The sequence below is a fragment of the Girardinichthys multiradiatus genome, chromosome 5, assembly GCF_021462225.1.
Source record: "Girardinichthys multiradiatus isolate DD_20200921_A chromosome 5, DD_fGirMul_XY1, whole genome shotgun sequence".
Classification (NCBI taxonomy): Eukaryota; Metazoa; Chordata; class Actinopteri; order Cyprinodontiformes; family Goodeidae; genus Girardinichthys; species Girardinichthys multiradiatus.
In genome coordinates this window covers 30892608-31104316 of record NC_061798.1, presented here as the reverse complement: position 1 = coordinate 31104316, position 211709 = coordinate 30892608, and the positions used below count along the sequence as shown (strand labels likewise).

General features: G+C 40.1%; 10 protein-coding genes and 2 long non-coding RNA genes across 28 annotated transcripts; 5 read left to right on the top strand and 7 right to left on the bottom strand.

Moving 5' to 3' along the window:
* Nucleotides 1–43107: 43107 nt before the first annotated feature.
* On the bottom strand, nt 43108–56015 carry slc25a10b (solute carrier family 25 member 10b). The gene is made up of 11 exons (XM_047365595.1): nt 54020–56015; nt 50508–50627; nt 47357–47471; nt 47198–47246; nt 47060–47101; nt 46933–46976; nt 46772–46842; nt 46182–46274; nt 46020–46097; nt 45850–45906; nt 43108–44721 (listed from the first exon to the last, which is right to left on the bottom strand). The coding sequence occupies exons 1-11, from the start codon at nt 54107–54109 to the stop codon at nt 44620–44622; spliced, it is 861 nt and encodes a 286-aa protein (XP_047221551.1). The 5' UTR covers nt 54110–56015; the 3' UTR covers nt 43108–44619.
* Nucleotides 56016–61626: 5611 nt separating this feature from the next.
* Nucleotides 61627–64660, bottom strand: LOC124868378 (claudin-4-like). The gene is made up of 2 exons (XM_047365597.1): nt 63634–64660; nt 61627–63554 (listed from the first exon to the last, which is right to left on the bottom strand). The coding sequence occupies exon 2, from the start codon at nt 63391–63393 to the stop codon at nt 62725–62727; it is 669 nt and encodes a 222-aa protein (XP_047221553.1). The 5' UTR covers nt 63394–63554; nt 63634–64660; the 3' UTR covers nt 61627–62724.
* Nucleotides 64661–66060: 1400 nt separating this feature from the next.
* On the top strand, nt 66061–68447 carry LOC124868377 (GTPase IMAP family member 7-like). Of its 2 annotated transcripts, none has more exons than XR_007038312.1 (2): nt 66061–67229; nt 67349–67490. XR_007038312.1 is itself a non-coding variant. In XM_047365596.1 (2 exons), the coding sequence occupies exons 1-2, from the start codon at nt 67208–67210 to the stop codon at nt 68166–68168; spliced, it is 837 nt and encodes a 278-aa protein (XP_047221552.1). In that variant the 5' UTR covers nt 67010–67207; the 3' UTR covers nt 68169–68447. The 2 variants fall into 2 exon arrangements, 1 of the variants encoding a protein (XP_047221552.1); XM_047365596.1 differs by having other exon boundaries at nt 67010–67229; nt 67354–68447.
* A 16740-nt stretch (nt 68448–85187) lies between these two features.
* Nucleotides 85188–90553, bottom strand: LOC124868371 (GTPase IMAP family member 7-like). The gene is made up of 3 exons (XM_047365585.1): nt 90256–90553; nt 90014–90085; nt 85188–86591 (listed from the first exon to the last, which is right to left on the bottom strand). The coding sequence occupies exons 1-3, from the start codon at nt 90263–90265 to the stop codon at nt 85660–85662; spliced, it is 1014 nt and encodes a 337-aa protein (XP_047221541.1). The 5' UTR covers nt 90266–90553; the 3' UTR covers nt 85188–85659.
* A 577-nt stretch (nt 90554–91130) lies between these two features.
* On the bottom strand, nt 91131–96157 carry LOC124868373 (GTPase IMAP family member 9-like). 4 transcript variants are annotated; one of them, XM_047365590.1, is made up of 3 exons: nt 95711–96157; nt 94771–94881; nt 91131–92971 (listed from the first exon to the last, which is right to left on the bottom strand). In XM_047365590.1, the coding sequence occupies exons 2-3, from the start codon at nt 94862–94864 to the stop codon at nt 92100–92102; spliced, it is 966 nt and encodes a 321-aa protein (XP_047221546.1). In that variant the 5' UTR covers nt 94865–94881; nt 95711–96157; the 3' UTR covers nt 91131–92099. The 4 variants fall into 4 exon arrangements, with proteins under 4 accessions (XP_047221546.1, XP_047221545.1, XP_047221547.1 ...); XM_047365589.1 differs by lacking the exon at nt 95711–96157 and adding an exon at nt 95412–95662; XM_047365591.1 differs by lacking the exon at nt 95711–96157 and adding an exon at nt 95333–95360.
* Nucleotides 96158–96304: 147 nt separating this feature from the next.
* On the bottom strand, nt 96305–104346 carry LOC124868372 (GTPase IMAP family member 9-like). Of its 3 annotated transcripts, none has more exons than XM_047365587.1 (3): nt 104052–104346; nt 103110–103220; nt 96305–97682 (listed from the first exon to the last, which is right to left on the bottom strand). In XM_047365587.1, the coding sequence occupies exons 2-3, from the start codon at nt 103201–103203 to the stop codon at nt 96781–96783; spliced, it is 996 nt and encodes a 331-aa protein (XP_047221543.1). In that variant the 5' UTR covers nt 103204–103220; nt 104052–104346; the 3' UTR covers nt 96305–96780. The 3 variants fall into 3 exon arrangements, with proteins under 3 accessions (XP_047221543.1, XP_047221542.1, XP_047221544.1); XM_047365586.1 differs by lacking the exon at nt 104052–104346 and adding an exon at nt 103751–103942; XM_047365588.1 differs by lacking the exon at nt 104052–104346 and adding an exon at nt 103333–103661.
* A 5451-nt stretch (nt 104347–109797) lies between these two features.
* On the bottom strand, nt 109798–112072 carry si:dkey-27j5.5 (GTP-binding protein Rhes). Of its 2 annotated transcripts, XR_007038311.1 has the most exons (3): nt 111423–112072; nt 110657–111258; nt 109798–110566 (listed from the first exon to the last, which is right to left on the bottom strand). XR_007038311.1 is itself a non-coding variant. In XM_047365584.1 (2 exons), the coding sequence occupies exons 1-2, from the start codon at nt 112012–112014 to the stop codon at nt 110717–110719; spliced, it is 1134 nt and encodes a 377-aa protein (XP_047221540.1). In that variant the 5' UTR covers nt 112015–112072; the 3' UTR covers nt 109798–110716. The 2 variants fall into 2 exon arrangements, 1 of the variants encoding a protein (XP_047221540.1); XM_047365584.1 differs by having other exon boundaries at nt 109798–111258.
* A 2739-nt stretch (nt 112073–114811) lies between these two features.
* On the top strand, nt 114812–137973 carry LOC124868354 (mycbp associated protein). 6 transcript variants are annotated; one of them, XM_047365534.1, is made up of 19 exons: nt 114812–114943; nt 116104–116210; nt 116278–116419; nt 116545–116645; nt 116739–116916; nt 117021–117136; nt 117218–117368; nt 117507–117625; nt 121005–121129; nt 122375–122483; nt 124147–124339; nt 124466–124653; nt 124824–124970; nt 127407–127505; nt 127615–127742; nt 127882–127976; nt 129252–129397; nt 133854–134021; nt 137804–137973. In XM_047365534.1, exons 1-19 carry the CDS (start codon nt 114919–114921, stop codon nt 137897–137899), a joined length of 2433 nt encoding a protein of 810 aa, XP_047221490.1. In that variant the 5' UTR covers nt 114812–114918; the 3' UTR covers nt 137900–137973. The 6 variants fall into 6 exon arrangements, with proteins under 6 accessions (XP_047221490.1, XP_047221489.1, XP_047221488.1 ...); XM_047365533.1 differs by having other exon boundaries at nt 116275–116419; XM_047365532.1 differs by having other exon boundaries at nt 114828–114952.
* LOC124868386 lies at nt 124570–125054 on the bottom strand. Its single transcript, XR_007038318.1, has 2 exons — nt 124918–125054; nt 124570–124610 (listed from the first exon to the last, which is right to left on the bottom strand). It is a non-coding gene; the product is annotated as an uncharacterized LOC124868386 (long non-coding RNA).
* A 149-nt stretch (nt 137974–138122) lies between the features above and the next one.
* On the top strand, nt 138123–169195 carry epn3b (epsin 3b). Of its 4 annotated transcripts, none has more exons than XM_047365546.1 (12): nt 138123–138485; nt 152327–152552; nt 153419–153577; nt 154221–154304; nt 155769–156078; nt 156465–156583; nt 157851–157937; nt 162414–162537; nt 162658–162828; nt 164288–164383; nt 166422–166712; nt 166805–169195. In XM_047365546.1, the coding sequence occupies exons 2-12, from the start codon at nt 152484–152486 to the stop codon at nt 167095–167097; spliced, it is 1803 nt and encodes a 600-aa protein (XP_047221502.1). In that variant the 5' UTR covers nt 138123–138485; nt 152327–152483; the 3' UTR covers nt 167098–169195. The 4 variants fall into 4 exon arrangements, with proteins under 4 accessions (XP_047221502.1, XP_047221504.1, XP_047221505.1 ...); XM_047365548.1 differs by having other exon boundaries at nt 153340–153577; XM_047365547.1 differs by lacking the exon at nt 138123–138485 and adding an exon at nt 148481–149476.
* Nucleotides 169196–170705: 1510 nt separating this feature from the next.
* Nucleotides 170706–175099, top strand: LOC124868383. Its single transcript, XR_007038316.1, has 3 exons — nt 170706–171524; nt 172933–174805; nt 174939–175099. It is a non-coding gene; the product is annotated as an uncharacterized LOC124868383 (long non-coding RNA).
* Nucleotides 175100–185715: 10616 nt separating this feature from the next.
* b3gntl1 (UDP-GlcNAc:betaGal beta-1,3-N-acetylglucosaminyltransferase-like 1) lies at nt 185716–210162 on the top strand. 2 transcript variants are annotated; one of them, XM_047365582.1, is made up of 12 exons: nt 185716–186136; nt 186594–186710; nt 186812–186911; nt 188323–188387; nt 191898–191963; nt 194278–194373; nt 202404–202499; nt 205847–205971; nt 208629–208764; nt 208872–208940; nt 209086–209160; nt 209781–210162. In XM_047365582.1, the coding sequence occupies exons 1-12, from the start codon at nt 186026–186028 to the stop codon at nt 209859–209861; spliced, it is 1137 nt and encodes a 378-aa protein (XP_047221538.1). In that variant the 5' UTR covers nt 185716–186025; the 3' UTR covers nt 209862–210162. The 2 variants fall into 2 exon arrangements, with proteins under 2 accessions (XP_047221538.1, XP_047221539.1); XM_047365583.1 differs by lacking the exons at nt 185716–186136; nt 186594–186710; nt 186812–186911 and adding an exon at nt 187629–187746.
* The last annotated feature ends 1547 nt before the right edge of the window (nt 210163–211709 follow it).

The following is a 211709-nucleotide window of genomic DNA, read 5'->3' as shown; positions in this document are numbered from 1 at the left end:
GCCGTGACGCTCCCTTACCGACATGTTCTCCGAAGGGGAAGAAGGTGTTTTTTGGATGATCATTTTAAATGTGATGTGCTACAAATGCTTTGTCAGTCATTTAATTGCATTTTTCTGTCTTTTATTCAGAAAGCCAGTGTGAGACGTCATCCACGACCCGATCCCTCCAAGCCGAGACCGGAGGAGCTGCAGGTCTGAAACTGTTATAACCTTAGGTCTATCATTACAGAAAGGATTTCAAACTGTTTTCTGTGTTGTTTAAGTAGTTTCAATAGTTGAATAGTAGTGGATGTAAGTTTTCTTTATTTAAAATATATTTGCAACAGAACATGTTGTGGACAGAGCCTAAATCACAGACATCAAGATGTAGAGTTGTGTGCATTTTCTGTACTTTCCACTAAACTCAAAGCTCCTGTTGATTTCAGGTGGAGGGAGCTCCGACTGAGAGGACCAGGCCAGCCCGTCGCCAGCCCAGGAGAGTCGCCCCCATGTTGGAGGTTGACGCCCCCACCGAGTCCTCTTCCGTGCCTCTGGAGGACCATGTCTGGGATGACAGCTGCCAGGTAACTTTGATGAATAATCTACTGTTGTGATGTCAAATATTTTAAATATCTACATACCAGAAACTAAACTTTTTGAACCTGTTAATTGGATAATACAAGTTTTTGTTTAATACAGTTGTATATTTTTAATTTGTTAACTTATGAGCCAAAACATTTATGTAAAAATGCTAAATTTATGCAATTTTCTGATGCTGATTTAGGCTTCTTCGTTGGAACCTTGCACCAGCGTTCCACCTGTCCTGACTCTGAGGGCCACACATTCCCAGGCTGACTACAGATATGGTACATTTTCCCGTAATCACCAATGTACCTGTATGGCTCTGACATTTTTAGCTTATCACAGTGAGGGGTTGCAGTTTGACACAGGGTTTCTTGACAGAGTACTTGAGCAAGGAGATGCACTTTATGTCAGCATTAAACAGCAGCTCATGTTGGACGGTACATTTGTTGATAATCATTTGACAGTTGAAGAGATGCCCCAACAAGTACTGACAGACGGGAACATCTACTCTGTACACACAACGGGTGTAAGAGTTGGTCTTGTTTTGTGTCAGAATGATAGCCCTCAAAGATCACGGCGAATGGGATTGCCTCTTGCCTCACAACTAGAGTGCCTGTCTGAAAATGTCACCCATGCTTTTCTTTTGGTGACTCCAGAGTGCATTGCAGTTTTCCGGGACAGAGACGGTAGGTTTGGAGTTTTTGATTCTCATTCAAGAAACTCAGCAGGCCTGCCCCATCCTGACGGAACTGCAGTAGTCATGACTTTTAGCAACCTAACGCTCATGGTTGAACATCTGTACAACCTCTTTGAGAACCGTGGCCCCTATGCCACGTATGAGTTTGTACCTGTATCTTTTGTCAGTGACAACATTGGTGATGCCCCTCCTCTAGCCTTGAGCATTCTGAATATTTCACCTGGATCCACACAAGCAAACCTAAGTGCTAAGAAACCAGAGAGCGCTTCTGAAGAAGAGGAAATGCCACCTTGGCTTGGTGAAGTTGGCAACATGTTAGAGGAAACTATCCCAACAGTGCCAGATGTGTCCAAAATGCTGAAAGCCAGGAGAAAAAAAGTAAGAGACAGGGTCAAAGCACAGCTGGGACAGAATGTAGTTAAAAAAATGAAACAAAGAACATCTGAGAAAGAAAAATATGATACATTGCCTACATTTAAGGTAAAAAAAACTACGGGCAACGAAACAAACATATATTCTTCAACATGCAGAGAGGAAGAACCAGTTCACTGCTAGATACAAGCACGATGTTGCTTTCCGAAGGAGACAAATGAAATATGTGAAGGAAAGATACAGCAACGATCCCATCTACAGAGGCCGACAAATGAAATATGTGAAGGAAAGATACAGCAACGATCCCATCTATAGAGGCCGACAAATGAAATATGTGAAGGAAAGATACAGCAGTGATCCCATCTACAGAGGCTGACAAATGAAATATATGAAGGAAAGATACAGCAACGATCCCAACTTCACAGCCAGACAGAAAACATTGATGAGGAAGTATATGAAGGAAAAGTATTACAGCAAGTTACAGTTCCGGGTACAACATAATGAAAAATGTGCTGTCAACAAGAGACTAAGGCTGTCAAAGAAGACACTTTCTCAAAATACAACGCTGCAGTGTGCACTGAGAATCAGGAGAAAATACAGAAGGAATTTAGGCTTTCACCAAGGAACTCCACAGCCTCTGATCAGCAATGAAATGAAAGCTGCAATTCTGAAATTTCAAGAGAAAATTCGACTTGGACCCACACATGTCTGCACGGTTTGTCACAGAGCGCTTTTCCCGAGTCAAGTGAAGCATTGTAACTTAGGCAAATATACCAAGAACATGCGTGTGGTGGCTGAATACCTGACAGGTACATATGTTCACATGTGTGGATCTGCATGCTCCGCCCCGTGTTCTGTACCCAATGGGAGGACTCAGGAGTGGATCTGCTACACATGTGACAGCTACGTAACCAGAAGAAAGATGCCATCAATCGCTGCTGCCAATATCCTGGACCTGGCACCTATTCCCACAGAGCTTGCCCAATTGAATGTACTTGAAAGGCAATTAATTGCAAAAATACCGCCTTTTGCCAAGATTGTTTCATTGCCCAAAGGACAGCAGTGAGCAATTCATGGAGCTGACGTTTGTGTACCTTCGGAAATGGAAACAATCGTGAACTGTCTTCCCAGGCCCAGCACAGAAGCACAGCTTTTACAGGTTAAGCTGAAGAGGAAAATTAAATACAAAGGACACCAATACCTTTACACAGTAAACATGAAAAATGTTTTGGCTGCAATGAGAAAGCTAAAAGAGACCCACCCGGATTATATGGATATTAATATAAATGAAAGTGCAAGATTTGAGGATTTTCAGGAGGACCAACCTGTTGAGGAATCAACATGCAGTCACAGACCAACCTGACCACATAGGGGAAGAACATCAGGCACTTCGACCGGGTCTGATCTTGGACACTTGTATGCAGCCACCTGACATAGCACAGGAAGTGCTCTCCTATGGAGATGGAATTTTTAGTGTTGCTCCCGCCCAAGGAAACAAACCCGTTGGCTTCTTTACTGTTCCAAGGCTGGAAGCCAAGGCTTTTCCTGTGCAGTTCCCCACTGGCCAAAACACGTTAGACGAAGCCAGACGAGTTATACTCTCACCAAGTATGTATTTCAATGTCAGGCTTTTCTCTGTAGACACTCGATTTGCCAAAGACCAGAGTTATCTTTTCTTTGCTCAGTTTGTTACTGAGACTCATTTGGCCGATAACAGCATGTCAATTCAGACAAGAAAAGGCAAAGCCAGGACCAAAGAAGGACAAAACATTTCCAGCAAGATGCTACAGGACAAAGAAGAGTTAGAAAAGCTAATCCAAAATAAAGAAGCCACTTGTTTTATGCAACCCCTAAGAGGAACTCCAGCTTATTAGGAGAAAGGTTTGCGCGATTTGCACGCCATGGTGAGGCAGCTGGGAAAGCCAACGTTCTTCTGTACCTTCTCTGCTGCTGAAATGAGATGGCCGGAAGTCATTAAGGCCATCAAAGCTCAACACGGAGAGCAGGTCAACTTTTCAGAGCTCGACTGGAACGCCAAGTGTGAAATTCTTAGGAGCAACCCTGTTACTGTGATGAGAATGTTCACCAAGAGGGTGGAAGCTCTCTTTGCAGATCTCATTTTGTCCCCTGCACAGCCCATCGGACCAGTTGAGGATTACTTTTATCGTGTGGAATTTCAAGCAAGGGGTTCCCCGCATATACATTCTGTGATATGGATTAAGGATGCACCTGAGATGGAGGACCCCTCATGTTGTGACGAAGTCATAAATTTCATCGACCGTTACATATCCTGTCAGTTGCCTGATGAAACCACAGACCCTTAGCTCCACAAAATTGTAACAGAGGTTCAAATGCACAGCAAAAAACATTCTAAATCATGCAAGAAAGGAAATGTGCAATGCAGATTTGGATTTCCCAAACTACCCATGGACCGCACCAGAATCACAGTCCCTCTCTTATTCAACTTTGAAAATGATTGTGATGAAAAAGCTAAGCAATCTAGACAAAAGGATGGCCAGACGTCCAGAAAATCTAAGCCAATAATCATCTAAAACCAGCAAACCAACAAAGAGAGGCAAAGAGGAAGCTGAAATCAATAAGGGATTTGCTCATGGATGAAAAATCTTCTTTTAAGGATTTGTCAGAATTACTCCAGGCTTGTAAGATGACTAAAGAAGAATACAACCACTATGTTGATAACCCTAACCCTAACATGGACATTCAGTATGTGATCGATGAGTACAGCTGTATTGAGTACATGATGTCCTACATAGCCAAGCCAGAGCATGAAATGGCACAGTTCCTCAAATCTGTTGTTGAGGATCTAAAGAGGTCCAATGTCAACCAACAGGACGAGTTGAAAAAGATCATGCAGGCTTATTCAAAACAGAGAGAAGTTAGTGCTCAAGAGTCAGTAGCCCGTACATGTAGTCTACCCCTTAAAAAGTCATCACGCAGTGTAATTTTTATCCAAACTGATGAAGACTGTGTGAAAATGAGCCTTCCGATGAGCAAACTAATGAACATGGCCCCAGATGAAGAGAATGTTTGGATGACGGGATTGCCTGAAAAATATCTCAACAGACCTCAAACATTAGAATTTCAACACGTGCCTGGCGGAATTTGTGTCCGAATACAGGGTCCTTCATGGAAAACAAATTGAGGGACCAAATGCAATCCCCCTCCTAAATTACGCCGGATACATCCAGAAGAGAACAATGGGCAAACCAGCAGTTATTAGATTTACCCGTTTCTCAGAGAAGAAAACCCCAGAAACGTTTTACAAACGGCTTCTGAAGTTGTACTTTCCACACAGAAGAGATGAGGACCTGAAAAATGAGGAACACACAACTTACGAAGCCTTTTACAACAATGGACTCTGTGGTAGCTAGCAAGTTAAACAGTATGTTGAGTGGAACCGCAAAAGATATGAAGGTCAAGGAAAGAAAATTGACAAGATTATGGAACAACTGACAAAGCAAGGACCGGTTCGCAATGCTTGGAACACTTTTGCTCCCGAAGTTGAGTTGGACCGTTTGGAATGTGTGGCACAGCGACTCTCGATAGATGAAAATGAAGAACAAGACCCTGTCCCAGAATACCAAGTTGATGTCAACAGTGGAGCCATGCCAACAATTGAAATACCTAAATTGAGCCCTGATTTTATTAGACAAATGTACCGTAGTTTAAATGAGACTCAAGCGTCCATGTTTTACGCCATTCGCGACTGGTGTCTACAACGTTTCTGGGGTCAAAATCCAGACCCGTTCTTTTATTTTTTGACTGTAGGGGCGGGCTGTGGTAAGTCTCATGTTATCAAATGTGTTTACCAGGAAGCAACCAAGCTCTTGCGCCAGCTTCCCAGATTTCGCGATATTGGTGACATGTCTCAGCCCACGGTACTCCTCACAACTTTTACTGGAACTGCAGCTTACAACATCTCAGGCAAGACTTTACATTCAGTTTTGAAGCTACCCAAAAGCTTAAAGCCGCCATACAAAGGACTTGGAAATACACTGGATGAAGTGAGAGCCGTTCTTTCCAATGTAGAAATCTTAATCATTCATGAAATCTCCATGATCTCCAAAGACTTGTTTTCATATGTCCACTGGAGATTTCAACAAATCGAGGGAAACACAAGACCATTTGGAGGGATTTCTGTTTTGGCTGTGGGAGATTTCTACCAGCTGCCACCAGTGGGAGGAGCAAAACCTCTTTGTGTCACTGAGGCTGGCGTTCTTGATATTTGGAACGAAAATTTCCACATGGTCAATCTGACGGAAAACATGCGACAGAAAGACGACAGAGCATTTGCGGAGCTCCTGAACTGGATTAGAGTTAAAGGGAAAGCGGATTTACTCAGCGACGACAACAGAACTCTTTTATCGCAAACTATTACTGACCCCAAAGAGTGTCCAATGGACGTCCTGCATATTTTTGCTACAAACAAAGAGGTGGACGCTTACAATGCAGCAGTTGTGGCTTCTTTATCAACAGTAATAGTTGATGTTCAGGCAGAGGACTACAAGAGGGATACAAAAACAGGAAACATGACATATTTAGGTAGCTGCGTCAAAGCCGAGAAACGAGATTTGCCTGACAATCTACAGGTCAGATTGGGAATTAGAGTCATGATCATAAGAAACCTGGACGTAGAGGATGGTCTTGTCAATGGAACCTTTGGCACTATTGCAGATATTATCACCAGGACTAAAGATGGAAACAGAACCGTGAAGTTAATAGGACTGAAACTGAATAGTCCCACAGCTGGGCACACCAAAAAGATTAAAGGGAAACCAGACAGCTTTGTTTACATCGAGAGATTTGAGGAACAAACCAGCATAAAAGGAGTTGTTCGACATCAGTTTCCAATCAAGTTGGCGTTTGGATGTACAGCACACAAAGTACAAGGGATGACCCTGAAGTCTGCAGTTGTTTCTTTGAAGAGAGTTTTTGAACCTCGAATGGCATACGTCGCCCTCAGTCGCACTTCTCTGGAAGGACTTCAAATCATTGATTTGGATGAGAATAAGATCTACGCCGATGAAAATATCAGAGCAGCTATGGATTCAATGAGAACAGCGTCATTCTTAAATGCCAGACCGCTCTTGAATTTTCAATCACGTCATCAAAGTGCAACTTTAACAATTATTCATCACAACGTCGAAGGTCTCATCTCTCATTCTGAGGACATGAAACACCATCATGAACTCAGATTGGCAGATATTTTATGCCTTACCGAGACTCATTTATTTGGATCTTCTTCTCCAGCTTGTGGCCAAATGGAGGGTTATTGTTTCTTTTTGCGTAACAGACATGTTTCTTATTCCAACCGAGTGGACATGTCTACCAAAGAGGGGGGAGGAGTAGCCACTTACTGCAGGAGTCTTCTACAACCGCAGGAGCGGAGATACTTTCACAATGTTACCGATCTTGAATACAACGTTGTGAAAGTGGATGCTCCGATCACAGCCCTCATTGCCACGGTTTACAGGCCACCAAGTTATGATCTAGCTACGTTTTTGAAAAACATGCAAAATCTTTTGGATGGCCTGAATTCAATGGATATTCAGCCAGTTGTGGTATTGGGAGACTTCAACGAGGACCTCCTCTCTCCTGGGAAAAAAGCAATCAAGGAGTTGTTTGGAAGCAAAGGATTTACCCAACTCATCTCGGATCCAACAACGGAAAGGCAGACTCTCATTGACCACATTTACATATCTCAGCCAAAATATTGTGTTCAGTCAGGTGTGTTGCAGACTTATTACAGTTACCACAACCCTGTATATTGTATTTTGGCTTCATTTTGAGCTGCATCTTCACCATGACTTCTGAACATTATTTTTGAACACTGTTTAATTGGAAACTTGAGAGGAGGGCTGGGAAACAAATTATATTAGGACAATAGTCCTGTCATTTTTAATGGTACTCCATCTTAGGCAAAAACACAAAATGCTTAAGTGAGAACAAATAATCAGAATCAACTGTCCTCAATGATTCGCTTGGATACTGGAAATCCAGTTGATGTATTTAAAGGGTAATAAGAATAACTGTGTCGGCTGACGGCCTTTACAGCTCCACGGCTGTAAGCTTATTACTCATGAATACTTCAACTTGAGATGACCACAGTACTCCATTTGAGGCACCGAGTGGTCACCTAGGATACCCCTGGGATATTGTAAGAAAGTGAATGTATTTAACGGGCAATAAGAATAGCGGTGTCGGCTGACGGCCTGTACAGGTCCAGTAACGGCTGTGAAGCTTATTACTCTTGAATACAGCTACTTCAGACGACCACTGAACTAATTTGGAGACCAATGCATTTTTGAAACATTTTATTTAACTCCCCTAGAGAACCTGCTAGAGCTCTCTAGTATTCTTTTTCTTTTCCTTTTTTGGTTTTTCTTTCTTATCATGAGCCACTACTCCTGTCTGATAGAGCAGTTTTTTCCACACTATGGACATTCTCCACTCTGCTCTGTTTGCTTGGCCATTATGTTAATTTGCTTTGAGTGGAAATAACCATTTTTTCCCCAGTTTTAGTACGTTTTTGCAGGCTTGAGAGCATGCAACGCAGGGTATGACTCATGAGGGTTCCAAGAAGAGATGGAGGAGGCTGGACCTGGTCGATTTGCAGAGCGGCGCATCATACGTCCCCAAGGTATCCAAAATCTAGCTGATGATAGACTATGAACCTAAAAAGTATTTTGTATTTTGCAATTATAGTAGCTATTGATAAAATTTCAAATATAACATGAATCTCATGATTGTAATTATTCATGTATCCATGCTTGTAGCGCAGGACACCCCAACCCAACTTGTAGCCTTGATCCTCCAAGCAGTCTACGGAGAACAAGATATGGCTTTCATTTTGCTTTTCATTAACTGAGTTTAGGATAAGATATTTTGTTTGCTTTTCTCATTGAAGTAATTTGTGTCTCTTTATGTCAAGGTTTCTGGACTTCGTGCCCCATGACCATGTATGTCCATGACAAGTTCAGGGTAATTTGCAACAACACACTGAAGTTGTGATTGTAAATTTTTCTCAAAACTTACTGCAGTTGCAACATCGACCCCTCCTGGGTCACCTATGTAGTTAGAAATCTGCACGTTCATGATTTGAAATGATGATGATTTTTCTTAAGGCTTGGAAGTTTTATCTTGTTGTCTGTGTGTCTTTCAACATGCCGTGGGACGGGTCATCGCCATTGACTGAACTCTTTGGCACCATCAACAACTTGACCAACAGCTGGAGCGCCAACGAGGCGGGAGTAAACTTCAAGCATTTGCGGCACACAGTCTGCAACCTCTGGACTTCTGTAAGCTTAATTTCCACTGCATTTGTTAATTATCAAATAAATCTAAAAATGTACCATGTATATTCATGTTTTATTTATTTCAATTGAATTTTACAGGTGGTTATTTTGAACTGTCCTCCACTTCTCACCATGAAGGCTCTGATGTGAAGCAGCAGATCACATCCCAGTAGGAAACTAAAGTGTCTCAAGTCAAAGAGCTTCAGAAGAAACTATAGCAGGAGATCACTGAGCTGAAGCTGCTCTAATACACAGAGGACAACCACCATTTTCTCCACAATTACCCCTCTCTGTCAGCACTCAGTGAGTCTACAAACTCATCAAGCATCCATATCTGTCCTCTGAGATACTTTTTGGATGAGATGTTGTTTTTTATTACATTGAAACTTCTTCCTGTATTAAGTTCAGTTTCTTCCAGAGTACCTGGATCACAGACCAGGTATTCTCTGTCTACAGCGTCTCTGAATCCATGTTCCTCCTCCAGTGTTCGGACCGCATTCACTCAGCCCCAATAAGTTTGTAATGGATCATCTGCCGAGTTTATAAGCATGAAATCGTTAGAAGTGATTGTTAGAAGAGCTCCACTTTGTTAAAATGTGTATTTTAGTTTCAGTTTTAGTGTCCATCATTGGTGTTTCATTTCTTCACTACTCAGAGATCAGCTGTGTTTATGACACTTAATAGAGTTGTTTACAGCTCAGGTGGAAAGTTATTCACCTAAACTAATTACATGTATTGCTTTGTCAGACCGAATGTTATTGTTCAAATCCGTTCCGAAGGAAACTAATTGTCATGTTTGTCATCGCTAAGGACATCAGTCATTTCATAGTGCTTTGTCTTAGTACTTCAAATTTTTGGATCAACAAATGTCTGTCTCAAGTATCAAGAAGTTGGTTTACTTACCTGTGTAAATTACCATTGAAACTCATGGTACAAACGCATGTTGATTCAGAAAGTTTTTATTTCCTCATCAACATGAATCATACTCTTGGCTACAGAATAATATTTAACTACAATATTTAATGAAAACAATATTTAGTCATGTAAATGTAGAATGCTGAATTTGGTTGAACATTATTATTGCCGCTAAACCATTGTTCCCAGCTGTTTTTGAAATGCATTATTATGACAGGTTCAAGTCTGAGGCCATGTTTTAACCTCACGTAATGAAACCTGCATCCTGTTTCAGGTAAATGAAAAACAATTTTTGGTGACTTTAATTTACAGTTATTTTAAGCTCTTCATAGTTCTGCCCTCAAACCTGATGGGAGCTAAACCTAACGGCCAGAGAACCTTTGTGGTCCGAGAAGCCCCGTCTAAATTTCTTTCGATATTTTCTAGTTGTAAATAATATTCAGGTCTGTAGATCTGCCTTGTTGACCTGAGCGGACTAAATCTCTATCGATCCTGTGGAGCAACAGAGCTGAGGTTTTCCACGAAGCAAATTCTGCATTTTCTGCATTTATAAAGCAGTCTTGTTATTTATGGAGTAGCAAAATTTTGAAATGAGCCTTTACATGTGGACATCTTTAAAAAACATTATTGGTCAAACTACTCATTCGCCTGTCCGTTCATTTAAACAATTTAGTGTTTTGCAAAAAACTTTTTCATGTAACATCCAAGTCCCCACTTCACCCTCTCATTACTTTTAAAATTGCAGCCTTGTATTGTAGGAGTGCATTGTAGAAGTGTGGGAGATAATGGTAATGTGCCATGATTGAGAGAGACAGACAGAGCAACAACATCAAGAAGTTATAGATGTACAAACACAGATCATTCTCTATAATTTAAAGTTCGTAACCATTTGACTGCAGCGTTTCTAAACAGCCTTTTAAGCAACTAAATGCCTACAAATAAACTGTTAAGTCCGCCTACAATGAGATGCATTTACAGTTTTTTTGTCTTCTCTCCATCACTTCAAACCATCCTCACCCACTCTTCCAAACCTCCATCACACTAACTACTATGCAGCCACATGTTCAGAAGCTAAACAGATAAGTCTTGTCTCAAAGCACTTTTCAGTGGTTTTTGATGTGGACAAAGTACACAGCACTAAGACTCTGGGTAAGTTTAGATTAGATTAGATCTTCATTAGAGGTCAGAGATCATAGAATAATGGTATTTCTCCTCAAAGCCCCTAATTAAGAGAGAGTTTATTCTGTTTTGCGTTAATATCTACACACCCCACTCAATGTGCAATACACATAACAAATACCTATGCATCTCATCCCATGTTTCCTCTACATTCAGCTGGAGAGAGAAATGCTTTCCACACTTCCTTGTTTCCTGTGTGGCACACAAGGTTTCCGCCTCTACCATTATAGTCAGATGCATCCTTCTTACTCCATGCAGAGAGAGGTTAAGTACAAAGGTCCCCCAGTTCCAACTGTGGTTATTTCTACATCCTAGTTTTTTCTTTTACATGCCATCCTTTCTGATCCTCCCACTCTTCTACTCTAACAGTCTAACATAGATCATGAATGTATCTCAGTATTTAGTAAATGCCATCTGGCTGCTAAAAAGTGAAGCAATTGTGCTTTTGTTTTTGCTTTGGAACTAATGTGGCTTATATTTGTTCTTATGTGTCACCTTAACAACTGTAATATGAATATTTGTGTTAATATTTAGATATAGAAGAAAAACAGGATGATGACTCTGAGGTGGACTCTGAGGAAGCTCCTCTAGCTTCTGTTGTTAATCTGGGAGGTCCTGAATACATAAACTATGTCTTTGTTTTTGAGCCAAAGATGTCCTACTATAGTAGACTCGGCAGAGTCGTGGTTAACTACACTTCAAGAGCTAACTCGTGGCACGGTCCTTCTTGCAAATGTAGGACGTCATGGGTACATATGAGAGTCGCAAAATGGTCTCTTTTTAAAAAAATATGGGAACGGTTCCAAAGTCATTTTGACATTAACAAAGATGTGACACCTCGACAAGCTGCTGACCGTGGTGTTGAGCACCGTCACTACCAAACTATGAAAACTGGGCTCCATGGATAGGCAGAGAAACATGAAAAGCTCCTGCTGTTGCAAACACAGAGTACCAAAAGCTGCACATAAGAAGCCCTGAAGACAGCAACACTGAAGTGCAAATGACAAAGGTTTATTGATGAATCAACTAAGCTGAAGGTATTAGTCCCAGTTTAATGGCAACAAATTATATGTAATGTTGAACCTTCTGTTACAATGTTTTAAAAATGGGGTGCAATGGGATTTATTGAGGAGTTAGATCAAAATTCTAGTTTTAGCTATTATGTGTTTAAAAAGACAGTTGAATAAATGTATTACTACTCTTTTTTATCAACAGGTGGCAGAAGTAAAAAAAATCTTGTATGCGTTGTGGTTTGAGCAACAAAGGGTCCAAAAATGATCTTATTAGTCTTAGGCAAGAAATGAAAACCAGAGCAACCTATGACAAGATATTTCATAAAGTTTGGGGGGATTCGGGCATATTTCCTTTTCTTGCAACCATGTTACAGATTTTTTCCACAGCTTAATGGAAGTAAAAAGCAATAGGAATGATGTATTGTAGAGGTCTTTCACACAACCTTGGTAGGCATAATGGTGTTGGTCAATGTAATTTCTCTTAACAATTATCAGCTTTTCTCATAGGTGGATGGCTGCAGTGGTTTGTCCTTATAGTACCAATTACAATGTGAAGTTCCTCATTAGAGCAGAAAGTTCAAGGGATTTCACAGACATTCTGTAGGAAACACATGCCTAACATTAGTTTACACAAGTTTGCAGAGGTTTACCAACTGATGCCAATCTTAGACGACTATACGATGTCCCTTTTGCACTATTTGAAGGTCAACTAGGTGAGGCCACTGAAAAGAGCATAAAAGCAGCAAAGGAGAACCATTTGGTTGCAAGCTTGCCTTGGCTGAAAGAGAGGAAGACAGAAGAGGACCCGAACTGTCATCCTATAATTGGGTCATCTCACCACTATGTTCTTTATGATGAGTTACATGAGGACAACACAGAAGATGCTTGAGACAGATAGCAAAAGATCTCTCTTGTACCTGAATTGCCAGGAAATGTCAACAGTCATGCTGCTGAGCAACGTGTGAATATAATAAAGTCAACCCCTCATATATTTCAGACAATAAATATTCTGCACATTTTGAACCAAGAACCGAATGACACAGGTGCAGAAACTTGAAATAAGAGTTGGAACTTCTTTCAAATGTTCATTTGACGCTCATGGAAGACTGGTCCTTGATAAATATTCTAAATATAATTTATTTTTATTGTTAAAATCCTACGTAAAGTACTTCCATCTGTACCTCCATAGATTTGCCATGTTCTGTACATGTCTCCATAGCTGTCCCAACAGACAAATACTGACAGCCCAGGTCTGGACAGAAGCTGGTGGAAACAGTTGTTTTCTGCTGCACAGTGTGAGATGGAGAGGCATCCTGCTTTTTAAGATTGTTGGTAACTTTCAAAGTTAATATTCTGCATGGTAGGATTCAGTTCACTAAATGTATTGGTATGCATTGCCTCAATAAAGAAAGGTAATTCTCCTTTCAACTATTATGGTAATGTGTGGGTTGGGTATGCATTAATGAAGGCAGATTATGACATTGTGGCACACAATGTCCCCACAATCCCCCACAATCCTGAAGAGAAAGGATTTTTATCACTCTGCTCGAGCCATTGGAAGTGGAAGGAAACGTAATGCAAATTTTTTTAACTTAGCAACATGTACAATATTAAATATTTACTTTAAATATGTTTATGAATTTATTTGAAGATCATAAATGCCTCCTTGCTCAGGTTGCAGAAAGTTTTTTAGAGGTTAGTTTATGAAAGCTTTAGGATATGATTTATAATTGTAAATTGATGTAGCAATGCTCTAAATTTCTTTTATCGTGTGAGTTATGAACATTAATATATATGCAGCTGACTGCCACATTGTTGTAACCTGGCTACCACCTGTGTCCGCCTTTCCATTTCTCCACATATCTGTAAGTGTTTGAACATTTGTTATAGTTAAAGAAATATATATACTCTATCCTTTCTAAAATAACATCTGCTTGTCTAAATAGGCAGAATCAAGCAGTAGGGATGTGCTGCTGTTTCCATCCTGGAGGCTGGGTCATTGGATGATCTGTGTCAGTTTTGCAACACTGAACATCAACAGTATATATTTTTATTCAAAAACAATTGACTTTTCTTTTATCATCATTATACCCTGTACCTCATTTTTGGTGCACCATTTGGCTTCTCTGAGCTAGGTAATGGAAATTCCAGACAATTTTCAAAGTGATTCAAAACTATGTTAATTATTAGTCCTTAAACAGTCTGACATCCCAGCCATTCGACTGCGGTGGTCTGTTCTTTTGCTGGAAAACATCCCAGCAAGGTAAATATGCACATTAAGGCAGGATACTGAAGTGAAGTTTTTCAAATCATTTCTAAAAATAAACTTGCTTGGAAGACTTAATCTGTGCTGTAATGTAAATTGTTATACTGAAAGGATTAGATCATTAACATCACAGTATAAAGTGTTTTCTATCCTTTGAAGGTCCATGGTCGAGTGCAGACCCCAAGGAAACGACTGAGAGCAATACATGAGAACATTGAACACACAGGTGCGGCTGTTGATCTGCTTTTACTCAGAAGCATTTTGTCCTTCATTTGGGGTTCATGTTTTTTCAAACTTTTTTCTGCCTTCTGTTTAGAAACCATTGAGGAACATTTCGGCATTCTTTAAGCATGTATTTACAATCTGAAATGTCTAACAGCTAGTGAAGATTTATTTACACTTTTTATATTGTTTTACAGTTTACAGAGGAAATTCTTTGGCGTATCTTATTCTTTGTTTTGCTGCCGGATGAAGACAATGCATTTGGGAAGCTCTCACTCATATGCAAGTGTTTCCATGACATTGTCTCCCAGAAATCATTCTGGGACAAGGCTCATTTTCTCTGGTTGCACTGCATGAGTTTTAGTTCAGTACCCTTCTTGAATGTTCAGAATTTTAAGCAGATGTACTAAATAGTTTAGCTTTTAAAAAGTGTTCTGCACCAACACCAGCTGCTTTCACATATTAGCTGACCTTTGTTTCTCCTATTTTATTTTCTGAATGTTAAGTCTGCTTTTCCTTTTTTACAGTTTCTACAATTTCTTTACTATTCAACATTTGTTTTTGCATCAACTTTTATTTCATCCTTTTTTACCAAAAAGTGATGCTTCCCCAGTATGTCAGCTGCAAGTTCTGCCTTGGTTCTCTAAAATTTCTTCCAATTTTTAGTCTTCAACAGAGAGTTTTGCATTGACTTCAGCTTATTATGCTAATTTTAACTTACAGTTTTTCTATTTAAGATGCTCAGCTAACATTTTTGCTGTTATTGTTTCTGCATTTTTTTTTTTTTTACATTTCAGGAATGTATTTATGTTGACTTAGCTTCTTATGTTAGCTTCTTTCTCTCCGTTTCTGTTGACAAATTCAGCTCACAGCATTCACGCTGCATTTTTACAGTAAATGCTAATTTTCTAGTTTACAATACTATAGTAATTTCTACCGACAGCTTTCCACCACTGCAATAACTTTCTAAAAATCCCGAAATTTTTCAAAGGGGTGGACAGATTTTCGGGAGTTTTATTGTTGTGCCATCAAATTTCAGGGGGGGATCTCAGGAATTATTGTTTACAATTCAAAAATGGTATAAAAGGTAAAGTTGTCATGTGTTGAGGTGGGATTGAATCCAAATGCAGGCAGAAAATTTGTAGTATTGTTTTAGGATTATTTATTGAACTTACACATATTCAATTCAATTCAATTCAATTCAATTCAAAGATACTTTATTGATCCCCGAGGGGAAATTAGAAAATACGGGAAGAGACACAAGTGGGACAGGAGACTAATGTGGAAGACAAACAAAACAGGCAGAGCAATGGAGAGCTGACTTATTCATGCAACTAAGGAACATGGAACCAGGTGTGACAACAGAGGGACTAGTACCCATGAGGACGTGACAAGGAGTAACTAAAACTGACAGGGCTATAAATGCTGGGTAGATGATTGGTGGAAACCAGGAGCATGAGTCTAATCAACATAATGTAGAGCAGCTGTGATGGGAGCAAATCTAAGGAGCTGGACATAAAAGGCTTGTGATTAGTTGTTGCTGCAGAGTCTTGGTGGAGCAGTTATGATCTTGTGGGTATCAAAATGAAACACTTTAAGGTGACATAGTGGGATTTGCCTTCTTTTGTAGATTCTGCTCTGAATGGTGAATTTAACATACATCATTCATTTCACTAGCAAGAATATGAGTTTATAGGTTTATTGAAGTAATGAGTACTTCAAGGATGGAAGAACTGGAAGTAAGGATGAGGTCATCTGGGGAGACAGGTCTGGAGTCTTGGGAGAAAGAGACTCGGCGTGGGGGTACAGTCTTCTGGATAAGGCCTTCCCGAGCCCGCTTAGGACCCCCAAAATTTTCAGAAAGGATTAGAGCATAGGTGAATGTGGGCTTAGTGAAGGTCACTGAGATTGTTACGGATATAGGAGCGGTAAGCTTGGGGAGACCAACGACCAACAATTTTAATAGTATGATCAGAGATGCCGTGGCGGGGTGTTGTGGAAGCAGCAATGATACGGATAGAGTGGACTGAATAATGCTGTGGTGAGAAGCTGGGCCACAACAGGACTTGGCGGAAATGATTAATGAACCAGAATCTCGTGGCTGGACTTCCTGATTCAGTAATGAATAGTGGATCCTGAGGTGAAGCGTTGCAGATACTCTCGACTGAACATAGCTAGAGATTGGTTCATATGGGCTGAGGAAGGACTTAAGACATAAAAGATGAATTGGAAAAGAGACTGTGAGCTCTGCCTTTTTGAAAAGTGAAGATGATAGTATTTTGGCTATGAACAGAGATATCTGAGAGACATAGATGAATAGATGGATTATGCTTTGATGAGGACGGAGCAACTCTGAGCAGTGGAGGAAGCCTAAGAAGGCAAGCAGAAACATTGATTCTAAGGTTCAGTCAATGGAGGATGATGAATAGCCGGGGCACAAAGTAAGGATGCTGCTGCTGAGGAGATCTAATGTAAGCGGTAGGCGACTGGGGACGACCGAGCATTCTTGCTTTTTAAATCCTTTGAGAAGCATAGATAAGTGACAATGAGTGATGTGAGAGAAGGGCAGCTGTAACCTGTAGTCAGTTTAAAGAAAGAATTGATGCCGGACAGGTAAGTTTGGATGGTAGAAGTTTATACGTTGAGAACTGAATGAGAGTAAGTAATGAACTGACAGATGGACATGGTATTGAGAGAGGGGAAGAGCAGTTGATGAGTAGCTTGAAAGGATTTGAAGCTGTTCCATACTGAACGCTAAGCAGACAGAGTGCGGGGAGCGAGGCTGTTAAGGGTGGCTTTTTGAGAGGCTTTGGAGAGAATGCCTAATTGTGGAGTTAGTGGAAGATTGTTGAAGAAAACGGTGGGATTGGAGTTGGGTTGGTGTCCCAATCTGGTGCCAAGAATCTGAACTTCTGAAAAGAGGGTGAGACAAAGCATCAGCAATACAATTCCTGTTTCCTGGAACATGAGCTGCGCAAAGCAGGAACTGGTGTTGGACGGATGTGAGGGTAAGCCGACGAACAAACTGCATGATTTCTGGAGACCGAGAACGACCTTTATTAATCATTTCTACCACTGCGGTATTGTCTAAATGGATGAGAATTGACTTTTTAGACCATTCGTGTATAACAATAATGGGATAAAGCTCATGAAGAGCTGAATTAGGGGAGAAATTAAGTTATCCTGGAGAGACCTAAACTCTGGAGGCCACTTGGATGCGAACCACCTGCTGCTATAGTAGCTTCCGAAACCCACTGAGGGTGTTGCATGTGTGTAGAGCTGAATGTCATCAGGGTGAGTAATAAAATCGTTATAGAAAAAAGAAATACCGCTCCAAGAGAACAGGAAATGTTCTCTTGGATGTTTCCATTTTGCATGAGTTGTCGAGGATGAGTGAACCATGAAGAGAAGGGATACTGGCTGCTTTAGACAAGCGATTAGAAATGAAGGATTTTTCTTGTGGAATGATACAAATGGCATAATTCGGGTGGCCGAGAAGTGTTAACAGCTGTTATTTGGAACATCTGTCAGTGAACAAGAAGTTTGAGAGAAGCACAATAATGCGATTAATTTTTTACAGAGGCAAGGAAGCTTGAAAAGAGGATGTGTCAAGAGTAATACCCAAGAACTCAATTGAGGTGGATGGACCGATGGTGTTCTCTTCAGAGAGAGGGACGGCCAGGTCTGAAAATACTTTGGTTAGAGCACAAAGACCCTGGCCTAGAGGAGAGGATGGGGAGGTTACAATCAGGAAGTCGTTGAGAAGGTGCAAAACATAAGGGAGTTTGTAGCTGTTAATAAGGTTCCAACATAACGCTTCTGACAGAGAGTCAAATATTTCTCGGCTACTTCTACAGCTGAAGGTGAGCCGTACAGCAAAGTAGTAAGCACCTTTCCAAGAAATGCCAAAGAAGAGCTAAAAATCAGTGTGGATAGGAAGGACTTTAAAGATGCTGGCGATGTCTGCGTTGGAGAAGTTCCTTGGCCGGCTAACCGAATTAGTGTGATGGCATGATCAAAGTTTGCATATTTCATGGAAAAAACTGGAAATGGAACTGTGCTGTTGATATCAGGAACGTGACTGGAGCTGACAGGTCTATGATCAATCTTTTCGTACCGGAGTATTTGCGTGGGGCGGTGCCTATGGGACTGACTGGAAAGATAGGAAAGGGTGGCTGACTAAATGGGCCTTTCATAAATCCTTCCTTGACCTCTTTGGCTAAAAGAGTACCCACTGTGTCTGGTTCTGAAAGAGCAGATTGGAGGTTGTGACAGTGATAGGTGGAATCAGGAATGACTTCTATGCCTGGGTGGAAACCATGAACAAATACACTAAAAAGAAAGTCCACAAATTCTGTCGGGGTGATTTTTTTTAGTGCAAATGCAAGAGCATTTACCTTAATGGGTGTGGAAAGGTACTGGCTTAGTCAACCCACCTGATACGTGGGATTGTGAGGGTTTGAGTTCCTGGCAGAAGGAGCAGCCAAGTATTCTGCAGTTGGAGATGGAGCAGCCAAAGTCAGTGAAGTTATTGCAAATCATTCTACCTCCTTGATTCAAGATAGGGCGGCCTTGCTTATCCACACCCTTAGTGACAGGAAAATTGACTGAAGGGCATGTGTCACTGGGTTTAGGAATGATGGGCGGAGGAGGGGCAGCCGATGACAGTCGATCCAAAACTGAGGAGCTGTGAGATGAGGGACAAGAATGGATAGGGATAATAGCTGTATATGTGGTGGCTGGGTGGGAAGGAGCACCACAAAGACTGCATGATAAGGAGGAACAAGCTGGGAAAATGCGGCAGTATAGTTCAGAGTCAAGAGAACCCCAGGATGTGCCCTGATTAAATTGCTGTAAGTGACCAGCAGCGTGGGTAGCGAAAAGGATGTGGTATTGATAAAAACTGGTACCTCCGAATTGGAGAGCCTTGTCAAGGATAATGAAAAGATACTCATCTGATCTACGGTCTGGATAGACTGAGCAGACAGTGTCCCTGTATAGTGAAAAAGCCAGGGCAAATTCAGTGGGAGCTAGATCCTTCGAGTGAGTACCTAATAGGTGGGTTAGCTTAATGACTCATAAACTAGTCTGCGATTCCCTAGACTGATTGAAACTAACGAGAGATGGCTGGAGAAGTAGGGCTAAATCTACATAATTACCATTGAGGATTTGTTGACATACAGTGAGAGAAATGGGGGAAGGGCGATGAGGAGATGAAGGTGGTTGTGGGGGTGGAACTGCAGTGGCAAGGGTATAGCTTGAAAGGAAGCAGGCACTGAAACGTGTGCCGCAGAAGACGTAGAAGAAGGGATGGAGGGATGAAGGGAATAAGGCGTGGGGATTTAGTGAAGCTTGCGACGACAGGAATGAAATAAAGGAGAAGAGCTGAGACAGCTTAGACACAGAGGGAGCAGGCAGGGGGAAATATGATCTGGCTCCCACTAGGGGGAGCTGTTGATACAGGCTCTGGTCTGGAAGCCAGCTGGGCGTCACTGGAGACATTTGCTGAGGAAGCAGACGTTGAGGAGGAAGCCCGTAGAGCACGCAGATATTCTTCTGCTTCTGAGAGCACTGCGCTCCTGGACCTTGATGGATGGAAAGAGTCGATTTCGGGATGAGGCCGAGGTGAAGGTGTTGTGGAGCGATGCTTCGATTGAGGATCAATGATCACGGAGTGCAGACGGCTTCGAGAGAAACGTGTCTGATGACCGGAGGGGGAGAGGTTCATGCAAAGAACGGAGTGTTGAGGATGTCGTCATCTGACTCGGATGGATTGAGTTGAAGAGTGAGATCAGCGTCCATGGTGAGTCGGAAACATAGTTTGAGCAGTGAAGCATGTAGGTAGTCTGACAGTCGAAATAACATAACAGACTGTGAAGGCTGGGTAAGCTTGGTATAAGTAGGCTGTTGGGTAATTAGAGGTGTGGTTGAGGCGTGGCCCTGCTCCCGAACCTAAGTTAACATATTAGCTTCATATCATTCAGAATAAACAAAGGATTTTTGCAGGACTGAATTGTATTATCTGTGGCCCTGTCTAGACATGGCACTAACAGCTGCGCACAGTTCAAAACCATACATTTTATATTAACTAATTACTGTAAACTGACATGACTGTGTGCATGCAAGTTGCTCTGTAAAAGAATAGTGAACTGACCAGGGTGTGCTCCATATTTTGTCTACTGACAGACTGGGGACAGTTTAATTCAGGCTACCTTCAGGAATGGGCCATTTTTATTTGAATTAGTTTAGTCTAAACACAAACAGTTTTTGGACCACACTTGACCAGTTACTGACATTAAAAAATCCATTCCATGCATACACCAGGCTTACGCAGATTATTGTGATATCTGGGCTGGTTTCCTCAAATATCATCACACAAAGAAACCTTGTTTGTTAGTTGCTGCCTTAAAATACATCAACATGTGTGCTTCCAATTAAATTAAGCAATTAACTTAAGGAAAAGGCATAGCGTCAGAATCTGAGACTTCCCAAACTGTTTGAAGACGTGTTAATGTTATGTGGACATCTGACTTTAAAAGTAATGAAAATGTTTCCCTCTATTTTTCTGGCATTTAGAAAATTGAAATAATTTTGGTAAACCTAGCCAACTTAAAACATTAAACATTTAAGGCCTGTTCATAGTCTACAACAGAAAACTGTTCTCTCCCAGGGCTTCAAGAACAAAATGACATAATTCAGATTTGCAGTCATGTTTGGAAGTTCTTCCAGGTTATTCTTGACGTTCTGGGCAGACTTCTTTTCTTTTCTTCTTGTGAAGAATAAAATGTCCTGACCAGATGTGAGACCCTTGTGCAGACAACTACGGACAACTGAGAAAGGTTTAAATTATTTGGCACAGCCCAAAAAATGAATGTTTCTTCCAGGTTCATGGGTGGGTTCCAGGACAGCACTGATGAGGAGAGGTAAGTGTTTATTATATAAAGTGAAGTTTGATGTTTTGAGGCACAGACAGAGGATGCAGGAATCTTACGGTCGTCAGAGTTGTGGAGTTTTCTAGGAGGAAGGCAAGTATACCTAGACGCTGAGGTTTACAGGTTGTGGTAAGTGGTGAGGATTGTTGATGGTGTCTTTTTTTTGTTCCAGGGGAAGATGAAGATGATGGTGGAACGCTGGAGGTGAACAAGCAGGTGAGTAATGGTGGAGGTTAGGGAGAGGTCGAGACAACAGATCTAGGGGAGAAATCAGAGGAGAGGTGAGGAGATTCTTCGGAGGGGATTCTGAGGTGAGTTCTTCAGCAATCAAGGAGGCAGACGACCAAGAACCAGAGTACAGATCTTGGACTGGAAAAAAAAAAAATTTCTGGAAGAAGGACACGAGAGGTAAGCTAGGAACATGAGAAACAAATGTGCAACAAAGTACTGGTGGCCTGATTTACACTCTGAGAGTAAAGACAATCTGGCATCTGCCTCAGGGATCCGCTACTCTTTAATCTCCTCCTTAGCGGCCTTGATGAGCTCCAGCTGCGAGGACACACCTGCTGGTCACACACACACACACACACACATAAACCTGTACACAGCCCTCTGGATATAACAGAATTTCTTTTATTTTTTTAGAACTGTTGGGTTTATGATTATTGATTGATTAATCTTGATCAATAATTATAATTAAAAATCATAATGTGACAAAATCAACTTCCTAACCAAAATCCTCAGTTATGAATCGAGACCAGAGATATTTCTGGTGGTGTAATTGCGGCTCAACACCTTTGACAATTACAATCGTTAAATACTCCGTAATAATTAATAACTATTGCCGGAGATGTCACTGTTTAATCGACCGTTTCTGCCGAAACGTGTGGAACGTTAACCTTATTTTGACTGACGAATCACTTTCGCACACAATGAACACAAAACGCTCTCTCTTTATCTATGTGAATATTTATTAATCTCCACCTACTTAACATGCAAAATTCTACAAACACAGGGGTAACACATGTAACTAAGCAAAATTCAACAAACGGCAGTGGGTATGTATTGAATCAACCAGCAGTTTATGGCAAAAACAGAAGAAGGAAATGAGAATATGAAAAGTGGTGTGGTGGCGAGTGGAGGGGGGTTGGAGCGCAGCTCCGACTGTACTTTATGATCTTCTGATCATAAAACTTCCCCCCAACGCCTGAGCACAAAGGATTCTAACTTTTGGCAGCAAGCTAGCACAGTGAGATTGAAGACAAAGGGGAAATGGAGAATTTTACCATGAGGTCGTTTTAACAGTCCAGTCTTACAACGCACCCGCGTTGACTCTCAGATAGTAAAACACAAGCAGCTCTAGGACCACGGCGGATCCCGATATCAAAATAACACATCAAAGTTCAATAAGCAAGGTTACATTCACATATCATTCAGAACACAAGATCCTAACCAGCGATTCTGATCGCTTCTACAACCTCTGACCCTGCCCAGGCCTTCTAATAAAGAAATGAAAGATTAAGTAAAAGATGGGTTTTACTTGGTGAAGTTTCCTTCTGGGTCCGCGAGTGGGAGGAAAAAGGGGGGCTGAGTGTTGTTGCGCGTCCGCAGTTAAACTCCAAGAGAGCGGTCAGTCCTGTCCTTTGGTCTTCTTGACGAAAAGGAATAAATAGGATCTGACCATCAGCAGTCGACTAGGGGTGAAACACGATGGCGGTCCGTTTCCTCGAACTCCGTGTTTTAGTTACGTGTTAAACTCACGTCTTCGATCGGCAAAGTGAAATTCCTGGCCTTCCTAGTCCAGAAACCTCAGTTATGAATTATTCGTTGGCCAATGAGAGAGAGAAATAACTGAAAACTCCACGTGGGATCTCTGTTACTTCCAAGAACGCTCCAGTTGCGTGGCGACCCCGTCAAGATTGCCAGCTGGAAAGCGGAGTCTTCAACATGGAGGCTTCCATATACAGCGCCCTGTGACGTCAGACTTGGGGCATGTCATGTCAGCCGCCATGTCCTGGATACAAAATGGCCGAAAGCAGCAGGAGGCCGGGTGTCTGTGCAAGTAGTCCAATATTCAGCAACAAGTGGTCCAACAGAGCCTTGAGTAAGAGAATTATTCCTTTGTTTTTGGTTGGTTGGATTGATAATCATAGGTGTCACCCTAGGATTATCAATGAGCCCCATCTGGCCACTCCTTCAAAAACTTTCTGGAGACACCCTCCTTCACATCTCTGTACGCGCCAGTATATTGATCTGAGGATAGGACTGATTTTTCAAACAAATCTTTTAATAGACTGAATTATTGTAAAAAAAAAAATACATCCTGGCTTGTCGGGAATGTTTCTACCAGAGGAACTAACGGACCCTGGTTAACATTTGTTTTTCTATTGTATTTTTATACTTTCACACATGAGTTAAAAAACATGTTTATGCAAGCAGTCAGCATGCCTTCTCAAAATATGGTAGGATAAGGGGGTTTAAAATCGGAGCTACGTGAAATCAAATATCATTTAATCCTCTTTACATATTGCATCTATGTTACATAACTAAATAAAGATTTTTGCAAGGAACTCCAAAGTATGAGACTCTTTTGCTTTGTGAATGTCTGAGTGATGTTTCTTCAGAAATATGACTACACTAGCTAATGTGGTTAATGTTTAGCTAAGAGCTGCTTGTGCAGCGTGCTTTGTGTTTGTTCGCATTCAGAGCAGAAGAACTATTATTTGACCACAGGAGGGATCTCAGATTATACTGCCAGGTGGGAACACTCATACTTAAAGATGTCAACTTGTATCTGAATCTGCCAGAATGCATGTTAACAGGGCCTAAAGGGGTCATTAATGGCACTTGTTTATTTAGTTGCCTATTTCAATTGCAGCAAAATGCAAAATAAATGTATTTTAAACTAACTTCCCATTTTATACTTTCAAACATGGATAAATTTGCTTTGTGAAGAGTATGAACCATCAATTCGGGGTTCCAAAGTAATTTCAATATTTTGTACTGCTGCTGTTGTATGTAGGAATGCGGGTTCCTGTGGAATTAGAAAGCAGAAAAACTGTGGTTTCAGTCCACATGTCGAGGTGTCCTCAGGCAAGATGCTGAGATATTGTGCGCTGGTATGTGTGTGGGGGTGGGTGTGTATAATGGAGAATGTCAAAGACATAATACAAATGAGTGAATGTGTGTGGGACCGAATTTGTAGAAAACCTCATAATAGCCTTTTTAATACAAATTCAGCTATTCACACACATGATTATTTCCATTAGAAAATACAACAATTTATGAAGATTGCTAAGATGGAAAATGAATAATTTTTCTTTAAACCAATAATATGTGAAATGTTTATGTTAGTGTATTTTGCATTTTTACACAATATAAGTTTTTGTCTTTTCTAATGGGGATTATGGCTGAAAATTAGGTCTGTGTTTTAATGTCCTAACCACAATCAGGTACTTACTGTAAATAAACAATGGCTTCAAATCCCAGTTTTCTTAGATTCCAACAAAGCTAAAACGTTTTGTCCTTTCCACACTTAATATTCACATTTTTAGAACATGTTTCCTGGGAAACTGATTCTAAGATAATTTTCTAAAGAGCTTACGTGGTGAGATGAGGGACACTAGCCTTTCAGATGGAGGTGGAGGCGTCATTCAATCAACTAGACTTCACTTGTTTAGATCTTCCCATGTGAACAAACTTCATGTAAAATGCTTTACAACAAAAAGAGTGAGAACCACATTAAATAGGATATATTTATATATATATATATATATTATATATTATATATATATAAAGGATATATATATATACTAATTAAACATGGAGAATATAAATGAGATTAAAAAAATGCATTTTTGTAAAATCTGTCAAGATGGGGTAAGGGGTTGATTATATAAAACGGGAACAAAACAGCAGCCTGAAAATAAAACAGACATGAAGAGAACTGACAAATGCATTAATTAAAACCACTGGTCCTACCAATTCCTTTCACATTGCAGACTTTATATCTTTTCACAAGACTGATAGAGAAAAAGATGTATTGGATTTGTTAAAAAATATTTTTTAGTTTTACTCTTTCAAATACTGTATGACTCATGTTGTCACAGTGAATAAAAATACTGTTCTCAAGATTTACCTTAACAAGCCAAACTGTCCTCGTTGTCCCTACTTAATATTCTGTGCACCTGAACTAACAGACTGGCTAGGGGAGCAATTGTCAGAGAAACAGCAAAGATGCCCATGGTAACTCTGGAGGAGCTGCAGAGGTGGCAGCATCTTTCAACAGGTACTCATGCAAATCACAAATCTGACCTTTATGGAAGAGTGGCAAGAAGAAAGCCATTGTTCAAAGAATTCCCGCTTGCAGTTTGCAACAAGCCATTGAGCCTTATCTATTTGGCTTTTTGACATCTTTACAAAACATCTGGTGGAAACTTAAAATCTGATTTGGACCTGAACACCCACTCTCCTCGTGAAACATGTCATGGAGGCAGCATCATGTTATGGGGTCTCTTTCCTTCAGCAGAAAAAGGGAAAACTGGTTAGAGTTGATGGCAAGAAGCATGGAGCTTCTTGCCATTGTGGAGGGAAAATTGTTAGAGGCTGCAAAAGACTTTGATTCGATGTCTTTGTTTGGATGTCTTTGTTTGGATGTCCTTCTGCAGGCTGCTCTCCCATGGAGTATTCCACACTGTATTACATCTGATGTATCACACATTGCGTGATAGAGATGCTACAATTCATTATTATTCATAATTATTACTTGCTTTACAATTATGTAGTACTCTGTTGGTCTTTATATAAAATCCCACTGTAATGCACTGAAGTTTGATGTGATAAAATGTGATAATTTCAAATGCCAAATGATTTCAAGTAGTATGAAACACTGTCAAACAGCTGAAATCTTTTAATCTTTTACGATCCTATGAGCACAAGTAAGAACCAAACACCAGTGTCATTGAGTTGAAAACTAAGTGCTTTTGGCTCCACTATTTTCCATCAATATCAACATCCCATAGAGGAAAAATGTTTCCATCCTGTTTTTTGCAATAGTTTTATGTTTTTCTTTATTCTAAAACCCGTAAAAGGAAATAAAATGGTGGTTCTGTAAAAATGACAACACATTTCCTATAGTAGATGTTGCAGCTCTAATCAAGTTTTATTTAACTGTAATGATGGCAAAAATGGTTCTTTGGATTGTAAAGGTTGCAGACCCCTGACTTAGACTATTAGAAATTATTATTATTTCATAATTAAAAAATGCTGAAGCTCACATCCCAGCATCGTCTCGTGTTACACCTCAATCCTAATTCACCTTCCCTCTCAGCAGTTTCACAGAGACCTTTGAGTTAATATCTTTCCCTGCTGATTCTCCATTCATCCCTGCTCAAAACACACCAAATATCTAAAATATTAAACTCCACTAAATAAAGTATCTGGGCTTAAGAATTACCCGCTCCTTACTCAGTGAATTTCCAATAAGCAATAACATGATCCCCAAACTAAATGGGTAGAAATATGATTTTTGTTCTTTTTCTTTTAGCATTCTTTGTAATTGAAAATAAAAGTTCTAGCTGTAAAAATGATCAGAGTATCACCAGTGAATCCCCTCTACTTGGCTTCTTGAGCTCATGTGAACAAACCCAAGGTATATTTTTTTATTATTGATATTTTGGGTAATTGAGTTTTGCTGCAACCAATTTTACTATTTCAATTCTGAAACCTATCAACCCCTTCTCCCCGGCATTTATTCTGCCTGTTATGCACCATTGTAATGAGATCCTTTTGCCATCGTATTTCCAGATTATAAATAAAATAGGTAGCATCCCGGTACTAGTCAGGGACGTTATATTTTCCAGGATATTAGATATCAGTAAAATAACTGTTTTATTTTAGCCCTATTGCTGTTTGGTAAAATATCAGCATGCCAAGTAGTTGACTGTTGTTTATGAAGTAGCCCCTCTACTAAACATTTATTAAAAAAACACAAACTGCATCAACATACTTTGTAATTTTTCAGAAGCAGAGGTGATGAACCCAATGTAATGAAGCCAAATCTCTACTTGTTTTTATTTGTGCTAGCTGCTTCAGAGAGATAGAAAAGCAGCAATTCTTTCCACTACTTCAAAAGCCTTAAAGGATTGGAATCATTGTTTTTTCTTTATCTTTGCAATGTGCCACAATTAAATATGTTCTGAAGCTTTCAGGGCTGTTGTTTGCCCAATATGTTACTTTACTTCTGGTGATTAATATCAACCATAAGCAGAGGTTCCCCAGCAGTGACTAATCCTGGAGGAACAAATGCTGCCAGGGTTTATCAGATGTGGAGGTCAGTAAAAAGCTGACTTCAAATTACTCTGCAAATGCCAGTGTCACAGGAAACACAGTTTTGAGTTATTTACAGTACAGATTGTTTATGCAAAATATGCCCACAGACCCAAAAGGTAGTCTGCTTGTGTGCCTAAACAGATACGTGAAATGATTTGTAAACTAAGGTGGCAAATAAAATTCATAAATCTGTGGGACCTGTAATAAAAGAAACACATTTTTGTTGCTCATTCAGTTCTCAAGCTAACTGCTATTTTCCCCTTTGCAAAAGTTTGGAAATTTTATCGAACAGGATTTCATAAACTGATATTTTGATTGTTACTTCTTTATATTTTCTGTGCAAAACCAACATAACACAATTTTATAGAAAAATGTATATCAAAGGGGAGCCAAACATCTGCAGAAAACCATGGATGCATCAAACAGCTTCCTCTAAAATAATGTCTTCCCAAATGCTCTCACCAGGTTTCAGTTTCATATTTGACTCACCACTGGAAATGAAGCTCGCTCCCGTCTTGTGATGTTATGAAACGAATGTTGTACTATGAGCAACGCCATTTTCATCTGAAGTCCACCCACTGTTCGTGTTTTCTCCCTGACGTTTTTCCTCTTTTCAAGGTGATGGATGGCATGCTAAGGAGATTCATCATAGCTAACATGTCAGCGAAAATCATTGCAATGATAAAAAAGAATTTTTTTGTTTAAGTGATATAACTTATATATCAGCTATAATCCTTTAATTCCACTTCTCTCCATTAAGAAATACATTTAAGACATAAAGAAATAATAAATTTCAAATATTTCCTTCAGGCTTTGAAAGAAATGCATTTATCCATAAAGACAGCTCTGCTGGACAAAACATGGAGCCCCTGTCTGAGTTTGTATGATCAAATTTGGAGTTTTATAATACATTTATAGTTATATTAGATACAAAGCTTAGAGGATAATCAATACAAGTAAGCAAAAATATTGTTAGACTGCACATCAGTTACCAGAAAGTAAAGCAATGTATCATTTAGTCCTTAAAAAGAAGCTCATAAGCAGAAAAAATATACAGCACTCTACAACATTATTAATGCCCCCGAAAAGATGCATAAAACCCTGAAAATAAATGCAAATTTATTGAGGTGGCTGAAATTCACTACTGAAACTTAAAAAACAAAAATTTTAGTACATTCTTTTTCTTTTAGTACATTTTTTTTTTTTCTTAACATGGGAAAAAAAAAAAATCCAGCATTTTGTTTTTACGAAGTAACTGGTCTGTTTGACATAAATGTAATAATGTAATTCTGCTATAAATATGAAACAGGCAGATTTCTCTAAACCACTCTTCAAAATTGGGAAAATAAGTGAACGTGTTTTTCAGCTATGGCAAATGTGTATTGATCTTGATGAGTCAGTAAAGACCTAACATAGAGTTAGTCACAGTAAAAGCTCAGTCAATCGCTATGTGTAGGAGAGAGAAAGGGTTAAACACTAAAAGACAGGGTCATGTGGATCATCAGTAGAGGATGAGCATTAAGTTGTAGCCAGCAGAAGCTTGGACGATGCCCCTCTCCAGAAAGGTGTCACAGGTAGACACAGAGCCAGGCCAGGTGTAGCTTCTAGGAAGAGAAAAGAGAGAACAAAGTTAAAAGCTGAAATAACAGCAAATAATGCAAAATTGGAGAGTAGTATGAGAATGTAGCAAAGAGTGTGAAAGTGGTCATTATGTCCTCCAGCAGCCTAAACCTATAGCAGCATAACTACAAAGATAGTTTCAGTTCAGATTATTTAGTTAAACGGCGCTTATTTACAACAATGTCGTCTCAAGGAACCCCACAAAGGGTCCCACTGATGGTCATTGTTATACTAAAAACCACAAGGATTGGGATACCTCTCTCTGTCAGACTGATTATAACCATTGGAAAAGAGAAGGGGTCATACAGGTAGCAGAAATGGAGGTTGTGTTTGCACCTCAACCATAACTCAGCCGGTTTAAGCTAAACCTGACTCCCCCTTACTCCATCCAACAGGGAGGGAAGAAGACGGAGGTAAAAATAAGGAAGGTAGCTCAGGATAAACTAAGCCACTCTAACTATAAGCTTTATCAAAAAGGAAAGTTTTAAGCCTAGCCTTAAAAGTAGACAGGGTGTCTGCCTCACAGACTAAAACTGGGAGCTGATTCCACAGGAGAGGAGCCTGATAACTAAAGGATCTGCCTCCCATTCTACTTCTAGAGACTCTAGGAACCACCAGTAAACCTGCAGTCTGAGAACGAAGTGCTCTGTTAGGAACGTATGGAACAATCAGATCTCTGATGTATGATGGAGCTAAATCATTAAGGGCTTTATATGTGAGGAGGATAATTTTAAATTATATTCTGGATTTAACAGGGAGCCAATGAAGGGAAGCTAAAGTAGGAGAAATATGATCTGTCTTTTTAATTTTCATCAGAACTCTTGCTGCAGCATTTTGATTCAGCTGAAGGCTTTTAACTGCATTTTGTGGACATCCTGATTCTAGAGAATTACAATAGACAAGCCTTGAAGTAACAAATGCATGGACTAGTTTTTCAGCGTCACTCCTGGATAGGATATTTCTAATTTTGGTAATGTTCCAGAGATGAAAGAAGTAAATCCTAGAAAGAGAATTTAAGTGCACCCTTTCATCAAACATTTTGACAGGTGGGCGGGACTTCCGGTGAGGGCGGGACTTCCGGTGGGGGCCATGTGGGCGCCATGTGATTGCCATGTGGGCAGGATGTCACGTGGTCAAGCAGGGGGGTGTGTCCAAGGGGCGTAACAGAGGATGTTGATTGGTTGTCGTCATTAGGGGCGATACCTTAAATGAGTCAATTAAAACACAGGGGTGTGTTTAAGGGTGTTATTAATAATCTGTATGTTTTTTCAGGCGTTAATACATCTAAAAAACAAAAAAAAAGACATGCATCCTTTTATATTTTAAAGGTATAATCAACTTAATGTTGACCTATCACATGAAATCCTAATAAAGGAACTGTGTAACCTGACAGAATTGTAAGTTAATTTTGCTTTACAGCAGGACCTATTTGTTGAATATATGAGCCAGTCTAAATCCATTCAAAATAGAAAAGACCTAAAAAAGTTAATAAAAAAATTGTGCTTCACTACATTGATGGAACGAGAAAAACCTTCAGCTTCTGCGTCAACATACTGGAAAAGCAGCTGAAAATAGGTAAGACGAATATGAGATTAACAGAAAAAAAAAAGAACATCAGTATACTGTTTCCAAGTTACAAATTGACTCTAGCAATGATGTGTTTGTTTTTGAATCATGAAAGACTCCATTTTAGGAAAAAGGAATGATAATTTTAGTTACCTGTAGCTTTTCTAAAACATTTACTTTTTCATCTTAGAGTTACAGGGTTACAGTTATTCTATATCCAACTGTTAGGGGCGATGTCAGGAAGGGGCAGTTACGTCTGTTCATTAGATAACCATATCACCTTTGAACTCAAGAAGGGTTTTGGTCTTAAAAACATAGTCTTTGCAGTTGAGATAACACTGTCATGTTCTGGTATAAATACTGTGTGTAAATGTTGGGGCTCTGTTTCATTGGTTAACCTCAGTGTCAGGGTCTTCAAATGCTGAATGTCTTTGAACCATAACACTTGTCACATTGAAAATACCAGTACTGACAAGAAAAAATGTCGGTAAATATTTCAGGAAACCCGGAAATTGTGGCTTCTACTTCTGATAATTCACAAAAGCAAAATGACATCTTTAAACGTAAGTAAGTAAGTAAGTATTCATTTTTAAGAAATCATTAAATGCATGTGAATGTTCTCTAATTTTGTTTATATATATTGTTTATATATATATATATATATATATATATATATATATATATTTGTTTCTTTGTCATAGAACCCACCGCTGATGACCTTGATGATTTCATCTTGACACAATCAGATTATGGTAAGTAAATGTTAAATGCAATAAAATATATATATATATATATATATATATTATAGTTAACCCTTGACAATGTTTCAATTTATAGATTTGATGAGAGAGGTAAACCCGAATGATCAAGTTGGAGGGTTCAGTGGCTGGAATCGACAGTCAAAATTTAGAAGGCGAATTATTTCCAAACAAGAGAAACCCCCAACAACAACTGAACTTTCTTTTAACACAGAAATTAAAACTGATTCTTTGAATACCTCCCCCCCGTCAATTATCATCATTTCCCCTGAAGACACACCGGATAAGTTACCAGCACCACCAGAAAGTAAGTAAGTCCTAAGAAATATCTATTTTTTCTTTGAGAGTGAATGTATTTTAAACCTCAGATAAAAACTGTTTACAGATTCGACTGAGAGCTCTGTGGAAGACACAGCTGTCGAGCAGCAGCAGCAGCAGGGTAGAAAAAATAAATAAAAATTAAATAAAAACAATATATATGTATTTTAAGCATAGTTCAATAAAATGTCATATAAACCTGTTTACAGATACATCCAAAGATGCCACATTGAATCTGCCCACCAGAAGGTCGCTTTTCAAAGATCAAGACAGCTTTCAGCAGAGAGGCACCGTTTCAGTCCAACAAGAATTGAAATCTGGAGGTTTTACCGCAAAGAATCGGAGTAAGATAAAAAATAAAAAAAACTTGTGTATTTTAAAAACTATTTTTCGTTTTATTTATGAACGCTGTGCTGCGCAGCGTAAGATAACTTTTATTGTCTTCTGTTTTTACAGAATATTTAACCCCGGCCAAAAGACAGCGACTCTCTGTGCTACAAAGCAGAGCAACACTAGTGAGTGGATTAATGAACGGTACGTTTTAATTCATACATACATACTGAATTAATTTGAATTCCTTTGTTTTTTTTCCAGCTTTAAAGTGATTATTTCAATATATATATATATATTTATTATCTATTTATTTATTTTTTGTTCATTCTCCTTACAGAGGTAACGTTGATGGTAGGACAGATTGGCTACAGAAACGGACAACGCAGGAAGACAGTCTCTACAGCCTCACGGGATCTTCGTAATAAGACCTCATCATTAACGCTTCTGGCAGCATGTCAGATTCTGTTAAAGAAGCATTTTGGTGACATCAAGGTGATTTTAAACTGAACTGATCACTGTGTTTTGTTTTTTGTTTTTTTCTGTAGGTTAGTTTTATTTTATTTTGTTTCTTATGTTCATAGAAATGGATAACCGAATCAGACTTGCCCTGGATGAAATAAGAAATTTAGTTAATGAACTTAACGAAATTCCCGTTAATGCAGAAGTAGCAGATAACATCGTTTTAAATGCATCTCCTGCTAACAGTGAAAATGTAATAAATGAACATCAGCACGGTGACGTTTTAAACGTAATCAATCAGGCTCTTTCCGATTTAAATAGCGCATTTTGTCCACTCAGCATTGAGCAAAATTATCCACCTGACAGTCATCAGAATCCTTCTACGTCACGTGCCGCAGATCAGCACGGGGGTCATTTTTGAATACGGACGTAGCAGTTAGTTCTGATCAAATAGAGCGAGATCTTCCAGCTGTGGTTGAACGTGAACATTTTAATAACCATGAAATAAGGAGACCTTTTACCATACCGCCGCCCTGTCCAAGTAACGTTCCAGATTTAGCAGCATTCTATACAGACATCATGCGTATTATCATTGAATTAGCCGACGCTGCGAGATCGTTAACCAGACGTAACGACGTTGTGCAGCTGGAATTAGTGGGTGAAAATCTCAATCGTCACATCACATTTACTGTTACAGATGATGGAAATATGATCCTGCCTGCTTTCGAAAACTTCCTCGACGATTTAGTACAATCGAATGCAAATATACCTGTAGATAATAACATGGAATTTGTTCTTCAGGTTGTTAATGACCCAGCAGGAGGTTCTAAGCGTAAAGCTGCAGGAACGTTAGACTGTGAACTGTTTAATAAGAAAATGCGTCATTTGTATATTATAAACAATACCGGTAATCAGTTATGTTTTGCAATCAGCCTCGCACACGTCTCTGACCCTGAGCTCACGGATCACCGTGCTGTAGAACCGGGGAGGAGATGGCAGCATCAGGCAGGCCTCGACGAGCAAACAGCAGTTACTTTTAGTGATATTGGTAAATTTGAAACCATTCTGAAGAGAAAAGTTGTAGTGTTTCACAGAACCACGGGCTCTACTGCTCTGTGTAAATTTGAGACCAGTTTCCCCGATCGTTCAAACCCTCTGTTTTTGCTGTTATTTCAAGGTCATTGCTATGGGATAAAAAATCTCAAAGGTTTTATGGGGTGCAGATATATTTGTAATTACTGTTACGCCAGCTATCAGAATGCCAATACACACCATTGTGAAGGTTATTGTCCAGTGTGTCGAACATATAAATGTATGCAAGAGATTAGCAATCCTGTAAGCTGTGCAGGCTGTCAAAGAATCTGTCGTAATTCTTCATGTTTCAGCAGACACAGGGAACCGCGCATCAGAAATAGTGCTGAAAGGCCTATGAGTGACTGTGAGTTGGTAAAACTCTGTAAAGTATGCAAACGGATATACGTTATTCCAATCAGTAAACCGAATAAACCACACGTGTGTAATGTAAAATGCAGTATTTGCGGTGAAAATGTACCCCCCAGCCTAGACATTACATGCGATGATCATAAGTGTTACATTCTGCCTTGCAGTGCAATTAATCAGCTTGATGATAAACTGATTTTTTATGATTTCGAATGCCTCGTCAATGAGAGCGGCGTGCATACCCCCTTTCTGGTCTGTGCTAAAACGTTGAAAGGTGATGAATGGTACGCTTATGGACTGAATTGCACCCAAAAATTTCTCCTGCATTTCAGGAGGCCAATGTACAAAGGTTACACCTTAATAGCGCACAATGCGCGGGGGTACGATGGTTACCTGATTCTCACAGCAATGCTGCAGTTAGGCATTAAACCACATATCGTCATGGTAGGGAGTAAAGTTCTCTGTTTAACCGACCCTGATTACAGGTTAAAATACATTGATAGCCTGTCCTTCATGTGCATGAAGCTTAGTGCCATGCCGAAAGCGTTAGGCTTTACCGATCAAAGCAAGGGTTTTTTTCCCCACCTATTTTCCTCTGAACAACATCTCCAGTATGTGGGGGCTTTTCCTCCTCCATCCTGCTACGCTGTAGAACGCATGAGTCTTCAAGAACAACAGGTGTTTAGCAGCTGGTACAGAGAAGCAAGCAAAGAGGTCTTTGACTTTAAGAAAGAAGCTATTCGTTATTGTAAACATGACGTTGAAATTCTTTTTCAAGGATGCTTAAAATTCAGAGACGAGTTCTTTAAGGAGACAAGTGTGGATCCGTTTAAAAGTATCACAATAGCATCAGCCTGCATGAAGGTTTTTGTAACCAATTTCCTTCCTCCTCAAACCTTAGCCATTCCATCACCTCTGGACTACAGACGTAGCAGTAAAACGTTCTCTAGCGCGTCCATTCAATGGCTCGGCTGGATTGCAGACAGCAGAGCCATATTTATCGAGCATGCATTAAATAGGGGTGAAAAGAAAATCGGGCCATATTCAGTGGATGGGTATGCAGAGATTAACGGTGTCAAAGTTGCGTTTGAATTTTATGGCTGTTTTTTCCACGGCTGTAAAAAGTGTTACATGCCTCATGACAAGTGTCCGTTGAGAGGGGTCGCATTTGAACAGTTTTACGCAGCCACTGTTGAGAGAAGCAAGGTGTTACAAACTGTGTACGGCCTTCGTCTCGAAGTCATATGGGAGCATGAGTGGATTGAAATGAAAAAATCAGACCCAGGGGTGATCAGCTTTCTTGAGAAAGTTAAAGCACCCGAACCGTTATCACCCCGGGATGCGCTGTATGGTGGACGCACCTGTCCTATGAAGTTGAGGTACACAGCGGAACCGGATGAAACTGTACACTATGTGGATTACACATCTCTGTACCCTTATGTAAACGCCAACTGCGTTTTTCCCCTCGGACACCCCACCATCATTTACAAAGATTTTGATGACCCCAGCAGCTACTTCGGTATAATCAAAGCTGTGGTCTACCCACCACGTAACCTGTTGTTCCCTGTTTTACCTTACAGAACATCCCAAGGTAAACTTGTGTTCACTCTCTGCCGCACATGCGCTGAATTAAATTACCAGTCAGGTCCCTGCATGCATAATGATCAAGAAAGAGCTCTGACGGGAGTTTGGGTGACTGTAGAACTATGTAAAGCTTTGGAGTGTAGTTATCGTCTTGCTAAAATCACAGAGGTGTGGCATTTTGAAAAGAGAAGTGATACAATTTTTAAAGGTTACATTCATTGCTTTTTAAAGGGTAAGCAGGAGGCTTCAGGCTATCCGTCTGAAGCAGTGGATCAGGAGAGTAAGTCAAAGTATATAAGCGACTACAAACTGCATCAGGGCATCCAATTAGACCCTGAGAAAATCGAGATGAATCCTGCCAAAAGGCAGGTTGCAAAATTGTGTTTAAACAGTTTTTGGGGGAAATTTGCGCAAAGAAGTGATCTGTCTCAGACCACAGTCATCACTAATCCTGAAGACTTTTTCAGCTTCATGTTCTCGAGTAAATACAGGGTTAACTATTTTCATTTTTTCAACCCTGAAATGTGTGTAGTGCAGTGGAACTACAGCAAACGTGTCATATATCCACCAAGTAAGACAAATAATGTGTTTATAGCAGCATTCACCACCGCTTATGCACGTTTAAAACTTCTCAGCAGCATGGAGAAGTTACAGGACAGATTGATTTATATTGACACGGACAGTTTGATTTATGTGACAAAAAGTGGTGAAACTCCTCTGGAATTGGGGAATTATCTGGGTGATCTTACTGACGAGTTAGATGGTGACAGCATTTCGGAGTTTGCATCGACAGGACCCAAGAGTTATGCATACCAGACCAAAAACCGTAAAAATGTAATGATACGTGCTAAAGGCATCACTCAGACGCATGAATGCAGCGAGAGGGTCAATTTTGACAGCATCAAAGGGCTGGTCGAGGGCTACTTACAGGGGTCAAGTGAGGGTGTCATTGAAATCCCCCAGCACACGATCAGGAGGGATAAAAAGAGATTCCGTTTGACAAACGCGACATTTCTTAAAAAGTTTCGACTGGTGTATGATAAGAGACGTCTTTTTTCTGACGGGACAACTCTGCCTTTCGGTTATTAGAGTTGAGGAAGAAATAAAATAAAAAGTCACATGGATTTACAGGAGATTGATTTTGATCCTAGATTTAGAGCCCCTTTCTCATGTATGATAGTTGGACCCAGCGGCTGCGGGAAAACTTTCTTTGTAAAAAGTATTTTACAAAACTGTAATCATGTCATGGATGTTGTTCCAGAAAATATTGTATGGATTTACACATCTTTTCAACCCATGTATGCTGAATTGCAGAAGATGAATAAAAATATTACCTTTGTGGAAGGATTGCCTCATTCTTTTGAAGATGAAAACCTGTTTCCTCCTGATCAGAATCATCTGATTATTCTAGACGATGTTATTGCTCAAGCCTCAGATGATGAAAACGTGATGAAGGTCTTTACCCAGTTTCGTCACCATCGTAATATGAGTGTTATGATGTTGACTCAGAATGTTTTTCATCAGGGAAAGTTCAGTCGCACTATTAGTTTGAACTGTAATTATATGGTGTTGTTTAAGAACCCGAGAGATAAACTCCAGCTGAATATACTAGCCCGCCAAATGTTTCCATCTCAAAAGGGTCTCTTCTTGGAGAGTTTTGAAGATGCAACGAGAGAAGCTCATGGATATTTAATCATCGATTTTACGCCTACCTGCCCAGAACATTTCAGACTGAGAACGGGGATACTTCCTCAGCAGTGGCCTGCTGTGTACGTACCCAGAACAAAGTAAGTCATCATGTCAGCGCGTATAAAAAGGAATTTACCATTATTCAGAGCTTTGTACCAGGCCTGTCCACAGAAACGTAAAGATATTCTCGCACACTGCTCTCCCGACTTTATTCAGGCTCTGTGCGAGATTGCACTGAATATCCTAAAAGGTAACATTAAACTATCACCCTCTCAACACCGACAATTGAAGAAACAAAGAAATATCATCAGATTGTTGGGTGATAAAAGAACCGGGATAAAAACTAAACAGTTGGCTCTCAAAAAGCAACGAGGTGGTTTTATTCTCCCCATCTTAACGGCTCTTGCACCCTTGATCGGTGATCTAGTGGGTGGAATCATCAGGAGATAATGTCTCTCAGAACATCGCAGAAGATGTTTCTCATTTCCCCTCATCAATTCAAGCGTCTGACCCAGTCAGACACGTCCATCAGACAGACGGCGGAGGAGAATTTGGATGCTGAAATGAGAGCGATATTAAACGAGCCGGGTTTGACTTCTTATGAAAAAATCAAGAGATACGATGCTCTTCTCCAGAGGTATCTGACTTTACTTAAGCAAGGTGTCAAAGAAGAAAAACAGCGGGTCAGTTTAACGCTGCAGCGTGACACAGAGGTTCCTGAACATGAGCGGTCCCAAGAAAAACAAGGCCCAGGGCAGGACGAGGCCCCTAAGGATCAGGTTCTTACGGAAGTATTGAAAAGCCTTCCTAAACACAATCGTAAAAATGCCGAGTACATTTTGAAGAAATTATCCGAAAGAAGTGAAAGTTGGACTTCGCGAGGTGAATTTGTATTTAACGGAAATATTATAAAGGGGTCCCACATGATTGATTTGTTGAAAAATCTCATGCTTCCGTTTAAAAAATCTGGAGCATCACAAACCCGAGGATGGTCTGATTTTCTACACTCCATGTCAGAAGTAAACATACCTATATCTTCAGTCATTAACCCTTATGCTCGTGAAGAATATAGACGTTTCAAAACAGAGGGTACATCGATTGAAAATGGGGGTACACCCCCCAGCGTTAAGCAGAGAAGAAAAAGAAGAAGAAGGCAGATAACTCATTCTCCCTACTGGTCGAGATCTGAGCTGGAAGATCCAAAAAATGCTGATGGGAGATCAAAAAGGTCTCTTCGTAAGACGACACTACCACCCCGATGGATTACATTTTCACCATAAACCGTTATAAGAAAAATGAAACATGTAGTCTATTTCTTTTATTCAATAAAATATTTATTGATTATATTTTTCAAGTCTAACTTCGTTCTCTACTTCACACACTAACATATGATATCATTACACAAATATTAAATCATAAGAAGAAAAAAAAAAAAACAATGAAAAAAAAAAATAAGACATTTTAAATTCCGTAACAATCCAGAAACATCTCCAAAGAGCATGTTTCGTGAGTATAAAATGTACAACTTTGATTAATGACACATTTCTGATATTTTTTCACAAAGTTAGATACCATTAAATCATTCTTAATCACATCTCCGGTGTATTTCGACAACACTTGCTGCATTGATAATCCGCACGCTCTATGACATAGATAAAAAATGCAATGGTGACCGCACACAGTGGACAGAGTGTTTTGAAGCTGATTATTATGATACAATATTTTTGAGGATCTGTCGTCTAAAAATGTTACGATGCTTGACGGGTAGAACTCGAAATCCGGAGAGAATCCATAAGAGTCAAAAAAGCTGGATTGACCATTCTCATCCAATGTCAGAGCTAGCCAGTGTTCCCCCGGCATGTGTGAAGGATGTGTATTCACAATAAAGTAGGCCGGCCCTGGGAATTTGTCAGCTAGCAGCGGCAGCTGGTCGCACGGCCACACACCGCAAAACAAATCTCCCAGCAGATGACGCATCAGGCTCTCAATTTCATGATTATTCATGCCTGATTAGATTAATAATAATCCACCAGCACACGCCTCTTTGAATCAATCTCTAAAATAGAATCATAACAAGCGTAGATGATCAGCGTGGTGGTATATGGCAACGGGTTTCTGAAGCGCATTTCCAATCTTAAATTCCCACTGGAAACTGGAGATAGAGCATCTGTGTCCTCACCCGGGTTAAGATTAAATGTGAATAGAGAGTATCCTTGATTAAATTCCTGACGTGTTATACTCAGCGGAAGATCTTTTAGATGTCGTCCTGTAGCCGTAAACAAGTTGTAATACTCTCTCACTGAATGACCTTGGTTAAAATTGGGCTGGAAGGCTTTAGCAGGAATTTGTCTGCCATCCTTACACAAAGCTAAATATTCCATATCAAAATGATTAAAGTCAAACGGATTGAGATTGCGTGTTCCTGTAAAAGCGTCATGATCCAGTAACGCAATCACCACATACTTGGGAAAGATGCCTAAGAAAAGATTCTCTTGGTTGCATACCCTTGAATTTTCAGGGATGGAATATGTTTTTACATTCACATGTGAAAGTGGATACAGAGCATTTGCTTTCATTAAAGCTGAAGCGTGCCCCAGTCGTACAGCTGGAGAGACAGTAACTTTTTTGATAAAAAGAGATGCTCCTAATATCCTGAGTTTGTAAGTGGAGTCTCTTGCGGCCATGAGACAAAAGGCATCGTTGGCTCTTGTAAGTTTAATTTTAAGGTCAACAGAGTTTAAAAGAAGTCTCTCGCAGAAAAATATGTCTGCATGCAGGGGGCCTAGGAGATGTACCTCCCTGGAATTTGCCGTAAAGCCTGCTCTGCTGTTAAGACCTTGGTTAGGGCCGTTAGTTGTAACAATAGAGTTCAGAGCACCTGCAGTGTCTTTTTTATAAAGACACTGCAGGTGGGTTATTCAAGGTTTAACGATGCTTACAAACACACCCCCTCTATTTTTAATTGGTGCTGATGCCAAACAGTTTCCGATAATACCATATTTGTCTTGTTCTATTTATAACAAACACACCCCTGTGTTTTAATTGACTCATTTAAGGTATTGCCCCTAATGACGACAACCAATCAGCATCCACTGTTACGCCCCCTTGGACACACCACCTGCTTCACCACGTGACCTCCTGCCCACATGGCAACCACCGGAAGTCCCACCCACCTGTCAAAAAGTTTGATGAAAGGGTGTACTTAAATTCTCTCTAGAAACCTGTTTAATATGGGATTTAAATGACATGTCCTGGTCAAAAATAACACCAAGGTTTTTTACTTTATTACCGGAGGTCAATTTAATGCCATCCAGGTTAAGTGATTGACTAAGCAGTTTCTTTTTTAATGACTCCGGTCCAAAGACGACAACTTCTGTCCTGTCTGAAGCACAAAATTTAAAGTCATTCAAGTTTTTATATCTTCAAGACATGCTTGTAGTCTATCTAACTGGTTGGGTTCATCAGGATTTATGGATAAGTAAAGCTGAGTCTCATCAGCGTAACAGTGAAAATGTATCCCATGCTGCCTAATAATTTGACCTATTGGAAGCAAATATATAGCAAAGAGAATTGGCCCAAGTACTGAACCCTGTGGTACTCCACAATGAACCCTGGAGTTTAAAGATGATTTATCATTTACATGAACAAACTGGAATCTGTCAGACAGATAAGATTTAAACCAGCATAGCGCTGTTCCCCTGATCCCTACAGCATATTCCAGCCTTTTTAAGAGAATATTGTGGTCGACTGTATCAAATGCAGCACTGAGATCTAACAGAACCAGTACAGACACAAGTCCATTATCTGAGGCCATAAGAATATCATTAGTGACTTTCAGCAGAGCTGTTTCAGTGCTATGATGAGCTCTGAAACCTGAAACTCTTCAAACAGGTCATTGCTGTGTAAATGCTCACACATTTGATTAGCAACTATTTTCTCAAGAATTTTAGATAAGAATGGAAGATTGGATATAGGTCTGTAATTTTTTAAGTCATCTCAATCAAGCGACGGTTTCTTAAGTAAAGGTTTAATTACAGCTAACTTAAAAGCCTGTGGTACATATCCATTTACTAAGGATAGATTAATCATATCTAAAATGGGGCTGGTAATCAGAGGGAACAGTGTTCAGTCTGATGATGGTATAACTTTTTTTGTTTGTTTTTATAGGAACAAAAACACAACAGAACAAAACATTTACTGTATGCAGACAAAAATAATTCAGTTTTTTATTTATTACAGTGAGTCAAAATTAAATTGATGCTGTAGGGTTGGAACTTTTTAATGGGAGATATACTGTAACTTTGGCAGCTTTAGGATGGTCTATTTTTTTAACCTTTATTAAAAAACAGAAACATGAGAGAACAAAAACAGAATGAAAATATAATAGCTTACACATTAGATCTTAGACTGCAGTTTCAGGGTGCCACCCCTCTTCAATCTGTGCCTCTACCTTGCCCCTGCCATAGGCAAGCTCTGCTCCTCTGTCCAGTTCGGTTTTCTCCACCTTTTTTCTGTTTTGTTTGTTTTACCAATTCAACCTGGAAAGACTCACATAATGGAGAAACAAGAAGACGGTTAAAGAGTTTATTAATGAAAGATTATTTCTTTGGTGCTCGGACCCCTAAGGAAAACGTGAACGCTGAGGATGAAATGAGTTTGAATAAACATCTTATTCATCATCATCATTATGATTAGGTAAGTGTTCCCCCCCGGGATCCGATCCTGGTTAGTGGTGTAGACCTTGGTATATTGGAAGGAGTTGGGAGCCTATGGTGGAGAAGGGGTGGAGGAGGGTCAAAGCTCAGCAGAAGAGAGGTGTCTTCCATGCAGATGGTCTTTACAAGTGATGCCCTGGGAGATGATTGGTCAAGGAGGACTGCGGACCTGCTGTTGATTGGAGCAGCCAGTGAGGAGTGATTGGATGAAATGGGGTGGTGAGTCTTCCATGTTGAATTTTCGTTTAAACTCCATATCAAACCTCTTTATGCAAGAAGGTAAACACAATAAAATGCAGACAGGCGAGTGTGCACGTTAATATCAAATAGATGTAGTAAAAATGACCAGTACGGTGCATAACCATAATATTCCAATCAAAATGACGAGTAGGTAAATGAAGTTCAAACATGCTGTGTGATAACAGAAATCTGTCGTCTACTCACTCAGAGTTGCTCTCAGCAGCGAAGTGAATCACTCTGAAGCTAAGACTCGGCTTGGCAGGAATTTTTAGGCTAAGACAGGAGATCTCTGAGAGGACTCAGAATCTTTGAGAATGCTGGCTCTAAGATGGTAAATGTGAGAACATTAAATCGTGCCCTTGCTCTGATGAGAGCAGATCCCTCAAGGCTGACTCACAATCGAAGCCAGCTGTGCTGTCCACACTTGTGAAAGCAAAAAGCTGAAATACAAATGAATCACTCAGCAGCCCAAGGGGTCAGAAGCTGACTTATAATCTTATTAGAAGATTTAATTAGATAAAAGTGTAGTTTGATTTATAACATTGCTGAAATCACTGTTACAATAAAGGTCTGAAAACACAGTTTCAATTAGTACTTTAATTTGCAAAATTATTAGTGAAAAACCTACAATATTAAAATTTACTGACCCATAACTGTCCCAACACTTTGATTCCAGTGAATGTAAATAAAATAAATGATAAAGACTTCATCCTGAGATGAAAACAGAGTACCTCTCAGGTGCATAAAACAGGAAATCTTACATGTAACAACGCTGCCCCCTGCAGGACAGGTAGTGTAAGGCAACATGACTTTAGCAGGCACAGCTAAACAGGAAAGCTACTCTTTACACCCAACTCAAACCTTACTACAGGAAAATGAGTGACAGAAACAGGAAAACATGTTTAACTCGATTCATTCACATTTTCAATTTGAACATTTTAAACCTTAAAACGCCAGTCAGTGTTGGCTTTTTAAATAAAGTGCCTTTAAAATCAGGTACCTGTACCACAAAGCCTGACGTGCATTCACTTAGATATAAAACTAGCATTGCAGGCTGACATGGAGCTGTTGTTTTAAACAGCAGGTTTCTCAGAATGGATACAGAGTGCTACCAGGATCTAAGACACTAAATAGCTTTTATCGTTACCAGAATGTCAATAAATCACTGTTATACATTTCAGTTTCCTTTCTAGTTCAATCTGCGTGAAACAAAAAAAAAAAAAAACTTGGTCCTCTCCTTTTCCAGATGTGACGTGGTGACAGTGGAATGAATTAAAGGAGCAGCAGCAATAAATTAATCACATTTTAATCTGTGTTTGATTATGAGTTGTAAAATATTAAAGTGGAAATAAAGTGATAAATTTTATGGATCCCATTTTGACAGCTCTGCGGTTAAAGACTGCTGGATGAATACAAAAGAGCTCGTTGTATTTTTTAGATTTATGGCTTTTTAAATCCATTATAGATTGGTCGGATAGGTGCTGATAAAGATATGCTCTGCTTACAACTTCTGGAGGATTTCACGCACTGCTCCTGAACACCCTTCTGAAAAACTAATTGTTTTACAGAACTATAAAGTAAGCATTTCCACTACAGTTTGCAGTTATTCCTCACTTTGCGTGATTTCTAAAAGAGTTACAATCTGGCAATGGATTAGTTTTCAGGTCGGATTAAAAAACATCTAATTTGGAATTAGCCTAAGTTAAAATTCTGCCAGTTCCCAACATGACGTTAAATAAATAGATCCGACAACCTCAACGTGAAGAGTTAATTGTAACAATTATATAACCATTAAACTACAACAGTAATCTCTGATTATTAATATTTTGTTGATGTTATTGACCTCATTCCAGCAGGTTTAAATCACTTGTTTTTTCCTTCCCTTACAGTAAAAGGGGCAGCGAGAATGACAAAAACTGGGGGTTTCGGATCCAAGTCATGAAAACCCAATTATGGCATGGAGGTAGAGAACAAGGAGAGGGAAAGCACCCAAAGGACAATCACAAACTGTTCAGCCCCCGCTTCCCTTCTTTTCTTGTGAATAATGAGGAGCTGGACGATGGAGGACGGGATTGGCTGCGACAGAGCGGATCAGGAGATGATACGAATGCCGAAGTACTTCTTCAGCTGCTCCAGGAAAACAAAGGTGAGAACCGTGTGGGGAATCAAGCGGATCCCCGCTGGGACAAGGCCCTGCAACAAAGTGAAGGGTTTCAATTGATATCTGCACTTTGATCTGATTGTGAAATAACTAAGAGCACTGACTGCAGCACACACAGAAGAGCAAACATTAAATGTGAACCGACAACAAAATATAATATACATACATGTGCAGGCGTAACAAATACATTTAAATAGATTGAAAAAGTCATTTAATTTCAGTAATTCAATTCAAGAATTGAATACCCCCTGTGCTGAAAAAGCTTTGGAGATACTGGTTTCTGCCAAAAATACATTTACCTGTTTTAATAACCATAGTATCACTGTGACTGACCTAAACCACACAGACAAGCTACTGGCTTTTACCTCAGCAGTTCCACAGGCTGATTGCCTTCATGTCACATTGCATTAATGCAGTAATTCATGCAAAAGGAGCCACAGTAAAATACTTTTCCAAATACCATAGTGTACATGCTGTGAATAAATGTTTGCTTTTTCCAACCTGAGACGTACACAGGTAAGTGTCTTCAGGCAGCACAAACTTCGATATACGTTGATCTAAATTATTACAATGGTCAATTTATACTTATTTGAAGTGTAAGGAATTCCTGTAAGGAATTAGCAATATGACATCAAGACATTTAAAGATATGATCCTACAGGATGGTTTCCTGGTATTCTTTATTATACTATTCTCCAATTCCAGGTAGGGTGTTGCTTCTAGGCAACTTTGTATATAACGCACTCCCATCTTGCCTGTTCTGTTGCTATCCTGCACATTAAAAGCTATGAATTAGCAAACAACATCAAATAACGAAGTAAAGATGCATCTAAGGTGCGACTCTATGTAGAAATTATTCTCTGCATTTAACCCATTTCTTAGGGAGCAATGGGCTGCTTTTGTGCAGCGTTTGGGGAGCATTCAGGGGCCAAGGGTCCTGCTCGGGGACCCAGAGTGGCGGTCTATGGGATTCTAACCAGGGTACTTGTGGCCTCTCGAGGACGTAAACGCCCTGCTCTCTAACCACTAGACCACCACTCCCCCTAAAATGATTTTATAGAGCAGCGGTTGCCACTGCTATCCAGGTCTGAGTGATTTTCTTTATACGAAGTATCCTTCTATGAAACAGACCAAATGGTGTAAGGGCTATTGCTTGTTTACCTTGTAAAACGCCAGCGGACCCAGCTTGGCCGTTTCCCGCAAGCAATGCAGCACTCCCTGCAAACATACGGAATATGTTATTAAAGTGAGTTTAAACTGAAAACAGAACAAGCTGAAATAAGTGAAGTGATGGGATGAGTAACAAAATGAATGGAGAGTGATTTTCTTACAGTGTACTCTCCTTTAGAGTTCATCAGCCTTGTTTTGAGCACATCCAGAGGCTGACACAAGAACGTAGCGCAGCCTCCCTGCAGAGGAACAGTTTGCAAAAACTGGGATCAAGACGAAGCTCTGCTAACTACATTAAATCCATGCAAAAACAAAATTCTTACAGCTATGAAGCTGGACAGGAAGTGTGTGAGCATATTGTCTCCCAGCACACCAGTTCCCAACACTAGCTGCTTGGCCTGGTCATAACACGCCAACTGCAAACAGAAATAAAATTTAAAAAAGAACATTTAAAACGATTTTAGAAATGTTACTGCTAAAATAAGATTGTGCTCAACAAACCTTCACTTTATTTTATTTTTTTCTTTTACACACCGGGTTCTAATAAAAATGTAAATGTCCACGCATCTTGTTTTTTCAAACGCTTTTTAAACATGACATTAAAAGGCCATGCAGTCAGGAGCAAATCTCTAGTGCTGTTTATTTATATTGATATTTGGCGACCTCTTGTGTTAGAACTGAAGTTAACACTAAACTCTAAAATTAAAGCTTTGTTTTCTCTGCTTTTTACAAAAACCCTAACTGAGTTACAGCCTGATCAAACACAAAAAAGAAGACTTTGAGATTGGAGGAAAGTCTAAAACATTTTTTCTCTGCTGCATAATGCTTCTCAACACGGCTGCAGGAAGCCATCAATAATTATGAAGAATGTTTTGTGAATACCTAATATCTGATTTTGAAGAATATGACTTGCCTGTCCCACAGTAACCAATGCACCCCTGCCAGATGCCATGGAGGCTCCAGTAAATAGCTTCCTTACACCCTCTGCATGAAGAGATAAAGATCTGACCTCAATCATGATGCCAGAAGGTGTTAAACACAAAATGAAAACCTGATTTTGGCCTCGTCATTTACCTTCTCTAAAGACTCTGTAGAGTCCATCAACGGCATGTTTATAGCTGCAAGCAAAGCACAAAACAATGATATTTTACTAAAAATTTTAATCCATCTAGACGGAGCAACTGTCAACCACAACACTCACTTTCTTCTCTGCTCTGGTGGTAGCTTCATGTCATTTTGCATTCTAGAAGGGGTAGAAAAACAAAAGATTTCAGACCTAATTTAACTTTCCTGCTATTACACACAAATGTATAAAGTAATTCTTGTCATGTTACATTACCTAACATTCACCATGTCTGCTGGTGTCCCAACAAACCCACCAGTGAATCCTGTCGGCAGATAAAATGTGTTGGTAAACAGTTCTTTACAGGTGGTCCTCTGCATTTGAATCTGTCAAAGAAAGTGGACTGTGTGTGTGTGTGTGTGTGTGTGTGTGTACCTCCAAACGTTCCCAGCAGGACCTTCTGGTAAAAAGGCATCGGTCCCTTGCCAGTGTTACCCATCATGTCTCTGACTGTCTCATAGATGGCAAATCTAGTGAGGGAGTAGGTGACCTGAGAAGGAGAGAAGAAGTTAATTGATATAATGTTCAGTTCAGTTAATTCTTTAAACTAAAAGATGAAGCCCGGGCCTAATTAGAATAGTGCTCCAACCTCAGGAGATCTGTATTCAGTTTCGATTCAATTAGCGGCAATTTACAACACGTACTCTAAATGCACTTTACAAAAAAAAAATAATAAAAGTCACTTGATTGATTGTTTTGATAATGTTTTCAGTAGGTTAAATGTATGTTTTAATTCTTCATTGTATGACCAAACATCTATAACCTAAAAAAATGAAAATAAAAAATGTTACTTGTCAACAAAACATCAGTTGGTTTCATGATTCTGAAACATGCAGCTTCTGAAATGCATGTTGCTTTTTCAAAACAAAAAGGAAACAAAGACAAGTATCTTACACAGCACAAGAATATATCTGCCCCCTATCTGCAGCTCTTTTCAGTCATATCTACTAAATCCTTTATAATGGGGCAGCAATACAGCCAATGAACTTACGTAATCTAACAGACCAGTTTGTTTCCTTCCAGGCAATCTCTGCAAGATCTATATTACTCCAAGTCTGCATTTAAACAGAGTAGTTTGGTTCTTGTTCATTTGGTGCCAAGAGCCTTTTTTAAGAAGGAGCCTGTTTATAGCTGCAGGCTGATTTACAGAGTACATGACCTTCCTTTGAGATAGCGTTTACTTCAATGTAAACTGTTAAAGTTGTCCTGATGGAGCGCCTAGCTGTGTCCAAGTTTCAAACATGTTGCTGTTCATTGGAAGTGAAGTTGAAGATCTTGGAGAATGTCCTCTTTCCACTATTCCATCCACCAGTACCAATGGCAGTGAAGTAGCCCCCAGCATGATAGTACCACCACCTTGCTTGAAAGCTAGTGCAACATCGTTCAGTTTGAAAGTCTTGATTCTTTCAAACACAGTTCTTATCATTGGGGTTAATAACTCAACTGCTGCCCTAAAGCCTTTCTGACGTGTAACCCATGTGACCCTGCTGCTGCTGCTCCACCACCCTACTTTTTTTTTTTTAGTTCTGGTGCACCTGATGTCACTTCCTCCTGCTTCACACTGCTGCTCACTGTGGCTTGTTCTGACTAGGTGTTGTTTGCTAAACGACTTCGGCGAGTTCTACGATCGGAGGAATTCGTAAACCATTCAATCATCTACTCAACGGTCAGGTTTTTAATCACCTCCCGTCAACAACCGTCTTCAATTGATGGCGAGCTACCTAAGAACCACATTGTGGTAGGAGATCGACCTCTTTGTGGTCTTTGTTCTGAATCTCATGGACATTCAAAGAAGGATCCCACCTAGCAGAGTTTTCCCCGTTGGACACATTCTGGAACCGTTTTCCCATGCAACATAGGAACTCTGAACCTCAAGGGAACTTGAATTATGGACTCTAATTTTGAACTGGTTCCAACCAGATATTAAATGTTATTTGTGTTTAGTTTCATGTGTTATAAGTATCTAAATTATATTCAAATATATATCTTATTGCATATTATTATAATTCATTTTCAAACTATATTATATTAGATCATATTATACTATTATTCTTCATGAAAAACATTTAATAAAAGTTGTGTAAATTTACTTTTGTGTCAGTTCCCGTCATTCACACACACTTCATGACTCTGTAGATCCTATCTATATCTGGTCACTGCAAAGTAGTTCCATTACTGGTAAAGCGGCAGTCAGTTCCAGTCTAGCCCTACTGCGTTACGGACAAAACTACCCATAAGGGTTGTTGCAAAAATTTCAAATTTCAGTTGAGCTTGAGGTGTTGACTCTGGAGCAAGGTTTTCTTTCTTCATTGGAACCCTCTCGGTCCAGGACGAAGTAGTACTATCTTAACAACGCACACAGACACTGGCTTTTTCCAGCTCATTACAAGTTTAAGCCGTGGTGGTCGCTTCTGAACATCCTAACAAGTTTTCTCTCTTTTTTTTTTTTTTTGAAGGTCACCATTCAGATCTTCTTCCAGCTCTTTGCAAAGTGGTAACAGATGGAGGGCCAAATAGGACAAAATTAAATAAATAAATATATCATGAAGTAAATAAATGTGAATGTCCCATGTGAACGCACAGTTAAATAATGTCCCGTTAAATAATTAAATATATATTTTTACAAATAAAAATGTCATTTTATATAATAATTTATAAATAAATACAATTATTTCACTCAATAATATAATATTTATTTCATGAGTCCTGTGAAGCCACGTCATCATGAAATCATTTAAACTGTCAATTTGACCCATCAGACCCAGTGGGCGAGATTAGGGTGGCTCCTCAACAGGCCCTGATGTCTGATTGGCTGCTTCACACAACAAGTCAAGACAGTTTCTTCTACGTTTGCTACGACTCTAAGGTTCATGTCTTTGCCCGAAAGTGCGGAAATAACTCCAATATTTTTAAGAAATTGTTCCAATTATTTTTACCACAAATTCTTGGTGAGCAACTTCAGCTTCTACATTGCTCGCTTGGTCTAAAATATCTCTAACCAGTTCAGGAGAAAGCTAAATGAGGTCCTGAACCAGATCACAGGATCAGCGTTAGCCACGCCCAGCGAGTCTGATGGGTCAAGTTGACAGCTTAAATTATTTCATGACGACAGTGCTGCACGGAAGTCACGAAATAAATAAACACAGAGTGAAATAAACTTCTAATCTGAACTGCACATTTTTTTTGCCAGACCTTCCAAATTCAAAGTTTAAGGAGTTAAAGCTTCAGCCTGAAATGCTGTCCTGGTGCTTAAGGCTATAGTTCTTCATTGTATTGCAAAGCATTTTTCTCTACAGTCAGTCTGATTCAATAATTACACGTGTAAATCAGAATCCAATATAAATATAATGTAGATATGAATTGAAGTGCAAACTCTTCAACACTGAAGCTGAGGCTCATGTCTGAAAGTAATAAATCATGGGGGAAAACAAAGGCATGAACAAGCTATGGAAGTTTATTTTACATATTTAGGTGATTCGATCATTGTAGAAATTGAATGCATCCAGAAAATGTTTCAAAAATCTACCTGTCGACACAAGGAGGCAGAGAGACCGTTGTAGAGAGCCAACACCCCGTCATTCTTCACCACGTGCACGGCCATCCCAACCATCCTCTTCTTCACTTCCTGCTGTGTCTGCAGGTGGACCTGAAAGAATAAAAGCCATATGCGGAAAATAAGCATCATTATTACCATCACACACATTATTTTAGAGCCGAGATGGAGAACACAAAGGAGTAATGTACAGAGTCAAACAAAGGTATCAAAAAGCCACATGTTGCATAAGTTAAAATGAGATTAAGTTTCCTCTTTTAATGGTAAAACACAAACATAAATTATATTTTCAACATCGCTCTTCAATGGGCCTTAAAGAAAAAAAAACATGTTCTTTACATGTTGTAACAGTTTCTGTTTGTTGTCACAGGCCCTCTGTGGTTTCAAAATGTGACCTCTGGCCTTTGCTTTGATGATGACCTCAGACTGAACGCCACTGACGTCTTAAAAACAATGTGGTGTTTGTATGAAAGTGGTTTGTGTGATTTGGCTCATCATTTCAAAAATCACTGCAGCAGTTATTGCCCTAATCTGTCCCAACTAAGGTCCTATGTAAATAAATTAAACATCTGGTACAGAGTGCTCTTTAAAACGCACAATATTTACTTAATCCCACTCGGTATAGTACAAAGTATCAGCTGCTACCAAAGCTCCAGTGTGTTTACTATAAAAAGTTTGTATCGTGCTTTTTATTTTGATACATTCTTGCAGGATATTATCCTGCAACTCTAAGCAGCTAATATCCTGCAAAGGATTTTGTGGAGGATATCAGCTCTTGAGGACTGGTCATGGCCACTCCTGAATTAAATAAATGTTTAGAATATAAAAATACAGCTATATTTGTGCCCGTTAAAGCCCTCCTTGTTCTTCAAGTTTGACTAGCTACAGTTTAGGGCTGCAACAATTAGTTGAAATAATCGACAATAAACAAACTGTCAACATCAAATTTCATTGTTAAAGCGTCATACAGAACCATGTCGGTGTTGCTTTTACACAGGAAGTCCACTGCAGGACCTATTGTCTGCCAGCAAGCGTAGACTCCCCTTCAGTGGTAGCACTACTACAATGCATGAACAAATAAACGAAACATCAGCTGTTAGTAGCTGACCTGCGTGTTTTAGATGTTTCTCTGCTGTAACAAACCTAATTCAGATGATCGCAGCTCAGCAAAAGCCTGTTAATCAGCCATCATTTGAGATCAGGTGTGCTGAAGCAGGGAAACTTCGAAAACATGCAGGACAGTGGGCCTTGGGGACACTTGCTTAGTTACATGTTCAGAATCTCCAATGCTCAGAAATAGGAGAAAAATAGAGCAGGAGAAGGATTGCTGGAAACTCGTGTTTGAGAGGTGATCGACAGCCAGACACCTGTGGTGTAAGTTATTAACTTTATGTTTTGACTTGCGTCACACAGCTTCTTTTTCAGCGGGTGAAGTCGGTGCGTTTTGGATAAATCTAAACGTTGGTATAATAAAGCTGCTGTTAGTTTTCATCGATGTTAGCTGAGAAACAAATACAGTTCAGGTTTGCTTGCCAACATGTCAGGAGAATGGAATCAATCATTTTGTGATTGGTTGCATTTTTCTGATCTTTATTAGAAAGAACTTTCAAATAAATTTACAGATTAAATTAAGTATTTTTCCTGGTATTGGTATCCAGTTTAAAAAAAGTTTAGTACTGTGACCCCATTTCCAAAATCTAATACGGCCACTGATTTCTGTATAAATGTAAGTGTTAGGTGTAGTAATAACCTGTTTTTTAAGACCTCTGACAATTACTAATTAAATTGGTCTCACACACAGTAAAGTACATTTATTTACTAACATGTTGGAACAGTGTTTGAATATACAAAACATTGATCCCTGAGCCCAACAATGAACAAATCTAATGTTTTCTGATTTTGACAAACTTCTGAAATCATCCGACTTCTGACTACGGCACCATGATTTATTACCCCCTTTGCAATTCATCACGGTGTGGAATTACAACAGAGAGAGTAAGCTGTAGTTAGACTAGCCTCCAAATGCAAAATATTACAACACTGTTGCAAAAAATACTGTTGAAACCAGGTTAGTGGGGGGTTTTCTGCCTTTGTTATGTGAAAGGGGGATTCCACAGAGATGAGTTGCAACCACCTTGATTGTTAGAACCAACCGACCAAACTGGTCAGTTATCACGACCACAACAAGAAATGAGAACAAAAACGGCAAGAAAAGCAGGAAAGTACAGAATGATGAGACATTATCTTAAATTAAAATGCAGTTAAGTCATTTATTAACTATAAAGCGGCTGGATTTCAAGAACCTGTGTGTAGAGAATATGCTCCACATTTATTTAGTTTCATTGAACATAAAACACTGGAGGTTTTTAATGCTTTGGTTATACATGGTTTGTTCTTTTAAATACACTGTTGTAGAAGACCAGCGAACCACTTTCAACTTCTTTCTCTATGTTTATCCAGTGAAACGTCTATTATTGTCATAGCTACGGGAACTGGTTAAATAAAATTCTCTCATGGATCTAACCAAGCAGTACATTTACAAACCTTTAAAAAGGGAAAGGGGATTTTTCTGGAGTAAGGGATAATTCTTTGGATAAACTGATCAACTATAAGAAACTAGCCACCTGGCAAAAGTAAAGACAAAATAAAAATGGCCATTGTTTTATATATATTTTATGTACAAAACAGACAAGTGTATTACAATTTAAAGCAAAACAGCATCGCAACAGGTCCCATCCTTAATTTCTGTCAATGTTTGTGCTGTCACTAAACTACTATGAATCTTTAAAAACTTTAAGGTGAAGTCTTGTTTTTTTCTTTACAAATCTTAGCATAAAAGAAAGCGTTACTATGCAATCTATTCATTGCCATAACTGGACTAAAAAGAACATAGAACATTTTTACAGTTTGAAACTGTAACTTTTTAAAACCTTGATACAAGTAAGCAGTCCCTGCTATCTTTACTTCTTAAATGAATGGATATTTACTCTCCTGCAGCATCTGCTCAGTGAGTAAAAGCCAGCTGGGTAGACTTGAAAAATATCAATTAGAGCAAACAGGAGGGATTTCTGGGCCCATTTTAAGTGCAGTCTGGTGATCACCTTCCTTCACTGTATAATTACACACCACATGATTTTCCTGAAAGCTAGTTGGTTTATTTGAGTCATGTGCTGAAAGAAGCTGTGGGTAGTTGGCCCAGATTAACAGGACTACTGTGGCTGGAAAACTTTGGGCTGACCTGTGCCCTAGATTCTACCAACTTTACACATCCTACTCATTACAGTGAAACTATGAATTAAAACTCCCAGCTATTTTACACTGATATCTGAAGCCTAGCAGAGTAACGTGTGAAACCTTTAAGAAGTAAAGTATGGTGACACATGCTGACTTCGGCAAAAACAGCTGGAAAGCAGCAGTGTCGAGGTGCTCAGGCCTGCACTGTTCTACACCACAGCGCCTGTTGGGGTGGTCACGGTGCCCCTTACCTTGAGGAGATCCAGAGGATGCGTGCAGCACGCGGCTCCGCAGGAAGCCAGCCCCCCGAAATACCACCGCGACATTCGTTTCTCAGTCATGATAGCACCGGCTCTTCCGTCTTCCTTCCACAACGCTGGTAAATCCTCCCGGCTCGCCACGGCGCTCTGTCCGGCTGCGGTGTGGGTCTGCTTCCAGCAGGCCCGGAGCTTCCAGCTGCAACAGGCGAGTATAACCTACAGGACGAAGGCGAGCCTCGTTAACCTTTCAACATTCCGATAAAGAAGATCGCCTTGGAGCGGAGGACTTTGATCTTTAGCCGCGCGGGAACTTTCACGTCGCGTGCCTAACGTGCACGCGGCAGCTCGTTGAAGCAACGCTGTGCGGCGCAGCAGGAAGCAGCTGTAAGAGGAGCCCAGCCAATTGTCACTGCGGACGGAGGAACTGCCTACCGGCTCGATGGGGAGGCTGGAAACTAAGCAACGTAGTATGATAATGCAGACATTTTCTTCCCAGAAAACGCTCTCGTATTCCTGTTTCACCACTTCTAGCTGTCATGTGCTTTTAAAGTGACACGCGTCCTCTCCGATGTCATAGTGGCGATCAATATGAACACTGTCCCTTTAAGAAGACAACCGTTCTCAGAAGAACAAAAAGTAACCCTGGAAAATGGTTGTTGGTGGTGTTTCAGCTTTCATTGTGGAAGCATGTGGGCACTCAGTTTAATCCTGCCCCTGTTCTAAATGCTGGAAACTATGTTCATAAAAGTAAGTTTTTTTGTTTTGTTTATTTAATAATTTAATTGTATCTAAATTGAGTTAGATGATAAGTAAATATAGTACAATAAATATAATGCATAAGATTAAATTTACAGACCAAAATAGAAAGAAAGCATTTGGTTTAAGGGTCCATTGTTTTATGTAAAGTTTTAGCCAAACATTTTGAGTTTGACAAATTACTATTTTCTTTACAAAGTTTAAACATACTGAAATTTAATAAACATTAAGCATCAAAGGCTTTTCTTAATACTTACAACAAGTTTATTACATTTTTTATCTGTTCTTAATAACAATTATGTTTTGTGAAATTGCCAGTCCATTAACTCAAAATGTCAATGTTTTGATCCCCGAGCCACTTAGCTATCACTTTTGTGTTGTTACACAGTTCACCACCAAATTACTCCTGGATTATTGAGCAAATTTGCTCCTGGGAGACATCTTGATCCAGTCCTTTATGCATTGCACTGTTTTCAGACAAATTTGTGACTGAGCCCTTTTGACAGGATGTTTCAGGACTCTTCATCGTCTATTCTCAAGACAGGTCTTTGTCTTAACTTCAGTCTGAAGGGGGGGGCTTCGTCTGAGAAAATATTCTTACCCCAGTCCCGGTACCTCCTGCAGTCTGCTGCAGAAATTTGTCTTTGAGAGAAGTGGCATCTTTTCTGAAACAGTCACACCTGTCTGTCATTCTTCTACAAGCTCTGCACTGTTGGCAACCAAGTGCGTTAGTTAAATCCAGTTTAAGAGATGGTCCTGAACTGAAGTTCTTAATGATTTGATAAATTGTTGATTTGGGTGAATTTGTATTAGAATTATCCCTGCCTGTGTAGCCCCTTCGATGCAAAGGGATGGTTTCCATGGAGGTGTCCATGCTTGACAAAAAAACAGTGATTTCAAGCATCTTTGTAGCAACAAAGATCACTCAAAAAGTGATCCTTCTTGCTACAAAGATCACTCTTCGCAGCAACCTGAAAATAATACACCTGGATCTGTTAAAACTAAAGCAGTAAATATTGTCAGTTGCAAAACTTTTGACCATGACTGTACACTTGCTGTATAGCACAAAAACTGATGCTCCAAAGAAGATGTTGACAGTCAGGTATATTGGCTAGGCTGATGTGTGTGATGATAACATTCATCTTAGTTTTAGGACTTAGCTGCCAGATCTTACATTAGGAGAACCCAGTGTAGTCTGGGGTAAGGCTTGCAGGACATTTGAGTGAAGTCAACCGACTGTGTGACGCATTTAGTTTTTAGGTGAGTGTTTTTTATTTTTTCATGGGTGATCTAATATCTTGAGCAATAAATTTATGCTGAAGGGAATTAGGTCAGACAGTGGGATAGTCTGCCTTAAACATGAGTAATATAAAAAAAGTGTATGAAAGTACCGGTAGTTAAAATCTCAGATTCCAGTAAGCACGATAAAAAATATAGATCTAATATACAGGTCCTTCTCAAAATATTAGCATATTGTGATAAAGTTAATTATTTTCCATAATGTCATGATGAAAATTTTACATTCATATATTTTAGATTCATTGCACACTAACTGAAATATTTCAGGTCTTTTATTGTCTTAATACGGATGATTTTGACATACAGCTCATGAAAACCCAAAATTCCTATCTCACAAAATTAGCATATCATTAAAAGGGTCTCTAAACGAGCTATGAACCTAATCATCTGAATCAACAAGTTAACTCTAAACACCTGCAAAAGATTCCTGGGGCCTTTAAAACTCCCAGCCTGGTTCATCACTCAAAACCCCAATCATGGGTAAGACTGCCGACCTGACTGCTGTCCAGAAGGCCACTATTGACACCCTCAAGCAAGAGGGTAAGACACAGAAAGACATTTCTGTACGAATAGGCTGTTCCCAGAGTGCTGTATCAAGGCACCTCAGTGGGAAGTCTGTGGGAAGGAAATAGTGTTGCAGAAAACGCTGCACAACGAGAAGAGGTGACCGGACCCTGAGGAAGATTGTGGAGAAGGGCCGATTCCAGACCTTGGGGGACCTGCGGAAGCAGTGGACTGAGTCTGGAGTAGAAACATCCAGAGCCACCGTGCACAGGCGTGTGCAGGAAATGGGCTACAGGTGCCGCATTCCCCAGACCTGGGCTACATAGAAGCAGCACTGGACTGTTGCTCAGTGGTCCAAAGTACTTTTTTTGGATGAAAGCAAATTCTGCATGTCATTCAGAAATCAAGGTGCCAGAGTCTGGAGGAAGACTGGGGAGAAGGAAATGCCAAAATGCCAGAAGTCCAGTGTCAAGTACCCACAGTCAGTGATGGTCTGGGGTGCCGTGTCAGCTGCTGGTGTTGGTCCACTGTGTTTTATCAAGGGCAGGGTCAATGCAGCTAGCTATCAGGAGATTTTGGAGCACTTCATGCTTCCATCTGCTGAAAAGCTTTATGGAGATGAAGATTTCATTTTTCAGCACGACCTGGCACCTGCTCACAGTGCCAAAACCACTGGTAAATGGTTTACTGACCATGGTATCACTGTGCTCAATTGGCCTGCCAACTCTCCTGACCTGAACCCCATAGAGAATCTGTGGGATATTGTGAAGAGAACGTTGAGAGACTCAAGACCCAACACTCTGGATGAGCTAAAGGCCGCTATCGAAGCATCCTGGGCCTCCATAAGACCTCAGCAGTGCCACAGGCTGATTGCCTCCATGCCACACCGCATTGAAGCAGTCATTTCTGCAAAAGGATTCCCGACCAAGTATTGAGTGCATAACTGTACATGATTATTTGAAGGTTGACGTTTTTTGTATTAAAAACACTTTTCTTTTATTGGTCGGATGAAATATGCTAATTTTGTGAGATAGGAATTTTGGGTTTTCATGAGCTGTATGCCACAATCATCCGTATTAAGACAATAAAAGACCTGAAATATTTCAGTTAGTGTGCAATGAATCTAAAATATATGAATGTTAAATTTTCATCATGACATTATGGAAAATAATGAACTTTATCATAATATGCTAATATTTTGAGAAGGACCTGTATAGTGACTTAAATAAACTCCATTTGACAACAAACTCATCCCTTTTCTAAAATGTTCCAATAGTGATCAAACTAGCGCTCAAACAGTGGGTTCAGTGAGAGGCCGGCTTGACTAAGAGTCGTCAAAATGATTGTTAGGTTATGAGGTTGATCTATTCTGAGAGATGTTTGCAGACACACAGTATTTTTGAGATGGAACTCGACTGCATTGCACACAAGTAACATAAGTGAAAATAAGTAAAGGAAAAAGCAAGTCTCATTCAATGAAAAACTACTTTATGTTTCTTGATAAGCTGAATGACTAAGCTGCTGTGCGAACACATTTTTTTGTTTACACTTGAAACAGGCTGAGGGTGGCCCTGAGTCATGATAATGTTGAGTCATAAGAGAGTCTTTAGTAAAAAAGAAAAACTTAGTACCCTGCAAAATAAACATTTGCATTAAATGATGTGTTTTTGTGTCCCTTGGCCTTAAAAACAAGTCTCAGTGTTCTGTGTTGCAGATAATTATGGAAAAACCAGGGCAGCAAACAGGAAAAGAGCACAGAAAATGTACTCAAACAGTTTTTGCGTAATGTCTAAAAAAGTTATCCCTTCACAATTGTTTTTTTTTTTTTTTTCATTTTGGCTTCTTCTTTTTCATAATAACTATGGTGGAATGTCTGGTTTGGTATAGTTTAGGTTACTTTCCTTGAGTGTACTTCCTTTGTGCCATGACTTTATAGTTTGCGCATAAACGTGCTGCAGTCAAAGGGACTGGCATGTGCTGACATGTTTGGTACTCAGATGAAAGTAGATCACATGCAGGTAAGCCTGCCTTAATCACTGCTGTGAGTTGGATCACTGGGTCCAGCAATTAAATTAGGTTTAACAATGGAGACTATCAGTAAATACATAAAAGAAGAAGAAAACAAATTTTCATTTCAGATAGATTCAGACAACTCAATTAAACAGCAAAATAACCACATATCTAGCAATAAGGTGAACAATTAAAAACAAGTAAAAAAAAAAAAAAATCAACATAATGAATGAAAACTACATTTATCCAGTCTTTTTTGAATTGTAAATAAATCGTCATATCTCTAGATTAGATAGAGTAAGCGCCCTCAATGAGTGACTTAGTGAAAGTTAGTTAGTGTCTACTGTCCCCTAGTGGAGTCTCTCTATTATCACTTCTTATCCTGGTTTTAAAATCTAAAACTCTGCGCTGAAACTGATAATTTAGAGCTACCTGTAATACAGCCAGTCACGTAGTCAGTAGTCAGTCAGTTGTTACGTAGATACTTAGATAATTTCGCACATCTAAGGGGATTATTTTAATGCAACCAGCAAAGAAGCAATACGAATCATGTAATTAAAAGGCAAAATAATGAAAAGAAATCTCGGAGAAAATAGTAACTGAGGAAGGGGGAAAACGTAAACACACCTTTAAACTTCTCCACAACTTTATCCCTGACGTGTCTGGTGTGTTCCTTGGACTTCATGATGCTGTTTGCTCCCCAATATTCTCTAAGCCAACCTCTGAGGCCAGAGGTCACAGAGCAGCTGTATTTGTACTGAGATTAGATTACACACAGGTGGACTATTTAGTCATTAGCAATCATCAGGACACTTCTGAAGGCAATTGGTTGCACTTAGAGTAAAGGGGGTTGAATACTTTTGCACACGGCACGTTTCAGTTTTTTATTTGTATAAATGTTTGAAATCATGTATAATTTTCATTCCACTTTTCAATTGTATACCACTTTGTGTTGGTCTTTCACATAACATTCCAATAAAATATATTTATGTTTGTAATGTGACAATATGTGGAAAAGTTTAATACTTTTACAAGCCAACTGTATGTTGCTGTCATGTTTCTGAACATTTCAACAGTAACCACAGGAAACAATATTCAAATGTAGAAGTGGTGATCCACAGGGTTATTGAGTGGTGTTGAGCACAAATGAGGCTTGTTTCTTCATGATTTTGGAATAAATAGAAGGCAAAAGTCATGATTGTACTCGTACCCGTACTCGTCGTCTTCCGCTTTATCCGGGACCAGGTCGCAGGGGCAGCAGACTCAGCAGAGACGCCCAGACGTCCCTCTCCCCAGACACCTCCTCCAGCTCCTCCGGGGGGAGCCCAAGGCGTTCCCAGGCCAGCCGAGAGACATAGTCCCTCCAGCGTGTCCTGGGCCGTCCACTGGGGCTCCTCCTGGTGGGACGTGCCTGGAAAACCTCCCGAGGAAGGCGTCCAGGAGAAACAATATTCAAATGTAGACATCAAGTCGTGATCCACAGAGTTATTGAGCAGTTTTGTGCACAAATGAGCATTGTTTCTTCATGATTTTGGAATAAATAGAAGGCAAACGTCATGATTGTTGAGAGGCAAATCAAGAAGGACACCATTCAGCTGACAAAACAAAAAAACAACCCAGTCAATCCAATCAGTTGAGATATGCTTAAATAAGAACCACTGAAAAAAGCAGGATAGTAAAGAATATATTATTAAAGATTTTATATCAGATCCGATGCTTTTTAAGGCAGACTATCCTATGTAACATTTGTGATTCAGATTTAGGTTTTTGGTTGTTTTGTTTTTAAATTTTCTAACTAAATATGAACTTTTTCACTGTAATCATTTAAAATCTAATCTCAACATCATCATGCTGGACTGTGTCAGGGTTTGGACATTTTGGACTTTATTTGTGGTTTTGTGTTTTGTTTACTTTTAGCTAGATGTTTCTTGTTTGTGTTCTGCATTCATGTTGTTTGTGGTTTTCTGTTTTCTGACAGTTTTGGTTTTTTTCTGCCCCCAGTGTGTTCTCCTCTCGCTCCTAGTTCCCTTGGTGTTGCTTTCCTGTTTATTTTCTAAAAATGGTTTCCTTATTATTATTATTATAGTTCTCTGGTTCCCTTGCCCTTTCTCATTTATTAGTTTCTTTTCTGTTACTCCTCTCGTCAGTAGTTTTCCTCTTTTAGTTACTTATTACTTGGTTTTAGTTCCCTTTATTCTTCAGTTCCTCCTTTATAGGTTTGCTTTAGTTATTGTTTACTTTTATTCTAGTCCTCGTTTCCTCTGCTTCATTCTCAGTTTGTTCTATCAGTGTTGGTTTAGGTTTGTTTACTTTTGTAGTCAGGGTTTCCTTATGGTTTCTGTTTTAAGTTCTTAGGTTGTTGTGTTCCCTCCAGTTTCTCAGTTTCCTTTAGTTCATGTTTATTCTTGATTGTTATGCTTTATTTATCTTGGTCTATAGTTTCATTTTGGTTTGCTCACTGTCTTGTTATTTAGTCCCTTTCTTCATGCTTTAGTTTTATTAGGTTCACCTGCTCCCTCTGCCTCCCTGCTTTCATGTCTCACCTGTGTCGGTTTTCCCTGATTACCTGCCCTATTGTTTCATGTCCACCTTTATCTGTATTTAAGTTCGTCTTTGTCCTTTGTTCCACGTGGTGTCATCATGTCTTTTTGACAAGTCTTTTTGCATGTCCTTTGATGTCTCTCGTGATATCTCTTTTGGAATCTCTTCCTGCTTCGGATCCTGTTAGGTTTGTTTTTTAAAGATTGCCTTGTTATCAGGATTATTTTGTACCCATGTACCTCGCCTTTCATGTAAGTGGACTCTGAAAATTAAAGACTAAGTTTCCCACTGACTCTGCCTTCTCTGTACCTGTCTGCCCTTTGGTCCAGCAACAAAATATGCCAACTATGACAAACTGTGTTTCTTGATTTTATTTTGTTTTATTTTATTTTAGACTCTGTTTCTAACTTGGGAGCCATCCGCTTGTTAAACATGGTTACCTACATCTCAAAATTAGGTAATGGCTCATTAACTTCAAAATCAGGAAATTAAGTAAAACCAACTTTATTCAGAACACAAATTACTTCAATAAACCAAAGTCATTTGCTTTGCTATAAGAATAAACCTACTGCTAATTGAAATAATGACATGTCTCACAGAAAAGTACAGTATTTTAACGTACACATTTTTGTAAAAGCATTATGTCACAGAACATTGGTCTTTACTGAAAGAATGTCGTTAAATGAGACTAAAGGCACACATTACAGAAAAGATGTATAAAGAAAAAGTAAAAAGACAATGAAAACACCCGTAGCCACGCATAGTTGCAGCAAAAACTGATGCACAGTGCATCAGTATAAGTCCCTCATATTAGTACACAGACCACCCACACACACACATTCATGCACACACACAGGCAGAGGCAGAGGGGAATCTGAGAAATGTGAGCCACGCACATTAGTGACCATCAAGATATTTAATATCCTCCCACTGTTTATTTCAACTCCTACTCCAACAAGCCCTGAAAGTTAGTAATCCTTCTTTATGTGCATTAACACGTCCACATTTCAACATACGCCTAAAACTATTCATAAGCCTGGCAGATTTAGATTGAAATTATTTTCTTTTTCTTTCTGAAACCAAAATGAGACAGAGATCTCTCAGAAGATAATAAAACAGTGTAAATGGAGAATACATTTGAAATAAATAAATAATTGGAATAAGAAATCACATGTCCACATTTTTTGTACCCTTTACAATAATCAGTGGAAATAATCACTTTAATCTATATTTGTATGCTTCCACTGGTATTTTAACAATTTATCTTTGGTGATGAGCTCCAGTATTTTGAAATTGGAGGGCGTCTTTGCCATAACCCTAAGCTTAACTTTAGTTTAGATTTTAGTTAGCTAACATCTTTATCCTGAGGAACAAAGTAAGTAGGACACAACTTTAATATTAGTACTGCTAAGAAATCTCATCTGTGAGTAGGATTTTCCGAACCTCTTTATAGGACTCCAGGTAGAACAAGACATGAAATCAGCCCGTTTTAAAGAAATCTTATCATTACATAGAAGTGAATAACAGAGATTTTACAAGCTTGTAATAGTAAACTGTTGATTTTACAGGAGTCCAACAAAGTGATCTCAAACAAAAGATTTTTCCTGCTGCTTCACATCTCCTGCTGCCACCATGGATGGGCTGGGCTTTGCTGCGGCTCCAGAAACGGGTAGCGCTCTTCCTACTGGTGCAGAGGAGCCGACGTGAAGCAGAGCTCCCCCCAGGAGGAGCAGCACGCTAGCCCCCCAGCCCAGGTACAATGCAGGGCCCAGTTCTCTTTTTAAAGACGCTGCAACATTTGAATCATAGAAGTCCCTGACTGTAGCATAGGCAGTCCAACAGATGGGCATCAAGTAAGCGAGGCCAGCCACAATGAGGAGCACCCCTGCTATCCTGGCCAGTTGGGCTTTGGAGGCCTGGTTACTGTCGCCCATGCAGTGTGTACACTTGGCCCCAGCTACCCCAAGCATGACGGCCAGAATGCTGAGAAGCAGTGAAAGAACCGTCAGGCCTCGAGCTGCCTGCGCAGACGTGGAGAGGGCCAAGGTGGAGTCGTAGGTCTTGCACTGGATGTGACCTGTGGTCTGAGACAGACAGTTCATCCACAGACCCTCCCATAACACCTGGGCAATCACTAACTCTCCCCCCACGAAAGCCGAAACGCGCCACTGTGGAGCTGCACACACCAAAGCCCCACACACCCAACCCAGTAGGGCCAGCACCAAGCCCAGCACCTGGAGACCTGTTGATGCCATGGTTGCTCAAGAAACTTTGTCGTCAATGAGTGTAGAAACTCCTGACTTCCAGCCTGTTTTTCTTACTAATGATAAAAAACTTATAGGAGCCTTTTACCCACTTAATTATTGGTCAATCAACAAGATCCTCAGTGTCCCTTCTTCTTTTCAGCACCCATCAACTATAGAGAAGAAATAATATTTTAGAAAGTATAGTTTAAAGCAAGACATCCTAAAGTGACTAATATCTGTCAGACTTACTTTAATCAGAGGTCCACAAGCGTCTTGACAATCCTCTATGTGCTTCTACATCCACAGTCCCTCCACACACTCACAGATGTCAGAAATGGTGCCTCTGTGTTTTGACAGGGCAGCTGGTCTCACTACAAATCCCACAGGGTGGTGTAGGAGGGCAGCAGCGTAATAATGCATACTAAATATACTCGCGCACAAAACACAACACAGCTAGTTAGACAAAAAAATGAAAGCCATTCCATGACAGCAGAAGGACACTAGGAGACTTTGTTACAGATACAGCTGTCGGCCACCATGTGGTCCTCTCATGAACATGGGGTGGGAGGCAAAAGGGTGAAAGATGGAGGTCATTTGGAAGCTGCTACATGTGTTACGCCCACAAAAGGATCAAACTCTTTTTGTTGTTGAAGATGTTATCATCTATACAGTGCTTTACAAAAGCACTCATGCCACATTTTGTCACCTAAAAACCACAAACCTCAGTGTGTTTTAGTGGGATTGTATTTGATAGCTCAACACAATGTACTGTATTATTGTGAAGTAGGAGGTGAGGGATACACGGTTTTAAATTTTTTACAAATAAAAATCCCAAAAATGTGTTGTTGTTCTTAATCCCCTTTGTTCCAGTCAGTCAGTGAGTCATTTTCTACAGCTTCTTCCATAGTGGGTCGTGGTGGAAGCTGGTGCCTATCTCCAACAGTCTATGGGCGGCAGGCAGGGTAGACCCTGGACAAGTCACCAATCCATCGCAGGGCAACACAGAGACACACAGGACAAACAACACACTCAGTCACACCTAAGGGCAATTTAGCGAGACCAATTAACCTAACAGTCATGTTTTTGGACTGTGGGAGGAAGCCGGAGTACCCACAGAGAATTCAGAATTCACCTTTATGCAATTTAATCTCAGTATAAATCTAGCTGTTCTAAGGTTTGTTAGAGAACATTAACGAGCAAACACCAATGAGAAGACCTAAAAACAGAGCAGACAGGTGAGGGTCAGAGATTGAAGGCAATGGTTAGGATATAAAACAATACTTCAAGCTTCAACATCCCTCAGAGCACTGTTCAATCCATAATCTCTAAATAGAAAGAGTATAACAATTGCACATCAAACAAGATGTGGCGGTCCAGACTTAGAGGCCTGTAATAGAGAGCATTAATCAGAGAGGCAGCCCATGGTAACTCTGGAGGAGCTGCAACACCCTGAACACATCATCCCCACTGTGAATGGTGGCAGCACCATACAATGGTGAATGCTTTTCTTTAGCAGGACAGGAAAGCTCATTCAATCAATAGGTTGACGGATAGAGCTGATTGAATCTTGGATGAAAAACCTTTTAGAGGTTGCGAAACACTTGAGACTGGGGCGAAGGGTCACCTTCCAGCAGGAGAATAATTGTGGGCAACCAGACCTATACTGAAATTATTTAGATCAAGGCATATTAATGTGCTGGAATGGCCTAAAAGCCTAGACCTAAATCCAATTGAGAATCGGTAGCAAGACTTGAAAATTTATGTTTGCAGATTCTCTCCATCCAATCTAACTGAGTTTTAGCTGGTTTGCAAAGGAAAAGGGGTAAGTAGTTGCATTTGTAGCCTAGCAGTAGTAGTTGCTGAAGGCATACCCCAAAAGGTATTGGAATAACTCTTTCAGATTTTCTTTGTTTGTTTTTAAGGGTGTCACTTTTCTTTACTTAACACGTATGCCTTACTTTGAATTGGTCTATCCCACTAATTACAATGCACTAAATAATAATTTGTTGTTTTAACCCAACAAAATGCAAAATGTGAGAAAGTTCAAGAACTAAGAAAACTTTTGCAATGCATTGTATATGCAAGTTTGGTTTAGTTGTGGTAAAGACTGTATAAATTATTGTTGCCACTTGGTGGCAATAGAGACATGGAACATGTCTTAGTATCAACCCTTTAAAATCCAAACTCAGTTCGTTTTTTTATTGTATTTTTCAGACCAGCTCAACATTTGTTAAGGGAAGAAAAACACCAGTTTGCCAGGCAAAACTGTATAAGTTAAAATTCTTCTAATTTTTTTTTAAGATTTGAAAATAATTAAACTTCATTGCCAGTGTAAAATTATCATCAGCAAATGTTGGTCTCTTATCAGGATTTGAACACTTCAATTTGACGTTTTAGGCTTGTTATGGGTTGTTGGCAATCTACTTCCTATATTTGCACATCAGTGCACAACCAGATTGTCTTTTATTTTTTCCCATCATATGTTGAATTAGTGGCTGTTGCAGCTGGAAACAACTCCTAACAGATAAATAGAGGTAACAATGTTTTATTTGACTTTCATGAGATGCCAAATTGTTTCCTTCCTCAAAGAAGATAACGGTTCTATTAGATACCTGTTGTTCTCTGCTTTTACTTTGCTAGGAACTTTAGGCAAAAGAAAGTGGTTTGTTTGTCCCAACTCTTTACGTACACAGAAAACTTTTCCTTTTCCACAAAAAATAAGCAGTTAAGAAGACTTTTGTGTTAAAAACTTTATAGAGCAGTAATAATTGTGAAATCAAGGTACGGGTTGTCAAAACTAAAGCAAACCATGACCAGGCTGCATGACCAGCACAAGTCCCTAGAGTAAATTTATTCTGAGACTTGAAAAAACATGTTAGGAAATAGATTTTTCACAGGAAATTGTAAACCATAATTATTGGCACCCTTGGTGTTAATACTTAAAATACAAAACTACATGTCCCTTTTGCCAGTAGGACAACATGTAGTCATCTATATCTTTCCACGTTACTGGAACATGCTGAGAGAAGGATCTTTGACCCTCTGCTATTCTGTATGTTTTGGAGTTTTTTTTCCAGCTGAAAGAACCAATGAAAATAATTGTACAATAGCTATATTTTACTTCCATGTGTAAATATGTTTTGCCCTTATGTGACATTGTCTGACTGGATAGATAAAATAAAAATACAAGGAAACTAGAGGCACACGGTTTCTTTGTACCCTCATACTGTAAAAAACCTTTCTGATTCGGTGCTCACATTGCATAACATTTTTTTTTTAAAGCACAACGTTTTTTTTTTTGTTTTTTTTACCAATTTGCATTATAACCTGAATATGACAGCACAGTTTTGATAATTAATAATCAATTGGACTGTATGTACCTGACCATTTTTGTGATTTGAACCAACCTTTAATTTTACAACAATTAAAATACATGTTATGTTTTTTTTTTTAATTTAGCTTTGCGATTTTAAAAATTTTTGGCTGACTTAGTTACTGTCTGTGTGAAACACGTAGGCACAGTAACTGCATTTCATTTTGCCACCATGTTTGAGCTGAGCCTGTAATTAAACCTTTGCTTTTATGATCATCTGTTCTCTGAGTTTCATTTTTCATGAAGCAGGTTGGTGGAGGCACACAGGACAGTTTCATTTCATTGGAAGAATGTTAAACATAACAAAGAAGGAAAAGGGGACGAACAACTATGGTGACGCAGGACTAGGAATGTAGAACATCAAACAGCAAGAAGTCAGAGCCAAGTGCAGACCTATTTTTGCTGTTTAAAGCCCAACCTGATTCAGATTCCTTTTTCTGGTTTTACAACATGGATTCAACCTCAGCTGAAGGTTAGTTTTCTTCCTTCCTAAGTAAAGCTATAGCTTCTTCATGCTTTTCGTAGCCCTCAGTTAAAACCTCCTGACTAAATCAAATGATTTCTTTTCATTTCTCAACACATTTTGTCTAGTGCAGTCAAAGACCTGAGAATTGTCCTCCTGGGCAAAACCGGATCCGGAAAAAGCGCAACAGGGAATACCATCCTGGGAAAGACAGTTTTTACTGAAGGATTGTCTCCATCCTCTGTAACGCAGAAATGCAAAACAGAAACTGTCAACCTGGATGACAGAGCAGTGAGTGTCATTGACACTCCTGGGATGTTCGACACATCGATTACTGAGAAAGAGCTGAAAAGTGAAATAGAGAACTGTTTCATGTTGTCTGTCCCTGGACCACATATATTCCTGCTAGTCATCAGTCTCGCTACACGCTTCACAGAGGAGGAAAAGAACACCATTAAGTGGATCACAGAAAACTTCGGTGAGGAAAGCTCAAAGTACACAATTGTTGTTTTCACCAGGGGTGATGAGCTCAAAGATACTATCGAAAACTATGTGCACAAAAGTGCTGAGCTCACGAAACTTATCCGTGACTGCAAAGCTGGGTATGTTGTGTTTGAAAATACAAACAAAGCAAATCGCACTCAGGTGAATGATCTGTTTGAGCTCATAGACAAGACGGTACAATTAAATGGAGGTTATTATACCATCAACATTTACAAAGCAACCCAGAATAAACTATGGTGGCGCTGGGTTGGACGCCAAGTGGGATCTGCAGGAGATCGTTTAATATGGGCAGCAGCAGGTGCAGCAGCTTTTCCTGTAGTTGGTACTGCTGTACTGACAGAGGAAGCTGTGGTTTTGTCTGCGCCACAAATGTTGGCACTTGGAAGTGCAGCGATTATGAAAGGTATTGGATGGTTTACCGGACCCAAAACAGACAACAGCTAAGATAATTAGAAAATGAGTGTTATGTAGTCATACATGTAGTGCTTTTATCTTCTTTTTGATAAGATCTTACCTGGTTTTAATAATTTCTTGGTTACGGATTAGGGATCTTTTAAATTAGCATATAAAAGTACTTTTATATACTTTATATATTTTCTTTCATCATGCCACTACAATGTATGTTTTTATGTTTTTTTTGTTACTGCAATGCACATTTTGTCATCATGTAAGGCACTTTCAGATGTTTTATACAAATAAAGTTGCTTTGCCTTGACAATTCAATTCAGTTTTATTTATATAGCGCCAATTCACAACACGTCGTCTCAAGGCACTTCACAAAAGTTAAGTAAATACATTCCAATTAATCCTAACCATTGAACAGTGCAGTCAGATTGAGTTATTTATTCAAATTAGATAAAAAGTTTTTCTGTCAAAGGAAACCCAGCTGATTGCATCGAGTCACAGACTTGCAGCATTCCCTCCTCCCAGATGAGCATGTAGAGACAGTGGACAGTCACTGGCGTTGACTTTGCAGTAATCCCTCATACTGAGCATGCATGTAGCGACAGTGGAGAGGAAAAACTCCCTTTTAACAGGAAGAAACCTCCAGCAGAACCAGGCTCAGTGTGAGCGGCCATCTGCCACGACCGACTGGGGGTTTGAGAGAACAGAGCAGAGACACAAAAAGAACACAGAAGCACTGATCCAGGAGTACTTTCTATGGGAAGGAAAAGTAAATGTTAATGGATGTAGCTCCTTTAGTCGTTTCACCTAGAACGAAAGAACAGATCAACTCTGAGCCAGTTTTCAAAGTTAGAGTCTGAAAGAGAGCACATAGAGTTAGTCACAGTAAAAGCTCAGTCAATCGCCATGTCTAGGAGAGAGAAAGGGTTAAACACTAAAAGACAGGGTCATGTGGATCATCTGTAGAGGGTGAGCATTAAGTTGTAGCCAGCAGAAGCTCGGACGATGCCCCTCTCCAGAAAGGTGTCACAGGTAGACACAGAGTCAGGCCAGGTGTAGCTTCTAAGAAGAGAAAAGAGAGAGAACAAAGTTAAAAGCTAAAATAACAGCAAATAATGCAAAATTGGAGAGTAGTGTGAGAATGTAGCGAAGAGGGTGAGAGTGGTCATTATGTCCTCCAGCAGCCTAAGCCTATAGCAGCATAACTACACAGATAGTTTCAGTTCTGATTATTTAGTTAAACGGCGCTTATTTACAACAATGTCGTCTCAAGGCACCCGACAAAGGGTCCCACTGATGGTCATTGTTATACTAAAAACCACAAGGATTGGGATACCTCTCTCTGTCAGACTGATTACAACCATTGGAAAATTGTATGACCATTGGGTCATACAGGTAGCAGAAATGGAGGCTGTGTTTGCACCTCAACCATAACTGAGCCGGTTTAGGCTAAACCTGACTCCCCCTTACTCCAACCAACAGGGAGGGAGGAAGACGGAGGTAAAAATAAGGAAGGTAGCTGAGGATAAACTAAGCCACTCTAACTATAAGCTTTATCAAAAAGGAAAGTATTAAACATAGCCTTAAAAGTAGACAGGGTGTCTGCCTCACGGACCAAAACCGGGAGCTGGTTCCATAGGAGAGGAACCTGATAACTAAAGGATCTGCCTCCCATTCTACTTCTAGAGACTCTAGGAACCACCAGTAAACCTGCAGTCAGAGAACGAAGTACTCTGTTAGGAACATATGGAACAATCAGATCTCTGATGTATGATGGAGCTAGATCATTAAGGGCTTTATATGTGAGGAGGAGAATTTTAAATTCTATTCTGGATTTAACAGGGAGCCAAAGAAGGGAAGCTAAAATAGGAGAAATATGATCTCTCTTTTTAATTTTCATCAGAAATCTTGCTGCAGCATTTTGAATCAGCTGAAGGCTTTTAACTGCATTTTGTGGACATCCTGATAGTAGAGAATTACAATAGACAAGCCTTGAAGTAACAAATGCATGGACTAGTTTTTCAGCTTCACTCCTAGATAGGATATTTCTAATTTTGGTAATGTTCCAGAGATGAAAGAAGGAAATCCTAGAAACCTGTTTAATATGGGATTTAAATGACATGTCCTGGTCAAAAATAACACCAAGGTTTTTTACTTTATTACCGGAGGTCAATTTAATGCCATCCAGGTTAAGTGATTGACTAAGCAGTTTCCTTTTTAAAGACTCCAGTCCAAAGACGACAACTTCTGTCTTGTCTGAATTTAGAAGCAAAAAATTTAAAGTCATTCAAGTTTTTATATCTTCAAGACATGCTTGTAGTCTATCTATCTGATTGGGTTCATCAGGATTTATGGATAAGTAAAGCTGAGTATCATCAGGGTAACAGTGAAAATGTATCCTATTTTGCCTGATAATTTGACCTATTGGAAGCATATATATAGTAAAGAGAATTGGCCCAAGTACTGAACCCTGTGGTACTCCACAATTAACCCTGGAGTTTAAAGATGATTTATCATTTACATGAACAAACTGGAATCTGTCAGACAGATAAGATTTAAAAAAGCTTAGCGCTGTTCCCCTGATCCCGACAGCATATTCCAGCCTTTCTAAGAGAATATTGTGATCGACTGTATCAAATGCAGCACTGAGATCTAACAGAACCAGTACAGACACAAGTCCATTATCTGAGGCCATAAAAATATCATTAGTGACTTTCAGCAGAGCTGTTTCAGTGCTATGATGAGCTCTGAAGCCTGACTGAAACACTTCAAACAGGTCGTTGCTGTGTAAATGCTCACACATTTGATTAACTATTTTCTCAAGAATTTTAGATAAGAATAAAAATCTTAAATGGCTGATATTGTTGATGTTTTTTTTTTTTTCCATTAGTGAACTTCATTAGTGAACAGGCCTAGACAACCTTTTCTATTACAGGTACTCATATAGCTGAACCAATGTCAATCATCTTTAATTGCATTGTTATCCCTGATCCCAGCTTTTGTCTCTTCTCACTAAAAGGAGGAAATGCTACCTTGCAAAATTATTTAATGTATTTTACCCAAGTTTTAGAAATGTTGGTGAAAGATAAGTTTAAGGAATCTTTATATTATTTGATTTATTTATCTCCCCATCAGTATGGCTTTAGCAAGCAGCAAGCACAGTGACTGCAGTTATGGAAAAGAATAGTATTGAAAAAATAAAATTGAATACACATAGCAACTGTCATTTCTAATTTTCCTCACAGTTTTGATGCATCCGTTGCCACCAGACATTATCAGTATGATCATAGTAGTCAGGAAAGTGATAAATCTCTCTTCGAATCAGCTGATGAGTATTATTAGCATAATTCCTCAGATTAGCCTTACATTATCTTTGCTGTACCTTTCCCAAAATGAACACAAGAGTCATAAAAATACGTGCAATACCAATCATTAGCATCAGAACAGACCATCTTCCATATAGCTGCATCGTGACCTTGAAGTGGAATGTCCTTTCTTCTGGTACTGAAAGCAAACAGTTTCTTCCAAAGAAAACAAATTATAAACACAACTTAAAAAACAAAAAAAACAAAAATCCTGCTGCCTCTCCTGAGTGGCTTCAAGCTGCCCTGTTACCAGTCTGGTACAGGTGGGCGGTCGTAGGAAGCTCCTCCTCACTGTCCAGGCAAAGGAGCCCCTAGTATCCACCAAATACTAAGAAGTTAAGGAGAATAAGCATCATGGCGCATGTTTGACTGTCTCTCTGTTGCAGACGTCGCCAGTCCATCATCCAGAGAAAGGTTATGTGCAAATGTGCAGAGGTCTTCCCTGTATGTTTCTTATGTGTCTCTCACTGTGGTGTGTGTGCAGTGAGGCAAATGACCTTATGATTTCTAACTTTCAAGCAATGCGATGGCCTTAAGTAGATTCTGAAATAACGTGGCACTGCCCAAGAGATTATTGTGCCCTTGTAAGAACAGTGTTCTTCAACCACCTCTTCAATCACTCGCCAGTGATCAGCTTACAGTTCTTTGTCTTGTGGTGGTCCGCTGTCCTCACACCTTTCAGGCTGTGAATGATCCAGTTGGAAGATGACTTGTCCTGGAAGCCAGATGAAGCTGCAGGAAAGCTGCAGCTTTCCTGCAGCTTTCCTGGGTGTCTTGTAGGATCTGATATGGGCCATTCCAGCCCTGGACTTCCTGTGTTTTCTCCTAAATTCTCTGACCAGAATCCAGTCGCCAGGAATAAAGGACTGGAGGGTGGAAGTGGCTGTTTCTGGTAATGCAGCCTTCACCGTTTGTGAAACTTGAGAAAACACAGTGGACAGGTTTTGACAGTAAAACAACATCCTATCTTCACACAAAGATGTGGAAGAAAATGATCTTGGCAATATCCCCATGTCCAAATTAGGAGACCTGCCACACAGCACTTCAAAAGGACTGAGATTTGTCTGTGTCCTTTGTCTCAATCTCATATAAGTGAGAACAATAGGTAGAGCCTTCACAACACTTGGCTAATTTTCAATTCAAAGTCCCATTCTCAAACCTAAGTGCTTAACTACATGAACTTCATCAAAACATCCAACAAAATCAAAAGAATTGATCTTCTGACTTCACCTGATATACTAGCAGTGACCATCAGCTAAATATTCTGAATATCAAAAATGTGACCTGATGTTTGTGGAAGGTCTGATTACAGGTCATTATTTCCATAGTTTCAGAATACCCAAAAATAATTTCAAAAATGGTCTAATCTGTAGAGATATAAAATTTCACAAAAGAATCAACAGCATAATTTCAGAGAGGTTTTCAGAATGTGGTCTTAGGGAGCTATGCACCATTTATATAAACAAAGTACAACGTCTCTCTTGCATTGTCACTAAGTCCTCACTGGAGGTCTGAGCTACCCTTTTTCCCATGAGTGCTACAACTTTTGGAACCCCATGTTACTTTATTCTGACATTCCCCTCTTCTGGCACAGGGTCCAACCCATGCGACAATACAGCAAAAAGTTTGTACAAAAATGTTCTAGTAACCAAGATCACATTACCTAGAACCAAAGAAATTAATTCTGACATAACTATGTGTCACTATGAATTTAACGAAAGCAACATAAAAAAAATCCAGTTGTTTTTAACTGCAATTCAGTTCCATTAACAACAAAACACAAACTTTAATTATTCAGTTCATCAATGTCTCACTTAGAAATTAGTCACATATCATCCTGATTTGTCTTGTATAAAGATGAGTATTAGATTAATGGACATCTAATGTAATTCAGATGCATAAACCCTACAAATTCGAATCTAATAAATAATTCCCACCAAGTATAAAGTCATGACTCAGATTCTTTATCAAAAATATATTCCTTACTTTTGCATATCTTGAACTGTCAGTTAGCTTAATGGCACCAGGGAAACTTCCAATCTAATAAATCACCAATGATTTTGTATGCAAAACTAATTCTTCAAACTAGTTTAAACTATTTCATTAACCTTTGAGTAATAAAACACATAAATCTAAAAGTCATGCTACATCCTTAATCATTATACAAAAAAAACATGTTTTTAAGGCAACAATCACTACAAGCATCTTGATTCTATTGTCTCTTAAACAGTGTTAGAACTCAGGAAGGGAGGTGCTGAGTGTTACCATGACAGCAAAGGCATGAACCAACCTGGTAGGTGGGCGGAGTCAGGCAGAACTAACCTCTGATTGGCAGCCTATGGGCGGGACCCACAGTTTCTTCATTCCAACCCATCTTAGTGATCCTTAAACTGCAAAACTGTTAACATGCACCTACCTCAGAAACAAGCTGCTTCTGAAAACTCAAAGTTTTAATCAATCTGGGATTTAGAAACATTATTCTAAACATGGATTATTGTTTCATGCAACAAATAAACAAACATTCATTCCATCAAAACAAAGACAAAACATCAAAGACAGACAAACGGCCAAATTTGAAGCTTCAAGAATTAAAAGAAATTTTTAACAATCTCTTTTCAGAATATGTTTTCTCAACCATATCTTTTAATGCTATAATTGATCTATTTTGTTATGACAATCTTCAGGATCTTTTTTAAGATGAGTGCACAAACTATTTAGAAGCACAGCAACAGTTTCCTCTTAAATGAATCCAAATTCACTGATGCTGAAACATTTTGCTAATTCTTTGTACTGTAACTCTATAATAATAATAACTACAATCCTGAGAGTTATTGTTATAATTCTCTTTTTGTTTGGCTCAATTTGATCGCAGCTGTATTGCAGAATTTCAGGTTAAATGCAAAGAAGTATTTTAATTCAATTCAATTCAAATTCAAAGATACTCTCTTGATCCCCGAGGGGAAATTAGAAAAGTCGGCATTGACATTTTTATGGTATACCCAAACTAAACAAACTGCAGTGTTTGACTTAATCAGAAATTAAGATAAGAAGCTTGTCTCCAAACTGGATTTTTTCCCACATAGTGTTTCAAAAAGAACAAACATAATTTTCTTTAATTTGGCCTATTTAAATTTTGAGAGTTGGGGAGAAACATTAGAAAAATTACTAGAACCCCTCTTTAATAATCCAAATGCTGATAAATGTTCCTATATTTTATCTCTTAGTAATCTGAAATCACCTTGTGTACCTTTCTACTCCTATGTATTCTTTTAATCTTTAAACCCTAAGAAATCAAACAAGAAGACTGGAGTTTGAGCCGATCATATTCTTACTGTTAAGAGGGCCTTTATTTCTTTTCTTTTCCTAAAATGAAGAATTTTACTTGTCTTTATTCCGTTATAAAAATCCTATCCTTAGTTCCAAAACAAAACTCTTCAACCCCAATCTGTGTTCCCCAGAGTAGAAATTTTGAGTATTATTGCATTTCTAGAATTGCGCCACTCAAGGTGGCAGCAGGTTGGAGTAGCTCTGTTACTTTTGATTCTGATTTATTCTTTTTGGGAACTATTCCTCTTGTGGTGGATACAGTTGATTTTTTTTGGATGACTGTCTACTCCAGTGTCGGATGCTGTGCAGCTTGGAGGATTTTTCTTAATACTTTCTATTTTTGGACATTTGTTATGATGCATTGCCATGGCAACGGGGTTGTTTCTTACAAGCAGCTGATTGATATCTCAAAAGCTCAAAATAATACTTCAGCTACAACCCCAAATCCCTGATGAGTTGAAATGGAGACGCCGTGGATGCAAAGCAGGAGTTAAGAGGAGAGAGAGAAGGAAGAAGTTCAAACGATCTCTTCCGTCAATTATGATGGGCAATGTGAGATCATTGGGAAACAAGTTGGATGAACTCCAAGCCCTACAAAGGACCCAGCCAGAGTACCGGGCATGCAGTATCATGTGTTTTACTGAGACATGGCTGCAGGATCATATCCCCGACTCCAGTGTCTCTCTGTCGGGCTTTTTAACCATATGAGCAGACAGAGATTTAAAGAGGAGCGGCAAATGTAAAGGAGGTGGACTGGCAATACTTGTGAACAACAGATGGTGTAATCCAGGACATGTTACTGTGAAGTGTCATCTCTGCAGTCCAGATATTGAACTGTTGGCAGTAAGTTTTCGTCCATATTATTTACCCAGAGAGTTCACCAGTGTTATTTTGGCAACAGTTTACGTTCCACCTTCCGCTGTTGCCGACACTGCATGTGATGCCATCAGCTCAGTTGTTGCTAAGCTACAGACACAAAACCCCAATGCTTTTGTGGCAATTTCTGGTGATTTTAACCATGCTTCACTCTCTGCTACAATTCCAACGTTTCAACAGTTTGTCAGCTGCTCTACCAGAGAAAACAAAACATTGGATTTGTTTTATGCAAATGTCAAGGACTCATATATCTCTACAGCAAGACCTCCTCTAGGCAAATCAGATCACAATCTTGTTCTTCTCTGCTCGAAATATAAGCCCCTTGTTCAGAGGCAACCTGTAATAAAGAAGACTGTGAGAAAATGGTCACAGGAAGCTGAAGAAGCTCTGCAAGGTTGCTTTGAGGCTAAAGACTGGGACACACTGTGCCAGCCACATGGAGAGGACATCAATGCCATGACTGAGTGTGTAACCGACTATATAAACTTCTGTGTGGATAACATCATCCCCACCAGAACCGTGAGATGCTTCCCCAATAACAAACCTTGGATCACCAGTGACCTGAAGGACCTGCTTAACAAGAAAAAAAGAGCCTTCAGAGAGGGAGACAGAGAATTATTGAGGAGTTTACAGAAGCAACTTAAAGTCAAGATAAGAGACAGAAAGGAGGTGTACAAGAAGAAGCTGGAGAACAAGCTCCAGCAAAACAATATCAGAGATGTGTGGACAGGGATGAAGAAGATCACAGGCTTCAAGCAGAAGGATGATCAGACCAATGAAGTTCTGGACAGAGCCAATGAACTGAACACATTCTTCAATAGGTTCAGTTCAGAAACAAGCTTCGCATCCTCCTCTCCCGCTCACAGCCAAACAGACATTCCATCTTCCTTTGACCCACAGGATCCACAGCTGTCCAGTAACACCTCACATTTTTTATCTTCCACCTCAGCCCTAGACCCTTCTGCTTCTACATGTTTGCCTTCAACCATATCAGAAGATGCTGATACTTCCTTTGCTTCCCCCTTCCACCTGTGTGTCTCAAGAAATCAGGTGAAGAGACAACTGGAGAGACTGAATCGGAATAAGGCTGCAGGTCCAGATCATGTCAGCCCTGGAGTCCTGAAGGCCTGTGCAGAGCAGCTCTGTGGGATTCTGCAGCACCTCTTCAACCTTAGCCTGGCCCAGAAGAAGGTTCTGGTGTTGTGGAAGACCTCCTGTCTTGTTCCGGTACCAAAGAAAACTCACCCATCAGTCCTCAATGACTATAGACCTGTTGCCCTGACATCCCACATTATGAAGGTCCTAGAGAGACTCCTGTTGGCCCACCTGAGTAAGCAAACAGTAAACCATCAGGACCCCCTTCAGTTTGCTTATCGCTGTGGAGTTGGAGTTGAAGATGCCATCATACACCTGCTTCAACAAACCCATTGTCATCTGGACAAAGCCAGCAGCACTATGAGGATCATGTTCTTTGATTTCTCCAGTGCATTTAATACAATCCAACCTGATTTGCTTTGTCAGAAACTCCAAAAGACTCAGGTGGAGGCCTCAACAATCTCCTGGATCAAAGACTACCTGACAAACAGACCACAATTTGTGAGACTGGAGGGTTGTGAGTCTAACCAAGTAGTCAGCAGCACAGGAGAACCACAGAGGACTGTACTCTCACCATTCCTTTTCACTCTGTACACCTCAGACTTCCAGTACAAGACAGACTCCTGTCATCTGCAGAAATACTCGGATGATTCTGCAGTCGTGGGGTGGATCAGAGATGGACAAGAAGGTGGTGGACCGCTTTGTGGCATGGTGTGGAAACAATCATCTCATTTTGAACGTGACCAAAACAAAGGAGATGATTGTAGATTTGAAGAGAAACAGGAATAAGTCAAAAATAATTTCCATCATGGGAGAAGAAGTGGAGGTGGTGGAGTATAAATACCTCGGTGTTCACCTGGACAATAGACTAGAGTGGAGATGCAACTGTGAAGCCATGTACAAGAAGGGACAGAGCAGACTGTACTTCTTGAGGAAGCTTAGGCCCTTTGGTGTTTGCAGCAAGATGCTGCATATCTTCTATAAGTCTGTTGTGGAAAGTGTGATCTCTTCTGCCATCATCTGCTGGGGTAGCAGCATCAGAGCCAGGGACTTAAAAAAGCTCAACAAGCTGATAAAAAAGGCTGGCTCTGTTCCGGGGACTCCTCTGGAACCTCTGGAGATCATTGTGGAAAGACAGATCCTTCATAAAATGAAGAACATTATGGAGAACCCTGAGCATCCTCTTCATGAGACTGTCCTACAACAACAGAGTGTCTTCAGTCAGAGGCTTCTTTAGATCTGCTGTTAAGACGGAGCGCTACAGGAGATCCTTCCTGCAACCAGCCATCAGCATCTATAACGGCTCTTTGAAGAAACCTTCATAATATGAGCTATAACAACATTTATTTTCCCTTTGGGATTAATAAAGCATTTTTGAATTGAATTGAATTGATTTCAAAGCCACCAAATGACTGGAACTCATCATTGGCTTAGATCTATTTTAATAGGTAATCGGTCTACTTTTAATTAAATATTATAATTTTATGGACCCAAAATCTATGGCTCATGGGCTTCAGGAGTCCAGGAACCACAAGTTGAGTACTACTGCATTGAACAATGGTGTTAACTTTCTGCAGAGATTGAAGGATTGGCTAAATATATTATTTCTGTTTGGACAATAATTAGATTTAAAATTATTAGTTCACAGCTCCTAATTTACCTCAGATCATATTTTCTTCTAACACAGTTCATAAGAAGCTTCAGACAAACATTATGCTGAAAATCCAAAAACAAAACAAACAAAAACCAGATCTGTTTTAAAATAAAGAAAAAGCATGCTTAAAAAACCTGGTACTGTGGTGGAAAATAACTCCACGGTTCTGAAGGCCTTTTCATGGATAGTCTTTTAGGAAACATGAGATTAGTTTAATTTTTGTGTGGTACCACTGTCCAATCAGATTCTTTCTAAATAACCCCATTTTTCATTCTCATTTTAAAGGTTTGTTTTACCAAGGGAAATGTGTTTAACAAAACCAATTACTCTCAAAGTTTTAAAAGTTTTTAGCTGGTGATATCTTAGAAAACAACAAGTGTTTTAATATTTCTGTCCAGCACAGAACTGATTAGGTTTGTCTTTCCTTCTCCAAAGGGAGAAAAAAGAACCTGCAGAACCAAGCCTTTCATAGTTTTTTGTCAGGATCTGATATAAGGTACAGTGTAAATCAACATGCTGCATGAATCAGAAGAGGGAAAAAAACAACCTAATATAACCTCTTCCCAGCAGCTGCTGTGAAAAACAATGAATTTGTACTTTCCATAAGCGTCAGTTAGCACTTGCGGACAAAAACTGCACCAAACTGTAAATACTGTGTCAGAAACTGTATGAAGACCATCTGCAGTAGAACTAAGCCTGTTTTAATGAGGTCTCTACCCATTAGATTTATGGAATACAAACTCTGACAACAGAAAATAATACCTGAAGGAGAAACCCATCAGGTTTTACGCATGCGCTGGGTTTTACAAATGCTCCTTCATGAGATCTGTCCGGTGAATAGCATAGAAACACTTGGTTACTGCTGAGTTTTGGAGGTGTTGTAACTTCCTCTGCTTTTAATAACTTTTAATAACTAGAATAATTGACCCTGAATATTCCACAGCGAAAGAGAACTTGCTTCTCTAAAAGAATTAACTGGAAAGTATCAAATGAGTTAAATTATCACCCTTTTAAAGACACTTTTCTAACCCTAAAATAATATTTTAACCCGCTATATCTGTCAACATCAGGCCAGCGTGTCACATGAGCAGCGGTTAATAAGCGTTCTTTGTTGCAGAAAATAGGAAAAGATTTATGCAAATGTGTGTGTGTTTGTACGTTACCCCCATCAGTTTCTAAATCGCTCCAGAGTCAGACTGTCATGGCACACAATCCTCTATCAGTCCAAAAAACAACCAGGCCCTTCCCAGGTCTGTTGATGAGACATTCAATCATTCTTTGTCCACTTTAACTTCTCCAGGAGGGAGAAAGAAGAAACTTTGCTACGGCCTGTTTCTCTTCTGCCCGCATAAGATGCTTTCAATATAAATCCAGTGCATTCACTCTTCTGGCTCTGGCAAACAGCATGGATCTTTGTCCATCTCAGTGGGTTCGGGCCAGACTTCTTCTGAGTTTCGTTTTGGTGGAAACTCACACTGTGATTTGCAACAAGCAGGCAGACAGGAAGGCAGATCTCTCTCTTTCAGGCCGTGCTGGAGAAGCGTCTCTGATGGAGTAGGGAAGGGCAGGTTTCTAAAATCCAGACTCAAAAACGCAGATGTTGAACTCAAATCCCATATATGTGTGTATTTGTGTGTGAGAGAGGCAGAAGAAAAAGTTTAGTATAGGTTCAGATTTTGCACAAAGAAATATTATCAGTCAGTCAGTCAGTCATCCTTCCTTCCTTTCATAACATGAACTATACTCCTTTCTAAAACAACTTTCTTTTCGGCTCTTTAATGTCCCTTTTCACTTTTACCTTCTTTTCCGACTGATCGCAATATTTAAGACAAACAAAACTTTCTTCAGGAAAGTTTTAACTCTTTAACCCCTTAATTGATGCACTCTGTGCTTTTTAATCTTTTTCTCATGTTTTTTATTTTTCCATCAACTGTTTTACTTGAAACTATTTAAACTATTTACACTCAAACTTCCACGCTGTGAAAAACCAAACTTATCTTCCAAATCAAAGCACATTTAACACAATCATCCACTTTTTCCTATCATTATTTTATAAATCAGAGTATGAAGAAGGAGGCACTCCTGATGCCTCAAGGTTCCGGAACCATTTTTTTTTCCTTTTTACCCGTTCAGCGGCACGTCTGCCATCTGGCTTTTCTCCTTTATGAGGTGTAGAAAATTGCTAAAAACCACCTGCAAAACCCTGTGTTCTGCTTTATCCCATTGACCGGGCCCTCAGCTGATGTCCTCCAACTCGCAACTCCGAAACCTAAATAGTTAGTTAGGAGATGATGGTTAATGTGTAATAAAAATAATAATATACATTATATCATACAGAGCAACTTCTCACCCAGATATATTTGAAGACAAATAGTTCGGATCCAATCGGCCAGAAGCCGCAGGCGGGCACCCGGACTCCCCTCCGTAAAATGGAAGTGGACTGAGAACAACTCTCAGGCTGGCCAGGTGTCCGTGTCCCCGTCCTGCGGTCTCCTCTGGCACGTTAGATCCTGTTCGTGACACTAAAAGTGTAGTAGAATTTTCTTATCAAAGTGGGTAGAAGTTGACTCATAACAAGAGAAAATCCGGACTTTGTCTTTATAAGTTTTATTCAAAGGCATTAAGCGTTTGAATGACTCTGTCACCGAGCAAGTCAGTTGAACAGAGCCCCGATCAACATTTACACACAGTATTTATACCAGAACATGACAGTGTTATCTCAACTGCAAAGAGTCAGTGTTTTATGACCCAAACCCTTCTCGGGTTCAGAGGTGACAAAGTTACCTAGGAACAACCATCTGCCCTTCCCGAGGCATCACCCTAACAAATGGGCCTTAACCATTATTCTGATAATGACTTTTACAGCTTACTCCACTAACACAGATGTTCAGAGGAGTGAGGTAACCCAAAGGTCATACACTGTGGAATGCTTACTGCAAGAATTTCCATCACAATGGGTTTTTGGATTTGACAGACAGCACCTGTGTGAGCCACTGCTGACAATCCTTGCCAGCTGAACTCAACTAGACCGAGAGGCATGACAGAACCTGGGGCAAAAGCCCCAACTGGCTCTGCTAAAATATAGACCCAACTGGAGGTGCTTTCCATTATGTTTTATGATAAGGCTGTTTTCTGGTACCTTCTTATGTTGGGAACCCTCTATTAATTGTTCCAAACTTTCCCTCACACCAGACAGGAAGAAATCTAAACTGTGTATGGAAACTGTGTGTTTACCTTCCTGAGAGACAAACCGTTTAACCTCCTAAGCCCATGAAGATGTTGTGAAGTTCAAGCTCAAAATAACATGCGCAAATCTAACAGAATTTTTATGAGAATTGACATACTCTATCTAAACAAACATTATGTTAATAATTCTGTCTTTCAAATGGGAGTGATAATTCTGGCCTTCCTTTCTTGCTGGTTGAGTAAAACCTGGTTGGATTGCGATAAAATGCATTTTTTGGAATCTGTGAGCTCTCTGCTAACAGCAGACATCTTGGTTGTGTGTAGAAGCAGTGTGGTGAACAGCTGAGACCGAGTTTTGCGGTTACGTCATTTTGTGGAGTTTGTTTTTTTTCTGATTCAACTGCCTTTAGTTTTAACGGTTTATATCAGCTTTTAGCCAAGATGGAACTTGCAGTAAAGAAAGTAGAAGAAAGCACAAGTTCAACCTTTTTCAGCTAAAAAAACCTGAATGTTCTTTGTGAATACCTGTAGTTAGATCTCATTTTGGTTATGTCTTATTCACTTAATTATTCATTACATTAATGTAATTACCGATTGTTTCATTAATTATTCTTTTAGTGACTAGATAAAATATAATCATTCAATTTACAATTGAAGTGATAACACTGTGATTCTAAGAATGAAAACATTTTCATAAAACTGTATGTTCCCGTTCATTTATGAGGGTTGCAATTAAGGTTACATGAAAAGGAGAAAATATTTGTTTAAAAAGCTAATGTTATATTATCACAAAACAATACTATAAACTTTTTTTTCCTTCAGATTTAATCATATTTGAAGTAAATAGGCAAAATCTTAATTGTACAAAAAGAAAAACAATGACTTCAATCGCATATAGTTTACAGTCCACATACAGCATAAAAAGCAACGGCACACAATTCCATATTATGTTTTAGACATACAGGTACATCTTAAAAAATCAAGTCATTGCTAAAGAAATTGGTTGCTTACAGAGTGTTGGATCAAAGCATATTCATAGAAGTACATACAGGTTGTGTGGAAGGAAAAAGTGTGGTAGGAATAGCTACACCAGGAACAGGGACAATTGCAGGGAAAAATGCATTCAAGAACAAGCTTCAGAAGGAATGGGCTGAGGCTGGAGTCAGTGTATCAAAAGCCACTACACACATACAATTCCTGTTCTGAACTAGAGACAACATTAGAAGAGTCTTATCGGGGATATAGAGAAACAGAACTGGACTGCTGCTCAGTGGTCCAAAGTCCTATTTTCAGATGAAAGTAAAGTTTGGATTTCATTTGGAAATCTAGGTCCCAGAGTCTGGAGGAAGAGTGGAGAGGTACATAATCCAAGTTGCTTGAAGTCCAGTGTGATGTTTCAACAGTCAGGGATGATTTGGGGTGCCATGTCATCTGCTGGTGTTGGTCTACTACGTTTTATCAAGTGAACAGTCAACGCAGCCATCTGCTAGGAAACACAAACAACAAATTAGCCAATCAGATGGCAGTAACTCTGTGCATTTAGACATCTAAGGGGAGGCATAGGGGAAAATTATGTTGATCAGCTCTGTCACCTGCCTATGGTCATTTGCATTGTTTGTTGTTGAAGGCATGGAAGCTGCCTCCAAATCCTTGATTTTTGAATGAAAACAGCATGATGGTGTACATTGTTCCTGTCCAGCCCTGTGAATCTGGCTCCAAGCTGATGCCTATCTTCAGCAGTCATTGGCTGAGAGGCAGGGTACACCCTGGACAGGTCTCCAGTCCATTACAGGGCAACACAGAGACACACAGGACAAACAGCCATGCACAAAACATGCCCTAAGGACAATTCAGCGAAACCAATTCACCTAACATGTATGTTCTTGAAACTCGAGTACCTGGAGGGTCCAAAAAGGCCCAGGCTAGGATTGAGATTTAGGATCTTGTTGTAGGGCAACAGTGAAAAATCTATTCAAATTATTACCAACATGTGTATGTTTGAAATAAACATACTTTATTTTTATTGGTGACATATACTTTTTGATTCACTTTTTGGTTTTAGTTTAGTATAAATCAGGTAAAGACCATGGATAGTATTACCATTTCAGCTTTTGTTCATAAAAGGAGATAATTTCTTATTTCCTTAAAAGTCCTACCTAACATAGATTGTATATGGCCTGTACTGGTATAGCGCTTTATCAAGCCCAAGGACCCCAAAGTGCTTCACACTACAATCAGCCATCCACCCATTCATACAGACATTCACACACTGACAGTGGTGAGCTACAATGTTGCCATAGCTGTCCTGGGGCAGACTGACAGAAATGAGGCTGCCATACATTTGGCACCATTGAGCCCTTTGACATCCAACAGCAGGCAAGGTGGGTGAAGTGTTCTGCCCACGGACACAACGACTGAGACAGACGGAGCAGCAACCCACCGGTTACAAGACAAGCAACTACCACCGTCACTACAGTCCCCCCACACAGCAGGTCAAATATCAAAGAAAACAAAAAAGAAACTTGAAACAATCTGATAGTGGTAACACGTAGAGTAAGCCTGAGCATTGCTTATATTGTTTAAGATATTGTCATAATCTGCCATGTTTTGCTTTGTGTTTGTTTACTTATTTATTTAATTTCCCTTTGGGATTAATAAAGTATTTTTGAATTGAATTGAATTGAATTTTCCAGTCAGGTGTTTTTCTATTCTCTTCAGATCAGTAGTTTATTTCAGTTAGATCTTACTTTCTTGAGTTTCAGGTGTTGGTTTATATTTTCCTACAGATCTGTTTTTTTCCTTTGGTTTGTTATTAATCTAGTTTCTTTTTGCTCTGTACCTCATGCTTGTTTTCCTCTGCTGTCAGGTCTCATTAGTTGTAATTCCCCTCAGTCTTCCTGCTACCTGGTTCCACACCTGTTACATTTTTCCCCTGATTACCTGCCTCCCGGTTTCTTTGGTTCACTTTCCACTTCCCTCAGTTTAAGACCTTGTTGTTTTTTCATTGTTCCTCTCTGGTTCCTGTTACTTCCCTGTGATACATGGCTCCATGTCCATGTCTTTGTTCTGACACACTCATGTAAGTCATTGTTATTATTATTAAAAGAAGAAGCTTTTTAACTTACCGTGCTGCTTCCGAGCATTCGTCTGCACTTTGGTCCAAACAAATCACAACATAATACGACAGATATGTATAGTTTTACATTTTTAAACACTGTCCATGGCCTGTGCTTTGCTTTGGTTTAAGCTACAAGCTGAAACAAACAAATAGGGAGGTTTTACTCTGACGCTAAAGACTCAAACAACTATTACTGATTTGTTTCAGTGGCTTCCACGAAAATGAGGAGTAAGTGGATTTTCCTACATTGTTTCACATTTCCTTTGCACTTGTAAGGTTACTATGAATACAGCACAGGAAACAGCAGCAGGTCATAGTTTAAATAAGGAGTAACAGATCATCTGCATAGAATATCTGCTTGACAATTGCTCAACAACACTTAAGGTATGAAAGTGTAAAATTAGGGACCAGGTAGCTACAAAAACTTTGTCATGTAGTTCTGTTGTATCTGCTTTATTCCAAAACGTTGTAACTTTAGAAGCCAAACTGCTTCAAAGGACAGAACATAATTGATTTTCACATTTTATAAGAGCAGAATTGTGTATGGTATATAGTATGTCAGTAATACGGATAATTTCAGTACATCCGTGTTGCCAAGACTTGCAGATAAGGTCAAAATTGATCCAGTTGCGGGTAATTTAAGGGTTGTAGGTGACAAGGTTCATTCAAGCATGTAAAGTGAATTTAACAGTTAAATTCAACAACAGGTTTGCATTGCCTGATATTTTAATATTTCTAATTTAAATGAATTTTTTCAATCAAGCTTTACCCTAGTCCACTGAGAAACACCATCTGAATACCAGAGAAGATTTGAATTATTCATCAATATTAGCTAATTTTGCTGAAAATATTGTCCGACCTTTATTTATAATATTACTGTTGACAGACACGACCTTGAAATTGTGTTTCTTACACCGGACTGTTTTTTCTAGCTTTACATTTTATTCCTTTCCATATCCAAATGGCAGTTAAGCCACATAAAACCCCCACAATGAGTGTAGGAGCTCCTAAAGCCAGAGCCACAGTGGTATTTGCTCCCACTGCAATAACAACCCCAGCTAACACCAAAACAACAGCAGCAGCTGAGGCCACACGGATGTTCTTCTTCCGAAGTTGTTTCTTCTTCGCATGTTCTTTTTGCTGCTTCTCCCTCTCCTCATCCCAGACCTTCCTCTCTTCTTTCTTCTTCTCCTCCTCTTCCTGTCTCTGGCGTTCCTCCTCCTCTTTTAGCTTTTTTTGGGCTTTCTCATACATCTCGTTTGTGTAGTGTTTCCCTCCGTTGTCTTGTACCATTTCCTTGATCATGTTGATGAGCTCTGTGACCTGCACCCGGTCATCTGCGTCGTTGTTGTTAAAGGCGTGGTACCTGCGCCCAAATGTGATTGAAAGTCTCCGGAGCTCCTTGCACTCCTTCAGAGCGTTGTCCGCTTTACCTTGATCCTTGCATGTAAACAGCATGATAGTGTACATGGAGGCATCATCTCCAAAGTTTTCCTGGATCCACTTCACAGCATTCCTCTCCTCCTCTGTGAACCTGACTCCAAGCCTGATCACCAGAAGGAAAGCATGAGGTCCAGGAACTGACATCTTGACACATTCCTCTATCCTAGATTTTAGTTCCTCCTCTGTGATGCCTGTATCAAAAAGCCCTGGGGTGTCGATTACTTGGACTGGAATCCCATCCACCTCTCCGCTTTGTGTCTCACAGTGTTTGGTTACAGACACTGGGCTCGGATCTTCTTTGAAGGCAGCTCTCCCGAGAATCGTGTTTCCTGAGGCACTCTTCCCTGATCCAGTCTTACCCACCAGTACAATCCTCAACCCTCCAGAAAAATCTAAAGCTGTGGATTAAAGCAGATACAAAGTTAATAGACAAGTTTAATGTCTAACTGTAGCTTTATGCTATTTCAGTATAACTTTACTACAGTAAGCTTTTTGTTTTTCAATAGAGGAAGCCTAATAGCTGTGTTTCTAAGTAGACCACTGGATTTCTTTGCAGTACTATATTCTTTATTGTTCCATGTCTCCGTGTACAATGCAAATTGATGTATGCCAGACAAAGCAAGGACAAGATGTGCAAGTTAGCAAGTGCAACACACAGACCCACTACCGGCCAATCACATCCTGCATTGGCCTCTCGGTACTGGCTGTCAACAGAGGTCAGAACAGATTTTAAAGTGGTGATTCTAACATATACAACAGTAAATAACCTTGGACCCCTGTATTTGTTAGAGCTGGTCATTCCCTGAAACCTACACATTATGTAATAGTCCCCCCCAGATACATGCATGTTGAAGTGATGTTCTTCAGTCAAAATTTAACACCTACTTGTTCAATTTAGTGCATTAGGGCTATGAGAAATTGGTAAGAATTATGTCAAGCTAGTTCTTCTTTTGCATTGTTTTTGCTTTACTTTAAATGTGATTGTTTTTAACTGTCTTCTGATCATTTAAATCTCATTGTTTTTAATTTTCTCTGACTGTTTTCATTGTGATTTTTTCTTTTTTAACAGCTTTGTCATTGATCTGTATTATTACCATTTACTCTGGTAGATGGTCCGAAGACTTGTTATATGATTTCTAATATACAGGATAGCGTCAGTGATGGAGTATATTTGCTATGCATTTAACTTCCAGAGTGGTTTTAAAGGAAATAAAAGAAGAATGTTCATTATTTAGACTATGACTTTAATGCAAAATAGTACTCTTATTGTTCTTTCATTGCTTCACATTTCATTGCTTTAAGTAATTTTAGGCAACAAATATATGTGAGTGGTTTGTATGAGTGACATTTATTTAATTAACATGTTCTCTGTTATATGTTTGCCATTTTATAATGACACATGCTACTACTATAAAGTTAAGTCTATTAGTTATTTTTTTACTTTCACACAATTCTCTAACTTTGATGGGAAAATGTTTTTTTTGGATTATGTTTCATCTTTTTTTCCTACATTATTAATTTTTAGCTCTTCTTTTTTGTTTTTAGGTAGAAATAAAGATCCAGTTGTCCAACTGACCATCAGGCTGTAGAAACAGCTTAAATTACAGTGGGGAGAACAAGTATTTGATACATTGCCAATTTTGCTGGTTCTCACTTGCAAAGCAGGTAGAAGTCTTTATTTTTTATCGTAGGTACTATTCAACTTGGAGTGACAGAATCTAAAACAAAAATGCAGAAAATCACATTTTGTGATTTTTAAGTAATTAATTTGCATTTTATTGTAGGACATAAGTATTTGATCACCTAACAACTGGTAAGAATCCCAGCTTTCACAGGCCTGTTAGTTCTTCAAGAAACCCTCCTGTTCTCCACTCATTACCTGTATTAACTGCACCTGTTTGAACTCGTTATCTGTATAAAAAACACCTGTCCACACATTCAATCAAACAAACTCCAACCTCTCTCCAATGTCCAAGATCAGAGAGCTGTGTGAGGACATCAGACATCAAAATTGTGGACCTGCACAGGGCTGGGATAGGCTACAGGAAAGTAGCCAAGCAGCTTGGTGAGAAGGCAACAACTGTTGGCAACATCTCACCTTGTGGGGCATCAATGATCATGAGGAAGGTGAGGGATCAGCCCAGAACTACACGGCAGGACCTAGTCAATGACCTGAAGAGAGCTGGGACCACAGTCTAAAAGAAGACCATAGTAACACACTACGCCGCCATGAATTAAAATCCTGCAGCGTATCAAGGTCCCCCTGCTCAAGCCAGTCCAGGCCTGTCTGAAGTTTGCTAATGACCATCTGGATGATGCAGAGGATGAATGGGAGATGGTCATGTGGTCTGAAGAGACAAAAGTCGAGCTTTTTGGTCTAAACTCCACTTGTCGTGTTTGGAGGAAGAAGGATGAGTACAACCCCAAGAACACCATCCCTACCGTGAAGAAACGGAGCTGGAAACGTCATTCTTTGAGGATGTTTTTTCTGTAAAGGGGACAGGACAACTGCAACGTATTGAGGGGAGGATGGATGGGAACATCTATTGGGAGATCTTAGCCAACAACCTCCTTCCCTCAATAAGGGTATTGAAGATGGGTCGTGGCTGGGTCTTCCAGCATCACAACGACCCAAAGCACACAGCCAGGGCAGCTAAGGAGTGGCTCCATAAGAAACATCTGAAGGTCCTGGAGTAGCCCGTCTCCAGACCTAAACCCAGCCGAAAATCTTTGGAGGGAACTGAAAGTCTGTTTTTTCTAGCAACAGCCCTGAAACCTGAAGGATCTGGAGAAGATCTGTATGGAGGAGTGGTCCAAAATCCCTGCTGCAGTGTGTGCAAACCTCGTCAAGAACTACAGGAAACGTCTGGTATCTGGAATTGCAAACAAAAGGTTTCTGTACCAAATATTAAGTTTAGTTTTTCTGATGTATCAAATACTTATGTCATGCAATAAAATGCATATTAATTACTTAAAAATCACACAATGTGATTTTCTGGATTTTTGTTTTAGATTCTGTCACTCACAGTTGAAGAAAACTTATGATAAAAATTATTCTACATGCTTTGCAAGTGGGAAAACCCATTCAAAATCGGCAGTGTATCAAATACTTGTTCTCCCCACTGTAAACATTAGTGTTATGGGCATAACCCTTTCTACTTGAAGATAAGGATTTCAAATAAAAAAAATATAAAATAAGTAAAATCCCATACAAACAAATAATATCCATAGATATAATCCTGCAAAAATGTTTTTTGATTTTTTTTTCTGAATTACATATCAACTGTTTCAAATATTTATGTGTTTGACTTGATTTCATTTCATATGTTTGTTTTTTGGAACAAGTAGATTAAAATGGTATAATTAAAACGCTGTCAAAATCAGTCAAGGTTTGAGCTGTATTAGATACATCTTGCTTTGCTTCAGCATATAAGCAAAAAGGACAAGTACATTCCTTCTTTATCAAAAATAGGCATTTACACATTTTTGTGTCCATTAGCAAAGCAAAGAGACGGTTATTTCAGTTTATATGTGAACTACAAACTCAGCTGTGTCATCTGGCTGGAGCAGCAAATGTTGTTTTTGTCGCATTATTATTTTAAGCAATATAGGGAAAAAAGCATCAGAAAAAAATTAATTTATCTGACAGTAAAAAAGTCTGTTGCTAGTCTGAACTGAAAAGCATATTAGCAATCATAAGAAATAGGCTAATTTATGTTTCTTTATTTGAATACTTAAAATTTGACTTTCACACATATGTGTACTTCCTAAGATTCAACAAAGAAAATTCGTCAGAAAGTTAAAGTTTAAAGCAGGATACCGTCAAAGTTATAGAGACCACACCCATCAGACCGAGGCAAACTTTTCAGTTTCTTCTCTCGGAGTTGTATTTCTGGGACATAGAGATAGAAATGAATAAACTGTTAGTTACAGCAGTCTTTGTTAACTAGCAATACATTTCTTTCTATTTTCTTTTCTGTTCTGTTCTTTTTAGCACAGTATAACATCATCCTGTATCACACCAGTCAAAAGATCATTGATATGAGAGGGTTATCCTCTTACCTTCAGCCATCACTTTAGATCCACCTTTTCCTCGTCCCTGGTGACCAACTTTATTCCAGCAGATCTGAGCACCAAAGTAATGCTTAACAAGTTGCTCTAAAGCTCCACATTGGCGTTTAGGGAGACTTCTGGATATGTTGGCTATTTACTGGGAGGTTCCCATTTCCTTCCATTGTCTTTGGGTAGTATCTGACTATGCAAAAGCTCGCAGAGGCTGTCTGTATCTTTCTGAATGCGCTGAATGGGTTTACGTGAAGGTTGACTGGAATGTTCTGCTAATGTACAAAAGAAACTTGAAACTAATCAAGCTCCTTAATCACGTTAGATTTTCTTGCTGTATTTTTATACAGTCTGTATGAGAGGTGAGTGTTCAGTCACCTCTCCAGGGTGCATCACATCCCTTCATTGTTGAGGTCTCCAGCAATCAGAATCGAGTGATCTTCATTTTAGAAACCGGGAGATTTTACAAAATGTAAGTCCTTTATTTTCAAACAAATCATCAAGTCTATTTAGTCCACACAGTCATCGGGGTGTTCTATAAATTAGAACCCTAATGTGGTAGGAAATGATGTGCATCTCACCAATAAACACATGACGTTTCTTACTTCCTCATGCCCTATGTGAGTGTTTTTACAATGGAGCTTACGTCATCCTCAAGTATTTCCTCTCAGCATGTCAGATAGACATCTCAGGGGTGCTGGAAGGAAGCAGGAAGCTTTTGTAGCAATGAGATGCTAGTTATAGCTACATCTATATTTTTATTTTGGTTTTGTAGTCAAATAAAAACAGATGCGTAGCATTAGAAATATCACCAGATAAATCCACTAAAATAAAAGGCCGTGTTTAATGTATAAACAAATCTAGGGGGAAGCAAATTCAAATAAGCATTTTATTAAAATAGAAAGGGTTTGAAATTAATAAAATACAGCAAAACTGATACAAATCATTCCAAATCTTTAAAACATGGGAACCGTCCTCTCAATCCACTTTCAATGTAACCCTATGACCTCCATTTAAAAACATTTAAAACGAAGAACCTTTCATCCTGACACATTTTTAAATCATATTCTTAGCAAACCCTTTTGAATAGAAGGTTAAAATAAAACCACTTGATTACCCCAAGTCGCGTTTTTTTCCTGAATCCGAAGAACCTTAAATGCAGAACTGAAGTAGTTATATAGAGTAGTTACATACATTCGTTTCTCACTATTAAACACCATTATTTTTTTCAATTTGCACCTAATTACAGTCCTTTAAGGCAACAGTTTTCCATTCCAATGTTCACAGTTACAGTTTTTCTTGTTATTTTTGAGATTTGAGAAATTATTACCAAACAGAAACTTTCCCAGTTTATGGAAGTCAGTTCATGCAGATATCATTTAATCCCTGTTCAACTTTTGACATCCCATTAACACATGCAAAATTTCTTTCTCACTTACTCATAGAGGCAATAGCAAAAAAATTACAAATAGAGTGGTCAGATTAAAAAAGTAAAGTAAATACATTATTCAGGAAGTGTAACACTTACATTAGAGATGTGACAGACTTGTCACTATGCTGGTAAACACGTTTTACTGTTAGGTAAATACATCTAAGCAGAAAAACATAAACTGTTGATATGCACAAAATAAATAAAAAATACTATCATGAAGGAAAAAACATGCGCAAAGCCTTAAGAGAGATTAAAAGTATACGTCCAAGGGTTGGATTTAATGTTTTTATTTTTTGTAGATCAGATTTTGTCTTCTGCCAGTGTCCCGATTAATCAATTTATTTACTGTTGTGTTCATCCATTCATATGTGGGATATATTGGGTCATACTGTCATATGTCCCACTCCTTTAACTAAATGTGTTTTATGAGTTCACAGTCTTCGACAAAAAAACCAAGCACAGCCCCTGCTGCCATAAAGTAGGTATTCTTAGTCAAAATCATTACTATAGAAGCAAGATTCAATCCTTTACACCAAAGAAATCGATTTCTGTCCCTCTTCTCTCTTTCCTGCTGTCTATCTCCTTCACACTCAGGTTTATACTTACTCCTCCCTTCCTTTTTTCTCCTCTCTTCTTTCTCCCACCATGCTCTTTCCTCCTCCTCCTCAAGTTCCCTTTGGGCTTTATAGTACATACTATTGGTGTAATAATGTTCCCCATTTAATTTAACCATTTGATCTATTTTCTCCAGAAGTTCTGTGACCTGTTTTCTGTTGGAGCCCTGGTCATTGATTAACGAGTGGTACCTTCCTCCACACTGGTCTATCAGACTCTGTAGCTGTTTGCTTCCTGCCACATAGTCCTCAACAGATTTACCTCTCAGCAAATCCGCATGAGTGAACAGGACTATGGTGTAATCAGCAGCAGCAGAGCCAAAGTTATCCTGGATCCACTTCACTGTGTCTTGTTCCTCTTTTGTAAATCTTGACTTTAAGTTAATCACTAACAGAAAAGCATGGGGTCCAGGAACTGACAGCTTAACACACTGCTCAATGTTTTCTTTGAGTTTGTTTTGTGTTTTATCCGTATCATATAATCCTGGAGAGTCAATCACAACGATGTTCCTGTCTCCTTCCAGTTGCTCTTGGCGCTCACAGTTTTTTGTCACCGACTCCGCTGAGGCTTCTTCTCTAAAGTACGAGCGCCCCAAGATGGTGTTTCCTGACGAACTCTTTCCTGAGCCAGTTTTTCCAACCAAAAAGAGTGTCAGCTGCTTCGAAAAGCCTGTGAAAAGAGTTTAGAAAATTCACCAGATGTCGATATCATAAGATAATTTTTAACAAAGTATGTGAACAATATCTGGATGCATTCTCAACTGTCTAGTGTGTATTAATACACAAAGTGAACATACTAAGGCATACTTTAAAAGCAGGGTAAAAACTAACTCCAGCTGCTTGCAACAAGTATCAAAGTTAGACATTACATTAAATTTGGAATTTTAAACTAATTTTATGTTGTCAAAGCAAGCCTACATATGCAAAAACATGAAGCATTGCATTTAAGGATAACTTTACAAAAAAATAAACAATGGCAAGGCTTTTTCCACATGAAGATAATGATTACCAGCAAGGGAAGTTTTTGTTTTGGTAATAATTCAATTTTCTGATTTGAGAGCACTTTATGGTCTCTGCTGCTGCCAAAAGTACCAAAAGCTAGTTCAATCACCATGGTGTTACTTTGCTAGACTGGCCAGCAAACTGGCCTGACCCGAACCCCATAGAGAATCTATGGAGGATTGTCAACAGGAAGATGGGAGACATCAGACCTGACAATGCAGATGACCTGAAAGCTGCTATCAAAGCAACCTGGGCTTCCATCACACCTCAGCAGAACCACTGGCTGATTGCCTCCATGTCACGCTGCATTGATGCAGAAATCCATGTGAAAGGAGGCATCACTAATTATCAAGTGCATACAAATGAACACACTTATCAGATGGCTCATATTTCTGTTTAATATATATATTTTATTATTTATTGATCTTTTGTAATATTCAAATTTTCTGAGACAGTGAATTTTGGATTTTCATTATTTGTAAGGCATAATAATCAAAATTACAAGGAAAAAAGGCTTGAAATATGTCACCATGTGTAATAAATTCACTTTATGAAATAAGAAATATTGAACTTTTTCACAATATTAAGATGTACTTGTACATTAACTATTATAAAACAGTTATATGTAACGCTTTCGTTCACAACATTTAACCCTTTCCTTTGAGGAATGAACTTATTTGTGCGAGGAAATGGAGTTTGGAGTTATGGAGTTGTTCACTAAGCTCTACGTCTCCCACCTAGACTGAGGGAATAGCAGTGGAAATGTAGTGGTAACATTTCGCCACAGGAAGGCATATCGAACACAGTGAGTGTCCCTGGATCAGCAGGCAAAAGGTATTTTCAGTGCTGTGTAAGAACATAGACGCACATTGTTCCTCCCATGTCTATTTGCTAACAGCCAACTAAAATAAAAACCTGCAAAGAACACACTGAAGTATTATTCAAGTGTGTGGCTTAAATTTAGAGCCTAATGGAAACAAAGTCAGTAAAAATGAACACAAACTATGGAAAAAAACTATAAAAAGCCGCTCCACTGATGTGGCTTGTAGCACAGAAAGCCAGACTGAGCATGTGCAACGTGCACCTTTATGTCAATGGACTTGTTAAGAATCTCCACTTTGCAGTTTTTAAAAAACTTCTTCTTTTTTTTGTTTTCAGAAAAAAGCTGTTGGTATGTTGGCAAGAAGTGCAAATGGAGGAGAGGATCTCCATTTGCAAAACATCCATATCAGGTTGTACTGGGACTTAATGGCATGACTGTTGCCCTCCACTTTTACTGTAAAATGTGGTATCATGCTAAGTATAGGACTGCTGATGAATGACAAGTAGTCCAACAGACTTACTTGCGAGTAATTCTGCTCTTCAGACGGCGTGGTTTTGTTTGCCTCCTACCAAGTGTTATAATGCAGCTTCATACTGTTCAGGTTAAAACCAGTTTGATATATATATTTTTTTTTTGTCTCATACCTTTGCTTTGAGATTGGCAGTGACAGTTGAGTCCGCCCAATGAAAACAGCATTAGGTGGAGCCATGCTCTGTTCCAAGACTTCCCGTCAAACATCACCGGATCACCAGCTTCTATCAAAACACAAATAAATAAAACTGTAAATTGTACACACAGAATTTCATTAAACCTTTAAACCTTGTTAAACATCATCACCCCTGCACACAAAAAAATTTTTTTGTTCACCTCATACACCTGCCTGGGAAATTGAATCTGTCACATGTTCACCTTCTTGTTCACATTGGATAAAACTAAAACAATAGTGCAATAAATTGAATGGTTACTAAAATGGAAAAGCTAAGGTTAAGATTTTATCAAATACACAAAGTTAAAAGAGGATCCCAACTTGGCAAAACATGCAGGTTTCCTATCGGACAAATCAGATTTAAAATAGGCTCGACCACTTAGTTGCAGTCCTCTAAAAAATACAAAACCCTATTCTAGAGCTACTGTTAGGCTACTGGGCTACAGTTTAAATCTTAAACAGCCGCAGACGAATAAAATGAAATCTTTGTTTCTCCCTACGTTCCTCTCCTTGATCCTATAAATCCTCTCTCATCGGCAGGCGGATGGTGCATGGATATATTTTAAGGACGAGACTTACGCGAAAACCTGGCAGACAGCAACAGTGACTACAAAATATCCGACAACGACGGGAAAGAAAACAGGAACACGGAGGTGAAAAGACTACATGGAAAACGGCTGGGTGCAAAAACGAAACTCAAATAGGTGCGGATCATGATACTCTCTTATTCAATCCTTTACTACCACAATATTTGTTGTTCATCAGTCTTTCTGCACACAAAAAAAAAAAAAAAAAGAAATGAGATGCACCCCCCTAGCCATATCATTCAGTCTATTTAGCACAGATAAATTAAAAGCTGATCAGATCATAAAACATACCACAACAGGCTTCAGTGGCACGGATCTCTGAAAAGTCCCAGACTACAGGAAAGAAAAGTGAAAACTAGTGATGTGACGTTCACGAACGTATCGATTCTTTTGAACTGCTCCTTACCTTGAACTGTTCTTTGTTTTTTATTACTTTGCTTTTGTATAATGCTACTCTTTCAATTTAATAAAATGTCAAGTAACGTTATATTATTTAGGCAATAAAATACGAAAACCGAAATTGTGATTTACTATATTGTGCTTTAGCCTCTGTTCAGGCTCTTTCATTTTCATGTTTTACTCTTTGTGCTGTGGCTTGTGTTTTTAAACCTACTTCAACATTTAGGATTTCGGGATTAGGACCATTCATCTACAGGTCCTTCTCAAAATATTAGCATATTGTGATAAAGTTCAAAGTAGTTATATAGAGTAGTTACATACATTCGTTTCTAACTATTAAACACCATTATTTTTTTCAATTTGCACCTAATTACAGTCCTTTAAGGCAACAGTTTTCCATTCCAATGTTCACAGTTACAGTTTTTCTTGTTATTTTTGAGATTTGAGAAATTATTACCAAACAGAAACTTTCCCAGTTTATGGAAGTCAGTTCATGCAGATATCATTTAATCCCTGTTCAACTTTTGACATCCCATTAACACATGCAAAATTTCTTTCTCACTTACTCATAGAGGCAATAGCAAAAAAATTACAAATAGAGTGGTCAGATTAAAAAAGTAAAGTAAATACATTATTCAGGAAGTGTAACACTTACATTAGAGATGTGACAGACTTGTCACTATGCTGGTAAACATGTTTTACTGTTAGGTAAATACATCTAAGCAGAAAAACATAAACTGTGTTACATCCATGCAGTGTTGATATGCAAAATTTTAAAAATACTATCAAGAAGGAAAAAGCAAACCAAAATGCATTTAGAGAGATTAAATATATGTCCAAGTATGATTTAATGTTTTTATTTTCTGTAGATTAGAGATTTTTCTTCCTCCAATGTCCAGATTAAATAATACATTTACTGTTGTGTTCATCCACTCATAGGTGGGATATATTGGTTCATTTTGTCATATGTCCCACTCATTAAACGTGTATTTTATGAATTCACAGTCTTCAACAAAGAAACCAAGAACAGCTCCTACTGCCGTAAGGTAGGTAAACTTTGTCCAAATCATTGTTTTGGAAGCAATTTTTAAGATTCTACACCAAAGAGCAAAATTTTGTTTTCTCTTTCTGTCCCTCTTCTCTCTTTCCTGCTGTCTTTCTCCTTCACACTCAGGTTTACACTTACTCCTCCCTTCCTTTTTTCTCCTCTCTTCTTTCTCCCACCATGCTCTTTCCTCCTCCTCCTCAAGTTCCCTTTGGGCTTTATAGTACATACTATTGGTGTAATAATGTTCCCCATTTAATTTAACCATTTGATCTATTTTCTCCAGAAGTTCTGTGACCTGTTTTCTGTTGGAGCCCTGGTCATTGATTAACGAGTGGTACCTTCCTCCACACTGGTCTATCAGTCTCTGTAGCTGTTTGCTTCCTGCCACATAGTCCTCAACAGATTTACCTCTCAGCAAATCCGCATGAGTGAACAGGACTATGGTGTAATCAGCAGCAGCAGAGCCAAAGTTATCCTGGATCCACTTCACTGTGTCTTGTTCCTCTTTTGTAAATCTTGACTTTAAGTTAATCACTAACAGAAAAGCATGGGGTCCAGGAACTGACAGCTTAACACACTGCTCAATGTTTTCTTTGAGTTTGTTTTGTGTTTTATCCGTATCATATACTCCTGGAGAGTCAATCACAACGATGTTCCTGTCTCCTTCCAGTCGCTCTTGGCGCTCACAGTTTTTTGTCACCGACTCCGCTGAGGCTTCTTCTCTAAAGTACGAGCGCCCCAAGATGGTGTTTCCTGACGAACTCTTTCCTGAGCCAGTTTTTCCAACCAAAAAGAGTGTCAGCTGCTTCGAAAAGCCTGTGAAAAGAGTTTAGAAAATTCACCAGATGTCGATATCATAAGATAATTTTTAACAAAGTATGTGAACAATATCTGGATGCATTCTCAACTGTCTAGTGTGTATTAATACACAAAGTGAACATACTAAGGCATACTTTAAAAGCAGGGTAAAAACTAACTCCAGCTGCTTGCAACAAGTATCAAAGTTAGACATTACATTAAATTTGGAATTTTAAACAAATTTTATGTTGTCAAAGCAAGCCTACATATGCAAAAACATGAAGCATTGCATTTAAGGATAACTTTACAAAAAAATAAACAGTGGCAAGGCTTTTTGCACATGAAGATAATGATTACCAGCAAGGGAAGTTTTTGTTTTGGTAATAATTCAATTTTCTGGCAAACTTATAAGCAAAACGTGACTCTTGGTCAGTTTTACCTATGCCAGTTCGTACCCTTATTTCTTTAGATTCTGCTTTCACTAATCTTGCTTCTGATCCCTATATAGACCAGCTGAATCTAATTTCCATTCGGTTAAGCGGGTCAGTAACATGACTAACCGCTGTCCTGGGACCTGGTGATATCACTAACAGAAATATAAGAGATTATAATTGCTGATGTTGTGTCTACAGATACCAAACAACTTTTTTCTTTTTTTAAAGTGTCCTGTCAGGCAGAGTAGCAGCCGGAATTGTTTTCTGAGTGCTAAGAAGAAGCCCAAGAGATTTACTTTCATCAATGCTCCGCTTGATATAAATATATACAGGTCCTTCTCAAAATATTAGCATATTGTGATAAAGTTCATTATTTTCCATAATGTCATGATGAAAATTTAACATTCATATATTTTAGATTCATTGCACACTAACTGAAATATTTCACGTCTTTTATTGTCTTAATACGGATGATTTTGGCATACAGCTCATGAAAACCCAAAATTCCTATCTCACAAAATTAGCATATTTCATCCGACCAATAAAAGAAAAGTGTTTTTAATACAAAAAACGTCAACCTTCAAATAATCATGTACAGTTATGCACTCAATACTTGGTCGGGAATCCTTTTGCAGAAATGACTGCTTCAATGCGGCGTGGCATGGAGGCAATCAGCCTGTGGCACTGCTGAGGTCTTATGGAGGCCCAGGATGCTTCGATAGCGGCCTTTAGCTCATCCAGAGTGTTGGGTCTTGAGTCTCTCAACGTTCTCTTCACAATATCCCACAGATTCTCTATGGGGTTCAGGTCAGGAGAGTTGGCAGGCCAATTGAGCACAGTGATACCATGGTCAGTAAACCATTTACCAGTGGTTTTGGCACTGTGAGCAGGTGCCAGGTCGTGCTGAAAAATGAAATCTTCATCTCCATAAAGCTTTTCAGCAGATGGAAGCATGAAGTGCTCCAAAATCTCCTGATAGCTAGCTGCATTGACCCTGCCCTTGATAAAACACAGTGGACCAACACCAGCAGCTGACACGGCACCCCAGACCATCTCTGACTGTGGGTACTTGACACTGGACTTCTGGCATTTTGGCATTTCCTTCTCCCCAGTCTTCCTCCAGACTCTGGCACCTTGATTTCCGAATGACATGCAGAATTTGCTTTCATCCGAAAAAAGTACTTTGGACCACTGAGCAACAGTCCAGTGCTGCTTCTCTGTAGCCCAGGTCAGGCGCTTCTGCCGCTGTTTCTGGTTCAAAAGTGGCTTGACCTGGAGAATGTGGCACCTGTAGCCCATTTCCTGCACACGCCTGTGCACGGTGGCTCTGGATGTTTCTACTCCAGACTCAGTCCACTGCTTCCGCAGGTCCCCCAAGGTCTGGAATCGGCCCTTCTCCACAATCTTCCTCAGGGTCCGGTCACCTCTTCTCGTTGTGCAGCGTTTTCTGCCACACTTTTTCCTTCCCACAGACTTCCCACTGAGGTGCCTTGATACAGCACTCTGGGAACAGCCTATTCGTTCAGAAATTTCTTTCTGTGTCTTACCCTCTTGCTTGAGGGTGTCAATAGTGGCCTTCTGGACAGCAGTCAGGTCGGCAGTCTTACCCATGATTGGGGTTTTGAGTGATGAACCAGGCTGGGAGTTTTAAAGGCCTCAGGAATCTTTTGCAGGTGTTTAGAGTTAACTCGTTGATTCAGATGATTAGGTTCATAGCTCGTTTAGAGACCCTTTTAATGATATGCTAATTTTGTGAGATAGGAATTTTGGGTTTTCATGAGCTGTATGCCAAAATCATCTGTATTAAGACAATAAAAGACCTGAAATATTTCAGTTAGTGTGCAATGAATCTAAAATATATGAATGTTACATTTTCATCATGACATTATGGAAAATAATGAACTTTATCACAATATGCTAATTTTTTGAGAAGGACCTGTATATAAAACAATCTCAGCCTTGAACACCAGGAACAACCAACCCACCGGCAGGCAGGGAGTGTGACAGGGGGGGAAATATGCCCCACATTTGATGAGGGGACTAAGATGATCCAGGAGATGGAGCAGCCCCAGACCCAACCTGACAGAAAAACATGCACACACAGTGACAATCACACGTTCCCAGTCTCATGTGTACACATAGAAACACTCACACCCACGAACCCAACGTAAAGACACGCAAAAATAGACCCTGTACACTCAAACTCCCTATACACTCTCCATTCTCCCAGGTCCAGGTACCGATACTCCTGAGGGCCAACCTGGTATCTGAAGACCCCGTCTTCAAATGCCACACAGCTTAACAAAAATTTCAGTTAAATCGGATCTTTGACACTGTATTCGATATCTATGAAAAATATCAAAAGTAATGCAATTTAACACTCTTAGTTATATTAGTCCAATGAAGAAATAGGTCGTGTCTGCGCTGGATTTCATTGATCTTTCCAGTTTACAACTACCTTTTTAGAATGACACTTTTGAAAAACAAAATAATCCTATGGTCTGTGTTTTTTCCTCTCTGGGGTTTCAATCAAAAACACTACAAGTACAGCTCAAACGTCTAGAATATGTTTAGTATTTTTTGTCACGAATTTCAGAAAGTGAAACTTTATATGATACAGATTCATTAAACAGAGTTAATATTTTAAACCTTTATTGTGTGTTTATGATTATGGCTTACATTTAACAAAAACACAAAATTGTGCCTCAGAAAGATTATTATTAAAAAGTTAAATACTCTATTCATAGAAAGTTAGGAGAGAGAAAAAATGTGGTGGGATAAGGTGCACCAGCAACAGGGATAACTGCAGCCTTGAGAGGCTTGTCAAGCAAAATCCATTCAAGAGCTTAACAAGGATGTCCCTCAAGCAAACTGACTACGCTCGTAGATGGAAGAAAAAGGTCCAACGATGGCGAGGTGCGGAATTGAAGCCGCACTGCTTCATGATTCCTCTCAGATATTCAATTTCGCTCCATTTCAAACTTGATTGACTTTATCATACACATTCAAAACCACCGTGTTATTTATACCTGCGCTGGTGAGCCAGTAAGGATCTTTCGAATAAATAGAAATGAGCCTATAAACCAACTTAAATCTTAAATCAAAGTCCACACAACATCTCATCAAACTTTTCTCACCATCACATTTCTCTCCCCAGTGATCACCAGAGTGATGTGTAGCAAAGATTAACACATAAATTGTGACAATGTGTGAGGCAATAACACTGACTACTGTAGACATTTAAATACGGTGGCGACACTTGTTTGCAATTAGAAGGGAACACATTTTCTGGGATCACCAGGATTTCCTGGCTCATGATGATTCCTGGCTAATATCCCGATTTATACTCCCTGCAGCATCACTCTTGCATCTATGTGGTGAACTTGGCCCAGTATTGGAGAGACCGACTCACCGGAACCACGTCATCTCAGTCCAATTACAGGTGTTAACCACTCTGGGGTTCCTGGCAATCGTCTCTTACTTGCATGAATTAGCTGAAAGGCCTGTGTTTAGCAAAAATGTAATGCGGTGAAATTATCCATAGGACTGGGATATAGCAGCCAGTACTAAGCCCAATAATACATGCCGTCTTGATTTGAGAGCACTTTATGGTCTCTGCTGCTGCCAAAAGTACCAAAAGCTAGTTCAATCACCATGGTGTTACTTTGCTAGACTGGCCAGCAAACTGGCCTGACCCGAACCCCATAGAGAATCTATGGAGGATTGTCAACAGGAAGATGGGAGACATCAGACCTGACAATGCAGATGACCTGAAAGCTGCTATCAAAGCAACCTGGGCTTCCATCACACCTCAGCAGAACCACTGGCTGATTGCCTCCATGTCACGCTGCATTGATGCAGAAATCCATGTGAAAGGAGGCATCACTAATTATCAAGTGCATACAAATGAACACACTTATCAGATGGCTCATATTTCTGTTTAATATATATATTTTATTATTTATTGATCTTTTGTAATATTCAAATTTTCTGAGACAGTGAATTTTGGATTTTTATTATTTGTAAGGCATAATAATCAAGATTACAAGAAAAAAAGGCTTGAAATATGTCACCATGTGTAATAAATTCACTTTATGAAATAAGAAATATTGAACTTTTTCACAATATTAAGATGTACTTGTACATTAACTATTATAAAACAGTTATATGTAACGCTTTCGTTCACAACAATTAACCCTTTCCTTTGAGGAATGAACTTATTTGTGCGAGGAAATGGAGTTTGGAGTTATGGAGTTGTTCACTAAGCTCTACGTCTCCCACCTAGACTGAGGGAATAGCAGTGGAAATGTAGTGGTAACATTTCGCCACAGGAAGGCATATCGAACACAGTGAGTGTCCCTGGATCAGCAGGCAAAAGGTCTTTTCAGTGCTGTGTAAGAACATAGACGCACATTGTTCCTCCCATGTCTATTTGCTAACAGCCAACTAAAATAAAAACCCGCAAAGAACACACTGAAGTATTATTCAAGTGTGTGGCTTAAATTTAGAGCCTAATGGAAACAAAGTCAGTAAAAATGAACACAAACTATGGAAAAAAACTATAAAAAGCCGCTCCACTGATGTGGCTTGTAGCACAGAAAGCCAGACTGAGCATGTGCAACGTGCACCTTTATGTCAATGGACTTGTTAAGAATCTCCACTTTGCAGTTTTTAAAAAACTTCTTCTTTTTTTTGTTTTCAGAAAAAAGCTGTTGGTATGTTGGCAAGAAGTGCAAATGGAGGAGAGGATCTCCATTTGCAAAACATCCATATCAGGTTGTACTGGGACTTAATGGCATGACTGTTGCCCTCCACTTTTACTGTAAAATGTGGTATCATGCTAAGTATAGGACTGCTGATGAATGACAAGTAGTCCAACAGACTTACTTGCGAGTAATTCTGCTCTTCAGACGGCGTGGTTTTGTTTGCCTCCTACCAAGTGTTATAATGCAGCTTCATACTGTTCAGGTTAAAACCAGTTTGATAATTTTTTTTTTTTTTTGTCTCATACCTTTGCTTTGAGATTGGCAGTGACAGTTGAGTCCGCCCAATGAAAACAGCATTAGGTGGAGCCATGCTCTGTTCCAAGACTTCCCGTCAAACATCACCGGATCACCAGCTTCTATCAAAACACAAATAAATAAAACTGTAAATTGTACACACAGAATTTCATTAAACCTTTAAACCTTGTTAAACATCATCACCCCTGCACACAAAAAAATTTTTTTGTTCACCTCATACACCTGCCTGGGAAATTGAATCTGTCACATGTTCACCTTCTTGTTCACATTGGATAAAACTAAAACAATAGTGCAATAAATTGAATGGTTACTAAAATGGAAAAGCTAAGGTTAAGATTTTATCAAATACACAAAGTTAAAAGAGGATCCCAACTTGGCAAAACATGCAGGTTTCCTATCGGACAGATCAGATTTAAAATAGGCTCGACTACTTAGTTGCAGTCCTCTAAAAAATACAAAACCCTATTCTAGAGCTACTGTTAGGCTACTGGGCTACAGTTTAAATCTTAAACAGCCGCAGACGAATAAAATGAAATCTTTGTTTCTCCCTACGTTCCTCTCCTTGATCCTATAAATCCTCTCTCATCGGCAGGCGGATGGTGCATGGACATATTTTAAGGACGAGACTTACGCGAAAACCTGGCAGACAGCAACAGTGACTACAAAATATCCGACAACGACGGGAAAGAAAACAGGAACACGGAGGTGAAAAGACTACATGGAAAACGGCTGGGTGCAAAAACGAAACTCAAATAGGTGCGGATCATGATACTCTCTTATTCAATCCTTTACTACCACAATATTTGTTGTTCATCAGTCTTTCTGCACACAAAAAAAAAAAAAAAAAAAGAAATGAGATGCACCCCCCTAGCCATATCATTCAGTCTATTTAGCACAGATAAATTAAAAGCTGATCAGATCATAAAACATACCACAACAGGCTTCAGTGGCACGGATCTCTGAAAAGTCCCAGACTACAGGAAAGAAAAGTGAAAACTAGTGATGTGACGTTCACGAACGTATCGATTCTTTTGAACTGCTCCTTACCTTGAACTGTTCTTTGTTTTTTATTACTTTGCTTTTGTATAATGCTACTCTTTCAATTTAATAAAATGTCAAGTAACGTTATATTATTTAGGCAATAAAATACGAAAACCGAAATTGTGATTTACTATATTGTGCTTTAGCCTCTGTTCAGGCTCTTTCATTTTCATGTTTTACTCTTTGTGCTGTGGCTTGTGTTTTTAAACCTACTTCAACATTTAGGATTTCGGGATTAGGACCATTCATCTACAGGTCCTTCTCAAAATATTAGCATATTGTGATAAAGTTCATTATTTTCCATAATGTAATGATGAAAATTTAACATTCATATATTTTAGATTCATTGCACACTAACTGAAATATTTCAGGTCTTTTATTGTCTTAATACGGATGATTTTGGCATACAGCTCATGAAAACCCAAAATTCCTATCTCACAAAATTAGCATATTTCATCTGACCAATAAAAGAAAAGTGTTTTTAATACAAAATACGTCAACCTTCAAATAATCATGTAAAGTTATGCACTCAATACTTGGTCGGGAATCCTTTTGCAGAAATGACTGCTTCAATGCGGCGTGGCATGGAGGCAATCAGCCTGTGGCACTGCTGAGGTCTTATGGAGGCCCAGGATGCTTCGATAGCGGCCTTTAGCTCATCCAGAGTGTTGGGTCTTGAGTCTCTCAACGTTCTCTTCACAATATCCCACAGATTCTCTATGGGGTTCAGGTCAGGAGAGTTGGCAGGCCAATTGAGCACAGTGATACCATGGTCAGTAAACCATTTACCAGTGGTTTTGGCACTGTGAGCAGGTGCCAGGTCGTGCTGAAAAATGAAATCTTCATCTCCATAAAGCTTTTCAGCAGATGGAAGCATGAAGTGCTCCAAAATCTCCTGATAGCTAGCTGCATTGACCCTGCCCTTGATAAAACATAGTGGACCGACACCAGCAGATGACACGGCACCCCAGACCATCACTGACTGTGGGTACTTGACACTGGACCTCTGGCATTTTGGCATTTCCTTCTCCCCAGTCTTCCTCCAGACTCTGGCACCTTGATTTCCGAATGACATGCAGAATTTGTTTTCATCCGAAAAAAGTACTTTGGACCACTGAGCAACAGTCCAGTGCTGCTCCTCTGTAGCCCAGGTCTGGGGAATGCGGCACCTGTAGCCCATTTCCTGCACACGCCTGTGCACGGTGGCTCTGGATGTTTCTACTCCAGACTCAGTCCACTGCTTCCGCAGGTCCCCCAAGGTCTGGAATCGGCCCTTCTCCACAATCTTCCTCAGGGTTCGGTCACCTCTTCTCATTGTGCAGCGTTTTCTGCCACACTTTTTCCTTCCCACAGACTTCCCACTGAGGTGCCTTGATACAGCACTCTGGGAACAGCCTATTCGTTCAGAAATTTCTTTCTGTGTCTTACCCTCTTGCTTGAGGGTGTCAATAGTGGCCTTCTGGACAGCAGTCCGGTCGGCAGTCTTGCCCATGATTGGGGTTTTGAGTGATGAACCAGGCTGGGAGTTTTAAAGGCCTCAGGAATCTTTTGCAGGTGTTTAGAGTTAACTCGTTGATTCAGATGATTAGGTTCATAGCTCGTTTAGAGACCCTTTTAATGATATGCTAATTTTGTGAGATAGGAATTTTGGGTTTTCATGAGCTGTATGCCAAAATCATCCGTATTAAGACAATAAAAGACCTGAAATATTTCAGTTAGTGTGCAATGAATCTAAAATATATGAATGTTAAATTTTCATCATTACATTATAGAAAATAATGAACTTTATCACAATATGCTAATATTTTGAGAAGGACCTGTACATACGTTTTACAAGGAGAGTAGGCTACTTGTTCTTTTCAGTTTTTGTATTTATTTATTTATTTATTTTTGTTATTTTCTGGAAGGTGACATTTTCAGATTCAATAGAGAAATAAAAAAAAAAATCTAATGTGAAACTGACTTCTGGTAAGGAAACAGGGAAACCCTCCACCCGCTTCAAAATGCAACTCTGTTAGCACACTTTGCCCTCTAGTGGTCTTTAGGTGGCATCACCACTTTTCAGCCCTTATTTCCTCAAAGCTTTTTCATTATGTCTGTATTCTTTAATAAAACTGACATTGTGGAATCTGTTGAGTGTTTTTGTGATTTGAGGTTAGAGTCAAACAATGTTGAAACCTGTTTAGGACCAGATCAGTTCTATTAGGTCCTGATATGTAAAATCCAAGAAGATTCTGATGGTGGTGGAAGTTCACATTTAAACTACAAATAGACACAGGACATTTATTGAAATCTGTAAGGTTAAGGTAAAAAATAGTTTTTTTTAAATGTTAATATTTTTATGATTTAGTGAAGTTGTTTTTCACATGTTCATAGGAGTAGATTGGGCCAATGTTGAAAAGCATACAATTCCTTCTGTGAAACGTTAAGGTGGATCACTTATGTATGGACATGTTTGAGCTATAAAAGCAACAGGAGCTGGGTCAGAATTGATGGGAAGATGTAGCAAATTATTAAATCATTGTTCAGGAATGTTTGCACTCGTCAGTCAGGAGGCTTTCTTGGGACATTGGCGGTCCAACATGAAAATGATCTAAAACAAAAGGCTAAGTTGACCTCTCAGCGGCTACAGTGCAAGACAGCCAAGGACTTAACGGGAACTGGAGTCATTTTACGTAGAGGAATAGGGGGCTTTACCATCTGAGAAAAAGAGCTCCCTTATCTACAACTACCATATAAGATTTCAAGCTGTCATTGATGTTAAAATGGGGCAATACATGGTATTAAAAACCAAATCTTGATCGGGGTCATTTGGGTCGGTTCAGCTGTTATAATGGATTAAAAATAAATAGAATCATCCAGTCAACCATGAGTTTAAGCAAACTTTTGTACAATCACTCTTAGTCTCTGAAAAATATCCCAAAAGGAACAACAACATGTAAAAATTCTACAAGGGTATGTAAACTTATGAGCACAGGTGTAGTTGTGTGACAGTTTTGCAGCTGAGATGTTTTCTCTACAGCACGGTCGCACAAAGCGCCTCTGAATTACTGACTGATTGGTCTGTTGACAAACACGCCATTAAACACATGAGGTGCCGTCATGCTGACATTTCCCCCTTACGGCTGAATTCAGTCATAGAAGCTTCTGAAAGGTCTTGATGACAACAGAGCCAACTGGAAAACATGGCTTCATCTCTCTGTTCAACTTTGACTGTAGCTGAATCATTTCTGCAACTCTTGTTGCTTATATTTATCATGTTAACCTGCCATTTTGTGGATGGTTTTCTGTTCAGTTTACGTATCTGAGATATGAATGTGGAAGTTAACAGTTGTTGACCTATAGTGCTGTTGCTTTTGGTTATAGTCTAATCATAGGATATTACTAACAAACAAAAAAAATAAATAAATAAATAAAATGATTAGATTTAGATATATGGTTGATAAGATTAACACTTTTTTAACACTTGATTGAAAGTCTTTGTTTTGTTTAAAGTTTCTCAGGTTTTAGGGATGACTTTGTGTGAGAAATACCAAAAATACAACAACAAAAAAAATCAATTTGCGTGAAGGCAGGTCTTCAGCTCTCATTTCCACAAAGAGAAACAGCATCACGTTTCAGGAGTCCATGCTGCAAAGTGTGTGTGTAATTATGTATGTGTGTTTGTGCATGTGTGTGTGTTAGGGACAAAAAGAGGGCAGCAGGTAGAAATGTGAATCCTCTTCACGTGCAGACAGAGGTCGCAGCATCTTTTCACGTGCTTTCTTATGAATGTGCTGGCAGTGATTGCTCTGACAAAGAGGGAGCCCACTGCACGTGCAAAATGGCTGTTGGGCCTCAATGAAATGAAAACCGCTGCAGTTTTCTGTAATTTGAACTGTGAAACATGTGGCATCTTGCAGTAGACGGAAATCTCAGCCTTACTTGCTCCGGAGGCTGAAAAAAAAAAGATTAATTACGCACAGAGATATACTGCAGTACATGCATTTAATGCTTGGGTCAGGGCTCCTTTTAAATGAATTACTGCATCAGTGCAGAGTGACACGGAGGGAATCCCCCTCCTCTAGACAAGACAACAATACTCTATACTATCTCTATGGGGTTTAGGGCAGGTTGCCCATAAATCAGACACAGTGATACCATGGTCATTAAGCCAGGTACCTTTGGAAGTGTCAACAGGTGGGAAGTCCTGCTGAAAAATTAAATCAGTTTTTCTTTAAAGACTCTAGGACCTATAATTTCAAAATAAATGTAAAAATGACTTTCTTCTAAAAAGAGGACTTTGGGCCCATGAACAGTTTGCATCTGTTGAAGCAGAAAATGGATTGGAGTGTCATTGAGGATTGGCTGTGCTGGCTCTTGAAGCTCTGACACCTTGCGAATGAGGTTTAAAACATAATCCTCTCAAGCTATGGTTATCCCTGTTGTTTGTGGACCTCTTTATAACATACCTTTTCTTTCCACTCAACTTTCTATTTGGATACAGCAATCTGAATAACCAACTTGTTTAGTAATCTCCTTTTGCTGTTCCCCCTCCTTGTGGGGTTGTTGATGTAAGGCAGCTGTCAAGTCAGCAGCCTTCTCCATGATTGTGTAACATGGCCATAACATAATAACTTTTACAGAGAAATGTTATGTTATTTAACAATAGAACATTCTTATTTGAAAGTTGAGTTTTCAGCAGCTGCAAGCCAAAATTATTAAACTTAACAGAAACAAAGATTGGAAATATAAACCCTTCTTTGTGTAACATTTGTATTTTACTTTCTCAATTCATTTACTAAAAATAAACATCATTTTAATTTATTGATCTGTATCTGCATAAACATGCTTCTTATATATACCGTATATGCTAATTATGAGTATATACAAGCCTGATATAGACAGTGGAAATGACAACCATATGATCCACACAGCTTTATGAACTGTTCTGTGCTTGAGTCATATGGGTTTTATGTGAAGACTAAGTGGCTGCAGATGATGCATTCACTGTGCGAGCCCTCTGTAGGATGTGTTCAAATTCTGAGTGTTGATAATTACCTTCTTTAGTTAGCTGTTCTCTCAGGCCAAATAATGGCTTATTGGTGTCTCCCCAAACATGTCTCAGCATCGCTTCAACCTTCTTTCTAACATTGCTCTGAGGCTTTCAGAAGTGATGACTCACAACACAATTTTACAATAGTACCTAGTTTTCCTTTGTGTGAAGCCAAATCAAATTGCACCCTGGTAGTGAGACTGTCATATTATCATTAAATTAGATTATTTAAGCAGCATTTCATCTCTTTTTTGAGATAACAAAGCCTATCAGATTTCTTTTTTTTTAATTGTTTTTGGCATTAGAGGCCTTTATTTTGATAGTAGGCACACAGGAAGGAGGGGCAAAGAGAGGGGGAGACATTCAGGCAAAGGTTGCTGGGTCCAGGACTTGAACCCGGAACGGGCGCTTCGAGGACTATAGCCTCTATATGTGGTCGCGCGCTAACCCCTACACCACCAAATATTGTCTGAGAAAAAAAGGGATGGGTGGTGCTTAAGATAATGTGAAAAGTGCTGTGAATATGGAACCACAGTGATATATTATTTGTTGCCAAGAGGACTCAAAAGCAGTACCCATGAAGACACATCCACTAACCCTCCGGCAGAAGCAAATCTGAACTTTTATTCATTTTATTACACATAAAACCATTTAGAGTGACAGTTGTATGAAAGGTTTCGATATCAGCTAATTTTTGCCCCTTTTTGTTTTTCTTTTGTGGATGGTATACGTGCCACACATCCTTTTTGCATGTGATCAAGTCAAAGAAATCAAATGTATTCATGGGCTCTCCAAATGTCAGCTCTGAGAATTATTTCTAGAGAAGTGTAGGTTGTAGAAGTCATTGGCCAACTGGTAAACTCTGCCTTTATCTGAGCGCTAAGGGTGTGTGGGATTTCTGGCAATCATGATTCAGTTATTACATATTAAAACAAACACACACATAGAGGAGAAGAAAAAACAAGTGGGCAGGAAAACGGAGATGTTGTAATAGATTTCTGAACACAGGTTATGTAACGGTGAACATAATCAAGGTTCCAAGTTCCTGAGTCAACATCCTCCCACTGTGCCCATCAAGTTCTTAGGTAGGTAGATAGATAGATAGATAGATAGATAGATAGATAGATAGATAGATAGATAGATAGATAGATAGATAGATAGATAGATAGATAGATAGATAGATAGATAGATAGATAGATAGATAGATAGATAGATAGATAGATAGATAGATAGATAGATAGATAGATAGATAGATAGATAGATAGATAGATAGATGCTTTCATTTGTTCTTCCGCTTCATATTTTGATCCACTTTGTCGATACACTCAGCATGATGCCATCACCACCATGCTTGATAATTGCTGCAATGTTCTGAAACAGAATTGTGAAAAGATAATGAAACACGCATTATTTTAATCAAAATAATTTATTTAAAAACATCTAAATAAAGCATTTACTGACATTTATTCTAGAATAAACGTAAGCATTTGTTGTTTTACTCGTTCTCAGTCCATTCTCCGCTCACTGAATATTACATTTCTCCAATCTTAGGCCCGGTTCGGGTCGTTTCTGTGGCCCAATTATTTGTCGGAGATCAGTGGCAAAGCTCGGCCGACGGGCCAGTGGGTACAGGGTACCGCAGGGGTCATCTCGTTTGGCAACCCTTCCTTCCTTCCATGTTGAACGGTCCGTCCGCATGTCCTGGTACGACCGAAGGGACACTTTGCGGTGCTGAAATGGGCCCGTTTCCATAGGAAGACCGCCTCGCATCGCCAGTGTCTCGAAGACTTTGTCGAGATTGGTGTTGTCCTTTGCAGATGTTTCAAAATAGGTGCAGTCGCCCCCGAGTGCTTTGAGCACATCTGCATGAGAAATCCCTGTCTGAGATTCCAGATCCACCTTATTGGCGCAGACCACAAGCGGGACCCGCTGCGGTGCACAGTGCCCCGGCACAGCGGACTTGGTGAGTTTGGATTTAGCGGCCAAAATTTCTTCTCGCAGGGTGCACACCTCCTCGAAAGAGCTCCTGTCGTCGAGGCTGAAGACAAGCAGGAAAATGTCTCCTGTCGAAAAAAAATATACAATTCAAACTTGTATTAAGTTAATTTTACGCATCATGAAAATAACAAATTCCCCATGCAGTCATAACATTCACAGTGATTTATCTGTAAGCATTTCACAATGTTTAAACTGTAATGCAGAACTGTATGATTGAGACAATACGCACCAGTGAGAATGGAGAGTCGCCGCTTGGCAGGGAAGTCCCTCTCCCTGGACGCATCAAGAATGTCTATTTGGTAGGTCTCCCCGCGTATGCAATACAATTTCCTAAGGAAATCCTCAGAGGTCGGATTGTACTCCTCCACAAACCCATCCCAGAGGTATCTTCTGAGGATGGAGGTCTTACCAACCCGAGGCGCACCCAGAACAACGATGCGTTTACAGTTCTGCGGCTTGGTGGAGTAAAGTGGGTCCTGACGGTGCTCCAGACCACTGCGGCGGGTCGGACCTTGGAAAACTAAAGCTGCCAGCTGATCCAGCGGGGATCTCTTGTTGGGATAGTTGCTCTTGGCACTGCCTCTCTCCTTCTCCTGTTTCCACTGAAACGTGGCTACTTTAAGTAAACCCAGGCCCGCTTTGATTCCAGATGAACTCAGCTGCTGTGATGCGTGTTTGTAAGCCAGCCAGACTTTGGAGGGACCAGAGCACTGCCCGTCTTTGTTACCCTGCAGGTAAGTTTCGCTCCCGGAACATTTGAGCTGCTGCGGGACAGAGATGGAGCTGGTCGCGGCGCCAATGGACATGCTTCCCACTTCCATCGCTTCTGGCGCTCACTGGTCTAACTTAGCTGACTGATCAACACTGTTTGATGAGGCAGCTCATGTCAGCTGCGTTTATATACTTTCTCCCCAACCCTGTGATTCGTCCGCGTCATGCTGACTGACAATAAAGGACTTGTTGACATGATGTACTGACAGCTTTCTTTACTAATGCCTTATCGTGTTTTGCCTTTCTGTAACAATAACATAATAATAATAATAATAATCAATTTAGCTATATTTATTAAAAAAGGTGAAGTGAGCATTAAAAAACATGAGTATGTTTTCGTGTGTTATGTGTAGTGCCAAATTTACTGTTACTACCCAAACTACCACAGACCAATAAATAAAGTATTTATTTTATAGAATGTAATTATTTAGTCAGTTACTTATTAGGATAAATCTATCATTTATATTAAATATATTATTGATTTAAGAGATACATTTGATTTAAATGTGGCTAACAACAATTTAATTATAAATAAATAGTGATGTATTAAATGCACAATAACATATTGAAATGCTGAAATTATGAACTGAAATATATTTAATTAGGTACATAATTATTTCAGTCTTTATTAAATTATTTCGCTTGCCACAGTCCCTCGCGAAGTTATTTAAACTGTTATTATGACTCGTCAAATGGAGCCTCACATCTCATTGGTTAACCTGTACAATAAACTCAACTGTAGACCTATCACCTTATCTAAAGCATGTAGGCTGGCCCATTGTCTTAAATTGGGATGGAAAACATATGTTCATGATTTGCTGCAGTAACGGGCTGTAAAACAATATTATTAAATCAATACTCAGATAACTACATGTACAGGTACAGCTAAAAACAATTAGAATATTTCGTAAGAGTGCAATATTTTGTCCAAGTCATTTGAGAGAGTGAAATGGTTATTTTATAGAGATTCTTTCCACATAGAGTAAATATTTCAAGTTTTTATTCCTTGTAAATTTATGATTATGGCTCACAGGTAACGAAAACCCAAAATTCAATGTCTTCGATAATTAGAATATCACATTAGACCAATCAAAAAAGGATGTTTTAAGCACAAATATCAGGCTTCTGAAGAGTAAGCCCATTTCTATGCACCTTACTTGGTTGTGCCTCCTCTTGCATGAATTACTGCATCAATGTGTTGTGGTATAGAGGCGATCAGCCTGTGGCACTGCGTAGGTGTTCAGGAAACCCATATTGCTATGATAGCTGCCTTCAAGTCATCTGCCTTGTTGGGTCTGGTGTCTCTAATCTTCCTCTTGACAACATCCCATAGATTCTCTATGGGGTTCAGGTCAGTGGAGTTTGCTGGCCAATCAAAAACAGGAACACCATGGTCGCTGATCCAGCTTTTGGTACCTTTGGCAGTGTGTGCAGGTGCTAACTCCTGCTAGAAAATAAAATCAGCATCTCCACACAGCTTGTCAACAGAGGGAAGCATGAAGTACTCTAGAATTTCCTGGTAGATGGTTGCATTGACTGTGGACTTCAGAAAACACAGTGGACCAACACCAGTAGATGACATGGCACTTCAAACCATCACTGACTGTGGAAGCTTCACACTGGACTTCAAGCAACATGGAGTCTATGCCTCTCCCCTCTTCTTTCAGATTCTGAGACCTTGATTTTCAAACGAAATGTATAATTTACTTCCATCTGAAAACAGAACTTTGGACCATTGAGCAACAGTCCAGTTCCTTTTCTCCTTAGCCCAGGTAAGATGCTTCTGACGTTGTGCCTGGTTCAAGAGTGGCTTAACACAAGGAATGCGACATTTGTAGCCCATGTCTAGTATTCGTCTTTCCCTACCACAATTCTTGCCTCCACTTAATTTTCTGTTAATATGCTTGAATACGGAACTCTGTGAACAACTAGCTTCTTCAGCAACGACCTTTTGTGGCTTTCCCTCCTTCTGAAGGGTGTCCATGACTGTGTTCTGGACATCTGCCAAGTCAGCACTCTTCACATGATTGTGTAGCCTATGACCCAGAGTGAGGGGCGGTTTAAAAATATTAAAGGCTCAGAAAACATTTGCAGTTGTTTTGAGTTAATTAGCTTGATTAAGGTGTGACACCACGAGTGTCCAATAATGAACTTTTTCATAGTATTCTAATTTTCTGAGACTGAGAATTGGGGGTTTTCTCTACCTGTAAGCCATAATCATCCAAATTACTAGAAACAAAGGCTTAGAATATATCACTCTATGTGTAATGATTCTATATTATGAGTTTCACTCTTCAAGATGACTGGCAAAAAATATTGTACTTTTACGCATTATACAAATTTTCTGAGATGTAGGCCTACCTGTATTTTTTACATCTAATTAATAAAACATTTCATACGTTTTATCTAAAACAAATAATAAATAAAACATTAATAGGATTATGGACAAATGCATTAAGTTAATAAAAGCTAAGTCTTTGAAAACATGAAAGATTAAACAAAAAATGTTATGTGAGCAAAATGAAACATAAAAAAACCTTTGGCAATCAGCCACTACTCTGAAGTATGATGGAAATTTGCATAAACTAATGATACATAAAAAAAACCCCATTTCCTTATTTTATATTTAGCCAGATAAAAATAAAATCAATCGATCAATCAATCATTATTGTTGACATACAAACATTTTTACGTTGCACAGGTTTCACATTTATTTTTAATTCCTTTAATTTAAAAAAGATAGGTTTATTTTTGTTGCCCCATCCATCCATTATGCAATCCAAAGGGCTTCACCCAAAATGAAAAGAATTATAAAGAGTTGGCAAAATAGTTGCTTTATAACAAAGAAAGAAAGTCTGTTGCGGTCTGACGGTTCCGTTGTCATGGTAACGCTGTAAGCTAAGCGGGGCTAACCGCGAAGCTGACTGCTTTAACTCTAAAACTGTTGGAAGTCAATGAGGACGGAGTCAGAACCTGTCGGTAGGTCCGGTCAGTACCAGCTCCACGTGTTTCTGTCGCGGTTCTGCCCTGTTTAAGCGCCGGATTCAGTAGGTGTGTCGATACTTGGAGTTCATATCTGTCATAGTTCGAGTTAGCTAAAGGGAGGACGGGTTTGAAAGACGAAAGAAGGAAAGGCCTTTAATCTACAGTTTAATAAAGGCTCATGTTGCTTTATACATCACTACTGAGTCAGAAAGAGAAGAAATGATGATGTGATGTCTGGAAGGGAAGAAACAAAGAAGATATCTGTCCAGAAAGTGGGCCAGTGTCAGGAGCTTTTCATAATTATACAAGTTTGTCATTATGTAAAGTGTCACAGTTTCTCATTGGCCTTCATTAAACGAGTTATTTTATGACAGGAAGCTAGTCTACACAAACTGAGAGCAAAATATGCACAAAACTAAGAAATATGCCTTAAAAGCGTTGGCAGAAGTTCTGATGGCATTCAAAAGAAATGAAGAGTTACTTCACCATGTACTTATCCAAGGTTACTTTGTGCACAGTGCCTTGCAAAAGTATTCAGGCCTATTGAATGTTTTCCCATTTTATCACGTGATTTGGATGAACACATATAACAAAGTAGGAATAAAAGGCATGTTCAAAAATGCTAGAGATTAAATGTGTGCTTTTACAAAACAAAAACCTATCAGTGAGCACCATTTAACAGTGAATGGCAATACTTCTGTCAATGACTGATGCCCTTAATAACATGCTTGCTTCCTCTGCTGTGTTCTTCAGTTTTCATGATACTGTTTGCTCCGTAATGTTCTCTAAGAAAGCTCTGAGGCCTTCACTGAACAGCTGTAGTTGTACTAAAAATAAATGACACAGGTAGACACACAGACTTGACTAAATTGTGAGTTTTAAAAGAAATCGGCTGCCCTGGATTTAGTTTAGGGGTATCAGATAAAGGGGATTGCATACAAGCACATTCCCCACTTTTCGGGGTTAAATGTTTTGTCGAAATAATATTTATTGAAATCTTTAGTTGACACATTACAAAAGGAAAAGAAGTTCCAGGTGTACGAATACATTTCAAGGTACTGTAGAAGTTATGTTTGTGTAAACATTCAGGGAAAGAAATGGAAGATATTTTTTGTTCTGTAATTGAATTTGTAATTTCCTTGGATTTATTCCAGAAGCCTTGACATTTAAAATGGTGGAAGAAATGCCCAAATTAGGTGATACAGATACCATGGAAACAGCCGAGGAGATCCGGGCTGCCAGCTCTTATGACAATGAAAAGGTAAACTTCAACAACATCTTCTAGTAGTTTGAAACTGTTCTTATTTATTCAATTGTTGTTATAGCAGCTTTACAAATCAAAGCCTCCAAAAGGTCATCAAAACCCAGAGCTAGTTGCAATAATACACCAGAGAACACCACCTGATGAAGACAGAAATGCTGCAAAGGTGGCTCCTCTGGTGAAAGACTCTCAGCAGCTGGACTTCACAGGTTCTTTTTACGTTACTTCAACAAACATGTGGTAGTTGAAAGATGCATCCAGCTGAAGCTGCAGATGTTTAAGTCCATCATTGAGTTCTAAAGTACTGTTTCTGTCCGACTCTGTTCTACTGCAGCTTACCTGCGATTTGATGAGAGTGGGATGGTTCTTCCACACAGCATCCTTGGCAGCTTAGAAGATTTCCAAAGTTATTTGGAAGCCAAGGGGGAGAACAATGTAACCTGAGAACACTTTTAGTCTTTTTTGCATTTGTTAAACTGAAACACTTTAAATACACTGGGTTTGCTTCTTTCCTTTCCTCAAAACAAGTTGTTAAAGCAAATTTCGAAGCCTCTGGGAGATGCTGCAACTGAGGCCACGAGGAGGCCTCGTACAGACACCACAAGGAGAGAGAAGGTTTCACACCAGAGAAGCACCCAGAGTAATGCCCTGCAGCACTGGGATAAACACATGAGATATCGTAGAAAGAAGCAGGAAGAGCTATCGTGTATGCTTCTTGAGATTTTTTCATGACCAGATGTCAACGTTTGAAGAAAAGGAAACAAAAGAAGAAGATATTAAATCTGTATAATGTTTATGCTCTACTCTAAGACTCACTCAACAGGCCAGTGGAAAACCTGCTGATGAATCAAGCCAAACATTTCAGAGAAACTCAGGAGCAGAGGGAAATTCTAGACCGAGTCATTCCGCTCGCCCACCCTGGATACGTATGACACACATTTGCTTTTTCTGGTCTACCGGATTTTCATTCCTCCAGCCTCTTCACTCCTGTGTCTTCTCTTTGGAAGGGTTATTGTGTGGGCCGTGATTTTTGGAATCTCCCGCAGCGTTGCGGCGATGAACTGAGCGGTATTACAGCCACACTGACTCAGACTGAGCGAGGCCAGAAGAAACCCATCACACATGTGGGACACCCAAGCAGTATACAAATAGAAATGGGTAAATATGCTTTCCTCCCTTTAGTCTTGTTATAGTCTTTCGTGGTTGAATTGGGTTACAAAAAAGACCAAAACAAAATCATGCTCTATCTCTCCATTGGACTGATCGTCCTTTTGTGGGACATTTTTTATTCTGTAGGAGTCATTTCTACTGGGACTGAGCATCTAGCTTCTCAGGCTTGGGGTCAGAGTGCTTATCTGCAACAAAGGTGCCAGGAACTTCAGGACATTCTGCAGGATATGGACTTCGAAAAGCCAGTAAGACTTAGTCATTCTGTAATCTCAAATATCGGAAAAAACACGTATAACTTAAGGCTATTCTATTATTTAGGCGTGTTATATACAAACTTGTTAAAAGAACGTTTCGACTGGTTTTAAGGATCAGGACAAAATAAAAGTACACCTGGTCTTTACCAGAAATTAACTGTAAAATCCATCTTCAAATGTGTGAAAACACATAACAGATTCCACACTAGCATTATCAGTTAAACAGGAATGGAAAAGCTCTGCTTGAAATGTTAAATCTACTCAATAAAACACCTTTAGCTGCAATAACTCTTTGTAATATCTCCTCCATAAGAGCTGTATCATTCTCCCACATTGTTGTTTAGGAGTTTTGGCCTGGTCTTCTTTCCATCATGGCTTCAGGTCATTGCATTGAATTTTTTTCTTCCTGTAGGTCTTTAAGGAAACACCATGGCCTTTTAAATGCATTGAGAACTAAACTTCGACTGGACAACTGCAACACTTTGTTTTATTTTCTTTTTCAGCCATTCTGTTGCAGATTGATGACTCTGAAATTTGGGTTATTTTCCTTCTTCGATCAAGAATCAGGAACTTTAGAATAATGTTGTATACAGATGAGTTAACGTTCAACCTAAAATATGGTAATATGGTAACCTACATGTATGGTAATTCTATTTTGTCAACATAGATACTGAGGGACAGATTTTATCATTAGAGAAACAACTTTAATGGTGGAGTACTTGGCTCTGTAAAGTGCTGACACCCCCACAGGCTGCCTCACTCGGTTTCTTCCCAAACAGACTTTAATCATTCTGTCTTGTGCACACTGTTCCAGGTTTTCTGCAGAGAGAACAAACTCCTGAACACGAACAAGGCAGACTGTCCTCGTACATTCACTCAAGTCCACATAACCTTGTACGCTCACAAGAATAAACACACTCCTACTTACCTAAAAAAACTGTTAACAGTGCTGCAATTATGCAGTTAATTGTAATTTGGTGCCTGTTAAAGGTATAAAGGTGCAGGTAAACACTAATTATGGTTCACATACAAGCTAGTGTAGAGTGAGTACAGTTATGAAATCTAGAGAGCCAAAAGCAGTGTGGCTGCAGACTGTGGGGCAGCTGAGCCCAGGAAAAGGGACATAGTCTGACTTTATACTCCGCCTGCATTATAATGACTCCATCAGCATGTACTTCTTTGAACAGACAGTTCCCATTTAATCCTATTAACACCCTAGGTAACAGATGTTAATGTTGGTGATGTTTATTCAAATTACCTCTATTTTTTATGATCTCAGCTGGCGTCTCTCCTCCATTTCTTCCTTCTTTCTTTCAGTCACACACCTACAGACACCCAAACACGCACACAGCTGTGCCAATGAGGGAAAGTTGGTGCGGTGTGTTCTGTTGCACTAATGTTATGTTTACGATTTGGGATGCTGAGTGCCTCTTGACACACAGACACAGACAGAACGTCCTGTCCACAGCTGACTTGGCTTTGTGACATACTCGGATAGCCAGAAAAGGAAAGTAGTGGCTGTTATAAAAGATTGCTGTCTACAAAGAAACAAAATAGCCTTGGAGTAGTAAGGGAGGAAGTGGAGATGGATTGGTAGAATCAGCTTTAAATACCCTAAAACTGGGGAAAAAAACCCCAAAAAATATATATATATACAGTATACACAAAGTTTGCACTAACGCTGCCTATACTTTCCTTTTGTGTTTGGTCTTTTATTAAAGGCCTTTTTTTATCTGTCTGGGACATACATTGATCAGCCATAACTTTATGCAATTTGACTTTCAGGAGTGACTGAAGGAATACAACAAATAGATTTAGATGCATATCTGCATTTTAGGGATGTAGAATGTAATCAAATAGTTAATTCAATTCGGTAAATCAGTCAAATTGTGTCAATTGGATTCATTATATACAAATTCAGTCAGTCAGTAATTTTCTACCGCTTCTTCCATAGTGGGTCACGGGGGAGCTGGTGCCTATCTCCAGCAGTCTACAGGCGAGAGGCGGGGTACACCCTGGACAGGTCGCCAGTTCATCGCAGGGCTATATACAAAGTGATATATTTAATTTATTTTGATGATTATGGCTTAAAACTAATCAAATCTAACTAGTACAGTTAATCAGGAAACTAGAAAAAACAAGACAAATGAAAAAAAGGATTTTAAATCTAGAAATGCTGGCCTGCTAAAAAGTATGTCCATGTACTGTATAGTTTATACTCTGTTCTTGGGTTGGGTTCCTTTTGCATGAATTATTTGAACAATGACGCATGGCAAGAGGGCAAAGGTGTTGAGGATTTTCAGATTGTTTTTATAGCGGCCTTCAGGTTGTCTGCATTGTTGGTTCTGGGTCTCTCATCTTTCTCTTGACAATACTCTATTGGTTCTGAGAGAGGTTTAGGTCCAGTCATCAATGCAGGTGTCGGTACCATTGTGTCAGTATTGTTATATTTACATTTGTTAGATTTTAGTAATCCTTTTTAATTATTTTATATATTTATTTTTATTACTTTTTAAAGATCCGTGGCCAACCTTAATGTTTCAGTATGCTATGTCCACACCTTTTATACATGTTTTTGTTTTCTTTCTTATTAATCTGACATGTTTTAATAGATGTTGATTTCTCTTGTCCATGAGACAAATTTACCTAAGTGCTGCTAGATATAAAATCACCTTCTCTGTAAAGCATGTCAGCTAAAGGAAGCATGAAGTGCTGTAAAAGTTCCTGGAAGCCAGCTGCTCTGTCTCTGGACTTAAACATAGTGGACCAGCCCTAGCAGACGGCATGGCTCCCTTAAATCATCACTAACTGTGGAAAATGTTTTTGACCCCAAGCAGCTTGGATTGTGAACCTTTTCAGAATCCTGGCTTTCTTTATTTTATTTAGGGGTGCACAATATTATGAACATTAACTATTTTTGTTGACTATGGTGATGACAATACTGATTAACCCACATTTTCCTTACTCTTCTTTTTGTTTTTAATTACAGCGTCCCTAAAACAGTTCTTAACATTTAGGACCTTTGTGACCAAGATCTAAATCAGTTGTGGTCATATCATGAAATATAAGAGCCTACCAAATGCTAAAAACTGCATACATTAAATTTGCTAATTAGATTGTGACTTGATGCTATTTTGTGCCAGCTGTGGGAAGCACACAAAAATGATCCCATGTTCGTCAGGGTTTACAGGATCTATTATTCTAGTACCAGGTATGTCCCAGATTTGAGATTTTCTTTAGAAATGGTGTGACAGATCAGAGGCACACAATTTCATGTAAGTGGTCCTAATGTTGTAGCTGTTTAGGATAATTATTATCCTGTGATTTTGACCTTAACGGGGCAAAAACAACTTTGTGTGACTGTGTGCAGGATATCAATAAACTGGAGGTGATAGGTACTGGAAGCCCATTCACTTCCTTGTCAGAGCGTCAGAGTCTCTTCCTGCAGAAGGAGAAACAGGAGAAGAAACAAAATGAGATGAAAAAGGAGAAACTGTAAGATAAAAAACTAGTTTATTTTTCTTATTCGTTTATTACTTTGTCAAGTCTTAAACATTAGGCTGCTAGTTGCATGGTTTTTTATGTCTTAAAAATCACACATATTGTCTTAATAATTCGATTGAATAAGCATTGAACTTCCTTTAATTTAATTAACCTTTTTTATTGTATATAGTCTTTCACATGGTGTTGAGTCAAAATTTTGGTGCAGTTTTATTTTTCTCAAAAAAGTACAAAGGTACACAACATTGATGTGTCTTCAGTGAGAAGAGTGATCGTCTTGAAATCTGAGGGTTGTGGGTTAAATTCCAGCTTCCTCCTGCTACATGTCGATGTGCCCTGGGCAAGGCACTTAACCTCAAATTGCCTACCGATCTATCCATCGGTGTATGAATGTGTGCGCGTCAATGAGTGCGTCTGGGTGAATGTGGCTTTACTGTAAAGCGCTTTGAGTAGTCAGTGTTACTGGAAAGGCGTTATATGAATTCAGTCCATTTACCATTTTACTATTTAATGTTCATGTTGGGGTCAGCTTCATGGCTTTAAGTCAGATCTTAGGATTAAGAGGGAAAAGATGAATGAAGCCTCTAGGAATAAGTGAGTGACAGTCTAAATCTCAGCAACGTTACACAGTAGTTTGGATATGACAATCCTGCCTTTTGCAGCATTTTGGACGCCAAGCCAGTTTGTTTCGTTTATTTATGCTGCACCCTTTTGAAACGAATATTATCTTAAGGTACTTTACAGGACATACAGGTCCAAGTGATAGCCAGAAATATATCGGCTCAAGTCAGTGCAATCCACTCATATTAACAAATACAAATTCAATTAAATTTATTGTAATCCCACACTAGGTGTAATATAATGCTGTTAAATCCAGTTTATAGTTCCTGGTAAAAGATATGTGTCTAAGGAAGCCCAGCTAGTTGCATCAAGTCTTTGGCTTTGCAGTAATCCTCTCTCTGAAGAAGCATGTGGTGACAGCATAAAGGAGCAACTCCCCTTCAGCAGAAAGAAACTTCCAGCAGCCAACGGCTGCAAGAGGCTGGGGATAAAAGAGGATGTACAATCTGTTATTTATATAAAACGATGGGGAGGATTGATTATTATTTTACAATAATTTCATCATTTTTTGGTATCTCCATGCACACAACTAAAGCATCTCTGCTGGGCTGAGGACTGGATATTGAAATGACTTGGTGCAGATGCATCCTGATGTTGCTGCTTCATTGTTAACAACAGGGACTCACAGGCAGAAACTGCTGATGTTCAAGTCAAGGTTTTTCCCTTTCCTGCTTTGAGGATTCATGGTCAGCCTGCTAGGTGGACTGGAAACCCAATATCTGACAAGGTACTGAAAATTGCCTGGTCAGTACTAATATGTCTTTAAGAGATAAAAAATAATCTTTACACAAACTGAATTTTCTCCTTGACAAAAAAAACAAGCTCAGTTCAGCTCCTCATCCATCAGTAGAACATCAGGCATGTTTTTACTGAATGATGTCACAGATATTTACATCTGATCATTTAGATCTAAGGTTTTGCAGATAGGAGTTCGGTGAGGCCATGGAGAAGGACTACCGGTTGGCCTCGAAGTGATTCTGGCAAACTTTCCACCTCAGGAGGGGGAAGCAGTGCTTCGCCAACACTGTTTATAGTGGGGGTGGGAGGCTGCTGACCTCGACTGAGGACATTATCGAGCGGTGGAAGGAGTACTTCGAGGATCTCCTCAATCCTGCCATCACGCATTCCGTGGGGGAAACAGAGGCTGGGGACTCGGGGTTGGACTCTTTAATCACCCAGGCTGAAGTCACCGAGGTGGTTAAAAAGCTCCGCAGTGGCAAGGCTTCGGGGTTGGATGAGATCCGCCCTGAGTACCTCAAATCTTTGGATGTTGTGGGGCTGTCATGGTTGACACGCCTTTTCAACATTGCGTGGCGGTCAGGGACGTGCCTCTGGACTGGCAGACTGGAGTGGTGGTTCCCCTTCATAAGAAGGGTGACCAGAGGGTGTGTTCCAACTACAGGGGGATCACACTCCTCAGCCTCCCTGGTAAGGCCTACGCCAGGGTATTGGAGAGGAGAGTCCGGCCGATAGTCGAACCTCGGCTTCAGGAGGAGCAGTGTGGTTTTCATCCCGGCCGTGGAACACTAGACCAGCTCTATACCCTCTACAGGGTGCTGGAGGGTTCATGGGAGTTTGCCCAACCAGTCCACATGTGTTTTGTGGACCTGGAGAAGGCATTCGACTGTGTCCCTCGTGATGCCCTGTGGGAGGTGCTCCAGGAGTATGGAATTGGGGGCCCTTTATTAGGGGCCATCCGGTCTCTGTACAAGCGGAGCAGGAGTTTGGTTCGCATTGCCGGCACTAAGTCGGACCTGTTCCCAGTGCATGTTGGACTCCGGCAGGGCTGCCCTTTGTCACCGGTCCTGTTCATAACTTTTATGGACAGGATTTCTAGACGCAGCCAAGGGCCGGAGGGGGTCTGGTTTGGGGACCAGTGGATTTCATCTCTTCTCTTTGCAGATGACGTGGTCCTGCTGGCCCCCTCTAGCCAAGACCTACAGCATGCGCTGTGGCGGTTCGCAGCCGAGTGTGAAGCGGCTGGGATGAAGATCAGCTCCTCCAAGTCCAAGGCCATGGTACTCGACCGGAAAAGGGTGTCACTGTTGATATTATTATTGTGTATCTGTTTACAACATTTGTTGCTAAGCAACACAAAAACATATAACCGGTGACTTTGCCAACACTTTTAAATATGCCTGATCTCCAGTCAGGGTAATTTCGCCATCTTTTGCAAAAAATAAAAAACAAATAAATCAAATCATGATCAACTATTTCCAATTTATACTAAACCTTTACTGGCAATTAATTCTTACATTTTAAATTGGAAATGTTTTGGAGATGGGATATTGTATTTTCAAAGTCTAACGAACACACAGTCACTGTCAGACAGTGTTTTATTATGATCTTTCATCTGCCTTTTCTTGGTTTTCTTACCCCGGATTGATTAGGGAGAGGTTGGAATCAGTACCTCTGTGTTCTTCGAAAGCCAAACCGGACAAATTGCCTCAACTGACCTGGAGCTGCGCAATGAAGGCAACACCGTCATCTTTTTCAGCTGGCACAAGCTTCCAAGGCCACAGAGTCTGTCTCACCTGTATTCACAAAACAACAGAGTGCGCTTCTACTTCAAGTCCTCCCCTGGTACAGTCACTAACATGATAAAACACCTGCTTCTGCTGTTTGTCCAACACATATTTGTCCACGTGTCAGCCCTTCTTATCACTCCACCAGCATTCAGCCTTTTGTGTTTTTTCCACTATAACTCAGGTGTGATCCGTCCCAGTGAAACCCAGCAGGTGGAGTTTATATTTAAGTCAGAGGAGCCGGGTCTCTGGAATGAACTCTGGCAACTCAGAACCCATCCTTTGTTGTTGCAAGGAGCCTCGATTCAGGTCAGGTTGAGTGGAAAGGCCTTCAAACAGGACAAAACTGCAGATCAGAGGCGCTTCATAGAGGTAGCTCAACCAGCACATTGTGTTTCAGAAATGAAACAAAAGTAATTTCCTTTCATAAAAAGCTGTACTTTTGTTGGATTTATCTTGTGTGTGTGTGTGTGTGTGTGTGTGTTGTGTGTGTGTGTGTGTGTGTGTGTGTGTGTGTGTGTGTGTGTGTGTGTGTTAAACAGAACAAGCTAGAAAAGGTTGTTGTGGAAAAACTGTGTGGATCAATTGTGCACGAGATCGTGAGGAGGGTCCACATCCCTGAAAGGCCCAACTCACCTGCAGAGCGTTACATCACTGAAGAACAGCTGTTCCAGACCACAAACCCCAAGGTAATTTACCTACTGGTGAAAACCGCCATTATTTATTTTTAGTATTGCCTCAGTTTTCTGATTGTTTATAATAAACAGCACTGCAGATTCAGAGAAAGGATTTAAAAAATGCAAATTAAGGGACTACAACATTGTGTCATGACTACCTCTGCCATTCAAAATTGTATTGCCCCCATACTTTGTCTATAAACGATACAATTATTAAGGTATAAAAAATAGAAAGTACTACAGACTATGATACTGTCAAGGAAATTTTAACATGCTCATATTTTCATTCAGGTTGTGTTAAACTATCACAGGACTTTTCAAGAAGTAGTAATGTTTGGAAAGTGTGAATGAGCCGCAGATTGTCATTTTACAGTAAAAAGTTCAAGAGCCATCTAATCTATTATCTCCACCAAGTATATCTCACAGCCAAGCTATATATAGGTATGGAAACCTGTTAGACACTAAACAATTCACAGTTTCTGTGATACATTTACATATACTAGCAGAGAAGCCACACACTTTTTGTAGCCATCAACAAGCTTCTGGCTTAATGCTGATACATTTCAATCTTGATAATTGACTTCATTTAAAAACGCTGATTTTCTGTTCCAAACTTGGGTTTTAAACACAGTCCAAATGTTTTCAGTAGTGTTGAGGTCAGGACCAATCCAGAAACTTGATGTTGCCTTTATCAATTCCAGAACCATTTATGATGAATTTATGATGAATTTGGCATCATCTTTCCCTCTTAACACCCATTTGTGCCCAAACATACTTTTAATTTAATTTAATCCAAATAGCTCGGTCATGATGTCATCTGACTGTAACATTTTTGGTTTGTCTATGGCAGCTACAAGATTCAGTTTAGCTTCTAGCAGTCGCTTTTGGAACCTCGTTAAACCTGCTTCATTGAAGACAGTGACGCAATTACCTGGTGGTTTCTGGGATTTTTCTGAATATCGCAACCAATTCTGTTTTTTTCTGAGGGTGACACTTTAGGTCAAATGGACCCATATGGGTTTTTCAACCAGTTCATCAAAATACACATCAAAACTGCTGTTTACAATGGACAAACATGGCTTAGCTTAATCATCTGGAACTCCTTTAGAATAGTAACCATGACACTGTTGAAAATTGTAAGAATGAAATGAACAGGGATAAAATAAAGTATTGTGGTTGAGCTTAAATACAACAGAGTACATGTTTGTAGGTTGTCATCACAACATGTGAATGTAGCCCTATACCAAACCACAGGCAAGAATAAATGTTGCCATCTTTCAGTTTCCTTTGTTATGGTAGTTTTGATGTTGTGGTGACTGAGCTACTTATTTTGTTTAATCCTCTGTTCCATGTCACATGTTATTTGAAGCTCATTGGTCACATTTATAACCCATTTTAGTGTAGTCTTGATGTGTCATAGATTTTTCTATGAGAGGGTCGATTTCAGATCCTTAGTCAGTGCACGTGAGTCAGTGAGAAATGACCCAGTAATGGATCCATTCATTGTGTGCTTCACTTACTGTAGGCGTGAGAGTGATTAGCCCATAAAGTCTGTTCTTCCCAAACCAAGCCTTCATTAGAACTCTTATTCATTTTATCTCTCCTCCATTAATTTCCATCATAATTTAGAGGGAGTATATTATTTATAATTGATTGCTAAAGACAATGGCATTAAATACAAAATGTCTCCACGTGTGAAAAATCAAGGTCTTTGAAGTGCGACCAAACAATTACATCTTTAGTGTCCTAAAATTAGGATACATCACATATTTCTCCTAAAACAAGCTACCTTTTTACTAGTCTTTTACCTACCACTAATGAGTAAACTGAAATAAAAGATAGACTGTTAATTGCAACTGTCAGTCAGAGCTGGAAGGTTTTTAAAACATTTTTATAATTTTCTTTTAAGATTAATGTATTAATATTTTTATTAATAAAAGTAACTGGATCTATTATACAAACACACATGTTCCAAAATTCAAGTAAACCTTATATCAAGAGAAATTTAACATTTCTATTCAATAAATGGTGAGCTGTCCTGCACATTAAGTGGGAGGAATCCAGTCCAATAGAAAATGGTTTTCTCTATCTGTTCCTTTTCAGCTTTTCTGTTTGCTCATTGATCTAGTCTCTGGTGTTTAAATGAAATCTTAGAATTGTAATACAATATCTATATTTATCAGGTTATAATTGTGTGACTATAAAAAAAGAGAAAGACAAAAACAAAAGATTTTAACTCATATCTGAAAGCTACTTTACTCAACCTTTCTGTAAACTACTTATTTTCCCTTTATTATATTTACATCTTTTTTATTTGTTTATTTTTAGAGGTTGCATAAATAAATCTAGTCATATTATATGTCAAAGCTGTGCAAAAATATAGAATTATTAAATGTAAAGTCCTAAAAACAAAGTTTTGTCATTATGTTTATTCCATTGTGGTTTTAGTTGCAGTACAATTATCAGCCAGTAGAGGACCTAAAGACACTGTGGCAACAGGTGAATCAGGGAGGCAGCTGGGATTTCTCTGTTGACACTCTTCGACAGGTAATCGTAATATGAGGCAAATATAGACCATGTTACAGAATATAAGCAAGATTCAAACAGGTTTATGTCATACATTCAATACCTGTAATTTTCTGTACTTATCATCAAGGCTGTGCTGTGTCTGCCTGATGAGGAGCCCATCAAAGAAGAGAGTTTATCCCAGCTAAACTGTCTGTATCTGCAACTTTCTGAACCATCTTATGTAAAATACCAAGTTCTAACGCCTACCATTATAGGGTGAAGTATATAGAATAGTGCAGTACATAAACATGCATTATGCATGTTCTTTTTATTATCTCGTTTATTACTTTCATGTTTTACGGCTGCAAATTGATCAATAAAACCGTATATTGTGGTGTTGTTGTGCCCCCTGCAGGCGACAACTGTGGATAAAACTTCTAGACTTCATGGCTGATGAAGCCATGAGGCTAAGAGATGTGATGGGCCTTCCAGAGAAAGAAACTTGGGCTGGTAGGAAGCACAAACTCATAATCTCAGATTATCTCAGATCATTGTTGGACTCTACTCCATGGCAGAAGCATTTAGTATAAGAGTAAAGTATGCCTTTCTTCTCAGTTTCACTTGAGACATGTAATCATTCAAAACTTCATTATCTCACTCTGTTGTTGCTGTTTCTCAATTTACTTCTAGAGTTTTGTTGTGGATCAACAAAGAAAAATCAATGTTTTATAAATACTGTACTCAAAATAGCTGCCCTGAGGTAAAACAAAATCACTAATCCACACTGTGATGGTGATAGACAACTAAAAATCTGACTATCAGAGAGACAAACTAAAACATTCATAAGCTCGGTTTGCCTAACAGAATGAACAAAGTCATTAATACACCTTCAAAGACCAGTTTTGGTCATTTAAATGAACTGCTCCAAAAAATGAAAGGAACACTTTGAAAACACCTCAGATCTCATTTGGAACAAAAACATCATGCAGAATAACCATAGTGATGTGGAGCTGGTAATGTGTTGGGAAAAAAAGCATGCCAGATCATCTGATGAAAATAAAAATGATCAACCCACAGAGGGCTTAATCTGAAGTCATCAACAAATTTTATCTGAAAAACTGATGTGGCAGCCTAGCCCAATCTGCCAAAATGTCATATAACAATGGCAAAGGACTGCTTGAATTCAATATGTGATAGAATATCACTTGATGTATCTTTTTGGCAACCAAGAACAATATTATGACATTGATATAGTCTTCACAGTATTCAGCAATAATATCATAATTACATGTTTTCCTAATATGGTGCAGCCCTGCAGTCATGATGGGGTCCACATACCTTACATGAATTGAGAAGGAATCTGATTTTCAAATAGAGAGCTACAGTCTGTAAATGTTGTAAACTAAACCAAAGCTATGTGGAAAAGTGTTTACAATTATATCCCTAATGCAAAGGAAGGATTTTTAATTCTAATTGAATTTGTATTTATTCTTTTTTGTTTGTATTTAATATGTATCTGAACAGAGATAAAGCAGAATCAAAACATCAACCTTGAAAAGTGCAGGACAAGCTCCACTGCACCAGATCTGAGCAAATGTGCATCTTTCCATCTGTATTCACTGGTAGTAATAAAAGTGAAAAAGCGAAAAGCACAAAATTAAACTGAACCCTGGTTCAAATCTGTTATTTAACAGCTAATTTTTTTCTGAACTGTTTGTTTTAAGTTCTGAATAATAGGAAATATCCCACTGTTTAGATATCCTTTTTTTCTATATTGCATGTTAGATGTAGCTACTAGGTCATCCACAGATGACAAGATTCAAAGCAAGAGAAAGATGTCTGCAAAAGAAGAGAGGAGTGGCTTGAAATCAAGATTTAAAGACAGCAACAAATTAGAGGCCGAGTCACCAACAGCTGACAGCTCACTGGAGGTAAAGGCACTCACTGTCAGAAGGGTACAGAAGAGAAGCTGTCTCTGTGTGTCCATGAATATGTTTGTAGCTCACTAACCATCATAAACAAAGAGACTGATAATTTATAGTTGTTTGATGCAGAGTCAAATCACTTTGGATTATGATCATTAATGAAACAAGACACAAAACACAACACTGAATGTGACAGTCCAACATGAGTCACTCTCTTCACTTGAAACAAGTTGTCAAGTCATCTTCTGTTCATCTGCTTTTCAAGTGTTGTTCTGTTACTACTGGCGGCTGCTCCCATATAACCACACACTCATTCTCAGAAATCGACTCATCTGCAGTATTCATTTATTTCGATTCGGTTTTTAAAATGTTATTTTAAATATGATTATACATGTCACATTATATCTGAGGTACGGCTTTATTCTGAATCTTTGTTTGTTTTATCAGTTTGTTTGATGGATGTACGTTATGTGACTACAGGCAGAACCTCAAAGTGATGCTGAAGACAGAACATTTTCCCCAATAATGTAGAAAATAAAGACTTTCTGTCAAGAGATTTGTCCTTTGACAGGGTTATAGCAGTAGCTTAGCAACACAGTGTCTGTTCAGTTTTTAATAGAGAAACTTGTTTGAGCAAAACAATGACAACAGTGTCTTTTAACATTTTGCCAAAATACAGCTACAAACTTTAATGTATTTTATTGAAATTTCATGTATTATGTAAGTAGAGCATAATAGAGAACTGAAAGAAAACACATACATTTCTTCACAATTTTTTGATAAAAATCTTTAAACCTCCTTTTACATTTAATATTTACTCCCTGAGTCAATCCTTTGTAGAACCTAAGATTATGAATAAAGTCTCGGTTCTCTGATTAGCACAAGTGAGTGCCTCACTATAGGGAACGCCTCCTGCATGACCTCGTCAAAAGCTTAAATGTCATTACGCCAGCTCTGAATGGCTTGCGTCAGTGACGTTTATGTCAGAAGGGGCCTGGATCATCACCCTATAAATAGGGCTGACATAGTATCATTCATCATTCAAAAACAAGCGTACCTCTTCCTCAGTTCACAGCAAGGAGGGTGGTCTGGTGAGACACTCACTCATGCTAATCAGATAACCAGGGTTATATTCATAGCCTTAATTTCTCTTTCATAGCTTGAGTGAGTGTCTCATTATGGGGAGAAATACTGACTCTCAGACTGATAGACATGCCTGTTTAAGTGACAATTGTTGCCAGTGGCCAATTAGTACGGACCCACACCATGAGAGCCTGCACGTAAGACTGAATGTGCCCAAACAGGAGCAGTCACATCAAATTTGTAAAATCCAGCAAATGTATTGGAGGAAGCCCAGCATGCAGCTGCACACACCTCCTAAATAGAGACCCTTTTCAAAGAGCCCATGAAGATGCCAGCCCTCTGGTGGAATATGCACGGGGACCAGGCGGGGGCTGGAGGCCCCTGCTGGAATATGCCAAAGTAAAAGTTTCCACAATACAGGCTGAAAGAGGGTGCTTTGACACAGGCTTTCCTACATGTGGCTTACCCCAAGACACAAATAACTGATTGGTTTTCTTAAACCCTTGTGTCCTGTCCAAATAAAACCGCATTGCACGCACAGGGCACAGATTATGTAGACGCCTTTGCACCTCTGAAGCAAAAGGAGGTGGGTAAAAGGCAGCCAGTTTTATCGGTAAGCATGAACCCACCACTTTTGGAACAAAAACTGGGTTAGGTTGCAGGATGACCTTTGAGTCATCAGGGAAAAAATTATTACAGGCTTGATGGACCGAAATGACATGAATTTCACCAACCTGCTTAGCTGAGGCCAGAGCAAGCAACTAAGTTGTTCTGAGAGATAGAAACCTAAGCTCAACCTCTTCCAATGTTTCAAAAAGAGAAGAAGACAGAGGCTCTAAAACAGTTGGATTGTCCCACGGTGGGGCCAAAGGCCTGGACGTGGGCAATTTGCGATGTACCCCTTTCATAAACGACATATTTTCCCCCCAAAGCCAACATGAGGCTAAAATAGCAGCCAAATAAACCTTTATTTTTGAAAAGGCTTTGCCTTCATCAAAAAAGTTCTGTAAAAATGACAAGACCAATGCCACCGAGCACTGAAAGAGGAGGGTGAAAGTCTGCGCACCAGCTTTCAAACACCTTCCACTTCTGCTCATACAGGGACCTGGTTGACGGTGCTCTGGCACACTGAATGGTGTTAATAAAACTACTTTTTGCTCAGCCCCGCGGCCGCACGTTTGCACATCTTGCATGTCTAGGTCAAGGGGACACAGGCTTGCTGTCTTCTTCTGCTGATGGAGGCTCTGCAGCCTAGCTCCAGCTAACAAGGACAGTTGAGTCCTCCTCTTTGTTGTCCAACAGTAAGAGCTCTGAGTCTTCTGACTGCCCCATATTCGTCCCCATCCCCTTCCAGGAGCTATTGAGAAATGGCGAGAGCATCACGTACTTCATCCGTCTGAGGCAATGGGAATGTTGGCACATTATCAGGGGGGTCTGCATCTGCCCAGCTCAGGCCAGGTGTAGTAAGTGGTTCCACCCCGGTTTCGCCCTGAGGCATGGGCGACCCACACATGACCAGGTCTCCGCTAGGCAAGCTAACCTGGTGGGCTAGCCTGCGGTGAAGTAGTTTACGGGGAAAGGTGGCACAGTGGACACACTCCTGTGTGGAAGTTAAAGCTCCAGTAGGTAACTTTTTTTTTTAATGTATTTTTTACATATTTGTTAAAACTGTCACTATGTCCTGACAGTAGAATATGGACAGATAATATGTGAAACAAATAAAGCTCTTCAGCCTCTTCCCAGTGGTCCTACTGCCATTTGCAGAAATACACAGCGCCAGGTCAGAATCAACGAATTAGAGCCAGGAGGAAAGTCTTGGCAGTGTCAAATTTTCAGTTGCATTTCAGTCTGGATTTTGACCAGGCCATTCTAATACATGAATATGCTATTAACCAAATCATTCTATTGTAGCGCTGGTTGTTTGTTTAGGGTCATTGTTCTACTGGAGGGTGAACATCCACCCAAGTCACAAGTCCTCAGCAGTCTAAAACAGGTTTTTTCCTAGAATTGCTCTGCATTTAGCTCCATCCTTTTAAATAGAACCAACTTCTATGTCCCTGCTGAAGAAAAGCATCCCCACAGTATAATGTTGTCACCACTGTGTCAGCCTGTGGAGGCTGTGTTCAGGTTGATGGATGGTGTTAGATTTCCCCCACAGGGTTTTGCAACAATTACAAAGTTGTTCATTTTGGTCAAATCTGACCAGGGCACCTTCTTCTACAGGGTTGCTGTGTACATGCATTGTCACAATCTTTAAATAGGTCTGCTGATGGCTTTCTTCTTGCCACTCTTCCTTAAAGGCCATGTAGGTGGAGTACAAAACTCCACTGACAAAAATAGTTGTCCTGTCTACAGATTCTCGTACCAGAGCTGTGACTCTCTGAGCCTCCTTCAGAGTTACCGTGGAGCTCTTGGCTTCTTCTCGGATTAATGCTTTCCTGGTCCTGTCTTTTAGTTTAGGTCATCTCTTGGTAAGTTTGCAGCTGTGCCATCGCATTTTCTGAGGATGGACTGAACAGTCTGTCTGCTATGTTCGTAGGTCTTCATGATGCTGTTTATTTGCTAATGTTCCGTAACAAACCTCTGAGATCTTCACAGAACAGCTGGATTTGTATTCTGATTAAATTATCCTCAGGTAGATTCTTGTTACTAAATAAGGGCGACTTTTGACATCATTTTCTTGCACTGGAATTTACTTAGTAAAGGGCGCCAAATACATTTGCATGCCACACTTTTCAGATTTTGTTTTATTTAAACAAAATGTAAATATACAGTATGTATCAATTTTCTTCCACAGTTAAATTATGACCTATTTTGTGTTGGTTTTTCATAAAAGAAATAACTGCCGTTTGTGGTTGTAAAACAAGATGACAAAATGTTTAGGGGGTATTAATACTTTTGCAATATGTCAGTCATTTTAAGGCATATGGCTGCTTTTCTGCTCTCACCCACTCAGGATTATAGGATTAGGATTTAAGTGTTTGATTTCTCCCCTTAATGACAACAAACTTCTTTTTTTAGCCCTGGACATGTTACTTCCCCTCAAACTGGTCACTACTTGTTCACCATTTTTGACATTTACAAGAAAATCGACGACACAGCTTTATCTGTTCATATTCTGCTGAGTACTTTTCTTGTCTGTGTAACAGTTGAGTCATTGGGTAAGGTACAGTTTATTACTCATATGGTGCCATGGAAACAGAACATGGTGTGACAAATGTGCACTTGCTCTCAGACAGCATGCCAAGGTGTGAATTATTTGCACCTGTACCAGTCCAAGCTATCTTTGACAGATGCTAGCACAGCTATGCGCTAACAGCACTGTTTGCTTCGGAAACGGAGGATGTGTTTAACTGCAACTCTGCATAATTTTCCACAGGAGAACAAAATTAAGGTTAAAAGAAGGGATGACACAGGGAAGCATTCCAGAGAAAAGCAATGGAAGGACTCCGGTTCACTGGCGGATATTGGTTTAGAGAGCACCACGGAAATCCGAAGTGTAGATCCAGAGACGATCCTCATCTACACAAGAACTTTGCATAAAAAGGCAAGTTATGTTATGTTTTGCCACATACAGTGCATCTCTGAGATGTTTTGTCACTTGTAACAGACTCTTACTAAGTTCTATAGAATACTGTCTTGAAAAAAATGAGACTTCTGGGTTGTTTTCTGAAGCTCTGATGCTAAACATGTTCCTGTAAAGTATTCTTGACTCGTACTGGTGAGATAGGAGGTCTAACAATAACCAGTCAAGGGGTCACATAGACGCATCCTCCAGAGCATAACATGGGGAAGCTGTGGGTATCTCTCTTGGATTAGTAGTTTTCTTGCAATCAGAAAGTCGTGGGTTTGATTCCAGCTTCCTTTACTGCCACATGTCAAGGTCCCCTTGGAATGAAACTTCAGTTTGCCTTGTGACATGTGTACCAGTCTATAAATGTGAGAGCATTTCAGTCCTTTTAGCTAAACAATTCCCCCCTTCTCATAATAACTATAAATTCTCCAAAATATGAAAGTCCGAGAGAAACTCCCATTCACTCACTTAAGAAGTAGGCTCCTTACTGAGCCCACAACAGTTTGCTTATTGTCTTTTAGTTATTCATCATCTACCCGTTTCAGGTAAGGCTACTTTAATTTGGCCAAAGCAGAAAAGGACAGAACAAGTTTTTCGATTCCTCTCTTGTCTTTGAAAAGGTACAGGCCGCAAAGCTATTTGATTAAATGAAGGCTGATGCTTTCAGAATCACCTGAGAGACAGGTCACGCTTGTTAGGTGCCTAGGAGCAGTACAGGAGAGCTGAGATTTGAATGGAGAATTGTGTTTGAGTGTTAAACAGAAAGATACAGTATGTACATGGGACATGATGTGTGAACAACCATATTATCTTCAGTGTTAACAAGAACAAGGAGGAAATAGTGAAAGTGAGAAAAAACTAATATCAGTCAAACACAACATTCTTGGAGGAGAGATGGGGGTATTGAAGGACAGCAGATATGTGGGTGTAGAAATGGACAAAATTCAAGGTTACAATAGTTACATTATAGTTTTTTTTTAGTTTTCAAAACATATTCTAAAATCTTTCCAGAAATCTTTTGCACATATTTGAGAATCCTGTTGTGAAAAGTATAGTTTTCTTTATAGAAATCTGTTAGGCTGTTTGTGTCAGAGCACGTAATTCCAGAAAACCAAAGAATCTAACTAAAGTAAAGAAAAATATCGCACACTGGTTCAACAATAACTCTCTTGTGCTGGGAAGCTCTCCAGAGCAGATCTTAGAAGAACATTGAACAAACTTCTCAGAACAGACAACTCTGCACGCGCTATTCAACTAAGACCTGTTCCGCTCCACAGCAATAAAAATGAGTACAGGGCATTCCAGCCCACCTTTATGTTAAATATTTAAATAAACGATGTATTTTTTATGTTTTATTTTTGTCAATATCACTCAGAAAATCCTGAATGTTCACGAACATTTCTGTTCCTATGTCTAATTGTCCAGTCGCTGTGCCTGTTTAACCCAGAAACGTATGTTGGAAACTGGACTTTTAGAAGCCTTATGTGTCAGTAAAACTTTGCCTAAACACAAACATTGAAAGCCAGGATTGGTTAGACTTGATTGATAGATTTGATCAAGCTTGAAAATTTTTTTAACCACATCTAGACACCAATAGATACCTTTATTCAGACAGCTATTCACCTTTTTCTCACATTTACAGATTTAGACTAAATTCATATTTTTGTTAATAATAAAATCTCACACTGAGGTTATCTACTCAGCATCTTTTTTTTATTTTATGTACCCTGTCTATATGTGTCATGTTTCTAGATAATTTCTTGACCCACATGCAGAATCATAGGCAGGACTTGGTACATTTCAAGCAAAAATATTTATTTACATTGAGAGGAGGGGAGAACGATGCAAAATAAGAGGCTTCCATTAATTCAATTCAGACATACTTTATTAATCCCAGAGGGAAATTAAATGTTGTTATAGCTCATATTATGAAGGTTTCTTCAAAGAGCCGTTGTAGATGCTGATGGATGTAGGCAGGAAGGATCTCCTGTAGCGCTCCGTCTTACAGCAGATCTGAAGAAGCCTCTGACTGAAGACACTCTGTTGTTGAACAACAGTCTGATGAAGAGGATGCTCAGGGTTCTTCTTAATGTTCTTAATTTTATGAAGAATCTTTCTTTGCACAATGATCTCCAGAGGTTCTAGAGGAGTCCTCAGAACAGAACCAGCCTTCTTTATCAGCTTGTTGAGCTTTTTCAAGTCTCTGGCTTTGATGCTGCTTCCCCCGCAGATGATGGCAGAAGAGGTCACTCTCAACAACAGGCTTATAGAAGATCTGCAGCATCTTGCTGCAAACACTGAAGGTCCTACGCTTCCTCAAAAAGTACAGTCTGCTCTGTCCCTTCTTGTAGATGGCTTCACAGTTGCATCTCCACTCAACCACTTAATGTAGTTAAGCAGCATCTAGAGAGAAAGAGGAGGAGTTAGATGAGGTGGAGAACAAGGTGGTGAATCTTTAGATAAAGAGGTAATTCTTAGAGGGCGTTCTGTGTAGAGGTTGGTGGAGGAGCCTAGAGGGCACCAAGGGTCCTGGTGTTAACTTGAGAAAGGGGAGTCTTGTGTTTTAGAAGGATTTTAAATGCAGGTGGAGCAGAAGGTAGTCTGAGATCCAGGTGAGGATTGAACAGAAGACATTATAGAGTTGGGCAGGCTGAGGATTAATGGAGATGGAGAAGCTGCTGTGGATGACCGTGGAATGCCTTTCCAGAAGTGATTTTTCACAAAGAGGTTTGCTGATGTGATTAGTTGTTGGTGTGGAAAGCAGCAGGACGTCTTAAACCTGGGAGGCACAGAAAATGATCTCGAGGAAGGCAAGAAGGCAAATATGAGAAACTAATCTTAGAAAAATGCAAAACATTCAGGAAGCTTGGCTTGGATGTGACTCTACCAAGTTAGTTGAGCATTAGGGGAAGACTGGTCATCCAGCAGCTCCTTAAAACCCCAACAGCCAGATGATGGGATAGCCGACATGTGTGCAGCCAAGCCTTCTAGCAGAGATCTTCTGTTGGGAAAGATCTCAGGCACCAGCACATAAACACACCAGGATCATGATATACAGTACAAGTGCATATCAATAAAATAGAAGATCATTGTTGGAATGTTAGTTTATCTCTGCAATTCAGTTCAAAAACTGAAATTCATGACATAGCCTGCTTCTCTGGCAACACCTTTTTCTGCCTTTTTATGGTCAACTATTAAGCAGTCTTCACTGTTGCTCTCTAAGCCAAAGCATAACATTCCTGTTCCTGACATCATTTTTTATTGGCCTTATGTAATTTTCTAATTTCTGGAGAAACTGAATTTTGGCTTTTAATTATCTGAAAACTGTAATTAACAAATTTACAGTCTATCTGTCTGTTTAATATTTTGAATCAAATTCCTGAAAATTATGACAAATTTTATAGATATTCTAATTTAATAAGATGCACTTTCATGACCCCTGGGCAGATTGTTAATGCACAGCAGAACTGGCACATAAAAATGTGCTAAACCTCTGAGGTGAGCTTAAAATCACCAGTGAACATATAGCCATCTTTTCTTATCACTCGTGCCTCTTTATGTTGTTTTCTCTGTAAGTTTGGTCTAACATTTGATGAAAACTAAATTAATAGATGAGCTAATAGCTATTTTTAAGGTTGAATTTGGACATAATTAATTCCTGTTACCATCTCCTCCCAATTTATTTTGTTTTAAAGTGACTATGTAGTGTATGAATTGCTGTTAAAATGAACTCTGCCTGTCGGTTTCTCTGGCAGGTGTACGCTTGCATGGAAGACCTTGTGGACAGTCTGTGCGACCTGATGGAGAACGTCCATGTAGGTGATGGACAGAACACAAACTGTTGCGCCTGAAAGGCTGGCTCAGAAAAACCCACAACCAATCACGTTTTCTTTTATTGCGAAATCAATAAAGTTGGTTTATTGAACACCGAGTAATTGAATATTTGTTCACGCATTCAGTCCCACATTAGCTGTCGTGTTAAGCGCTGACAAAGCGAAAGACGCGTCCCTCCTCTCCATCCTTCTGCGTGTGCAGCGGGCTCAGCTCAGCGTGGCTGGCCTGCCTGGGCTAACCTGAGAGAGAGGGAGGGTGAGTGACTGAGTGAGTGAGTGAGTGTATTGTAGTTTATCCTATGCGGATTTCACAGACACCGACTCCCTGCTTGAAAAGGCTCGTATCCTCCAGGATAGGCCGGGATCGGCGCTGACAGCCCCTGCTGTATGGATTTCTGACTGACTAAATGAATACATGGTATCCACAGTGATCTGGATGCCTAACTAAAACAGGATCAAGATGCGGGGAAGATACTTGTCCCTGCGCCGCTAAGCTGGTCCCAGCAGAGAGGAGACCCATCTGTATCTGCGGCAGGAGCTGGAGAGGAAAGCAGCAGCAGCAGAAAGGCTCGGCGGACAGGGCTAGAGATGAGCAGCGGTCATGGTGAGCAGCAGATAAACACTCCTGGCCTTTCATTAGCGTGTTAGTTCATTGTTTTGCCTGGACCTACTATCGCTTTACCTTCATCATGCGTGCCTAATGCAAGGAGGTAATTAGAACCTCACATGGCAAATCTCCACAAGGAATCCACCGCATGAGGGGGCGTGTGTTAAGATGCGTTGGGGTAAAAAGGGGAGTTTATGCAGACCTCTGGTGGCCCCGCTCCCTCCCTCCCTCATCTCTCCCCCCTTAGCCCCCCGTATTACCACCTGATAAATCCGCAACTTATCGCTTAGTCTTGTACCTATAACCATAGTTTCATTATAGCATACTAGGCTGTACCTCTATATTGTTATTTTTCATGTGGGCAGGCTACTATGGCAAATAATACAGCGTGCACCTGCTACCTCAGCACGCATGCGCAATTTTGGACAACGGGGTGACGTTAATTCTGAGAAAATGACGCACAGGACTAAAACTTGAACCTTTTTTTCTTGTGCTGATAAATGTATCACAGAGCCACTTTGTCTTTTTATTACAACATTAACTCCGAGTTAATTAAGAATTATTCACACTTCTTTGCTGTCTTGATTCATTGGAATAATCAACCAGATGTATCCCCTGATTCCTCTATAATATTGATTTTCCAGGGTTTCCTAAAAGTCTGGAAAAGTGTGGGATTTCCTTGTACTATTTGTCATACCTAGGGAAATACTGAAAAAAGACATTACTCTTTATTCTGTTTTGTCCTAAAACTAAAACACTTTTAACATCAATTTGAACAGATCAGGGATAATATTGTGACCACCATCAAGTGACGTGGATAACACTGATTATCGCTTTTATCATGGAGCATGTTAGTTGGCAGTAAGTACGGTAAATATTTTGTTTCAGAAGCAATGGAACTAGATCAAGGAGCAATAGAACTAGGTGGCCTTGACTGATGAATAACATTTTGTTTTAAATCATGTGGATACTAATTTCTTGTGCATAGCTTACCAATGGAACATATGGCATGAAGATCCACCATGTGATAAACCACCTTACCAAACATGGTTTCTGATCATTTAATTTAAACTTATTTCATGATGGGTTTGGGTCTCTTAGCAGAATAACACACCTGGCCTCAAAGCAACATCCATCCATACACTTTCTATGCTGGGTTCTTACTGGGTTGAGGGAGAGCTGGTGACTATCAGCGGTCTACGGGTGAGAGACGGGGTACACCTTGCACAGGTCGCTAGTCCATCGCAGGGCAACACACAGGACAAACAACCATGCACACACCCATTAACACCTAGGGGCATTTTAGAGAGACCAATAAATGTTTTTTTGTTTTTGGACTGTGGGAGGAAGCCAGAGTACCTGGAGAAAACCCACACATGCGCGGGAGAACATGCAAACTCCACGCAGAAAGACCCCAGGCAGCAAGTCGAACTCAGGACCTTCCCGCTGCAAGGCAGTAGTGCTACAGACTGCAACACCACGCAGTCCCCTCAAAGCAACAATGATTCAGAAATGGTTTAAGGAGCACAACCATGAGTTAGAGGGGTTGACTTTGCCTTCAGTTTATTAAGATCTCAGTCCAATCAAGCATCTATTGGATGTGCTGCACAAGTCTGATCCAAGGAGGCATCACCTCACAGTTTACAGGACTTAAAAGATCTGCTGCTAACATCTTGGTGTCAGTTACCACAACACACTAGTATGCAGGTGGTCATAATGTTATGCACAATGATTCTACCAGAAATGGATCTTGCTCTTGGGAGCAGTCATTGATATTTTGGAACAACTTCATGTGGTTTTTCTGCACACTAATGATAGATGTGTATGACTCAGAACATGTTTGCTTCATCCCAGTAAACCTACCAGGCTCCATGATTTAGTGTGTTAACTCCCAGAGTTTCTCTACAGTTTGTCCCTGTGGTGGTGAAAGATTTGATCAGATGCATATCTTAAAAATAAATCTGTTACAGTAAACATCTGGTTATTTTAGGAGACAAATCCACATTACACCATGAGTTTGTATGGGAAGTAATCAACCACCACATTGATAATGGGAGCAGAGGGAATATGTAATTTTATCTGTTTTGAGATTTGGATTGTTTTGCTCATTATAAGGGTTTAAACATCGCATGAATTTCTCAAATATTATTATATGACAATGTTACATTGCTCATTTGAGCTCTGAGACCTGTTTTAGACTATATCATATTATTCTTTTAACATGATATGTTTGTTTTGATGTGAAGCTCAGTTATAGAGATTCAAATCACAATATTTTTATACACGCCACAATTTGTTAGCATCAGTGAGTGAGTATGTGCATGTGTGTGAGAGCCGGTCGAAGATGATTGCGCAGAAAGCTGATACTGATTGCAGCTGCTGAGCATTAGTTTCTTCCTAATGCCCTTCCTTCTCTCTCCATCCCTCCTGCACCTACAGTCCCCCTCATGTTCGTCCCCTCAGTGTTTTGTAACAGAGGCATCTGCATCTCAGGCCCTGGGTGCTGATGTTGGCTTTTCAGCCAAACAACGCATCCTTTGCATCCTTCTAGTGTGAACTGTTGTAGAACAGCAGTGAACGGTTATAGAAAGATTAGATTATGTGGTTGGTAATAGGCAACACAGTGACGGGCAGCACAGAGACACACAGGACAAATAACCATGCACACATCCATTTATACCTAAGGGCAATTGAGAGAGACCAATAAACCTAACAGTTATGTTTTTGGACTGTGAGAGGATGCCAGAGTACCTGGAGAGAACCTACGCCTGCATGGGGAGAACATGCAAACTCCATGCTGAAAGACGCCAGGCCGGGACCTTCTTGCTGCGAGGCAAGAGTACTACCAACTGTGCCACCGTGCGCCCCCCCCCCCCCTTAATTCCATTTTCTTATTTTAAAAACATTGTCAGCCTCTTTATTTAGTTAAAGGGTCAAACGAAAAACCTCCTCTGGGGTTTTCCGTGTTTGCTTTGTTTCAGTAAATTCCGACGAACTCACTGTTTGGCAGTTATTTCTATTACTGTACAGTTCTTTGAGAATGCAGGCCAGGCCAAGTTTATTCGTATAGCACTATTCATACATATTTCAAAGTGCTTTACAGGAAGAACAAAAGAACTGAGATAAAAATAAAACATCATCTACTTCAAAAAAGACAAACAGAGCATCACATAAATCCATAAAAGTATTAGACATAATCAAAGAAACAAACATTTAAATGAGTAAATTTAGGCAAATTAAAAGCTGAGACATCAGAGGTACAACCTTAACTTGTTTTATTTTTTCTCTATTTTGCATAGCACGTTAAGAACGACAACATGAAGCCCCAAAAACCTCCCTGGTTTATTACTAAGACACACATGCATGGTTATGAATGTTGATCACAGATTAGGTCACGTTTGTAGGCAGGTGTGAGACACTAAAAAAAAAACACAAACCAAACTGCTTATGTTCTGAGGGACATGTTAATAAATAAACACTGTTGACAGCAGGGTGTTTAGATGTAAAGCAATTTTTCACTATTTAAAAAGAATTAAAACATGACGGTGAGCCCTGCTAATTATTGGACTCCCGGGTAATTACTCACTGAATAACAGCTAGATAAAGGCGAGTGTTTTTTGAAAAAATTGGTCTTTAAACATGATGCAAATCAAGATTCCAGATTTTTGTGCTGTGTACAAAAAAGAGGGCCTGAAAAATGATTTGAAAACGTTTTCCATAAATAGTGTGGCATTAACATGTGCAATTTAACTGAAAAACTAATCTGAAACAAAATCATTGAAATAACTTGCACACCCTTTAATACTGAAAACAATATTTGATTAAATTTTAGCATTCAGTCTCGTTTGGTTGGACTTTATCATCAACCCACATCTTGGCTTAGTAATGTCTGCCCACTTTGCCATGTGAAAGTTCTCCAAATCTCTCAGATTGTGAGCATATTTAGCACTGTTGCCTTGCAGCAAGATTAATTGGTCTCTCTCAATTGCCTCTCGCCCATAGACAGCTGGACCCTTTGACCCTGTACAGAAGAAGCGGGCATAGAAAATGGATGGATTGATGGATGGATGGATGGATGGATGGATGGATGGGTGTCACTTAGGTGAATTGTTGCTTGTGAATTCAACATTTTTGTTCAGTGACTAACATACAAAAATGTATGCTTAAGTATGATGTGATAATCTAATATAGACCATAATCTAATGGGAAATTTAGGAGTTTTTAGGGTTTTATAGGCACCTAGTGTTTAAATCCTAAAACATAAATAACATTAGAATGTTAAAATCTGTTTTCTACAGTTATTTTAAAATTTTTACTGGATGAATTTTAATTCACTTTTAATTATTGGCTCAATTTGTTATGATTCTGGCCCGTCTGCCTGCTTCCTCCTCTGCCCTGCTGTCAGCAATCAGCTCCATCTGTTTGCCGCTGCGCTGCAGCGCAATCATTGTCATGCCACTCATCTGTGCACCAGCAGTCATATTCACCCTCTGGCGGGCAGATGGTGCCAGATTTCTGAAAGCCATTTGAGTGAGTAGATATCCATGGTTTCTTCCTGCCTGATCATGTTTTCTGATCAGTTTTTGCCTCTTGGATTTCCCCCTCTTGCCTGGCCCTTGTTGGATGTCTCTAGCTCTGGATCTCGACCCTGTTTCTGTCCCTGGATTTTTGTCTTTGCCCAGCCCCTGGTTTTATCTGCCTGAGGCTACCTGCCTTTCCTTCCTGCCCGGACTCCCTGTCCTCGCCCAGTTCCCTGTCAAGTGGCCTGTCCCAGCTTTTCTGGTTCTCGCCCCCGCATCAACTCACTGGTCGGTGGGTTTGGGTCTGTCGGCAATCCGACACCGGTCAGTGGGACACTCCCGTATGGACATTCTGGGCCGGCTTCTGATTGACCACCTCCCAGCTGAGGAGCCGTTTCCTGGTTCGCTGTCTCACACAGACCCCAAGAAGGTTAGTGGCTGTTTGGACTCGCAACTTTATCAGAAGCTTATCAAGCCACTAACTTGTTTCTCTGCCTCCAGTGGTTCCTTGGTTGTGATTGGTGTTTGCCAGTGTTCCTTTTTCCAAAACCATAATAAATCTTTTAACCTTGTGCTTTGTCTCTGGCTGAAATTTTGGGTCTTCAGTCCTGGTCTTAATAGAAAAATCTGGCCAAAAATGGACCCATCGCCAGCACAGCAGTGGCGCGCCAGTGTGGACCACTCTATTGCCCGTCTGGATTCCGGCACGAGTGAGATAATTTCTATGTTGCGCACCATGGCTTCTGCTCAAATGCCCTCAGTGCCAGTCCCCGCTAGTATGCCTGCCGTGCCTGTCATGGTTAAAGAACCCATGCTGACTCCTCCTGAACTATTTAAAGGGGACCCTGACCAGTGTCAAGCCTTCCTAATGCAGTGTGAGATCCATTTCGAAATGCAGCCATCCTCCTTTCCTACTGAGCGTTCCAGGGTGGCCTTTGTCATTTCTCTGCTGGCCGGCAAGGCTAAACACAGCTGGGGCACAGCTGAATGGCAGAATGGCTCTGTCTCCTGGTCATCCTCCGCTGCATTCTCCAAGGAACACATCAGAGTTTTTGACCCTGTTCTCCCCAGCCATGAGGCCGCCAGGGGTTTGCTATCCCTTAAGCAGGGAGACAGAAGTGTGACATCTTACATTATTGATTTTCATCTGTTGGCTGCTGACAGCTGCTGGAATGAGCAGGCACAGATGGACGCTTTCATGCAGGGGTTAAATGAGAGTATTAAGGATGACCTGGCCACCCGAGATTACCCCGTCTCCCTCCCTGAACTTGAAGACCTGGCAACCCGTGTTGACCTCCATCTCAGTGAGAGAAGAAGGGAGAGGCAACAATGGGAGGTTCGGCCTGACTCAGCCCGCTGTTCAACTCCCCTTCTCAAACCAACGAGTCTTCCCCCTCCCATTGTACAGACGTCTCACCTCGAACCCATGCAACTGGGGAGGACAAGGATTTCTCAGGAGCAGTGCTTTCGCCGCAGGCAATTCAATCTGTGCTTTTATTGTGGGTGCCAGGGCCACCAAACCGCCAAGTTCCCGTTAAAAGCCCAGGCTCAGTAGAGGTGAGGAGAACTCTACTGAGCCATAGTTCGAAGTCTATCTCCTCATTTTCCTTCCCTTCTAAAATTGTGGTTTCCTCTGTCAACGTTTTCATCGATTCTGGGGCGACACAGAGTTCATAGATTAATCTTTTGCCAGGAGCCATGGCATCAGACTTCTTACGCCCGACACCCATAATGTCTTGGCTCTGGATGGTCACAATATCAACAGTTTCCATCTGACGATGAAGGTTAACCTGACTCTGGGTGGTAATGATCAAGAGGAGGTTTCATTCATTGTCATTAACTCCCCTCAGCTACCCATTGTTTTGGGAGCTTCATGGCTTGTTCCACCACCTGTCTATCCTCAGCCAGTACCTGTTTTGTTCCTGATAACGCCATAGAGGAGACTCTGAATATCATGCTCTTATGGAGGTCTTTAACAAGTCTCCGGCCAATGCACTACCTCCTCACAGGCCCTATGAATTAGCTATCGAGCTCCTACCTGGCATGTCTCCCGCTCGGGGGCGCCTTTATTCTTTGTCTGGACCTGAGTTACAGGCCATGAAGAAATATGTAGAGGACTCCGTTAAAGCTGGGATTATTCGACCCTCCTCTTCACCAGCTGGAGCTGGGTTCTTCTTTGTGGGAAAGAAGGACGGCTCCCTAAGACCCTGTATAGACTACAGGGATTTAAATGACATCACTGTCAAGAATCGTTACCCTCTCCCCCTTATGAACTCAGCCTTTGACCACATACAAGGAGCCCAAGTATTCACCAAGCTGCATTTAAGAAATGCTTACCATTTAGTCCGCATCAGGGAGGGTGATGATTGGAAAACCGCCTTTAACACCCCCACTGGTCATTATGAGTATTGGGTCATGCCTTTTGGTTTGACCAATGCCCCTGCTGTATTTTAGTCTTTGGTCAATGATGTACTGAGGGACATGGTGGGACAGTTCATTTTTGTATACCTCGACGACATCTTGATTTATTCCCAGGATCTAGAAACCCATAGAAGCCATGTTCGATCTGTCCGCCTCATTCAGAACCATCTTTTTGTCAATGGCGAGAGGTGTGAATTTCACACCACCACCACTTTGTTCCTCCGGTTCATCATCTCCCCCAACAAGGTAACCGTTGTCCCCTCCAAGGTTAAGGCGGTCTTGGAGTGGCCCACTCCTGCAGACCGCAAGCAATTGCAGAGATTTCTGGGGTGTGCAAACTTCTACCGGCGCTTCATTCGGAACTATAGCCAGGTTGCAGCCCCTCTCCATGGCCTCACATCTTCTAAAGTAAGATTTGTCTGGAATGATTTGGCCGAGAGGGCCTTCACCAAGCTCAAGATTCTGTTTACTACTGGTCCAGTTCTACGATCCCCTGACCCCGGGAGACAATTTATTGTAGAGGTTGACGCCTCTAGCACGGGGCTCAACGCTGTTCTAAGCCAGAGAGGCTCTGAAGGTCAGGTTCATCCTTGTGCCTTTTTTTTCCAGGACGTTATCTCAGGTGGAGTGCAACTATGATGTGGGGGACCGAGAACTCTTAGCTTTCAAGATGGCCCTTGAGGAGTGGAGGCATTGGCTGGAGGGGTCCAAGGATGCTTTTCTCGTCTGGACGGACCATAAGAATCTGGAGTACCTGAAGTCTGCCAAGCGCCTTAATTCCAGGCAAGCCAGGTGGGCTCTGTTTTTCGGGCGATTTAACTTCACACTCTCTTTCAGGCCCAAGAACGGGAAACCAGAAGCATTATCCAGAATGCAGGAGCCCTCTGAGTCGCTGACCAGTGATACTGATGAGTTTATTCTCCTGGAGGCTGTCAGGTTATCTGTGAAAATGTTGGAGTTGGAAGGTGAGGCCAGGGACGCCACCAGGGACCTTCCTGCTCCGGCCTCATGCCCCCCAGATTGATGTTTTGTCCCGGAGCGCCTCGTACCCAAGGTACTAGATTTCTGCCATAAATCTCGTCTTGTTTGTCACCCTGGAATCAGCAGGACGCTTCAAGTGGTCCAGTCCCAGTTCTGGTGGTCTTCCCTGACATCACGGATTACGTTGTCGCCTGTCCGCAATGCTGCCAGGCCAAGTCTTCACGCCGCCTACCTGCCGGATTGTTGCTTCGTAACAGGTTTGCCCTCTTCTAATGGTTTCACGGTCATGCTAACTGTTATTGACAGATTTTCCCAGATGGTCCATCTGGTTCCCCTCAAGAAGTTACCTTCTGCTAAGGAGATGGAGGAGGTCATGGCACGGGAGGTCTTCCGCCTCCACGGGCTGCCTACAGACATAGTTTCTGACAGAGGACCACAGTTTGTTTCCCGGTTCTGGAAAGAGTTTTGCTCCATGCTGGGAGTATCCATTAGCTTATCCTCCAGATTTCATCCGCAGTCCGATGGACAGACCGAAAAGGCCAATCAATAAGTAGAGACCAAGCTTCACGCCCTCTGTCAGTCAGACCCTACTAAATGAAACACAAAGTACCTCGGCTGGAACATGCCATCAATACCCTCCCATCTAGTGTCTAGTACCACTGGTTTTTCCCCCTCCCATGTTGTGTTTGGTTTTCAGCCACCAGTGTTCACTGTCCAGGAGAGGGAGGCTGAGATTTCCTCGGCCGACGCCTCTGCCTTGAGGTGCCAGCGGATCTGGAAGAAAGCTAGGAGATCCATGGTCAGGATGTCGGAGGTACAGTCCAGGACGGCCAACTGCCGTCGAACCCCCGCACCGGTCTACCAAGTACCAAGTGGGCCAAAAGGTCTGGCTGTCCTCTAAGGATCTTCACCTACGGGTGGAGTCCTGTAAGTTGGCACCTCGTTTTATTGGCCCTTTCCCCATCTCCAAAGTTGTGAACCCAGTGGCAGTTCGTCTCCAACTACCCTGATCTACGAGGGTCCACCCTACATTTAATGTATCCCGGGTCGAGCCCTACATTTCAATTCATTTTATTTATATAGCGCCAATTCACAACACATGTCGTCTCAAGGCACTTCACAAAAGTCAGGTACATACATTCAAATTAATCCTAATCATTGAACAGTGCAGTCAGATTCAGTTATTTATTCAAATAGGATAATAAGGTTTTCTGTCTAAGGAAACCCAGCAGATTGCATCGAGTCAGTGACTTGCAGCATTCTGTTTACTACCCGGATTGAACATGTAGCGACAGTGGACAGTCACTGGCGTTGACTTTGCAGCAATCCCTCATAGTTAGCATGCATGTAGCAACAGTGGAGAGGAAAAACTCCCTTTTAACAGGAAGAAACTTCCAGCAGAACCAGGCTCAGTGTGAGCGGCCATCTGCCACGACCGACTGGGGGTTTGAGAGAACAGAGCAGAGACACAAAAAGAACGAAGCAGTGATCCAGGAGTCCTTTCTATGGGAAGGAAAAGTAAATGACAATGGATGTAGCTCCTTTAGTCCTTTCACCTAGAAAGAAAGAACAGATAAACTCTGAGCCAGTTTTCAAGGTTAGAGTCTGAAAGAGAGCACATAGAGTTAGTCACAGTAAAAGCTCAATCAATTGCCATGTTTAGGAGAGAGAAAGGGTTAAACACTAAAAGACAGGGCCAAGTGTATCATCGGTAGAGGGTGAGCATTAAGTAGTTGCCTGCAGAAGCTTGGACGATGCCCCTCTCCATAAAGGTGTCACAGGTAGACACAGGGTCAGCCCAGGTGTATTTTCTAGGAAGAGAAAAGAGAGAGAACAAAGTTAAAAGCTGAAATTACAGCAAATAATGCAAAAGAGTAGTGTGAGAATGTAGCGAAGAGGGTGAAAGTGGTCATTATGTCCTCCAGCAGCCTAAGCCTATAGCAGCATAACTAAAGAGATAGCTCAGGATAACCTAAGGCACTCTAACTATAAGCTTTATTAAAAAGGAAAGTTTTAAGCCTAGCCTTAAAAGTAGACAGTTTGCCCATCTAGAGCCCACTGATGGTCATTGTTACACTGAAAACAACAACGATTGGGATACCTCTCTCTGTCAGATTGACCACAACCATTGGAAAAGAGAGGGGGTCATACAGGTAGCAGAAATGGAGGGTGTGTTTGCACCTCAACCATAACCGAGCCGTCATAGCCGACATTGTGACCCATCTCGGGTCCACCTCCAGACCCCCTCCTCCCACCCGGTTTCTGGCTGGGTATCCTGTCTACACTCTCCGCTGCATTCTCCGGTCCAGGCGGCGGGGATGTGGACTCCAATATCTGGTGGACTGGGAGGGATACGGTCCCAAGGAGCGGTCCTGGATTCCTGGACGATTCATCCTGGACAAGTCCCTCATCCGGGATTTCCATCCCGAGCAGCCTTGGGGATCCGTCGGGAGCCGGACCTTGAAGCTATGATTCTGGCCCGTCTGCCTGCTTCCTCCTCCGCCCTCCTGTCAGCAATCAGCTCCATCTCTTTGCCGCTGCGCTGCAGCGCAATCATTGTCATGCCACTCACCTGTGCACCAGCAGTTATATTCACCCTCTGGCAGGCAGACGGTGCCAGATTTTTTGAAAGCCAAATGACTGTGCAGATATCCAGCGTTTCTTCCTGCCTGATCATGTTTTCTATCAGTTTTTGTCTCTTGGATTTCCCCCTCTTGCCCAGAGACATCCACCCTTGTTGGATTTCTCTAGCTCTGGATCTCGACCCTGTTTCTGGCCCTGGATTTTTGTCTGTGCCCAGCCTCTGGTTTTATCTGCCTGAGGCTACCTGCCTTTCCTTCCTGCCCGGACTCCCTGTCCTCGCCCAGTCCCCTGTCAAGTGGCCTGTCCTGGATTTTCTGGTTCTCGCCCCGCATCAACTCACTGGTCAGTGAGTTTGGGTCTGTCGGCAATCTGACACCGGTCAGTGGGACACTTCCGTACGGACGTTCTGGGCTGGCTTCTGATTGACCACCTCCCAGCTGAGGAGCCATTTCCGGTTCGCTGTCTCACATGGACCCCGAGAAGGTTAGTGATTGTTTGGACCTGTAACTTTATCAGAAGCTTATCAAGCTACTAACTTGTTTCTCTGCCTCCAGTGGTTCCTTGGTTCTGATTGGTGGTTGCCAGTGTTCCTGTTTCCAAGACCATAATAAATCTTTTAACTTTGTGCTTTGTCTCTGGCTGAAATTTTGGGTCTTCAGTCCTGGTCTTAATACAATTGAGTTCTACTTACTGATTTATCTTATTAACAAGTTGCTTATTTCAGACAAAGGGAGGTTAAAACTAACAGAAAACAAACTTTACCTTCTTGTGTTTGGAGAAATGACATAATTAAAGGGATGCAGCTGTTTATGATCCAGCTCATACTTCATTGGTTAACAGATTACATACTGCAAGAGGTTTAGCTTTAAGACTTAGGAAAACATTTAAACAAAATTAGGCAGTGCACTTCACAATGAAGAAAACATCCAGTTTGACAAAGGGATGAAAGATGCTATCAATGTTAAATAAGATTAAAAAAAAACATTAAAGACAAGAAGTGAACTTAGATTATTACCCTTCCAAGCTTTTTCAAAGACTTGGATCAAAGGTGTTCTTACAAAAGAAGACATAATAAAAAAAGTCTGGTTGCCTTGAAGTCAGATTAGATTTAAATTATTGAGGTCAAGTTAAATAAGCCTGAGTTTACTGGGTTAATGATGCTCGCTGTAATCAGCAGGAGAGCAACAGTACCAGGAGCCCAGAATCATCAGTTCCCCTGTGTTTTTGCTCACATAGAAATATAGAAAAGAAAAGTGGGTTGGGAGAGTGGGTGTGTGTTTGTGTGTATATTATTTTGTGTGTGTGCATGCATGTCTGTTTGTGTGGATCGATCCCTGACAGACACTACTGGTCCTTCTCAAAATATTAGCATATTGTGATAAAGTTCATTATTTTCCATAATGTCATGATGAAAATTTAACATTCATATATTTTAGATTCATTGCACACTAACTGAAATATTTCAGGTCTTTTATTGTCTTAATACGGATGATTTTGGCATACAGCTCATGAAAACCCAAAATTCCTATCTCACAAAATTAGCATATCATTAAAAGGGTCTCTAAACGAGCTATGAACCTAATCATCTGAATCAACGAGTTAACTCTAAACACCTGCAAAAGATTCCTGAGGCCTTTAAAACTCCCAGCCTGGTTCATCACTCAAAACCCCAATCATGGGTAAGACTGCCGACCTGACTGCTGTCCAGAAGGCCACTATTGACACCCTCAAGCAAGAGGGTAAGACACAGAAAGACATTTCTGTAACGAATAGGCTGTTCCCAGAGTGCTGTATCAAGGCACCTCAGTGGGAAGTCTGTGGGAAGGAAAAAGTGTGGCAGAAAACGCTGCACAACGAGAAGAGGTGACCGGACCCTGAGGAAGATTGTGGAGAAGGGCCGATTCCAGACCTTGGGGGACCTGCGGAAGCAGTGGACTGAGTCTGGAGTAGAAACATCCAGAGCCACCGTGCACAGGCGTGTGCAGGAAATGGGCTACAGATGCCGCATTCCCCAGACCTGGGCTACAGAGAAGCAGCACTGGACTGTTGCTCAGTGGTCCAAAGTACTTTTTTCAGATGAAAGCAAATTCTGCATGTCATTCAGAAATCAAGGTGCCAGAGTCTGGAGGAAGACTGGGGAGAAGGAAATGCCAAAATGCCAGAAGTCCAGTGTCAAGTACCCACAGTCAGTGATGGTCCTGGGGTGCGGTGTCAGCTGCTGGTGTTGGTCCACTGTGTTTTATCAAGGGCAGGGTCAATGCAGCTAGCTATCAGGAGATTTTGGAGCACTTCATGCTTCCATCTGCTGAAAAGCTTTATGGAGATGAAGATTTCATTTTTCAGCACGACCTGGCACCTGCTCACAGTGCCAAAACCACTGGTAAATGGTTTACTGACCATGGTATCACTGTGCTCAATTGGCCTGCCAACTCTCCTGACCTGAACCCCATAGAGAATCTGTGGGATATTGTGAAGAGAACGTTGAGAGACTCAAGACCCAACACTCTGGATGAGCTAAAGGCCGCTATCGAAGCATCCTGGGCCTCCATAAGACCTCAGCAGTGCCACAGGCTGATTGCCTCCATGTCACGCCGCATTGAAGCAGTCATTTCTGCCAAAGGATTCCCGACCAAGTATTGAGTGCATAACTGTACATGATTATTTGAAGGTTGACGTTTTTTGTATTAAAAACACTTTTCTTTTATTGGTCGGATGAAATATGCTAATTTTGTGAGATAGGAATTTTGGGTTTTCATGAGCTGTATGCCAAAATCATCCGTATTAAGACAATAAAAGATCTGAAATATTTCAGTTAGTGTGCAATGAATCTAAAATATATGAATGTTAAATTTTCATCATGACATTATGGAAAATAATGAACTTTATCACAATATGCTAATATTTTGAGAAGGACCTGTATGTGGGTGGGTGGGTGTGTGTCTACAGATTGTGGCCAAAATAAAACTATTTTGAATTCAAAAAGCTTCATCGGACACCTGAGAGCCAAAAACTGTGGAGCCTACTTATGTGTGACCGGGCACCAGTTGTAACTTTATCGCCACTCTATCATCTCTATGATGTATTAATACTGCAGGCTATAATTTTAAGTTTGTCAGCTGTAAATTCTTCAAGTATTTCTGCAAAAGCAAAAATATTTCTGCAGAGTAGAGGAAGAATCCTGATATTCGTGGTGATCCTCGGGATTTGATGGCCAAAATAGCAACTAGACTTAGTTGCTAATTTGCAGGAAAAGCTATGTTAAAAGTTACTTATACAGTCATTTCATACTGATATGCTGTATGTGTATTTATCATGTTTGTCTTTTTCTTACAGAGAGGTACTGAGACTCCTGACAGAGAAGAGGAGCCCTCCCTGGAATAGTCACCTCTTCTCCCCTCCCTCAGTTCACTGATCCCCTTACTTCCTTTTTTAACCTGTCAAGTGTTTGTTTTCACTTTCTCTCCCAACACATCGTACGCCACGTTTCACCATGACAACCTCTGCCCTGCGAAGACAGGTGAAAAATATTGTGCACAACTATTCAGAAGCAGAGATCAAGGTATTTATAAATAAAACGTCTTCAAGCTCCTATACTAACTCCTACAGTGCTGTGAAAAAGTATCTATCCACTTACACATTTTTTTAAATTCATCCACATTGAAGGGTTTTCAAGTATGAACAACCTGGTTAAGGTCACACCACTTCATCTAAATCAGGTTCAAATCCAGACTTTGACTAGGCCATTCTAAAACTATCATCTTGTTTTTGAGCCATTCAGGGATGGACTTGCAGGTGTGCTTCTGATCATTTTTCTCCTGCTTAATCTAAGTGCTCTTAAGCTTCAGGTCATGAACTGATGGTCGGACATTTTCAAAAAGGATTTCTATCTAGGGAAAGTAACTCCATCAATTATTGCAATTGGTTTGGGTCTCAAAAAAGTAAAGTAGCCCCAGACCATCACAGTGCCACCACCATGTTTGACTGCAGGTACGATGGTCTTTTTCAGAAATGCTGCATTAGTTTTACACTAGATGTGATGGAGTGCGCACCTTCCACAAAATTCCACTTTTGCCTCATCAGTCCACATAATTGGATAGATGTTTTCTCTTAATTAATAAAATCCCTTTTTTGACTTTTTTTTGTACTTGTTTTTTTTTTTTTTTTTTTGCATTCACTCAGGGCATCTTTGTCCAATAATAAAATTTGTTTGATGATCTGAATCATTTAGCAAGTGCGACAACAAAGCAAAACCAGAATAAATCTGTAAGATGGTAAATACTTCTTCACATTACTGTATGTGAATCAAAATACATTTTATGCATACTTAACTATGTTTAAACACTTAGATTCTTGATTCTGATGCTTGAGAAGACAGAGAAGACTGCATGCCCGGTGAACAGACATCATGTTCTTGTCAATGTAAAGGTACGCGAGGCCACTTCCAATGATCCATGGGGCCCATCATCGTCTCTCATGTCAGAGATCGCTGACCTGACCTTCAACGTTGTGGCGTTTGCTGAAGTCATGGGGATGGTGTGGAAACGGCTCAATGACAGCGGCAAGAACTGGAGACACGTTTACAAGGTTTGTTTCTCTACGTTTTCACAAAAAGTACTTGCATTTAATTTTTGTTTGATATCGCTAAATTTGTTCTTTGAGAGAACTGCAGAATAAAGTTTTCAGTGTGAATGAATGAAAAGGTTTTAGACACACTTTCTAATTTATTGGTTTTCTTCATGTTCATTACTATTTACATTGTACATTAAAGGCATCAAAACAGTGAATGAACACATATGGAATTATGGAGCTGAGGAAAAATTGTAAAATAACTTTAATTATGTTTTATATTTAAAGTAGCCGCCCTTTGCTGTGAAGACTGAAATATTAACCTTTAGCCATCTCTCAATGAACCTCTGGAAAGTTCTCTCAAGACTCTTTGGAAAACCATTTTAGGTGACCACCTCATGAAGCTCATGGAGAGAAGTCATCAAAACAAAGGGTGGCTATTTTGAGGAATCTAAAATATTAAAATGTTTAGAGTTATTATACACTTTTGTTTACGATATAATTCCATGTTTGTTCATTCATAGGTTTGTTGCCTTTGGTGAGAATCTACAATGTAAATAGTTATGAAAATAAAGAGACCCATTAAGTAAGAAAGTGTATCTAAAACTTTTAACCGGTAGTGTATGTGCAAATATTTTTTAAAACCTGTATCCGAGTCCAGGCCCTGACTCTTCTGGACTACCTGCTGAAGACGGGATCTGAGAGAGTGGCCCAACAGTGCCGGGAAAATGCCTTTACCATTCAGGTACATAATTACTTTGCAAGAGAGTCAGCTGTGCAGCTGTTTTTTAAATATTATTTTTATTGTTGTTATTAGGCTATTGATGTGTTAGAACGGCCCAGTCAAAGTCAAAACTTCAAAATCGATTTTCACTGATGCATTTTATCCAATCTGACTGAATTTACGCTATTTGTCAGTCTCTAGAAGCTGAAAAAATTACTTGTAATTGCAGCAAATGGTGATTCTTCAAAGTATGGACTCGAGAGAGCTGATTTTTACATTCACACTTTCCAGATTTTTATTTTTTTTAAACTCAAAAATCATTATTTGTTTCCAATTCACAATTGTGTGCTAATAACTGTTAGTCTTGAATTCTCAATACAAAAACATTGTTTGTTTTTGCTTGTAATTTGACAAAATGTGAAGCCTAGTGGTGTACATAGCTTAGCAAAGCCTTGCAACTTTTTGATTTTGTTCTGTTACTCTAAACTTACTTTAAAAAGTTGCCCTTTTTAGACAGATTGCAAATCTCTAAATACGTCAGAATGTCAGAAATAAACGTACAAACATTTCATTAACAGTTCAGTTCGGTTCTTGACATTTTAGATTAAATGTTGTTTGTTTAACCACTGATCTCTTCTCTGTAAATCATTAAATGATTATTAAACACTTCATTTTCAAAGATGCTCTAATTTTAAGAGTCAGTTTTACATTTAAAACAAAAACAAATTGTAAAACATGTTTACAGGCATTTTCGCATTGACCTACTAAACTGGTGTAGCATTCGACCTAATTTATTTAATTAGAAGCTCAAAATGAACAACAATGTCAGTTTAGTGCATGAAGTATCACCTTCAGCTACAAGGTAATTCTTATCAGATTAAAAAATTATCAAAATGTGCACATACTTTAGTATATTGCTATTTTACAACTTTTTCACAAACCTTTTTTATTCACAGATAGGGCTGCACAATATATTACAAACAGATCATCATAACAATATCAGCATATTAATGGTTGATAATGATAGATAAGAACTGCTTGGATTTTGATATATAACAGGTAAATTATATGAGCAATTATGTAAATACCTAACTACTCAGTATCTGGGTTCTGAAATAGCAATAAAAGCTGACTGACAACGCTTTAGCTGTAAGTCTACGTATATTCACTTTAAGTCATATCATCACTGCAAAATTCAATTGCATGTTTTCCTGATATTGTGCAGCTTTACACACAAGTGAAAATTAAAAACATTTAAATTTCAAGCAATTTTTAAGGTATGTTTTCTTATAAGGCTGTTAACTTTGGGAAACAATTAATTGTCATATATTTGTAGCGGTAGAATTTTGGTTTGTGCTGCTTCTGTTTGAAATATATTACTGAAAGTTTAATGGATAACTGTCCCCCCACATTACCCAAATTTAGAACTAAAAAAAGTGTACCGAGTGAAAATGTAAGTATAAATGCTGCTTGTGTCTGGTTCAGACCCTGCGTGACTTCCAGTACGTAGACCGGGATGGCAGAGACCAGGGGGCGAACGTTCGGGAAAAAGCGCGCCAGCTGGTGTGTCTGCTGCGGGATGACGACCGATTGCGCCAGGAAAGGAGTCAGGCCCTGAAGACCAAGGAGCGAATGGCAGGGGGAGGCAACGGCGGGAGCAGCGGGGGTGGTGGGGGCGTGTATGGAGGTATTCCTCCATCGTATCACCCCGGCAGACGCACAAGTCAGCCCAGCATGGCTGTCCTGTATGGGGAAGAATTCAGCCGCTCCAGAGGCTCTCCGTGCTCCTTCAACTGTAAGTCTGAATTTAAACTTATCTGGAGCACTGGACTACTTTTTTTGCTTTACTAAAAAGTCTAATTAAACCCTTTCTTACTATAGCCAAGCATTTTGGACAGAACTGTGCAAACGTCTTCAGTCAGACCTTGTTTCTCTATATTTTGGTTCCAAGGAGAACAAGGAGCAATAGTTCTCCATGTTTTGTAAAAGTCTTTTTAAGTATTTGGTAATTAGTTGCTTTTTTACAAACACGTTTGCAGCATTTTTTTCAAAATGCTTCTTCCTTGTAGTGTCAACGCCGCTGCATAGGTCTGAAAATATTCAAACAAGCTTCTCACCCTTGCCGCCGTGCATCTGTTCGCCCATCCTCACTCAGCCTGAACATGCCTGTTCCCTCTGCAGCCTCGGCCTCGTCTCCCCGCGCCGCCTCAGACCTGGAGCAGGCCCGGCCGCAGACCAGCGGGGAGGAGGAGCTGCAGCTCCAGCTGGCATTAGCTATGAGCAGAGAGGAGAGTCAGAAGGTAAGATGACACTCAGAGGCAAAATATAATACGAGTTGCTAAGAGAAATGGGCCTCTGTGTCTAAAGCCATATTTATAATTCAAACCCTGGTAGAACTTTGCTTGTCACAGTTCCAGTTGGATAAATGAGCCTCTGTGTTACCTCATCAGCACTGTGTTCCTGGGTGTAGCCCAGTTCTTTGAGAACTTTGAATTGAACCATGCTGTTTTTACATGACAAACTTGAAGATAGCGGTGGTCACCCTGGCGTCATTCAACAGCGTTCTGTTTGGGAGTAAACAAAAGATGCACTCTGCATGTGGATGAAAGAAGCAGTCCATCTGTTGCAGTTTTAATAGGGATACAAGTACAACAATGTATGACTGTCCCTCCTTTTAATTTAACAATATTACCATCAGCTTTTCTTTAAATGTACGAATTTACATAATATAGAGAGGTTTTTGCTCCCCGATTGCATTGTTTATGGGCAGAAAGCAGCTGCGGTACATCTTACATTTTTAAATATATAATTTTTTATTTTTTCCCGTTTTTTTTGCTCAGCTTTCAAAGGTTTCTGGCACCTTCACCAACAGCATAGTACTTCCAAGGTGCATGGAGATCTTTGTCATCTCACCTCTTTTCTCATCTTTACCAGCAGTACCAGTAAGTGTGTAGGGTGGGTACAGGATCGTTAGTACCAGAACCACATGAGTTTTTTTTGTTGTAATGGTTTTGCTTAATGAAAATGTTACAAATGTTTTTTACACTCGCCCACATCAACGGTCCTTCCTCCCCCTGTTACCATAGAGATGGATGAAGACACACAACTGCAAGTTGCTGAAAGCTTTAGTCAAAAGGAGCAAGAGCAGGTAGAAACACAGATACAAATATCACTGCCCAATAAAAACCTTTATTAACCTTTTAGCTCTGTGTCTTTTCATGTATAATAATGATATGCCTCATATGAAACCTTCCTGCAGCTGACTAATGAGCTTTCTTTTTACTCTGCGCTTCCTTTTTCCCTCCTTATCCGTCTGTTTGTTGAAGGACTTCTGGTGTGTAGAATCAAGCTTCCTTTGATGAAGTACCCAAATCAACATTTTCATACACGCAACATAATCTCTTGGATGATTTTTTCCACTGCTTTGCTCTGATCATCTCCTCATAAATCAGCTTAAAAGTCACTGGTTTGCATTCATTCTGCCGGATGAAGCCAAAGTGGCGTTTTCTAACAGCGGTGCGTTCATGGCTCTGTTGCTTTCATGATATCACGATGCCGCCCCTGCAGGAGCAGCGCTGTCGCCAAGGAGACGACTCCCTGTTACAGAAGGCCCTGGATGAGAGCCGGAGAGAGAGCCAGTCAGGGACACACGAGGTTAGTTTGAAAATGCCTGCGAATGAGATGGCCGGCTCGTGTGTGGTTAAAGGCACATTTGCATAGAAAAGTGGGTGGGCGCATTTGTGGGCGGCAGCTGGCAGGCATTTTGAGAATGAAACTGAGTTTGTAGCTTGGGTTCAGAGATAGAGAGGATAAGCAACAGTAAAGAAATTACAAACATAGAAAGGGGGCTTTAAGAGAGAGAGAGAGAGTGGAGGGCTTTGAGAGGAGAAACAGGTGCTTGTTGCAGGATAATGGCCGATTCCTGTCTAACCTTGCTGCTCAATATGACATTACCCTAAAAATCCTAATCCTGATGCACATCTCGCTCTTAAATCTCTGTCAATCAGATTCACTGGCTGTGTTATGTAAATGTCCCCGGGTTGTGTAATTGGCTACACTATTTTCATATTACTCTTATCACAGAGAGACAGGTGCTTTCAGCTGCATCAGTTAAACACCAGAGAAAGTGGGTGTAATGGTTAGCCAGCTGACAAACTGTGCAGCATGTTCACATTATCAGGCCCACAAATACCAAAGGCCATCATTTCAGGAATTATAAAAACATGTTTATTCATTCAGTAAATTATGATTTCTCTTTTCACAAATACAGTTCCAGTCAACCTCATTATAGCCATGTTCATGTTGATAATACAATGTATAGTATCACAGGTTCTTAAAAACAACAAGCTGGGTGCAAAGGTTTTCATTTACTGTGGGTTTACTTCAGTACACACAGGGTCAAAATTATAAATACATGCTCAAAGACACAAACAGTTGAACAAGAAAACTCATTAATAAAGGACCGATATCATTAGCAGATGTGGACACAAGCTAAACCAGTTTCCTGAAATTAAAGCATCTGAAATAAGGGTGACGTGGTACCTGTTATTGGGGGAACTTTAAACTATATAGCCAAAAGTATTGGGTGACACCACAAAATCAATGAATTCTGGTGTTATATCAGTTCTATGGCTGCAGGTGTAAAAAAGTTTGGTGTGGAGAAACTTGACTGCGCTTGGAGTGCCTTGCTGCTGAAAAGCATTATATCAATAAACTTGACTTGACTTGACTGGCCTGCACTGAGTCCTCACCTCAACCTTCTTGAACACCTTCGGGATGAATTAGAGTGAAGGCTGCAGTTCTGGTTTTCTCATATTACTATGAACAAACTCCTAAACCTTGTGGAAGATGTTTACAGAATAGTTAAAGTTGCTATTGCTAGCAATGGTGGGTCCATCAACAAATTGGGCCTTATAGATTAAGAATAGGATCTCATCAAAGTTCCTGTACATGTAAAAGTAGACAGACAAATAGGTTTGGCAATATAATGTACAGCTCCTTCTCAAAATATTAGCATATTGTGATAAAGTTCATTATTTTCCATAATGTCATGATGAAAATTTAACATTCATATATTTTAGATTCATTGCACACTAACTGAAATATTTCAGGTCTTTTATTGTCTTAATACGGATGATTTTGGCATACAGCTCATGAAAACCCAAAATTCCTATCTCACAAAATTAGCATATTTCATCCGACCAATAAAAGAAAAGTGTTTTTAATACAAAAAACATCAACCTTCAAATAATCATGTACAGTTATGCACTCAATACTTGGTCGGGAATCCTTTTGCAGAAATGACTGCTTCAATGCGGCGTGGCATGGAGGCAATCAGCCTGTGGCACTGCTGAGGTCTTATGGAGGCCCAGGATGCTTCGATAGCGGCCTTTAGCTCATCCAGAGTGTTGGGTCTTGAGTCTCTCAACGTTCTCTTCACAATATCCCACAGATTCTCTATGGGGTTCAGGTCAGGAGAGTTGGCAGGCCAATTGAGCACAGTGATACCATGGTCAGTAAACCATTTACCAGTGGTTTTGGCACTGTGAGCAGGTGCCAGGTCGTGCTGAAAAATGAAATCTTCATCTCCATAAAGCTTTTCAGCAGATGGAAGCATGAAGTGCTCCAAAATCTCCTGATAGCTAGCTGCATTGATCCTGCCCTTGATAAAACACAGTGGACCAACACCAGCAGCTGACACGGCACCCCAGACCATCACTGACTGTGGGTACTTGACACTGGACTTCTGGCATTTTGGCATTTCCTTCTCCCCAGTCTTCCTCCAGACTCTGGCACCTTGATTTCCGAATGACATGCAGAATTTGCTTTCATCCGAAAACAGTACTTTGGACCACTGAGCAACAGTCCAGTGCTGCTTCTCTGTAGCCCAGGTCAGGCGCTTCTGCCGCTGTTTCTGGTTCAAAAGTGGCTTGACCTGGGGAATGCTGGCACCTGTAGCCCATTTCCTGCACACGCCTGTGCACGGTGGCTCTGGATGTTTCTACTCCAGACTCAGTCCACTGCTTCCGCAGGTCCCCCAAGGTCTGGAATCGGCCCTTCTCCACAATCTTCCTCAGGGTCCGGTCACCTCTTCTCGTTGTGCAGCAGTTTTCTGCCACACTTTTTCCTTTCCACAGACTTCCCACTGAGGTGCCTTGATACAGCACTCTGGGAACAGCCTATTCGTTCAGAAATTTCTTTCTGTGTCTTACCCTCTTGCTTGAGGGTGTCAATAGTGGCCTTCTGGACAGCAGTCAGGTCGGCAGTCTTACCCATGATTGGGGTTTTGAGTGATGAACCAGGCTGGGAGTTTTAAAGGCCTCAGGAATCTTTTGCAGGTGTTTAGAGTTAACTCGTTGATTCAGATGATTAGGTTCATAGCTCGTTTAGAGACCCTTTTAATGATATGCTAATTTTGTGAGATAGGAATTTTGGGTTTTCATGAGCTGTATGCCAAAATCATCCGTATTAAGACAATAAAAGACCTGAAATATTTCAGTTAGTGTGCAATGAATCTAACATATATGAATGTTAAATTTTCATCATGACATTATGGAAAATAATGAACTTTATCACAATATGCTAATATTTTGAGAAGGACCTGTAATAGCCAGTAAGGGAACATTTTGTTCTAGAGGTTAATGTGTTAGAAGAAGAAAAAATGGGCAAGCATTAGTATTTCAGTGAGTTTAATAAAGGCCAAATTAGGGTGGTTTCACAACTGGGTCAGAGCATCTCCAAAACTGCAGCTCCTATGAGGTGTTCCTGGTCTGAAGAGGTCAAAAGAAGGGACAGTGGTGAGCAAGTGACAAGGTCATGGGCAACCCAGGCTCGCTGATGCTCACGGGGAGCAAAAGGCTGGCCCATGTGGCCCAGTAATTTGAATAGCTGAAGAAATTAAAGCTGGCTCTGGAAGAAAGGGTCAGAATACACAATGTATTGTAGTTTGCATAGACACAGACTAGTTAGGGTGACATAATGTCTGATCCATGTATCTGCATACGCCCTTTGCATTATTTGGGGTAAGGCCCTGTAGCAAGTTGTGTCAACCAATGGCTTTTCGTAGCCACCAACAAGGCCCCGGCATAATTCTGACTGGATATTTGAAAACTCATTTTTTATTTTTCCTGAAACAGTTATGGCTTTTAAGCATTTTTCTTGGAGTTTTGGGAAGACCATTCAATGAGTTTGTTGAGTGTTTTGTCTAAATATCAGTTACAGTTACCGTATTTTCCGCACTATAAGGCGCACTTAAAAACCGTAAATGTTTTCAAAAAATGACAGTGCGCCTTGTAATCCGGAGCGCCTTATATATGGATCAATTGGTTAATTGGTTGATCCATACTGGTTGTACACGGCGCTCTGTCAAAATGTTTCAGTACGACTGGTAAACTACAAAGCCGCACCGCTTGCAGCATTACGGCTACCGTAGTCAGGGGTGTCGCCGAAGTAATAGCGGTAAACACCTGTACTGTGCTTACTCCTAGTCCAACACCACTTGTGTGTGTATAACGACACCAAAATTGCACCTTTCAAGAGACACGCTTACGATGCTGAGTTCAAACTCAAGGCTGTCAGCTACGCAGTCGAACATGGGAATAGAGCAGCAGCGAGAGAATTCAACAGTTAACGCTACTATATTGTGAATGTACTAACGTTTGATTTAGTGCATCAAACTGTTTCTTTTACGTGTTTACTGAATCAGGGAAAAGTTCCCTTTCACGTTCTAACTAACGTTTGATTTCAACTTCAACTTCATAGACTCCAATGCATTCCTAACGTGCGGTTGGCTCTATTCAATAGGATTCTATGTAGAGGAGACCTTACCATGAGAGTGAATGGAGTTATCAGAACGCTGGTTTGTAGTGTATTAATAAAGTTTGACTGACTGATTTATCTGACTGTTTTGTTGACATTCTCTTTAGCACAGCTCCATCTAGTGGATGCATAACGCAACCCCAGTCAAACGTTTGACTGCAGTAGCTCCTATTCTATGCGCCTTATAATCCGGTGCGCCTTATAGTACGGAAAATACGGTAATTGGGCTTCTGTTGTGTTTAATAAAACAGAATGTGCACTTAAATTTCATGATAAAATCTTGTGCCATAAGTCTTTCTGTTTACCCTATAGTCTGCCATGTTGGACCTGGTGGACATATTTGGATCCTCATCTGAGCCGCAGCCTCCTCCCAGTGATCCTTGGACATCAGCTGAGCCTTCCTGTAACATCACCTCCAACCCCTGGGATTCCGTAGGTGGGTGGCTCATTACAGGCACAGTCAGCTGCAGCCCAGCATGAAACCCAAGGAGTTAGCAGTCAAAACAATGGCTGCTTTTTTAGCCATGCTCAGCGAAGATCATTTCTGTCTTTACAGCAGCTCAGTCCAGTACTCCTGTGATTAATATCCCCTGGGTGGCTCCATCCTCCACCTCTAATGCACCTAATCCTTGGTCTCCATGTACCAACTCACACTCAGACCCTTGGGAAGCACCACCTGCACCCTCCAGTCCTCTTAATAATGTGTGCGACAGCACAACAGATGGCAGTACTATACCCTTTACTGAACATCACAAAAACGCAGGAGAATAAACACACACATGCACTAATATCCATGCCTGTTGAACTGTTTCACATTTTGGCTAATAATAACCACAAACTTCTGTTCATTTATTTGGGGATTTTATGTTATAGACTAACCCAAAGCAGAGCATAACTATAAAGGGAAAGGAAAATAATACATGCTATATTCTTGATCATAAATCAAAAATTTTGGTGTCCATTTGTATTGAGCCAATTCAACTATTCTAACAAATGATCGTGCTGTAATCTAAGCTATCTACAGTAACTCTGGATATTTGTTTAGGGTTGTTGTCCTACTGGAAGATGAACCAATCTTTTGTGGGCCTAAATACCTGAGCATATTCTCAGTTGTCCGGATAATGGAACTACAACAGGCTAAAATCAAAGGCAACTGCATTTTCGCTCAGTTTATCTGATACGTTTCAACACCTCTCCAAGAGTCTTTTAATTCTGGAGGCTTGCAGTTGAACGGGGTTTCTTCCCAGATTGCCCTGTGTTAAGTTAATTAATTGTACATGTTCACAGATTAACACTACCGGTTTCAGTTGTTAGCACTGTTGCATTGCATCAAAAATGAAAGGGTTTTTTTTTTTTTGCATAGCACATCAGTGACAAAACAATTCAAAGTGATTTTCATGACTAAAATATAAGTTAAAAAAAAACACAGAAAAAATACATTGCAGTGGCATAATTAAGGCAGATAAAGAAAAGTTGGACTACAGACTAAACGAATGATGTTTCAGCTAACAGTTCAAAAAAGGTGCCGGGTTCAAATCCCGGCCTGAGCTGCATCTGCATGGAGTTTGTATGTTCTCCACGGGGATGCTTGGGCTCTCACCAGGTACTCTGACTTCCTCCTACAGTGCAAAAACATGACCAAACTCCCAGAGTGCACTACTTATAGTTGTCTTGCCTTCAGATTCTCCTACCTGAGCTGCTGATCTCTGCAGGTCCTCCAGAGTTACTTTAGGCTTTTTGGTGGCTTCGCTGATCACTGTTTCTACCCAGTCTGTTAGTTTAGGTGGATTGGCATGTATTGGTTGGTTTTCGAGCTAAGCTATACTCTTGCCATTTTCACAACTTTATCCCTGCCTGCTTGTTTGTTCTATAATGTTCTCCAAAAAAACAAAACCTGAGGCCTTCATCGAACATCTGGATTAACACTGACAATAAATTGAACACAGATGGACTCCACTGGATACTGATGGCAGTTGGTTACCCTGGATTACATTTAAGGATATAAGATTTAAAAGGGAGAGGCGTTCAAATGCACGCCATACTTTTCAAATTTTTTGTTGTTAGAAACTAAACAAATGTTGATCATTTTCCTTCCACTTTATAGTTCCACTACTTTGTCTTGGTTTTTCATAACAAAATCCCCCCAAATCAATGAAGTTTAAATAATTTTTCATTTTCCCACACAGATCATGACGAGACTGATCCGTTCACCGCACAGGAGGAGGAGAAACTTCAGCAGGAGATTCCCAAAGCATCCTCCCCTGACTCAGCCAGCCCGACAGGTGGGGAAACAGAACATCAGAGAGGCTGTGTTTATAGCAATAACCTTTTTAAAGTCATGAGCTCAGTCTGGAGTTTTCCTGCTGTTATTGTTCACACTTGTACTTCACAGTGGGAGATGATCTGCATGGAATGCGTCCACACAGCTAGAAATATGAGGGAAGGAGGGAGAGTGTTGTTTTAGCAAAAGCAATGGGTGAGAAATACAGTGCTGTGAACAAGTGTCTGCCTTGTTTACGGATTTCTGTTTTTGTTATTTTGTCACAGAAAAAAAGTTTCAGATCAGCCTAATTCTAATATTCGACAGAGATAACCCGAGGAAATACAAATTGCAGTTTTCAAATGATTTCATTTATAAAATATACATGAAAGCTATCCAAACCAACTTGATCCTTTGTGGAAAGGCAATTGCCTCCCAAAACCGCTCCTTTTGGCAGCATCAACTGCCATGAAGTCATTAACTTTGCTGTGGAGGTATTTTGGCCCTTTCTTTACAGAATTATTTTAATTTAGCATCTTTGGGGGGGTTTTTGACCATCAGTCTATTTAAGGTCTTTTGGGGTATGTCTCCGCCAGTTTTACAGATATAGAGAGTAGAGATTTTGCCCAGTCATCTTGTCAAAATAGCTTAAACTCCCTCAGGCTTGTTGACAGAGAGCGTCTGTGAACAGCCATGTTCACGTTCTGCTACAGATTGTCTTCTAGGTCTGCACCAGTCTGATATTCTTCAATTTAAACCATTCCATCACAGTATCTGTCTTCTCAGCTTTGACCAGCTTCTGTCTCTGCCGAAGGAAACCATCCCCACAGCATGATGCTGCCACTACCATGTTTCACCAAGGGCATCAATTTTATTTCTGTCACAAATAGCATTGATATTGTAGGTGAAAATTTACATCTTACTCATCTGAACAGGAAACCTTCCTCCAAATAGTTGCTGTGCTCCCTTTGTCACACTTCTCAGATGTATGAAAAAAAAGGTGAAAAGTATTATTTATTTCTTCCACTTCAAAATGATGCACCAGTTTTTGTTGGTATAACACATAAAATGTCAGAACCTTCAGCAAATTTCTGACCCACGTGCAGAAATACTCAAAGACAAATTAAATTTCAACAATTGTTTTTATTAACAGCTGGTAACCGAAAGAGCTTAATTCAAGGAGGAATCCAGGAAAAATCAGGGGAGGTGTGCCACTGATAGAGAGGGGAAGGGTGAAGGTGAGCGAAGTTGAAAATTAATCATGAAGAATGTTTCAGATATGGTAGAGTTCTGTTGGCAGTGAAGAATCCAGGTCGGTGGGAGGAATAAGCAGAGTCCAAAGGTGTTTGTCTGTCTGGGAGGAGGCTTGCAGATGCTGCATGTTTGTTGGAGGGTGGGCAGGTTTTCAGAAAGGAGCCAGAGAGCAAAGCCAGAGGGTTGCCAGTTGTTGAAGTTGTGATCTGAGAGGTAATTAAGCTGTTGGGCTTGAACCAGGAGACGGGTTGCTCTCCGGAGGTGAGCAGCCAAGGAGTAATCCAGGAGGTAGCCTTGGAAGAAGCCAGAGAGCTGGAATGGACAAAACTCGGGTTAAACAAGGTAAATGCATATACAAGACAATGAGAGCTAGAGGTACCACAATGGTTGACACTCAGGTGTTGAATGACCGGCAGCCAGCTCCTCTTATGCTTCAGCGATGAGGCTGATCAGGTGCAGGTGCGCAGGACTCAGCCAACCATGTGACACTGCTGCTCCGGGAGAGGAAAGAAGGAGCACACAGACAGAACACCACCAGATCCCTGCCATAAAATATGTTAAAGTTTGCGAAAATAACGTGGAAAAATGTGGAAAAAGTTCTAGGGGTGTGAATATTCTTGCCAGGCGCAATAGTTTTTCACCTCTTAGCTATTCAAATTCAAAACGTTAATTGGAGATTCATTGTGATGATTTTTCTGTGATACAGTTTTCTTTCTTGGATTTTTGATCCTATTGTTGGTCGTCTTTCCGACTTCGTGTTTTAGTAAAAGTAATTTAAAAAAAAATCGTTTGCACTCCTTTTTCAGATGCAGAGATATTTGCAGGAAAAACTGAGTCTGAGCTGTTTCCTGAACAAGACTCCAACTCAGATCCGTTTAAAGCAGATCCAGTGAAACACCAGGTGAACGGTCGAAAGTCGGCCAGTCCGGAGATGTTTGACCTCTCCTGCTTGGCTCCGCCTCTCAGCGCCCCACATGCTCGCGTTTGCCGGACCCCAGAGGCCTTCCTTGGACCCACAGGGGCCTCACTGGTCAATTTGGACACTCTGATTCCCCCAAAGCCCCCTACCAAGATGCAGAATAACCCCTTTCTCTCAGGTACCATGGAGCTTCTAGGTTATCAAGTTACACCCAATAAATGCTGGCATGTTGAGTTTTATGTTGACTTCTACCAAATTCTGTCCTCACAGGTCTGAGTGCACCGTCTCCCACTAATCCATTCCACTGCGACCAACCACGGCTCACCCTCAACCAAATGCGACCCTCCTCTACATCTCCGCTGCCCCCACACATGCTGTCCTACAGCCCGTCGCTGCCCCTCCCTCTGCTCCATCAGCCGCCCGTTCTGCCATCCTCCCTCACACAGCCTCCATCTGGGCTCCTAGACCTCCCCTCTAACCTGCCACAACCCCTGCTCCCCCTCTCTCCCCGACCGGCACCTCATGCTCAGACACAAACGCATAGCCACAACCCTTTCCTCTGAAGCCTCTTCATCACACAACCTGTGTTCTGCACAGGTTAATGGACTCTTAAAGGAATGATGTACGCCAGCTACAGTGAAACTAGTGTTAAAGAGTGTGAACTGATTTGTGGTCTGATGTCATTAACTTAAATTGGTTATAAAAGGTCCATAAAATGAATCTGTGTCTGTCTAAAGACATGTCAGCTGCTATAAAACCTGATCTCACTCATTCATGCACTCAAGCGTGCCTCAGGATGCATAAACAAAAACATGTACACAACCACAAACTGAGTCTGTATCTGAAAAGTCTGTTTGATGCTTTTTTTCCTCCCATCAACTGTGCTAGCTCCAAGCCCTCTCTGACCACAGAGACAGAGAACATCCCTCTTCAGTGAAGCGACACACTGACCCCCCCCCAAGCTTCACTGGGATCCTTTTTGCTGCTTCACCGACAAAAGCATGAATGCCTTTTAATTACAATACTCAAACCTATGATGTTCTGAAAACTGGTGATGACTTCCTCCAATAAATACTTCTTATTCTGATGATTTAAACAATATGTTAGGTCTTCTGTTACTGGAGAAGGCCCCAAACTGTGAGATATAAGAAAGCACAGAGCACAAATCAAAAGCTCAGGATTGCCTTCCTTTATATAGACTATCACCTACAATGTGATGGAAAAGTATTTGCTCTCATTGCAGATTTTTTGTCAGATTTAAAATGTTTCAGATCATTGAAGAGGAAAGCACTTTACGCAGTGTGCAAATTTGAAAGATTATTGGCTGCCTAAACCCTCCAGCAACAACTGCATTCAGATGTTTTTGATTACTATTCTACTATTTCCACAATTCTCTACAGAATTGTTTTAGAATCAGTTTGAGCATAAATGGTCTGTTTAAGGTCCTGCCACAGCATCTCAATCGGATTTAAGTTTATTATTCTGATGAGGCCACTCTAAATCCATCATAAAAGGGAAATTGCTGCTGCGCTTTGGATCATTATCTTGCTGCATAACCCGAGTGAACTTGAGTTTCACATCACAAACTGATGGTTGGACATTTTCTAACATGATTTTCTGGTAGAGAGCATGGTTCTAGCAGCAACGGATAGTCCTACAGGTCTGGAAGAAGGAACGAAGCCCCAGACCATCACACTACCACTACCATGTTTGACTATCAGTACATTCTTTTTCTGTAAAGCTGTCAGTTTTAATGTGGCAAACTGGAGTCCAAAAGCCTTAGAAATGGCTTTAAAACCCTCTTCAGGCTTATAGATGTCAAAAACTTTGTTACACATCTGGTCGTCTGGATTTCTTTAGATTAGGGCATGATGTATTGCTTATTGAGATCTTGTTGCCTACTTCAGGTTGTTGGAGAGGTTCTATTTAAGTGATCTCTTCATTTTCTTAATGAATTCAGCTCCACGGGACTGGCAGCAATCAGGTTTGGGAGTTACTATTGAAGTTCAACCAAGAATATGTGATGTATCACAGTTAATTTAACAAAGATTGCAATTATATTTTGACATAGGACCTGGATGGTTTGAATAGCTTGTTTCCTTAATAAATGAGAACATTTTCTGACAGCAGTATTTTGTATTTACTCTGATTGTATCTGAAATTGGAGTTGTTCAGTGATCTTAAACATTTAAGAGGGCAAAAAATGCAAAAACAGATTAAATCTGTAAGGGTTCGAATACTTTTCATAGTTCTGTCAAACCTCCATTACTTTTATATTCTACATTTTCATGAGCAAGTGGTCCTAAGTTAACTTACTTTTGGTACTTAAATGTGGACCTACTTAGATCTCTGATTGTATTCATGCCCGTTTCCACTGATAGCCCAAAATGCACTCCCTTAAACTACTGTGAAGGACATCTGGAACAACCTTCTGTCTCTCCTTTAAAAGGATTCCACCTAAATTAACTTAATTGATAGAGTTTGACTACAGAAAGGAAAAATTCACATGATGAGACACTTCATCACTGCACTGAACCTGGACTTGAATGTGTAACGCCTACTCATAAACATACACAGGCTTAGTACATATGTATTTATTGAAAAATATATTGCTGTATCATGAAATGTTATACCAATAAACAGCTAGTGTTTGCATTTACAGTTTCTAACGTTTTCATTGATTCTTGTGTAATTCCTGCTCTGCCTACAGTCGTGAAAGCCCCACAAATGCAACGCTACGTAACCTGTGTATCCACACAATGGTGTAGAGAGGATAAGATAGCCCTTTATGATCCAATGCTGGAGAAATATGTCAAGCAATAAAAGCTCCAACATAACATTCATCATCACCTATAAAGAAAACCATCTGGTTTAAAAACACCAATAACTCAATAACTAAGTGGCTTTTTCAGCTGATATGTACAGTGCCTTACGAAAGTATCCATAGCTCTGGAGCTTTTTTGCATTGTCACATAAACCTAAACTTCAAAGTATTTTATGTGATCAACTGAAACAGTTGATAAAGTGGAAGGAAAAGGTTTCATACCGTTTAAGCTATTTCTAAACAGAACAAATCTGAAATGTCAGTAGTGCATGTGTACTCAGCCTCTGTTACTCTGATACCCTTAAACAAAATTGAGTAGAACCAATTGTCTTCAAGCTGATTGCAAACTGACTGTGGCAGGAAGTGGAAACAAGAACATGAATGGGCTGCACAGAGAAGCAACAAAACAATCTAACCAAAAGTCGTTCTTACAAAACATAAACTAAAAGGCACTATGAACAGAATACAAGAATCATAAGAAACAAAACCTAAAGAAAGAACTAAAGCACCACCTGGAAAACATAATGATCAGAAGCAACTTAGAGAACATAATCATAATCAGAGAAAAACCTAAAACAAAAACTCAAACACTCTCCAATCATGACGGTTTGATTATCTCACTGAAATTTAACTATTTCGCAAAGAAGAATGGGCACAAATTTCAGCTTCTAGATGTGCAAAGCTGGTGGAGCCGTACCGTATAACTGCAGCGAGGGTGGTTCTACAAAGGACTGAGTCAGGGGGCTAAATGTATATGCACTCCACACTTTACAAATAAAAGTCTGAGAAAGTGGCCAAAACATGCATGAATGCCACACTTATCATTGTTTTCTTCCACTTCCCATTTATTAACTACTTTGTGTTGGTCTATCATATAAAATCCCAATGAAATACATTAAGATTTTTGGTTATAATGTGTTCATAGGGTGTAAATAATTTTGCAAGGCCCCGTAAATGTAGGATAGGTTTTATTCCTATGAATGAATTAATGTAAATTTTCAAAGCGTACAACAGAAAAAAAGACATCCTTTTTTTCTACCAAATCGGCATCACTAGTGTGGTAAAATGTCTCACAGTAGTTTCATAAGTGAATAAAGCAGAACTGAAATTTTTGCATCTTTATTATTTTTTTCCACTGCAACTCTGCCCCACTCCAGTTCTACTCTGTTAACACTGTCAGGATCTGGAGTCATCTGCTGCCTGCTATTAACACTATTCCAACACTAGGTGCCGCCAGCAGGAGATTGCCAGAAACTACAGGTGTGGCTCATTTGGTTCATAAACTGGGAAGCATAAAGAGGATGGATTGCCAGCATTTCATTGCCTGAGTGCTTTGCCCTCCGTGGTAATCTTTCTGGCCAGCTCTGAAACCTGATTTTTTGCAAGTTTGGTGGAAAGAGATTGTAAAGCTTTTTCTGAACTAGAAAAGAAAACACTAACTTCTTCCTATTACCCGTTCCAGGTGTGACCTCTGGCTGATCGGACCTCGAACCAGACCTCTGTTGTTTTTTGCGGCTCCTTCCTGGACTAGAACTGAACCTGGCAGACTGAGTTCCTCTCCTGACTCAGTGCTTCTCCCTGGCGGATTCCACGTCCCCCCCCCACCAGTAAGAAACGTTGTCTTTTAGGCCATATTCTGAGGTTCAGTCTCTAACCGTCTTTTTCTCCCTTGTTTCATTTAGTGACGGGGATTAGGTTCATCGCTCTCATAACTGCCTTGCTGAGTTTTTCAATAAACTTCAACTAAACCGTTCTTGTTTTCTGAGTGTCTCTGCATGTGAGTTAAGTCGGCAATAAGAAACATGACAGAGCACTCAGGCCGGCCTAACCCAGCAGAGGCTCTACAGAGAACCTTAGCCGAACATAGTCAGCAGACCCAGACGCACGGTTCCACCCTCCAAACCTTCCTAGATCAGCAGCGGCAGACTAACCAGCAATTAGAGCATCTGCCATCTCTGTTCCAACGCGCCTGTAGCCCTGAGTCTGCCGCACCCGTGGGGGGGGCGCTGCCGAGCATTTTGGCACCTCAACAGCAGCTTCTCTCCCGTGTCGTCACCTCCCCTAATCTGGAGAAGTTCTCCGGAGAGGTGGGAGGTTGCCGTGGATTTCGACTCCAGTACACACTAGTGTTCAACCGGTCCCCCCGATCTTTTCCACATGATGAGGGTAAGATCTGGTACATCTTGGGGTTGTTGACTGGGCCGGCTCTCCGGTGGGCGGAGGCACGCTTCTCTGACTGTAATAATTTTGGTGTCTCTTACGAAGAATTCATTCTAGAGTTTAAACAAACATTTGATGTAGCCTCTGATCAGTCTTTTACTGCCCGCAGATTGTGGGCGTTAAAACAGCGGAAACATCCACTGGCTGATTTTTCTATCGATTTCCGCACATTGGCCGCGTCCTCAGGCTGGAACGCAAGCGCGTTAAAGGCGACGTTTTTTCAGTCCCTGGACGAAGCCGTTAAGGACGAGTTAGTGCTTGTAAATGAGCCCGATGGGCTGGATAAATATATTGATTTGGCTGTCCGCATAGATACCCGCCTGCTGTGAAGGGGCGACCGACGGACCCACCCTCTGTTTTTAAGACCACTCAGCTCACGTTACCGGCCACTTTATTGTTGAACCGCCACGCTGAGGTTTTGTCCGCTCTAGTTGATTCTGGGTGCGATTTAAACCCGATTGACCAAGATCTGGTTAACAGGAGAATGGCTACAAAATTGTTGTCCCAGCCTTGCCGGGTTTTGGCGTTGGACGGGGTTTCCTTACATGAAATCACCCATCTAACGCAGCCGTTAGAACTAATCTTGTCTGGTAACCACCGTGAGCACGTTTCCTTTTTTGTTTTCCCCATCGCCCGGTTTCCCCTGGCTCCAGCGCCATAACCCTCATATAAATTGGGTGGATTCACGCATAGAGGCTTGGCCTGAGAGATGCCTCAGCTCTTGTTTACAGTCTACCGTCTGCCCCAGTACTCCTGTGGACGAGAGTAAGGAGGAGGAGCCCCCAGATTTGACAGGTTTTTAGTTAGTCCTGGGCCTTGTCTCTGCCTCCTCATCGGCTTACGACTGCGCCATTAACCTCCTCCCAGGCGCTCCTTTGCCCTCCAGCCGGCTCTATAGGATCTCAGGGCCGGAGAGACGGGTAATGGAGAAGTAATCGCGGAGTCTTTAGCTGCTGGGATTATCTGTCCTTCCTCATCTTCCCTGGGGGCAGGCTTCTTTTTTGTGGGGAAGAAGGACGGTAGTTTGCATCCATGCGTGTTTGAACGCTATTACTATTAAAAAAATAAGTACCACTTCCATTGTTAGCTTCGGCTTTTGAACCCATACACGGCGCCACTATATTCACCAAACTGGACCTCAGAAACGCCTACCACTTAGTCCGAATCCGCCAGGGAGACGAGTGGAAGACGGCGTTCAAGAATCACCTAGGGCACTTTGAATATTTGGTCATGCCCTTCGGCTTAAGTGATACTCCAGCAGTGTTCCAGGCACTCGTCAATGACGTTCTGAGAGATTTTTTTAATATTTGTGTTTGTTTACCTGGACAACATTTTTTTATTTTATTTTTTCCAGAAGCCTCCAGGAACACCGCCGCCACATTCGGCTGATTCTACAGCGCCTCCTTGAAAACAGACTGTACGTCAAGGTCGAAGTGTGAATTTCATCAGTTGACCGTCAGTTTCCTGGGATTTGTTTTGGAGGAGGGACAGGTCCGCGCTGACCCAGGGAAGGTTCGAGCAGTGCTGGACTGGCCAGTACCTGACTCCCGGAAGAAGCTGCAGCAGTTCCTGGGGATCGCCAACTTTTACCGGAGGTTCATACGGAATTACAGCCAAGTGGCGGCCCCCCTGACTGCGCTAACCTCCACCAAGACGACCTTCAGCTGGGGCACGGGGGCCAAGGCCACCTTCACCCGGTTAAAGAGGCTGTTCTCCCAAGTAGCTGTCCTGATACATCCAGACTCTGCTAAGCAGTTCACATTGGAGGTTGACGCCTCAGACACCGGGGTGGGGCGGTCCTCTCTCAGCTTTCGGACCAGGATGGGAGGCTACACCCCTGTACTTTCTTCTCACGACGACTGACCCCCGCCGAACAGAACTACCAGGTGGGAGACAGGGAGCTGCTAGCCATCAAACTGGCCATGGAGGAGTGGAGGCATTGGCTGGAGGGCGCCAAACATCCTGGGCTGGTTTGGACAGACCACAAGAACTTGTCTTACATTCAGTCAGCTAATCGTCTTGATGCCCGTCAATCACGTTGGTCACTTTTTTTCCCCCGCTTTAATCTGTCTATTTCTTTTAGGCCTGATTCTAAGAACCTTAAACCCGACGCTCTGTCCCGCCAGTTCGGCCCTGGGGACTCTGAAAAACAGGCCGAGCCCATTCTGCCGCCAAGCTGTACTGTTGGCTTCTTAACCTGGGAGGTAGAGAACCTGGTGTGGCGAGCCCTCCCTGACGATCCAGGGCTGGGCAATGGGCCCCCTGGACGGACCTACGTTCCAGCCACAGTACGGTCCACATTGATCTGCTGGTTCCATACAGCCTAGTTCTCCACCCATCCGGGAGTCAGTAGAACCGTTGCTGCAGTTTCCAGGCGTTATTGGTGGCCGTCCATGTGTAAAGACACCAGGGAGTACGTGAACGCTTGCACTACCTGCGCCAGAAGCAAAACCTCAAATCAATCCTCCGCGGGCCTGCTCCAGCCTGTCAACATCCGCAAGTGACCCTGGTCTCACGTAGCTTTGGATTTTGTAACGAACCTGCCGAACTCTCATGAAATGACTGTAATAATGACTATAGTCGATCGGTTCTCCAAGGCCTGCCACCTGGTCCCATTCAGAAAGCTGCCGTCGTCTCTCCAGACAGCAAAGTTGGTGGTCAAACATGTCTTCCGCCTGCACGTCATCTCCAGTTGTCTGTTGTCCGACAGGGGCCCTCAGTTCACTTCCCGGGTCTGAAGACATTTCTGTGATGCTTAGAGGGCAAAGGTGGCACTGACTTCGGGCCATCACCCCCAGTCGAATGGCCAAGTTGAGCGTCTCAACCAAGAATTGGAGGCGGCGCTACAGTGCGTAACATCAACCAGCCCCACTGAATTGAGTGCCTACTTGGGATGGATTGAGTATGCCCACAACATGCACGTCTCCTTTGCCACTGGCTACACACCTTTTGAGGCCTCCCTGGGGTACCAACCGCCGCTGTTCCTGTCGGAGGAGGGGGACATCGCAGTTCCTATGGTGCGACACCACATCCGGAGATGTAAGCGGGTTTGGGACGCCACCACCCGAGCACTTCACCGTACAGTGGCCCAAAATAAGCGCTACGCAGACCGCCGACGTCTGCCTGCTCCCTGTTACCGCCCTGGTCAGAAGGTTTGGCTCGCCGCACAGGACATCCCACTTAAGTCTGTTGGGACCCACAGCCATGGAAACAACATGAAAGATACGGTACAAACCTTTCTGGAAATTTCAAAATAAATTGCATTTAACCCTTTGGGGGGAGGTAGCAGCAGACTTCCCATGATGCCACTGGCTGTATAAAAGCAACCCCTTTCCAAGGAATCTTTCTCTTCCACACCAGTGATCATTGGGAGAGAAGGCACAGCGCGCTAATTTCTCTTTGCCGGCAAACAGACATAAACTCTTCAAACTGGATCCAAGGGTGTCATACGATCATCGATCAGATGCACTGAGTTAAGTACGGATGAATTACTGTTTGTGTACCCGGTATTCATTCATAAAAAGGGGAAATTAAGGTATAAGCATTGCTTTACTTTCTCTCTAAGGCCTGCAGAAGCAAACTGTGTTCCAGAGAATTCCCTGCAGAGACACGGTCTCTACAAAGCAGAGTGGAGCGGTTTTCCCACTCTGAAAGGAGGACAACCGAGACCGCATCACCGTGGTAACGTGCAGTGTGGTCAGCGGACAGAACTGGCCGCCCAGCCACTGCTCCGGAGGTTAGCTGGGAGGTAACCCTTTGTTCACAGAGCTTTCTTCAAACTTCGTCGTCGCCCAGACAACTCCTCAGCATGGTTCATACGAGGTTTGGGCAGAGTAACAGAGAAAGATCTGAACGTTTTTCATTTTAAAACATTATTTTATTAAAATAATATTTTATCTGATCTTGCTTTGTGAATGGTTGTCTAAAGGTGGGCTGATTATTTCCTAAATTGGTTCCAAGACTAACTTAACTTCACTTCCAGATTCTTCAAGATAATCCTTGCTTCTCAAATATAAACATTGCATGGTAATGTTGCATCACTCTTTTTGGTCATAATTTTCAATCATCTTTAATCAACTTGTTTATGTTGTACATAGTCCATTAGTCTTAATTATTCTTTAATTCTGCGTGGTAGTTAGTTGGATTGTTTTAGCATAGTGAAGAGTTTGTTGATTGAAATATGTTTGACTTTGAGTTGAATTATTTTTGTTAATAAATTCTTGTATTTTAAGAAATTGTGTGAATTCATTCCATATATGTGCAGAGTTTATGCTGTTCAATAATGTTAGAGCTTGGCTCATCCCTTTCAATTTTGTCCTAATACCATCGCCTTACTGGGCTGGTATTCACAGGATAACCCTTAACAGACTGAAATATTATTTGATAAATTATTTATATTTAATCTATTAATTAATATACCCCATATGAGCTTCGAATACTGACTTGCTATAAAATGAGAGAAATTTACATAGCAATTTCAATTTTTAATCCCGAATGGATGGATTTGTTTATGATTTTTCTTCCTCTGAGGAGTTAAAAATCTTCCTGCCATAGTTTTCAGAGACTGTAGCGATTATTAAAATGTGAATTTTGTCGATTTGTTTTTTCAATATCCCGCTACTGCCTGAACATTACTAGATACAGTGTCTGCAGCCAGATCCATCTTAAAGTGACTTGGCTCTCAACAAAGCCATCAATGAAATAAGTCTTTACACAGAAGAATATCACAGTTGCTGTAAAAATAAGAGTGAGCAGAGAGTAGGAAGAAGAAACATTTTAAGGTCCCTTCATCTCCATTAAACACAATATATCTGTTAAATATTTCACACAGCAAATTGTTTCCCAGAGCTGCAACATATCGTGGAGATTAAAAATTAAAGGTTAACAACATGAAAGTTTATGTTAAACATAAAGGATCAATTGTACAAATCAAAATTCTGCTGGTACCTTTATATTTGTCGGTGAGCCAACTGTATTTGTTTGAAATGAAATAAAACAATTTGATAAAAACAAAACAAATGCTTTAAAATCCTATTTGTCCATCCTTCCGTCAGTCCTCTAAATTTGCACAATTGTGTTAAAGGTCTCAGATGGACTGAAGCTAGCTGTTACCTGGCAACAAGAAGGGTACAGGTCAAGGTACCAGGACAGAGACATTTGACAAGCATGTAGTGATGCAGGCCCACACACACTTTATGACAAGTTACAAGATGTTCATGAACTTGCTGTTCACCTAATATGCATGATTGTTTTGCACAGCAAAAATGGAAACAGGAAACCATCTTGTTGATAGTGATACGTCTTGTACCAAAAACCCCACACAGTCTTTCATTCAGAAAAAAAATCGGACAGGTATTTGTTAGGTTTTTGTTTTCATAAGACACCTCTTTAAAAGCTGCATTTCAACGCTTTGCTGAATAGAAGCTGTGTGGAAGAGTGCGTCTGTACTACTAAGTTGAACAATTAGAGACAAAAGCTTAAGAGTTCTCTCTTCTCCCAGTCTTCATGCGCAAACTTTATTCACATTCAGTGCACAAAAATATCTCCATCAATAATTCCTAAATTTCCCTCCCTTCAATTCTTACAGGGTGTAATTACTGACATTAGACTGGTCAACATGTGTTGACCAGTCTAATGTAACATTCTGACTTATGCAAACTTGGTTTCTTGTTGTACAAAACACGGGTAATAGATGTGCTCTTTTATGTCACAAACACAATTTAACAAAGTAAATTGCTTTCACAGCTGCTGAAGGGTTGTTTAAATAGAAAACAAAGAAGAGTATTATTAATAATGAGGTCTGTTGTCATGTGTCAGGGATGTTACTCTCACCAGCTAGGTGATTTCCTTGTTAAAATATTCAGATTCATAGTCACAAGTCCCTGTCCAGAAAGCTCTCTCCCAGGTTCATTGGGCCATACGTAATTGACTCACTTGTTGGCCCTGCCTCTGTTCGTCTTTGTCTGCCTCCCAGTCTCCGCGTACACCCTGTCTTTCACGTTTCTCAGTTGAAGCCTGTCCAGACCAGCACACTCTTGTGACTAGAACTGAACCTGGCAGACTGAGTTCCTCTCCTGACTCAGTGCTTCTCCCTGGCGGATTCAACGTTCCCCCCCACCAGTAAGAAACGTTGTCTGTTAGGCCATATTCTGAGGTTCAGTCTCTAACCGTCTTTTTCTCCCTTGTTTCATTTAGTGACGGGGATTAGGTTCATCGCTCTCATAACTGCCTTGCTGAGTTTTTCAATAAACTTCAACTAAACCGTTCTTGTTTTCTGAGTGTCTCTGCATGTGAGTTAAGTCGGCAATAAGAAACATGACAAACACAAATACAAATGAAACTGGCAGAATGTGTAGTTCTGCTTTTTAAACTCTTCTTACAAAGTTACAAATTCTATTTCTCATAGAGACCTCTTGTAAAGCTTTTCTAAAGTTTCTAAACATCGCTAAGCTCAGATTTGTCTAGATGTGTTTTGTATTTTTTGTATTTTTATTTTTTTATTGTGTGACACTATAAACAGCAGTAGTATCTGTGTGCAGCAGATTTCTGAAAGTAGATCTGATCTGTGGCAGGAGAAAAGTATGTCACTCTGGACCAATCATTCCTTTCAGCTGACTGAACCAGACACATAATTTCACTGTGAGTACATTATGCTTCGGCTCAAGGAATGAGTGAAGACTGAAAGTTTTATTGTGTTTTTATTAACCCATATTAAAAATCGAAAACAATCTCACTGAAATAAAATGTCCCAGGCAAAATGACACAAACAGCACCAATCCAACCACATACGGACACATACATATTCAGTATTGCTATTAAAACATTTAGGAGGACATCTACAGATAGATGTTTCTGCCTCCTAGTAACTGAAAAATCCTTTGAAAGTGTTCAAGGAGACTATATCCCTAATTTTTAGATCCTTCTGCCCACAGTTCTAACAGCTGAAGATGAGTGCATTGCTTTACTGTTTTCTAATTCTGTACAAATGTTTGTTACTGATGACAAGAGAACATCCTGTGACCAAAAGCTATAATGATCTAAACTTTTTAAATAAATTTAGGTCTGAAAATATGGAAGTAGATGGGCCAAAATAAAACATACCAGTGCTTCAGTGTGACAGTGGACAGTTTAGACCATCGAACACACACACACAACAGAAAATGGTGTCTGATTATTTAAAATATTCGTTATAAATCTCGAAGATCCCCGATTAACAGCATCTGGAGCCTGTAGACTTTATGCATGTGTGAAAATCCGATCACCAGAGTCCAGAAAAGGCTCAAATATGGACCCGAAGAGGCTTTGCTTAAAAGAAAAACGGGACATTACTGCAAAATAAAAAAAACAAGGTGTTAAATGATCGGCAGCCAGCTCCTCTCATGTTCCGGTGATGAGGCTGTTTAGGTGCAGGTGCGCAGGACTCAGTTCAAATGGTGTGAATAGTTTTGCAAGTCCCGGTAATTTTTCACCTCTTACCTATTCAAAATCTAAGCTTTTATTGAAGATTCATTGCCGGGATTTTTCTTTGTTAGTTTTCCTTTTTGAGTTTTTGATTGTATTTTTGGTCGTTGCCTTTTAAACACATTCACCAACATCTGAATGTGAGATGTGAACTATTTTTCCTGCAAATGAACCAAAAATATGGTTTAGGTTGCAAGTCCCAAATAACCACTAGATGGCAGCATGAATTTGTTACACACTTTTTAACAAGCCATTTACTTACAAATAACCTCACACAAAATACTCATCATATATACCATTACCTGGCTGCTAGTCAAAGAGTGACAAAGTTTTAATGTGTGAGGATGAGATCCAAAGAGATCATACAGCTCACATGTGTGCAGACACTAAACAATAGGCTCATATAACATCTTTCTAAAAAAAAATAGGTTCAGTATTTGTGTTCCTAGTAGGTCAGTAAACTTCTTTCATGTTGCATTTCTATTTAAATGTATGAAATGCATAGCTGCTTAATAGATCAGTGGTTATCATCGTCGCCTTTTGCAGCAAGAAGATCCTATGTTCGAATCCTGGCCTTGGTTATTCCTGCATGACATTTGCATGTTCTCCCTGTTCCCTCTGGCCACTTGAGCATCCTCCCATAGTCCACCAATATGCTCCCTAGGATTAAGTGTGTGTGTATGTGGTTGTTTGTCCTGTATGTCTCTGTGATGGACTGGAGGTGCACCCTCCTCCTCACCCAATGGCTGCTGGAGATAGGCAGCAGTGACCCTGCATGGATATGTGGGTATAGATAATGGATGGAAGAACTCAACATTCATATTTTAGTTCGGGTTCCTAATTTTTCCATCCATGCATTTTTTTTAAATAAACCCATTTGCACTTGGCTTCTTTTAGGTGCCAACATACAGGTCCTTCTCAAAATAATAGCATATTGTGATAAAGTTCATTATTTTCCATAATGTCATGATGAAAATTTAACATTCATATATTTTAGATTCATTGCACACTAACTGAAATATTTCAGGTCTTTTATTGTCTTAATACGGATGATTTTGGCATACAGCTCATGAAAACCCAAAATTCCTATCTCACAAAATTAGCATATCATTAAAAGGGTCTCTAAACGAGCTATGAACCTAATCATCTGAATCAACGAGTTAACTCTAAACACCTGCAAAAGATTCCTGAGGCCTTTAAAACTCCCAGCCTGGTTCATCACTCAAAACCCCAATCATGGGTAAGACTGCCGACCTGACTGCTGTCCAGAAGGCCACTATTGACACCCTCAAGCAAGAGGGTAAGACACAGAAAGACATTTCTGAACGAATAGGCTGTTCCCAGAGTGCTGTATCAAGGTACCTCAGTGGGAAGTCTGTGGGAAGGAAAAAGTGTGGCAGAAAACGCTGCACAACGAGAAGAGGTGACCGGACCCTGAGGAAGATTGTGGAGAAGGGCCGATTCCAGACCTTGGGGGACCTGCAGAAGCAGTGGACTGAGTCTGGAGTAGAAACATCCAGAGTCACCGTGCACAGGCGTGTGCAGGAAATGGGCTACAGGTGCCGCATTCCCCAGGTCAAGCCACTTTTGAACCAGAAACAGCGGCAGAAGCGCCTGACCTGGGCTACAGAGAAGCAGCACTGGACTGTTGCTCAGTGGTCCAAAGTACTTTTTTCAGATGAAAGCAAATTCTGCATGTCATTCGGAAATCAAGGTGCCAGAGTCTGGAGGAAGACTGGGGAGAAGGAAATGCCAAAATGCCAGAAGTCCAGTGTCAAGTACCCACAGTCAGTGATGGTCTGGGGTGCCGTGTCAGCTGCTGGTGTTGGTCCACTGTGTTTTATCAAGGGCAGGGTCAATGCAGCTAGCTATCAGGAGATTTTGGAGCACTTCATGCTTCCATCTGCTGAAAAGCTTTATGGGGATGAAGATTTCATTTTTCAGCACGACCTGGCACCTGCTCACAGTGCCAAAACCACTGGTAAATGGTTTATTGACCATGGTATCACTGTGCTCAATTGGCCTGCCAACTCTCCTGACCTGAACCCCATAGAGAATCTGTGGGATATTGTGAAGAGAACGTTGAGAGACTCAAGACCCAACACTCTGGATGAGCTAAAGGCCGCTATCGAAGCATCCTGGGCCTCCATAAAACCTCAGCAGTGCCACAGGCTGATTGCCTCCATGCCACGCCGCATTGAAGCAGTCATTTCTGCAAAAGGATTCCCGACCAAGTATTGAGTGCATAACTGTACATGATTATTTGAAGGTTGATGTTTTTTGTATTAAAAACACTTTTCTTTTATTGGTCGGATGAAATATGCTAATTTTGTGAGATAGGAATTTTGGGTTTTCATGAGCTGGATGCCACAATCATCCGTATTAAGACAATAAAAGACCTGAAATATTTCAGTTAGTGTGCAATGAATCTAAAATATATGAATGTTAAATTTTCATCATGACATTATGGAAAATAATGAACTTTATCACAATATGCCTATATTTTGAGAAGGACCTGTAATGGTTTGATCTTAATGTACTGTGAACAACATAAAGTAAACCAGCTGCAAAAGTGCACCTTGCACACTTTCAAAAATAATAAAATAAATCTATTTCAAAGCAAACTAAAAAAACTGAAGGAAATTTGATTATGTCCACAGAAAGAGTCACTCTTAACAATTCAGTTTGACTTTGATGGCTGCCATTTTGGCCCAAAAACAATCATGTGCCGTCTGATCGCAGATCTGAGCAGCTGAGCCTCCACCTCCAGATACAGTCAATCAACTGTGTAACCACTTGATAAGCAACTTCGCCATGTGGTGTTGATTTTCTGGAGGAGGGGAACATAAACAAGCAGTGGTGAGTTATTGTGGGAACAGTTTTAAGAGGGGAGTAAAAACTATTTTCTATTGCAAAAGTGCTCTCTGAAGGATAAAAGGCATTGTGAACCTGTGGGACAAAAAGCTCCATGTCAGCAGTCGGAATCCAAACCTCAGCATGAACTTCTAAAATGGAAACATCTGAGCAATATAATTTTATGCGAGGTAATTATGTGTGGTTGTCTACAGTTATCCATCTTTATTAGTCCGAAATTAATATCCGGTTTGTTTCATAATACCAGTGCAGTGCATACTGTAGTTCTCCTGTTTCAGAAGACAACAACACAATGAGTGAAATTTGTCTGTTGCCAAGTTGATAGAAGTAAAGGTTTCACACATTGGCACACATGCAGAAAAGTAAACAGCCTCTTACCACTGTGTTAGATTGGTCTTGATCTGCCCAAAACATCTGCAGAAAAATGCCAAACATTTTCTGGATTTAACTAATCAAACCCCCCTGGAGCTGTTGTTTCTGGCCTGCAGTGAGGCAGTCATCCAATTCAAGAAGCTTTCAGACTGATAAATTAAAACTAGGCCCGAGGAAGGTGCTGCTGCAATGTGGGAACAATTAGTCTGCTGGGGAAACAAACTGCAGCCTTCACATTTACACACAGTATTTATTTAGTGTCGGTTCTAAACAGCACCCTCTCGTCCAGTGCCAGAGGAGGATTATGTGGGTTGATGTGTGCAAAATGAAAGGACACTGGTCAACATTTTGCTGTATCAAGAAGACTCATGTTTCCTAGGGTTATGCCTACCCCTCTCTAGTCCTTTGCACTTAATCTGGTAGGGGTACAAATATTCCACTTCTGTGATGCAACACTCCTGCAAAAAAGCTGCAAAATTATCAGTTCTCAACGATTCTTCTGTGTAAACATCCATCAATCCATTGTGTTTAACAGCTTATCCTTGCAGGGTTACAAGGGGCTTGGTGCCTATCTTGTGTGGTCATTGGGCAAGAGGCAGGACAGGTCATGATTTTAAACTGTGGGATGAAGCCAGAGTGCCCAGAGAGAACCCACGCATTCATGTAAACTTCCTGCTGACAGACCCCAGGCAAGGCTATGAGTCCGGGACCTTCCTACTGCAAAGCAAATGGCTGACCTCTGTGCCACCATACTGCCCCTATGTAAGCATATAGAACTAGATATTCCCAGTGATAATACACTGGTGCAGAGAGAAAGGTAAATATGTCTTCATTTCCTTTGCTATGTTTCTAAATTACTTGATGAGTTGTTGCCATTGGAACATTAACAATTTTAAACATATTACCGAAAAAAGATATAGACATTTTCAACATTGCAATCTTGATGCTCTCTGAAATGGTTTTCCAACAGTCTTGAAGGAGTTCCCAGAGATGCTTAACACTTGTTGGCCCTTTTGCCTTCACTCTGCGGTCCAGCTCACCCCAAACCATCTCGATTGGGTTCAGGTCCGGTGACTGTGGAGGCCAGGTCATCTGGCGCAGCACCCCATCACTCTCCTTCTTGGTCAAATAGCCCTTACACAGCCTGGAGGTGTGTTTGGGGTCATTGTCCTGTTGAAAAATAAATGATGGTCCAACTAAACGCAAACTGGATGGAATAGCATACCGCTGCAAGATGCTGTGGTAGTCATGCTGGTTCAGTATGCCTTCAATTTTGAATAAATCCCAAACAGTGTCACCAGCAAACCACCCCCACACCATCACACCTCCTCCTCCATGCTTCACGGTGGCAACCAGGCATGTAGAGTTCATCCGTTCACCTCTTCTGCGCCGCACAAAGACACGGTGGTTGGAACCAAAGATCTCAAACTTGGACTCACCAGACCAAAGCACAGATTTCCACTGGTCTAATATCCATTCCTTGTGTTCTTTAGCCCAAACAAGTCTCTTCTGCTTGTTGCCTGTCCTCAGCAGTGGTTTCCTAGCAGCTATTTTACCATAAAGGCCTGATTCACACAGTCTCCTCTTAACAGTTGTTCTAGAGATGTGTCTGCTGCTAGAACTCTGTGTGGCATTGACCTGTTCTCTAATCTGAGCTGCTGTTAACCTGTGATTTCTGAGGCTGGTGACTCGGATGAACTTATCGTCCGCAGCAGAGGTGACTCTTGGTCTTCCTTTCCTGGGCCGGTCCTCATGTGAGCCAGTTTCTTTGTAGCGCTTGATGGTTTTTGCGACTGCACTTGGGGACACTTTCAAAGTTTTCCCAATTGTTCGGACTGACTGACCTTAATTTCTTAAAGTAACGATGGCCACTCGTTTTTCTTTACTTAGCTGCTTTTTTCTTGCCATAATACAAATTCTAACAGTCTATTCAGAAGGACTATCAGCTGTGTACTGTATCCACCTCCTGCACAACACAACTGACGGTCCCAACCCCATTTATAAGGCTTGAAATCCCACTTATTAAACCTGACAGGGCACACCTGTGAAGTGAAAACCATTTCAGGTGACTACCTCTTGAAGCTCTTCAACAAAATGCCAAGAGTGTGTGGAGCAGTAATCAAAGCAAAAGGTGGCTACTTTGAAGAACCTAGAATATAAGACATATTTTCAGTTGTTTCACACTTTTTTGTTCAGTATATAATTCCACATGTGTTAATTCATAGTTTTGATGCCTTCAGTGTGAAGCTACACTATTCATAGTCATGAAAATAAAGAAAACTCTTTGAATGAGAAGGTGTGTCCAAACTTTTGGTCTGTACAGTATTAAAAAAAGTATTTGACCCATTATAGATTTACACAGTTTTAGCTTTTTTAACACTTAAATGTTTGAGATCATAAAATAAAATTCAGTTTCAGACAAAATAACCTGAATACATACAAAAAGCAGTTTTCAGTGATTATTAAATTTATCAAGGAAAAAAAAAGCTATCCAAAGCAGCCTGGCACTGTATATAAAAATATAAATGATATAAATAAAAAAATAAAAAATACTTAAATAAAATATAAATAGCTGATAAAAAAACTAAAATGAAAAAAGATCTATTAAATGGCAAATATGTTTTCACAGAACTGTGTATTTATGTGGACAAATAAACAGGTTTACACGACTCCATTCAGCTTTGATCATTTAAATGAGATTTCTGTAATCAGACGACAGAAAAAATAGGCCTATGAGACACGTTGCAAACTGTAAAAATCAACAACTTAGATCCTTCTATATTTTTTTTCCTACTATAAAACACTAAACTGTTTATATTTATAAAATCGGTGCAGTCATATTGGTTGGTTGATGCTGTGAAATATTGATTTGACCTGACAATTTCTCCATTTTGTAGTGGTCATAAAAAAACAGCTTAATTTTATCACAATTTCACTGCTCACATATGATAATAATCATAATAATTTACAAAAATCATCACTAGTTTAAATTTAAGTGCATTAGGTGGTATCTATTTCTTAAATTACTGACAGACATTTATAGAAATAATATTTAAAATGATTTAAAAATAAATACTTTTTACTCAAAGTCCAATGAATAACCATCACCCCAACCAATCTAATATCCTGTGACAAGGGTCGTTAATTAATTATGAAATATTTATTTTATTAAAAATATTAAAATGTCTTCATTTAAGTTCAGTTTAGGTTTTAATTTAATGAAGGAGCCATTAAGAAATCTGTACTATTATAAAAAACCTAATAAATGCCCAAATGTGAAAAAATATATATATATTTTCGTATTACCGTAATTATCTTTCAAAAAGAAGTTAGAAGGGTAACGTTCACGTCACCTTTTCTGAAAACCAATCCGGTGTTTATCCGTGTTTTGTAACAGCCAATCAGCATCCTAGATTCATTATATGCGGAAGTTGGTACTTTTCGCAAAGCTCAGTTTAAATTGAAGCGTTTCGCGTTGAAAATGGCACATTAACGATCTTTTAAATAACCAGAGGACATTTTAGTCATGCTATCTTTCGCCCTAAATACAGTTAACATCGATAATAGTTACCAAATTAACGTTTAATGGCATTATTACACACGAGTTAGCCTCATGGTTCACTCCTCGACGTAAACAGCCCCGTTTTCATGTCAGATTTGAGCAGCTAAGGTGGAGCGAAGCGTCCGCAGAAAGTGAGACGTGTAGTGGGGATTTGGAGCACCGGGACAGAGGGTCAGGGATGAAGCCAAATCCAACGAAGCGGCTCCGGACAGCGGAAGAAGACGGAGATGTGAGAGAGACAGGAAGAGGAGACCATGGGGAGGAGGAGAGGAGGAAGACAGTGGATGTGGTGGGTGAAATGGACACATTGCAACGTTTAGACAAATTAAATAGCAATCGTTTAAATGGTTTCCATGTTGTCTATACCCAGTTAATACAGTTTGGTAACCACTCTATCATACATGTGAAATGAGATCATGTCACTGATTTAGCAATCAACATTTAACAAAAACAACAACAAACAAAAAAAAAAACTATGTTAAGATGCTCTGTCTGCCAGTCTGATTTACTGAATCCCAACCTAACCTGGTTCCAGTAGCTAGAATGTGTCCCCCGAACATTTCTGCGTGTTTGGTGACTTTAAGCTGCGAGATATGTTGTAAAAATGTCCCTGTGACAGTGTTCATCATCTTCAGGATCACTTCCCTTATATTAAATGATGCCACCGGTTGTTGTTTTTCTGTGGTTGCTACAGCATCAAGCATTTGGACTGAGTGTGAGCTTTCTTCATTTCCTCTTTCCTGCAGAGCATTATCATGCCAGTGCACAATGCCTCATGTTGGCTGAAGGAGTGTCTGCAGGCCATATTACAACAAGACTTTGCTGGCTCCATGGAGCTCTCAGTGTTTGATGATGCAAGCACAGTATGTTGTTGTTTTTTTTTTTTTGCATGTTTGTATCTTTGTACATTAGAAGCTGTAATCTGGAGCTGGCAACATTATTTATTTCTGTGCTTGTCACTCAGGATGACTCGAGGAAAGTGCTGGAGGGTTGGAGGGAGAGGATGGAGGACCGGGGAATCTCAGTGGTGATTTCTGGTCACAATTCTTCCCAACCAGGAGGAGGTCAGTTTAGATACTGGTCGATTATACATTTCAGCTCACTCATTTTACTGCCCACAGGGGCCTATGCTAGGAAGTAGGAACAGTGATTTATTGGGGTGACTTCAGATTCAGTTCTGGATTTTCAGTATCAAACAGCTGGTTCACATCTCACCTCTCTGTTACCATGGTAACTGATGCTGTAAATTTAACCTGTTCTGGAGCAGGTTAGGTTTCCAGCATTTAGAGTTTAGAGCAGGGTTGCCCAACTTCAGCCCTCAAGAGCTACAACCCTGCAACATTTTAGAGGCATCCCCTCTCCAACACACCAGACCTCTGCAAAGCTGAATAACTGAATGTCGATGAGGTAATTCAGCCATTTGATTCAGGTGTGTTGGAGCAGGGATGCATCTAAAAGTTGCAGGATTGTTGCTCTTGAGGACTGCACTTTGGCAGGCCAGGTCTACAAGCTGGAATTGATCAGAATTGGTATGCTCTGATCTGGGGTCATTTGAGACTATAGTATACAATTATATTGTGAGATTTCAGCATTAATTATTACTGTTTATTTCTAGAACTCATGAAAATATTAAAATACAATAAAAAAATAAACTGACGCACAATGGTTTAAGTACAACAGTGTAAAATGGTTGGTTTATAGGTTCAAAAATATTCTTGTTTGTTAGATTACTTTCTTTTAAGATTTTCTGTTGCGCTGGTGGCCTTTTTTGACAGCGAGACAGAAAAGGAGCAGCGAGGGAAAACTTGCAGCAAAGGTCTCAAGGTCGGGAATTTAACCCCAGATGGCTGCATTGAGGATTAATAGCCTCCATACATGGAACTCCCGCTCTACCTATAGGTGGTTATAACTGTCAAACATCTTAATCTTACAGAATGCACAACTTTATTATCAAGATATCTTTGACATTAAACCCAGATAACTTACACTTAGGCTCAAAGTAATTCCACGTTTTATTCAAAGAAATTTGTTTCTTATTGGAAATGACAGGCATCTCCTAAAAGATAAAACAACAATGTTCAAGGGGTATTATTTTTCAAAAGAAATCATTTCTATGTTTTTATTCACATTTTATTTAAAATGGACAGTCAAAGGTGATTTATACCCTTCTCAATAATCAGTGGAAAAATGACATTACGGCAATCAAGCCATTCTCATTGTTACTGACCAGTTTCCGTTCGGTATTCTAATTTATGTTTGATAATGACCTCCAAGTCTTAAGGTTAAAAAGGTCTTTTCGCAATCCCACTAATCTAAATCTGCCAGGGGTATATATAATTTATCTTAACTGTCTTCATATTCTGTTGATAATTTTTCTGCAGTTTGAGGATTTAAAAAAAAATCAATTTTCATTTAGTTTTATGCTTTTTTTTAATGGTGGACCTATAAACAGAAACATGTTATTTTGTCTTCCAGTGGGTTTTGCAAAGAACAAGGCAGTGACTCAGAGTAGTGGACAGTACTTGTGCTTTCAGGATGCGGTAGGTATGCCTCTTATGTTCACTCAGATGGCTTTTGATGAAACACAAGCCAAGTGTAAATTAAAATAATTCTAAGTCAACCAAAAGGGCTGAGGTTTGACATGTTGTTAGATTTATTTGATTTAGCTCCTGTTGTTACAAATGTTGATTGAATTATTTGATTTGCATTTTCTCTTTCGTGTATTTATATTATCCATAAAAAAGGCTTAAGTAGTTAAATGCAAAATATGCAGAAAGTGCCAATTTTTTTTTTATCAGATTACTTGATTCATTGTCAGAATAATCAATGGAAAACTCGATAACTTAATTGCTTGCTGCACCCCTAGTATAATAGGTTCATATGTGTGTTGCTCCCTTTTTGGTATATTCTTCTGTAGTTACATGTCTGACTTAAGTACCTATTGAGGGAAGAGTATGACATTATCAATATTAAAACAGCAAATTGTAACAGTTAGTCTGGGCAGATATACCGAGCTAGTATCTTATTTTTTACGTGTTCTACATGGGAAGGTCATTGTTACAGACCCCGACCTGTCCGCAGTGTAAAAACCAAAGAACTATACATATTACCACCTAATGCAAATGCAACTATGGTTTAAAGGCTAAAGAGATGGCATTCACATGGACTTTAACACAGTAATGTCTTGGCACCCCTCTCACTAGTCATTAGTTCTAAAACTAATCTCTATTCATCAACGTTGTTACAACCCAGCTCAGCCAGGGAACAGGGGAAGTAAAACTAAACCAGTTGTATGTGGTTTTTTTAAATAAAAGTTGATTTATTGTTTTGTCTTTTCAGGCTATAATAAAAGGAGAACAAAATGAGGGTACTAGAACTAGTACAAACTACCATTTGTAGGGTTTACAAAGATAACTTCTGATGAAAATAACTATCAGATGAAAACAAATACGGTCTCCAGTAAAATAAAGTTTGAGTTTGAGATTTACCAAAACTAAATTTATAAAAGTTTGATTAACCTAAGGAGCTAAAATTTAAACCTATTAGTCATTGATCAAACTTAAAAGATTTCCTCAAGTGAGACTTCTGAGCCTGCCTTCAGAAGCTCACAGTTACACAAGACAGTCCATAAACCAAACACCTGGTTGCAACCTAGACCTGGCGATACCTACTAGTTTGAGTTAATAAACATTTCAACAGATAAGCCAAAGTAAAGGTTTTCACAAGACACCCAAACAAAGATGCAAGCGGCTCAAACTAAATCACAGCCGCCCTTCATTGACAGGTGATCTGGGTTTAAATAGACTGGTCTCTTCTGTGATTGGAGGAGCAGGAGAAGTCCAATCAGATTTCAGAGGGATATCAAATAAAAGGAGTCAGGAGAGACCAGCCAATACCAGACATGTAACCGCACAGCTGGGCCAGCAAATGATCAACCTGCAACCACACAGTCTCATGCAAACCAAATGGCCTTGGCTGTAACACACATGAAGATGTTTGTTATCTACTGGTGATTACCTCTAAAGAGAACCCTACATGAAAACACCTGAACTAGTGTAAAATTTACCCTCTACATACCTGACATAAATTAGTTTTAGCGCCAGATTGTGCTACTCAAAGGTTTCCTTTGTGTTCTCCTAAACTTTAAACACCTGATGTAATCTTTTAACTCTTCATTTAATTTTCTTTCTCATATTTATAGTATAACAATATTTATTGAGTGTTTAATGGACGAAACATCCTTAAGAGGCCAAGTCTATCCCAACAAGCTGCAAACTATGTGAGCATCATCAATGTATTCAAAAAATGATTCCTCAATGTAATGACATCAGTCATGCATTTTTGTGTCAGAAGCCTGGATTTGCCTTCATGCAGGGCAAGATAACAAACTATCAGATCACTGTAATTAATCAGCTACTTGGACCTTTTAATCAATTGTTACTCAGCACAGTCCAAGACTGCATCCCTAGATGTAAGCTATATATGCTCGACTCGGACAAACAAAGCTTTTACTTGGAATGGATAGATTGTGAGCACAATTTTTCTGTTTAGAAGAGATTACAGCATAAAAAAAAACAAACAGATGTCAGGTTTTATGTGCCAAACATGACAAAGACTCTCCTGGCTTGTTATCAGGAAAAGATTTAAAAGACAATCTTTGTGATAATCTTGGTCATGGGAAAACCTAAGTACACCCCATGAATCAATTGCTTGTTGAACCACATTTAGCAGCAGTAACGTTTGTGTGACCCTATCCATTTTTCACACTGTTGTGGAGGACTGTTTTTTTTTTTGGCCCTCTCTTCTTTGTAACATTGCTTCAGTTCATTGAGGTCTGCAGACAGGGATCTCCTAATGTCCTGCCACAACATTTCCATCAGGCTGAGATCTGGACTTGGGCTGAATTATTGCAACACCTCAATTCTATAATTTTTCAGCCTTTCTGTTGTAGATTTACTGCTGTGTGAGAGATTGTTTTCATGCTGACAACCCAAATTTAGTAAAGCTTCAGCTGTTGGTCTCGCATTTAACTCTGGAATACTTTTGTATACACTAAAGTTCATGGTCGACTCAATGGCTCCCAAGCCAGCCATACTTGTCGTCAGTCTTTCTCTTATCATGCTGTCATGAACCTTAGCATGTAGCATGCTGACTGAGGCCTATAGAGTCTGAGGAGCTCTTGAGGTTTTTGCAGTCTTTATGAGGATAGCACGGTTTGACCTTCAGGTAAATTACCTGAGATGTCCATTCTTGGAAAGATGGTAACTTTTTAAAATGTTTTCTACTTGTGAACAAACTTTCAGACTGTGGAATAGTGAACTTTAGATTGCTTGACTTTATAACCTTTCCAAGATTAATAGGCAGCAACAGATGCTTCTCTTAGATCATGTGTAGGGCTTGTTCTCGCTGCCAGTAGTCATTATCTGCGTCCACCAGACCGGCAAACTTTTAAAAGTCTTGCTTTATAGCAGTGGTCACACTTACTTAAGATCAATTGTTTAAGTACATTTAATTAGCAGCCCCTGCTTGCTATTTTCTCATTTACATACTGTGGAAGCAGCAAGGTTGTCCAGGATGGAATCCCTCAGTAACAATTCGACTCAATGGTCAATGGTTGCCAGAGCACTGTGTGTGCCAATGCACTGACTGGGTTCTTGGATTGCCTGTCAACAGCCATCGATTGAAATATATTACCATTTCATAAAGACGAGAATCAGAGGACGACCACAACAGGCATCTTGTCAGTATTTACAAAGTATGGAGGTGAGTTCCTCTCGTAAAAGTGGAATAATTATTATTTTAGGAAGTGTGATTGCTACATAGCCCTTTTCCCAACGTCGTTTTCAATGTGTTGTTGACATGAATTGCTAGCTTCATTTCCATTTTGAAATACAACAAATGTGAGGATATATTTTGTTCAAATTTGGTAACACATTTCAGTCTTTTTGATGACAGTCTTGTAAACATTGTCTTTATCCAAGACAATGGCATCAAGTATTTCTGATCTGGGTTCCTGTGATTTTACCGTTTTTTTTTTTTTTCTGTTGTAGGATGACATTATGTTTCCCCAGAGAGTTCGTCTCCAGTATGAAACCTCTCTTTGCAATGCAACCTGTGTAAGTTTTTATTCTGCTCCAGTCATTGCTTATTCACTTCCTTCCTTCTCTTTCTTCAACTCCACTCAACCGAGCTTCCCTTTCTCATCTCTTTCCTTTTCTCTCAGTTAGTTGAAATTATAAAAATGTTCTTACAGACAGCATTTGTGAGCGTGTTTCCTTGGGTATGTGCAGTTGACACGTGGAACAGTGAGTATCTGGTGTTGATGCTTTCTTTGACATGCCAGGCCAGAGGTCAAAGGTTGCGTGTGTGAGGGGAAATGAGTAAGACAGCGTGGAGACAGCAGGCCTGCTCCCCTGTACAAACACCCTGACCCTGACCCTGAAACACTTATAGTTGAGACCAGATATTACATTGTTGGAGAGGACAAAAAAAACTTTAATATTTATCTGTCTGACATTAGATCAGACTAGACTGTTCTGTTTTAGGTTGGTTATAATTACCAAAATTATTCACATTTGCTATATATCAGAATAATAAAATAATTTTTAGGAGTTTTAACATTTTCTTCAAAGGGGGAACTGTGGCCCAGTGGGATGAGTAGAAATCTTGCAGTCCAAAAGTTGTTGGTTTGATTCTAGCTTCCTCCTGCCACCTACACTTGGGCACCAATCTTGGTATCTGGCCGTGGCTCTAGTTTAAAGCTCTTTGATTGATTGGTATTGCTAAAGAAGCACGATTTAATTTAGGTCCATTTACCATTCATTGGCAGAGGCTCGCATGCTTTATCACTATTTCTAGAAGCAGACTAGAAAAAAAAAACATTCAAACAAAGAATTTAAAGGCTTCTGATAGGTTAATTCACAATATTTGAATCCTACCTGTGAATGTATTTTTACACTACACCTCAAACACACTTCTTCCTTGTGACTTTGTGGGCAAATCTATCAGCTAAGGTATCATGAAGAGAATTTTGGACCTCCATAAGTCTAGTTCATCCTTGGGTACAAGGGTGCAGTTTTCAGATGCCTAAAGTAGCCATGCTCATCTATTTAAACATTTATACACATGTATAAACAACATAGGAATGTCTAGCCATTATATAATTCACGAGGGAGACGGGATCTGTGTATCTGTGTTTTGAGAAGAAAGCAAAAGACCTTGTGAAGAAGCTGGCTGAAGCTGATAAGGGAGTGTCAGAATTCACAATGAGTTGTATACTGAATTAGGCTGAATGGCCACTCAGAGTGGAAGAAGCAGTTACTCCAAAAGCAGCATAAAAAGCCAGATTACAGTTTGAACGTGCACACAGGGACAAGTATCTTAATTTCTGGAGACCTGTCCTGTGGTCTGATTAAACTAACTTTAAGGTATTTGACCATTGCTTCATTTGGTGGAAAAAGAGGGTTGTTTGCAAGCCTGAGAACATCATCCCAACTATGAAGCACATGGGTGGCAGTATCATATTGTGAGGATATTTTGCTACAGGAGGAACAGGTGCTCTTCATAAAATAGATGGCCTCTTCAGGGAAAAACATTACAGGCAAAGCAACATCTCAAGACATTGACCAGGTAGTTAAAACGTGGGTGCGAATGAACAATGACCCCTAGCCATGCTGCCAAATTAGTGAAAGATTGTGAATACATAAGATATGGTGTTTAGATCCAAAGTGCCTATCGAGACTATACAAGGCAGGGGTATCCTCCTCATTTATACCTGGTTGCACAGCTAGTAGACTTTCACTGTGTTCCCTTATGTTCAAGAAAGTTGGACAGACACATCTTTGGGGTTGTCAGGTGGTCTTCTACAAAGTGGCTAAAAAACAACACAGTTAATATTTTGGAGTGGCCATCACCAAACCATGATCTTAGTCTAACAGAAGATTAATGGGCAGAGCTGAAAGGGTGCGCTCGAGCAAGGCTCAGTTACTCCAGTTCTCTCAGAAAGAATGGATCAAAAAGCAGCAAACTGTTGTGAGAAGCTTGTAGCTGGACACTAAAAACATTAGATGCATGGATTTTCTGAATGATTTTCTGAACTTCAAATAAGGTTAAAAAGAGATCTATAAATGAATCCTCTCATTATTCTTGCATAAAGCAACAAGAAATAATGCTGGTAATCCTAACTGGCCTATTGTTGGATCTAATAAAAGAAAAGAAAAAATGTTTTTCATACAGTAAATTTGAACTACAGTGACTACACTCAAACTAGCAAAAATGTTCATATTCTGGCCGTAATTATAAGCATTGGTTGCTAGATTTAAAAAAACTCATGTTCTGTTTTTCTATGCAGTTAGACCTACACAGAGCAAGCTGTCAAAGCAAACACGTTCACTGCTCATATGATGGCGTGCATGTGTGTTTTCATAATAGCTGATTGGCTGCAGAGTCCAGAGGCTGCCGGAGGGATCTACAGAGCGCTACACCCGCTGGATCAACTCACTGACTCAGGATCAGCTCATCACTCAGGTAAACAGACACGCTTCGTCCATGAATGTTTGTGTTTCGTGCATGGGTGAGAGGTCGCGTGTCAGGCAGCTTCTAGGTCAGACAGAAACAGGATACATACGTGTTGCTCACAGTTTGTACGGAAGTGTGGAAGAGGAGCAGAGGGTGGAGGCAGTATTACTGCTGCCCTCAAAGGCCATCAAAGCTTCAGCAAGGGAAACGGTTCACACTGTCAGCAGAGGGGGGTGGATGTTGATAGAAGCTGTGGGCAGTGGAAAAAAATATTTGGCTGGCAAAAACTGGTGTGAGCTTTCTGTGGCAACTTTCTGCTCCAATTGATCCAGCAGCAGACATTTAGTTCCCTTTGTACATTAACGTTACGAACACCTAAACGTACCTTGCAGAGCTACAGTAAATAGATTAATATAATTAAAATAAGAAGTGGAACAGATTTCTCTATTGTTGTTTGGGCTTTTGTGATGAGTGGTTAAAGATATTGCTATAAGCTGTGTCAAGCTCCCCTTTCCTTTTTCCTGCACTTCAAAGATCCATTGGAGCATCATGGAGGTCCTGTAGGAAACAAGACCAGGTCACCATGACCAAACACCCAAGTTTCACAATGTTCAACAGTCAATTTGACATGTCAGAGCAAGAAAATATTCTGGTGTAACTAAAAACCTTCATTCCATCCATCTTTCCATTGTCTGTACCATTAAACCTTGTTGGCTCACAGTGGCTGGTTCCTCTCCCCAGTGGTCACTGGAACAGAGGGGGTATTTAAACTGGATGGTTCACCAGTTCATCACAGGGCAACCCAATAGACTTACAAGACAAACAACCATCCAGGCAAATACTCATACCCAAGTCCAAATTCAGGGTGACCAATTAACCTAACTGTCATGTTTTTGAACTATGGGAGGATGCGGGAGTACCCTGAGAGAACCCACACATGCATGGGGAGAACATGCAAACTCCATGCAGAAAGACCCCAGGATGGATTTGAGCCGAGGATCGTCTTCCTGCGAGGCAACAGTGGTAACAGCTGCACCACCATACAGACACCAACCTTTAGTTTACTCTCCAAAACGAAGGTTTAGGTATTTGGGAAAACTTTTCAAAAAAGAAGAGTGAAGACTTGTATGTTGATTTAGAGCAGTACAGAGTCTAATCAGACCATGGCACAGAGGCTGGCAGATGAAAGGGATAAAAAAGAGCAATTTTTGCAGAAATTTGTCAAGCCTCCCTGTTTTTTGGAGGTCTAACTCACCAGGTTGCCAGCTTCAAGAAGGAAGGTAGACTGACTGTATTACAAGTCTATTTTTTGGTCAATTTAATTTACCCTAACTTACAGAACCATTCGATATTATAATCTGTGCTTTGGGAAGAGGTAATAACGATGTGGGACAGATAAAAAAAATTGGGAAAAAGTTTTTCTTGTCGATTCTTGTCGATTGTTTTTTTTTTTTTTTTTATCACAATGCCAACCCTCCTTCTTTCTCAGAGTTTGGAACTGACAAAAATAATCTCAAAAATTGTCTTCCACTGTTACTAAGGTTTTTATTTAATTTTGCTTTGTTTACTTTATTAGTTTTTGCATTTTAAAGCATGTTACTGAAATATATAAGGCTGATTAACACTGATAATGGATGAATCATTGTCTTACACTTGGTACCTCAACCTCAGATCCATCCGCTCAACCTACAGTCCAACAAAACAGTTAGAATTAGTACAGTCTTGTTACACACTTGGAGTAACATAAAACTCTACAGTAGTTAGTCCTTTGGTGTATCCAGTATGCACTGTCTGGTAATAATATTGATATTACGAGATTTAAAAGTAGGGGTAGGTGAAATACCAAAAATATCACATTGCAATTTCTTTGCAGTAAAGTCAAATTTTTCTCAGGATTTCCCTAAATAAACATTTAACTCTTTAAAAAAACAAAACAAAGCATCTTTACTTAGGGCAAAGAGCATCTCTAACCAAAGTGTGTGCAATTTTGTAAAACATGGTCAAGCACAGGTAAAAAATATGTTGCCTTTTTTTTAAGATGTTTTTTGCAGGACAAGTGGCCTTTCTTGTTGTTATTTAGTAGGCAGACAGGAAATGGGGTGGAAAGGGGGGAAGACATGAAGCACAGGTCTCTGGGGTCGGGACTCTAACCTGGGACAGCTGCATCGAGGACCAAAGCCCACGTATATGGGTTGCGTGCTCTGCCGCTATACCGCCTGCCCATGAGGTACACTGTGTTTAAACTCAGAAGAATTCATTTTAATAAAATAAAAACGCATGCAGATAAAGTTTGCTGCTGCTACCTTATACTTATGTAACAGTATGAAGATTTTGCTTCATGATTATCTTTATGTTTATGCACGTGGCAGACCTTTTCACTTTTCTTTCCAAACCAAACTCAAAATGACGATATAACAATGTTTCTTTAAAAGAGAGACATTATACGAGTTGTTTTTCTGTTATCACAATGTTGTTAGGTTGCTGGTCTGCAACAATATGTTACCCTTAAATAATTAAATTCTAAGCAGTTTGGTCATTATGTAATAATTTATCAGCATTCATATATTTTAAAGAAAAAAAACTATGTAGTGTTGGTGATTTGCTGTCACAAAAAGGAAACAACTTTTGTGGTGATGTGCAGTGCAGAAAGGACGTGGGTATAGGCAAACCACCTAAAGAAACTGTGGGTAAAATCATCACAGTTATCACTTTAAGCTCAGTAGTAGTATTTGCAATATTTCCTATCATTAAATTACATTCTCACCAACACATTCGGAATGTCTTCTGTATTAAATGTTTTAGGTCAAGGATAAATTGCAGTCTTGGCTTGAGCACACAGTGTACCCAGCATTTAAACAGTTGTGTTTTTATGGGCAGAGAGGGTACATTATCCTGTTTTATTGACGCGATGGATAGAGGCATAATCTCTGGTGTTATTGTTTTGGCTGCACATCCAAGTTTAATCAGACCCTCTGATACAATGCTGCTATTTCAGTTTATTTAAAGTGCTGGTAACCAGTGAAACAGCCAAACCAGAGCATTCTGAAGAGCATGGGAATCGCACTAAATGTTTACTTACTTAGCATTAGCTGCTAGACAGGTAGTTGTAGCTGGAAAAGAGAGCTACTCATGAACGACCCCTTTTCACACAGTGAGGACAAGCTTCTTCAAAAAGCCTTCATTGTGCAGTTGTAAAGTCTAAAGTTCAGTTACATGCAACACCTGATGGTGTTTGGTGGTTTAATGACCCTGGCTCTCTTTCACTGCCTTCTGCTGTTGTCTAATGGATCTGAGATTATGCACTTGAGGGATGGTAAAAAATATTTTTTTAATGCATGGTTAATAAATACAGTTAGTAATCTTATTTTAGATTAGCAATACTAATATTAGACTACCACCATGATTTTAATATCTTTTTTCTTTGGCATCTCATGAGCATTTTTTAATCGTTCACTATCTAAGACCGTCATATTGCCCACCCCTATTTGAAAAGAGTGAGCATGTTCTTAAACCACGTTTTCAGTTAATAATTTTACTGTACTTACCTCTTACATACATTTTCTAGGGAACCAGTGATATGGAGGTTAAGCATTTCATTTAGGTTGAAAGGGAAGCTTTCCAGTTCGGATTTAACAAAACACACCCGGTTGCCCAGGATACAGGACGACCTGGACTCACTTTCTGTAACATTCATGCTCACTTTCACAGCCTGCATAAGCACTCAGCAGACATTCCAGGATATTTGTATGATATTAGGTTTCATGGAGCATGAGAGTGAGATCATGCATTGATTCTGAAGCAGGGGAGCTGCTTCTTTTCCTTTTCCTACCGTCAATATACCTGGCTTTACTTTTACCTTGTGAAATAAACAGAAAGACCTTACTAAATGAAACCAGAAAATCTAGAGTTGCTTTTTACATTTAACCTGATAAATGACTATTCAAAAACACCACAACCCCACTGATTTGTAACAGCCAGCCTCCTACTGCGCCTTCTGTTTTCCCAGAACTCATTCTTATTCCTCTTATTCATGATTTGGCCACAGCCTACATCTGCAAAATGTTGCAATATTACAACAGACAGGCAAATAGACGCACGTAGGTGGACACGTACACACACACTTCCCAGATAAGATTCAGTCCAGCTGTTCTCACTGGTTGGAACCAGATGTTTGGAACAATTTTCTACATCTGTGATACATTTCTGGCTTGCAGTAGTATTACATTCGATTCTGAAAATGTCACATGTATGCATACACACACGAACGTGCACGTACAAGCACACTGTGTAAAATGTAGTGGTGCAGTCAGAAGCAGAAGCAGATCTGCGTGGGATGACCTTCAGGTTCTTAAGGTAGTAACTGTTACCAAAAACACAGAGGAAAGGATGGATGAGATGAGGCGAGGGCAGGAAACGGGGGCTGAGCACCGATTGGCCACATAAGTCAGGGGAGGGGTGGGGTTCATCTGTTAAAGAAGAAAAATATTTAGGTCTTTCTGCATTAAGGAGTATGAGAGGAGAAGCAAAAACATGAGTGAGTCAGAGATCTTCTGAGAGGAAGGGAGTATGGATGTTTTCCTTCTATGCTGTACGAGAGCATATACAGGTCCTTCTCAAAATATTAGCATATTGTGATAAAGTTCATTATTTTCCACAATGTAATGATGAAAATTGAACATTCATATATTTTAGATTCATTGCACACTAACTGAAATATTTCAGGTCTTTTATTGTCTTAATAGGGATGATTTTGGCATACAGCTTATGAAAACCCAAAATTCCTATCTCACAAAATTAGCATATTTCATCCGACCAATAAAAGAAAAGTGTTTTTAATACAAAAAACGTCAACCTTCAAATAATCATGTACAGTTATGCACTCAATACTTGGTTGGGAATCCTTTTGCAGAAATGACTGCTTCAATGTGGCGTGGCATGGAGGCAATCAGCCTGTGGCACTGCTGAGGTCTTATGGAGGCCCAGGATGCTTCGATAGCGGCCTTTAGCTCATCTAGAGTGTTGGGTCTTGAGTCTCTCAACGTTCTCTTCACAATATCCCACAGATTCTCTATGGGGTTCAGGTCAGGAGAGTTGGCAGGCCAATTGAGCACAGTGATACCATGGTCAGTAAACCATTTACCAGTGGTTTTGACACTGTGAGCAGGTGCCTGGTCGTGCTGAAAAATGAAATCTTCATCTCCATAAAGCTTTTCAGCAGATGGAAGCATAATGTGCTCCAAAATCTCCTGATAGCTAGCTGCATTGACCCTGCCCTTGATAAAACACAGTGGATCAACACTAGCAGCTGACATAGCAACCAGACCATCACTGACTGTGGGTACTTGACACTGGACTTCTGGCATTTTGGCATTTCCTTCTCCCCAGTCTTCCTCCAGACTCTGGCAGCTTGATTTCCGAATGACATGCAGAATTTGCTTTCATTCGAAAAAAGTACTTTGGACCACTGAGCAACAGTCCAGTGCTGCTTCTCTGTAGCCCAGGTCAGGCGCTTCTGCCGCTGTTTCTGGTTCAAAAGTGGCTTGACCTGGGGAATGCGGCACCTGTAGCCCATTTCCTGCAAACGCCTGTGCACGGTGGCTCTGGATGTTTCTACTCCAGACTCAGTCCACTGCTTCCGCAGGTCCCCCAAGGTCTGGAATCGGCCCTTCTCCACAATCTTCCTCAGGGTCCGGTCACCTCTTCTCGTTGTGCAGCGTTTTCTGCCACACTTTTTCCTTCCCACAGACTTCCCACTGAGGTGCCTTGATACAGCACTCTGGGAACAGCCTATTCGTTCAGAAATTTCTTTCTGTGTCTTACCTTCTTGCTTGAAGGTGTCAACAGTGGCCTTCTGGACAGCAGTCAGGTCGGCAGTCTTACCCATGATTGGGGTTTTGAGTGATGAACCAGGCTGGGAGTTTTAAAGGCCTCAGGAATCTTTTGCAGGTGTTTAGAGTTAACTCGTTGATTCAGATGATTAGGTCCATAGCTCGTTTAGAGACCCTTTTAATGATATGCTAATTTTGTGAGATAGGAATTTTGGGTTTTCATGAGCTGTATGCCAAAATCATCCGTATTAAGACAATAAAAGACCTGAAATATTTCAGTTAGTGTGCAATGAATCTAAAATATATGAATGTTAAATTTTCATCATTACATTATGGAAAATAATTAACTTTATCACAATATGCTAATATTTTGAGAAGGACCTGTATGTGTGATTTGTTTTCATGATTAGAGTTGAAGTGTTTTTTTTTTTCCTTCTTTGAAGCTTTAGGTTAGTAGCTTCCTATTAGGGTACTGTATTGGAACTTCGGTTGACTCTGAAACACTTTGAGAAGCTCTGTTACAATTAACATTCTGATTCGCTACAGTGCTTTAGTTCAGGGGAGGAACATCCTCAGTGTATAAATCAGCAGTGTATTTCCACCACGAGTATCACTGGTGATTAGACCCTGTTCAGATCTGGCACTTAATTTCACGGAGGGTGGTGTCAGAGCAAAGAAAACCATGATTTTTACACAATTTTCACATAAGTGCTCTGGGTAAGCTGGTGTTCATGCAACGCATGCTGGAGGGTTCCTGTTACCTAATTTGACAGATTGTATGATTCTGTCACCAGAGGGGATGCAGTCAGCTCCAAACCCAATCACAACAAATATCACACTACAACTTCAACTCAGTCACCTGTAAAACACCTCTAAATCCACCTATCCAGTACTGATGCATCTGAGTTGATAAAGATATCATTGAAAAGTTTATTTATTTATTTAAATCAGCTTGACAAGGGAAACTCATATAAATTTATTACGCAGAGTGATATATTTCAATTATAATCTAATCAGGAAAAACAACTGGACCGTTGCACAGTGTTTAAATCCCCTTTTTAAATTAAGGTTAATCCTGTGCGTCTTGTGGTAATCAATGTCTTAGTGAGCCAGAGAATCCGGTGATTTTCTTTTATCAAGTCAGCAGCAGGAAGGTTTAGAGGACTTCATGCTTCTCTCTGCTGACAAGCTCTATGAGGATGCTAAGGAAGATGGGGGACATCAAATCCAACAATGCAGATGGGCTGTAGGCTGCCATTAAAGCAACCTGGGCTTCCTGAACACTGCAGCAGAACCTCAGGCTGATCACCCTCAAGCTAAAACACAGTGGTACTGGAATTAATGCAAAAGAAGCACCAACCAGTTTCTGTTGATCTTATGTAATATTCAAACTTTTTTATTTGCTGTGATCCTGAAATATATTACTAATAGCATTTTCACGAGTTTAATTTTTTTAAATTGAACTACTGAAATAAGTACGATTTTTAATGATATTCTCATATGTTGAGATATGATTCCCGCTGAACCATTATTTTCATTGATGTGGATTCCATCAAGAAAAGTGTTAAAACGTTTAACTGAAAGAAATTCCAGTCATAATATCTTTTGCCCCAGGTTGAAGTACAGCGATGCTCCAACAATTTACCTTTAAATTAGACGTCATATCTGAGTTATTTAACAAGGCTGCTTATAAAATGTATATTTTAATTTGTGTCCCAGGATAGTTTGTTGTCCAAAATTCACCTTTTTATAAATTACCTCATTTCTGTTGTGCTCAGCTCTGTAGTTCAAGTACCTTTAGTTGTATTTTACACTGTGAATAGAAACTCTGTATTGAACACGGTATGGATATACATCGTTGTTTCTTACTGCTAAGTTTAATTATTAAAAATGATGACTCACCATTTCTTGTTCTTGGGTTTAGGTACTGTTTTTACTATCCAAGGTTTTGTTGTTTTCAGAAATGTAGTAAATTGTTTACTAAACTTAATTTCTGAGTCAGATAAATGTTTTTTCCACTGCCACAATAGTTGACAGTATAGCTGATTTATTAAATACAGATGGTGTTTTATTAGCCAGAGATGTTTGTATTATCGCACATTAAAAAATTTTTTTATATGCCTTCTTTTTGTTATGTTACTTATCAAAAACTGATTGTGTTTATTTGTCTGGCTTGTATATTTTATACCCGGGCCTGGTCTTTGGTTTTAGGCATACACCTCCCACGGGCCCACGGTTGTCATGCCAACATGGTTCTGCTCAAGGAAATTGTTCCTGAAAGTCGGATTGTTTGACGAAGGAGGCAAGGTAAGATTTAACTCTAGCACCATTCGTTAAACTATTTTAACACATCATTTGACCAACTCTGATGGACAAAGTATTTCTGATCATTTTGAACACCTGTTTTAATTTCTGTGAATAGAGCAAAACGTCACTGCTCACCACCAACAGTGTTTCATTAGGATCAGATTTGACCTTTTTTCACTTTTTAACCCACAAAATACAGATTCTTAAAATTAATCAAGTTGGTTGAACTAACATTGCTAATTAGCAATTAAAAAATGTCTAATGAAAGCATGAAGAGCAATACATTAATAAAAGACACACACCATTTCGATTTCTTTTCTATAACAGTGTGTTGCAAACATTTAACTTCTGCCTACAAAATGCCAGATATATCAGTTTCTGCCAGAGGAAGAAACTGAGATTTCTGTCGATTGCTAATTCCAGTTTACAAGCAACCCTAACAAGGCACTTAAACATTAGTATAATGACAACAGAAACACTCTCAAATCCATTTATTATTCATTCATAACAGGTAACTGTTGTAAAAATAATAGCAAACAATTGATTTCTGGAGATCGTTATAGTACTCCAGGTGATTTTCATGACCAAGAAGTTCTTATTCAATCTGACATTTGTGTAAAATGTACCACTCACATCAGCATTTTGTTCTTCATACCCTGTCACATAACTTTGTATCTCTCATGGACTTTTTGGACCTGTCAACAAATTCTTTGTCATAATTTGCACACAGACGTCACTGCTATGAAATATATGTGCCAGGCTGATATCCTTATTTGGACTGCCCTCGGTTTGTCTCGGAAGTTGCAGATCAGAATGACATACCACCTTGATTGAGAGCATTCCAGTTGCAAGTCTGAAAACATTGGGGTTTTCTATTTATCGTGGTGTTAATGACTGTTAGCAATAAGAGCCAAAAACAATATATTTCTCTTTAATTTTTGTATTTCACTACTAAACAAACACGTTTACAAATAGGTATTTTACAGCTCTGTGTTTGCCACTGGGATAGGACATCTAAACCATCACAACTGTTGATAAATTGCTTATACCTGCTACTATCACTACAGTCTATATGCGTGGCAACCATATTAAATACTGGATATGGGGCTTGTAAACTCTGACTTTCCCAATTTGAATTCTGAATTTGTATTTCCAGTTGTTAACTCGGAAAATCTGACTTCTGAGTACAGAGAGAATGTACCGTTAATCTCATGTGACGCTATGCAGATGCTCAGTCTGCCCTGCTAAAGATTTACTGACCTCGTCGTGCTGAAAACAGTCATAGCAGTTGAACTGGCCCTATCTTTAGTGTAATTGAGCTTATTAGTATTTGGCAACTGAAACGTCACTCTCAGACTGTATGTGGAAGCGTTGAACTTTCAGCCCAATATGGTCTTGTTATCTTTATTATTAGAAAAAGAAAAAAATTATGGTGACACCAGTGCAAAAGTAACATCTGCCCTTACACAGAAAACACTGTAAATTTTATACCCTCTATCTCAGTACACATGCACTATACAAAATGGGGTCTCATCATACAGTGGGGCCAAAAGGTATTTAGTCAGCCGCTGATTGTGCAAGTTCTCCTACTCAGAAAGATGAGAGGTCTGTAATTTTCATCGTAGGTGAATGAGAAAAAAAATCCAGGAAAAAACATTGTAGGATTGTTAAAGAATTAATTTAAATTATGGTGGAAAATAAATATTTGGTCAATAACAAAAGTTAATACTCAATACTTTGTAGCATAAGCTTTGTTGGCAATGACAGAGGTCAAACATTTCCTGTAAATCTTCACCAGGTTTGCACACACTGTAGCTGGTATTTTGGTCCATTCCTCCATGCAGATCTCCTCTAGAGCAGTGATGTTTTGGGGCTGTCACGGACTTTCAACTCCCTCCACAAATTTACTATGGGGTTGAGGTCTGGAGACCGGCTAAGCCACTCCAGGACCTTTGAAATGCATTTTACGGAACCACTCCTTTGTGGTCTGAGCGGTGTGTTTGGGATCATTGTCATGCTGGAAGACAAGCCACGTTCCATCTTCAATGCTCTCACTGATAGAAGGAGGTTTTGGCTTAAAATCTCATGATACATGGCCCCGTTCATTCTTCCCTTAACATGGATCAGTTGTCCTGTCCCCTTTGCAGAAAACAGCCCCAAAGCATGATGTTTCCACCCCCGTGCTTCAAAGTAGGTATGGTGTTCTTGGGATGCAACTCAGCATTCTTCTTCTTCCAAACACAACGAGTTGAGTTTGTGCCAAAAGTTCTATTTTGGTTTCATCTGACCACAAGATATTCTCCCAATCCTCTTCTAGAACATCCATATGCTCTCTGGCAAACTTCAGACGTCCTGGCTTAAGCAGGAGGACACGCCTGGCACTGCAGGATGAGTCCCTCTCAGCGTAGTGTGTTACTGATGGTAGCCTTTGTTTCTTTGGTCCCAGCTCTCTGCAGGTCATTCATCAGGTCCCTCCGTGTAGTTCTGGGATTTTTGCTCACTGTTCTCAGGATCATTTTGACCCCACGGGATGAGATCTTGCGTGGGGGCCCCAAATCGAGGGAGATTATCAGTGGTCTTGTAGGTCTTCCATTTTCTTTAAATTGCTCCCACAGTCTATTTATGCACACCAACCTGCTTGCCTATTGTAGATTCACTCTTCCCAGCCTGGTGCAGCCCTACAATTTTCTTCTTGGTGTCCTTCGACAGCTCTTTGGTCTTGGCCATGGTTGAGTTTAAAGTCTGACTGTTTGAGGCTGTGGTCTTTTATACAGATAACAATGTCAAATAGGTGCCATTAATACAGGTAACAAGTGGAGGACAGAAGAGCTTCTTAAAGAAGTTGTTACAGGTCTGTGAGGGCCAGATATCTTGCTTGTTTGGGGTTGACAAAATACTTATTTTCCACCATAATTTACAAATACATTCTTTAAAAATCCTACAGTGTGATTTCCTGGATTTTCTTTTTCTCATTTTGTCTTTCATAGTTGAAGTGTACCTATGATGAAAATTACAGACCTCTCTCATCTTTCTAAGAAGAACTTGCACAATCAGTGGCTGATTAAATACTTTTTTGCCCCACTATATGTAAATATGTGATAAAACTTGATGTTTCACAAAATGAGTTCATTTCTTCACATATGGATGCATGTCCACATGTATTGTATCATGTTATGAGGCAAATATTGGATGGTGATAATTATTTACCACCATTAAAAATTCATTAAATTCACCACCCAGATTAACTTTATTATTTTTATTTTGTTAAAAGCTTAAATGGCTTCGCCACCAACAGGACATACTGTTCCTTCACTTACAGAGATCCAATCACTCTGATTTCTCTTTAGGGAGTCCCGGAGGATCTGCTCTTCTTCTACCAGCTTCTTCGTCAAGGAAGCCGTCCCTTCAGGGTCGACCAGGGCCTGCTGGTTTATCGTTACCATGAGAGGGCTGCTACTCATTCTGTGACAGAGTCAGTCTCACCATTCGCCCTCCTTCCCGTAAAGTTTCTCTTACACGCACATACTTAGTCACAGTGTTGATCCTCCACCTACACGCAGCTGCCCACTGGCATCCTTGAGTTTCCCAGGGCTCTCACATGCACTTGCACACAAACCCAAATACTCTCACTGACACACACTGATACATTTTAGACTTTTCAGATTTTATGACAATGTCTTTGGAATTCCAGTCACTTTCCCAGCATTCAGATTTAGGAATTTTGGCCTTCTCTGCTTGGTATGTTCACTATCCTTTCAATGCTGCTTGGAGAGAATCAGATCTTGGTGTGAACAGAAGTGTCTGGCATGTTGTGTGTCAGGCTGATATTCCTGCAGCTGCCTGAGCTTCACCCTGCAAAGCCTGCAGGTGTGCAATTGTGTGTCTTTAAATTTATAACGGAGCAAAGTTAAAAGGTACCTCCTTGATATCCCTCCATCCTTCCCACCTCTGATCATATATCTGCCCAATGTTAATGCAGTCCTTCATCTTCATCATCCTTCTCTGTCATTTTCATCTATCATCTGTCTGTTTGGAGGCTATTTCAGGCATGTCTACTTTCCAATCTCCCCACTTTTTTCACCCCTCCCATACACCGCCCACCTACTTCCTCACTTCAGCCAAATGAAATCTTAACCTTATTTCTGTCTGTCACGTAGACAGTGCAGATGACCTGATGCGAGGTGAAAGGTCTTTTTTAGGGATGGGGTCAGTTACTGAAATGCAAGGCTTTTCCTCTGAAAGGCTCTGTTTATAAATGTGAGTGGCAGCTGTGTGTTTAGTAAATCTTTGACATATTGCTGCCATGTCTTGTAAAGAAAGAACCAAAAGCAAAGAAAACTTCTGGAGACCACCCAGACTTTCCAATGGTGTGGATTTGGGTTTTGTTTGCCAGATGAGGCCCACTGCTACACGCAATAATAAACTTCACTCTGGAAAATAAGGGCAGAGTGTTGTGGTTGAATGTGTGCATATAATTAGCCAGTGTCAGGGTGGAAGAAGGTGTTAAAACAAATACTAATAAAAGTTTTACAGTTTTTGTTGTATTTACTGTGCTCAAATCCCACATGTATTCTGTGATTCTGCAGACTTGAAGACAAGCAACCATTAGTTTTTCTCTCTGATATAAATGCAGTCAGCCTGTCGTGGAGCAAACACTTTGTCCAGTTGTATTTTCAGCTTCCTGTAAATGTCTGCAGTCAGATAACATTGAGGCAGATCTTCAGACGATAAGTCACAGTACTTCCTGTTGTCCTTTTTTAATACGTTTTTTCACACAGACGAGATGAATAACATCTGAATAAAATCCAGTTGCAACCAGTTTGCCTTAGCAGTCACCTACTCAGTCAAATGAGTGCCTGTGTGTAATTTCATGTCAGTATAAATCCAGTTTATCTGTAAACGCCAAAGAAGGTTTCTTGGAGAACGTAAGTGAACAGCATCATGAAAACCAGGGAACACAGCAGACAGGTCATAGATAAAGTTGTGGAGAAGTTCAAGGCAGGGTTAGGTTATAAAACAATATCCCAAGCTTTAAACATCTGAAAGAGCATTGTTCAATCCACGATATGAAAATGGAAAGAGCGCTGCAACCCTGCTGAGCTGGCAGGCCAGGCAGGGAAAGCATTAATCAGAGAGGCAGCCAAGAGGTCCAGGGTAATCCTGGAGGAGCTGCAGAGGTCCACGGCTTGGGTGGGAGAATATGTGGACAAGCCAATTATTAGTAGTGCACTTTATAATCCCTTTATGGAGTGACAAGAGGTAAGCCATTCTTGTTCTGATGGAAAGGAAGTCACATTCGCAGTTAGCAATTTTCTCCTTCATGCTAAATGTGGCAGAAACCTAACACCACAGATCATCCTGAACGATGCCACGGTGTAACATGGTGGGTGCATCATATTATGAGAATGGTTTTCTTCAGAAGGGACTCAGAAGCTAGTAAAAGTTAAAGGGCAGATGAACAGAGCTACATACAGGCCAATGCTGGAAGAAAGCCTCTAACAGGTTGCAAACAACTTTAGACTAGGGTGGAGGTTTACCTTCCATACAGCCAGCAAACAATGGGATTGTTTGGTTCAAATCTTATGTATTTGTTAGAATAACCCAGTCAAAGTTAACACCTAAATCCAACTCACAACCCATTGCAAGACATGGAAATCAATGTTCATAGATGCTCTTCATCTCATCAGACTGAGCCTGAACTATTTTGTACACATGAAAGGCCAATAATTTTATACAGCTGCCAAACTGGTAGAGAGAAACCCCAAAGGATTGGTTGTTCTGCAAAGTCTTGGCTCAGGGGGCCTAAGCACATATACATACAACGGTTTTTAGAGATTTTTCGTAAAAAAGATTTTCAACCTCATACATTTTCTTCACTTCACAATTATGCACTACTTTTTGTTTGTCAAATAAAATCTCAATAAAATATGTTGAAGTGTGTGTTTGTAATGTGGAAACATTTAAAAGTTCAAGGAGTATGAACACTTGTACAGCAACAAAAAGAACAAAATTAAATATTCTTTACAAATTTATTTAGTCTTAATTAAGCCTTATACACTTGCTGTTAAATAAGTTGGGACTGGGGAAAGATCCTCTAATTATGACCACATTTTTATTTTCTGCAAACAGAGAGACTATCTGGAAGCTGCGAGTAGACTTTCTGCAGGAGAGAGTTCTCAGCCAGTGGGAAAACTTCACAATATGGAATGCTGGGAAACAAGGGAGGAAGCTATACCGATGCCTGAGCCTGACCAATCAGAAGAAAGTATGTCTAATTCTGATGTGAGACACTAGCTGAGCCATGCTGTTTTACATTTTTTAAGGCTCTGTTCACACTCATGTCACCATTCAGTGATTTTCTTGACACATTAGGTCAAAGCGTTCTGTGATGTGGATGAAAACAAAATTCAGAAGAGTTTCTACACATATGAGGAATCCAAGGTGAGATCGCTATGGATACAAATTCAAGTTTTGGTGTCCATAGTTCCCTCACTGCAGGGCGGTTATAGGTCTTTGATTGTTAAAATTCAACAAACACTTATAAACTGTTTAATGTTTATGGACTTTTCTGTTGATATGTCTCCAGCAAAGACCAAAGCCTACAGTCCCCATCCTGCACTACAAAGAGGCCACGGGCCCCTTCATTATCTGTGTTAAACTGGTGAGCCAAGAGCATGTTTGTGTGTTGTATGTTTGTTTTTTCTGACCGCGTGTCCCTCAGCTCTGTTTTCAAGCCTAACAACATAATGATTCAGGGCGTGTGCCCAGTCCAGGATGTAAAACTCACAAACATACGGGAGGCTGTCAGGAAATGGGAAGAGACAGTGGCCAGATCCTTGATCATGGGATGTTTGTGCAAACACCTCATGCTTTAAATGATGGTATATACTTTTGACTTTAGACTGAAATTCAGATATTCCTGCATTTCTGTTGGTATGCAAAAAACACAAGGCTGCTCTGTTTTTTGCCTGAGCAAAAGTTAGATTCAAATCTTAAGTGACCCCACCTATGGGGTCTACTAATTGCTCAATTATGGAAATTGTCAGAGGTAATTGGACACAGAACACGGAGATCTGGACTCAATCACAGTTTTCTTCGGTGAGATGTAAATATCTTTAATCATGTGCAGTTTGTTAAACTGTTGTGTTACATTTCATAAACAAGCAACACACAAAGATGTTAACTGGTATCAAACACGTTGCCCCTTGAAAATGTTTATTGACAGACTTTTTTTTTCTGTGCCTTGTATTAGACTGAGCTTTATTTATGCTCCATTTGTAGGACATGACAGGAGGAGTTCTGGAGGAAAACCTCAACTCTTTGCAGCTGAAGGAAGGAACAGATTACTTCCATTTCAACTGACAGCTCAGAGTGATGCAGAAGACCACAGGAGTCCTGCAGGTTAAACAGACAGAGGAATGCAGAGGGCTGATTTATGAAAACATAAACACAAACTCAGTGATAGACTGTTTATAACCAGGGGGTAAAGTGAAAGCTGCAGCAGATTAAAGGACACAAGCAAAAAGAGGAAAGAAGAAGTTTATATTGTATTTAAAGTATTAAAGTGACCTTTTACTGTGTAAAAAGATGCAGAATTTTAAGCTGCTTTTGTCTCTTTCTGTGAAGTTTTTACAATAAACTCCTTGTTTTTTAGGGAAGTACACTTTCACATTTCACTTTTGTGCCTTCTCTTTTCTGGTTAAAACAGAATTTGAATAAAACTGAAACCAGTTTCATATAGTAAATGAAGTTATGTTTCAAAAACTGTAAAACCACAGGAAGCAAGCAGCATCTTTAGAATATTCACTTTCATGGTTTGGCATGTAGAAAAATAAGATTCATTATTTCTGAAAGTAGTAGGAAAGTTACTCCAAGTGCATCTCAATAGACTGGAGGATTAGTAAAAAGTTGTTCATTTCTCTAATTGATTTCTAAAAGTGGAACTCACATATTTAGATTTTTTAAACAGAGTGATATATTTCAAGTGTTTATTTCTGCTAGTTTTTTTGTTTGTGTTTTACAGCTAATGAAAACCAAAATTATGTTTCTCAGAAAGTCAGAATGTCACAGGACTAATCATTTTTTTTTTAAAGTACAGATAGATCAGCCTACTGTAAAGTTTGTCCGTGTTCTAAACAGTAAATGCACTCAGTACTTCTTCAGGGTTCCTTTTGCATCACTTACTGCATCAGTGCGACTTGGCATGGAGGCAACCAGCCTGTGACTTTGTTGAGGAGACTCATGTTGCTCTTCAGGTCATCTGCATTGTTGGGTCTGGTGTCTCTTATCTTCTTCTTGACGATACTCCATAGATTCTCTGTGAAATTTAACTCAGGCAAGTATTCTGGTCACAGTGAAATCATAGTCATTAAAGCAGATATTGGTACTTTTTGCAAAGCATGAAGTCAACAGAGGGAAGCATGAAGGGCTCTAAGATTTCCTGTTTGACTTTAGATTTGATAAGAGACACAGCGGACCAACGCCAGCAGGCGATATGAAAAATCATTACTGACTGTAGAAACCTGATGCTGGACTTCAGGCAACATGAATTCTGTGCCTCTCCACTCTTCTTCCAGAATTTGGACCCTTGATTTCCAAATTAAATGCAGAATTTACTTACATCTGAAAACAGGACTTTGAACCACTGAGCAACAGTCCAGTCCGTTTTCTCGTTAGAACTGGTAAGACATTTCAGAAGCTGTCTCTAGTTCTCCCCAAACTCTTCTTTATTACCCACTTTTTCCTTCCACTCAGCTTTCCAATAATATGCAGACAGCCTATTTAGGAATCACCTTTAGTGGCTTACCCTTCTAGAGTTGTATGGAATGCCAAAATGCTCAAATTTAAATAAATAAATTAAACATTATGAAATAAGTCCCTACATCAATAAATAATAGATCAAACATAATGTGACAATGACATTGTGAAATAATTGAATGCATAATAAATTCTCAACTCATTATTATGAAATATATTTCATTTTCCTTTTAAAATCAGCTTTGTGATATAATTTTTTTAATATTACATTTTCACCCAATAATTTAAATTGTTGAGGCTATTTTTATGTAATAGCCGGGTTTCAGTCACGTGATTTTGATGACGCACGAAGAGGGCACGATTTCAGATCAGATGGAGAGCATGAAGTAAAATGTCAATGGAGGCAACCGTTGCGGAGAGTCCGTATTGTAAGGATTTAGATCCAGTTTCCAG

Excerpts from the sequence above, each read along its gene's own strand:
- LOC124868371 (XM_047365585.1), bottom strand. Across the intron at positions 86,592-90,013 it reads TGGTCTCTATAACTTTGACG|CTTTAGATTTTTCTGGAGGG; the intron begins GTATCCTGCTTT and ends TTTAATCCACAG.
- b3gntl1 (XM_047365582.1), top strand. The coding sequence starts at position 186,026 with ATGAAGCCAAATCCAACGAAGCGGCTCCGGACAGCGGAAGAAGACGGA. Across the intron at positions 208,765-208,871 it reads GCCTGACCAATCAGAAGAAA|GTCAAAGCGTTCTGTGATGT; the intron begins GTATGTCTAATT and ends TTGACACATTAG. Across the intron at positions 209,161-209,780 it reads TCATTATCTGTGTTAAACTG|GACATGACAGGAGGAGTTCT; the intron begins GTGAGCCAAGAG and ends CTCCATTTGTAG.
- si:dkey-27j5.5 (XM_047365584.1), bottom strand. The coding sequence starts at position 112,014 with ATGGAAGTGGGAAGCATGTCCATTGGCGCCGCGACCAGCTCCATCTCT. Across the intron at positions 111,259-111,422 it reads GCGACTCTCCATTCTCACTG|GAGACATTTTCCTGCTTGTC; the intron begins GTGCGTATTGTC and ends TTTTTTCGACAG.
- slc25a10b (XM_047365595.1), bottom strand. The coding sequence starts at position 54,109 with ATGACTGAGAAACGAATGTCGCGGTGGTATTTCGGGGGGCTGGCTTCC. Across the intron at positions 46,977-47,059 it reads CCACCAGAGCAGAGAAGAAA|CTATAAACATGCCGTTGATG; the intron begins GTGAGTGTTGTG and ends CTTTGCTTGCAG. Across the intron at positions 44,722-45,849 it reads GTCCGCTGGCGTTTTACAAG|GGCCTTGTCCCAGCGGGGAT; the intron begins GTAAACAAGCAA and ends ACTTTGTTGCAG.
- LOC124868373 (XM_047365590.1), bottom strand. The coding sequence starts at position 94,864 with ATGTTTGACGGGAAGTCTTGGAACAGAGCATGGCTCCACCTAATGCTG. Across the intron at positions 92,972-94,770 it reads CTGCCAATCTCAAAGCAAAG|GCTTTTCGAAGCAGCTGACA; the intron begins GTATGAGACAAA and ends CTCTTTTCACAG.
- epn3b (XM_047365546.1), top strand. The coding sequence starts at position 152,484 with ATGACAACCTCTGCCCTGCGAAGACAGGTGAAAAATATTGTGCACAAC. Across the intron at positions 154,305-155,768 it reads AAAATGCCTTTACCATTCAG|ACCCTGCGTGACTTCCAGTA; the intron begins GTACATAATTAC and ends TGTCTGGTTCAG. Across the intron at positions 162,538-162,657 it reads CAACCCCTGGGATTCCGTAG|CAGCTCAGTCCAGTACTCCT; the intron begins GTGGGTGGCTCA and ends CTGTCTTTACAG.
- LOC124868372 (XM_047365587.1), bottom strand. The coding sequence starts at position 103,203 with ATGTTTGACGGGAAGTCTTGGAACAGAGCATGGCTCCACCTAATGCTG. Across the intron at positions 97,683-103,109 it reads CTGCCAATCTCAAAGCAAAG|GCTTTTCGAAGCAGCTGACA; the intron begins GTATGAGACAAA and ends CTCTTTTCACAG.
- LOC124868378 (XM_047365597.1), bottom strand. The coding sequence starts at position 63,393 with ATGGCATCAACAGGTCTCCAGGTGCTGGGCTTGGTGCTGGCCCTACTG.
- LOC124868354 (XM_047365531.1), top strand. The coding sequence starts at position 114,919 with ATGAGGACGGAGTCAGAACCTGTCGGTAGGTCCG. Across the intron at positions 114,953-116,103 it reads AGAACCTGTCGGTAGGTCCG|AAGCCTTGACATTTAAAATG; the intron begins GTCAGTACCAGC and ends GATTTATTCCAG. Across the intron at positions 124,654-124,823 it reads ATCAGAGGCGCTTCATAGAG|AACAAGCTAGAAAAGGTTGT; the intron begins GTAGCTCAACCA and ends TGTGTTAAACAG.
- LOC124868377 (XM_047365596.1), top strand. The coding sequence starts at position 67,208 with ATGGATTCAACCTCAGCTGAAG. Across the intron at positions 67,230-67,353 it reads GGATTCAACCTCAGCTGAAG|TCAAAGACCTGAGAATTGTC; the intron begins GTTAGTTTTCTT and ends TGTCTAGTGCAG.